At 45.6% G+C, this 288,358-nt stretch overlaps 1 protein-coding gene across 1 annotated transcript; it reads right to left on the bottom strand.

Moving 5' to 3' along the window:
- Nucleotides 1–90,350: 90,350 nt before the first annotated feature.
- SGCD (sarcoglycan delta) lies at nt 90,351–282,930 on the bottom strand. The gene is made up of 6 exons (XM_063930051.1): nt 282,904–282,930; nt 282,707–282,794; nt 271,729–271,848; nt 135,294–135,366; nt 103,756–103,879; nt 90,351–94,679 (listed from the first exon to the last, which is right to left on the bottom strand). The coding sequence occupies exons 1-6, from the start codon at nt 282,928–282,930 to the stop codon at nt 94,506–94,508; spliced, it is 606 nt and encodes a 201-aa protein (XP_063786121.1). The 3' UTR covers nt 90,351–94,505.
- Between the last annotated feature and the right edge of the window lie 5,428 nt (nt 282,931–288,358).

Raw genomic sequence — 288,358 nt, 5'->3', positions numbered from 1 at the left:
CCTATACCGAAAATACCTTCCACTGTTGGCTATTTGGCGTACAAGTTCAGAGTCTATGGGTATCCTATCAGCTCTGTGCGAAAAGGCCATTGTCTGGTTATTCCACGTCACTTCCCAATTTCCCGGTTTTCGGTAATTGGAAATATTGAAACATAATAAGGATCAATCTACATGATACTGGTGGAGCTTCAAACTAGGGGGCCTAGAAATATTGAATTTCTTGTCCACCGGTCTCCCACCCCGTAATTCGAGTACCTCATCTATTGCTAAAGGGTACGGTACTAATCCTGACTTGCTCTGACCTTGAGGTACTTGTGAGCACACCCAGCATTCTGTCTGGTTTAAGACCTTACCCACTAGTGAGTTGTAATCACTCAATGGATGACGGTCCATGTTGATATTAAGGCTGGACTGACATCTCTGGATGCACCCATCCTCGACTATGTTCTCACAATTCCTACAAATGCAATTTTCCTCAGCCAATAACCCTTCACAGTGCCTCCGAGCTCCCTGACTACCAGATCGCTTTCTGATACTCGCCTATGCTCGAATGATGTGTTGCTCTTGAGATTCTACAGATCCATCCTCGCCATAAGAACCCATTCCAGATCCTTTCTCGACCTCTCTGGGACCCTCACCGAAACAGACTGTCCTGGTCAACAACAGGATTAACAGGAAAACCCGGAACGCAGTCTCTTAGGGTAAGTCCATCTTGTTAAGGGAAGAGAAGGGAAACAAGAAGGGGGAGAAAGAGAATGAGAGAAGGAGGGTAGTGGGGGATGGAGAAAATAAAAAACTGGTGCGACAACCGCCTCTGGTCTTGTTGTTCTCCGCGCTCAGGTGCCGTCTCAACAGTACTGCCTCTCAACCTTCCCGGAACAGACACTCCAGTGATACGATGTTCTCTACACTCTGTTCTTTGTCACGGGTTCTCTCTGGGTCAGCGACCTTCTTACAGTGGGACGAGTGGACCCAAGTCTCTCTTTAGGCAACCTTTAATGCTGTCGTGCTGGTTAGCAAGACTTGGTACGGTCCTTCCCACCTGTCAATGGGGCAACCTGAGCGTAGAAAATTTTGAGTCATTACATAATCCCCAGGTTCAATGTCATGACAATTACTTTCGGTAGGTCAGGAATCACCAGCTTTAGATTTCTATTTTGATTCCTCAGCTGCTGGTTCATCCTAACCAAATATTTTACAGTCACTTCGTTATTGCATTTCAAATCATCCTGGGAATCTATCATTACATGAGGTTGTCGGCCAAAAAGAATCTCAAAGGGTGATAGGTTAAGGGGGGGACCTGGGAGTGGTTCTGATGCTGTACAATACTAGTGGCAAAGCTTCTGGCCACAACAATCCAGTCTCAGCCATCAATTTGCTCAGCTTGTTCTTAATAGTGCTGTTCATTCTCTCCACCTTCGCACTCGCCTGTGGTCGGTACGGAGTATGCAGCTTGCTATTAATTTCCATCAGTTTGCACATTACCTGAAAGACTTCACCTGTAAAATGGGTACCCCTATCGCTTTCATTTATTCAAGGGATACCATATCTACACACAAATTCCTGCACAATTTTCTTTGCAGTGAACGTAGCAGTATTTGTGGCAGCAGGGAACGCTTCTACCCAATTGGAAAATACATCAATACAGACTAACACATATTTTAAATTCCTACAGGGTGGTAACTGTATGAAATCAATTTGTATTACCTGAAAAGGGCCGTCTGTCGGAGGGATATGGGATGGTTCTGTTGGTATTGACTTTCCAATATTCTTCCTCAAGCAAGTAAGACATGTCATTGCTCTCTTACCCGCATGAGAAGAGAATCCTGGTGCACACCAGTAGGCTCTCACCAGCTTATACATACCCTCTTTACCCAGATGAGTCAGACCGTGTGCCGCCTCAGCTAAGCTTGGAAGATATGCTCTGTGGGCCATTGGCTTACCGTGTCCACCTGTCCAGAGTCCTGAGGACTCCTGGCCATACCCCTTTGACCTCCAGACTGCCTTTTCCTGTGGAGAACACAAATTTTGCATTTCAATTTGTTTAACTGTTGTGTATTATCAGTTGTGGGAAGTGAACCATCTTTGGAAAGTGAAAAGAGAGGGGAAATAATAATAAATAAAATTTGTCAGATTTGCGTTCACCATCAGGCTGTCACACCATCATGTATATCAGTATCTATGCACAGTCTCCCTTCACCAGTATTCCCATTCTCCACCCTTTGTGCATGACCAGGCACACTGATACTGGTGTCCCTATGCTGGTGAGATATACTGGGTTTGGGCAGAACTCTGAAAAGACCGAGTAGGCATGTGACGTTTGAACTGTAATCCTGTTGGTGAACTTAAGAGGTGAAGAGGAAACTTTGAAGACAAATCACAGAGTTTAGTAACAGATAAGTTTGTAGAGGCAAAGAAGATTTTACAAAGTTTGACATCTGGATTGGGCACTACGGGGAATGATTCCCTAATCGGTCTGATCCCCTAAAAAAAATTCTATGTGTGTTATATCTCTACTGGGACTATCCCAGCCATCAATCCAGTGTCCTGTCCATTCTAAATTCATAGGGAACCCGGTATCTTTGAGATAATTTCCTCTACCTGTGATGGACATGCATCTAAAACAGTGAAATGCAACATTAGTCTTCGTGGGTATCTAACATATTTTGTGCTTCCTGGGTGGGAGCACTCAATATGTTTACCATCTCTAACAAAACTCCTGTTAAGTTACTTAGAGGTCACTTCTGCTAGAGAGAGGAGCAGAAGTTTAGAGGCCTCCTCCTAACCCCAGTAAGTTCTGTCAAATGGGTAAAGTTGCATTTATTCTCTTCTTCCCATTAACCGAATCTGTGTTTTTTCTATACTGTATCGTGATTCCTTACTATATGTCTATGTGTTTAATAACGTGGCTTGTTTTCTCTGTCTAGGGGTCTATATTGGCTATGTGTTCTACTATACCTACAATCTCTGGCAAAATGCCCTTCCTTCCTACAAATGTAGCATGTTCTCGGTCTTTTCCAAACAGCAGGGGTCTGGGGTTTAGGCTGATGAGACTTTGGTGTAAGAGCCTGTATACTTTCAATCCTCAGCCTCTCCTCCTGTTGTTTTCTACGCCTAACAATATTCTTGTGGTGTACAATTGCGCACTCTCTAAGGCAAGCTACTGTGACTCCTCTCCAATTAGGCAAAGATGTTTGTACTCTGTCCCTTACTGTCTTATCGAGTCCGTCCATTAGCACAGAGACAGCTACCTCCCTGTAATTCGTATTGTTCCCTGTATCCGATACCCCCATGTATCTATCCATTATTTGCAGGGCCCGATGGAAATATTCAGATGTCATTTCATTTTCCCTCTGCTTTATGGAGAAAATTCTTCTCCACTTAACAGTTGTGGGGAAATACAACTCTAGTTGCCTGTTAATTTGCTCTAAGTTCTCCTGATTGTGTTTGTCAGTCATAAGACTATCCGACTCTAATCTACAATCAGTGATACATTTTTTGGGTGTCAATATTAGGGGATAGGCACGCTTTCAAAAGTATCCGCCAGTGTTTGTTTGTCGGTTCATACGCATTACCCAGATCTCTGATAAATTTCTGACATCTGGCTAAATGCTTCTGAGGGTCGGGGAATTCTGAAATAATTGATCGCAGCTCATCTCTGGGCCACGGGCAATACATTGCATTATTCCTGGTGAGGACTACTCCCTGACTATCGGTCCCCCCATTGGGAGTTACTGTTCCCAAGACAGGGTGTAATTCTACGATTCCGTTCCTGATTTGTTTACTGTGAGGTGTTGTTGTCTCTGTGCAATGAGCTGTCTCACACTTACCGGTAGCTGTGACCTCACCAGTTCTTTCATTGGGGAATATTGTTACTGCACTACCTGGTTGGACAGACCCCACCTGATTGTCCTGCAAAGTGACTGCTTTGAGGAGAGCTGCGATTTGGCTTGATCCTTCATCTTCCTGTGACCTATAACCTGGAAAACACTTCAAAACAGGATACATCTTGCAAAAATTAGGGTTAATACATTGTTTCTCTTACGTCCTAGAGGATGCTGGGGACTCCGTAAGGACCATGGGGTATAGACGGGCTCCGCAGGAGATAGGGCACCTAAAAAGAACTTTGACTATGGGTGTGCACTGGCTCCTCCCTCTATGCCCCTCCTCCAGACCTCAGTTAGATCTTGTGCCCAGAGGAGAATGGGTGCACTGCAGAGAGCTCTCCAGAATTTTCTGTGGAAAAAGAATTTTGTTAGGTTTTTTATTTTCAGTGAGTCCTGTTGGCAACAGGCTCCCTGCATCGTGGGACCGAGGAGAGAGAAGCAGAGCTGGCTTGTCAAGTTGGGCTCTGTTTCTAAGGCTACTGGACACCATTAGCTCCAGAGGGAGTCGGAACACAGGTCTCACCTGGGGTTCGTCCCGGAGCCGCGCCGCCGTCCTCCTCACAGATGCCGAAGATAGAAGCCGGGTGAGTATGAGAAGGCAGAAGACATCATAGGCGGCAGAAGACATCAGATCTTCATGAGGCCATTGCTCCCATTCACACACACAGAGCAGCACTGAAGGGTGCAGGGCGCAGGGGGGGGGGGCGCCCTGGGCAGCAATAAACCTCACATTTGGGCACTGACAAGGTAGATTAGGCTGCTGGGCAGTAATTCTACTATGCCCCGCCATTATCTATAAAAAAAATCACCAGGACCGAAGCCCGCCCTCGGGTGGGCGGAGCTTGATCCCCAGCACTAACCAGCGCCATTTTCTCCACAGAAGCTGCATGAAGAAAACGCTGGCTCCCTGGTCTCTCCCCTGCTGAACATTCAGGCTGGAAAAAAGAGGAGGGGGCATTTTGAGCGCAGTGAGTGGGAATCTGGTAATTTTATATATATATAAAAGCGCTATTTGGTCATATTTTTCCAGTGTTATTAAGCGCTGGGTGTGTGCTGGCATACTCTCTCTCTGTCTGTCTCTCCTAAGGGCCTGGTTGGGGTTTTGTCCCCTTATAGGTTAATCCCTGTGTGTGTGGGGTGTCGGTACGTGGTGTCGACATGTCTGAAGCGGAAGGCTTTTCCAAGGAGGAGGAGGAGCAAATGAGTGGTGTGTCCCCGTCGGTTGTGCCGACTCCAGATTGGATGGACATGTGGCATATGTTGAATGCAAGTGTGGCATCTTTACATAAAAGGCTTGATAAGGCTGATTTAGGGGGGACATCAGGGGGTCAATCCTCAGATTGGACCGACTCACAGGGCCCGTCGGGGTCTCAAAAGCGTCCCTTAACACAAGACACTACTACCGACACGGATTCTGATTCCAGTGTCGACTATGACGAAGTAAAATTGCACCCTAGGGTGACTAAAACTATTCAGTGTATGATTGTGGCAATAAGGGATGTGTTGCATATTGTGGATGAACCCTCTGTCCCTGACACAAGGGTACACATGTTTAAGGAAAAGAAACAGATTATTAACTTTCCCACATCTCATGAATTAAATTAATTCTTTGGAAAAGCTTGGGAGACTCCGGATAAGAGACCGCAGATCCCCAAAAGAATTTATATGGCATACCCTTTCCCTAAGCAGGGCAGGGAGATTTGGGAATCACCCCCCACTGTGGACAAAGCGCTGACGCGCTTGTCCAAGAAAGTGGCGCTACCATCTCCTGACACAGCAGCCCTTAAGGACCCTGCAGATCGCAGGCAAGAAACTACCTTAAAGTGTATTTATTCTCATACGGGTGCTGTGCTAAGACCGACAATTGCGTCGGCATGGGTGTGTAGCGCAATTGCAGCTTGGACAGATGAGCTGACAGATCAATTTGATAATATGGATAAGGATACTATATTCCCAACTCTAGCCCATATTAAAGACGCAGTCTTATTTATGAGGGATGCTCAAAGGGACATTGGATTGCTAGCTTCTAGGGCCAATGCCATGTCTGTCTCAGCGAGAAGATTCTTATGGACTCGCCAATGGACGGGTGATGCGGATTCCAAGAAACATATGGAAGTACTACCCTACAAGGGTGATGTATTGTTTGGGGATGGGCTGACGGACCTGGTTTCCAGAGCCACAGCAGGTAAATCAAATTTTTTACCATATATTCACCAACAGCAAAAGAAAGTAACACCCTATCAGATGCAGTCCTTTTGGTCGCACAAGTCCAAAAGAGGTTGGGGATCCTCTTTCCTCGCCAGAGGTAAGGGCAGAGGCAAGAGAGCACCTGCTTCGGCAGGTGCCCAGGAACCAAAGTCCTCCCCGGCTGCTCCAAAACCCACAGCATGACGCTGGGGCTCCCCTGAGGGAGTCCGCACCGGTGGGGGCACGTCTTCGACTTTTCAGTCAGGCCTGGGTCAGTTCGGACCTGAATCCCTGGGTGTTGGAAATAGTTTCCCAGGGTTACAAATTGGAATTCGAGGAGGTGTCCCCGCGCCGATTTTTCAAATCGGCCCTACCAGATTCCACATCGGAAAGGGATGTAGTGTTAGCTGCAATTCAAACGCTGTGTATACAGCAAGTGATAATCAAGGTTCCCCTGCACCAGCAGGGAAGAGGTTACTATTCAACAATATTTGTGGTCCCGAAACCGGACGGTTCGGTCAGACCTATTTTGAATCTGAAATCCCTAAACCTGTACATAAGAAGATTCAAATTCAAAATGGAATCTCTCAGAGCGATAATAGCCAACATGGAGGAGGGGGAGTTTATGGTGTCTCTGGACATAAAGGATGCGTACCTTCATGTCCCCATATATGCCCCCCATCAGGAATACCTGAGATTCGCTGTACAGGATTGTCATTACCAATTTCAGACGTTGCCGTTTAGACTCTCCACGGCCCTGAGGATTTTCACCAAGATAATGGCGGAAATTATGGTGGTCCTGCGCAAGCATGGAGTCACAATTATCCCATACTTGGATGATCTCCTGATAAAAGCGAGATCAAGGGAGAAATTGCTGAACAGTGTGGCGCTCTCGTTGAGAGTGCTCCAACAACACGGTTGGATTCTAAATCTACCGAAGTCAGTTGATTCCGACAACTCGACTACCGTTCCTAGGTATGATACTGGATACGGAACAAATGAAGGTCTTCCTCCCAATAGAGAAAGCACAAGACATACAGAACATGGTCAGAGACCTGCTAAAACCGAAAAGGGTGTCAGTTCACGATTGCACTCGAGTTCTGGGGAAAATGGTGGCGGCCTACGAGGCCATTCCCTTCGGCAGGTTCCATGCACGGACTTTTCAATGGGACCTTCTGGACAAGTGGTCCGGGTCCCATCTGCACTTACATCGGAAAATAACTCTGTCCCCAGGGACCAGAGTGTCCCTCCTGTGGTGGTTGCAAAGTGCTCACCTCCTGGAGGGTCGCAGGTTCGGAATTCAGGATTGGATCCTGGTTACCACGGACGCGAGCCTCCGAGGATGAGGAGCGGTCACACAGGGAAAACATTTTCAGGGTCTTTGGTCAGACCTGGAGTCCTGTCTACACATCAATGTGTTGGAACTCAGGGCCATTTACAACGGCCTTCGACAAGCGGAGAGTTTTCTTCGAAACCTACCGGTTCTGATTTAATCAGACAATGTCACAGCAGTGGCTCATGTGAACCGCCAAGGCGGGACAAAAAGCAGAGTCGCGATGGCGGAAGCCACAAGGATCCTTCGCTGGGCGGAAAATCATGTAAGCGCTCTGTCAGCTGTCTTCATTCCGGGAGTGGACAACTGGGAAGCAGACTTCCTCAGCAGACACGATCTCCATCCAGGAGAGTGGGGACTTCATCAAGAAGTCTTTGCAGACGTAACATGTCTTTGGGGAACTCCTCAAATAGACATGATGGCGTCACGCCTCAACAAAAAACTTCAGAGGTACTGCGCCAGGTCTCGGGACCCTCAGGCAATAGCAGTGGACGCTCTGGTAACACCGTGGGTGTTCAAATCGGTCTACGTGTTTCCTCCTCTTCCTCTCATCACAAAAGTGTTGAGGATCATAAGACGAAGAAGAGTACGAACGATACTCGTTGTCCCAGACTGGCCTCGAAGGGCTTGGTACTCGGATCTACAAGAGATGCTCACAGGAAATCCCTGGCCTCTTCCTCTGAGGGAAGACCTGTTGCAGCAGGGGCCCTGTGTATTTCAAGACTTACCGCGGTTACGTTTGACGGCATGGCGGTTGAACGCCGAATCCTAGCGAAAAAGGGGATTCCGGAAGAGGTCATCCCTACGTTAATAAAGGCTAGGAAGGAGGTGACGATAAAACATTATCACCGTATCTGGCGAAAGTATGTGTCTTGGTGTGAGACCAAGAATGCACCTACGGAAGATTTTCATCTGGGTCGTCTTCTCCACTTCCTACAGACAGGAGTGGATATGGGCCTGAAATTAGGCTCTGTTAAGGTACAGATTTCGGCCCTCTCGATTTTCTTTCAGAAGGAATTGGCTTCTCTTCCAGAAGTCCAGACGTTTGTAAAGGGAGTGCTGCACATCCAGCCCCCTTTTGTGCCTCCAGTGGCACCATGGGACCTGAACGTGGTGTTGCAGTTCCTAAAATCACACTGGTTTGAACCGCTTAACAAGGTTGAGTTGAAATTTCTTACCTGGAAGGTGGTCATGTTGTTGGCCTTAGCATCAGCAAGGCGAGTGTCAGAATTGGCGGCTTTGTCACACAAGAGCCCCTACTTGATTTTTCATGTGGATCGAGCTGAATTGAGGACACGTCCGCAATTTTTGCCTAAAGTGGTTTCTTCGTTCCATATGAATCAACCTATTGTGGTGCCTGTGGCTACAAGTGACCTGGAGGATTCCAGATCCCTGGACGTAGTCAGGGCCTTAAAAATTTATGTAGCCAGGACGGCTAGAATATGAAAACAGAGGCTCTGTTTATCCTGTATGCGGCCAATAAGATTGGCGCTCCTGCTTCGAAGCAGACTATTGCTCGCTGGATCTGTAATACGATTCAGTAGGCTCACTCTACGGCTGGATTGCCGGTACCAAATTCGGTTAAGGCCCATTCCACTAGGAAGGTGGGCTCTTCTTGGGCGGCTGCCCGAGGCGTCTCGGCTTTACAACTTTGCCGAGCGGCGACTTGGTCGGGGTCAAACACTTTTGCTAAATTCTACAAGTTTGATACCCTGGCTGATGAGGACCTAGCGTTTGCTCAGTCGGTGCTGCAGAGTCATACGCACTCTCCCGCCCGATTGGATGCTTTGGTATAAACCCCATGGTCCTTACGGAGTCCCCAGCATCCTCTAGGACGTAAGAGAAAATAAGATTTTAAACCTACCGGTAAATCTATTTCTCCTAGTCCCAGTGCGGAAACTCTGCAAGACTTGTATATAGTTGTTGCTTACATAAGGGTTATGTTACAGTTGACATCGGTCTTGGACCGTTACTGTAGTTTGTTCAGACTGTTAACTGGTTATGTATGTTCCAGGTTACATGGTATGATTGGTGTGGGCTGGTATGAATCTTGCCCTTGGATTGCTAAATCCTGCCTTGTATTTTCCATCTCCTCTGGGCACAGTTCTCTAACTGAGGTCTGGAGGAGGGGCATAGAGGGAGGAGCCAGTGCACACCCATAGTCAAAGTTCTTTTTAGGTGCCCTATCTCCTGCGGAGCCCGTCTATACCCCATGGTCCTTACGGAGTCCCCAGTATCCTCTACGGACTAGGAGAAATAGATTTACCGGTAGGTTTAAAATCTTATTTTTTGCATACTACTATCGTTTACGGATATATCATTGACTGTAGCCATCTCTTCCCCTTCGACATGTGTCGACACTGGTGTGTTTGTGTTCTCATTCCCGCTAGGTTTTGAACCTGTTTTGCGAATTTGTTCTCTCTGCATATCCCCCTCCTGTTGCCATAATTGTAAACAATCATTATGTCTAATCCTTTGTTTTCTGGATTTTTTTGAAGACATATTTTACTGCTTACATTCTGCAGTACCTCTGGTTCAAAGCTGCCCACCTTAGGGAATGGTTCCCTATCTTTGTCAGTCACACGTTCCCATTCAGACAAAAAGTCTTCAATACTTTTTCCTTTAAACTCCGCTGACCCCATGGGCCGCGGCTCTACAACCTGAACCCTGGTTAAACGTCCCTTACTTGAGCAACTGGCTCTCATAATTGTGGGCCTTTTCCCACAAACACCAAAATACTCAATATAAGGTAACGGTGAAAGTTCTCCGAGCACTGTTCACCCGCTCACAGCCCACATTGGCCAGTACTACCATACACTGTCGATAGCGAAGGCAATGTACCCAACTTAGGGCCCTATGTGACCTATATTTACTGGACGTTTTTAGGAATAACTTACCCTTTCCAGTAAAGTATTGGCCGTTGGAGATTTTCCTGAGAGAGACCAGCGAAAACTCCCTATGCACTTTATTATACACAAATCACGCTTGCGTATGTTCTATACAGCGCTGATGATACTGCAATTTTACGCAAAAGCTCGTAAAAAGGATATCACGTTGCGCTATATATCGCACCCACAAACGCGCGGTCCAATCGCACAGCGTATAGGTACTTGTTACTTATCTGCCATACGACCACTGGAATCGATTTTCAGGCTGCGAAACCTCAGCCAGAGCGTATAAAAAAAAAAACTATATGGGTCACAACACTTCACAATTCCCTACCACGCTCCTGTGTAAGTCTCCTCACGACTTACGTATTAAACTCTATATTAACGTGAGTCAGCCGCCTCACGCCACCAAGTCTCCACTCACTTGATGTACCACACACTGAGATTCCAAATTCCGTGGTTCAAATTTCCACTCGCTCCTGCGTTCGCTCACTCAATTACACTTTGGTTTTTCTGTACAGAAAATGATCATTCATTCAGACAAGCAGCTTTACTCCCAGAGGCAATATAGTAAATAAAGGTTTTATACTAAACTTTGGAAGCTGGGCAATCTTGTGTTATTGTAGCGTGCTACTGTCTCACCTTTAACCTAAACAAACTATTGTGTAATTTGTACTTAGCGACCGTATTCTTACGCAATTTGCGTAAACACGCGACCGTGCTTACGCCGCGTGTGCAGTTCCGTACTTTCTCCGAGACACGTGTACAAAACCGTACGTCCGCAATAGCACAAATCATACAATTTCTATAAATGTGAGCAATATTAACTATAATTGCTCACTTAACACGCCACACAGTTTCTTTTCTGTATAAACCTTTATAACTAGGCCAGACTGCGTTTGTGTTTTACACTAACTTCCTTTGTTTATATTACGAATCTAGTAATCTGAATGTTATGGCAACAATGTGGGAGAGTATGCACAGAGTATGGGTGTACGCTTTTGTTGTGTACGCATTTGGCGCCAAAAATAAATTCACAGATTTTAAATAGCTTTTTTCCTGCTTACCTTACGAGTTCTTACCAGCATCCCTACAAACCATACAGAGCAGACACCATCTAATGAGCAATTAAGTAGGGTTTTCAGTGTATCCACCGACCAAGAAAAGGATACGTAGGATACCTTCTGCCCACCCTTATGCCGATAGTTTATGTCTGCTTGTGACCTGTTAAGCAGTAAAAATGTGGAAAATCGGACGATGCCCCTAATTGATAAAGCTGATTATCTTTACAGGAATAAAAGCTATACCTTAAACACACCGTCAATACACTTTAAACCTTTAGCCGCTGCGGCCGCTATACTTAGTTCACACTCTACGCACCTTTTACGCTATTAGCGTACAGAGTCCCGTACAGTGTACGGACTTTGCGACACACACGCCGCGCTGACAGTACAAATTACTCACAGCGCGTACACACCCAGAGATACACTTAAAACCTTCTACAGCAATGCAATGCAATAATAATAATAATAATAATACACTTTAAACCTTAGCAGGGCAATGAGCACACGACACCAATTGTGATTAACCGCTGGGTTCTGACACCACAGTGGATTATTTCTGAAAGGGGGTTTACAATACAAATTATTCACTACAATACAATACAATATATATAACAGAATAATGGCTACAGTCAATGTACATACGTGAGAATATTCGCGTGCGCTTCCTGGTCCAGTCCTCCGTAATCAAATAGATAACGTTGTGAGTCTTGTGTGTGGCCGGCCTGCAGCATGCTTTATTTATACAAGTCTTCCAAAAGCAATACAATGGATACTGTAATCCCTTTATCCATTGGACACAGGGATGCACTTTTACAGTACAGGAGAGGTCATAGGTTGATTTGAAAAGGTAGGCGATGTCTTTCTCAACTGCTCTTGTGGGTGGTCTCCTCTGGATTCCCGCCGCATACATAATATACAGTAAATACAGTTTATATCTATATTCTGCTTCTGCACATAACTATCCGCAGGAACATGCGATCTTCCGCAGACCAACACCGGAATGTTACCCTTAAAATACCCTACAGCTGGATACCAAATACCACCTTATAACCTTAGTCTGTCCCCTCTTATCCTGTAAAGGTGAATCCCTTTGTTCTGCAACCATTTAAACAGCTATAACTTTCTGATGTGGTGCAAGGAGACTATGTGTACATTGTGCACTATTTGGATTAAATATGTAATGTGTTCTGATGGCCCTCCATGCGTACACAAACTCTGCCGTAAATACCCATACCACGCGCCGATGCGCAGGACCGCGGGAGCGACCATACGCAAAGTGCGTACATGTGCATGCACTGCAGAACAAGTGCACGCGCAGTGGGCATGTGTGTGCAGTTTGTACGTGATGTGTGTTCTGTAATATTTTTCGACTTTGACATGGTCATGTTCTAAAAGCCAGTCCATGGCATATCGAAAGTGTATAGTGTGAGTATACACTATTAAATCTGGGAAACCCAACCCTCCATCCTTTCTTGGCAGGCATAATTTTTTAAGAGCAATTTTCGGTTTTTTAGATTGCCAGATGAATCTCAGACACATACTATTAATGGATTTTATATCTGCCGAGGTAAGTTTGATGGGTAGAAGTTGCATTATGTAGGTCAGTCTTGGGAGCAATATAGATTTAATCACTTCCACTCTGCCCAATAGGGATAGCGGGAGGTCGTGCCAATGTTTCAGGGATTTTTCTAAAGTCGATATGGCCGGTGTAAAGTTAAGATTATAAAGATTAGGGAGAGATCGGGGGATCTGAACTCCCAGGTATTTTATATGTGAGCTGGCCATTTTGATAGATTCCGTGCCATCTTCTTGAGATAGGACCGGGGTGGGGGCATTCAGCACCAGCAATTCAGATTTGTGAATATTAATTTTATAACCTGAAATGGAGCTGAAGTCAGAGATGATCGAGATGGCGGTTGGAATGGAGTGTTCTGGGTGCGAAAAAAGGAGTAGCATATCATCAGCGAACAATGATACACGGAGGTCTACAGGGCCAATAGATATACCTTGATAATGGGGGGATTGACGGAGGGCTAAAGCCAAGGGTTCTAACGCAAGTGCAAAAAATAGCGGTGATAGAGGGCAGCCCTGTCTAGTGCATCTCAGAGTGGGAAAGGGGTCGGACAGGGCGCCATTACATAGTATACTGGAAGCCGAATCTTTGTATATTGTTTGAATAAATTGGACAAACTGAGCTGGGAAACCGAATCTAAAGAGGGAATGAAATAGATGTTCCCAGTGCACAATGTCAAAGGCTTTCTCCGCGTCCAAAGATAATATTGCTTTTCCAGAGTTTGACATGGCGCACTGGGAAGCACCTACCGCCGCCAGGACCTTTCTAATATTGGTAACCGGGTTTCTACCGTGGATGAAGCCCGTTTGATCACCGTGTATCAACTACGGACAGGGCTGGTGCAAGGTTTCTTGACACCCTAGGCAAAACTTTAGCCTGCTCCCCCCCCCCCTCTGCATGCTTACACAGTGGTACATGGTGGATGCCGTACATGCAGGAGTCTGCAATTGTGGGGGTGGGGGCTAGCGGGCAACATGCGGGAGTCTGCAATCGCTGAAGGGGTGGTAGTCAAAAACACGCCTGAGACTGAAATCGCAAGGTGTGGGGGGGGGGGGGAGAGTATGCGGACAACATGCCAGAGTCTGCGAATGGGCGAGGTGCGTACACTATGCCCGATTCTGCAATCGCTTGGGCGGGGGCTGCAGGCAACAGGCGGGAATTTTCAATTGCGAGGGGGGGGGGGACATAACGGAGTCTGCAATAGGGGGGGGGATTTGTGTTTTGCGGGCAACATGCCCAATTCTACAATCGCAGTATGTTGGGAGGGGGGGTGCGGGCAACAAGCGGGAGTTTGCAATCGCGATGGAAGGAAAAGGAAACATCACCGAGTCTGCAATAGAAGGGAGGGTTGTGAGCAACATGCCTGATTCTACAATAGTGGTGTGGGGAGGGGGGGTGTTTGCGGGCAACATGTGGGAGTCTGCAATCGCGAGGGAGGGGTAACTGAGTCTGCCATCCAGAGGAGGGGGGAGACTGAAATATCCCAGAATCTGCAGTCGCACTGGGGTGTGGGGGGCGGATTTGGTGGTGTGTGCTACATGCCCCCGACTCTGCAATCGTGAGGGTGTTTTGCGGGCAACAAGCTGGAGTCTGCAATCAGGGGGCGGTGGATTAGTGGCGATCGGACATCATGCTCGAGAACGCAATTCGCAGGGGGGGTGGGGGAGAGAATCGTGCCCGGGTCCGCAATCGTGGGGGGTGCAGGCATCATGCCCGAGTCCGCAATTCGTGCAGGGGTGGTGTGTATGTTGTGTGGGTATCATGCCCATCTCCACAATCATGGGGGGATGCAGGCATCATGCCTGAGCCTGCAATTCGTGGAGGGGTGTGGGCATCATCCCAGAGTGTACGCAATTCGTGGGGGGATGGGTTGTGTGGGCATCCAGGGGCAAACGCAGGATTTGTGTGGAAGGATTTCCATGGGATATAGATATAATATACATCATGTATATAGTAGTCGGTGTGCGGGCATCATTACAGAGTCCACAATTGCGGGGGAGAAGGGGTGCGGGCATCATGCCCGAGTCCACAATTTGCAGGGCAGGGGTGCAGGCATCATGCGGGGGTTGCAGGAAGGGCCGGTGCTAGGGTGATCAGCGCCCTCCTGCAAACTATACATTTTGCGCCCTCCTACAAATACAGATGTGGCCACTCTCATCCTACCAGCAAGCAGCCACATTGCGCTGATGACTAGCCACGGTAAGCTGCGTCTCATTCGCAGGAGTATACACACCATGCGATCCTAATGATAGCGCATTCATGCACACCCGCAGGCACACTTATTGCAGAAAACAAGTTGCATTTGCTACAATTAGCCTTTAAGCTGAGGAGGGACACAGCTGTATGTCTGCTTGACATGTCTCTTTACTATGTTTCATAGGGGTCTTTTCATGATGCAGTGTAAACAGTGGAGAAGTTGCCTATGGCAACCAATCAGTGTTGAGGTAACATTTATAAAGTGTATTCTATAAAATTATATAAGCTGATTGGTTGCCATTGGCAACTTCTTCACTGACTTACTTCTCCACACTTTTCACTGCTTCATGAATAGACCCCACAGAAATGTGAAAAGAGAGAGAGGATGATCGGGTGAGTGTTAGAGACGGTGGGTGACAGGAAAGTCAGTAGGTGACAGGGAGAGGGTGACAGGAGAGAGAGCGGACGGGGAAAGGGTAACGGCAGGGAGAGGCAGTGGGAGAAGGGCAGAGAGTGAAGCTAGGGAGAGGCAGTGACCAGTGAGTGGAGGAAGGTGACAAGCAGAGGGTGAAAACAGAGGGTGACATTGAGAGGGTGAGAGTCACTGGGTAACAAGCGAGAGAGGTGATGGGGAAATGGTGAGAATCAGTTGCCAACAGGAAGAGTGTAACAGAAGAGAGGTGACGGAGTGAGGGTAATACCCCTTTTACACCGCCAGCATATAACACGGATTATTGCACATGAAGGTGCATAACCCGTGTTGCTGGCTGGTGTAAAAGGTCCGAGTTGGAATAATCCGGGTCGAGTAATCCGGTATTCCAACTCGGGTGGTTTGCAGGGTTGAACACGTGTTCAACTCGGCAAACTGTGCAGTGTAAACGGGAGCCGGGTCGCATCGACCCGGCTTCCCGTTTACAGTGAATGTGCGGGCGGCGCTTGGAGATCATGTGATCTCCAAGTGCCACCCCCGCCGCGTCACTGGCAATATGCCGGGTTTGTGAGTGCAGTGGGAAAGGGAGCTGACGTAGGGCGCAGCCGGGTAGCACCCGTGTCAGGCTCCGGCTGCGACCCGCGCTGTTGGTCTAAAAGCGGTATAAGAGTCAGTGAGTGATAGGGAGAAGGTCTCAGGAGAGAGGTGACGGGCGGAGAGAGGCAGTGGGTGATAGGCAGTGGAAAACTGCATTAATTAAAAAACAAAAACACATGAATATGCCACTCCCCCATACAAATTTTTAATATACCGTCCCCCCCCTCCCCTGCACACATTAATATACCCCCCCCCCCCACTCCCCTGTACACATTAATATACCACCACCCTCCCCTGCACACATTAATATACCCCACCTCTCCTGCACACATTAATATACCCCCTCCCCTCTCCTGCACACATTACTATACCACCCCCCTCCCCTGCACACATTAATATACCACCCCCCTCCCCTGCACACATTAATATACCACCCCCCTCTCCTGCACACATTAATATACCCCCCTCTCCTGCACACATTAATATACCACCCCCCCTCCCCTGCACACATTAATATACCAGCCCCCCTCCCTGCACACATTAATATACCCCCCCCCTCTCCTGCACACATTAATATACCCTTCCCCCTCCCCTGCACACATTAATATACCCCCTACACACACTAATATACCACCCCCCCTCCCCTACACACACTAATATACCCCCCCCCTGCACACACTAATATACCACCCCCCCTCCCCTGCACACATTAATATGCCACCACCCCCCTCCCCTGCACACATTAATATACCACCCCCCTCCCCTGCACACATTAATATACCCCCCCTCCCCTGCATACATTAATATACCACCCCCTCCCCTGCACACATTAATATACCACCCCCCTCCCCTGCACACATTAATATACCACCCCCCTCCCCTGCACACATTAATATACCAGCCCCCTCCCCTGCACACATTAATATACCACCCCCCCCTCCCCTGCAGACATTAATATACCACCACCCCTCTCCTGCACACATTAATATACCCCCCCTGCACACACTAATATACCACCACCCCCTGCACACATTAATATACCACCCCCCCTGCACACACTAATATACCACCACCCCTCTGCACACATTAATATACCACCCCCCCCTGCACACATTAATATACCACCCACCCCCCTGCACACACTAATATACCCCCCCCCCCTCTCCCCAGCACACAGTAAAATGACCACTTTCCCTCATCAGCAGCAGAATGTACCTGAGTCTGTGCTCCCCCGTATGGTATGGCTTTCTGTTAGACCTGCTGGGCTGCTGCTCCTCACGTCTGAAGGCTCCTCTAATGCATTGCACAGTCACATGTGCACCAAGTGACTTCCTGTTCCTGTCCATGCAGGAAGCAAACTCAGCAGAGCGTCGGGAGGTAATTGCTCGGCATCTGTTTGAGCACACTGCAGCATGTGGCTGCAAAGGGAAAATAAAAGTGCCCTGGCCCCGAGAGGGAAGGGGAGGGGGGGGGGTTGTAAGGGTGCAGGCAACATGCCTGAGTCCTCAAGTGAATATGTGAGGCGCTATCACGGAGGTGGGGGCGACAGGATTGTAGAGACAGCATTTTCTCATCTTCAGCGTGTTGTGCCGCCCTCTAGTGGACGGCGCTCATAGGCAGCTGCCTAAAGCTGCCTAGTGATAGCGCCGGCCCTGACTACGGAATACGGAAGGAGGAGCCTCAATCTGTTAGCCAAAATCTTCTAGTCTAAGTTGAGAAGTGATATTGGGCGATAGGGACCCGGATCCGAGAGAACTCTGCCTGGTTTTGGCAGTACTCTCAAGAGAGCTCTATTAAAATATGCAGGGATACATCCTGAAAATAAAATCGCGTTATATACTGAGGTCAGTATTGGGACAATATAATCAGCGAGAAGTATATAGTAGTCCGCCGTAAGGCCATCTGGTCCAGGTGCCTTCCCACGTTTAAGTTTGGATATACCCTCCCTCACCTCTTGTTGGGTAATCTCCGCTATCAATGATTCTCCCTTACCAGCTGGTAATGTGGGCAACGTAAGGTTGTCCCAAAACAAACTCACATGTGTTTTGTCTGAGATTGGGGTAGAATACAGCTTCCGATAAAAGTCCAGAAGGACTTGTGTGATTTGTGTATTATCAGTGGTCATTCTGCCATTTGGAAGTTTCAGGGGGTGAATCGTGGACGGGGGGCGGGAGCCCTGGAGCAAATTTGATAGAAGCCTACTAGATTTGTTACCAAATTTGTGAAATCGGAAATCTCGGGAGAATGAGTATGACATTTCCATTTTGATGAATATTTTCTCGTGAGCAGATTTAGCTGCTAGGTAAGAGGCCCGATGTGGAGGAATAGGGTTGTTTGTAAAGGCTAGAAACGTCTGGGAAACAAGGTCATGTGATTCTAGATATTGTTTGGTCAGCTGCTTTTTAAGTGTGGAGGATCGGGATATAATTTCGCCTCTGATAGTGGCTTTGGATGCCTGCCAAAAAAGGACTGGTGCAGCGTGTTTGGTATCTAAGTCGTTGGTCTCGTAGTTAGACCAAGCGTCCAAAACAGCCTGTTTAAGTCTAGTAGATGTCGCCAAATTGGAGGGGCATCTCCAGTTTATATAACTACCCTTGTCACATGAGAATGCAATCTGCACCCAAACCACTGCATGATCGGAGAGATGTATCGGCTCCATTTCAGAAACGGAGGCCTTTGGTACCAGCGTAACGGAGATAAGAAGATAGTCAATGCGGGATAAGGTATGCTTGGCCGCAGAGAGGCAGGAGAAATTTCTGTCCGTGGGGTGTAGTAGGTCTATAAGTTGTAGGTGACGTGCCAGCTCTGGGATCCCCATAGCTGGAGGCCCACGACCCCTAGGACGTTGCAGCTGCCTGTCCAAATGAGGTTGAGCGACTAAATTGAAATCTCCACCTAAAAGAACATTAACGTGTGATTTCGGTGTAAGAATAGTAATAATGTGAGTAAAGAAAGCCTTGTCATACACATTGGGTGCATATATATTCATACAGTAAAACAGCTGTTTTTCAAACATAAGTTGGCAAGTGACATACCTCCCCATAGGGATATGGGTGTGTATAGCAGCGCTAGAAAACTGGATATGGAAAATAATAATCACAATTTATTATAAAAGTTGTTGCAACAAATAAAACATTCAATTCATAAATATATATGGATATATTAGTAAAATAAATTTGATAAAAAGATGTCAAGTAGGGCAAGCACAGCAAATTTGTTTGGTGTATTACCACACGAGGATGCCGGACATGATGTACTGATGAGAGTCCTTGGAATTATGCCACAGTCCTGGGTGCACTTTGCAATGCTAGCAGGTGAACGTCCAAAGAATTAAGCGAACCTTATTAGCTTGGTTCCAAACCAGATGTAGTCCTCTTTATAGCTGGATCTCTGGTGCTTGAATGGACTTCCCTAAATCCAGAGGTGCTCTTGCCTGTCTGCCATGCTGTGTAAATCTTCAGGGGTGCTGCCAATGCTGTATAAATTTATTTATGAATTGAATGTTTTATTTGTTGCAACAACTTTTATAATAAATTGTGATTATTATTTTCCATATCCAGTTTTCTAGCGCTGTTATACACACCCATATCCTTATTTGTTCCACCAGGGACTAACTATCCCTTTATACAGCAGCTTAAAGGTTTAGCAACTCCTCTTGATAGCGCCGGGCGAATTACCTTGGTATTTCGTTTCTTTTGCAATACCTCCCCATAGGATCTGAGAGGAGATCTGATACCTCGTGTGAAATTGGCGCCTCGCTAATATTGCCACGCCTCTAGCCTTAGAGGTATAGGAAGCCGCGGCCAGAACCTTCCAACCCAGCATATTCAATTTTAACGTTTCAGAGGGGACTAGATGGGTTTCCTGTAAATAAACTAAGTCTATTCGTAGTTTGTTAAGATATATTAAGATACGCTTCCTTTTCTGAGGTGAATTAATGCTGCCGACATTCCAGCAGCCTAGTTTGAGCGTCTGTGACATCTTTTTCTTTTTTTTTCAATTTTTTTTTATTGAGGCAACAAGGAATAGATACAAATAAATGGCAATAGTTACAATGTTAATTTGATAAATCTAGTCGCAAAATGTGAGCAAAGTAAATGTCATATATTGATACACACTCTGGTATACAGAAGATAATCATAGAAATGCATAACTCTAATTCTAGCATTTAGCGTCCGTAGGACAGATCTCTCAGTTTCGAGTAAGACTTATTGTGTACAGTAAAAGTCAATAACCGTCAATAGCCAGGTCCCAGACATGGTATTTAGACATATAGAAATTAATAATCAAATAATTAATGAATTAGGACTGTGAGTCCTGAAACACAACAAAGGCCAGCAGGTAACAAGTGAGAGCCCCCCCCCCCCCCCCCCCTCCTCCTACGCTAAGGCAATCGGAGGATCTTGTGTTATGAGCCTGGTAAGATACCAGGTGGTATCTTTAAGACTATAATGAATCTGATTTCTAATTATGAGTGGGAGGGTGTCTATATACGACTCCCAGAGTGAAAAGAAGCGTTCCACTTCCTTTTCTTTATGCAGAAGTGTCTCCATCCAGTCCATTCAAAAGAGAAAGTATAGTTTATTAAAAAACAAAGGTAATTGAGGGGGCGAGTTATCAAGCCAGCTCTGTAATATAGTTTTTTTACCCGCTGCGCTTATGGCCAGTAGCAACTTCTTACTACCCGGGGTGATTCGTAGCGTAGGATTAATCATTCCAAAAATTGCCCACTCCGGGGTAAATGGGACATAATTTGTCAATTTTAATTCTGCATATCTGCGTATTAAGTGCCAGAAATATTTTACAATAGGGTAAGCCCACAGGCAGTGGTAGTTATCCGCCTCCTCCTGATGACACCTGGGACAGTTATGAGTCGTAGAGGTTCCTATGTGAAATCTACGTAACGGGGAAAGGTATGCATTATGGAATATGTTCAGAAATAGTTCAGTATACATGCTGGAGGGAAGTGTTTCGCGAGAATATAAAAGGGCTTTTTCCAAATCCAGGACTGTTAGTTTAGGAAAGTGAGACAACCACCCCGCCACTCCTCCCGATACTTTAGTATGGTCCATAACATCTCTGAGAAACGTATAATGGACCGAAATAGCTTTACGTTGAGGGACTGCATTTTTCAAGAGGGTGTCTAGGGGGTTATCCCAGTCTTTGTCAGAAAAGTGTTGTATAACGTGGTTTATATAGAAGTGTGCCTGTAGAAAAGCCAAAGGATATGGTCTAACCATGGCATAGTTAGTGGATAGTTCTGTAAAAGTGACAGGGCGTTTTTCCTTTGACACCAGAGTCCCAATATTATCTATCCCCTCAAGTCTCCATAAGGTGAAGGGATGAGCAGCCATGCCGTCTAGGAATTGAGGATTCTTGACCAGGGGCAGATGTAAAGAATAGAAACCATTGAGTCCCGCCTTGTGACGCAGGATGTGCCAAAGCCTCCGCGTTGACCAAAGCAAAGGATTCAATTTGACATGTTCCTCCACTTCCCGATCATGTTGGTGTAATAGGCCTAGTAATGCAGTGTCCCTCAAAAATTCCTGTTCCAAAGAGACATCAGTATATATCGATGTCCTCTGTAACCAATCTCTTAAATGTCGCAGGAGAGCTGATTGGTTATACCCAGTGACATCAGGGAAATTAATGCCACCATTCGATTTTGGTTGGTGTAGCTTCCGTAAGGCTATGCGCGCGCGCGCGCCCTCCCTTCCATATGAATTTCCTAATTAAAGCGTTCAATTGAACCGTATCCGCTCTAGTCAAAAGTATTGGAAGGTTTTGTAGTAGGTATAATAATCTAGGTATTGCTACCATTTTTAAGAGATCTGCTCGTCCCAGGAAAGAGAGAGGCAGGCGCTCCCAACGCTTCACATCTTCCATAAGAGTATGTATTACCTTTTTAATATTAAACTGGTATAAGTTGGCTGGATTTCGGGGCAGAATTATTCCCAAGTAAGAGATAGATGTCTTGGCCCATTGCAGAGACAAATGGGAAGCCCAGCGGGGTAGAGTTAATGTGCCCTTGAGGAGCATTGCCACAGACTTGTCCATGTTAAGTTGTAGGCCCGATATGGAACCATATAAGGCGTCTGTGACATCTTATAGATAACAGCTGTGGTAAAAGGTCGATGGAGACCTCTGTCGATCGGCTATACATATTAAACATTGCAATTCGAAGCCAGGCAATATAGCATAGATATCAGGCTGCATCAGGGGAGAAGGGGGAGGGTAGACACTTGTAAGAACAGTCTTAGATAACTGCTTGATTTGGGATTTTAGATCTTTTACTGCCTGCTGCATTTTAACAGCATGTGCATCCATAATAGGCTCCATGGCATCCCTAACAGCTCTCACTACATCAGCATAAGTTACTGGAGAGGCAGGGGAACAGTCAGGCTCACCTGAGGGAGAAATGTGTTTTGCAGAAGCCTGTTTGATGCTGCCAGCAGCCTGCAGACTTGTTTGTGAGCTAGGTGCAGCGGCCATCTTGGATTCCCCCGACCATTTTTCAGACCTCGATCTCTGGGCTTTAGGGGTCATGGGGGAGGACAGAAACCTTTCTATCCAATACCCAGCACTTTCCCACCGGTGGTGTGCGTCAGGCGCGGAGAAAAGCCGCGAGCGGGAGGCGCTGTGTGCTCCGGTTACCGAGGGTGCAGGAGAGCTGCAGAAATCAGCTTCTCCTCACATGGGCGCCGGAACCGGAAGTCACAGTGCCTCCTGTTAAAACCTTGGTTTTAAATCTATATCCTCCTTATACAATGCCCACTGTAGTGGTAGTGCCCCTTATGCAATGCCCACTGTAGTGGTAGTGCCACTTATGCAATGCCCACAGTGGCAGTGCCTCCTATGCATTGCCCATTTGGTAATGCCCATAGTGGCAGTGCCCCTTATGCAGAGCCCATAGTAGTATTGCCCCTTATGTACCCAGGAGTGATGCTTATTATGCAGTGCCCCCCATAGTAATGCCCCCTGTAGTAAAGCCCCTAGTGGTAATGCTCCCTGTAGTATTGCCCCCATTAGTAGTGCCCCTAGTAATGCCTCCTGTAGTATTGTCCCAGTACTAAAACCTTTTTGGTTGCACCCCCTGCAGTAGTGCTCATAGTAATGCCTCCTGTAATATTGCCGTTTGGTAGTGCCACTAGTAATGCCCCCTTTAGCATTGCCCCTTTGTTAGTGCCCCAGTAAAGCCCCTTTGGTAGTGCCCCTACTACAACCCCTTAGGTAGTGCCCCTAGTAAAGCCCTTTTGGTAGTGCCCTTACACACACACAAAAACCCAGTACTTACCTAAAACCTGGTCCTGTGTCAGATCGCTGCCGTCCGTCTTCTCTGGCGCCCGCTCCTCAGAACTATGGGAGAGACGTCATGACGTCCCTCCCATAGGGCAAGCTGCTGGACTCAGGAGCCGGAAGCCGGAGCTCAGTAGTGAACTCCTGCCTCCGGCTGCCGCTGTGGGGAGAAATCCAGGTGCCCTCTGGTAACACAATCTCAGCGGGCGCCTGGCATCTCCCTGCGATGCCATGTTAACATCGGGTTAGGTGAGCTGGAGGAGGCGGAACTGGTTCTGTCTCCAAATGGAACTGACGGAACGCACTTCCGCCCCGTTCCGGCTCACTTTAACCTCTGTTTGCAGCTATAGGTCATGTTTGTTTGAAATATATATCTCTAATGTGTGTTTCAGCCATGATAAAGCATGAAGATTCAGGGGTAACTAACACTTGTCCTCGAGAGCTTCCAACAGTTCACGTTTTCCAGACCACCAAGCAGAGGTGTATTCATTACACATTATAATTACTTCACTTGTGATTCTGTGAGGAGACCTGGAAAACGTTAACTGTTGGTAGCTCTCGAGGACCAGGGTTGGCTACCCCTAGCTGTTTTAACAGTGCTGTAAGTATATAGTAGTAGCATGTTGTTGTGGTATGCTGTGGTGGTGGTGTTACTGTGTGTAAAAGCAGTATAATGCACTAATGTTATAATTAGTGTACTTTGCTGCCAGTGCCATAACTACAAAATTTACACCCCCCTGCCAAAAAAGTTCTGCCCCTCATGGTACCTGCTCATTGTCAGGTGTTCTGTTCATTGTCAAGGGATCTCTCCTGGCCGCCGCTCGGGTCTGTGGTCCCGGCAGGGGGAGCTGTTCGCACCTGCCCCCTTCATAGTATTCAAAATGTCCCTCCCAAAATGGCCGTCTCCTCTAGCATTCTTAATAACTGTGTTCTCTGAGGCGGTGGCCATTTTGGGAGGGCCATCTCTCCCACGGTATTGCTACACAGGCTGGTGGCTCCTCTCTGCTGCACTGACAGAGGTGTTGCGGCCTGGGACAGTTGTGCCCACAAGCGACCAAGTGCCTCCAAGCCACCGAGGGGTCTGCGGGAACTGTTGCTACAACACTGTTTGTAGCAATACATAGTGGTGTGTGCAGTGGCGGAACTAGCGAGCGGTGGGCCCAGGTGCGACAAAGTGCTTTGCCCCCCCCCCCCCCCCATCATCCCATCCAAGTCCACCCCCTCACCCCTGGAGAGGATCTGGTGAGGGGGACCTGCTCAGGGCCAGAGAAATGGATACCTAGCAACAGTGCTGTAACTAGACATTTTAGCACTGTGTGCAAGAAACGGCATGGGAGCCCCACCCCTGCATGCAAAACAGGGGCAGTGCGCGCCGTAGGCGCGCGCAAAAATACATAGTGGCGTGGCTTCGTGCGGAAGGGGTGTGGCCACAAAATAATACCAATTCATAAAACGGTGCACAGTAGTCTCCATTATTCAAATTACGCCGCACAGTAGCACCACTACACCAGGTAGAGACCCTTTTACACCTTACGGCGGACAGATTCCTCTTTTTACACCTTACGGCAGACAGCGTCCCCTTTTTACACATTACGGCAGATAACGTCCCCCTTTTTACACATTACGGCAGACAGCGTGCACTTTTTACACATAACGGCAGACAGCGTCCCCTTTTTACACATAACGGCAGACAGCGTGCCCTTGTTACACATAGCGGCAGACAGCGTACACTTTTTACACATAACGGCAGATAGCGTGCCCTTTTTACACATTGTGGCAAGCAGATTCCCCATTTTTACACATTGCGGCAGGCAGATTCCCCATTTTTACACATTGCGGCAGACAGTCCCAAGAAAGAAAGAAATGAAGAAAGAAAGAAAGAAAGAAAGAAAGAAAGAAAGAAAGAAAGAAAGAAAGAAAGAAAGAAAGAAAGAAAGAAAGAAAGAAAGAAAGAAAGAAAGAAAGAATTATACTTACCCTCTCCGCTGGCTCAGGCTCCTCGGTGCAGCTTCTGGTCACTCGCTATTCCCGGGCAGGAGAGAAGGAGGAGGAGGGAGGTGAAGGAGGGAGCCGCAGCAGCGCTGTGTTATTGGTGGAGGTGCTGCTGCTGCTGCCCCTCTGCTTCACTGTAGGCTGTTCTCGGAAGACAGCCTATAGTGAAGCAGAGGGGCAGCAGCAGCAGCGCCTCAACCAGTAACAAAGCACTGCTGCGGCTCCCTCCTCCACCTCCCTCCTCCTCCTTCCCCCGTACCGCTGCTCCTCTCCTCTCCTCTCTGGGCGGCTGCGCCGGCATGTAATGAGTCAGTTTGACTCATTACATGCTTTGGGCCCCTGGACAGAGGCGGGCCCCAGTGCAACGCACTGGCTGCACTGGCGGTAGTTCCGCCTCTGGGTGTGTGTTAGAGTGTGTGTGATGTGTAAGCCTTCGAGCCAGTGTCTTGCATTAGTGTATGTTCATCAAAATATAAAACCCTTCAGCAAAATACTGTTGATTATTCCACCATTCTGCGTCTGATACAGAATAGCCCCTGTTTATGTGGACAATATTAAACATTTTTGTTTTAAAGAGAACGGGGTTTTGCACACTCGTGTATGAATATGAAAAGTGGAGTTTTTGCACCGTGCAGACAAATCTAGCGTATGCCGCTGCACAGTAATATCCGAGTACTGAACAGTGTGGAGTAGAGCAACTCAATTATATTCGCCGTTGAAGAAAATGTACTATTCTGCCTAAGGATGGGGGAGTGATCTATGCAGGGGATCTCTTACACTCCAGTGCAAGCTATAATTAGCATAAGATGTCAGGCACTCTCACTTATCTGCTAGGATTCTTAGCAGGAAGACAATTAGATTGCAGTCGCAAAATAAGTCAAGTTGTAAATATGTAAACTGAAATAAGCGTTTAATTTGCCTTTATTTTATTAAATCTGCAGCAATATACAGCAGGCCTGGCAGGGTTGTGTTCTAGTTCCTAATACCTAAGGGAGCTATATATTCAGTACCTGTATATTGCATCAGTGCAGAACCAGATACAAGAAATTTTCTAATATTTACCGCACTAAGGGGCTAATTCATCATGAAAAAAATTGTGAACTGAGAAGTTTTAGTTATCAATTCTCAGCCTTCTCGTTCACAATTTTTTCAGTATTCTTCATTTTTTTTATTCGAAATTTATCACTTCCAAAAAACTGCTCCTTTTGCGGAGGCAGTTTTTCGGAAAGTGATATATTTTTCCTAATTGCCGGACTGTCCGGCTGCAGCCGCCCCAACTCCGCCACGCCAGCATGATACTGACGGGGCTGCCCAGCTGTTCACTGTAGCTCCGGCCCTGATCAGCAGGATTCAATCGCACAGGAAGAGTAAGTCCTGGGCTGCGCAGAGACTGCACAAAATCAGTGTGTGCAGCTCTGCTACATATGCGATTGCACACTTGCTCAGCTCAAATACACTCCCCCTGTAAGCGGCGACTATCTGATCACAGGGCAGCAAAAAATGCAGCCCAGCAATCAGATCTGAATTAGGCCCATACTTCTATAATAATAATAATAATAATAACAAAAATAATAATAATAAAAATAATAATATTCTGTGCCACTTTAAAATGGACACCATTTAGTAGAATAGTAATCATATGTGCCCCCTGTAGTATTTGAACATAATGTGCATATCTCTCTCTCTCTCTCTCTCTCTCTCTCTCTCTCTCTCTCTCTCTCTCATTTCTATCTCATATCTAATTATCTATCTGTCTCATACAAATCTATGTATATTTCTTTTTTGTACTAAACTTTAAAAAAAATACCACTAAGACACCCCCTCTCCTGCCCACATACAAGTACGAGGTGTGGCAATTAAATAACAAGACTGTACTTGTAAGAAATAAACCATACTGCCTTAGTTAAAAGGGAGTAGGGGATACTGACCTTGGACTATCCCAAAATGGTTTTGCAAGTTCCTCCCCTGTCACACAGATATTTCGCTGTCACAGAGCGTTTCTTGAAGTTGTGTTTGTCCTGTGTGTCGTAAAAATGCTTAGTTCAAAAGCAGAGCAACATGTTAACTTAAATGTAAAAACATTTTTTAGATTTGTTTTACATTTTTAGTTAAATTGAACAAAACGCTCACCGAATATTTCCGTATAGTAACAGAGGCTCACAGGGCAAATTGCATTTCACGTGCATGTGTGTTTACATCGCACAAAAGATTATTAAGTGATGGTCGTGAGATGTCGAAAATGATGAACATCCCAGAAGGTTTTGCATAATTCAAAAGCAATTGAAAATCTGGAAAAAAATGTAGAAAATTGTCCGAATTGACCGTCAAATAAGAATTCGAATGATAGCAGATATGGTAATCATCAACAAAGAAACAGACAAGTTTTGGATCAAGACCTTAATATGACAAAAGTTTGTGCTAAGATGGTTCCAAGGCTTCTCACTGCAGAGCAGAAAGAAAATAGCGAATTTGTACAGACATTTTGGAAAAAATTCAAGCACATTCGCATTTTTTAGATAACTTTATTACATGTGATGAAACATGGATCTTTCAGTACAATCCTGAGGCAAAACACCAGTCCATGCACTGCAAAACACCATCATCACCAAGAATGAAGAAAGTGTGTCAAAGCAAATCCAAATTCAAAGCCATGTTAATTGTTCTCTTTGATATCAAGGGTGTTATTTTGGCAGACTGAGTACCAGAAGGTGCAACAGTAAATCAACATTACTACATTTTCATCCTCCATCAGGATAACGCACCAGCCCATACAGCTTTCTCTGTGAAGTAGTTTTTTGTCTGAGAAACAGATTGCAGTGCTAGAACACCCAGTAGCGCACGCAGGGGGGGGGGTTCTGAGTACCCAGAAACCCCCCTGATGGATATTTATCTTACGTCCTAGACGATGCTGGGGTCCACATTAGTACCATGGGGTATAGACGGGTCCCTTGGGAGCCATGGGCACTTTAAGAGCTTAATAGTGTGGGCTGGTTCTTTCCCCTATGCCCCTCCTACCAGACTCAGTTTAGAAACTGTGCCAGAGGAGACGGACATACTTCGAGAGAAGGAAACACAGATAGTGGTGAGATTCACACCAGCTCACACATAACAGAAAACCAAGCTAACCAGCCTGAAACAATTCAGCAATGGCTGAACAACAGTACTTGCCTGGTGGAGCCGGTCACAGCTAGGAGAGCTCCTAGGAGTTTTTCTAGTTTTATTATTTTTTAAAAGCGTTAGGTACAGGGAGGTTGCTGGCAACAACCTCCCTGCTTCGTGGGACTTAGGGGGGGAGGAGGATCCAACTCTAGAGGTTAATGGCTCCTATCTCCGCTGACATGACACTGAGCTCCTGAGGGTGATGATCGCAAGCCCACGAGGTGACTGCTCACTCCCGCAGCACGGACGCCAACACCTAACAGAGCTAGAAGATGGAGTGGTGAGTATGGCACCGGTGCCCCGGTAAGCGGGTCACTGGCAGGAATGGCGGCACAAGGGTAGGAGCGCAGCTCTGACAGGCTGTGCTCCGGAGGGCTCAGCGGTACTTGCAGTGCAGTGCTGTGAGGGGCACCCTGGGCCAGCGCAATACCCTACACTGGTCAAGATAGCTTACAAGGTCTAACCCACTGTTTGCTGCAGATTTACCTCAGGCCAGTATAATCTCTAAGAGCGGGAAGACGCACCATTACAGGGGGCGGAGCTTCTTCTTCAGAGCGGATCCAGCACTCACCAGCGCATACCTCCCAACTGTCCCAATTTTCGCGATGGGGGGGCAGTTGGGAGGCTCATGCACTCGCTGCCCTGCTTAGCAGAGCAGCGGTGAATAGACGCTGTGCACATGCACACAGCGTCTATTCACTGGAGTCAGAGGGAGAGGAGGCATGCCAGCAGCTCACAGAGCGCTGGGCATGCCCCCTCAGTGCTGAAAACGGGGCGTGGCGCTGAAAACGGGCGTGGCTCACGATCGTGGGTCCTCCCGTGAAGCCACGCCCCATTTTCTTAGGCTACGCCCCTTTTTCTGGGCCCTCTTTATAGAAATTAAAAGTTGGGAGGTATGCCAGCGCCATTTTCTCCCTGCAGATCACAGCAACAGAACGCTGACAGGGAGCACTGCCCTCCACATAACTCCAGCTATCCTCTGCGGTACCAGGGTGTTGTAGACAGGGTGGGGGGAGTGAGATATTAACTGTTTAATCTATTAAGGTTATTCAGTCAGCGCCGGCTGTTTACTGTATAAACTGCCTACTGGGGCGCTGTGTGGCTGGCTCCTTATACTCTGTGTCTCTCTGAAGGTACTCTGGGGGAAACTGTGTCTGCATTTTCCTGTGTGTGTGTCCTGTGCTACAGAGTGTGTATCTTCTGAAGAGTCTATTCCTTGTACTCAGGACTGTAATATACTGTCTCAGCTTTCTGAATCGAACCCCCATGGGTGGATTCTATTAGGGGAATGATAGCCCAGATTTAATCTCGGATAGCTCATAATGAGACTGAAACACAGATTTTGAAAAAGTCTGTTGAGGTTTTGTCGTATTCAGCTCCCACTACCTCATCAAAGACCCCAATTAATTACCCTAAGAAGCGTTCTCTTGCCCAGATAATGCAAGTTGACATGGATACCGACTCTGAAACAGGGGACAGTGATGGGGATATGCAGGGGGGAAATGTATCCCTTGCTAAAGGGGTGCAACTTATGATTGAGGCTATTAGGGACGTTTTACACATTACTGATAAGGTATCTGAGCCTCAGGGGAGACTTACTTTGCTGATACTAAGAAATCCTCTGTTACATTCCCTGTGTCTAAGGAGTTAAACGCATTATTTGAAAAATCCTGGGAAAACCCGGAGAATAAAATCCAGATTCCAAAAAGGGTTCTCATTGCTTTTCTTTTCCCAGAGGACAGGAAAAAATTGGGAAATCCCGCCTGTAGTAGATGCTTCTGTTTCTAGGTTGTCTAAAAAGGTAGTTTTAGCTGTCCCTGGGTCCACCGCTTTGAAAGAGCCTGCTGACCGTAAGATTGAGACTACACTCAAATCTTTATACACAGCTACTGGTGTAGCTTTAAGGCCTACTATTGCTTGTGTGTGGATTTCTAAAGCCATAGTAAAGTGGTCAGGCATGTTACTAGAGGAATTAGACTCTATGGATAGAAGTGACATTGAATTGTTCTTACGTCACATACAGGACTCTGCAGGTTTCATGGTGGAGGCCATGAAGGACCTTGGCCATCTCAATGCAAGGGCTTCTTCCATGGCTGTCTCGGCACGCAGGGGACTCTGGCTGCGCCAATGGTCTGCGGATGCGGAATCCAAGAGTAGTGTGGAGAACCTACCCTTCACAGGTCAGGCTCTGTTTGGTGAAGCATTAGATGCGTGGATCTCCACGGCAACTGCGGGTAAGACAACATTCCTTCCCTCAGCTACACCACCTGCTAGGAAATCTTATCCTACGTCTACCATGCAGTTCTTTCGGACCGCGAAAGCTAAGAAGTCCAAACCCCCTTCCACTTTCTTTAGAGGAGGTAGGGTGAAGTCCAGATAACCTGCACCAACAGGTTCACAGGAACAGAAACCCGGTTCTGCTTCCTCAAAATCCTCGGCATGATGGTGGACTCTCAGCCTGGAGATCGGGCAGGTGGGAGCAAGATTAAGAAATTTTAGTCTGGGCGTCATCAGGCCTAGACCCCTGGGTACAAGATAATGTTGCCCAGGGGTACAGGCTGGCATTTCAATAACTCCCACCTCACAGATTCTGGGCATCATCAGGCCTAGACCCCTGGGTACAAGATAATGTTGCCCAGGGGTACAGGCTGGCATTTCAATAACTCCCACCTCACAGATTCTTCAAATCGGAATTACCAGCTTTGCTGACAGAAAGTGCTATCCTACAGGAAGCCACTCAAAAATTGCTAAGGTCAAATGTTATTGTCCCAGTTCCACCTCACTTAACAAACCAGAGTTATTACGCAAACCTGTTTGTGGTACAGAAACCGTACGGTTCGGTCAGGCCAATATTGAATATAAAGTCATTGAACCCTTATTTGAGGGAATTCAAATTCAAGATGGAGTCTCTGAGAGCGGTGATCTCAGGTCTGGAGGAGGGGGAATTTGTAGTATCCCTAGATATCAAAGATGCGTACCTTCACATTCCGATCTGGACGCCTCACCAAGCGTATCTAAGATTTGCGCTGCTGGACTGTCACTATCAGTTCCAGGCACTGCTGCGTGGCCTCTCCACGGCACCGAGGGTGTTTACCAAGGTCATGGCGGAGATGATGCTACTACACCGCAAGAAGGGGGTGAACATAACTCCTTATCTGGATGATCTGCTGATAAAAGCGTCTTCCAGGGAGAAGCTGATACAGAGCATTGCTCTCTCAACTCAACTACTCCAGGATCACGGGTGGATCCTGAATCTTCCAAAGTCATATTTGGAGCCGACAAGGAGACTGTCCTTCCTGGGGATGATCCTCGACACGGAAGTACAGAGGGTGTTTCTGCCGGAGGAGAAAGCATTGGTGATACAGACAATGGTCCGGGATGTCCTTAAGCCAGCCCGGGTATCGGTTCATCAGTGCATTCGCCTTCTGGGAAAGATGGTTGCCTCCTACGTGGCTCTACAGTACGGAAGATTTCATGCACTATCTTTCCAACTAGATCTCCTGGACAAATGGTCGGAATCTCATCATCACCGAAAGCCAGAATATCGCTCCTCTGGTCAGGGCCGGATCTGGGGGGGGGGGGGGGGGGGGGCACCGCCCCCCCTTACACAGTCATAGCCACACCCACTTTTGAGCAGAAGAGAACTCTCCGGGGAGAGCCTGTGGCAGAACGATGTGCTGCAGCTTATACCACAGCAGCACAGAGGAGCCAGGAGAGCAAGGGTTACAGAGCATTTGCCCCTCACTTGCTGGTGTGTGGGTACTAGGGCTAATAAATACAATTACCCCATAGCACAGTCACATGTACATAGAACAATCACAAAGCTCTATCAGTCTCACTCAAAAAGTTCAGTCAGAATTGAGAGAGGAGGAGTTAGGATTGCAGATGGGAGGAGTTGGGACTGTAGAGGGAGGAGTCAAGATTAAACAGTAAACCGCCCCCCCTAAAGAAAAGTCTAGATCCGTCCCTGCCTCTGGTGGCTGCAAACTTCTCACCTACTAGAGGGCCGCAGGTTCGGGATTCAGAATTGGATCCTCCTAACCACGGATACACGCCTCGGGTTGGGGAGCAGTCACCCAATGGGAAAACTTCCAAAGAAGGTGGTCAAGTCTGGAATCCATCCTTTTCAATAAACATACTGGAACTAAGGGCCATGTACAACGGTCTTCCACAAGCAGAACATCTTCTGAAAGATCAGGCTATTCAAGTACTGTCGGACAATGTAACGACAGTGGCATACATAAACCGACAAGGCGGAACGAAGAGCAAAGCGGCAATGTCAGAGGTAACAAAAATCATCCTCTCGGCGGAAAAGCACACGGTGGAGCTGTCAGCAATCTTCATTCCGGGAGTGGACAACTGGGAAGTGGACTTCCTCAGCAGACATGATCTCCATCCGGGAGAGTGGGGCTTCCACCCAGAGGTGTTCGCAGAGGTGACAAGTCTTTGGGGCATACCTCAAATAGACATGATGGCCTCTCGCCTCAACAAGAAGCTTCGGAGGTACTGTTCCAGGTCGAGAGACCCACAGGCAGTGGTGATAGACGCTCTGGTAACTCCGTGGGTGTTCAAGTCAAGGTATGTGTTCCCTCCACTTCCACTCATCCCAAGGATTCTCAAACTAATAAAACGAACAAGAGTTCAGGCATTCATCATTGCTCCGGACTGGCCAAGGAGAGCTTGGAACGCGGATCTTCTGGAGTTATTGTTGGAAGATCCGAGGCCTCTTTCTCTTTGAGAGGATCTTCTGCAACTGAGTCCCTTTCGCTTATCAAGACTTACCATGGCTACGTTTGATGGCATGGAGGTTGAAGACCAGATCTTAGCTCGTAAGGGCATTCCGAACAAGGTTATTCCTACCCTGATACAGGCTAGGAAACGAGTAATGTCTAAACATTATCATCGAATTTGGAAAAAGTATGTGTCTTGGTGTGAAGCCAAGAAGTTTCCTACGATGGAGTTTCTGCTCTTTTTGCAAGCGGGTGTGGATGTGGGCCTGAGGTTGGGCTCCATAAAAGTCCAGATTTTGGCCTTGTCCATTTTCTTCCAGAAACAATTGGCTGCCCTCCCTGAGGTTTAGACTTTCTTGAAAGGGGTTCTGCACATGTGGATGTCAAGTTCCTTACTTGGAAGGTGGTCACACTGTTGGCATTAGCATCTGCTAGACGTGTGTCGGAATTGGAGGCATTGTCCTGCAAGAGCCCCTACTTGATTTTCCATGAAGATAGAGCTGAGCTCAGGACGCGTCAGCAATTTCTTACAAAGGTTGTGTCGGCTTTTCATATCAACCAACCTATTGTGGTGCCAGTGGCTACTGACTCCTCAATTACTTCAAAATCCCAAGATGTTTGTAAGGGCTTTGAAGATTTATATGAAGAGAACTTCTCGTCACTGAAAGTCGGATGCTCTGTTTGTCCTATATGATCCCAACAAGGTTGGGTGGCCTGCTCCAAGCAGACGATTTCTCACTGGATCAGGTGTACTATCGAGCATGCTTATTGTACGGCAGGCTTGCCGTGTCCAAAATCGGTTAAGGCTCACTCTACTCGTAAAGTGGGTTCTTCCTGGGTGGCTGCCCGGGGTGTCTTGGCTTTACAACTTTGCCGAGCAGCTACTTGGTAAGGATCGAACACGTTTGCTAAATTCTACAAGTTCGATACTTTGGCCTCTGAGGACCTTCAGTTTGGTCAATCGGTTCTGCAGGAGCCTCCGCGCTCTCCCTCCCATACTGGGAGCTTTGGTACATCCCCATGGTACTAATGTGGACCCCAGCATCCTCTAGGATGTAAGAGAAAATAGGATTTTAATTACCTACCGGTAAATCCTTTTATCGTAGTCCGTAGAGAATGCTGGGCGCCCGCCCAGCGCTTCGTTTTCCTGCATTTGTTACTTAGTTAAGTACTGCGTTGTTACTTGGTTAAGTACTATTGTTCAGCCGTTGCTGAATTGTTTCAGGCTGGTTAGCTTGGCTTTCTGTTATGTGTGAGCTGGTGTGAATCTCACCACTATCTGTGTTTCCTTCTCTCGAAGTATGTCCGTCTCCTCTGGCACAGTTTCTAGACTGAGTCTGGTAGGAGGGGCATAAAGGGAGGAGCCAGCCCACACTATTAAACTCTTAAAGTGCCCATGGCTCGCAAGGGTCCCGGCTATACCCCATGGTACTAATGTTGACCCCAGCATCCTCTACGGACTACGAGAAAAGGATGTACCGGTAGGTAATTAAAATCCTATTTTTTTTCTCCTGACATATGGAGACAACCGTGTCTCCATATCGGCAATGGCAGCGGGCCACCCGCTGGTGTGATAAGGCAGGGAGCGCTGATCGTCTGCTCTCCATTTTGGATTTGAATGTAAAGCAGCGATTCACATACCGCTGATATTGCTGTATAACCTGTAATCCGAGTGGACTGCCATCCTGGTACAGTTTGCCAGCCTCACAGCGTAAACTCCTGTACACGGAACCATGCTGCTGCACATAGTAGTAGCTCTACCAAGAGTCTGAAACAGGAGACATGGAGCGCCGCTGTTAGCAGACTGTCACCGCTGGATTTACAACCAGTACACTGACAGCTATTTACCCTCAACCAGTATACAGTTCTACCTTGATCTATCTTCCTTTCTGGGAAACATATTGAAGGACTGGACTATAGCTGGTGAGCTTTTTGGACCCCAGTGTTCCTGATATTGTGTTTGATACACTAATTTTTTTTATAGAACTTAAAAACTTTTTTTGTTTTTTAAACACTATGGACCTAAGGGTAGGACATCGGGACAGCGGGAAAGTATGCAATTTGTGGGGGCCCCTAGTGTGTTGGGGCCCCGGGATGGCCGCTTCTGTCACCCCTCCCTTAATCTGGCCATGCCTTTTATCATGGAAGAGTATTTTCTCTGTGAAATTTTTTTTTTCTTTTTAAAGTAAGGTTAATATGAAAAACTAAATGTCTGGTATGTTTCCAGTTTGCTCTTCTCATGTTGCTTGCTGTATTTTTATTCCAGAAACAAAAACTCCTGTAAGTTGAAAACAATAAATTTTTACTCCTATTTATGAATATATTCTTAGGAAAACAAAAATGTCGTCAGTATTTATAACACAAACATTTTCATTTACTCCTCCGTTTGTTCATATCTAGAAAGATAGCCTTTTAAAAAGGGTGGTAACTTCAGGTTTTAATGCTTGAGGCTATTCAATTAGAGACCCTTTTTCGTGCCTGGTAAATTACACTGCTGATGGGTGTTGACACATTGGGGGTCATTCTGACCCGTTCGCTCGCTGCGTTTTAACGCACGCTAAAGCTGCACTGGTCGGGAGCTATTCTTGAAGTGCAAAGGCATCGCCGCTGTGCGATGCCTTTGCACTTCTGCGAGGGGGGGCCGGACTGACATGCAGGGCGGGCTAGCCCTGTGCTGGGCGTCCCCCCGCATGTCAGGGAAGTAGATCGTAGCTGTGCTAAATTTAGCACAGCTGCAATCAACTCGGAATGACCCCCATTGAATCCAGGATAAGTTCCCCGACCTACGTGTTGACATGGTCACAACACCCGAAAACAGGCTATTTATTGGGGATATCTTTTCGGCACCCAAAAGAAAAAATCCCTAATAACTGCAGTCTTTGGGGCTAATTGAATAGATCTGGAGAATCAAGTAGTCTGTGGTAAATTACTAATGCTAATTGAATTCCTCCCATAGTATGAAAGATGGAGAAGCACCCTGGACACAAAGGCTGAAAACACTGCATGCAGACGTACTTAATTTTCTATGTACACGCTGCATCGTGGCCAGTAGCGGATCTTGCCACGGGAAGCAAGACTTTTGCCCGGGGCGCCGCCTTCCGTAGGGCGCTGGCGCCATCCAGAGGGCGCCGCACCATGGCAAGATCCGCCACTACTGTGCCCTCTGCTGCCCGCTGTGTCCCCCGGCAGTGAGCTGTGTCCCCTGTGAAGGGAACTAGACGCTACGCGTCTAGTTTCCCTTCGTGGAGAGGACCTTTTGCTGTGCGGTGCGCGATGACGTCATCGCGCACCGCTCAGCATTTAAGCGGCGCTACTACTATACAGGGGGCGTAACTGACCACGCCCCCTGTATTAAGCCACGCCCCCATTTCCTGCCCGGGGCGCAGAGGGCCCTCGAACTGGCCCTGATCGTGGCACCTGTTAGCAGGTTTTGCATCCAAAAACTTTGGCCACACTGAACCTGATGTCAGGAGGTGCCTTTGACAGGGCTCTGTGCTTAAATGGAGGTGGTGTCTTAGTTGGTCTTCCTCTTTGTATGTGCTCCATAACACTGGCATGGATCAATGCTCGAGCAATGGATGCTTTGAAATCCAAAATGATCCTTGTAATTGAATCCAGACATTCGATACAGCTGCCATGCATTTACACAAGTCACATGAAGAAAGTAAAAGAAAACCCAAATGTATAGTACATCTCCTGTATTTGCATCAGTGTGGGTACATTGCAACACACTGATCCATGGGACCTGCTCCCCACCATGTGCGTCAGAACCATAACTAGACATTTTGGTGCCTTGAGCCAGAAAGAGAATTGGCCCCACCGTATTTGAAATAAATATAGTGTGCACCGAAGGAATGCGCAAAAAATACAGGGGCATGGCTTTATGGGGAAGAGCGTGGTCACATAATAGTACCAATTCACATTACACCACACCACTGCGTATCTTTAATGGGTGCAATGTGTGCGATGCACACGGGCCCCTGGGTCCAGAGGGGCCCACACCGCACACACTGCACCCATTTCTTCTATACTTACCTTTCCGGCATCCATCGGCGGCTGTGTGTGGGCCCCCTCCTTTCCCATAGCCGTCACCGCCGCTGCTAGCGCACTGAGTGCTAGAGACTCTGGCACTGTGCCAGAGTCTACAGCGCATGCGCAGGACTCCGGAAAAATGGCGCGGCGGCCATTTTTCTGAGTCCTGCGCATGCGCTGTAGACTCCGGCACTGTGCCAGAGTCTCAGCGCTGAAAGCGCTAGCAGCGGCGGTGCCGGCTACAGGAGAGGAGGGGGCCCACACATGGAGTCTGCACACGGGTACCCTCCTCTCTAGAAATGCCGCTGCACCACATACTAGTGTTCGTTACTTACATTACACCACAGAGTAGTGTGTGTTTGTTCACAGTGCACCGCACAGTAATTAGGGATGTGCACCTGAAATTTTTCGGGTTTTGTGTTTTGGTTTTGGGTTCGGTTCCGTGGCCGTGTTTTGGGTTCGAACGCGTTTTGGCAAAACCTCACCGAATTTTTTTTGTCGGATTCGGGTGTGTTTTGGATTCGGGTATTTTTTTCAAAAAACCCTAAAAAACAGCTTAAATCATAGAATTTGGGGGTCATTTTGATCCCATAGTATTATTAACCTCAATAACCATAATTTCCACTCATTTTCAGTCTATTCTGAACACCTCACACCTCACAATATTATTTTTAGTCCTAAAATTTGCACCGAGGTCGCTGGATGGCTAAGCTAAGCGACCCAAGTGGCCGACACAAACACCTGGCCCATCTAGGAGTGGCACTGCAGTGTCAGGCAGGATGGCCCTTCCAAAAAATACTCCCCAAACAGCACATGACGCAAAGAAGAAAAAAAAGAGGCGCAATGAGGTAGCTGTGTGAGTAAGCTAAGCGACCCTAGTGGCCGACACAAACACCTGGCCCATCTAGGAGTGGCACTGCAGTGTCACGCAGGATGGCCCTTCCAAAAAATACTCCCCAAACAGCACATGACGCAAAGAAGAAAAAAAAGAGGCGCAATGAGGTAGCTGTGTGAGTAAGCTAAGCGACCCTAGTGGCCGACACAAACACCTGGCCCATCTAGGAGTGGCACTGCAGTGTCACGCAGGATGGCCCTTCCAAAAAATACTCCCCAAACAGCACATGACGCAAAGAAGAAGAAAAAGAGGCGCAATGAGGTAGCTGTGTGAGTAAGCTAAGCGACCCTAGTGGCCGACACAAACACCTGGCCCATCTAGGAGTGGCACTGCAGTGTCACGCAGGATGGCCCTTCCAAAAAATACTCTCCAAACAGCACATGACGCAAAGAAGAAAAAAAAGAGGCGCAATGAGGTAGCTGTGTGAGTAAGCTAAGCGACCCTAGTGGCCGACACAAACACCTGGCCCATCTAGGAGTGGCACTGCAGTGTCACGCAGGATGGCCCTTCCAAAAAATACTCCCCAAACAGCACATGACGCAAAGAAGAAAAAAAAGAGGCGCAATGAGGTAGCTGTGTGAGTAAGCTAAGCGACCCTAGTGGCCGACACAAACACCTGGCCCATCTAGGAGTGGCACTGCAGTGTCAGGCAGGATGGCCCTTCCAAAAAATACTCCCCAAACAGCACATGACGCAAAGAAGAAAAAAAGAAAAAAGAGGTGCAAGATGGAATTGTCCTTGGGCCCTCCCACCCACCCTTATGTTGTATAAACAGGACATGCACACTTTAACCAACCCATCATTTCAGCGACAGGGTCTGCCACACGACTGTGACTGAAATGACTGGTTGGTTTGGGCCCCCACCAAAAAAGAAGCAATCAATCTCTCCTTGCACAAACTGGCTCTACAGAGGCAAGATGTCCACCTCATCATCATCGTCCGATTCATCACCCCTTTCACTGTGTACATCCCCCTCCTCACAGATTATTAATTCGTCCCCACTGGAATCCACCATCTCAGATCCCCGTGTACTTTCTGGAGGCAATTGCTGCTGGTGAATGTCTCCATGGAGTAATTGATTATAATTCATTTTAATGAACATCATCTTCTCCAGATTTTCTGGAAGTAACCTCGTATGCCGATTGCTGACAAGGTGAGCGGCGGCACTAAACAAACACTCTTTCGGAGTACACGCTGGAGGGAGGGCAACTTAGGTAGAATAAAGCCAGTTTGTGCAAGGGCCTCCAAATTGCCTCTTTTCCCTGCCAGTATACGTACGGACTGTCTGACGTGCCTACTTGGATGCGGTCACTTATATAATCCTCCACCATTCTTTCAATGGTGAGAGAATCATATGCAGTGACAGTAGACGACATGTCAGTAATCGTTGGCAGGTCCTTCAGTCCGGACCAGATGTCAGCATCAGCAGTCGCTCCAGACTGCCCTGCATCACCGCCAGCGGGTGGGCTCGGAATTCGTAGCCTTTTCCGCGCACCCCCAGTTGCGGGAGAATGTGAAGGAGGAGATGTTGACGGGTCGCGTTCCGCTTGACTTGACAATTTTCTCACCAGCAGTTCTTTGAACCCCTGCAGACTTGTGTCTGCCGGAAAGAGAGATCCAACGTAGGTTTTAAATCTAGGATCGAGCACGGTGGCCAAAATGTAGTGCTCTGATTTCAACAGATTGACCACACGTGAATCCTGGTTAAGCGAATGAAGGGCTCCATCCACAAGTCCCACATGCCTAGCGGAATCGCTCTGTTTTAGCTCCTCCTTCAATGCCTCCAGCTTCTTCTGCAAAAGCCTGATGAGGGGAATGACCTGACTCAGGCTGGCAGTGTCTGAACTGACTTCACATGTGGCAAGTTCAAAGGGCAGCAGAACCTTGCACAACGTTGAAATCATTCTCCACTGCGCTTGAGACAGGTGCATTCCACCTCCTTTGCCTATATCGTGGGCAGATGTATAGGCTTGAATGGCCTTTTGCTGCTCCTCCATCCTCTGAAGCATATAGAGGGTTGAATTCCACCTCGTTACCACCTCTTGCTTCAGATGATGGCAGGGCAGGTTCAGGTTTTTTTGGTGGTGCTCCAGTCTTCTGTACGCGGTGCCTGCACGCCGAAAGTGGCCCGCAATTCTTCTGGCCACCGACAGCATCTCTTGCACGCCCCTGTCGTTTTTTAAATAATTCTGCACCACCAAATTCAAGGTATGTGCAAAACATGGGACGTGCTGGAATTTGCCCAGATGTAAAGCGCGCACAATATTGCTGGCGTTGTCCGATGTCACAAATCCCCAGGAGAGTCCAATTGGGGTAAGCCATTCTGCGATGATCTTCCTCAGTTGCCGTAAGAGGTTTTCAGCTGTGTGCGTATTCTGGAAAGCGGTGATACAAAGCGTAGCCTGCCTAGGAACGAGTTGGCGTTTGCGAGATCCTGCTACTGGTGCCGCCGCTGCTGTTCTTGCAGCGGGAGGCAATACATCTACCCAGTGGGCTGTCACAGTCATGTAGTCCTGAGTCTGCCCTGCTCCACTTGTCCACATGTCCGTGGTTAAGTGGACATTGGGTACAACTGCATTTTTTAGGACACTGGTGAGTCTTTTTCTGACGTCCGTGTACATTCTCGGTATCGCCTGCCTAGAGAAGTGGAACCTAGATGGTATTTGGTAACGGGGGCACACTGCCTCAATAAATTGTCTAATTCCCTGTGAACTAACGGCGGATACCGGACGCACGTCTAACACCAACATAGTTGTCAAGGCCTCAGTTATCCGCTTTGCAGCAGGATGACTGCTGTGATATTTCATCTTCCTCGCAAAGGACTGTTGGACAGTCAATTGCTTACTGGAAGTAGTACAAGTGGTCTTCCGACTTCCCCTCTGGGATGACGATCGACTCCCAGCAGCAACAACAGCAGCGCCAGCAGCAGTAGGCGTTACACTCAAGGATGCATCGGAGGAATCCCAGGCAGGAGAGGACTCGTCAGACTTGCCAGTGACATGGCCTGCAGGACTATTGGCTTTCCTGGGTAAGGAGGAAATTGACACTGAGGGAGTTGGTGGTGTGGTTTGCGCGAGCTTGGTTACAAGAGGAAGGGATTTACTGGTCAGTGGACTGCTTCCGCTGTCGCCCAAAGTTTTTGAACTTGTCACTGACTTATTATGAATGCGCTGCAGGTGACGTATAAGGGAGGATGTTCCGAGGTGGTTAACGTCCTTACCCCTACTTATTACAGCTTGACAAAGGCAACACACGGCTTGACACCTGTTGTCCGCATTTCTGTTGAAATACTTCCACACTGAAGAGCTGATTTTTTTGGTATTTTCACCAGGCATGTCAATGGCCATATTCCTCCCACGGACAACAGGTGTCTCCCCGGGTGCCTGACTTAAACAAACCACCTCACCATCAGAATCCTCCTTGTCAATTTCCTCCCCAGCGCCAGCAACACCCATATCCTCATCCTGGTGTACTTCAACACTGACATCTTCAATTTCACTATCAGGAACTGGACTGCGGGTGCTCCTTTCAACACTTGCAGGGGGCGTGCAAATGGTGGAAGGCGCAAGCTCTTCCCGTCCAGTGTTGGGAAGGTCAGGCATCGCAACCGACACAATTGGACTCTCCTTTGGGATTTGGGATTTCGAAGAACGCACAGTTCTTTGCTGTGCTTTTGCCGCAAGTCTTTTCTTTTTTATAGCGAGAGGATGAGTGCTTCCATCCTCATGTGAAGCTGAACCACTAGCCATGAACATAGGCCAGGGCCTCAGCCGTTCCTTGCCACTCCGTGTCGTAAATGGCATATTGGCAAGTTTACGCTTCTCCTCAGACGCTTTTAATTTTGATTTTTGGGTCATTTTTTACTGATCTTTTGTGTTTTGGATTTTACATGCTCTGTACTATGACATTGGGCATCGGCCTTGGCAGACGATGTTGATGGCATTTCATTGTCTCGGCTATGACTAGTGGCAGCAGCTTCAGCACGAGGTGGAAGTGGATCTTGATCTTTCCCTATTTTTTTAACCTCCACATTTTTGTTCTCCATATTTTGCGCACAACTAAAAGCCACCACAGGTATACAATGTAGATGGATAGATAGTATAGTATTACTTATACTTATGGACGACGAGTGACGACACAGAGGTAGGTACAGCCGTGGCCTACCGTACTGCTGCTTAGTGCTTATATATAAATATAATATACTGTATAACGGACCTGGTGGACAGTGTCAGCAGACTGCTAAACTAGTATGAAGAAAGAAAAAAAAACCACCACAGGTATACAATGTAGATGGATGGATAGTATAGTATTACTTATACTTATGGACGACGAGTGCACTGGCGACACAGAGGTAGGTACAGCCGTGGCCTACTGTACTGCTGCTTAGTGCTTATATATAAATATAATATACTGTGTGTATAACGGACCTGGTGGACAGTGTCAGCAGACTGCTAAACTAGTATGAAGAAAGAAAAAAAAACCACCACAGGTATACAATGTAGATGGATGGATAGTATAGTATTACTTATACTTATGGACGACGAGTGACGACACAGAGGTAGGTACAGCCGTGGCCTACCGTACTGCTGCTTAGTACTTATATATAAATATAATATACTGTATAACGGACCTGGTGGACAGTGCCAGCAGCAGACTGCTAAACTAGTATGAAGAAAGAAAAAAAAAAACACCACAGGTATACAATGTAGATGGATGGATAGTATTACTTATGGACGACGAGTGACGAGTCGACACAGAGGTAGGTACAGCCGTGGCCTACCGTACTGCTGCTTAGTGCTTAATTATATATATAATATACTGTATAACGGACATGGTGGACACTGCAGTGTCAGCAGACTGCTAAACAAACTAGCATGAAGAAAGAAAAAAAAAAAACACCACAGTGTTTTTCAGGCAGACAAACGTATACTGGACTGGTGGTCACTGTCAGCAAAACTGTGCACTGTACTCCTGCTATAACTGCTCCCCAGTCCCCACAATTAGGCAGTGTGAGCAGTGCACTCAGCACAGATATATCATGCAGCAGTGCAGCACACTGAGTGAGCACAGATATGGTGGAGCGTTTTTTTTCAGGCAGAGAAACAACGGATTAAACTCAAAACCCTGCACTGTACTCCCTAACAGCTGCTCCCCGTCCCCAATCCTCCCCACAATTATAACTAACTAAGTTCTAATATAATACAACGGACTCGGAGAGGACGCCAGGCACGTCCTCTCCCTATCAATCTCAATGCACATGTGAAAATGGCGGCGACGCGCGGCTCCTTATATAGAATCCGAGTCTCGCGAGAATCCGACAGCGGGATGATGATGTTCGGGCGCGCTCGGGTTAACCGAGCAAGGTGGGAGGATCCGAGTCGCTCGGACCCGTGTAAAAAAAAGGTGAAGTTCGGGCGGGTTCGGATTCCGAGGAACCGAACCCGCTCATCACTAACAGTAATGTCAGTTATTTATATTACACTGCACAGTAGTGCCCTTTATTCATATTGCACAGCACTGCAGAGCCACTTATGCATGTAATGCCAGATAGCAGAGCTCCTTATAAACATTGTACCACACAGCAGAGCCCCTTATACACGTTACACTACACAGTAGTACCTGGTAGTTACCTGGGCAGGCTGATGCTGAGGATCTAGTACCTGAGCAGATTGACAATAGGTATAGTACCTAAGAGTGTGATGCTGGGTATAGTACCTGAGCAGGGTAATGCTGGGTATAGTACTTGAGCAGGGTAATGCTTTGTATATGGTACCTGAGCAGCCTAGTGATTATGGGTATATAGCACCTGGACATCAGGGTAATGCTGGGTTTATAGTGGCTAGGGATATAGTTCCTGGTCATCATGGTGGTGGTGATGATGATGGGTATATAGTAGCTGAGTGACACTGGATATACAGTACACATGGGCATCAGAGTGTAACTGACATTGCCACATGCTGCTCCATCTTCTATGGTGACTATCTTCAGATGCCAGTCCTGGCTCTCTTCCTCTGAGTCAGACATGATGCGGTGTGTGTGTATCCCGGGATTCTATGACACCAGATTAAAGCAACGCTAAGCAACCAGACGACATCTTCCCCCTCAGTCCGCCACCAACCACTCCAAGCCTGGGGATGTGCAGCCAGACACAGGGAGGGTTTATGAACCTGACCCAGTCAGCACCATAGGGACAACATTTCCCTCTCCGGGCCTGTGTGTGAGGAGCTCCATGCTGTACCTCCAGCCGCGGGAAGAGGGCAGGGGAGGACACCTCCCTTACTGTGAGGGAGATGGTTCTGTCCTCTGGCTGATGTTACCTAATTACTAAGGTGAGAGTGAGGGCAGGAGGACAGAACAGAGCCTGCATCTACATCCCTACAAGAGGGGAACTGGCAGGGTGCAGCCACAGCAGCAGAAATGATATTGTGTGAGGCGTACAGTCTAGGAGGGGAGTTAGGCCACCAGACAGTACATAGCAGCTGTCTGCAGCAGAGCACACAAATAAAAATGATTGCGGATGGATGCGGCCAGTTCTGCCCACAGGACAAATGGGCTATGTACCGTGCACCATCCGCACCACCCTAGTTACGGCTGTTATGTGCGTGTTATAATACTCTGTCCAGGGCTTACTAAATCTGGGTACACACTGAGCGATATATCGGCTGTTCAGTCTATATATTGCGAGCAGTCTGTGGGGGTGTAGTATGGTTTGCCGGTGGTCGGGGTCCCGGCGACCAGCATTCCGGCACCGGAATCCCGACCGCCGGCATACCGACAGCAGGGCGAGTGCAAATGAGCCTCTTGTGGGCTCGCTGCACTCGCCACGCTGCGGGCATGGTGGTGTGCTACGCGCGCCACTCTATCTATTCTCCCTCCAGGGGGGTCGTGGACACCCAAGAGGGAGAAAATATGTCGGTATGTCGACGGTCGGGATTCCGGCGCCGGTATGGTGGTCGCCGGGAGCCCGGCCGCCGGCAACCCGAAGATCACCCCGTCTGTGGGTAGGTACAAATGATATTTCTGTGAACGACGTTGTTCACAGACATATCACATCAGCTCTGCAGCACAACCAATGGTTGATATATCTGCAGTTATATTGTCACATCCGGCTGACCACCCATACACTTGCTGCGGGGTCCACTGACACAGTTGTGTGGTATCAGGACAACAAATCGAGTGGCAGATCGGTTAGTGTGTATACTTATTGAATTAGCCACTCTGTTGGTGCAACCTCTGACTCACCAACATGTCGTCCTAGTAGGTACCCAGCATAAGCCCTGGACAGAGATAAAGTACCAACAAATCAGCTCCTTACTGCCGTGTTACAGGCTGTGTTTGAAAAACAACAGTTAGGAGCTGATTGGCTAGTACTTTATCTCTCTCCAAGCTTTGATAAATACCCTTCTAAGCCCTTGCCTCTTTAAACTCTACTGCCCATCACAGCAGGGCAAGATGCTATAGTGACAGTGCAATGTGGTATGCTCTTGCCAGCGTGAGCATGTGAGATTCTGAAGCTGCAGTGGAGTTTTTTTGAGAGCAGGAGCCAAAGTTTCAAGATGGGGCTCCAGAACCCAGCAAGATGCATAGAAGAATCTGTGATGTTGCTTTGTTTAGTAAGAAAAGTTTCGGATGCACCCAACTGTGCAGGAGCATAAATCTCTGCTAGGCATCCAGACAGGACCCAAGTGTGTTACACCTGACAAATGTGTTATTACCTGATATGAGGTGAGATCAGTGTAAAAGTAGAGATCCTGATTCCTGACACCACTGAGACTAAGGGGGACATTTACTGAGCAGTGATAAGAGTGGAGAAGTGAGCCAGTGGAGAAGTTTCCCCATCAACCAATCATCAGCTCTGTATAATTTTATAGTATGCAAATTATAGATGTTACTTCAGTGCTGATTGGTTGCCATGGGCACTTCTCCACTGGCTCACTTCTTCCACTCTTATCACTGCTTAGTAAATGTCCCCCTATGGGGTTTATTCACTACTAATACCCCTTTCAGCTCCCCAGGCTCTCCCCTGTAGTTCTCAGGCTCAAAGGGTTAAAAAGAGAGGGGGGGCACTAAATTTAGGCGCAATATGTGTATACAAGCAGCTATTGGGGGAAAAATCACTCAGTTATAGTGTTAATCCCTGTGTTATATAGCGTTCTGGTGTGTGCTGGCATACTCTCTCTCTGTCTCTCCAAAGGACTTTGTGGGGTCCTGTCCTCAGTCAGAGCATTCCCTGTGTGTGTGCGGTGTGTCGGTACGGCTGTGTCGACATGTTGGATGAGGAAGGTTACGTGGAGGCGGAGCAGAGGCCGATAAATGGGATGTCGCCCCCTGTGGGGCCGACGCCAGAGTGGATGGATAGGTGGAAGGTATTAACCGACAATGTCAACTCCTTACATAAGAGGCTGGATGACGTAACAGCTGTGGGACAGCCGGCTTCTCAGCCCGCGCCTGCCCAGGCGTCTCAAAGGCCATCAGGGGCTTAAAAAAAAAAAAAAAAACGCCCGTTACCTCAGATGGCAGACACAGATGTCGACACGGAGTCTGACTCCAGTGTCGACGAGGTTGAGACATATACACAATCCACTAGGAACATCCGTTGCATGATCTCGGCAATGAAAAATGTGTTACACATTTCTGACATGAACCCAAGTACCACATAAAAGGGGTTTTATGTTTGGGGAGAAAAAGCAGCCAGTGTTTTGTTCCCCCATCAGATGAGTGAATGAAGTGTGTAAAGTAGCGTGGGTTCCCCCGATAAGAAACTGGTAATTTCTAAAAAGTTACTGCTGGCATACCCTTTCCCGCCAGAGGATAGGTCACGTTGGGAGATATCCCCTAGGGTGGATAAGACGCTCACACGTTTGTCAAAAAAGGTGGCACTGCCGTCTTAGGATACGGCCACTTTGAAGGAGCCTGCTGATAAAAAGCAGGGGGCTATCCTGAAGTCTGTATATACACACTCAGGTACTATACTGAGACCTGCAATTGCCTCAGCATGAATAGTGCTGCTGCAGCGTGGTCTGATACCCTGTCAGATAATATTAATACCCTAGACAGGGATAATATTTTGCTAACATAGAGCATATTAAAGACGTCGTCTTATATATGAGGGATGTACAGAGGGATATTTGCCGGCTGGCATCCAGAATTAATGCAATGTCCATTCTGCCAGGAGGGTATTAGAGACCCGGCAGTGGACAGGTGATGCTGACTTTAAAAGGGATTCTGCCTTATAAGGGTGAGGAATTGTTTGGGGATGGTCTCTGGGACCTCGTATCCACAGCAACAGCTGGGGGGGGGGGGGGAATTTTTACCTCAGGTTTCCTCACAGCCTAAGAAAGCACCGTATTTTCAGGTACAGTCCTTTCGGCTTCAGAAAAGCAAACGGGTCAAAGGCGCTTCCTTTCTGCACAGAGACAAGGGAAGAAGGAAAAAGCTGCACCAGACAGCCAGTTCCCAGGATCAAAAATCTTCCCCCGCTTCCTCTGAGTCCACCGCATGACGCTGGGGCTCCACAGGTGGAGACAGGTGCGGTGGGGGCGCGTCTCGGGAACTTCAGGGACCAGTGGGCTTGCCCACAGGTGGATCCCTAGGTACTGCATAGTATCACAGGGATACAAGCTGGAGTTCGAGGCGACTCCCCCTCGCCGTTACCTCACATCAGCCTTGCCTGCTGCCCTCGGAGAAAGGGAGGTAGTACTGGCGGCAATTCACAAGCTGTACTTCTAGCAGGTGAAATCAAGGTACCCCTCCTTCAACAAGGCCGGGGTTACTATTCCAAAATGTTGTGGTACCGAAACCAGACGGTTCGGTGAGACCCATTCTAAAATTGAAATCCTTGAACACTTATATACGAAGGTTCAAGTTCAAAATGGAATCGCTCAGGGCGATTATTGCAAGCCTGGAGAATTTCATGGTATCACTGGACATCAAGGATGCTTACCTGCATGTCCCTATTTACCCTCCTCACCAGGAGTACCTCAAAATTGTGGTACAGGATTGTCATTACCAATTCCAGACGTTGCCGTTGGTCTGGCCCCGGCACCGAGGGTATTTACCAAGGTAATGGCCGAAATAATTATCCCGTACTTGGACGATCTCCTTATAAAGGCGAGGTCCAGGGAGCAGTTGTTCGTCGGAGTAGCACTATCTCGGGAAGTGCTACAACAGCACGGCTGGATTCTGAATATTCCAAAGTCGCAGCTGGTTCCTACGACGCGTCTACTGTTCCTGGGTATGGTTCTGGACACAGAACAAGAAAAAAAGGGTTTCTCCCGGAGGAGAAGTCCAAGGAGTTGTCGTCTCTAGACAGAGACCTCCTAATACAAATACAGGTGTCGGTGCATCAATGCACGCGAGCCCTGGGAAAGATGGTAGCTTCTTACGAAGAAATTCCATTCGCCAGGTCCCATGCAAGGATCTTCCAGTGAGATCTGTTGGACAAGTGGTCCGGGTCGCATCTTCAGATGCATCGGCGGATAACCCTGTCTCCAAGGGCCAGGGTGTCGCTGTTGTGGTGGCTGCAGAGTGCTCATCTTCTAGAGGGCCGCTAATTCGGCATACAGGACTGGGTCCTGGTGACCACGGATGCCAGCCTTCGAGGCTGGGGGGCAGTCACACAGGGAAGAAACTTCCAAGGACTATGGACAAGTCAGGAGACTTCCCTACACAAAAATATTCTGGAACTAAGGGCCATTTACAATGCCCTAAGTCAGGCTAGACCCCTGCTTCAACACCGGCCGGTGCTGATCCAGTCAGACAACATCACGTCGGTCGCTCATGTAAACCGACAGGGCGGCACAAGAAGCAGGATGGCGATGGCAGAAGCCACAAGGATTCTCCGATGGGCGGAAAATCATGTGTTAGCACTGTCAGCAGTTTTCATTCCCGGAGTGGACAACTGGGAAGCAGACTTTCTCAGCAGACACGACCTCCACCCGGGAGAGTGGGGACTTCATCCAGAAGTCTTCCAAATGATTGTACACCGTTGGGAAAGGCCACAGGTGGACATGATGGCGTCCCGCCTCAACAAAAAGCTAAAAAGATATTGCGCCAGGTCAAGGGACCCTCAGGCGATAGCTGTGGACGCTCTGGTAACACCGTGGGTGTACCAGTCGGTGTATGTGTTCCCTTCTCTGCCTCTCATACCCAGGGTAATGAGAATAATAAGAAGGAGAGGAGTAAGAACTATACTCATTGCTCCGGATTGGCCAAGAAGAGCTTGGTACCCAGAACTCCAAGAAATGATCTCAGAGGACCCATGGCCTCTGCCGCTCAGACAGGACCTGCTGCAGCAGGGGGCCTGTCTGTTCCAAGACGTACCGCGGCTGCGTTTGACGGCATGGCGGTTGAACGCCGGATCCTGAAGGAAAAGGGCATTCTGGAGGTAGTTATCCCTACGCTAATTATAGCTAGGAAAGAAGTGAACGCAAACCATTATCACCGCATATGGCAGAAATATGTTGCGTGCTGTGAGGCCAGGAAGGCCCCAACGGAGGAATTTCAGCTAGGTCGATTTCTGCGCTTCCTACAGTCAGGGGTAACTATGGGCCTAAAATTGGGTTCCATTAAGGTCCAGATTTCGGCTCTATCGATTTTCTTCCAAAATAGAACTGACTTCACTGCCTGAAGTTCAGACTTTTGTTAAGGGAGTGCTGCATAGTCAGCCCCCGTTTGTGCCTCCAGTGGCACCGTGGGATCTCAACATGGTGTTGGATTTCCTGAAGTCGCATTGGGTTGAGCCACTTAAATCCGTGGAGCTAAAATACCTCACGTGGAAAGTGGTCATGCTGTTGGCCTTGGCGTCGGCCAGGCGTGTATCAGAATTAGCGGCTTTATCATGCAAAAGCCCTTATCTAATTTTTTTTATATGGATAGGGCGGAATTGAGGACTCGTTCCCAATTCCTTCCTAAGGTGGTATCAGTTTTTCATGTGAACCAACCTATTGTGGTGCCTGCGGCTACTTGGGACTTGGAGGATTCCAAGTTACTGGACGTAGTCAGGGCCCTGAAAAATATATGTTTCCAGGACGGCTGGAGTCAGGAAAACTGACTCGCTATTTATCCTGTATGCACCCAACAAGCTGGGTGCTCCTGCTTCTAAGCAGACTATTGCTCGCTGGATCTGTAGCACGATTCAACTTGCACATTCTGCGGCTGGACTGCCGCACCCTAAATCTGTAAAAGCCCATTCCACGAGGAAAGTGGGCTCTTCTTGGGCTGCTGCCCGAGGGGTCTCGGCTTTACAAATTTGCCGAGCTGTTACTTGGTTGGGTTCAAACACTTTTGCAAGAGTCTACAAGTTTGATCCCCTGGCTGAGGAGGACCTAGAGTTTGCTCATTCGGTGCTGCAGAGTTATCCGCACTCTCCTGCCCGTTTGGGAGCTTTGGTATAATCCCCATGGTCCTTACGGAGTCCCAGCATCCACTTAGGACGTCAGAGAAAATAAGATTTTACTCACCGGTAAATCTATTTCTCGTAGTCCGTAGTGGATGCTGGGCGCCCATCCCAAGTGCGGATTGTCTGCAATACTTGTATATAGTTATTGCCTAACTAAAGGGTTATTGTTGAGCCATCTGTTGAGAGGCTCAGTTATATTTCATACTGTTAACTGGGTATAGTATCACGAGTTATACGGTGTGATTGGTGTGGCTGGTATGAGTCTTACCCGGGATTCAAAATCCTTCCTTATTGTGTCAGCTCTTCCGGGCACAGTATCCTAACTGAGGTCTGGAGGAGGGTCATAGTGGGAGGAGCCAGTGCACACCAGGTAGTCCTAAAGCTTTCTTTAGTTGTGCCCAGTCTCCTGCTGAGCCGCTATTCCCCATGGTCCTTACGGAGTCCCAGCATCCACTACGGACTACGAGAAATAGATTTACCGGTGAGTAAAATCTTATTTTCTTACATCTGAAATTGTAGTATGTTGCAATGCCTGTGTACGCTACATATTCAACTTCCACTTCTTAAACCTGCATATAGTGGCACCTGTCTGGTTAACTGCCCAGTCAGTGCATTCAGAGCAAGGGAAAACCCCAAATAATATATGGTCTATAAGGAGTACAACTCAATAGGGCCAACATACGTTCATGTGTAATTAATAATGGCAGTAGCTCTATGTGTTATCTCCCAAGGAAGATGCCCAGTCCTTTATGGACTCTCTATAGTGTACCAGACAGGAGTGCAGTCCATATTTTCACTCTTATTATAATGTAGACTTTATTTTATTTTTTTATCTGAAGATTACTTTTATTTGTTCAAAATACACGTGGTAACCTTATCAGGTTGCTAGACTGTTTTACTTATTGGCCACTTATAAAGTTGTTGGTGGCTCCTTTCCTATTCTCTCCTTAACATTGTGGCAGATTAGATATATGTCCTTTTGGACACGCTTCCTGTGAGAAAGCTGAAACCCTGAGGTGATAGCACCAGATAATGCATTTAACATCTGCACCAACATCTGGTGTGACTGTTCTTCTGATAACTTTACCAGAGGGCTTGGTGAGGAGACCACAAATTGAAGGAATATATATTCAGCTGGCACAGCACAAGTTTCGGTTATATCCCCAAGGAGGCAGTTACATGTCACAGAGAGACTTACTGAGAACACGATGGATTCTCTATAAAGTCTTGCACAGCCGTAAATATCACAGTCTTGTGTCTTCAAATTCTGTACTTTCTATTGTAGAAACAATTTTTATTACGCATGAGAAGCGTCATTGCGGATCATTGCTTTTATTTATTACTAGCTGTTCTAACCGTTCTTCACAGGGGAGTTTCTGAGTTTTACGGTTGTAAATATAAATGAATATTACAAATTTGGTAAATCTATAGCAATGTAAATTTGAGATGCGCCTGCACCCTTCATACTGTTGAAAAAGTTCTTCCCAAAATGGGCGTCGCCTCTAACATCCTTAAAAAAAAAGTACCGTTTGAGGCAGCGCCCATTTTGTGAGTGATATCTCTGCACGGTGCTGCTCCTCAGCTTTACAGCTCCTCTATGCTGCACTGACAGCAGCATGGCGGCCTGAGACAGTTGTCTCCACAGTACCATCAGCGCCCACAAACCACCACGGGTGGTGTTGTCCATGACACATGTACACACGCATATACACTTGGGTTAATTTTTTGTTGGGAGCCAATTAGCCTACCAGAATAATTTTGTATTGTAGGAAGAAACCGGAGTACATAGAAGAAAGCCACACAAGTACAGGCAGAACATACAAACTTCACACAGTTAGGAATCATACTAGTGCATTTACAATATATTTAAGAGGAGGTTTCAGTTTCCTAGAATAATGCAACTGCTTATTTTAATGTAGTCCCCAAATGGCATAGTATTTGTAGCCCCAGCAACACACTAATATTTTCTTAATTCAGATCACAAATTGCCATATGTGCATCATTTTCATTCATGTTCCGTAACTTCAATAGCTTACCTGTTACATTGCTCTCTGAATAAGCACTAGGTTAGGAAAGTTGTCTAAATTGAGAAACAAAGTACTTCAAACCTAATAACTGAATATGAGGTATCTGAATTTGCTTTTTCTATTTAGATATGTCAATAAGAACTGTGATTCCTTTTTATCATTAGGTCCCAGATCCCAACGGTATTTGCCAAGAGCTGCTTGGGGTTCATTTTAGAGATGTGCACCGGAAATTTTTCGGGTTTTGTGTTTTGGTTTTGGATTCGGTTCCGCAGCCGTGTTTTGGATTCGGACGCGTTTTGGCAAAACCTCCCTGAAAATTTTTTTGTCGGATTCGGGTGTGTTTTGGATTCGGGTGTTTTTTTACAAAAAACCCTCAAAAACAGCTTAAATCATAGAATTTGGGGGTCATTTTGATCCCATAGTATTATTAACCTCAATAACCATAATTTCCACTCATTTTCAGTCTATTCTGAACACCTCACACCTCACAATATTATTTTTAGTCCTAAAATTTGCACCGAGGTCGCTGGATGGCTAAGCTAAGCGACACAAGTGGCCGACACAAACACCTGGCCCATCTAGGAGTGGCACTGCAGTGTCAGGCAGGATGGCACTTCAAAAAAATAGTCCCCAAACAGCACATGATGCAAAGAAAAAAAGAGGCGCACCAAGGTCGCTGTTGACTAAACTAAACGACACAAGTGGCCGACACAAACACCTGGCCCATCTAGGAGTGGCACTGCAGTGTCAGGCAGGATGGCACTTCAAAAAAATAGTCCCCAAACAGCACATGATGCAAAGAAAAAAAGAGGCGCACCAAGGTCGCTGTGTGACTAAGCTAAGCGACACAAGTGGCCGACACAAACACCTGGCCCATCTAGGAGTGGCACTGCAGTGTCAGGCAGGATGGCACTTCAAAAAAATAGTCCCCAAACAGCACATGATGCAAAGAAAAAAAGAGGCGCACCAAGGTCGCTGTGTGACTAAGCTAAGCGACACAAGTGGCCGACACAAACACCTGGCCCATCTAGGAGTGGCACTGCAGTGTCAGACAGGATGGCACTTAAAAAAATAGTCCCCAAACAGCACATGATGCAAAGAAAAATGAAAGAAAAAAGAGGTGCAAGATGGAATTGTCCTTGGGCCCTCCCACCCACCCTTATGTTGTATAAACAGGACATGCACACTTTAACGAACCCATCATTTCAGCCACAGGGTCTGCCACACGACTGTAACTGAAATGACTGGTTGGTTTGGGCCCCCACCAAAAAAGAAGCAATCAATCTCTCCTTGCACAAACTGGCTCTACAGAGGCAAGATGTCCACCTCATCATCATCCTCCGATTCCTCACCCCTTTCACTGTGTACATCCCCCTCCTCACAGATTATTAATTCGTCCCCACTGGAATCCACCATCTCAGATCCCTGTGTACCTTCTGGAGGCAATTGCTGCTGGTGAATGTCTCCACGGAGGAATTGATTATAATTCATTTTGATGAACATCATCTTCTCCACATTTTCTGGAAGTAACCTCGTACGCCGATTGCTGACAAGGTGAGCGGCTGCACTAAACACTCTTTCGGAGTACACACTGGAGGGAGGGAGGGCAACTTAGGTAGAATAAAGCCAGTTTGTGCAAGTGCCTCCAAATTGCCTCTTTTTCCTGCCAGTATACGTACGGACTGTCTGACGTGCCTACTTGGATGCGGTCACTCATATAATCCTCCACCATTCTTTCAATGGCGAGAGAATCATATGCAGTGACAGTAGACGACATGTCAGTAATCGTTGGCAGGTCCTTCAGTCCGGACCAGATGTCAGCACTCGCTCCAGACTGCTCTGCATCACCGCCAGCGGGTGGGCACGGAATTCTTAGCCTTTTCCTCGCACCCCCAGTTGCGGGAGAATGTGAAGGAGGAGCTGTTGACGGGTCACGTTCAGCTTGACTTTACAATTTTCTCACCAGCAGGTCTTTGAACCTGTGCAGACTTGTGTCTGCTGGAAAGAGAGATACAACGTAGGTTTTAAATCTAGGATCGAGCACGGTGGCCAAAATGTAGTGCTCTGATTTCAACAGATTGACCACCCGTGAATCCTGGTTAAGCGAATGAAGGGCTCCATCCACAAGTCCCACATGCCTAGCGGAATCGCTCTGTTTTAGCTCCTCCTTCAATGTCTCCAGCTTCTTCAGCAAAAGCCTGATGAGGGGAATGACCTGACTCAGGCTGGAAGTGTCTGAACTGACTTCACGTGTGGCAAGTTCAAAGGGTTGCAGAACCTTGCACAACGTTGAAATCATTCTCCACTGCGTTTGAGTCAGGTGCATTCCCCCTCCTTTGCCTATATCGTGGGCAGATGTATAGGCTTGAATGGCCTTTTGCTGCTCCTCCATCCTCTGAAGCATATAGAGGGTTGAATTCCACCTCGTTACCACCTCTTGCTTCAGATGATAGCAGGGCAGGTTCAGGACTGTTTGCTGGTGCTCCAGTCTTCGGCACGCGGTGGCTGAATGCCGAAAGTGGCCTGCAATTCTTCGGGCCACCGACAGCATCTCTTGCACGCCCCTGTCGTTTTTTAAATAATTCTGCACCACCAAATTCAATGTATGTGCAAAACATGGGACGTGCTGGAATTTGCCCAGATGTAATGCACGCACAATATTGCTGGCGTTGTCCGATGTCAGAAATCCCCAGGAGAGTCGAATTGGGGTAAGCCATTCTGCGATGATGTTCCTCAGTTTCCGTAAGAGGTTGTCAGCTGTGTGCCTCTTATGGAAAGCGGTGATACAAAGCGTAGCCTGCCTAGGAACGAGTTGGCGTTTGCGAGATGCTGCTACTGGTACCGCCGCTGCTGTTCTTGCTGCGGGAGGCAATACATCTACCCAGTGGGCTGTCACAGTCATATAGTCCTGAGTCTGCCCTGCTCCACTTGTCCACATGTCCATGGTTAAGTGGACATTGGGTACAACTGCATTTTTTAGGACACTGGTGACTCTTTTTCTGACGTCTGTGTACATTTTCGGTATCGCCTGCCTAGAGAAATGGAACCTAGATGGTATTTGGTACCGGGGACACAGTACCTCAATCAAGTCTCTAGTTGCCTGTGAATTAACGGTGGATACCGGACACACGTTTCTCACCACCCAGGCTGACAAGACCTGAGTTATCCGCTTTGCAGCAGGATGACTGCTGTGATATTTCCTCTTCCTCGCAAAGGACTGTTGGACAGTCAATTGCTTACTGGAAGTAGTACAAGTGGTCTTCCGACTTTCTATCTGGGATGACGATCGACTCCCAGCAGCAACAACAGCAGTGCCAGCAGCAGTAGGCGTTACACTCAAGGATGCATCGGAGGAATCCCAGGCAGGAGAGGACTCGTCATACTTGCCAGTGACATGGCCTGCAGGACTATTGGCTTTCCTGTGTAAGGTGGAAATTGACACTGAGGGAGTTGGTGGTGTGGTTTGCAGGAGCTTGGTTACAAGAGGAAGGGATTTAGTGGTCAGTGGACTGCTTCCGCTGTCATCCAAAGTTTTTGAACTTGTCACTGACTTCTGATGAATGCGGTCCAGGTGACGTATAAGGGAGGATGTTCCTAGGTGGTTAACGTCCTTACCCCTACTTATTACAGCTTGACAAAGGCAACACACGGCTTGACACCTGTTGTCCGCATTTGTGTTGAAATAATTCCACACCGAAGAGGTGATTTTTTTTGTATTTTGACCAGGCATGTCAATGACCATATTCGTCCCACGGACAACAGGTGTCTCCCCGGGTGCCTGACTTAAACAAACCACCTCACCATCAGAATCCTCCTTGTCAATTTCCTCCCCAGCGCCAGCAACACCCATATCCTCATCCTGGTGTACTTCAACAGTGACATCTTCAATTTGACTATCAGGAACTGGACTGCGGGTGCTCCTTCCAGCACTTGCAGGGGGCGTGCAAATGGTGGAAGGCGCAAGCTCTTCCCGTCCAGTGTTGGGAAGGTCAGGCATCGCAACCGACACAATTGGACTCTCCTTGGGGATTTGGGATTTCGAAGAACGCACAGTTCTTTGCTGTGCTTTTGCCAGCTTAAGTCTTTTCATTTTTCTAGCGAGAGGATGAGTGCTTCAATCCTCATGTGAATCTGAACCACTAGCCATGAACATAGGCCAGGGCCTCAGCCGTTCCTTGCCACTCCGTGTCGTAAATGGCATATTGGCAAGTTTACGCTTCTCATCAGACGCTTTCAATTTTGATTTTTGGGTCATTTTACTGAACTTTTGTTTTTTTGATTTTACATGCTCTCTACTATGACATTGGGCATCGGCCTTAGCAGACGACGTTGATGGCATTTCATCGTCTCGGCCATGACTAGTGGCAGCAGCTTCAGCACGAGGTGGAAGTGGATCTTGATCTTTCCCTATTTTAACCTCCACATTTTTGTTCTCCATTTTTTAATGTGTGGAATTATATGCCAGTATCAATAGCAATGGCCTACTACTATATATACTGCGCACAACTGAAATGCACCACAGGTATGGATGGATAGTATACTTGACGACACAGAGGTAGGTAGAGCAGTGGCCTCCGTACCGTACTGCTATATATACTGGTGGTCACTGTCAGCAAACTGCAAAACTAAAATGCACCACAGGTATAGAATCTAGATGGATAGTATACTTGACGACACAGAGGTAGGTAGAGCAGTGGCCTTCCGTACCGTACTGCTATATATACTGGTGGTCACTGTCAGCAAACTGCATAACTAAAATGCACCACAGGTATATAATCTAGATGGATAGTATACTTGACGACACAGAGGTAGGTAGAGCAGTGGCCTTCCGTACCGTACTGCTATATATACTGGTGGTCACTGTCAGCAAACTGCAAAACTAAAATGCACCACAGGTATAGAATCTAGATGGATAGTATACTTGACGACACAGAGGTAGGTAGAGCAGTGGCCTTCCGTACCGTACTGCTATATATACTGGTGGTCACTGTCAGCAAACTGCAAAACTAAAATGCACCACAGGTATAGAATCTAGATGGATAGTATACTTGACGACACAGAGTAGGTACAGCAGTGGCCTTCCGTAACGTACTGCTATATATACTGGTGGTCACTGGTCAGCAAAACTCTGCACTGTACTCCTCCTATATAATATACTGGTGGTCCCCAGTACCCACAATAAAGCAGTGTGAGCACAGATATATGCAGCACACTGAGCACAGATATGGAGCGTTTTTCAGGCAGAGAACGGATAAAACTGGTGGTCACTGATCAGCAAAACTCTGCACTGTACTCCTCCTATATAATACAGCTGCTCCCCAGTCCCCACAATAAAGCAGTGTGAGCACAGATATATGCAGCACACTGAGCACAGATATGGAGCGTTTTTCAGGCAGAGAACGGATAAAACTGGTGGTCACTGATCAGCAAAACTCTGCACTGTACTCCTCCTATATAATACAGCTGCTCCCCAGTCCCCACAATTAAGCAATAAGCACAAACGGAGAGGACGCCAGCCACGTCCTCTCCTTAACATTTCCAATGCACGAGTGAAAATGGCGGCGACGCGCGGCTCCTTATATAGAATCCGAATCTCGCGAGAATCCGACAGCGGGATGATGACGTTCGGGCGCGCTCGAGTTAACTGAGCCATACGGGAGAATCCGAGTATGCCTCGGACCCGTGTAAAATGGGTGAAGTTCAGGGGGGTTCGGTTTCCGAGGAACCGAACCCGCTCATCACTAGTTCTTTTTCCCAGGTACAGCAGAACTGAAAGCCAAGATTTAAAAAAACAACAAAAAAAAACAGTCCCGGAATTGGTAAGCAAGAAAAACCTTCTTCTAGCAAGGCTAAGCTTAGCAGCTCTGTCATTGGTGGCAATACTTTTGATCCACAGAGCAAAAATAGGATTTTAATTACCTACCGGTAAATCCTTTTCTTGTAGTCCGTAGAGGATGCTGGGGTCTACATTAGTACCATGGGGGGTATAGACGGGTCCACTAGGAGCCACTGGCACTTGAAGAGTTTGAGAGTGTGGGCTGGCTCCTCCCTCTATGCCCCTCCTACCAGACTCAGTCTAGAAACTGTGCCCGAGGAGACAGACAACTTCGAGAGAAAGATTTTACACAGATAGTGGCGAGATTCACACCAGCTCACACACAAGGCAAACCAAGCTAACTAGCTTGAAACATCAGCAACTGCTGAACAATATTACTTAACCAAGTAACAAAATGATACTTAACCAAGAACTAAGCAGTTCTGAACTAAGTACCCACTGCAAGATCACGAAGCACTGGGCGGGCGCCCAGCATCCTCTATGGACTACGAGAAAAGGATTTACCGGTAGGTAATTAAAATCCTATTTTCTGTTACGTCTTAGAGGATGCTGGGGTCCACATTAGTACCATGGGGATGTACCAAAGCTCCCAGAACGGGAGGGAGAGTGCGGAGGCTCCTGCAGAACTGATTGACCAAACTTCAGGTCCTCAGCGGCCAAAATATCAAACTTGTAAAACTTTGCAAACGTGTTCGACCCAGACCAAGTAGCCGCTCGGCAAAGCTGTAAAGCCGAGACACCCCGGGTAGCCGCCCAGGAAGAGCCCACCTTACGAGTAGAGTGGGCCTTAACAGACGTGGGACACAGCAATCCTGCCGTAGAATACGCATGCTGGATAGTGAACCTGATCCAGCGAGAGATTGTCTGCTTAGAAGCAGGACACCCAAGTTTCTTGGGATCATACAGGACAAACAGAGAGTCCAATTTCCTGTGACGAGAAGTTCTCTTCACATAGATTTTCAGAGCCCTTACAACATCCAAGGACTTTGAGGAAATTGAGGAGTCAGTAGCCACTGGCACCACAATAGGTTGGTTGATATGAAGTGCCTACACAACCTTCAGAAGGAACAGCTGACGTGTCCGGAGTTCAGCTCTATCTTCATGGAAGATCAAGCAGGGGCTCTTACAAGACAAAGCCCCCAACTCTGACACACGTCTAGCAGAAGCTAAGGCCAACAGAGTGACAGCCTTCCACGTGAGAAACTTGACCTCAACCTCCTGTAGAGGCTCGAACCAATCCGATTGGAGGAACTGTAACACCATGTTAAGATCCCAGGGCGCCATAGGCGGCACAAAGGGAGGCTGGATGTGCAGAACCCCTTTCAGAAAAGTCTGAACCTCAGGGAGGGAAGCCAACTGTTTCTGGAAGAAAATGGATAGGGCTGAAATCTGAACCTTTACGGATCCCAACCTCAGGCCCACATTCACATCTGCTTGCACGAAGAGGAGAAACTGTCCCAGTTGAAACTCCATTGTAGGAAACTTCTTGGACTCACACCAAGATACATATTTTTTCCAAATACGATGGTAATGTTTAGACATTACTCCTTTCCTAGCCTGTATCAGGGTAGGAATAACCTTGTTCGGAATGCCCTTCCCGAGCGAATATCTGGCGTTCAACCTCCATGCCGTCAAACGTAGCCGCGGTAAGTCTTGATAGGCGTACGGCACCTGCTGCAGCAGGTCCTCCCGAAGAGGAAGAGGTCTTGGCTCTTCTAGCAGTAGATCCAGAAGATCCGCATACCAAGCCCTTCTTAGCCAGTGCGGAGCAATGAGGTTTGCCTGAACTCTTGTTCTCCTTATGAGTTTTAGAGCTCTTGGAATGAGTGGAAGTGAAGAAAACACATACACCGACTGGAACACCCACGGAGTCACTAGGGCATCCACCGCCACTGCTTGAGGGTCCCTCGACCCGGAACAATAACGCCAAAGCTTCTTGTTGAGACGAGAGGCCATCATGTCTATTTGAGGTACACCCCAAAGATCTGTTACCGTCACGAACACCACAGAACAAAATGTAAGTTGCTCAAATCAATTAGGAAATACAATTCAGGTGCATGAAAGGGAGGGGGTAGTCTGGCTAGAAATACATTGGGGATAAACCCCTGGTGTCCCCTAGCACACCGAGCTGTACCTGTACCAATACATGAAAGAATATATATATATATATATATATATATATATATATACATATAATAGGAATACAGAGGTCTTAGTTACATACAGTTTGCAAACGTATGATAAGCTACCAGGCCCCGATAAGGCTCCTCTGATGCTGGTGGTCCCTAACTCTAGGCCCGGGGTGCAGAACCCCACAAACCAGCAAAGGCCAGCTACCCCAGAGCAGCACAACACGAGAAGGTAAAGTGTTAGTACAGTATGTGTTAATAAAAGGAAAACAAAATGTATATACAAAAATTAATATACTAGTGAGAGTGTAATTAAAAGACCAGAAGGATTAATAAATGTGTTAAGGGGGTGCTAAATACGATCTTGCAGTGTGCTACCCCAGAGCAGCCCAGCCCCACCAATCCAGGGGGAACCGCACCCCACACCTACCCCAGGTACTAATAATAACAACCCTTCCAGGTAATATAACATAATGCCACATGATAATGGCATCTGAGCAAATGTATCCGAATTGAGAGCTAACTTACCTGAAGATACCCCCGGGATCTCCACATGGAAATTCAGAGACCAGCATACCCTCCAAACACTGGTCCCATCCATGCCCCTCATACTAACAGAACAAAATGTAAGTTGCTCAAATCAATTAGGAAATACAATTCAGGTGCATGAAAGGGAGGGGGTAGTCTGGCTAGAAATACATTGGGGATAAACCCCTGGTGTCCCCCAGCACACCGAGATCCCGACCACTTATTTCAGGAGATCCAGTTGGAAGGGCCGAGCATGAAATCTTCCGTACTGTAGAGCCTCGTAAGAGGCCACCATCTTCCCCAGAAGGCGAATGCACTGATGAACCGAAACCCGGGCTGGCTTCAGGACATCCCGGCCAATTGTTTGCATCACCAACGCTTTCTCCTCCGGGAGAAACACTCTCTGCACTTCCGTGTCGAGGATCATTCCCAGAAAAGACAACCTCCTGATCGGCTCCAAATGTGATTTTGGAAGATTCAGGATCCAACCGTGTTCCCTGAGCAGATGAGTCGTGAGAACAATGGACTGCAACAACTTCTCCCTGGACGATGCCTTTAGCAGCAGATCGTCCAGATATGGGATTATGTTCACCCCCTGTCTGCGGAGGAGAACCAACATCTCTGCCATCACCTTGGTGAACACCCTCGGTGCTGTGGAGAGGCCGAATTGCAATGCCTGGAATTGATAGTGACTGTCTAACAGTGTAAATATGAGATAAGCCTGGTGAGGCGGCCAAATCGGAATGTGGAGGCACGCATCCTTGATATCCAGGGATACCAGAAACTCTCCCTCCTCCAGACCTGCAATCACTGCTCTGAGAGACTCCATTTTGAATTTGAACACCCTCAGGTAAGGGTTCAACGATTTCAAGTTGAAAATTGATCTGACCGAACATCCGGTTTCGGTACCACGAAAAGGTTTGAATAATAACCCTTGTTTTGCATATGAGGTGGAACTGGGACAATGACCTGTGACTTTTCCAATTTTAGGATGGCTTCCTGTAGGATAGCCCTGTCTGTCAGCAAAGCTGGCAAGCCTGATTTGAAGAATCGGTGAGTCAGGAGTTGTTGAAACTCCAATCTGTACCCCTGGGACACAATATCCTGTACCCAGGGATTCAGGCCAGACGACACCCAGGCGTGTCTGAAATGTCTGAGTCTTGCACCCACCAGTTCATCCTCCAGGCTTTGATGTCCACCGTCATGCTGAGGATTATGAGGAACCAGAAGCAGGTCTCTGGTCCTGGGAGCCTGCGGGAGCAAGCTTTTTGGATTTTGCCCGACCACCTCTAAAGAAAGAGGCTTGGACTTTTTTGCGTTAGCGGTCCGAAAGGACTGCGGCACAGCTGAAGAAAATGGTTTCTTCATAGAAGGTGTAGCAGGAGTAAGGAACGGTGACTTACCAGCGGTTGCCGTGGAAATCCACGCATCTAACGCTTCCCCAAATAGAGCCTGACCTGTGTAGGGTAGGTTCTCCACACATAGCCAGAGTCCCCTGCGGGCTGAGACCGACATGGAAGATGTCCGTGCAGTCAGCGTCCCCAGGTCCTTCATGGATTCCACCATGAACCCCGCAGAATCCTGTATGTTACATAAAAACAGTTCAATGTCACTTCTATCCATTGTATCCAAATCCTCTAGTAATGTGCCTGACCACTTTAATATGGCTTTAGAAATCCATGCACAGGCAATAGTGGGCCTTAACGCCACTCCTGAAGCAGTGTAAATGGATTTGAGCGTAGCGTAAATTTTACGATCAGCCGGTTCTTTTAACGTGGTAGATCCAGGGACAGGTAAAACCACCTTTTTAGACAGTCTGGAGACAGATGCGTCAACTACGGGTTTTTTTTCCCATTTTCTCCTATCTTCCTCAGGGAAGGGAAAAGCAACCAGAACCCTTTTTAGGATCTGGAATTTTTTCTCCAGGTTTTCCCAGGATTTTTCAAATATAGCATTTAATTCTTTAGACGCAGGAAAGGTTAGCGGGGCTTTCTTATTGTCAGTGAAGTAAGCCTCCTCAACCTGCTCAGGTGTGGTGTCATTAATATTTAACACATCTCTAATGGCCTCAATCATGAGCTGCACCCCCTTAGCAAGGGACTGTCTGCAGTATCAGAATCGGTATCCGTGTCATCTTGCATAATTTGGGCAAGTGCACGTTTCTGTGGGAACATGCTAGGAGATTTTGCAGGAATAGGGACAGAGCCTGACCAAACTGCCATCGACTTCTTCAACACCTGAGTTTCAGTCTCAGTATTAGCTACCCTAGTAGAGATCTGAGAGATCAATCCTTTGATAGAGGTTAACCACTCAGGTTCAACAATAGGGATCTGAGACAAAGCATTACAATCCTGCGTACAAGGAATGGATCCCTCCTGAGAGGAAACATCTTCTGCAGAATATGACACAGAGTCTCTAGACACACACACGGAAATGTCAGACACAGTTTCCCCCAAAGTATGCCACAGAGAGACACAGAGATTGGAGCCAACCCACACACAGCGCTTTTTAAGGTAGAACTAATGAAACTACCAGCGCTGTCTCTGTACCTTAATAGACTACACAGACTTTACACAGCCTCCCCCCTCCTTCTACAACCCCCTGGTACCGCACAGGATAGCTGGAGTTGCTTGGAGGGACAGCTCTCCCTGTCAGCATCTGTTGTACAGGAACTGCAGGCAGGAAAATGGCGCTGAACGCTGCTGGGTCCGCTCTGAGGAGAAGCTCCGCCCCCAAACATGGTGCTGCTTCCTGCTCTTCATTATATTATACTGGCCTGAGGATTTCTGCTGGCAGCGATCCGGGGACCCTGACAGGTTTTCTGACCAGTGTAAGGTGTAGGCGATGGCTCAGGGCGCCCCTCACAGCACCGCACAATGTACCGCTGATCCCCGGAGGGCAGTTAGTACTGCGCTCCCTACCCTGTTGCCGCCATCTTCAGACCGGCTCCCCGCTTGCCAGGGGGGCCGTTGACTCACTCGCCACTGAATTCTTCTGGCTCTGTAAGGGGGTGGCGGCATGCTGCGGGAGAGAGCGGTTACCTGGGCCGGCTAACGATCAGCACCCTCAGGAGCTCAGTGTCCTGTCAGCGGAGATAGTGGCTCAGACCCCGCAGGGCGGACACTACTCCCCTCCTTAGTCCCTTTAAATTACTAGAGGGCAGCTGACACAGGTTTAAGATAATTGGGGTGCATGAACAAAGTTTGTGGCCACAGTTAATGAGTTAACCAAGGATTAACCCTGAAATATACCAGCAAATAGAAAACCACAGCACTCGCCACCCCAGAAGCGGGGTGCAGTATTCTTGAGTAGGTGGCTATGGGCTACATGCACCCCACCCTATTAGTGGCGAGTGCGGATACTGCACCCCGCTTCTGGGGTGGTGAGTGCTGTGGTTTTCTATTTGCTGGTATATTTCAGGGTTAATCCTTGGTTAACTCATTAACTGTGGCCACAAACTTTGTTCATGCACCCCAATTATCCTAAACCTATGTCAGCTGCCCTTTAGTAATTTATCAGCCAGTGTCAGGTGACTAGTGTACTTTTTAAAAGCCATGCAGTTCATGGCAGGTATACCTTACACCAAGTGGGCATATTTGCAGTTATATTATGTGATACAGTTGCCAGGTTTTAATTTTTATGATTTTGTGATAGTGTAGGACCTGCATGAAGGTGGGGTACCTTGGCGAGCGGTATGCAGGCTTCCGTGCATTGGCCAATTCACTGACTAAACCCCCATCATTTATTCATTTATTCATTGATGTTGTGAGGATAAGTGAGCTCATTTTGGTGAGTGCTGAACTTTTTGTTTCTATATATTTTTGAGTAGGTGGCTATGGGCTACATGCACCCCACCCTATTAGTGGTGAGTGCGGATACTGCACCCCACTTCTGGGGTGGCGAGTGCTGTGGTTTTCTATTTGCTGGTATATATATATATATATATATATATATATATAAAGTATTCCAAACAAAAAGCCGCACTCACATAAATTCACTGGATGCTGATGCCTTAATATAGGAACAGTGGGTGAAGTAGAGAGCACTCGCCAGACTTCTCATTTGCAAAAGACGGGGGAGGGGGGGGGGGGTTATTCACTCATAGCAGCCACGTAACATAAGATGTTGATGTTTCAGTCCTCTGAGCATAGGCGTGCGCATGGGGGGTGCCTCGTGCGCACAGGCACCCCCTAATGTCGGGCACCCCCCTCGCCAGCTCCGCCGCTTTTTAAATATAAATTATATCCCCAGTGACTTGCTCATGATTTCCCCCTCTACTCTTCTATATTGCTCGTATCTAGGGGAGTGAAGATTCTCCCCTGTAGGTGTGGGGAACCCTGTCACCACACCCCCTTTCCTGTTCACGAACGGGGACTCTGGAGCCGCCTCTCCCAGTGCAGACACTGGGTAGCCCGCCTCCGCTCCTCCCTGTCTAGATGGAGTCACCTCCGCTCAGCACCGTCTGTCTCTCTCGCCTGCTGTTGCACACACACAGTTGCTGGAAGGAACACACAGTACTCGGCTTCAGGGAAATTGCTGACAGTTCCCTCTCTCACCGAGAACAGGGGACACTCGGTGAGTTGCGCTTTGTGCAGCACCTTAGCACCCTTCACTAGTTACTACAACGATGGCTGCCCCAACATTTTTTTCACTAACAGTCCCCTCCTACTGCACGACAGGTCGCTTGGCAGAGCCATGTATTTGTCCTTTCCAACCGGCGCACATCCGCTGCCCCCACTGTCAGGGCCGGTTCTACACCTTGTGGCGCCCAGTGCAAAGGTTTCCACTGGCGATCCCCCCACCCCACCCCCGGCAAAACAGAGGCATGGCTTCATAGGGGAGGGACGTGGCCACAGTTATGCCCCCAGTAGCTGTGCCCCCAGATTTGCCCCAAGTAGTTATGCCCTCCAGTAGATTTACCCCCTGTAGCTGGCTATGCCCCCCGTAGTTGTGCCCCCCTGTAGATTTGCCCCAGCAGCTGGGCCCCCAGTTAATTTGCCTCCAGTAGCTGTTTTCCCTGTAGAAGTGCCCCCTGTAGTTGTTCCCCTAGTAGTTGTGCCCCTTGTAGCAGTGCCCCATGTAGTAGTGCCCCCAGTAGCTGTGCCCCCAGTTTAATTGCCCCCAGTTGATTTTCCCCTGTAGCTGTGTCCCCCAGTAGTTGTGCCCCCCTGTAGATTTTCCCCCAGTGGTTGTGCCCCCAGCAGCTGTGCCATCAGTTAATTTGCCCCCAGTAGCTATTTCCCCTGTAGCAGTGCCCCCTGTAGTTGTTCCTAGTAGTTGTGCCCCTTGTAGCAGTGCCCCTGTAGTAGTGCCCCATGTAGTAGTGCCCCCAGTTTATTTGCCCCCAGTTGATTTGCCCCCTGTAGCTGTGACCCCCAGTAGTTGTGCCCCCTGTAGATTTGCCCCCAGTAGTTGTGCCTCTAGTTAATTTACCCCAGTAGCTTTTTCCCCTGTAGCAGTACCCCTGTAGTTGTTCCCCTAGTAGTTGTGCCCCTTGAAGCAGTGCCCCTGTAGTTGTGCCCCTAGAAGTTGTGCCCCCTGTAGCAGTGCCCCTGTAGTAGTGCCCCCAGTAGCTGTGCCCCCGATTGATTTGACCCCAGTAGCTGTTCCCCCTGTAGCAGTGCCCCCAGTAGTTGTGCCCCCAGTATGTGCCCCCTGTAGCTGCTTTGAAACCCTAAAAGAAAAATCACAATACTTAGCAGCCTCGCTCCTGCTTCTGGACCGCTGCTTCCGCAGCTTCTGCTGTCTCCGGGCGCCGGCTCCTCTCTATGGGAGAGACGCCATGACGTCTTTCCCATAGCAGCGCCGCACTGACACTAGAGGTCAATTTTGACCTCTAGCCAGAGTCAGCGACGCCGGCTGCAGCGGGCGCACACGGCGCTCGCTGCAGCCGGGAGCCGGGGAGCGGGGAGGGAGGATAATAGTAGCGGCTCTTGCCACGGCGGCGCCCTCAGGGTAGCGGCGCCCCGGGAAAAAAGCCTGCTTGCCCATGGCAAGAGCCGCTACTGCCCACTGTCACCAATATAGTTTGGCCAAATTCAATCCACAAAGAATATTCATATAAAGAATGCCTCCAAATGCAAGTCCTCTGTCTGCTGTCTCCAGATAGCATGAAGTCAATGTGGGCACGATTGACAAAGTTAGGGTATCACAAGGCCTCACTGTAAAGGGCTCCTTCAGGGTCGGACTGGCCCACAGGTGAACAGGGGAAACCACCGTTAGGCCCCACTGCCTGTGAGCCCTCCTCCTCTTTTAGGAATCAGGTACCAGACTCTATCCTAGTGCATTTGAATTATGCGTTATACTTATGTTACATTATACTTCACAAGAATACGCTTTATTATATATTTACCAAGGGGCACAGAACATGTACTCTGTAATGGGTAGCCAAACCTTTGTGGTGGCTGGCCATGCCCCAGTGGAGCCTGGCCACACCCTTAACCATGGGCCCCTACGACAGCATTCCCCCGGTGGGCCCTTTATGTCCCAGTCCGACACTGGGCTCCTTTACTGCAGGGGGGTATAGTGGGCCAATTCTTCAATATTGTTATGGAGCGATTGGGTGGTACTGGCAGCTGTGGGGTCACATTTCAGCAAAAATACATCTTACAAGGCCTTGTGAAACGAGCTCATTCTGCTATACATTTGTTCTGTGGCACATTGAAAAGTTGATGCAGTGCTTGGTGCTGGTCGCCTGATTATATCTGATCTACACAAGCCCTGTGAGTGCTGCCTCACTTACACCTACTATAATAAATATATATAAATAAATTATTCTCTGCGGATATGTGTCACTGTAGTAGTCAGAAAGACTAAGAAATAAGTATATTTTATACTTAGAAGGTCCGATGCTTTTCCTATTGATAATATTGGGCAACAGCTGGAGATTAAAATCTAATGCGGGATATAATGCCGTCCAAGTTTGCTGGAGTTGCGGGATCCCGGCCAAACTCTGACGTTTTTTTAAAGCAGCAGTCATTTACAAGGCTTGGTTTTGCCTTGTAAATGATTGACACTTTAAAAAAAGTCAGAGTTCGGCCGGAATCTCGCAACTCTAGCAAACTTGGACGGCATTATATCCCACTCCAAAACTCTGTTTTAGTGAAGAGCAGTTGGTTGCACGGAGTTGGACGCAGCACGGTAGCGCGGTCAGGGTCAATCCCACATCTACCCCCTCTTTTTCGCATTCTTAGGCTGGGTACATACTAGGCTGATATTGGCATGATTTGCCGTATTGGCACAACAAATCGTGCATATCGGCTAGTGTGTACCCACTATTGCGTGCTCCCGTGGGTCATATGTGACATCTTCCGGTCAGCCATGCTACACAGCTAACTGGAAAATATTGCATGCGACCCAGTGCTTTGCAATGAAGAATGGAATACTGATCTTACATCCTGGTGTGTACGGGCAATCGGCCATAGTCCAGGCTGAAGGGAATTCGGTCCGACCATCGGCCCGATTGCCTATCGTACAAAAGTGTATTTAGTCTGACTCTCTTCCCCAATACTTATTGTAAAATAGCGCTGGACACTCCCAGTAGGCGGCACTAGACACATCCCTCGGATGGTGCACACCCTAATGAAATGTGCTGCGCATGCCTATGCCTCTGAGGGACCTTTGTCAAGATCACTTTTCTCACAGAGTCATTTAAGAGATGAGGGGGCCAGTCAGCACAATCTTTGAGGGCCCCATCCCCTCTGCAGCACAGTAGACTCTGCACATGCACAGGTCTCCAGGTCCTCCATGTTTCTGGTGACAAATCTCTACTGTGCATGCGTGACTCACTGGGACAATAGCCGCAGCACCCTTTTCTGAGAGATTTCTGATGCAAGACTCCGGAGAGGTAAGTAACTGAACATATGTTCAGGGAGTGAGGTGTGGGCCCCTCTGAACCCAGAGGCCCATGTGTACTGCATCCATTACACTGTAGATACGCCTATGGACACTGTGGTCTTGACAAAGGTCCCCAAAACGTCAATATCTTCCATGAAATTATGCTGCTATTAGCGAATAAAACTTTGCAAGTCTTTTGCAAATGAGAAATATGGTGAGCGCCCTCAAGTTATTTTTAGGGTGTTAGGCCCACTCTTAGTTTATACATGAATAAATAATGGGGAATACAAAGCAAGCATATTAAAACCAAGTGTTTTTATGAATAACAGCACAACAAAATCCATATATTAATACAACATAGGCAATAAAAAAAATTAATGATACATTAAGAAATTAAAAAATCAAATAAATAAAAAATGGAAATGGATTTCTAACATGAAAGAAAGTGCTTGTGTCTCTGCAATGCGTTTCTCTTGGCAATGGACCGCTTCCTCAGGCAGTGTGTCACCATTGTCATATGAGTACGAGATTGGATCGCAACTATATAGGAATAATTTTTTAGTTTATTTTTTGAGTAGGGTTTGCACGTTGTAATTCTAAGTTGTTGTTTTTTTAGTTTTTGTGTTTTTTAAATATGGGGTCTAAGTAAGCAATTGGGCAAAACCATGTTGCAATGCAAGTGGAGCAGATGTAACGTGCAGATAAATTTAGATTTGGGTGGGGTGTGTTCAAACTGAAATCTATAGATGTGTCCTCTTACATCTCTGCTCCGTGTGCTACAGTCGCGTTACACATACCACGTGAGTGCCGCGTAAATCGGTAGCGCTGAGCATCTTTTTTTTTTTTTTGCATTTCTACCCACGAAAATGCGTCTTAGTCACAAAGTAATGCAATAGAAAGCACAAGCAGCTCTGCTTGTGCTTTAAAAACATATGCAGCATGCCTATATTCTGTGTGTGACTGCAACTGTATCTGCATACAAAATGCTATGCTACAATTTCCCTGGAAAACACGGTAACGTGGCATTTCAGATGCAGATACAGCCGCAATTACACATAGGCTTGTTGCATATCATTTTAATCAGCAGGATCTGCATGCGCATCCTATTGCATTACTTTGTGACTAAGATGCACAAAGGGGGGGGACAACAATGTAACCCACTCAATCGTACTGTCTGCACATGTTACATCTGCCCCATGTGCAGGTCAACATGGGGCCTAATTCAGATCTGATCGCAGCAGAAAATTTGGTAGCTAATGGGCAAAACTATGTGCACTGTAGGGGAGGCAGAAATACCATGTGTAGAGAGAGTTAGATTTGGGTGTGGTGTATTCAAACTGAAATTTAAATTGCAGTGTAAAAATAAAGCAGCCAGTATTTACCCTGCACAGAAACAAAATGACCCACCCAAATCTAAATCTCTCTGCACATGTTATTTTTGCCCCACCTGCAGTGCACATGGGGGTGTAATTCAGAGTTGATCGCAGCAGCAAATTTGTTAGCAGTTGGGCAAAATCATGTGCACTGCAGGAGTGGCAGATATAACATTTGCAGAGAGTAATAGGCCCTACACACATGCCGATATCACTGCACGATATGAACGATCTCGTTCATTAATGAACGGGATAACGTTCATATCGTGCAGTGTGGAGTCACCAGCGATGAACGATGTGCGGCCCCGCGCTCGTTCATCGCTGGTGACCTGTCGGCTGTGCATGCAGGCCAATATGGACGAGATCGTCCATATTTGCCTGCACGTCTATGGAGCCGAGTGACGGGGGGAGTGAAGAAACTTCACTCCCCCCGTCACTGCCCCCCAGCCGCCGGGTCGCCCGTCGGCCACCTCGGCGGCAGATCGCCTAATGTGTAGGGCCCATTAGATTTGGGTGGGTTATTTTGTTTCTGTGCAGGGTAAATACTGGTTGCTTTATTTTTACACTGCAATTTAGATTTCAGTTTGAACACACCCCACCCAAATCTAACTCTCTCTGCACATGTTAGATCTGCCATACCTGCAGTGCACATGGGCCCTCATTCCGAGTTGTTCGCTCGCAAGCTGCTTTTAGCAGCTTTGCACACGCTAAGCCGCCGCCTACTGGGAGTGAATCTTAGCTTATCAAAATTGCGAACAAAAGATTCGCAATATTGCGAAAAGACTTCTCTGTGCAGTTTCTGCGTAGCTCCAGACTTACTCTTCCAGTGCGATCAGTTCACGGCTTGTCGTTCCTGGTTTGATGTCACAAACACACCCAGCGTTCGCTTAGACACTCCTCCGTTTGTCCAGCCACTCCCGCGTTTTTCCCAGAAACGGTAGCGTTTTTTCAAACACTCCCATAAAACGGCCAGTTTCCGCCCAGAAACACCCACTTCCTGTCAATCACATTACGATCACCAGAACGAAGAAAAAACCTCGTAATGCCATGAGTAAAATACCTAACTGCATAGCAAATTTACTTGGCGCAGTCGCAGTGCGAACATTGCGCATGCGCATTTAGCGGAAAATTGCTGCGATGCGAAGAAAATTACAGAGCGAACAACTCGGAATGACCACCATGGTTTTGACTAACTGCTAACAAATTTGCTGTTGCGTTCAACTCTGAATTAGGCCCGGGGTTTTGCCCATTAGCTAACAAATTTGCTGCAACGATCAGGTCTGAATTAGGCCCATAGTTTTGACCAATTGCTTACTTTTTCGGTTTGCTAACAAACCTGAATATGTACTAAGCCTCACAGAGGGATAAAGTGAAGAGAAATAAAATACCAGCCAACCAGCTTCTAAATGTCATTTTTCAAACACAGCCTGTAACTTGACAGTTAGCAGCTGATTGTCTGGTACTTTTATCTCTGTCCACTTTATTTCTCTCCAGAGCTTAGTACATACAGTAGACCCCTATGTCACATCCAGCTCCTGTCCACACACAAACCTATTTGTTATTGTTTCGGGGCCAAGCTCCGGAATGCACTTAGTAACTCTGACAGCATCACAGAACCCATTTAAAATTTATAGGGTTGGCGGCTTCTGTCGGAACTATTGGGACTACAGCAGATAACTCCAATCATTCAGGGGAATCTTAATATTTGCAAGTATCCCCCGAAAATGTATGTTTTCTGGAATATCCCACAAATATTTTTTCTCATACGTCCTAGAGGATGCTGGGGATGACATCAAGACCATGGGGTATAGACGGGATCCGCAGGAGACATGGGCACTCTAAAGACTTTTCATTGGGTGTGAACTGGCTCCTCCCTCTATGCCCCTCCTCCAGACCTCAGTTTTAGAAATGTGCCCAGGCTAACTGGATGCACTCTGAGGAGCTCTACTGAGTTTCTCTGAAAAGACTTATGTTAGGTTTTTTATTTTCAGGGAGATCTGCTGGTATCAGACTCCCTGCTTCGTGGGACTGAGGGGGCAAAAGTAGGAACCATAAAAGCTGAGGAGAAACACACCATTGAAGAGTGGAGCTTCCTCCTCAGTCAGCCAGCACACTGCTCAGCGCCATTTTCTCTCTCTCTTCAGGCTGCAGAGACAACGCTGGTCCTCCTCCACTACTGAACAAGTATCAGGGTACAAAACAAAGGGGGTCACAGTGAATTTGGTGCTATATAATTGTGTGATTAACATTATAAAAGCGCTGAATGTCAGTGGGCATTTTGTGTTCACAGACATTGTGTTACTGGCGCTGGGTTGTGAACTGGCAAAATCCTATCTGTGTCCCTCTGACAGATTTTACTGTGGGTCTGTCCCCTATAAATCCCGGAGTGTCTGTGGTGTGGTTCTGCACGTGTGTGACATGTCTGTGGCAGGGAACTCTGTGGAGACATGTTAGGGACACAGAGGTGTAATATGACACCAAGAGCCTGACTGGGTGAAAGGTTACATGAAGTAAGAGGTTGGACTGAATCTCATACAGAAAATGAAAATAATCTGTTGAAGATGTGATTTTTAATAGTTCTGCCTTTCATCCACAGGGACCTTTCTGGGTCACATACAAATTTACACAAGTAATACAAACTGATACCGACACGGACTCTGATTCCTGTGTCGACACTAGTGATTCCAGGGGAATAGGTCCTAAGTTAGCAAAAAAGCATTCAAAACATGTTTTAGCTATAAAGGCGGTGTTAGAAGTTACGAAGCCCCCTCTTTTACCACAAGGAGAGGGTTTACATTAGTAAAGAAGTAATGTCATTTTCCCTCCACCTCAGGTCTGATTTAACCTGAAAAGAAATTCCTGATTCCCAAAAGGATATCAGGCAGCTTACCTTTTTCCAAAAAAGGTGGGAGTCACCCCGCATTTTAGACAGGGCCCTGTCATAAAAGAGAAAATGTGTTTCTCCCTGCGCCTGGAATGGCTTCACTTAAGGAGCCGGTAGACCGCAAGTGAGTGAGGTGATTTATTGATGTGGCCAATGGGACACTACTCAGGCCTACCATTGGGTGAGTAGTGCTATTGAAAAGTGGTCAGAAAACTTGTCATTAGACATTGACACAATAGATGGAGAAGAGATACTCCTAATGTTAGGTCATATCAAAGACGCTGCTGCGTACGTACTAGAATCCATGAAATATATTGGTTTCTTGGGATCAAGAACCGCTACCATGGCAGTATCGGCTCGGAGGGCATTGTGGATTCGCCAGTGGAATGCTGATGCAGATTCCAAAAGAAATATGGAGGCTCTCCCGTATAAAGGTGAGGCCTTGTTTGGTGATGGGCTGGATGCGTTAGTCTCGGCGGCTACTGCAGGTAAGTCGACATTCTTGCCTTATGCTCCTACACCGGCAAAAAAGAGACATCACTCTCACATACAGTCCTTTCGGCCCAAGAAATACAAAAAGGCCAAAGGTCTCCCCTTTTTTTTGCAGGTAGGGGAAAAGGAAAGAAATCCGCAGCGTCTCCCGGATCGCAGGAGCAGAAGTCCACCCCTGCTTCTGCCAAATCTGCAGCATAACATTGTGGCTCCGTTGCGGGAGTCCGCTCAGGTGGGAGCGCGTCTGAAACTTTTCAGCCAAATCTGGATTCAATCTGGCCTGGACCAATGGGTCTTACAAATAGTGTCCCATGGGTACAAACTTGAGTTTCAAGACGTCCCCCCATGCCGATTTTTCAAATCGACCTTGCCAGCTTCTCTTCCGGGAAGAGAGGCAGTAACGACGGCAATTTAAAAAAATGATGTCAGGATCAGGTCATTGTACTGATACCCTTGGCGCAGTAAGGATAAGGATTTTTTATTCAAGCCTCTTCGTAGTTCCGAAGCTGGACGGCTCGGTCAGACCGATTTTAAACCTGAAAAATCTGAATCTCTACCTGAAAAGGTTCAAGTTCAAGATAGAATCCCTGAGGGTAGTGATTTCCAGTCTGGAAGAGGGGGACTTCATGGTGTCAGTAGACATAAAAGATGCTTACTTGCATGTTCCCATTTATCCTCCTCACCAAGCTTATCTGAGATTCGCAGTACAGGATTGCCATTACCAGTTTCAGACGTTGCCGTTCTGACTCTCCACCGCACCGAGGGTATTCACCAAGGTGATGGCGGAGATGATGGCCCTCCTTCGTTAAAAAGAAGTCAATATAATTCCTTATCTGGACGATCTCCTGATAAAAGCGAGATCCAGGGAACAGTTGGTGCAGAACATCGCACTCTCCCTGTCAATACTCCAACAACACGGTTGGATCATGAATTTTCCAAAGTCGCAGTTGGTACCGACGACAAGATTGTCCTTTTTAGGGATGACTCTGGACACAGAAGTACGGAGAGTATTTCTTCCAGTGGAAAAGGCTCTGGAAATCCAGAAAATGGTCAAACAAATATTGAAACCAACAAGCGTATCGATCCATCAATGCATTCGGATGTTGGGGAAAATGGTAGCGGCCTACGAGGCCATACAGTTTGGCCAATTTCATGCCAGAGTATTCCAGTGGGACCTGTTGGACAAGTGGTCCGGATCTTACCTACACATACACCGGAAAATAATCGTGTCCCCCAAAGCCAGGATTTCGCTCCTGTGGTGTCTACACAGTTCTCACCTACTAGAGTGACGCAGGTTTGGAATTCATGACTGGGTCCTAATAACCACGGATGCAAGTCTCCGAGGCTGGAGAGCTGTCACACAGGGGGAAAGCTTCCAAGGAAAATGGTCAAGTCAGGAAGTCTGCCTTTACATAAACGTTCTGGAATTGAGAGCCATTTACAACGGCCTTCTACAAGCGGTACATCTTCTTCAAGATCCCGTGCAGATCCAGTCGCGTACATAAAAAGGCAAGGCGGAACGAAATGCAGAGCGGCAATGGCAGAGGTGACAAGGATTCTCCTCTGGGCAGAAAGACATGTTAGAGCTCTGTCAGCAATTTTCATTTCGGGAGTGGACAACTGGGAAGAACACTTCCTCAACAGACACGATCTCCATCCAGGAGAATGGGGCCTCCACCAAGAAGTCTTCGCAGAGGTGACAAGTCTTTGGGGAGTTCCTAAAGTAGACATGATGGCATCTCGTCTAAACAAGAAGCTTCAGAGATATTGTTCCAGGTCAAGAGACCCTCAAGCAATAGCAGTGGATGCACTGATGACCCAGTGGGTGTTTCGGTCGGTATATGTTTTCCCTCCACTTCCACTGATTCCAAAAGTTCTCAAAATAATAAGAAGAACAAGAGTTTGAGCAATCTTCATTGCCCCAGACTGCCCAAGGAGGGTTTGGTATCCAGATCTTCAGGAGTTGCTCACAGAAGATCCTCGGCCTCTTCCTCCTTGAGAGGACCTACTACAGCAGGGGCCGTGTGTGCATCAAGACTTACCGCGGCTACATTTAATGGCATGGCTGTTGAGCGTCGGATCCTAGCCCGAAAGGGTATTCCCAAGGAAGTCATCCCCACTCTTATTCAGGCCAGGAAAGGAGTAACGTCTAAACATTACCATCGTATTTGGAGAAAATATGTGTCTTTGTGTGAATCCAAGAAGGCTCCGATGGAAGAGTTTGAGTTGGGACGTTTTCTCCATTTTCTGCATGCTGGTGTGGATGTGGGCCTTAGATTGGGATCAATCAAGGTCCAGATTTTGGCCTTATCAGTTTTCTTTCAAAAACAATTGGCCTCCTTTCCAGAAGTTCAGACGTTCGTGAAAGGGGTTCTGCACATCCAGCCTCCATTTGTGCCTCCAGTGGTACCATGGGACCTTAATGTGGTGTTGCAGATCCTTCAATCGGGTTGGTTTGAGCCTCTACAAGAAATAGAGTTGAAGTTTCTCACTTGGAAAGTGGTGATGCTTTTGGTGTTGGCATCCGCAAGGCGGATGTCTGAATTGGGGGCCTTGTCCCACAAGAGCCCTTACCTGATCTTCCATGAAGATAGGGCAGAGTTGAGAACTCGTCAACATTTTCTTCCAAAGGTGGTTTCCTCTTTCCACATAAACCAACCTATTGTGGTGCCAGTTGCTACGGACACGTTCGCTGAGTCAAAGTCTCTAGATGTGGTTAGAGCTTTGAAAATCTATGTTGCTAGAACAGCTCGTATACGGAAAACAGATGCTCTGTTTGTCCTGTATGATCACAACAAGATTAGCTGTCCTGCTTCCAAGCAGACTATTGCACGTTGGGTTAGAAATACGATTCAGCAAGCTCATACTATGGCTGGATTGCTGTTACCGACGTCGGTAAAGGCCCACTCCACTAGGAAGGTGGGCTCATCCTGGGCGGCTGCCCGGGGGGTCTCGGCATTACAACTTTGCCTAGCAGCTATTTGGTCAGGGTCAAACACATTTGCTAAGTTCTACAAGTTTGACACCTTGGCCGATGAGGACCTAAAGTTTGGTCAATCGGTGCTGCAGGGTCATCCGCACTCTCCCGCCCGTACTGGAGCTTTGGTATAGACCCCATGGTCTTGATGTCGTCCCCAGCATCCTCTAGGACGTATGAGAAAAAATACGATTTTGATAACCTACCGGTAAATTCTTTTTTCCTAGTCCGTAGAGGATGGGTTCACTACGGCTGGCCGGCGGTCGGGCTCCTGGCGACCAGCATACCGGCGCCGGGAGCCCGACCGCCGGCTTACCGACAGCGTGGCGAGTGCAAATGAGCCCCTTGCGGGCTCGCTGCGCTCGCCACGCTACGGGCACGGTGGCGCGCTACGCGCGCCACACTATTTTATTCTCCCTCTATGGGGGTCGTGGACCCCCACGAGGGAAAATAAGTGTCGGTATGCCGGCTGTCGGGCTCCCGGCGCCGGTATACTGAGCGCCGGGAGCCCGACCGCCGGCATACAGAAGACCACCCGTAGAGGATATGCCCATTTGTCTTAGGGACCTTCCTGCATGGAAATTATTCTGTTTTAAAGTATTTAGTCTTCAACAAAATGGAAACTATTGTTGTAAATTATGATTTGGCTTTATTGATTTTCTGTGTATATAGGCAAAAAGAAAACACATAAACTACATTACCTGCGACCTTTTACAGGTTCCTGGCTGTTGACGGTCTCTGAGCAAACTGTGTAGCAGAGATATTTAGTGGTTGTTTATTGATCCATGATCAAGGCATACTACCAAAATTACCAAGGCAATTAGGGGTTGTAGCCTCGCTGCACGACCCCCCGTTATCGTAATTTTGGGGTCTGCCCAGCACTCCCCTAGCAGCACTACTCACCTCTCTGCACTATTAGATAACGTGCATTTGCGCACAGCATCTATTCAGTGATCACCAGTGGCTTTGCGGAGCAGAGCAGCGGTGATCACAGGCTCTACCAATCTGCCCCTGCCTGTGGGTGGGACAGGGGCAGTGTCTGAATAGCGGGACTGTGGAGGTATGAGTGAACTATAACTATTGCCCACCTCGCTGCTGCTTTCACACCGTAACAGTTTGGGTTTACCATCAACTGTTTTATTAGATGGTGGATGTCTAATGGTTCTCCACCATTTGTTGGACCCAGCGGCAATTTTTTTCTTAGCTTGCATAGGCTGTACTAAGCAACATCCCCGTAACCTCTGCTGTAGTACATATATCAATAGTGTTGTGATATCATGTGCTTTCCTTTTCACATAGATAACGGATTCTGTACACGGGGTGCATGTATCAAGCAGTGATGACCCCTGTTTTTGCTGATAAAGGGGTTATTAACATTTCTCTAAAATGTAGGTGGGTCAAGAGTCAGACATGCTACTAGTGCAAATGACCTAATAAAATTATTATATGGATACTATCCACTGCAGTGCTAGCTTAATCTATGCTCTTATCATACATACCATTGCTTGTATATATCGGTATATAAAAGCCCCAAGACTACTAAGAAGAACACATCAAAGCATGTATTATTAGACTCTGATGTTTTGATTAGACAAGACCATGAGGATTTTTTTGCTGCAAACCATACAGTGGACTGTACTATTATCTGTCTTTGGCTAGCATGTAAAGCCTCTATTTTATATGGTACATTGATTTCTATAGCTTCCCAGAGGAAGAAAGGCCGTTTAATGCTTTGATCGCAGCTGGAGGATGAACTCTTAAAGTTAGAACCCAAAACCAGATACTCCCTAGTAATATTAATCTGAAGCCCTAGATTGAACGGAGACTTGATTTACCTCTTGACAGGACTATTAAGGCGATATACTGGATCAACCAGAGATTTTATAAATTGTCTAACAAACCTGACCGCCTACTGGCCTCACAGCTGTGGGAGAATCAGAGTTAATGGTGTGCTTCCAATATGATCAAACACTGGTACCATGTCCGACCCTGATACCATTTCCTATATAGTCAGCCTTTATTATCTTCTACTCGGTTAATTCTGTGGCCTCTTTAGAAGTCATTAATGGTCATAATTCTCTCCCTACAGTATGTGCCTTACTTAACATTTCTGAGCGTGATTTTGAAATTATAACTGTAGTCCTGTATATGTTTATAAAATCCATACAGCTAAATAAAAATAATGTAAATTAAAAAAGAAAAAAACCCAGTACCTGCCGATATGGCTTGTGTGCCATGTACTATACATAGAAATACTTCTTAGTTCTACAAACATTATAGCTGATTTGTTTACCATATTATGGTAGTTAAAGGTGTTTCCTGGATATCAGTTTAGCTCAAGTGTCTGTAATTCCCCATCCAGGAAAGGAATAGGATACATTTTCCTTAAAGGTTACAGTCCAATTTATCTTTTAAAATAGGAAATTGGTCACAGGCTTCCATGCTGCCTTCTCACCTGAGCGGTTTGATCCACTGCCACGCCACCCAGTGGGATTGTCCTAAATAACCAGACTTCGGCTAATGCCTGAAAACCTTGTTGTCCACTTAGAAAAGTAATTTTAGGATTGGTTACTGAAAAGGAATTTGATATTTAGGTTGGCCCTATTTATTTGCAGTATTCAAATGACTTGATCTCTCAAGTCTATTATAATTGCCATCAACCAGCAAGTCTTATGCTCATAGCCAGATTAAGGGGGGGATGCAGGGCATACTGTACCCCGGGCCCCCCAGGCCAGAGCACAGTGACATCACTAGGTTTCCCTCTTAAGCAGCAGCAGCAGAACCAGCAGCCAGAATGTGAGCAGGACAGTATGCAGTGCAGGCAGAGACACCGGAAAACCTTGTTTTTATGAGCTACCGACCGAGCTTTCCGACCAGAGGAGAGAAAGGAGGGTGAAGAGATCTGTAAGTGAGACGGATCCCAGGTTCTCCTCCTTCCGGCCTGGGTGACTGAGTCCTGTGTAAACTGTTATGCAACTAAACCATTTGGGTCTAGAGATAGAGAAACACAGAAAGTCCCCCCTGAGTCCTGTCCCAGTGTGTAAGTAGTACAGAGGCTGCTGCTATTCTTGCATGTGACAAGATAAATTATTTTATTTTTCTGTGTGTATTTTAAGGTTACATTGTCTTTGTTCCACTACAAGAAAAATGTATAAAATAGTTGTCTTTCAATTAGGTGGAGCTATAAACTGTACCCAGGCATTATTAAACTATTAGTTAAAACTAATATACACCATTGGTTTAAATTTAATACACACAATTTATACCTCTCAACATAACCCATTCCAGGAGGGACAAAATGCTCTCTACCTGGACTTCCCTCTTAATTTATGATTGCAATCACCTGTGTTGAAACACCTTTCTAATCAATTAAATAGTTCAACACTGGTCACACCAATCATATATTAAGAAGGAAGTCCAGGTAGAGAGCATGTTGTCCCTCCAGGAATGGGACATGTTGGGAGGTATGCACAATTTTTAATATACATCCCCCACCTTTCATCGGGGCCCCCCTGTCTTAAGTGCCCCGGGTACCCACAAGGCTTAATCCGGCCCTGCTTTTGCTATTATATAGGGGAAGTGCTAGGTTTGTCCCTCTATCCCCATCTGTATTTAGCTTTGGTACTTAACCACTTAACTGACGTTTTTTCCCTTCAAAAGCGTTAAACACATTGTTTTTTAAAATTTATTTTATTGAATAAAGTTGAAAAAGTTTTTTGTTTAATATTTAAACATTATATTATGCACATCTGGAGGACGGATCTCGTCAAAGATGGGGGGACAGTGTGGAACGGCGCAGTTGCATGAAATATGACCATGCCAGTTAAGTGGTTAAACCATTAGCACATTTTATAAACACAACATTATAGAAATTGGAAGCACAGACTATAAATAATGTTATTTTGCAGATGGCATTAACAAACCCCTCCCATCCATTCTTTATTTAAAGTGGTACTTGATATATTTGCTTTGGTGTCAGGTTTGAAGGTTCATTTCTCTAAATTCACAAATATTAGGCTTACATTTCCTTTCTTATGAAAAAAATAACAACATTAATTTCAGCTTCAGTTCTACCCTTATTTTGGGATCAAATGTACAAATTCACTCTTCTTATTCTGTAATTAGAAAATGCACCTTCGGTGTAAATTGTCTTTATTGGTTTTGCAAACAGATGAATACAAATGAAACAAATGAAAAAGCAAAAGTGTTGGTTGGGAAACAACCATTACAAACATTTTGGCTAGAACAATAACTACTTCAAGAGAGGGCAAAAAGAGCAAGTCAGCCACCTGCCTCTTGGATAAACATTACGTAGTCTCATATTTGCAGGAGACAAGACAGCGTTGTCCGCAAATGAACCAAAAAGACAACAGTAAAACAAAAACACACACAAAAAAAAACTCCAGCGAAAGAAAGACATGACAGAGGTAGGGAGGAGGAATGGAGAAAAAAAGGTGAGGGGGATTCAATAGCACTAAACATAGGGTTGATGGCATGGGGTACAGTAGCTCTCAGGAAAGGCAAACATAGAGGTGCTACACAGAGTAGAACGGGAAGAAACAGGAGCATAAACAAGAAGCTATAAATCAGGGGTCGAGGGCCAGAAGAGGGAAACCATGGTTAGCTGAGGACCTGGTAGGGGCACATGTGGTGCCAGAGAGACGAGAAGTAGTAGAAAAAGAACCTCTGTAGGAAATGGAGTCTTTCATAACAAGCCAGTGCGATCAAGTGTCTTTTAACTGCTTGTAGGAGTCTCCCACCAAGGAGGTGATATCGCCCATTTCTATTTAAAATACAATCTTAGAAAATGATTCTGTAGCGTTTGGTGGAGAGGGCCTGCGTCAGAACCTAGGGATTACCAATTTGGTCGCATTATTGACATGCCTAAGGAGAGATTTCTGATAGTGGGAGATTGGTAGAGGGAAGTGATGGAAAACTTAAAATACAGTAACCGAAGGAACAGCCTCGCCGAGTATACCTGTAGTGAGTTTTAGAACAGAGTCCCAGAAGGGCCTTAGTGAGGGACATTCCCACCAGATGTGAATGGGGGCTCAGACAGCCACATAACATCTCCAGCAGGTGTCTGGAATACCAGTATGCATTTTGCTGGGTTTGTTAGGACATCTATACCAGCGAGTGAACAAGCATGCCCCAACTGAAATTTTTGATTTTTTTTTAACTCCTATCTCTATGCCAAGGTCACGTTCCCAGGCCCCCAGAAAGTAGGGTGTATGTCAGTACAAATACCTTATAAGAAGCTTATAGGTCTGGAGACAGTGTGCCCAGGAGGCCGCCAGCTTGAGCTTAAGTGTTCGATTGGCATGGGGCTCTATGAAGAGCACCAGGGGCATTGGACTAGATAAGAAATGACGAACCTCAGAGGCAGGGAAACCCAAAGTCTCTGATAAAGACACAAAAGGAAGTATATTTCCAGAGTCCACCAGCGTTCCAATCCTGGACACTCCCACACCAAGCCAGTGCTAGAACAATCCACATTTGTGCAAAATCATAAAATCACAATTGAAGCGATGGTCTCTAGGATTGATAAGATTCATGTTAAAATAATACTAGTTTAATAACCCATCTGTTACTGATTTCTTGGACAGAATGAGCTTTCAAACATGTTCAATTCTCTATGGGACAACTGATGTTCAAGTATAAAGGGGAATCTATTGTTTATTACTTTATATTGAGAACTTGTAAAATAGGCCTGCCCCTGCTGTACATGGCAGTCGCCCTATCCGGTTCTGGTATGAATAGTCGACCATGTTAAGGTCAACAGTCATTAGGTCAACCACTATTGGTCAACATGGACAAACGGTCGACACGTGAAAATGGTCGACGCGGGACAGGTCGACACATGAATAGAAACTGGGATTGTTGTGGGAGAAATAGCGCTTTATTAATATTTAGACTACTACTAATGAGTGCCCCATAAAAAGGAGTTGTCTTTTCTCTCTTGTTTATTAACCGACACATGAATAGGTCAACATGGATTTTTGAACTGTTTTTGGTGTCATTTTTTCCATAACATAAGCAGGAACCCCAATTAGTGTACCGCTTCGCTATCCATGCTGCTGGCAGGGTGCCTTGCTCCACTACCGCTGCGCTCGGCACAGGTTACTATTCCCAAGCGTAGTCCACGTGGATGGTAACGTATGAAAAAGTTAAAAATCTAATTAAAAAAGTAATGTCGACCTTTTCATGTGCTTACTTGTCCTGTGTCGACAAATTTCCTGTGTTGAACATTAGTCCATTCAACCATGTCGACATAGTTACTGTCGACCTAAGAGGGTCGACCTGCCAAATGGATACCCCCCTATCCTCTCCTGCAAGATAACTGTCCTGTCTTCGTTGCTGGCAGTTGTGTCTGTTGAGAGTGGGGGGTTCGGGATTGCACGTGCCCCAGCTCCGGTTCCCACTACGCATATTGGTGGCAAGACAGGCATCTTGCATTATTATATAGATTTGGCAACTAATTATATTTAAATATAAATAGAAACAGATTTCTTCTATGAAATATGAACATTTTTTAGACATTATATTTCATTACAATGGTTCCTCTGCACCGGGATCATACTCCCAATTGTGATGTAAGTTATATTTCTCTTGCCAGAATACTATGAGTGTTTTAATTGAACATAAACTTGTCCAGCAGTGGGTTCGCATAACCTTCAAGCAAATGCCTGCACACTTTGTTTAAATATTCCAAGCCACTTACTGTACAGTTAGTGTTTTAGTGTATTGTATTGCAGCATCCTTTTCCTTACTCTGACTTGTGGGGCAATATGTAATAGCCTGCGAGGTGCAGGAATTTCTTCAAGTCTGCCTGTATTTTTAAAGCGGCAATCATTTACAAGGCACGGTTTTGCTTGTAAAAGATTGCTGCTTTAAAAATATGGGCAGACTCACAGAAATTCTCGCAACCATGGTGGTTGCAGGCTGTCCTCTTCAAGTGACTATGGTGCATATATGATGACTTTGCTCATGAACCCAAGGGAGATACCAAAAACTTTCGGAAGTATTGCAGATCTATAGCTCCTAGATCACAAGTTATTGTTACTTTGTAAGAAGTCTCAGTGACTAACAAAAGTTGTGAGAAAGGCTACTAAGCTTGCTGCAATATAGCTTTGGCATTGCTACTAACCCTATATTTGGATACGTGGATAATTTAGGGACGTTATAAATGCATGGTTCGAATGATTATTAACAAAAAACAGTGGAATACATATCATTTGTTCATGTAGAAAAATAAATGCATGGATAGTGTGAGTTCCATATTTCTAAAGAATATAAGGGGAGCTTTTATTGTGGTTTTTTATTGTATGTTTTTTGTTTTTTTATGTGAAGCTGGCCGGTATCAATAATGTATGATATTGTATTGTATGCATGATGTTTAATATTTATCTGTAAATTAAAATCTATATCAGATTGAATAAGCGCATTCTCATCGTTTTCTATTTTTTTTGCTCTAATTTAGATTTCAGTTTGAACACACCCCACCCAAATCTAACTCACTCTGCACATGTTACATCTGCCCCACCTGCAGTGCAGCATGGTTTTGCCCATTAGTGTGCTTTTTGGGGGGAAATAGTAAATTTTTGGAGATCCGATTATGTTTTGCACTTACCTCCTTTTTTTCCTTTGCTTTTAAGCTTTGGAGTTTCAAATAGTTCTTTTTTCAGCTATTTTTGCTGTAGAATTAAAGGGGGTGATTTTATTAAAGGCAAAATTCAGCCTGTTTGGCTTCAGTTACATCATACATTTAAATCACACTCCAAAAACTGCTGACAAATGGTGTTTCTGACAAATACTATAGTAGTTCTATACATTTACTCCTATCAGTTTTACCATTAAGTACCTATTATATGCAGCCTATTGAAAAATGACAAGCTATTAAGCCTGAAAGAGACTAGAAATTGAGACCTTTTGTTCATAATGTTATCTAAAATATATCTATGAAGACTGCACTTTTAAGAGTTGGATTAAAACGTACTTTAAATACTACAAAATTGAGGAGATTTTCATAATAAGACCATCATTTAAATATCCTGTTGATGAAGTGGTATATTTTATCTTGCATAAAAATCGGTCAAACTTTACTTTTTTATATTGCTCAAGTTTCCCAATTGTAAATCCATGTAAGAAATGAAGAGTCACATTCGTATCATCAATCGTTATTTTATTAAGAGGTCTTACAAGACTCCAATTTATATCATTTAAATACAAATCACTTTTTTATTCTTGTACAGAAAGTGTAATAAAGTTAAAAGATCTTAATATTATACTGAGCATTATTGCAAATGCTTACAAAATTTTTGCATAGAGTGAGTACAGACTCACAGACAACCCAAATATAAAACAACCCCAAAAAGCTGTATAGTTTCCTCTCTCTCCAAGCAGACTTGCATTCCACACACTACACAGACATACACAAAGTAACGCCATGGGACATTTGGGTGTAAGACTGGAAGTGCACCTGTCGCCTGCATCCTGTACACTGGAGACAGCCATTTTGTGAGCTTAGCCATACTCAGGAGAATGCAGCCAATCAATACATTAGGAACAAGTGAAATCACTGCAGATCAAAACAATCCAGCAAACTGATGTAACTGCACTCAAATAACTGTTGGCCAGATCACCAAATGACTACCTCCCGGTCGTGTAGGTGCACTTTGATAGTAGTTTGAAATTGAACTTATTATGTCCATAGAATAGTCATGTTTTAAAGACACCTATGAGATTTGTTTTAGGGGTTAGACCAGCAAAATAGACCCATAGGGTCTATATGTAACTGTCTGGAAGATGCACTCATTAATGGTAATGTAGCCACTGCCTTCTTCCCAGAGTCTGTTATAATAAGACTTCCAGCTACAGATGGCTTTAAATGAATAGTCACAAACTCAACCTCATCAATGTTTAGAGAGCGTAACTTAATTCAAACACGATTATATTAGGTTTGTGATGCTGCTGTTGGGGCCAGCTATAGACCGAGCACTTGCATACCCTGTGCCCCATCCAGTATCGGCCATATACAGCAAATGGTGCAGATGGGATAGGGTAACTCATTAAAAAAAAAAAAAAAAAAAGGTCCACATAAGTGAAGACTCTCTTTAAACATTGGCATTGTTCGGCTGAAATGTGTGACAGTGCTGCTGTCATATGGCTCAGTTCTGACATCGAGGCCGTTTATCCCATAACCTGGCTGCCTTCAGTCTAGGAATTGGTGTTCTTTGTACAGGCAGTGATACGTTGTTTGAAGTTCTGTCTCTCAAATTATAATAAATCTATTCTGATTGGCCAACACTTGTAATCACGTTCAAACTGTATCCCTAAGCAGGACTGAACTACTGTACATGGATACACAGGCACACGCACACATGCAGTCAAACATGCACACCCTGTTTCACTATAAAGTGTTATGCTGGAGTTTCATGATTTGCAAGTTTAGTAAATTCCCAAGGATACAAATAAACACACAATTGTTCTTCTCCCAAGATCTATGGGTAGAATCACAAGCTGTAGTTGTGGGGTCTCTTTAAGAAAAACTGGGTCATGATTCAGATAAATGTTACCAGGTCATAATTAACAACTAAATCAAAAGCTATTTTAATGGCAACACATGGAAAGTTATATACCTATACTCAAGCCAGACAGGTAACGGTTACTGGAATTTCACATTCAATTTTATTTTATTTCATTTTTTTCAACTAAATTTCTTTCAATATATATTTTTAAATCTTCTGCGCTGTCTGTGTGGTCAAGAAAATAAACTGGCTTCCTGTCTATAGTGTGAAGACATGGCCCGCCTATGGCTAGATTTTGTTTATTGTACAAGTGATTAAGCTATAGATGTCTAAACCTGCCCTCCCCATCACGATTTACTCCACTCCTACTCGGCGTCTCTATACTGGGCCATTTATTTTACCTGAACTGAAGGCATGTTACTGATACTCCATACCAAGGTTAGGCATGGTGTAGCACTCCAGCTGCTGCAGAACAACGCTGCAGATGTGAGGGGGGGGGGGGCTCTAGCAGACTTGCTCACTTTTCCCAGCGCCATGATTTAGGAGTCTCCTGGACACCCTGGGAAAGTAGGCACTCTCGCATTTGTCCCCCCGCTCATTCTCTGAGCATGTGCAGTTTAGATTTATGGGGCTACACAAGTAGTTTTATTTTCTGCATCAGACTTTATGGAGCACAGTTCATGATGTAAATAAAACACCAACTGCGAACTTCCTGCTGCCCATCAGCTTGGTAACGTATATCAATGATAAACACGCACAGATATCTATGTAGAAAGCATATTTCTTAAATGCATCTCTAAAGGTGGTTACACACGCGTTGTGCTCGGTGAGTGACATTGCCTAGTGTTTCCCCTCCTGGGCTGGGCCGCCCAATGGCGGGCATACGCACTGTGCCATATCACTAATGATATTGCACAGTGACGTCATGCCGCGGCCGGTCGGAACATGCAGTTTTATACGATGAGTCCAAATTGAGCTGCATGCACGGCCGAAACCGAAGGTCGTTAACGACCCACAGGGCCACGCATAGCTCGGCGGCATACACACTGGGCGATATAGTAAACTTTATCGCTCAGGATGGGGAAAAGTAGTGATAAAGTTGACTATATCGCTAAGTGTGTACCCACCTTAACACATCACAATCCTCTGAAGAAACGCAGATATTTTAAATACTTTTTCACCCTTCAGACAACTTTATGTTATTGACATCTTGCAATTTTTGCTAAATGCTGTAAAGGACGCTGACTGCCGCTCATATTCGCATTCATCCTCAACTGAATTCCCCCCCTTTATTTTTCTTGCTGCCTTCTGTGCAGTCCATCAAAGCAAAATTGAGTCCTAGCTAGCGAAAACCCACAAAGATAAGCATTGTACTTAATAAACATTGCAAGAGGCTACAAATGGAATACATACGATTTTCCGGCGGACGGAATGCTAGCTCTCAATATCCTGGTAGCAGGATCCCATCCGTCAGAATGCGGGCAGCGGGGTGAGCGCTAAGAGTCCCCTTGGGGTTCGCTGTGCTCGTCACACTGTGGGCTCGGTGGCTTGCTGCACTCTCCACAGAATCTATTCCCACTCTGTGGGTGTCGCGGACATCCACGAGTGGGAATAGCCTAGTTGCACCAGGATTCCGGCTGCCGGTCCTGTCGGTTGTCAGGATTTCGGCGTCGGTATCCTAAATGCCAGGATCACGACAGCCAGCATTTAGACAGCAACCCCCACCAACCAGTAAATGAAAGTTGTCTGACTGTGTAAAAACCCTTTAAACCCTTGAATTATTTTAAAGTAGTTGTACTCCTTTATTCAACCTCTTCTTAATCAAGTATTTTCATCCCAAAATATAATAAATTGGAGCTCTTCTCTGGAACTGTCAGAGAATGAGGTCACAGTTTGCCATCCCAGTTGTGCAGGCTCTCCATATCCAGTAATAATAAGCAGCGTGCATGGGCTAGACATACACAGGAGGCCAGTCCTGATAAACAAATCTCATATAAAGCAGGACAGGCACATAGGTGCCATAAATATCTGCTTATGCGCACTGATACCTTAAAGCTGCATTCCCAGGTCAATCACAGAGATTGTGGCTTCTGATTGGCTCTCGCACTCTCCATCCCATCTAAAGCTATTGTATGTTAACGTGTCAAACATAAATGTTCTGCCATTGAGTGGAGGTGCAGCTTTAGCAGCGTATGGCTTTACAGAATGTGGCAAATCCTAACAGAAAGACATTTGTTGTCAGTACTATAACTAGCATGGTGTCAAATCCTACTATACCCAGTAGAAATAAAATATATATACAGTACCAGTCAAAAGTTTGGACACACCTTCTCATTCAATTATTTTTATTATTTTCTACATTGTAGATCACAGGTTCTCAAACTCGGTCCTCAGGACCCCACACAGTGCATGTTTTGCAGGTAACCCAGCAGGTGCACAGGTGTATTTATTAATCACTGACACATTTTAAAAGGTCCACAGGTGAGCTAATTATTTAACTTGTGATTCTGTGAGGAGACCTGCAAAACATGCACTGTGTGGGGTCCTGAGGACCGAGTTTGAGAACCTGTGTTGTAGATTAATACTGAAGACATCAAAACTATGAAAGAACACATATGGAATTATATTGTAAACAAAAAAGTGTTAAACAAATCAAAATATGTTTTATATTTTAGATTCCTCAAAGTAGCCCCCTTTTGCTTTGATGACAGCTTTGCACACTCTTTGCATTCTCTCAATCAGCTTCATGAGGTAGTCTCCTGGAATGGTTTTGAATTAACAGGTGTGCCTTGTCAAGAGTCAATCTGTCGAATTACTTTCCTTCTTAATGTGTTTGCAACCAGCAGTTGTGTTGTGCAGAGGTAGGGCTAGTACACAGTGGACACCCCTATTTGACTACTGTTGTAATCCATATTATGGCACAAACCAGCCAACTCAGCAAAGAGAAACGACAGTCCATCATTATTTTAAGACATGAAGGTCAGTCGATACAGAAAATGTCAAGAACTTTGAATGTATCCTCAAGTGCAGTTGCAAAAATCATCAAATGATATGATGAAACTGGCTCTCATGAGGACCGCCCCAGGAAAGGAAGACCAAGAGTAATCTCTGCTGCAGAGGATAAGTTCATTAGAGTTACCAGCCTCAGAAATGGCTACTTAACAGCACCTCAGATTAGAGCCCACATAAATTCTTCACAGAGTTCAAGTACAGTAGCAGACAAATCTCAACATCAACTGTTCAGAGGAGACTATGTGAAACAGGCCTTCATGGTCAAATTGCTGTGAAGAAGCCACTACTGAGGATGAACAACATGAAGAAGAGAATTGTTTGGGCTAAGAAACAATGGACATTAGACAAGTGGAAATCTGTACTTTGGTCTGATGAGTCCAAATTTGAGATTTTTGGTTCCAACCGCCGTGTCTTTGTGAGACGCAGAGAAGGTAAGCGGATGGTTTCTGCATGTGTGGTTCCCACTGTGAAGCATGGAGGAGGAGGTGTGATGGTGTGGGGGTGCTTTGCTGGTGACACTGTTGGTGATTTATTCAAAATTCAAGGCACACTTAACAAGCATGGCTACCATAGCATTCTGCAGCGCCATGCCATCCCATCTGGTTTGCGCTTACTGGGAACATAATTTGTTTTTCAACAAGACAATGACCCGAAACACACCTTCAGGCTATGTAAGGGCTACTTGACCAAGAATGAAAGTGATAGAGTGCTGCGTCAGATGACCTGGCCTCCACAATCACCCCACCTAAAACCAATTAAGATGGTTTGGGATGAGCTGGACCGCAGAGTGAAGGAAAAGCAGCCAACAAGTGCTCAGCACCTCTGGGTACGCCTTCAAGACTGTTGGAAAACCATTCCAGGAGACTACCTCATGAAGCTGATTGTGAAAATGCCAACACTTTGCAGGGCTGTCATCAAAACAAAAGGGGGCTACTGTGAAGAATCTAAAATATAAAACATATTTTGATTTGTTTAATACTTTTTTGTTTACAACATAATTCATATGTGTTCTTTCATAGTTTTGATTTCTTCAGTATTAAATTAGAAAATAATAAAAAACAAAATAAAACAAACATTGAATGAGATGGTGTGTCCAAACTTTTAACTGGTACTGTGTGTTTTATATATATATATATATATATATATATATATATATTTAAAAAAGCACATACTAACTTTACTGAAAACATAGAGTGATGATTGATAAAATTAAACACATTTTTTATTCGCACACCATGGCCACTCCTCTTTTGTACCAGTGCCCAACATTTACTATGGCGGACCGGCATATTAGAGAATACTAATGTAAGGGGGCAAAATCTCAGCTTCCAAGGGATTAATAGGTCTGGCTGTAAGAGTAGCCTATTTCTGGGAAATCTACAGTATGTGATCTGCAGCGTAATGCATTAGAACCGCTTTAAGCAAATCTCTGTATGATAGTTAGATATTTCTTTTATGTATTGGATTTGTGGTACATACTGTATATTCTATGCTAATATACATAGCATAAACGCTATGGTTGTATTACCATAGATGACATTTACCCTCCCAAAATAATGTCACCAAATAATTCACAGGTATAGCAAAAAATACCCCATGTGAATACTTTAGACAACATTATCTTATGGGACAGTCTGATCATTGCAAAAACAAAAACAAAGCAAGACTCATATTAACCCAGTTTTGAAGGTTTTGCTGTTTCTTATCAATGCCACTTCAGCACTTATTTCAACAATTGCTTTTGTAATAATCTAGTCATCGGTCTCTTTCTTTTGGAGGGGTGGGGGTAGCAAGGGTTTGGCAGATTACAGCCTTTGAGACCGGCCTAGATGTGCTATTGGCTTCAATTACAATGTATACATGAGGCATTAGAAAACAATGAAGCAAAGATGGCCTCTGATTCTGACTCTTCCGTGGCTGTCGTGATTTATGATTTTGCTAAAGCTTTAATTTAAAAAATAAAATGGAAGTACAGCTTGAGACAACCCTGTATCTGGCTGCCAAACGAAAATGTTTTTGATTCATGAATAACCTGTCATTTATTGGCTTGATGACAGACCCCAAAAGATGTAATTGTCTGTCATCGTTATCGCTAGAAATCAGTCCTTGTCTTTGGTTTGATTTATACCCAACACATCAGATGTGAGGCCATATGCAAAAGCCATCCAACTAGTCAAATGCAGGGCAGGTATATGGATTAGGTGATCCTCGCTAGGTAATCTGATACTGAACACATCCCAATATGAATGATGTCATGCAAGTGGGCGGTACTCATTATTTGAGAACACTTGTCCATACAGAAAGGTCATTCCTACAACCTTTGGCATAACTTCACAAGGAACATAATCACCCAAAAGTTCCTTCAAGACTCACACTCCAAAAGGTCCATGGTATCACTATGGGCCTGATTATGATCCATTAATTGGTGCCCATCGGAGCAATTCAATTGTTGCTCCGATGGGGCACCCATTACTTTTGATGCACCAAAAAGCACTGGGTTTAGCTGCACAAAGCGTTTAAACATGACTTAAGTCCTCCCCACAGTGTGAAAAGTGCTTTTTGGCTATCCACACGGGACACTTTTCGCTCATTTCTGCTTGCCACCTTAGCAAGCACTGAGCATAAATGTCAGCACACAATGAACTCACGCCCAAACGTCAGCACAACTGAATTGCTGCCGGTGGGTTCCTTCCAGTGGCAGGCACCCAAATAACAACTGAATCGCCCCCTACGTGTTTAATGTTCTATATAGTTTAATTTATACTGTATTTTTCATTGAGAAAGGGAGAACATATCTAAAATACAATTTTCTTCTTCTAGAGCATGTCCTCTGAAGTCCTCTGTGACCTGTGGAGTGTGATGAACAATTGCCCCCTCCCCAAACTGCTAAATACAGCACATATAAATGTGAACATCTGAAATTCTGTGACATTAAGGAAATGTTTACACCTATAGCAGTGATAAACTGCTGGAGATATGGATTTTATTTTCCTATTTATGTTAGAGAAATATGTGAAGGTGTTATGTACTGTAGACTCTGCTGCAGGTGACTTAATTAGTATATCAGTTATTTTGATTTAACCATCCTTGCTCAGCCACATAATATATCCTTAAACCCTGGACTGTTACTGTTCGCTCTAATGTATGGCGATTACATCTATAGTGGGCAAACAGCGCAGGATGGGTAAAACGTATACAAATGACTGGTCATATGACTTTAACTATGTTCCAATATCAGATCACATGACATGAGGCATCCTGTAAGTGCCCCTGTAGCCAGGTAATGAGTCTGTAGCAGCATACTGAACTAGTAACCTGTAACGTTATTGGGTTGTACAAAATAGCTTCTTGTCATAAGAAATCACGCCAATCGCACATCACTCAGTCATCACCATATACTGCACATACACCCCCCAACCCCAACAAAAAGTGAACAAAATATAGACAGCAAACAGTTAAATTAGAAACTTCCCCTCTGTGCTTTTCCTTGCAGAGTGCATTGTCTTAAGGCATAGGCACATTTCCCCCTCTTTGATCAGAGATGGTTCAGTCCAGTGTCCACCCTAGTTATGCTGCTCCGGGTGACCTTATGCATTATGAAAGAATGGTAGAGTTTATTACAGGGAGATATGGAGTGCTACATATAAAAGCACCAAAACAGGATACAAAAAACCCAGCTCACCTTGTGTTCAGAACAAGCCTACCAGAGATTAAAAACACAATATGGTGCTCGGGAGATAAGAGAGACAACCCAAGATCAATGGGAATCAATGGCACACAATGAGAACAATATAGTCTGTCACAAAGCCACTGTTAGAACTGTCCTGTACAGCTGAATAGCGTTGGAATATGTCGCTCCAGTGTCTCTCCCAAAACTGCTGTCGTTGGTTACGTCTCAGTAGGTCATTCTCTCACACATTATTCAATTCAAAATAAAAGATGATGAAATAGAAAATGTCCTTGGCCACCAGAAAATAAAAATGTGGTAGTCTTTTCTGCATTTCATTAGCTAAGCTGAGTCTAATTCTTCTGTATTGTTCAAGTGGCACAGTGTAAGAATACTTAGCCGACATACTGTGACCGCTAATGGAAAAAAAAAAATATATATATATACAGTGGTTGTATTGTACAGCAGCCAGTGAAAATATCATACAATAATGTGATTATTTCTATTATAAAAATAATTCTGACATACTGTAGGAGTCTTAGTGGTTTTGCTAGCAATCAACACAGGAGCCTGGAGAAATAGATGTACGGACCGGGCTACAAATACTGCAGATTACTGTTACAAAAACATACCCCGCGTCCTGCTGCTGACTTGGGCGCAATCCCAGCAAGGCAGGACCCTAACTACTAAAAATAAATCCATTATTAAATAAATCATTGGATAGTTTGACCAGTCAAACTAATACAACGGTCAGATAAAAATGTTTGTAGATTCCAGATCCCCAACTCATCCGGCCCATATGCCAGCATTAAAAACATGGAAACTCCTGTTGCTAGTCGTAAAAATATATTTTTGACATTCTAGAAAGTGAGTATTTTGTAATAACTGAGACCTGTTGTTGCTTCATTGAAGAAACAAACCAAGACCTATATCCTTTTCTCTGCACAATGTCAATGTCTGCCAAATTCCAATCACATTCCAGTTTGGCTAGGATTAGATCGGGGATCAGCCACACAAGGTTCACACGGGATGTAGTTGGGATCCCGGCGCTCAGGATCCCACCAATCAGAAAAGCGGAGCCGGAATCCCGGCACCTGTCGGAACACCGACAGGCGGGATCCCGAACATACCATACTATAGCAAAGTGTAACTGTGCAATGATAGTGGCTCTGTCACATATGTTCCATAGACTAGGAAACTCCAATATTATGGTTCAAGAGGGGGAAAGAAGTTATTAGACTAGAAGGATTTTGTTTGAGACTTAAGTTCAGGCCTAATTCTATGACAAATGAGGACATGTTTCTTTGGGTTTTATATAACCTCTGAGTCTTAGTAGGAAAATGGAACACTGTATATGCATAAGGGAAGACAGCTGAGGGTCACCCTGAGCTCCTGGCACTGAAACATCTCTTCCATGGGAGATTAATAGATTTACAGATATATATAGCTATATATATTTGTATATATTCACACGCACACACACACACATTGTTTCTGAGGCTTCCTGTGTCTGGTTACAGTTGGACTCCTGGTCTTTGGAGTTTGGCGAGCCAGTCTCTCACAGACAGATATTGTTATTTGTCTGACAGGTGGATTCGCTGCCCGCCTGCGACAGGAACAATTTGCCGCTGGCGCACACACAGATCTCAAATACGTTCTGACGGGGAACAGATGCAGAGTACGAGCCCCGCGGCAGCTGTGGAAGTTTAACGTTAGCTGCTTTCAACTGGATCTGCAAAAGAAAAGATGATTATTTGACAGAACAAAATAATAGAAGATTAATTTATGTAGAAATTGGTGCAGTTATACACGATATACCACTATGTCACCATTGTGATTGCGTGACTTGTGGATGCTACTGTGAAGGGCATATGGGGGAACCAAAAAGTAAAAAAATTTAAAACCATTCGATTTTGGTTTGATCCAGGGAAACTCACTAAATGGAAAAGTCTTGTCTTTTGGCCAACAAGGAGATAGTAGAACTAGTTTTTATCACCTCCGAATTTGCATGATGCCTTTGGTCCCAAACTGTGAGGATAGAATCATGTTTCACCTTCTGGCGTCAAGCTCACTTCTGCTCAAACTACTCCACCTACCCGTCACTGTGCTGCTGAATAACTGATTTCAGGAGGAAGCATTAGGTGATATAATCACCTATCACTGGCAGTTCCTCCAAGTCTCTAAATACTGACAGTGGGGCAGATGTATTAAGCCCAAAGACGGGATAAAGAAGTGACAAAGCAGTGATAAGTGCATGGTGATAACGCACCAGCCAGTCATTACGGATCTGAAAAAAGGAGATTTATGATAGACTTACAGTACCATAGTTAAATCTCTTTATGCGAGGTACACTGGGTTCCACAGGGAATACATCGGGGTGTAGAGATGGATCTTGATCCAGAGGCACCAACAGGCTAAAGCTTTAGACTGTCCCAGGATGCATTGCGGGGCCTCCTCTATATAACCCCGCCTCCAGGCACTGTGAGCTCAGTTTTAGTTAACCAGTCCAATGCAGAAGCAAGTAAAAGAGAAGGCAGATGTCAGTCACATAGAACCACGTTCTCACTGCAGGATAAGGGACCAGCGGCTAATGTCATACAAACCCAAAGAAGCTAAGTGTGTCAGGTTGGACGCCCTGTGGAACCCAGTGTACCTCGCAGAAAGAGATTTAACCATGGTAAGTCTACCATAAATCTCCTTTTCTGCCGCGGGGTACACTGTGTTCCACAGGGAATACATCAGGGATGTCTTAAAGCAGTTCCTCAAGGGAAGGGACGCACCTTAGTGGGTATGAGAACTCTGCATCCAAAGGAAGCCTCCTGGGAGGTGGAAGTATCAAAGGCATAGAACCTAATAAACGTGTTCACTGAGGACCACGTAGCCGCCTTGCACAATTGTTCTGCGGTTGCGCCACGGCGGGCCGCCCAAAAAGGTCCAACAGACCAAGTAGAATGGGCCTTAATAGCAGCAGGAGCCGGTAGCCCAGCCTGCGCATAAGCTTGTGCAATCACCATTCTAATACATCTGGCCAAAGTTTGCTTATTCGCAGGCCAGCCACGTTTGTGGAAACCAAAAAGTACAAAAAGGGAATCTGACCTCCTGATAGAAGCAGTCCTCTCCACATAAACACGGAGAGCCCTTACCATATCCAAAGACCGCTCTTTGGAGGACAAGTCAGAAGAGATGAAGGCCGGAAACACAATCTCTTGGTTAAGGTGAAAAGATGACACCACCTTAGGCAAATAACCAGGACGAGTTCGGAGAACTGCGTGGTCACAATGAAATATCAAAAACGGTGGACGACAGGACAAAGTGCCTAAGTCCGATACCCTCCTGGAAGAGGCAATAGACAATAAGAAAAGGACCTTGGCTGTGAGCCATTTAAGGTCCACTGACTCAAGAGGTTCAAATGGAGACTCTTGTAGGGCATTCAGTACAACAGACAAATCCCATGGAACCACAGGAGGGACACAGGGAGGCTGAATCCGCAGTACGCCCAGAGTGAATGTATGAACGTTAGGTATAGACGCAATTTTTCTCTGAAACCACACCGACAAGGCAGATATGTGAACCTTGAGGGAGGCCAGACGAAGTCCTAAATCCAGGCCTTGTTGCAAAAAAGCCAGAAGTCTGGACGTACTTAACTTGGAAGCATCGTAATTCTTAGCAGCACACCAGGTGAAGTAAGAATTCCAGACCCTATAATAAATTTGCGCAGAAGCCGGTTTGCGGGCCTTTAACATAGTTTGGATAACCGCCTCGGAGAAACCTTTGGCCCTCAGGAGTGAAGCTTCAAGAGCCATGCCGTCAAAGCTAGTCTGTCCGGGTTTACACAAGGGCCCTGAACGAGGAGGTCTGGGCGCTGAGGAAGTAGAAGAGGACGCTCTATCAATAGACCCTGCAGGTCTGAGAACCAATGCCGTCTGGGCCACGCTGGAGCGACTAGAAGTAGTATTCCTCCTTCTTGCTTGAACTTCCGTAGTACCCTGGGCAGGAGTGAAACTGCAGGGAATATGTAGGGCAGCTGAAAGTTCCATGGAATTGCCAGTGCGTCCAGGAACGCTGCTTGAGGATCCCTTGTTCTTGATCAGAAGACCGGAACTTTGTGATTGTGTTGAGATGCCATCAGGTCTACATCTGGTAGGCCCACTTGTCCACTAGGAGTTGAAAGACTTCTGGATGAAGACTCCACTCTCCGGTGTGCACATCCTGATAACTGAGGAAGTCCAATTCCCAGTTGAGGACTCCCGGAATGAACACTGCCGATATTGCTGGCAGATGGTGTTCCGCCCAACAAAGGATTTTTGACACTTCCATCACTGCCATGCGGCTTCGAGCGCCGCCTTGATGATTTATGTAAGCCACCATGGTGGCGTTGTCTGATTGTACTTGAACATGCCTGTTCTGTATCAGAGGCAGGGCAAGAGTCAAAGCATTGAACACTGCCCGAAATTCCAGAATGTTTATTGGGAGGAGAGATTCCTCCTTGGTCCACCGACCATGGAGAGAGTGTTGCTCCAGCATCGCACCCCAACCCCTCAGACTGGCGTCCGTAGTCAGGAGGACCCAGTTGAGGATCCAGAAGGGACGGCCCCTGCTCAACTGTTGGTCCTGTAGCCACCAGTTCAGTGACAGACGAACCTCCGGTGTCAAGGAGATCATTTGAGACCTGATCCGATGAGGCAGGCCATCCCACTTGGAAAGGATTAACCTCTGTAGAGGGCGGGAATTAAATTGAGCGTATTCTACAAAGTCTAACGCTGACACCATGGGGCCTAGTACTTGCATCGCCGAGTGTATCGACACTCTTGGGTAAGAGAGGAAGTATCTTATACTGTCCTGGAGTTTCAGGACTTTCTCTGGAGACCGAAACAGTCTTTGGCTGTGGGTGTCCAGCAGTGCCCCCAAGTGCACCATGCTCCGAGCAGGGACCAGCGAGGACTTCTTCCAGTTGACGAGCCACCCGTGGGCTTGTAGGAAGTGTACCGTCAGTTGCAGATGACTGAGGAGGACATCCTGGGAGTTTGACAGGATCAGCAAGTCATCCAGATATGACAGGATCCTGATTCCCTGATGACGGAGATAAGCAGTCATCACTGCCATAACCTTGGTGAAGATCCGAGGTGCTGTGGCTAGTCCAAACGGCAGAGCCTGGAACTGATAGTGAAGGTTGCCTATAGCAAACCGCAGATACTACTGATGCGAAATGGCAATAGGTATATGCAGATAAGCATCTTGTATATCCAGGAATACCATATAATCTCCGGGTTCCATAAACAGTACAATTGAGCGCAGCGTTTCCATACGGAAATTGGACACTCTCACAAATTTGTTCAGTGATTTGAGGTTGAGTATAGGCCGGAAAGACCCATTGGGTTTCGGAACTAGAAACAGGGTTGAGTAGTATCCTCCGCCTCCCTGAGACAGGGGTACCGGCACAACCACTCCTGTATCCAGGAGGGAACGCACAACCAGGTGTAGAGCTTGCTCCTTCAATGAGTCCGAAGGAATAACCGTCGTTTGGAACTGGCGAGGGGGACGTCTTTTGAAAGACTGCATACTCGTGAGAGATGACTTCTCACACCCATGCGTCTGAAGTGGTCTTTAACCAGACCTGGGTGAATTGCAGAAGTCAGCCTCCCACCCTGAGATCCCCAAGGGGGAGGCCCACCCCGTCATGTAGCAGGCTTGTCTTGTTTGGAAGCAGGCTGACGGGCAGCCCAGGACTGTTTTGCTTTGAGCTTAGTGGTTTTGGGAGCACAAGCTCGTCTCGGGTATGCCTGACCTTTCGCTTTCCCTTGAGGTCGAAAGGAACGAAAAGTGGTACTCTTTGCCTTTTGTGCAGAAGGATTGGTATTTGGGAGAAACGCAGTCTTAGCAGCCGCTAAGTCAGTTACAATCTTATTCAGATCCTCCCCAAATAGGATGTCTCCCTTAAATGGGAGTACCTCCAAGGTCTTTTTGGAGTCCAGGTCCACCTTCCATGACCTCAACCACAAAATTCGGCGAACCAGGATGGACGTAGTCGACGCCTTGGCCGCCATTACACCTGCCTCAGAGGACGCCTCCTAAATGTAGTGGGAGGCGGTGACAATATGAGACAGATAATGTCTGGCCATGTCAGATACATCCTGAGGCAGCTCTTCCTCTAATGCCTGAACCCATGCTTCAATTCCGTTTGCGGCCCAGGAGGCTGCTATAGTGGGTCTACTGTATGTACAGCACTGGTAAGGGAATAAATAGACTTCAGGCATCCTTCGACACGCTTATCTGTCGGTTCCTTCAGTGAGGTGACAGGCAGAGTAGATGGCACCACAAGACGGGTGACATGGGAATCCACCAACTTAGCAGAGAGAGGATAACGAGCTAGCTTCTTTTTAGACATGGAGAATTTCTTTCCTGGAGAAGACCAGGGTTCCTAACGTATGTCTACAAAATGGTCAGAATGCGGTAAGATAACTTTAGTTACCTTCTGACATTTAAATTTATCAGGCTTCTTAGACGCAGTAGTGGGATCTACATCATCATCGATTTGTAGAATCAGCTTAATAGCCTCCACTAGGTCAGGGACATCAACTTGCGTTGTAGTTTCCTCATTAGAAGCGACTGTATCAGTGTCTGACGGATCAGTATACTCCCCATCCTCATCAGAAGTATCATCTGAGATATTAGTTGATTGTGAGGAGGCGGCCCGCTTAGATGACCCCTTGACCGTGGAGGGATGTGGGGTAGGTTTTTGTCTAACCAGAGATTGATTCAATTATTGTATCTGGGTAGACAGATTATACGCCCAGGGCGGATTTACCATAGGGACAATATGTGGCTGCAATGGTACAGGAGAGCACCATAGGGGGCGTAAGGCATGTCACCAGCGTATTAAGCATATTTGAAAATGCCGCCCAAGGTGGCTCTGATTGGTTACAGGAGCTGCGGACTGACTGTGAGATGTATGGCACATATTACACAGACCATCACTCAAAGCTTCCCCCTCAGGTAAATACCTGGCGCATGCGCTGCATGATACAGGAGCGTCCATGGATTTCCCGCCCTTTCTGTTAGTCATTTTAGTGAATGTAACCGCAGAGCGTATGAGTACGATACAGCCAGACAGAGTACAATACCTGCGAATAAATCCCTTAGTATGTGACAGCGTACACAGTACACAACACCAGCGTCTAAATCTGGTACTATGTGACTGCGTACACAGTACACAACACCAGCAAATAAATCCGGTATTAGGTGACTGAGTACACAGTAGAATACACTTAACGGTGAATACTGTGCAGCACTATATATGAGACCCTGACGCACCTAGTCCTTTAGGGTACAGAATACAGTGATAGCTATAGCTTGTGATACACTGAAAGTAAAATTCACACAGCAGATACAGGCACACACAGTCACAGTGACAATGCAGATAATTATTTTAGTAAGACAATAAAACTGCACTGGACTAGTGTGTATGTGTATGTGTGTGTGTGTATATATATATATATATATATACACACACACTCCAAACGGCAGCACTCCTTGAGGACTTTTATCAACGCAGAAATGAAGAGACAAACGCTCCAGTCAGTTGTTAACGTTTCAGTTTTTCAACTTTCATCAGAAACACTGAAACGTTAACAACTGACTGGGGCGTTTGTCTCTTCATTTCTGCGTTGATAAAAGTCATCAAGGAGTGCCGCCGTTTGGAGTGTGATTATATGTCTAACATGGTTGGATGGCACTTGAGGCAATTCTTCTACAAGGTGGAGTGCCGGTGACTGTTTGTTCCATATATATATATATATATATATATATATATATATATATATATATAGAAACAAACCTGTGTCAGCTGCCCTTTAGTAATTTATCAGCAAGTGTCAGGTGACTAGCCATGCAGTTCATGGCAGGTACACCTTACACCTAGTGGGCATATTTGCAGTTATATTATGTGATACAGTTGTCAGGTTTTAATTTTTATGATTTTGTGATAGTGTAGTACCTGCATGAAGGTGGGGTACCTTGGCGGGCGGTGTGCAGGCTTCCGTGCATTGGCCAATTCACTAACTAAACCCCCATCATTTATTCATTTATTCATTGATGTTGTGAGGATAAGTGAGCTCATTTTGGTGAGTGCTGAACTTTTTGTTTCTATAATTTTGAGTAGGTGGCCATGGGCTACATGCACCCCACCCTATTAGTGGCAAGTGCGGATACTGCACCCTGCTTCTGGGGTGGCGAGTGCTGTGGTTTTCTATTTGTTGGTATATATATATATATATATATATATATATATATGAGACCGAATGTATATATCAGAATACTCGTACAATATATTCTGGTAGAAGTACACTTGTTCTTAACTAACGCTGTCTTAAAATGACATGTAGAATACTTAAGTCTGTAGAATCACAGCGCTGATAAATCATGCGGATTTACAGAGGAGACCTTGCCCTGCAGTCCGGAGACCAGTCGCACCTACTGTGAGAAGATGGTGCCTAGCGTCTCAGTCAGGGAGTGAGGGAGAGTGTGAGGCAGTTCCAGGGCGGGAACACAAGCAGTAGATGGCGCCCGGAGCTGAGTGAGGGGCTACAGGTCAAGCGGCTTATCCCCTATGCTGGTCCTCACCACCGGGTCCTATGGAGCCTTATTAAACATGGATAATATATTACCTGACCTGTGCTCCCCTGTCCTGGTGGCTATAGTGGGGTCCCTGCACAGCCACAGTGTCCACGCCAGCGTCGCCGTCCGTCTCCTGAGACCGCGACTGGAATGCGATTTAATGGTGGGTCCCACCTGGGGGACCCTCTTACCTCCTCCCTTAGAAGCAGCCACACGATCCAGGAGAGCGTCTGCGGTGGTGTGCCTAGAAACCGGAGCACCTCCACCGCAAGTAACCAGGAACAGAGCCAGCGGGAGTATGCAACGCCGCTGGGGAGGTGATGGAGCCGCAGCACAGTATGTCACACTGACATATGAAGTGCTGCAGCCCTTGAAGTCTTCTGAGTAGCTTTTTCAGGGCTGCCTAGCGCAGCCCCCCCATTAAGTGACCTGCTTATGCAGACACCAACTCTAAAAACTGAGCTCACAGTGCCTAGAGGCGGGGTTATATAGAGGAGGCCCCGCAATGCATCCTCGGACAGTCTAAAGCTTTAGTCTGTTGGTGCCTCTGGATCAAGATCCATCTCTACACCCCAATGTATTCCCTGTGGAACACAGTGTACCCCGCTGCAGAAATAACAGGATCTGACTGGCTGGTGCGTTATCACCTTGCATTTATCACTGCTTTATCATTTCTTTATCCTTTCTCCAGGCTTAATCGATCTGACCCAGTGTGAGGTGTTCTTCTTGCTTTGTACTAACTCTGTGCTGTTAGTCACCGCATTGCTAACTGGTGGAGAGCTTTCTGCTAGTGTAAGAGACACTGCATACCCTTCTGGTGTGTAATGGAGAAGAACAAACATTGTCACCTTAATCATTAATAAATTTACCAACAGGGGCCCTCATTCCGAGTTGATCGGTCGCAAGGCGAATTTAGCAGAGTTACACACGCTAAGCCGCCGCCTACTGGGAGTGAATCTTAGCTTCTTAAAATTGCGACCGATGTATTCGCAATATTGCGATTACTAACTACTTAGCAGTTTCAGAGTAGCTCCAGACTTACTCTGCCTGTGCGATCAGTTCAGTGCTTGTCGTTCCTGGTTGACGTCACAAACACACCCAGCGTTCGCCCAGGCACTCCCACCGTTTCTCCGGCCACTCCTGCGTTTTTTCCGGAAACGGTAGCGTTTTCAGCCACACGCCCCTGAAACGCCGTGTTTCCGCCCAGTAACACCCATTTCCTGTCAATCACATTACGTTCGCCGGAGCGATGAAAAAGCCGTGAGTAAAATTACTTTCTACATAGCAAAGTTACTTGGCGCAGTCGCAGTGCGAACATTGCGCATGCGTACTAAGCGGATTTTCATTGCGATGCGATGAAAAATACCGAGCGAACAACTCGGAATGAGGGCCAGGGCACAGACCAATTTAGCACTTTTACTTGACTGTTTTTTTTTGTTTGTTTTTTTTACAATGTAAAGGCTCAGGATCTCTATGCAAACTCAGGCTGAAGTAGAATTGAACAGTATACGGTTGAATGGTCGTCCATAGCCATGTTGACATTCAGAATGTTGACACCAGATCGTTGATATGGTTAACACTGCCGAAATTAAATAGGTTGACATCTTCAAACCGTCAGCAGGTTCACAATGACAACCACTTGGGCACTAGAGTGCAACCACACTTGCTTGCATGTATAAATACAGCTGTGTCTGTCTGCACGCACATTTATCCCATGGAAATTACCTCTGCAAAATGGTGCAGAGCTGCCCTTTTACAACACAAGCCGTAACAGTAAGGTTGCACTTCAGCATTTAAAGTATAGCTAAAACCAAAGTTAATTTTGTGTTAAATAGACCTAATCAGCCATGTGATGAAGACATTTTATACTGACTAATCAGCTCCACAAGATCAACTTTTGCTATTTTTTTTCACCAAGCAGTGAGTGCAGCTCAGATAAAATGTGGCATGGATGGGGACAGGCGCTGTCCCCATGTACGTTCCTTACAGCAGCTGTCTGGAAGCCAAGCACTAAATGTTGGGGAAATCTGGTAAATAATGACTACGCTGATTTACACGATGTGCACTTTGTGGCCTGATTTTCAGAGATAAATGATATGACCTATAAGTTATGTCTTTAAAAAGTTTCTTATTAAAAGTTTCAACTTATACATATTTTTTAATTCCGACAAAAACATTTTGTATTTGCAGAATACCTCTCCGTCTGTAGAGTCTAGGCGTAGATCTGTTCTACAAGATGCCTCCAAACTGCCAGCTTCTGCATTTATCTCAATGCCTTTTGGTGCCTCCATTATCAAGGTCCTTGTTGGCGATTCCAGCCTGTTTAAAGCAGGTAAGACATATTAACAAGCATCACACACCAGCACCAGCAGTGACTGCTGAGACGTGCAAATAAAGGCCAAAGTCAAATCACATTCTGGATGTAGAATTTAGCATTATACGAGCAAATCTTTTATTTCTAATTACATTATTTATAGAGCCAACACATTGCAAGGCACTGTACATGCAGAACTGGTTTATGCACATCACACCCTGCCCCAGTAGGGCTACCACAGATCATGGGCCCACACACACAGGCCGTGTCTAAATGAAACAGATGCCAATCAGCCTTTGGGCTATGTGAAGAAACACCCAGAGGAAACCATGAGAACATGAAAAGAATACAAACTCTAAACAGATAGCTGCATGGATCCAAAGTCAGGCACAGTCTTCAGTGCAGCCAGACAGGAATCATAATAACTACCTCATTTTTTTCTTAAGACTCTCTGCTGAAGAGAGATTAATATATACATTATATATATATATATATATATATATATATGAGATTACCATTTAGGATATACCTGAGAAAGTTATACTTTTAAAATAAGATTTTACTCACGGTAAATCTATTTCTCGTAGTCCGTAGTGGATGCTGGGTACTCCGTAAGGACCATGGGGGAATAGACGGGCTCCGCAGGAGACTGGGCACTCTAAAGAAAAGATTAGGTACTACATCTGGTGTGCACTCCTCCCTCTATGCCCCTCCTCCAGACCTCAGTTAGGGAAACTGTGCCCGGAAGAGCTGACATTACTAGGAAAGGATTTGGAATCCCGGGTAAGACTCATACCAGCCACACCAATCACACCGTACAACTTGTGATAACTATACCCAGTTAACAGTATGAACAACAACTGAGCCTCATTAAACTGATGGCTCAGAACAAAAAACCCTATAGTTAAGCAATAACTATATACACATATTGCAGAATTCCGCACTTGGGATGGGCGCCCAGCATCCACTACGGACTACGAGAAATAGATTTACCGGTGAGTAAAATCTTATTTTCTCTCATGTCCTAGTGGATGCTGGGTACTCCGTAAGGACCATGGGGATTATACCAAAGCTCCCAAACGGGCGGGAGAGTGCGGATGACTCTGCAGCACCGAATGAGCAAACTCAAGGTCCTCCTCAGCCAGGGTATCAAACTTGTAGAATTTTGCAAACGTGTTTGATCCCGACAAGGTAGCAGCTCGGCAAAGTTGTAAAGCCGAGACCCCTCGGGCAGCCGCCCAAGAAGAGCCCACCTTCCTCGTGGAATGGGCGTTGACTGATTTAGGATGCGGCAGTCCAGCCGCAGAATGTGCAAGTTGAATTGTGCAACAGATCCAGCGAGCAATAGTCTGCTTTGAAGCAGGAGCACCCAGCTTGTTGGGTGCATGCAGGATAAACAGCGAGTCAGTTTTTCTGACTCTAGCCGTCCTGGAAACATAGATTTTCAGGGCCCGGACTACATCCAGCAACTTGGAAGCCTCCAAGTCCCGAGTAGCCGCAGGCACCACAATAGGTTGGTTCAAATGGAACGCTGATACCACCTTAGGGAGAAATTGTGGACGAGTCCTCAATTCTGCCCTGTCCATATGGAAGATCAGATAGGGGCTTTTGCATGACAAAGCCGCCAATTCTGACACACGCCTAGCCGAAGCCAAGGCCAAAAGCATGACCACTTTCCACGTGAGATATTTCAACTCCACGGTCTGAAGTGGCTCAAACCAATGTGATTTTAGGAAATCCAACACAACGTTGAGATCCCAAGGTGCCACTGGGGGCACAAAAGGGGGCTGAATATGCAGCACTCCCTTAACAAACGTCTGAACTTCAGGCAGTGAAGCCAGTTCTTTTTTAAAGAAAATAGACAGGGCCGAAATCTGGACTTTAATGGATCCCAATTTTAGGCCCATAGTCACTCCTGACTGTAGGAAGTGCAGAAATCGACCCAGCTGAAATTCTTCTGTTGGGGCCTTCATAGCCTCACACCAAGCCACATATTTTCGCCATATGCGGTGATAATGTTTTGCTGTCACATCCTTCCTAGCTTTTATCAGCGTAGGAATGACTTCAATCGGAATGCCCTTTTCCAGCAGGATCCGGCGTTCAACCGCCATGCCGTCAAACGCAGCCGCGGTAAGTCTTGGAACAGACAGGGCCCCTGCTGTAGCAGGTCCTGTCTGAGAGGCAGAGGCCAAGGGTCCTCTGAGATCATTTCTTCTAGTTCCGGGAACCAAGTCCTTCTTGGCCAATCCGGAACGATGAGTATAGTTCTTACTCCTCTCTTTCTTATTATCCTCAGTACCTTTGGTATGAGAGGAAGAGGAGGGAACACATAAACCGACTGGTACACCCACGGTGTCACTAGAGCGTCCACAGCTATCGCCTGAGGGTCCCTGGACCTGGCGCAATATCTTTTTAGCTTTTTGTTGAGGCGGGACGCCATCATGTCCACCTGTGGCCTTTCCCAACGATTTACAATCAGCTGGAAGACTTCTGGATGAAGTCCCCACTCTCCCGGGTGGAGGTCGTGCCTGCTGAGGAAGTCTGCTTCCCAGTTGTCCACTCCCGGAATGAACACTGCTGACAGTGCTATCACGTGATTTTCCGCCCATCGGAGAATCCTTGTGGCTTCTGCCATCGCCATTCTGCTTCTTGTGCCGGCCTGTCGGTTTACATGGGCGACCGCCGTGATGTTGTCTGACTGAATCAGCACCGGCTGGTTTTGAAGCAGGGGTTTTTTATGTGTAGGGAAGCTTCCTGACTCGACCATTGTCCTTGGAAGTTTCTTCCCTGCGTGACTGCCCCCCAACCTCGGAGGCTTGCATCCGTGGTCACCAGGACCCAGTCCTGTATGCCGAATCTGCGGCCCTCGAGTAGATGAGCACTCTGCAGCCACCACAGCAGATACACCCTGGCCCTCGGGGACAGGGTGATCAGCCGATGCATCTGAAGATGCGATCCGGACCACTTGTCTAACAGATCCCACTGAAAGATCCGTGCATGGAACCTGCCGAATGGAATTGCCTCGTAAGAAGCTACCATCTTTCCCAGGACTCGCGTGCAGTGATGCACCGACACCTGTTTTGGTTTTAGGAGGTCTCTGACCAGAGATGACAACTCCTTGGCCTTCTCCTCCGGGAGAAACACCTTCTTCTGTTCTGTGTCCAGAATCATACCCAGGAACAGCAGACGCGTCGTAGGAACCAGCTGCGACTTCGGGATATTCAAAATCCAGCCGTGCTGTTGTAGTACTTCCTGAGATAGTGCTACTCCGACCAACAACTGCTCCCTGGACCTCGCCTTTATAAGGAGATCGTCCAAGTACGGGATAATTATAACTCCCTTCTTTCAAAGGAGTATCATCATTTCGGCCATTACTTTGGTAAATACCCTCGGTGCCGTGGACAGACCAAACGGCAACGTCTGGAATTGGTAATGGCAGTCCTGTACCACAAAACGGAGGTACACCTGGTGAGGTGGGTAAATGGGGACATGTAGGTAAGCATCCTTGATGTCCAGTGATACCATGTAATCCCCCTCTTCCAGGCTTGCAATAACCGCCCTGAGCGATTCCATTTTGAACTTGAACTTCCTTATATAAGTGTTCAAGGATTTCAAATTTAGAATGGGTCTCACCGAACCGTCTGGTTTCGGTACCACAAACATTGTGGAATAGTAACCCCGTCCCTGTTGAAGGAGGGGAACTTTTATTATCACCTGCTGGAGGTACAGCTTGTGAATTGCCGCCAGTACTACCTCCCTGTCCTGGGGAGTAGCTGGCAAGACTGATTTTAGGTAACGGCGAGGGGGAGACGTCTCGAATTCCAGCTTGTATCCCTGAGATACCACTTGTAGAACCCAGAGATCCACCTGTGAGCGAACCCACTGGTCGCTGAAGTTCCGGAGTAGCGGGCGTTTTTGAGCCCCTGTCGGCCTCTGAGATGCCTGGTCAGGCGCGGGCTGAGATGCCGGCTGTCCCAAAGCTGCGTCATCTAACCTTTTATGCAAGGAGTTGACACTGTCGGTTAATACCTTCCACATATCCATCCACTCCGGTGTCGGCCCCACAGGGGGCAACATCACACTTATCGGCTCCTGCTCCGCCTCCACGTAAGCGTCCTCATCAAACATGTCGACACAGCCGTACCGACATACCGCACACACACACAGGGAATGCTCTGACTGAGGACAGGACCCCACAAAGTCCTTTGGGGAGACAGAGAGAGAGTATGCCAGCACACACCACAGCGCTATATAATCAGGGATTTACACTAACAAAAGCGATTTTCCCTATAGCTGCTTTTATATATAGTTTGCGCCTAAATTTAGTGCCCCCCCTCTCTTTTTTACCCTTGATGTCTGGAAACTGCAGGGGAGAGCCTGGGGAGCTATCTTCCAGCGGAGCTGTGAAGAAAAAATGGAGCCGGTGTGCTGAGGAAGATAGCCCCGCCCCCTTCTCGGCGGACTTCTCCCGCTTTTTATCTGTATAATGGCGGGGGATTATGCACATATACAGCTTAAAAGCTGTATTATGTGTCAATTAGCCATGTAAGGTACTCTAATTGCTGCCCAGGGCGCCCCCCCCCCCCAGCGCCCTGCACCCATCAGTGACCGGAGTGTGTGGTGTGCATAGGGAGCAGTGGCGCACAGCTGCAGTGCTGTGCGCTACCTTAATGAAGACCGAAGTCTTCAGCCGCCGATTTCCTCCGGTTTCTTCCATCTTCTGGCTCTGCAAGGGGGACGGCGGCGCGGCTCCGGGAACGGACGATCGAGGTCGGGCCCTGTGTTCGATCCCTCTGGAGCTAATGGTGTCCAGTAGCCGAGAAGCACAAGCTAGCTGCAAGCAGGTACGTTGGCTTCTCTCCCCTCAGTCCCTCGTAGCAGTGAGTCTGTTGCCAGCAGATCTCACTGAAAATAAAAAACCTAACAAATACTTTTCTTTCTAGGAAGCTCAGGAGAGCCCCTAGAGTGCATTCGGCTCTGGCCGGGCACAGATTCTAACTGAGGTCTGGAGGAGGAGCATAGAGGGAGGAGCCAGTGCACACCAGATGTAGTACCTAATCTTTTCTTTAGAGTGCCCAGTCTCCTGCGGAGCCCGTCTATTCCCCCATGGTCCTTACGGAGTACCCAGCATCCACTAGGACGTCAGAGAAAAGGGAAATACACTGTATGCAGTAGCATCAGCCCCGGGTGGGGGGAAGGGGGGCACTATGGGCTGCTCTCGGGTGTCACCCGCCTAGGGGTGAACCCAAAATGCCAGCTCCTCCTCAGTGATAGGAGTGGGTCTGCACTGTAACATTACGTGCAGCACTCTGCTCCTGTCACAGTGTAGGAGCCAGCACTGTAGACAGTCTCCAGGGGCAGCCCAGCATCCCCGGGACCCCCAGAGTGACGAAAATCGAGGACATCTTGCAAAGCCACACCCCTTCCCACAAGACCACACTCCGATGTACGCATGGAGTCTTTAGGTACACCAGGTGTCACCAAAGCTAGTGCCGCCACTGACTATATGCACAGTGTTTTAATTAACAAGATACAAATCATTATGGTACTATTGATAACTTCTGATGTAAGCAGCTTTCAGAGCTGGGCAATTTCACCTTTACTGAGAAACAAACAAAAACACAATAACATAATGCTGTCTATTTGTTTTTTAAAACTGGTGCAGAAAATGCTTGCTGTAACGCATTGCAGCCAATCAGATGTGTGCTTGGATAAACAGTTCCAGTTGGAATCTGATTGTTTGCTACAGACTGAGGTTCTGTACCAGTTACACCGCTAGCTGTGTACAGTTATCCTATCTCTCCACCGCATTTTGTTTTTCCATTATTTTTCCAGTGCAATGTCCCTGTTTAAGATTTTTTTCCCCTCTATACTTGTCTTCACATGTCAAATGTAGATCTGAGACACACAATATTTCTGGTAGTCCCCCGCACCCTCCCACATCCTACCTGCTTCCTAGTGATGTAGGCAGGATGCGGAGAAAAGCACTGTAATCCCAGACACCGTATAGAAGAGGCGGAGCCTAACGGCGCAAATTGTGCAATTAAGTCAGGCCCCACTCCCCAAAGTGGCAAACAGTGTTTCCTCTCTGGGCTTCTCCTGGAGAGAAGACCGTAAAAGTGGGCAAGTATGATATGCATCAGTGCTTGGAGAGTGATAAAGTGGTGAGAGATAAAGTACCAACCAATTAGCTCCTGTCATTTTTAATTAACACAGCCTGTAACATGGCAGTTAGGAGCTGATTGGCTGGTAATTCATCTCTCCCCACTTTATCTCTCTACAAGTGTTGATGCACATGCCCCCTTAGGTCCGACTCTGGGGGAAATTTACTAAGCTCCCGATTTTGACCGAGATGCCGTTTTTTCATCAAAGTGTCATCTCGGTAATTTACTAAACACTAATCACGGCAGAGATGAGGGCATTCGTAATTTTTTGCAAGTCCAAGTAAAAAATTACGAATGAATACACCATCGGTCAAAACGCGGCTGTTTAAGTATGAATCTCGGTCATTTACTAAGAAGTGCAAAGCAAAAAAAAAAAAAACACTGCCGTGAAAAATTACAACTCGTAAAAAAGTGCTAAAAAAAAACAGACCTTTTTTTTTTATTCGTGATTGGATAGGCATGCACGGATCCATGAGATCCGTGCATGTATATCAGTGGGAAGGGGTGGGAAAGTGCTTATTTTTTCATAAAAAATTGCGTGGGGTCCCCCCTCCTAAGCATAACCAGCCTCGGGCTCTTTGAGCCGATCCTGGTTGCAGAAATATGGGGAAAAAAATGACAGGGGTTCCCCCATATTTAAGCAACCAGCATCGGGCTCTGCGCCTGGTCCTGGTCCCAAAAATACGGGGGACAAAAAGAGTAGGGGTCCCCCGTATTTTTAAAACCAGCACCGGGCTCCACTAGCTGGACAGATAATGCCACAGCCGGGGGTCACTTTTATATAGTGCCCTGCGGCCGTGGCATCAAAAATCCAACTAGTCACTCCTGGCCGGGGTACCCTGGGGGAGTGGGGACCCCTTCAATCAAGGGGTCCCCCCCCCCAGCCACCCAAGGGCCAGGGGTGAAGCCCGAGGCTGCCCCCCCCATCCAATGGGCTGCGGATGGGGAGGCTGATAGCCTTTGTTGTAAAAGAAAAGATATTGTTTTTAGTAGCAGTACTACAAGGCCCAGCAAGCCTCCCCCGCATGCTGGTACTTGGAGAACCACAAGTACCAGCATGCGACGGAAAAACGGGCCCGCTGGTACCTGTAGTACTACTACTAAAAAAATACCCAAAAAAAGACAAGACACACACACCGTGAAAGTATAATTTTATTACATACATACACACATACATACATACTTACCTTAAGTTCCCACGCAGGTCGGTCCTCTTCTCCAGTAGAATCCAAGGGGTACCTGTTGAAGAAATTATACTCACGAGATCCAGGGGTCCAGGCTCCTCGGGAAATCCAGGGGTAATCCACGTACTTGAAAAAAAAAAAAAAAACGGTGTCCCGACCACGAACTGAAAGGGGACCCATGTTTGCACATGGGTCACCTTTCCACGAATGCCAGAAACCCACTTTGACTTCTGTCTAAGTGGGTTTCTTCAGCCAATCAGGGAGCGCCACGTTGTAGCACTCTCCTGATCAGCTGTGTGCTCCTGTCCTCACTGACAGGCAGCACACGGCAGTGTTACAATGTAGCGCCTATGCGCTACATTGTAACCAATGCTGGGAACTTTCTGCTCAGCGGTGACGTCACTTTAGGTCAACCGCAGGGCAGAAAGTTCCCAGCATTGGTTACAATGTAGCGCATAGGCGCTACATTGTAACACTGCCGTGTGCTGCCTGTCAGTGAGGACAGGAGCACACAGCTGATCAGGAGAGTGCTACAACGTGGCGCTCCCTGATTGGCTGAAGAAACCCACTTAGACAGAAGTCAAAGTGGGTTTCTGGCATTCGTGGAAAGGTGACCCATGTGCAAACATGGGTCCCCTTTCAGTTCGTGGTCGGGACACCGTTTTTTTTTTTTTTTCAAGTACGTGGATTACCCCTGGATTTCCCGAGGAGCCTGGACCCCTGGATCTCGTGAGTATAATTTCTTCAACAGGTACCCCTTGGATTCTACTGGAGAAGAGGACCGACCTGCGTGGGAACTTAAGGTAAGTATGTATGTATGTGTGTATGTATGTAATAAAATTATACTTTCACGGTGTGTGTGTCTTGTCTTTTTTTGGGTATTTTTTTAGTAGTAGTACTACAGGTACCAGCGGGCCCGTTTTTCCGTCGCATGCTGGTACTTGTGGTTCTCCAAGTACCAGCATGCGGGGGAGGCTTGCTGGGCCTTGTAGTACTGCTACTAAAAACAATATCTTTTCTTTTACAACAAAGGCTATCAGCCTCCCCATCCGCAGCCCATTGGATGGGGGGGGACAGCCTCGGGCTTCACCCCTGGCCCTTGGGTGGCTGGGGGGGGGGACCCCTTGATTGAAGGGGTCCCCACTCCCCCAGGGTACCCCGGCCAGGAGTGACTAGTTGGATTTTTGATGCCACGGCCGCAGGGCACTATATAAAAGTGACCCCCGGCTGTGGCATTATCTGTCCAGCTAGTGGAGCCCGGTGCTGGTTTTAAAAATACGGGGGACCCCTACTCTTTTTGTCCCCCGTATTTTTGGAACCAGGACCAGGCGCAGAGCCCGATGCTGGTTGCTTAAATATGGGGGAACCCCTGTCATTTTTTTCCCCATATTTCGGCAACCAGGATCGGCTCAAAGAGCCCGAGGCTGGTTATGCTTAGGAGGGGGGACCCCACGCAATTTTTTTTTTTAATTTTACAGTGTTTAATTAAAAAAAAAAAAAAAATAGAACCCCAGCACGGATCACACAGATCCGGCCGAGATTAATTGTAAAAAAGTCGGCAGTGTTTTGCTAATCACTGCCGTAAAAAACACAAAAAAAACACGAATGACATCGACATCGGAAGAAAAGAAAAACCCGAATACGACAGCTTAGTAAATCCATCGTAACAAATTCAAAAAGTTGCAGTTTTACACTTTCGATGTCATTCGTGATTGAACTTTGACCTGAAACGGGAAAATACGAATCTTAGTAAATTTACCCCTCTGAATGATATTAGGATTGCAATCCTTAATTATATTTAACAGGATGCGATTGCCCTATTATTTGAATAGAATACATAGGGGTATATTCAATTGCGGCCGAATTGCCAAAATTGTCGAAAAACGGGACATTTTCGACACAAAAAACCTGTAGAATAGGATTCGACAATTCAATACAATACTTTTCGACAAAAAAACTGCCGCTTCATTTTCGACTTTTTGTAATTTGTGAAATTTTTTAAATTCAACATGTCTGCAATGTTAAAAATGTTAATGTTAAAAATGCGGCTTTTCGACAAAAGTATATTCAATTGAAGAATGTCGATTCGACAACAGTGCTTTTCGACAGTCATTTCGTCAATTTCATACCGCCTCATTTTTCTGTCGTGATCTAACACATTTTTTTTAAAACATGTATTTTTTGGGGGCTTTTTTGATTGCTAATAGCATATCTATTTATATTTGAAGGGATTATCTACTTGGTTTGTCTATTTATGAGCCACAAGTATTATTTAATAGATTTTTTTAAAAGAATATTTTTTTTTAATGGCTACAATAATATGGAGAGATCAGTGCATGTTTTTCAGTTGAAAGGGGTGTGAAATGGTTAAAAATACTGAAAAAAATTGCGTGGGGTCCCCCCTACTAAGCATAACCAGCCACAAGAGTGACCCCACTTAACCTCGCAGTCTACAGCAGACTGCAAAGTTCCCACCATTGGATACAATGGAGCGCCTATGCGCTACATTGTATCTCCAGTGCGCCGCCTGACTGACAATTCAGGCGCGCACAGCCAATCAGGAGAGTGCCATGATGTGGCGCTCCATGATTGGCTGAAGGGGCCCTCTTTGACAGCAGTCACGGGGGGTCCCGCCAGTCGGGGAAAGGGGTCCCATGTGTAAACATGGGACCGTGTTTTTCGTTTTTTTATTTTGCCAAGTACGTGGATTACAATCAGAAGAGGACCGATCTACACTGGATTGTTGTGAGTATAATTTTATTTACAGGTACCCCTGGATTCTACTGGAGAAGAGGACCGACTGCTTCGTGTCAACATAGGTAAGTATGTATGTATGTTGGTGTGCATGTATTTAATAAAGTTGTACTATCACGGTGTCTGTGTTTTGTTTTTATTTAGGTATTTTTTTTGTAGTAGAACAACAGGTACCAGCGCCCCCCCCCCCCCGCATCCTGGTACTTGTGGTTCTCCAAGTACCAGCTTGCGAGGGAGGCTTGCTGGGACTTGTAGTTCTGCTACAAAAAACAATATTCTTTTTTTGTCACAAAAGGCTATCAGCCCCCCATCCGCCGCCCTTGGATGGGGGGGGCAGCCTCGGGCTTCACCCCTGGCCCTTGGGTGGCTGGAGGGGGGGACCCCTTGATTTAAGGGGTCCCCACTCCTCCAGGGTACCCCGGCCAGGGGTGACTAGTTGGGGATTTAATGCCACGGCCGCAGGGACCTATATAAAAGTGTCCCCCGGCTGTGGCATTATCTCTCTGACTAGTGGAGCCCGGTGCTGGTGATAAAAATACGGGGGACCCCTACGTCTTTTGTCCCCCGTATTTTTTGCACCAGGACCAGGCGCAGAGCCCGAAGCTGGTTGTTAAAATACGGGGAAATCCCTGTCATTTTGTTCCCGTATTTTTACAACCAGGACCGGCTCAAAGAGCCCGAGGCTGGTTATGCTTAGGAGGGGGGACCCCACGCAATTTTTTTCAGGATTTATTTAACACTTTTGTGCTGTCCATGAAGTCGAATCCAGACCGCCCACTATTCGTCAATTGGTCCGTTTTTCGACAGCGGGACTGTCGAATCCGTTATTTATTGAATATGTCGAATTCGGGCCCCGGCTGGAGGGTTTCGCCTGTCGAATTGTGTCGAATCCAAAAATGGTCGAATTCACGCCGGAATTCGACCGCAATTGAATATACCCCATAATATCCTGATGAGGCTTTTAGACAAATGAATGAGACCCCCCCCGTCCTCCTTCCATGGTTCAGTGCTCATTTACCCCAGCTACATACAGGCACACTAGGCAGTTGCCTAGGGCAGTGCCATTCAGGGGAAGATCAGAGAGGATTATGCATTCATTTTTCCTTGTAATTTCTAATTTTAGGCCTTCTTGGTCTTTACTAACCACCTACTGCCAGTGGTAAGAACAGAAAAGGGTGTTGGAGAGAGGAACACTTCCAGATCATTTTTAGGGACACTTGCTGGTGACACCTCAGCATGTCATGCACAATGACATCTGGGTGTACTGCATATCTCTTTGTGACCTACTTGCTGAACTTGATTGGAATTACATTTTTGCGATTTCAAATCCACATTCTTAAATATGCCGGGTGGGGTGGAGATTAGCAGGTTCTAAAGCAAATTTTTGCACCTGGGCCCACCACTTAAAAGTTCCGCAGCTGGCCCCGGTAGTTAACACTATTGGCTACAGGCTTCACTATACAATATTTTCCAGTAGAGGGATCCTTACCGTGCCAGCATCTTCAAGAAGTCAAGTGGTCGCATTAGCAGTCACTTCCCTTCTAACAAATCGCAGGGAGAGGCTCATATAGAAAAAGTGATGATTAATAAATATATCCTTAAATGTGGTCATGACCAGCTGCACAAAACATGTTGGAACATGTGAACGGACAGTGAGACACATTAGGAAATTAATATGGGATTAGCTAATTTCAAACTGTTTTTAAGGAATTAGGGAGTAGGGACCTGATTTATCAAACACTAATTGACAGTAATTTAATGTATATTTAAAAATAACATGGATGGACCATGACTCACAGTGAGAACTTCTTATCAGCCGTAAGAATGGCAGAGAGAGACAAGCTTCTACACTAGACTTCTACCCCCAAATGTCTCTCCCACCTCTGCTGTTGCTTCAGTCACTGGCAGTGGCAGATTTTACCTATGGGCAGCAGGACAGACCCCCACCCTTAAGGTACAATCCGCCACTCAGCTAAGTATCGGTGAAGTCAGATGCAGTCCGTGACAGCACCTGCTTCACTGTGACTGGCAGTGCCTTTCTATTGGAAGGCCTACCTGTCAGTCATAGACACACAAGGCAGTCCCATTGGGAGGTGTTTCCTGCTCCGGGACTGCCAGACCGATCTTGATAAGCCGAGAGCTGGATTTCTGTAGGAAGCCACTCCCTGCTTTTGGGGCAGCCCTGCTATGGGCTGCAGTCGGTGCAGCCCATAGAAGCCAGGGGTTTGCGCCAGTCATGGCACCTGCCAGATCTATTGCACAGGTGCCAGAACCTGGGGACTGGCTGCCTCCTCTCCGTGCACAGAGGTAGTGGCAGTTCCCCTACCAAACATACGTAGGAGCCGCCACTTGTCACTAGCCACTCATCTCATGGTGAGTGATGAACAGTGCTTGTTCTGCGACTGGGTGTGGGTCATGTATTATAGAGCTGTATAAATATATCTGGAAAAGTGTATGCTCAACTAAATAGGTATTTCTATATTCTATAAATGATAGATGTTCCTCTATCTATACCTATAGAATGTACTTGATAAATGCTAGAAGTTTATTGGTTGTTATGGGCATTTTCTGTACTTCTTCATTCTTAAGAAGATTTAATACATTTCCTCCCCAGTCCCCCTGACATAACAGCCTGTTGAAAGGGGAGTGAGAAGGGGTAAATGGTGTACCATGCGTCTCAGCTTAAAGTTACGGGTTGTTGTTTTTTGTTTGGTTTTTTTTTTTGGGGGGGGGGGGGGGGGGGGGGTTAACTGTATTGCATTTCATTAGCATAGCCAGCTTTTAAAGATCTGTTCCTAGAAATGCTTCCATGTTACAATTTTATGCCTGTCTAACCTTCTATCACATTAGAGCCACTCAGGGGGGACGTACAATTAGCCCTGGTAATTTACCAGGGCTAATTGTCCCGCTGGGGGCTATCCTATTACCCCCGATAAGCCAGCACGAGTGGCGGCTTATCGGGGGTTACCTGATGCTGCACCAGGTGACGGCTGCTGACAGCTCCTGACATGGGCGCTCCCCGTCAAGTGACCACTGCTGGGGGCGAGAGAGAGGGAGGGGGGGGGGGGGTGCTGTCACGGCGCTGCCCTGGCTTTTCCCCTGGGGGTCACCGTCCGAGTGGCAGCTTCTGGGCCACGGCGCCATTCCTGCAGTCGATGCCTGCTGCTGCTGCAGCGGGCATGGGACACTGCAGGTTGTCCCGGTCATCAGGGATTTTGTTTCGCCTGCCTGAGAAACCAAATCCCCAGAAACAGCCCCGCTTTCGTGCGAAAACAAGGCTGTTTCTACTGAAAACACACAGGTTTCACTGAATCTGTGTGTTTTCAGGAGAAAGGGCATTTTTTTTTTACAGGCGATCAATCTGGATAGCCTGTAAAGAAAAATCGGTGAAACATTGGGAAAAAACGCGAAAAACATAAGTTTTTCGGACCAAATGTTTTACCGGGGCTAATAGGATATCCCCCTATGGCATGGCAAAAAAAATAAAAAATTCTCTTAAAAATTGGAATTTAGAATGTACTAGCTGGAGTACCCGGCGTTGCCCGGGATTTTAAGAATGTTTTTTACAAACCTTAATTTAAATATTAAACACACAGTATAAATAACAATACGCTCGTATGTAAAATTTCACGATCTTCGCTTGTAAACTATGTATTTGTATAAAAAGACAGAAGGGCAGAAGCACAATTTTTTGCTTTTATATATTACATAAGTACCTAGATAGATCCTCCTTCCCCAAACACTCCACAGTTTCTTATATAGCACAGCACATTATGTATCTCCTGATATACTCTGTGCTGCTGGGGGACCGTGCTACTTCCACTATATAACTCTGTGTGTGGGTTCGTGCTACCTCCAGTCCCCTCCTCACATCATGTCACTGCCCCTGTCACAGGTTCCCGACTGTCGGGATCCCGGCGCACAGTATACCGGCGCTGGAATCCCGACAGCCGGCAGCCCGGCTGCCGGCATACCATACCACACCCATCACATGCAGCCCTGTCATCACTGACATATCATGCATGTCCTGATATAGTCTGTGCTGCTGGCCCACCCCTAGGGGTGCTAGTGGTGTGTTACACTCTGTGAACAAACACTGTGGGGGTAAGTAATATGTGTCGCAAGTTTGGTGTAAATTGGTCCAGGCATTCCAGAGTTATGCTGTCTGCTGAAAAACTCTGTGCTGCTGCCTCAACCCTAGGGGTGCCTTACCCCCACAGTGTTTGTTCCCAGCTTATAAATCATATGTGTACCTAGTTTGTTGTAAATTAGTGTAGGCATTCTGGAGTTATGCTGCCTCCTGTAATCCTCTGTGCTGCTGTCCCACCCTTAGGGGTGTCTAACCCCCACAGAGTTTCTTCCTAGATTGTAAATCAGATGTGTACCAAGTTTGGTGTAAATTGCTCCAGGCCTTTCACAGTTATGCTGTCTGCTGACATACTTTCTGCTGCTGTCCCAGCCCTAGGGGTGCTAGGGGTGTATGACCTGTTTGTTTCCCGAATGTAAGTCATATGTGTACCCAGTTTGTTGTAAATTGGTCTAGCCATTCGGGAGTTATGCTGTCTCCTGAAAAACTCTGTGCCGCTGTTCCACCCCTAGGAGTGCTATGGGTGTCTGAACCCCACAGTGTTGTTTTCCCGAAGTGTAAGTCATATGTGTACCCAGTTTTTTGTAAACTGGTCTAGCCATTCGGGAGTTATGCTGCCTGTCTCCTGAAAAACTCTGTGCCACTGTTCCACCCCTAGGGATGCTAGGGGTGTCTAACCCCCAGAGAGTTTGTTCCAAGATTGTAAGTCAGATGTGTACCAAGTTTGGTGTAAATTGCTGCAGGCATTCCAGAGTTATGCTGTCTGCTGACATACTCTGTGCTGCTACCCCACCCCTAGGGTTGCAAGTGGTGTCTGACCCCCACAGTGTTTGTTTCCAGAGTGTAAGTCATATGTGTACCAATTTTTAGTACATTGCTCCTGCAATTCCGGAGTTATGCTGTCTCCTGATATACTCTGTGCTGCTGTCTGCCCCCCTAGGGGTGCTAGGGATTTCAAATTGTTTTAGTTGCCTCCGCCATGTTTTAATACGCTTGCATGTCCAATTTCACGATCTTCACTTGTAAACTGTGGATTTGTATAGAAATACAATACAGAATGACAGAAGGACAAATTTTTATTTTTATAGATTAGATTAATTTAATGAATGCAGTAATCATATGCAGACATTAACGGCCTCTTAAATAATGATTATGGAAGCATTGCTTTTACTCAAAAATACAAAATTTCAGGGACAGCATTGAATTTTATTAATTGTTAAATAGTATCACTGAACACTGCACCGCAAATGTAGCTGTCATTTTATTGATTACTTGCACTTTATGTAAAGGATACCAAAAAAATGCATTGTCTCAAAATGTTTACATCAAGTAACGATCTCTCATAATCAAACTCGCACAGCGGATGAATAAACAAGTCCTTCAATCACATTCCTATTACAATATTTCCTGCAAAACCTGAAACATCCACCCCCAATTCCAACAAGAAATAAGCCCAATGGAGTTGATGTTGTCATCTCCAATTAGCGTGATTAAAGTGTGGCAGAGTTAATGAAAAGAAGATAGGGAATCTTTTTACCGAGTATGTATATATTTACTGTACATGAATTGTCTTTGCAAAATGTACTGATAACATGTAGCATAAATGGAGTCAGCATACCGATAGTCAGGATTCCCTCTGACACAATACCGCCACCGGGATCCCGACAGGGCCACCATACCGGCGAGGTAGGTGATTCCCCCACTATGGGTGTCCACGACACCCATAGAGGGAGAATAGAACCTGTGCAAGCATAGCTTGCCACCGAGCCCGCAAGAGCCTTCGTTGCGCTTGCCCCCCCTGCCGGCATTCCGCCGCTCAGGATGCCAATGCCGGGATCCTAACGTTCGGCATCCCAGGTGTAATGTATTGCTGTGGACAGATCATCATGTTTGGTGCACTCTTTAAAAACTTTTTGGGTGAGTTGCATTCAAGGTCAGAGAGCTGCGTCCATGGGGCGTGTAGAATAACTTCACTCGTGACCGTAGTACCCCCATGCTACTTATGGTGCCCACATACAGTGCAATTCTCGCATGCTATATGACCTTTTTAGTTCAAATAGCATCGCATCTAGTTCAAATCGCACTGTGTGTATTGTCCCCTGTGATGCGATGCGATACGCGCTCCCGTCTAGACCATATCTCAAGTCAAAATAGTATGTGCAGGCAGGTATTTTTGTACTACATCGCATATAGTACATTGTAGTGTGTTCAAAATCAGATGTAGTTCAAATAGTATACCCCACGTAGTCCAAATCGCATAGCACACATTGTATAGGCTCAAATCGCACCTAGCACAAATAGCACCGTGTATGGGCACCATAAGTGTTTCCACCATGAGCCTGTATATGACCATGTGGAGGATCAGGGGCAAACGCAGGATTTACTGAGGGGGGTTTCCGTGGGGGCGTGTGTGTGTATGTATATATGTATTATATATCAGTATGACAAAAAGTAGGCAGTGGCACTCACTGTAGATGTTGCTCAATGCCAAGGTGCCCTCCTTAAATGTAATAGGTGCAATGGTTCCCTGGGTGGAGGCTGGCGTGTCCCCCCTCCGTGCATTAGAAACCATGCGGCAATCAACGTGGCGTTGAAACATCGGTACACTATGCCTTTTGTACTTTAATACAATAATTTACTCACAAGGACTGCTGAGTGCTGCCTGGTTTCTACTGCACGGAGGGAGGGCATGCCAGCCTCCATCCACCCTGGGGACCATTGCACCACACACACACACGTTCATTACTACAAATACATACATACACACACACAGTTGTATGCATACCATTCCACCAGGCGCTGGGAGCAGACGGACAGCAGTGTGAGGACGGAGGGCAGACAGGCAGCAGCTCCCCCCTCCACACATTTCTTTAAGTAGAGAGCTATGGTAGCTCTCTGATGCTGCAGCAGCTCCACGGACGCGATGGCGGCTTTTTACTGAGATGGAGACAGCTGTGTCTCAGTCTCAAAAATAGAAGATTCAGCTCATCAGGGAGGGCGGGGGGTTTCCAGGTACTTGGAAACCCCCCCTGCGTGCGCCACTGAGGATGGGAACCCTTTTAAGACTATAAGAGGAATATTCAGTGGTGTAACTACATGGTGGCTAGACTGCCAAATGTCCAGTGCCCACAAGGTGAAGGGGACCCACCCCCCGAAATCAGTCACTAAATACGTGATTTGGTAATTCATATCTCACGCTACTATAATTTACTATTTAGTTCAATTAGAGATGTGACTTCTAATTAAATTATACAATGGTGACGCAGTAAGAGTACCAAACCTACATAATCATATCGGCTCTGCTTACAGGCTAAATGGTGAGGCAGCCGGGCAAGATGGTGTCAAAGCTTTGTAAGTGTCGGGTCCGCCTCAACTTACCCAGCTGCTAGTTGTTATTGTTGATGCCTGTGAAGATTTGACAGGACATTACCATCTCCTCATGAAAGTGCCTCCAAAAAATATGCAAGTGATAGTGAGAAATGAAAAAGGAGATAAGGAGGAAGAAAAGCACGCTAAACTCCCGGAAATCGCTGAGTTCTTTTTCTCCCACCTTAAGAGTTTGCCAGTAAAAAGGGGGGTTAGGGTACTGCGTTCGATGAGAAAGAGAAGGATTCTAAACCTAGGTTGCTGCTTGGAGTGGTGGAATCACTACCTATTCCACTGTTAGTCAGGATACATCAAAAGAGGGGTGTAATCCTAGCGCTACCATGGATAAAACACACAATACTAGTTTTAAAATAGGGTGTTTTTATTGTACACAATCACAAAACAGCGAAACTAAAGTGGCATTTGTGGAATTTCTAAGATCTATTCAGAAGTAAGTAAATGATGCAAGCCTAGACCAAACTAATGTTATTATTGGTTTTTAGAAATAATTTCTAGGTATAATTGCTATTTGCGGCGAGTTTTCCTAGTACTGGTAGACAAACTAATCCACAAACAAAAACAAATAACAAACATATATGTTCTCCCTCTTCCCTGGGTGCGCTCATTAACAGCTTTGGCCTTCAATACCACCTCTATGCTGATGACACACAACTCTACCTCTCCTCTCCTGATCTGTCCCCCTCTGTCCTCTCTCAGGTTTCCAGCTGCCTCTCTGCAATCTCCTCCTGGATGTCTGAGCGCTCTCTGAAGCTCAACATGGACAAAACTGAACTCATTATCTTTCCCCCAGCCAGAGCAACACCCCCTCCTACCAATATCTCCATCATTGTTGATAACACCATCATATCCCCCCGTTCCCCAACTCCGCTGCTTGGGCGTCACTCTTGACTCCTGCCTCTCCTTTGCACCCCACATCCAAGCTCTGGCGCAATCCTGTCGGTTCCAGCTATACAACATTGCTCGCATCAGGCCATTTCTTCCCCAGAGTGCAACTAAACTTATCATCCACTCACTGGTCATCTCACTGCTCAACTACTACAATGTTCCCCTCACTGGCCTCACTTGCTCCCCTCCAATCTGTCCTCAACTCCGCAGCTAGGCTTATTTCCTCTCCCGCCACTCCCCTTCGACAAAATCTACACTGGCTCCCATTCCCCTATAGCAGGGCTGGCCAAACCAGTCCTCGAGATCTACCAACAGTTCACATTTTCCAGACCACCAAGCTGGTGCACAGGTGTAGTCATTATTAGGTAAGATGTGCTGCATTCATTCCTAACTGACAATTCCACAGATCTCCAGGAGGCCTGGAAAACATGAACTGTTGGTAGATCTCGAGGACCGGTATGGTCAGCCCTGCCCTATAGAATCCTCTTCAAACTCCTCACCCTCACATACAAGGCCATCTCTAATTCCACTGCTCCCTACATCTCCAACCTCCTCTCCCTTCATACTCCCTCCCGCCCCCTACAGTTGGCCTATGACTGTCACCTCTACTCTGCCCTGGTCACTGCCTCCCATGCTCGAGTTCAAGATTTTGCCCTTGCCGCCCCCCGTCAGTGGAATGCGCTCTCCCGCTCCATTAGACTCTCCCCGACCTTGCAAAGCTTCAAACGGGCACTGAAAACCCACCTATTCATCACAGAACACCCTTCCGTTGCATAACCTAGTCCTGAGGCTGCTCCTCCATCCCCCTGCCTCATGCCTTGAACATCTCTGCTTTGCGTACATACTGCCATCAGGCTACCTTCCACTTGCTTGCACCTCATGTCATCTGTCTGTTGCCCCTTCCCACTAGATTGTTAGCTCTTCAGAGCAGGACCCTCTTTCCTCTTGTTGTCTAAGCCCTCTTCTCGACACATTTCACTCACAGCGCTCTCCTACTCAGCGACCATCTTTACCTGCTTTTTCTCCTGCTGGTAATGGCTCATCTCTATCTATGGCCGCTAGCCCCAAGTAGTACGATGATTACTCCCTCGCTACTTACATCTTAGCTGTATTATGTTTTGAGAATTGTGGTGCTCTTTATTACCTGTACTCTGTTTTTGTTATTTATTTACTGTAATGCTAAGTTTTGTCTCCCTGTACTGTCATTTGTACGGCGCTGCAAAACACTTGTGGCGCCTTATAAATAAAATTTAATAATAATAATATATAGAAAGGAAAAAAACTGCAGTAAAAATGATACTTTGGAGGTCTGGATGCCTGTTATTGGAATCACAAAGTGTTCCTTACTCCAAAGCTTGACCTCTAGTGCACAGTAATTAAAGTAAATTAAGTGTGATCACTTGAGGTGAATCAGAATAAATCAGTTCACAGTTATTAAGGTACATATGTGAGGGTGATGCGCTGTTTGCGTCTTACCCACTCCGTCACCGAGTGTAATTAAAACTTTATTTGTAAGTTTCCTGGTTGTAGTTCGTTGCCCCAAAGCCTATTAAGTGGTCGGTGTGCTTGTTCTGCAATGTCAGACCCTCATGCCGGAAAGTAAATGTTCATAGATAACACACGCTGCCAGTGAATGGATGTTGGGGTGGCTTGTGTGGAGGTGGGTGCTGGTAAAGACCTCTTGCGGTAAGTTGTCACGGCTTGTAGGGCTTCTCGGTCCTCCTGGCTGCAGAGATCGGTCTGGTTTGCTGGGTGTCTGCCGGCGGAGCTAACCAAGCAGACCGCTGAGTGCACTGATGCGGTTCTGTTTGGGATCAGTATTTCTGTAATCGACTAGTTTCACCTTGTGCAGGCTTCCTCAGGATTGCATAGAGTTTGCCTCCAAGCCTCTAGTAACACCACTGGGCATATTTAATTGGATGCATTCATTTTTTTACATGTGGTGTGTGAAATAATGGCCAATTGTAGGGTTTCTTCTATTCAAGTGGCTGTGAGAATTTTAGTCACAGTGATTTCAATAGGAATTAACACAGCTTTTTTTCATACAGTCCTTAAGTACAGTAGGTGCAAAGTAGGAGAGAATTGTTAATTTAAGGTAAAAATGTCAAGTCTTTCAGAACCTCTAGCATACCACTCCTAACGATTAGTTAGGCTAAAAATTACATGTTATTATTATTGGCATGAAATTCTGCAAAGTGCAGACTAATGAGTTAAAAGATGTGGGACAGGTATACGGAGGATTTGTATGGCTGGGACAGGTGTTTTAAACATTGCAGGAGGTAGATACATGTGTTTTTGTAAAGTGGCTAAAATGGCTAAAAAATAGCTAACAAGCATTTTAAGCACCCCAATAAATAAAATATTATTTTCTTAAAAATAGCTTTATATCATTATTTAAACAGAACAGACGTAACACCCCCCCCCCCCCCCCCCCCCGAAAAATCAGCCATTTAAAAGCAATTAAGTTCCAATTTCTATTTTATTGTTTGTGTGCGTGTGTGTGGGGGTGGGGGCGGGGGGTGGAGGATATACTGCCACAAAAATCAATTTACCACTTGAATATGCCCCTAAGTGTCTCTGAAAAAAAAAAAATTTCCCCCACTTGTCTTTCCTAGAAAAGACTATGCTACTAATTATTAAAAAAAAATAATAATAATAAAAAGATTGATATAATACACTTCAAAAAGATAGGGGCCGATAAAGCTCTCACTTTTCAGTCTTAATAATAATAATCATAATAATCATAATAATAATCATAATAATTATTAGTAATATTAAAAGCACTATTTATTGATTGTTATTTGTACTCTATCATCTGGTCTATCCGTAGGGTGAGGATCAAATTGAATACCCTAACTCGGACAGGTGACTCTGGTGGTTTGGCCCTTCCCTTGTCTAAGCTGTATTATCTGGCAACTCAATTAGCTCATATTGTGAAATGGATGAAAGACGAAACAGGTACAGCTCTGCCTTCCGTACTGGTGACGGTGTTCTTACCGGGAGTTATTGCCCCTGAACTTACTACTAAGTGGTAATGTCACTTAAATTAAAATACCGATAGTGAAAAAGGCAATATTGGTCTGGCAGCAAGCTGCTGTTACTCTCTTGGTGTAAGGTAGGGATCCTGACTCCCCTTTAGATGGTACTAAAGCTTTTGGGGAACTAAGTTACACCTGCGTGAGGTATACTTACGATTAGCCAAACATACCAAGACGGGGTATTTAAATCTTTTGATCAACTCCGCATACATTTTAATGTACCGAACACTTATTTTTTTCGTTACCTTCAGCTTAGGCATGCTTGAACTGCCCAATTTGCAATTACCCCTCTATGTATACAGGATTCGCATGTTAAGACATTGATGACCTCAATCGGTCATAGACATTTGGGGGTATATTCAAATGAAGTCGGATCCATTCCGACATTCATTTGTCGGAATGGATCTGACCTGGGCTATTCAATGACATCTCAATTTGATTTTTAAAAAAGTCGAATTGAGATGCGGGAGGGGAGACGAGGGAGAGCCGCGGGCAGACAAGGGAGAGCAGCGCTACAGCAGCGGCTATATAGCCGCTGCTGTAGTGCTGCTCTCACCCGTCTGCCCGCGGCTCTCCCCCGTCTCCCCCCACCCGTCTCTCTGCCTCTCCCCGTCCCTGCATCCCAGCCGCCGCTCACGGCAGCGTCCAGCCGGCTCCAGCAAGCGAAGTCTCGCTTGCTGGAGCCGGGTGGACGCCGCTGTGAGCGGCGGCTGTGACATCCTCCGGCGCGGCTCTCCCCATCCCCGGCACGGCTATCCCCATCTTCGGAGCTGCTCCCCTCAACTCCGACGCTGCTCTCACTGTCTCACTTCGACTTTTTTTAAAGTCGAATTGAGATGGTCGAAAAGGGGGCCAAAACCGTTTTTCGACACAAGCACGTGGATCGGCAGCTATTCCACCGATCCACGTGCTTTTCGACAAGTCAAATTTCTTGACTTGTCAAAAAATTTGGGGTAAGATTGAATAGGTCGGAACCACTTCCGACCTAAAAAAGTCGAAAACTGCCGTCTTTTCGACAGACGGCAGCTTTCGACTTCAATTGAATACACCCATTGATCTCCACGGTTTACTCAGCACTACTTCAGTCTTATCATAGAGATGATCTAATACACCTAAAATTAAAATTGGAATCTGACTTGGGCCCTCTGTCACAGGATATATAGGAAGTTGCTCTGGGTAGTCCATGTGTTTCCACTACCACAGTCCAGTTTCAGCAAATTCGACTCTCTATACTCCACAGGGTATATATCACACTTGAGCGTTTATTATGGATAGGGGGTAGACAAGACGTTAAATACCCGAAGTGTAGTTTGCCAGATGTTACGTTCTGGCACCTGTTGTGGACATTGCCCCACAGTCGCACTGTTCTGGAAAGCAGTCATTAGGATTATTACTGTGACTGGGATCCCTATGGATATCTGCACCCCTCAAGTGTGTATTTTGGCGGCCCTCGCTGATAATATTCTGGATATAAAAACACAGCATTATGTTATTAACTTGTGTACTTTGGCGGAAGTCTGTGTAGCTAGGCTATGGCCCCACTTCTAGTGATTGGATAACATTGGTTAATGAGGTAGTTGGCCATGAAAAATTTGTCTACCTCTCCAGGAGAGCGAAAACTAAATATCGTCCTGGGAACTATATGTAATCCTCCCCTGAGACAAGTGGGGATCTAATTTGTTAGGTTCACTGCTCTTTTCTTTGCCGTACACTGTAATTCGACAGCTGCAGCTATAGGTTCACTGACGATACCTGGCCATATTTCGGATACTGCATTTTCAACTATATATGTCCTAATGCCATACCTGCATAACCTATTGTCTTATCCCATCACTTCTTATGCTGTTAACTTGTACATGTACTTGCATGTTGATTACATGTTACTCTTCTGCTTGAGCCGACAGAATTGACACAACTTTGTTTTCTTTGTGTAATGTAAGGTTTATTTTTCTTGTCAGTTAATTGCAAAATCAATAAAAACTTATTGAATTAAAAAAAAGCACTATTTATCATTGGTGGGCAGTGGGCTGTTGCAATTTATGATACCAGGGTTCCTCTGTGAGCCCTGGCAAAGACTCCTCATCTCGGTGAGAAAAATGCTTAATGTTGCCAGTGGCAGGGCGGATATGCTATGTGCATGAGTGATTAAATCAAGGCTGATGTCGGAGAAACCTTGGCTGTCTCTGGCATTAAACCTTTGTTAAATAGCAAATATTGGGGATTTAGATCTGATCGTAGATGTGCTAAGTGTAGCACATCTATGATCAGTTTCTCAGACATGCGGGGGGACGCCCAGCACAGGGCTAGTCCGCCCCGCATGTCTACCCCCCCCCTGCACAGGTGCAAAAGCATCGCACGGCTGCTGGCAGGCCGCTACTCGCCGCGTCCCGGGTCGCAGCGGCTGCGTGTGACGTCACACTGCTGCGACCCCTCCCCCCAGCGGTCCCAGATACGCCTCCGTTGTCCAGACCACGCCCCACCAACGGATTTCTAACGCCGTCGGCATGCCCCCTCTCGCCCCGCGACCGCCTCTGCCTGTCAATTAGGCAGTGGCTATCGCAGCCCTGAGATGCTTTTACCATCTCACTGGGTTTTTGGGGTGCACGAGCGCAGTCCACAAAAAAATTCAGACTGTGATCGCTGCAGTGATGCAGTCTGAAATACCCCCATTGAGCGTTTACATTGGTGTTTATGCCAGCATTTTAGCTCTTCTCCTCTTGTTAAATAAACTCCCTAAATCCTTGTTCACAAACTCCCTAGATAGAAGATGATAAACTGTTTTTCAACTACATTTTTTTTTAAAGATGTTCTCTATGCAGCGTAAAAATACTGTGAATTACGATCAGTGTCTGATGTGCAAGCCTAGCCCCAAATGACGTCCGAGGTCACCCGGTTCCTCCTGCCTATCTGTCTACTAACTCAGGCGCAATGAATCTTCCTGCACTTTACAATAGATAATTACTGAACCTCCAATCTGCTAGACGGAAGTGGAGAGCAGCGCTACATAGCCGCTGCTGTAGTGCTGCTCTCACCCGTCTGCCCGCGGCTCTCCCCCGTCTCCCCCTACCCATCTCTCTGCCTCTCCCCGTCCCTGCATCCCTGCCGTCGCTCACGGCAGCGTCCAGCCGGCTCCAGCAAGCGAAGTTTCGCTTGCTGGAGCCGGGTGGACGCTGCTGTGAGCGGCGGCTGTGACATCCTCCGGCGCGGCTCTCCCCATCCCCGGCACGGCTATCCCCATCTTCGGAGCTGCTCCCCTCATCTCCGGCGCTGCTCTCACTGTCTCACTTCGACTTTTTTTAAAGTCGAATTGAGATGGTCGAAAAGGGGGCCAAAACCGTTTTTCGACACAAGCACGTGGATCGGCAGCTATTCCACCGATCCACGTGCTTTTCGACAAGTCAAATTTCTTGACTTGTCAAAAAATTTGGGGTAAGATTGAATAGGTCGGAACCACTTCCGACCTAAAAAAGTCGAAAACTGCCGTCTTTTCGACAGACGGCAGCTTTCGACTTCAATTGAATACACCCATTGATCTCCACGGTTTACTCAGCACTACTTCAGTCTTATCATAGAGATGATCTAATACACCTAAAATTAAAATTGGAATCTGACTTGGGCCCTCTGTCACAGGATATATAGGAAGTTGCTCTGGGTAGTCCATGTGTTTCCACTACCACAGTCCAGTTTCAGCAAATTCGACTCTCTATACTCCACAGGGTATATATCACACTTGAGCGTTTATTATGGATAGGGGGTAGACAAGACGTTAAATACCCGAAGTGTAGTTTGCCAGATGTTACGTTCTGGCACCTGTTGTGGACATTGCCCCACAGTCGCACTGTTCTGGAAAGCAGTCATTAGGATTATTACTGTGACTGGGATCCCTATGGATATCTGCACCCCTCAAGTGTGTATTTTGGCGGCCCTCGCTGATAATATTCTGGATATAAAAACACAGCATTATGTTATTAACTTGTGTACTTTGGCGGAAGTCTGTGTAGCTAGGCTATGGCCCCACTTCTAGTGATTGGATAACATTGGTTAATGAGGTAGTTGGCCATGAAAAATTTGTCTACCTCTCCAGGAGAGCGAAAACTAAATATCGTCCTGGGAACTATATGTAATCCTCCCCTGAGACAAGTGGGGATCTAATTTGTTAGGTTCACTGCTCTTTTCTTTGCCGTACACTGTAATTCGACAGCTGCAGCTATAGGTTCACTGACGATACCTGGCCATATTTCGGATACTGCATTTTCAACTATATATGTCCTAATGCCATACCGGCATAACCTATTGTCTTATCCCATCACTTCTTATGCTGTTAACTTGTACATGTACTTGCATGTTGATTACATGTTACTCTTCTGCTTGAGCCGACAGAATTGACACAACTTTGTTTTCTTTGTGTAATGTAAGGTTTATTTTTCTTGTCAGTTAATTGCAAAATCAATAAAAACTTATTGAATTAAAAAAAAAGCACTATTTATCATTGGTGGGCAGTGGGCTGTTGCAATTTATGATACCAGGGTTCCTCTGTGAGCCCTGGCAAAGACTCCTCATCTCGGTGAGAAAAATGCTTAATGTTGCCAGTGGCAGGGCGGATATGCTATGTGCATGAGTGATTAAATCAAGGCTGATGTCGGAGAAACCTTGGCTGTCTCTGGCATTAAACCTTTGTTAAATAGCAAATATTGGGGATTTAGATCTGATCGTAGATGTGCTAAGTTTAGCACATCTATGATCAGTTTCTCAGACATGCGGGGGGACGCCCAGCACAGGGCTAGTCCGCCCCGCATGTCTACCCCCCCTCCCCCCCTGCACAGGTGCAAAAGCATCGCACGGCTGCTGGCAGGCCGCTACTCGCCGCGTCCCGGGTCGCAGCGGCTGCGTGTGACGTCACACTGCTGCGACCCCTCCCCCCAGCGGTCCCAGATACGCCTCCGTTGTCCAGACCACGCCCCACCAACGGATTTCTAACGCCGTCGGCATGCCCCCTCTCGCCCCGCGACCGCCTCTGCCTGTCAATTAGGCAGTGGCTATCACAGCCCTGAGATGCTTTTACCATCTCACTGGGTTTTTGGGGTGCACGAGCGCAGTCCACAAAAAAATTCAGACTGTGATCGCTGCAGTGATGCAGTCTGAAATACCCCCATTGAGCGTTTACATTGGTGTTTATGCCAGCATTTTAGCTCTTCTCCTCTTGTTAAATAAACTCCCTAAATCCTTGTTCACAAACTCCCTAGATAGAAGATGATAAACTGTTTTTCAACTACATTTTTTTTTAAAGATGTTCTCTATGCAGCGTAAAAATACTGTGAATTACGATCAGTGTCTGATGTGCAAGCCTAGCCCCAAATGACGTCCGAGGTCACCCGGTTCCTCCTGCCTATCTGTCTACTAACTCAGGCGCAATGAATCTTCCTGCACTTTACAATAGATAATTACTGAACCTCCAATCTGCTAGACGGAAGTGGAGGCTACTTGTGTAGGCATTCAAATTAAACGGTGAAAGCTTTTAATTAAAAAGAATAAATCACAGGAAAACATTTCAATCTGAGCAGGGAACATGAGAGGCAGTGACATGAATAAGTGAATTGTAAGAAATTCTTGGGCGTACAGTGGTTTTTAATGGCTGCCTTTGGGACCAGATTAATTACATGCGGAGGTCAGAAATGGACATGTATTCACTTACTTGTGTTAAGCTATTTATATGCAATTGAAACATACAAGTTATGAATTAAGCAATGAGAACCGATTAGGTGCCAGAAGACTAGAATATTGTGTGTTTATTTTATCTTTCGCCTTGCTCAGAAGTTTGGACACACGCAGTACAGAAATGCAATATATGGGGTGTGCTTCCTGTAGGCTGGGAAAAGCAATTACTAATAGGTAAGAAGACAGCCACTCCGTAAATGTGCTAAGATGTGAACAAATCTTGGCTGACTAATTATTATTATTATTGGAGAGATTTTTCCAGTGAGATTATCATGAAGAATTGAGGACAAAAATTGTATGCACTGCACATAGCAAAACTATTTCTGTAAAGCAGAATGCAGTTACAGCCAAATCTAGTTTACATTATGAAATATACACAGTCAAGTCCTACATTTGATGTCGGCAGCGCGTAGCCCATGAAGTACATCACGTGACATGTGCTGGCTTGGTGGGTATATAAGGTGTGCGATAGGCCGTCTGCACACATATCATTTGTTGATGCCATGGGTTAAAGGGATGATTATCTGCTTTCAGGCCAAGGGTGGCAGTATTTCTGAAACAGTGCATTGCGTGAACTGTTCGCGTGGTGCTGTGGTGAGGGTGTATTGTGACTGGACAAATGGCACCATTGCGAATAACCGACATGGAAACTGCGGAGCACCACGTGCCACTGATGTGAGAGATAAAGAAGGTGCGTGAGGGCGGACTGACGCTACAGTTGAGCAAATCCCCATCAAAATGAACTTAGGGGCTACCAGATGTGTGTCTAAAATGACATTTCAGTGAACCCTGCTGCGTATATGGGTCTCCAAATCAAACTGATGGTCACTGCACCTATGCTAATGAAGGTGCATCAATGGAAAAAAGGCTTCAATTTGCACGGCCGTATCGGAATTGAACCTCCGCTGATTGGTGAAGGGTTGCCTTCTGCAATGAGTCACATTTTCTTCATCGAACGGATGGGCGTTGGTGTGTCAGGCGAGAAACATCGGAGAACAAACACCCTGCAACCACTGCTGGAAGAGCATGAGCTGGTGGTGGCAACGTTATTGTCTGGGGAATGTTTCTGTGCCATTCTCTGGGCTTACTCATCCATGTGGAAAGCACTCTCGACCAATTTGGTTATGAGTCTAGTACACCCATGCATGCTGAGTGTATTCCCTGGGGCGGATGGGGTCTTCCAGTAAAGTAATGTGACATGTCACATGGCTACAAATGTCCAACAGTGGTTGGACGAGCATGACCAAGACTTCAAAGTACTTCTCTTGCCCCCTTATTCTCCGGACTTGAACCCAATTGAGCATCTGTGGGATCACCTCGATCGTTGTATTCACTCTATGGATCCTCCGCCACGCGCCCTCCAGCAGCTGTGGGATGCACTGCAGTCAGCATGGCTTCAGATACCTGTGCGAACCTACCAGCACCTTATTGAGTCCCTACCAGCCCGTCTAGCTGCTGTCCGTGCTGCACACGGTGGTTACTCTGGCTATTAGCTGGTGGCCATAATAATTTGACTCAACCATGACCAACTGGTGCCGCAGCACATTTAAAGTGGTGCCACAGCCTGGTGGTCTAGTCTGGTCCTGACTCGGATACATGGATACAATATACAGGCATTTACACAGAGGGCTGCCAGCTCCGGCTATGTCCTCTCCATTCTCTGTGCTGCTTCCTCCACACCTCAACAGAGTTAGAGTCCCATCTCCAGGACCCTGGTAGTCAGGGGCGGAACTAGTGGCAAAGCATTGCACAGAAGCCGGTGGCTTTATAATGAGTCACACTCACTCATTATTACACTACAGTTTTGTTTTATGGCCATAAGTGATCGATCACAGCACCAGCATCCAGTAGCATGATGCGAGGGCCGAGGAGCACAAGATAAAAAGGTTGGTCAGAGATATTTTTGATGGGAGAGCAGTGTAGGGATGTTTTGTGCAGGGGGGGGGGGGGTCGCCTTTGCCTGGGCGGAGATCTGTGTGAGATGTGATATGTCCTACGGGCGGGAAGATCTGTGTGAGGGAGGGATCATATGTGCCAAAGGGAGATCTGTGTGGGAGGGGTATATTCTGTGCAGGGGATCAATTTGATCTATGGAGAGATCTGTGTGAGGGGAGGGATTTGTGCTAGGGGGAGAGCTGCAGACGTAGCCAGTCTCATAGTTGCCGCGATGCGTACAATGAGACACTGGTGTGACTAGGTGCAGCCGCAGAGAGCCTGACTGCATCTGTATGTGTGAATGGCAGTGCTGTTTGATGGGGTGGGATCTATGCGACTAGGAGAGCAGAGTATGTAGTTATATACACAGTAATACTGGGCCCCAAACCAGTATTCTTGCCTATGGCCCCGTAACCTGGGCCCATGCTGTTCTGGCATATGCGTGGCTTTCGGGCTGATGTATCAAGGTGTTTACGCAGTAATTTTCCACACTAAGCATGCTTATTGCAATATTTTGTTTTCGGTCTTATATAACAAACTGTTATCTCTTTTTTTTGGAGTGGGGGAGATAAAAATCTAGTTTTCTTGTATCGCAAAAAGCATTCCAGACCCATTGGAGTCTACTGAATGTGATATAAATCCTATGTATCAAATAATCCAAGCAGATTTTTTTTCCGGAAGACTTGATATAATATTTAACTGTAGCTGTAGAAGGCATTAAATGCTTTTTTATTTAGTTTCATTATTCTTTATTTTATTTTTAGCAATTGTCTATTATATATGGCACATTGTTTACTTTTTTTTATAGCTGTTATATATATAATTTTTTTTTTTCATGAGAAAAATTTTTTAGACCTCTGCAGCGTCCTCCTTGTACTACTCACAGAATGGGACAGGCATGAGACAGGCCCACTTTTCCCTCTGGCACTAAAGCAGTAAAAATATCAAATAAAAATAACCCAAAGCTGTTACTGAAAACGTTACTAAAGTGCATTCCATTAAAACAGATATTTTTATACATATACAAAGAGACCTAAAGCTTACAATCTGATTCTGGTAATAAGGTACCACAGTAAACTCTGAATATGAAGGGACTGCAGGAGAATTCTATGGTTTCTCAGCGGTAACGCATTTCATAAATTGGTTCGTAGCGCAGAAAAAGGGGTTAGGGGTTTAGTTACTAACCAGTCATATCTGACACGTGTGGCCAGAAGGATAATTAAATGAGGACACATTTGCACTTTGGGAGAATATTAGGAACCAGAGATTAACAAACGTAAATTTTGGATTTTATTATGTGATTCGGTATATTATGTCTCCACTCAACATATTCACATTCATTAGGTCGACATGAGAATGCTGACATGGTTTTTATGTCAACATTGAAAATGTGGAGATGGTTGGACTGTTGACAGTGTCTTTTTACTGTGAGTTTGTTGCTAACCCTAATGTAAAAGTTGACATTATATATGATGGTTGCCGTAGTGACGGCATCCCTTATTGTGATACTTACAATATCTATTTACTTTTACAAGCTGAACTTTGAAGTGGCGTTTTTACTTTGGCGGTCATACACATTACCATCTCCTCTTAAAATTCGGCAAATAGTTGCACAGATTGTCTATTTTTAAAGCGGCAATTATTTACATGGCAAAACGAAGTTGGTTTCGTGGTGTAAATGATTGCCGCTTTAAAAATCCATCCAGGCTTGCACAAAATCTCGGACTTCCTGCTTCTTTATTTAGCCCATTGTCTGTTATCGCTACCATATCCATGAGCGTTGCAAATGATACAATCATTATTAGTTACACCTGTACCTGGAATTCTCTTAAGTAAAGAAACAACATCCAACTTAGATTCCAAAAATGTCTTAATTCATTTAAACCTTAATATTAACTATTTGTGTTTATAGGTTTATACCGACAGATAGATATAAACCAAGTAATGCTAATGCAAAGAGCTGTAAGGATAATTAAGACCTGAGCACAGGGACGGTTTCTAGAGGTCCTCTGGGCATCTTGACGAGGCGTGATGTTTGCAGAAAGTGCCCATGCGTAGAGAATGCATTCAACAAAAAGATTAATGAACCCTAACAGTTGATCTTCAGAGACACAATGCCTATAACTCAGGTTTCCCATGTAATGCAAGGAGGAGGATACCACGGAGATTTCTCTATGAAGAGGTTGTGAAACAAATAAATATCTCCCTTGTGCTCATTCATTTTAAATATGTACCAAAGACTTCTGCCAAAATCTCTGCTTCTTACATACCGTAGATGGTGGAATGGTTCTGCCTTGACATGGGGCGTCTCAAGGGATGCTGGGAACACCGCTCCTTCCGCACCTAAAAAAAAATAAAAAAAAAAAAATGTCATGACCGATTTGATTCTCTAACCATGTACTTTTTCATACACAAGCTTTAACAACCATCAGAGACCTGGTGATAATTCCAACCTGCAAATGGCACAATAGGAGAACAAAGATGTCCAAGGTCCAGTGGCAGTTTTTACCTATGGGCTACAAGACTGCAGCCCCCCCCAGGTAAAATCCGCCACCCAGCTCAGTGTCAGTGAAGCCAGATGCCGTTTAGGAAGTATGGACTTGTTCCAGAGAGATTCTTTATCATTTCAGGACCTGACTTCTGTACCTAGCACCCATGACCGTTTATCGTAATCCCACCATGGCAAATTATCATCTGGGTAATATCCAGCTCTAGTAAACAAGAGAGAGAAGGGTCCCTGATAGACAATAACTGGTGAGCTGGTACTATCCTTATTCAGCAATCGTGTTCTGTTCCTTGGCTCTAAAGGGGCTGGAATCACCAGTCACTCACATAGGTCATTCATACAGGGTCATTGCTATAACTTTATGTCCTAATGTTATTCTACACTTATAGTCAAATAGTAGTAGTTTGAACAAAGCATCTCTCTGTTATACCTAAACTGACTACTCCTTGTATGACTGGCCCAAGCAAAATCTACTGTAGCTGTAACAGTGACACAGGAGAATGAATGTATGACTGACTTGTGATTCCAGCCCCATATAAAGATTCTCTCCACACTTCCTATATTGGTATACTGTGTGGCCAACACAAGCATAACCAGCTCAAGTACATCACATGGAGATTGATCAAAGATCTAACCCTGTATGTAATAACTATTAGGTGCAATCAACACACAATGGGAAGAATGAACAGCGCCTAATATTTAAGTCCATCCTGTTTGAAATGTGTTTATAATGGAATATTTATAAGGATAGAAGTAGATAATTGCAACATATTGTGTCACAACAGCATTACAAACATTTAATCCAGTTCAATGAGAAATACAGTACCTAGGGCTAAATGTAATAGCCTCTGAGTTGCCGGCATTATTCAGGTTGGATCATAATGGCATTAGCTACTCTTAGCAGTTTTGCATTACGATCCTTATCAATGCAGATGCAGGAGGAGGTGCATACCACCTCCTTCCTGCATACCAGTGCATATCACCTCATTCCTGCATTACACCTCCTTCCTGCATACTAGTGCATACCACCTCCTTCCTGCATACCAGTGCATATCACCTCTTTCCTGCATTACACCTCCTTCCTGCATACTAGTGCATATCACCTCCTTCCTGCATACCACCTCCTTCCTGCATACCAGTGCATACCACCTCCTTCCTGCATACCAGTGCATACCACCTCCTTCCTGCATACCACCTCCTTCCTGCATACCAGTGCATACCACCTCCTTCCTGCATACCACCTCCTTCCTGCATACCAGTGCATATCACCTCTTTCCTGCATTACACCTACTTCCTGCATACCAGTGCATACCACCTCCTTCCTGCATACCACCTCCTTCCTGCATACCAGTGCATACCACCTCCTTCCTGCATACCAGTGCATACCATCTCCTTCCTGCATACCATCTCCTTCCTGCACACCATCTCCTTCCTGTATACCACCTCCTTCCTGCATACCAGTGCATACCACCTCCTTCCTGCATACTAGTGCATATCACCTCTTTCCTGCATTACACCTCTTTCCTGCATACCAGTGCATACCATCTCCTTCCTGCACAACATCTCCTTCCTGTATACCACCTCCTTCCTGCATACCAGTGCATATCACCTCTATCCTGCATTACACCTCCTTCCTGCATACCAGTGCATACCACCTCCTTCCTGCATACCATCTCCTTACTGCATACCATCTCCTTCCTGCACACCATCTCCTTCCTGTATACACCTCCTTCCTGCATACCAGTGCATATCACCTCTATCCTGCATTACAACTCCTTCCTGCATACCAGTGCATATCACCTCAATCCTGCATTACACCTCCTTCCTGCATACCAGTGCATACCACCTCCTTCCTGCATACCAGTGCATATCACCTCTTTCCTGCATTACACCTCCTTCCTGCATACTAGTGCATACCACCTCCTTCCTGCATACCAGTGCATATCACCTCTTTCCTGCATTACACCTCCTTCCTGCATACTAGTGCATATCACCTCCTTCCTGCATACCACCTCCTTCCTGCATACCAGTGCATACCACCTCCTTCCTGCATACCAGTGCATACCATCTTCTTCCTGCATACCACCTCCTTCCTGCATACCACCTCCTTCCTGCATACCAGTGCATACCACCTCCTTCCTGCATACCAGTGCATATCACCTCATTCCTGCATTACACCTCCTTCCTGCATACTAGTGCATACCACCTCTTTCCTGCATACCAGTGCATATCACCTCTTTCCTGCATTACACCTCCTTCCTGCATACTAGTGCATATCACCTCCTTCCTGCATACCACCTCCTTCCTGCATACCAGTGCATACCACCTCCTTCCTGCATACCAGTGCATACCACCTCCTTCCTGCATACCACCTCCTTCCTGCATACCAGTGCATACCACCTCCTTCCTGCATACCACCTCCTTCCTGCATACCAGTGCATATCACCTCTTTCCTGCATTACACCTACTTCCTGCATACCAGTGCATACCACCTCCTTCCTGCATACCACCTCCTTCCTGCATACCAGTGCATACCACCTCCTTCCTGCATACCAGTGCATACCATCTCCTTCCTGCATACCATCTCCTTCCTGCACACCATCTCCTTCCTGTATACCACCTCCTTCCTGCATACCAGTGCATACCACCTCCTTCCTGCATACTAGTGCATATCACCTCTTTCCTGCATTACACCTCTTTCCTGCATACCAGTGCATACCATCTCCTTCCTGCACAACATCTCCTTCCTGTATACCACCTCCTTCCTGCATACCAGTGCATATCACCTCTATCCTGCATTACACCTCCTTCCTGCATACCAGTGCATACCACCTCCTTCCTGCATACCATCTCCTTACTGCATACCATCTCCTTCCTGCACACCATCTCCTTCCTGTATACACCTCCTTCCTGCATACCAGTGCATATCACCTCTATCCTGCATTACAACTCCTTCCTGCATACCAGTGCATATCACCTCAATCCTGCATTACACCTCCTTCCTGCATACCAGTGCATACCACCTCCTTCCTGCATACCAGTGCATATCACCTCTTTCCTGCATTACACCTCCTTCCTGCATACTAGTGCATACCACCTCCTTCCTGCATACCAGTGCATATCACCTCTTTCCTGCATTACACCTCCTTCCTGCATACTAGTGCATATCACCTCCTTCCTGCATACCACCTCCTTCCTGCATACCAGTGCATACCACCTCCTTCCTGCATACCAGTGCATACCATCTTCTTCCTGCATACCACCTCCTTCCTGCATACCACCTCCTTCCTGCATACCAGTGCATACCACCTCCTTCCTGCATACCAGTGCATATCACCTCTTTCCTGCATTACACCTACTTCCTGCATACCAGTGCATACCACCTCCTTCCTGCATACCACCTCCTTCCTGCATACCAGTGCATACCACCTCCTTCCTGCATACCAGTGCATACCATCTCCTTCCTGCATACAATCTCCTTCCTGCACACCATCTCCTTCCTGTATACCACCTCCTTCCTGCATACCAGTGCATACCACCTCCTTCCTGCATACTAGTGCATATCACATCTTTCCTGCATTACACCTCTTTCCTGCATACCAGTGCATACCATCTCCTTCCTGCACAACATCTCCTTCCTGTATACCACCTCCTTCCTGCATACCAGTGCATATTACCTCTATCCTGCATTACACCTCCTTCCTGCATACCAGTGCATACCACCTCCTTCCTGCATACCATCTCCTTACTGCATACCATCTCCTTCCTGCACACCATCTCCTTCCTGTATACACCTCCTTCCTGCATACCAGTGCATATCACCTCTATCCTGCATTACACCTCCTTCCTGCATACCAGTGCATATCACCTCAATCCTGCATTACACCTCCTTCCTGCATACCAGTGCATACCACCTCCTTCCTGCATACCAGTGCATATCACTTCTTTCCTGCATTACACCTCCTTCCTGCATACCAGTGCATACCACCTCCTTCCTGCATACCAGTGCATACCATCTCCTTCCTGCATACCATCTCCTTCCTGCATACCATCTCCTTCCTGTATACCACCTCCTTCCTGCATACCAGTGCATACCACCTCCTTCCTGCATACTAGTGCATATCACCTCTTTCCTGCATTACACCTCCTTCCTGCATACCAGTGCATATCACCTCAATCCTGCATTACACCTCCTTCCTGCATACCAGTGCATACCACCTCCTTCCTGCATACCAGTGCATATCACCTCTTTCCTGCATTACACCTCCTTCCTGCATACTAGTGCATACCACCTCCTTCCTGCATACCAGTGCATATCACCTCTTTCCTGCATTACACCTCCTTCCTGCATACTAGTGCATATCACCTCCTTCCTGCATACCACCTCCTTCCTGCATACCAGTGCATACCACCTCCTTCCTGCATACCAGTGCATACCATCTTCTTCCTGCATACCACCTCCTTCCTGCATACCACCTCCTTCCTGCATACCAGTGCATACCACCTCCTTCCTGCATACCAGTGCATATCACCTCTTTCCTGCATTACACCTACTTCCTGCATACCAGTGCATACCACCTCCTTCCTGCATACCACCTCCTTCCTGCATACCAGTGCATACCACCTCCTTCCTGCATACCAGTGCATACCATCTCCTTCCTGCATACAATCTCCTTCCTGCACACCATCTCCTTCCTGTATACCACCTCCTTCCTGCATACCAGTGCATACCACCTCCTTCCTGCATACTAGTGCATATCACCTCTTTCCTGCATTACACCTCTTTCCTGCATACCAGTGCATACCATCTCCTTCCTGCACAACATCTCCTTCCTGTATACCACCTCCTTCCTGCATACCAGTGCATATTACCTCTATCCTGCATTACACCTCCTTCCTGCATACCAGTGCATACCACCTCCTTCCTGCATACCATCTCCTTACTGCATACCATCTCCTTCCTGCACACCATCTCCTTCCTGTATACACCTCCTTCCTGCATACCAGTGCATATCACCTCTATCCTGCATTACACCTCCTTCCTGCATACCAGTGCATATCACCTCAATCCTGCATTACACCTCCTTCCTGCATACCAGTGCATACCACCTCCTTCCTGCATACCAGTGCATATCACTTCTTTCCTGCATTACACCTCCTTCCTGCATACCAGTGCATACCACCTCCTTCCTGCATACCAGTGCATACCATCTCCTTCCTGCATACCATCTCCTTCCTGCATACCATCTCCTTCCTGTATACCACCTCCTTCCTGCATACCAGTGCATACCACCTCCTTCCTGCATACTAGTGCATATCACCTCTTTCCTGCATTACACCTCCTTCCTGCATACCAGTGCATACCATCTCCTTCCTGCTTACCATCTCCTTCCTGTATACCACCTCCTTCCTGCATACCAGTGCATATCACCTCTATCCTGCATTACACCTCCTTCCTGCATACCAGTGCATACCACCTCCTTCCTGCATACCATCTCCTTACTGCATACCATCTCCTTCCTGCACACCATCTCCTTCCTGTATACCACCTCCTTCCTGCATACCAGTGCATATCACCTCTATCCTGCATTACACCTCCTTCCTGCATACCACCTCCTTCCTGCATACCATCTCCTTCCTGCATACCAGTACATAACATCTGCTTCCTGCATACCATCTCCTTCCTGCATACCACCTCCTTCCTGCATACCAGTGCATATCACCTCTTTCCTGCATTACACCTCCTTCCTGCATACCAGTGCATATCACCTCCTTCCTGCATGCCAGTGCATACCACCTCCTTCCTGCATACCAGTGCATACCACCTCCTTCCTGCATACCAGTGCATAACATCTCCTTCCTGCATACCCTTGCATACCACCTCCTCCCTGCATACACAGTGCATACCATCTCCTTCCTGCATACTAGTGCATACCACCTCCTTCCTGCATACCAGTGCATACCACCTCCTTCTTGCATACCAGTGCGTACCACCTCCTTCCTGCATACCATCTCCTTCCTGCATACCACCTCCTTCCTGCATACCACCTCCTTCCTGCATACCACCTCCTTCCTGCATACCAGTACATACCACCTCCTTCCTGCATACCAGTGCATATCACCTCCTTCCTGCATACTAGTGCATATCACCTCCTTCCTGCATACCAGTAGATACCACCACCTTCCTGCATACCACCGCATACCATCTCCTTCCTGCATACCACCTGCTTCCTGCATACCACCTCCTTCCTGCATACCCAGTGCATACCACCTCCTTCCTGCATACCAGTGCATACCACCTCCTTCCTGCATACCAGTGCATATCACCTCTTTCCTGCATATCACCTCCTTCTTGCATACTAGTGCATATCACCTCCTTCCTGCATACCAGTAGATACCACCTCCTTCCTGCATACCAGTGCATACCACCTCCTTCCTGCATACCAGTGCATACCACCTCCTTCCTGCATACCAGTAGATACCACCACCTTCCTGCATACCACCTGCTTCCTGCATACCACCTCCTTCCTGCATACCCAGTGCATACCACCTCCTTCCTGCATACCAGTGCATACCACCTCCTTCCTGCATACCAGTGCATACCACCTCCTTCTTGCATACCACCTCCTTCTTGCATACCACCTCCTTCCTGCATACCAGTGTATATCACCTCCTTCCTGCTTATCAGTGCATATCACCTCCTTCCTGCATGCCACCTCCTCCCTGCATATCACCTCCTTCCTGCATGCCACCTCCTCCCTGCATACCAGTGCATACCACCAACTTTCTGCATACCACCTACTTCCTGCACACCACCTCCTTCCTGCATACCAGTGCAGACCACCTCCTTCCTACATACCCAGTGCATACCACCTCCTTCCTGCATACCAGTGTATATCACCTCCTTCCTGCATACCAGTGCATATCACCTCCTTCCTGCATACCACCTCCTTCTTGCATACCAGTGCATATCACCTCATTCCTGCATACCACCTCCTTCTTGCATACCACCTCCTTCCTGCATACCACCTCCTTCCTGCATACCACCTCCTTCTTGCATACCACCTCCTTCCTGCATACCAGTGCATACCACCTCCTTCCTGCATACCAGTGCATACCACCTCCTTCCTGCATACCACCTCCTTCCTGCATACCACCTCCTTCCTGCATACCAGTGCATACCACCTCCTTCCTGCATACCACCTCCTTCCTGCATACCAGTGCATATCACCTCTTTCCTGCATTACACCTACTTCCTGCATACCAGTGCATACCACCTCCTTCCTGCATACCAGTGCATACCACCTCCTTCCTGCATACCAGTGCATACCATCTCCTTCCTGCATACCATCTCCTTCCTGCACACCATCTCCTTCCTGTATACCACCTCCTTCCTGCATACCAGTGCATGCCACCTCCTTCCTGCATACTAGTGCATATCACCTCTTTCCTGCATTACACCTCTTTCCTGCATACCAGTGCATACCATCTCCTTCCTGCACAACATCTCCTTCCTGTATACCACCTCCTTCCTGCATACCAGTGCATATCACCTCTATCCTGCATTACACCTCCTTCCTGCATACCAGTGCATACCACCTCCTTCCTGCATACCATCTCCTTACTGCATACCATCTCCTTCCTGCACACCATCTCCTTCCTGTATACACCTCCTTCCTGCATACCAGTGCATATCACCTCTATCCTGCATTACACCTCCTTCCTGCATACCAGTGCATATCACCTCAATCCTGCATTACACCCCCTTCCTGCATACCAGTGCATACCACCTCCTTCCTGCATACCAGTGCATATCACCTCTTTCCTGCATTACACCTCCTTCCTGCATACTAGTGCATACCACCTCCTTCCTGCATACCAGTGCATATCACCTCTTTCCTGCATTACACCTCCTTCCTGCATACTAGTGCATATCACCTCCTTCCTGCATACCACCTCCTTCCTGCATACCAGTGCATACCACCTCCTTCCTGCATACCAGTGCATACCATCTTCTTCCTGCATACCACCTCCTTCCTGCATACCACCTCCTTCCTGCATACCACCTCCTTCCTGCATACCAGTGCATACCACCTTCTTCCTGCATACCAGTGCATATCACCTATTTCCTGCATTACACCTACTTCCTGCATACCAGTGCATACCACCTCCTTCCTGCATACCACCTCCTTCCTGCATACCAGTGCATACCACCTCCTTCCTGCATACCAGTGCATACCATCTCCTTCCTGCATACAATCTCCTTCCTGCACACCATCTCCTTCCTGTATACCACCTCCTTCCTGCATACCAGTGCATACCACCTCCTTCCTGCATACTAGTGCATATCACCTCTTTCCTGCATTACACCTCTTTCCTGCATACCAGTGCATACCATCTCCTTCCTGCACAACATCTCCTTCCTGTATACCACCTCCTTCCTGCATACCAGTGCATATCACCTCTATCCTGCATTACACCTCCTTCCTGCATACCAGTGCATACCACCTCCTTCCTGCATACTATCTCCTTACTGCATACCATCTCCTTCCTGCACACCATCTCCTTCCTGTATACACCTCCTTCCTGCATACCAGTACATATCACCTCTATCCTGCATTACACCTCCTTCCTGCATACCAGTGCATATCACCTCAATCCTGCATTACACCTCCTTCCTGCATACCAGTGCATACCACCTCCTTCCTGCATACCAGTGCATATCACCTCTTTCCTGCATTACACCTCCTTCCTGCATACCAGTGCATACCACCTCCTTCCTGCATACCAGTGCATACCATCTCCTTCCTGCATACCATCTCCTTCCTGTATACCACCTCCTTCCTGCATACCAGTGCATACCACCTCCTTCCTGCATACTAGTGCATATCACCTCTTTCCTGCATTACACCTCCTTCCTGCATACCAGTGCATACCATCTCCTTCCTGCTTACCATCTCCTTCCTGTATACCACCTCCTTCCTGCATACCAGTGCATATCACCTCTATCCTGCATTACACCTCCTTCCTGCATACCAGTGCATACCACCTCCTTCCTGCATACCATCTCCTTACTGCATACCATCTCCTTCCTGCACACCATCTCCTTCCTGTATACCACCTCCTTCCTGCATACCAGTGCATATCACCTCTATCCTGCATTACACCTCCTTCCTGCATACCAGTGCATATCACCTCTATCCTGCATTACACCTCCTTCCTGCATACCACCTCCTTCCTGCATACCATCTCCTTCCTGCATACCAGTACATAACATCTGCTTCCTGCATGCCATCTCCTTCCTGCATACCACCTCCTTCCTGCATACCAGTGCATATCACCTCTTTCCTGCATTACACCTCCTTCCTGCATACCAGTGCATATCACCTCCTTCCTGCATGCCAGTGCATACCACCTCCTTCCTGCATACCAGTGCATACCACCTCCTTCCTGCATACCAGTGCATAACATCTCCTTCCTGCATACCCTTGCATACCACCTCCTCCCTGCATACACAGTGCATACCATCTCCTTCCTGCATACTAGTGCATACCACCTCCTTCCTGCATACCAGTGCATACCACCTCCTTCTTGCATACCAGTGCGTACCACCTCCTTCCTGCATACCATCTCCTTCCTGCATACCACCTCCTTCCTGCATACCAGTACATACCACCTCCTTCCTGCATACCAGTGCATATCACCTCCTTCCTGCATACTAGTGCATATCACCTCCTTCCTGCATACCAGTAGATACCACCACCTTCCTGCATACCACCGCATACCATCTCCTTCCTGCATACCACCTGCTTCCTGCATACCACCTCCTTCCTGCATACCCAGTGCATACCACCTCCTTCCTGCATACCAGTGCATACCACCTTCTTCCTGCATACCAGTGCATATCACCTCTTTCCTGCATATCACCTCCTTCTTGCATACTAGTGCATATCACCTCCTTCCTGCATACCAGTAGATACCACCTCCTTCCTGCATACCAGTGCATACCACCTCCTTCCTGCATACCAGTGCATACCACCTCCTTCCTGCATACCAGTGCATATCACCTCCTTCCTGCATACCAGTAGATACCACCACCTTCCTGCATACCACCTGCTTCCTGCATACCACCTCCTTCCTGCATACCCAGTGCATACCACCTCCTTCCTGCATACCAGTGCATACCACCTCCTTCCTGCATACCAGTGCATACCACCTCCTTCTTGCATACCACCTCCTTCCTGCATACCAGTGTATATCACCTCCTTCCTGCTTACCAGTGCATATCACCTCCTTCCTGCATGCCACCTCCTCCCTGCATATCACCTCCTTCCTGCATGCCACCTCCTCCCTGCATACCAGTGCATACCACCAACTTTCTGCATACCACCTCCTTCCTGCACACCACCTCCTTCCTGCATACCAGTGCAGACCACCTCCTTCCTACATACCCAGTGCATACCACCTCCTTCCTGCATACCAGTGTATATCACCTCCTTCCTGCATACCAATGCATATCACCTCCTTCCTGCATACCACCTCCTTCTTGCATACCAGTGCATATCACCTCATTCCTGCATACCACCTCCTTCTTGCATACCACCTCCTTCCTGCATACCACCTCCTTCCTGCATACCACCTCCTTCTTGCATACCACCTCCTTCTTGCATACCACCTCCTTCCTGCATACCAGTGCATACCACCTCCTTCCCGCATACCACCTCCTTCCTGCATACCAGTGTATATCACCTCAAAAGTGCATACCACCACCTTTCTGCATACCACCTCCTTCCTGCACACCACCTCCTTCCTGCATACCAGTGCATACCACCTCCTTCCTGCATACCCAGTGCATACCACCTCCTTCCTGCATACCAGTGCATATCACCTCCTTCCTGCATACCACCTCCTTCTTGCATACCAGTGCATATCACCTCCTTCCTGCATACCACCTCCTCCCTGCATACCAGTGTATATCACCTCCTTCCTGCTTACCAGTGCATTTCACCTCCTTCCTGCATGTCACCTCCTCCCTGCATTTCACCTCCTTCCTGCATGCCACTTCCTTCCTGCATGCCACCTCCTCCCTGCATACCAGTGCATACCACCACCTTTCTGCATACCACCTCCTTCCTGCATACCCAGTGCATACCACCTCCTTCCTGCATACCAGTGTATATCACCTCCTTCCTGCATACCAGTGTATATCACCTCCTTCCTGCATACCAGTGTATATCACCTCCTTCCTGCATACCAGTGTATATCACCTCCTTCCTGCATACCACCTCCTTCTTGCATACCAGTGCATATCACCTCCTTCCTGCATACCACCTCCTTCCTGCAAACCACCTCCTTCCTTCATACCACCTCCTTCCTTCATACCACCTCCTTCCTTCATACCAGTGCGTATCACCTCTTTCCTGCATGCCACCACCTTCCTGCATATCACCTCCTTCCTGCATACCACCTCCTTCCTGCATACCAGTGCATACCACCTCCTTCCTGCATACCAGTGCATATCACCTCTTTCCTGCATATCACCTCCTTCTTGCATACTAGTGCATATCACCTCCTTCCTGCATACCAGTAGATACCACACCTTCCTGCATACCACCTCCTTCCTGCATACCAGTGCATACCATCTCCTTCCTGCATACCACCTCCTTCCTGCATACCACCTGCTTCCTGCATACCACCTCCTTCCTGCATACCACCTCCTTCCTGCATACCAGTGCATATCACCTCTTTCCTGCATTACACCTACTTCCTGCATACCAGTGCATACCACCTCCTTCCTGCATACCACATCCTTCCTGCATACCAGTGCATACCACCTCCTTCCTGCATACCAGTGCATACCATCTCCTTCCTGCATACCATCTCCTTCCTGCACACCATCTCCTTCCTGTATACCACCTCCTTCCTGCATACCAGTGCATACCACCTCCTTCCTGCATACTAGTGCATATCACCTCTTTCCTGCATTACACCTCTTTCCTGCATACCAGTGCATACCATCTCCTTCCTGCACAACATCTCCTTCCTGTATACCACCTCCTTCATGCATACCAGTGCATATCACCTCTATCCTGCATTACACCTCCTTCCTGCATACCAGTGCATACCACCTCCTTCCTGCATACCATCTCCTTACTGCATACCATCTCCTTCCTGCACACCATCTCCTTCCTGTATACACCTCCTTCCTGCATACCAGTGCATATCACCTCTATCCTGCATTACACCTCCTTCCTGCATACCAGTGCATATCACCTCAATCCTGCATTACACCTCCTTCCTGCATACCAGTGCATACCACCTCCTTCCTGCATACCAGTGCATATCACCTCTTTCCTGCATTACACCTCCTTCCTGCATACTAGTGCATACCACCTCCTTCCTGCATACCAGTGCATATCACCTCTTTCCTGCATTACACCTCCTTCCTGCATACTAGTGCATATCACCTCCTTCCTGCATACCACCTCCTTCCTGCTTACCAGTGCATACCACCTCCTTCCTGCATACCAGTGCATACCATCTTCTTCCTGCATACCACCTCCTTCCTGCATACCACCTCCTTCCTGCATACCAGTGCATACCACCTCCTTCCTGCATACCACCTCCTTCCTGCATACCAGTGCATATCACCTCTTTCCTGCATTACACCTACTTCCTGCATACCAGTGCATACCACCTCCTTCCTGCATACCAGTACATACCACCTCCTTCCTGCATACCAGTGCATACCATCTCCTTCCTGCATACCATCTCCTTCCTGCACACCATCTCCTTCCTGTATACCACCTCCTTCCTGCATACCAGTGCATACCACCTCCTTCCTGCATACTAGTGCATATCACCTCTTTCCTGCATTACACCTCTTTCCTGCATACCAGTGCATACCATCTCCTTCCTGCACAACATCTCCTTCCTGTATACCACCTCCTTCCTGCATACCAGTGCATATCACCTCTATCCTGCATTACACCTCCTTCCTGCATACCAGTGCATACCACCTCCTTCCTGCATACCATCTCCTTACTGCATACCATCTCCTTCCTGCACACCATCTCCTTCCTGTATACACCTCCTTCCTGCATACCAGTGCATATCACCTCTATCCTGCATTACACCTCCTTCCTGCATACCAGTGCATATCACCTCAATCCTGCATTACACCTCCTTCCTGCATACCAGTGCATACCACCTCCTTCCTGCATACCAGTGCATATCACCTCTTTCCTGCATTACACCTCCTTCCTGCATACCAGTGCATACCACCTCCTTCCTGCATACCAGTGCATACCATCTCCTTCCTGCATACCATCTCCTTCCTGTATACCACCTCCTTCCTGCATACCAGTGCATACCACCTCCTTCCTGCATACTAGTGCATATCACCTCTTTCCTGCATTACACCTCCTTCCTGCATACCAGTGCATACCATCTCCTTCCTGCACACCATCTCCTTCCTGTATACCACCTCCTTCCTGCATACCAGTGCATATCACCTCTATCCTGCATTACACCTCCTTCCTGCATACCAGTGCATACCACCTCCTTCCTGCATACCATCTCCTTACTGCATACCATCTCCTTCCTGCACACCATCTCCTTCCTGTATACCACCTCCTTCCTGCATACCAGTGCATATCACCTCTATCCTGCATTACACATCCTTCCTGCATACCAGTGCATATCACCTCTATCCTGCATTACACCTCCTTCCTGCATACCACCTCCTTCCTGCATACCATCTCCTTCCTGCATACCAGTACATAACATCTGCTTCCTGCATACCATCTCCTTCCTGCATACCACCTCCTTCCTGCATACCAGTGCATATCACCTCTTTCCTGCATTACACCTCCTTCCTGCATACCAGTGCATATCACCTCCTTCCTGCATGCCAGTGCATACCACCTCCTTCCTGCATACCAGTGCATACCAACTCCTTCCTGCATACCAGTGCATAACATCTCCTTCCTGCATACCCTTGCATACCACCTCCTCCCTGCATACACAGTGCACACCATCTCCTTCCTGCATACTAGTGCATACCACCTCCTTCCTGCATACCAGTGCATACCACCTCCTTCTTGCATACCAGTGCGTACCACCTCCTTCCTGCATACCATCTCCTTCCTGCATACCACCTCCTTCCTGCATACCACCTCCTTCCTGCATACCAGTACATACCACCTCCTTCCTGCATACCACCTCCTTCCTGCATACTAGTGCATATCACCTCCTTCCTGCATACCAGTAGATACCACCACCTTCCTGCATACCACAGCATACCATCTCCTTCCTGCATACCACCTGCTTCCTGCATACCACCTCCTTCCTGCATACCCAGTGCATACCACCTCCTTCCTGCATACCAGTGCATACCACCTCCTTCCTGCATACCAGTGCATATCACCTCTTTCCTGCATATCACCTCCTTGCATACTAGTGCATATCACCTCCTTCCTGCATACCAGTAGATACCACCTCCTTCCTGCATACCAGTGCATACCACCTCCTTCCTGCATACCAGTGCATACCACCTCCTTCCTGCATACCAGTGCATATCACCTCCTTCCTGCATACCAGTAGATACCACCACCTTCCTGCATACCACCTGCTTCCTGCATACCACCTCCTTCCTGCATACCCAGTGCATACCACCTCCTTCCTGCATACCACTGCATACCACCTCCTTCCTGCATACCAGTGCATACCACCTCCTTCTTGCATACCACCTCCTTCTTGCATAGCACCTCCTTCCTGCATACCAGTGTATATCACCTCCTTCCTGCTTACCAGTGCATATCACCTCCTTCCTGCATGCCACCTCCTCCCTGCATATCACCTCCTTCCTGCATGCCACCTCCTCCCTGCATACCAGTGCATACCACCAACTTTCTGCATACCACCTCCTTCCTGCACACCACCTCCTTCCTGCATACCAGTGCAGACCACCTCCTTCCTACATACCCAGTGCATACCACCTCCTTCCTGCATACCATCTCCTTCCTGCATACCAGTACATAACATCTGCTTCCTGCATACCATCTCCTTCCTGCATACCACCTCCTTCCTGCATACCAGTGCATATCACCTCTTTCCTGCATTACACCTCCTTCCTGCATACCAGTGCATATCACCTCCTTCCTGCATGCCAGTGCATACCACCTCCTTCCTGCATACCAGTGCATACCAACTCCTTCCTGCATACCAGTGCATAACATCTCCTTCCTGCATACCCTTGCATACCACCTCCTCCCTGCATACACAGTGCATACCATCTCCTTCCTGCATACTAGTGCATACCACCTCCTTCCTGCATACCAGTGCATACCACCTCCTTCTTGCATACCAGTGCGTACCACCTCCTTCCTGCATACCATCTCCTTCCTGCATACCACCTCCTTCCTGCATACCACCTCCTTCCTGCATACCAGTACATACCACCTCCTTCCTGCATACCACCTCCTTCCTGCATACTAGTGCATATCACCTCCTTCCTGCATACCAGTAGATACCACCACCTTCCTGCATACCACAGCATACCATCTCCTTCCTGCATACCACCTGCTTCCTGCATACCACCTCCTTCCTGCATACCCAGTGCATACCACCTCCTTCCTGCATACCAGTGCATACCACCTCCTTCCTGCATACCAGTGCATATCACCTCTTTCCTGCATATCACCTCCTTGCATACTAGTGCATATCACCTCCTTCCTGCATACCAGTAGATACCACCTCCTTCCTGCATACCAGTGCATACCACCTCCTTCCTGCATACCAGTGCATACCACCTCCTTCCTGCATACCAGTGCATATCACCTCCTTCCTGCATACCAGTAGATACCACCACCTTCCTGCATACCACCTGCTTCCTGCATACCACCTCCTTCCTGCATACCCAGTGCATACCACCTCCTTCCTGCATACCAGTGCATACCACCTCCTTCCTGCATACCAGTGCATACCACCTCCTTCTTGCATACCACCTCCTTCTTGCATACCACCTCCTTCCTGCATACCAGTGTATATCACCTCCTTCCTGCTTACCAGTGCATATCACCTCCTTCCTGCATGCCACCTCCTCCCTGCATATCACCTCCTTCCTGCATGCCACCTCCTCCCTGCATACCAGTGCATACCACCAACTTTCTGCATACCACCTCCTTCCTGCACACCACCTCCTTCCTGCATACCAGTGCAGACCACCTCCTTCCTACATACCCAGTGCATACCACCTCATTCCTGCATACCAGTGTATATCACCTCCTTCCTGCATACCAGTGCATATCACCTCCTTCCTGCATACCACCTCCTTCTTGCATACCAGTGCATATCACCTCATTCCTGCATACCACCTCCTTCTTGCATACCACCTCCTTCCTGCATACCACCTCATTCCTGCATACCACCTCCTTCTTGCATACCACCTCCTTCCTGCATACCAGTGCATACCACCTCCTTCCCGCATACCACCTCCTTCCTGCATACCAGTGTATATCACCTCACCAGTGCATACCACCACCTTTCTGCATACCACCTCCTTCCTGCACACCACCTCCTTCCTGCATACCAGTGCATACCACCTCCTTCCTGCATACCCAGTGCATACCACCTCCTTCCTGCATACCAGTGCATATCACCTCCTTCTTGCATACCAGTGCATATCACCTCCTTCCTGCATACCAGTGCATACCACCTCCTTCCTGCATACCACCTCCTCCCTGCATACCAGTGTATATCACCTCCTTCCTGCTTACCAGTGCATTTCACCTCCTTCCTGCATGTCACCTCCTCCCTGCATTTCACCTCCTTCCTGCATGCCACTTCCTTCCTGCATGCCACCTCCTCCCTGCATACCAGTGCATACCACCACCTTGCTGCATACCACCTCCTTCCTGCACACCACCTCCTTCCTGCATACCAGTGCATACCACCTCCTTCCTGCATACCCAGTGCATACCACCTCCTTCCTGCATACCAGTGTATATCACCTCCTTCCTGCATACCAGTGTATATCACCTCCTTCCTGCATACCACCTCCTTCTTGCATACCAGTGCATATCACCTCCTTCCTGCATACCACCTCCTTCCTGCAAACTACCTCCTTCCTTCATACCACCTCCTTCCTTCATACCGGTGCGTATCACCTCTTTCCTGCATGCCACCACCTTCCTGCATATCACCTCCTTCCTGCATACCACCTCCTTCCTGCATACCACCTCCTTCCTGCATACCAGTGCATATCACCTCTTTCCTGCATATCACCTCCTTCTTGCATACTAGTGCATATCACCTCCTTCCTGCATACCAGTAGATACCACACCTTCCTGCATACCACCTCCTTCCTGCATACCAGTGCATACCACCTCCTTCCTGCATACCACCTCCTTCCTGCATACCACCTGCTTCCTACATACCACCTCCTTCCTGCATACCACCTCCTTCCTGCATACCACCTACTTCCTGCATACCACCTCCTTCTTGCATACCACCTCCTTCCTGCATACCACCTCCTTCCTGCATACCATCTCCTTCCCGCATACCTTTGCATACCACCTCCTTCCTGCATACTATTGCATACCACCTCCTTCCTGCATACCAGTGCATACCACCTCCTTCCTGCATACTAGTGCATATCACCTTCTTCTTGCATACTAGTGCATATCACCTCCTTCCTGCATACCAGTAGATACCACCACCTTCCTGCATACCACTGCATACCAACTCCTTCCTGCATACCACCTGCTTCCTGCATACCACCTCCTTCCTGCATACCAGTGCATGCCACCTCCTTCATGCATACCAGTGCATATCACCTCTTTCCTGCATATCACCTCCTTCTTGCATACTAGTGCATATCACCTCCTTCCTGCATACCAGTAGATACCACACCTTCCTGCATACCACCTCCTTCCTGCATACCACCTCATTCCTGCATACCACCTGCTTCCTGCATACCACCTGCTTCCTGCATACCACCTGCTTCCTGCATACCACCTCCTTCTTGCATACCACCTCCTTCCTGCATACCACCTCCTTCCTGCATACCACCTTCCTGCATACCAGTGCATACCATCTCCTTCCTGCATACCACCTCCTTCCTGCATACCACCTGCTTCCTGCATACCACCTCCTTCCTGTTTACAACCTACTTCCTGCATACCACCTCCTTCTTGCATACCACCTCCTTCCTGCATACCACCTCCTTCCTGCATACCCAGTGCATACCACCTCCTTCCTGCATACCACCTCCTTCCTGCATGCCAGTGTTTATCACCTCCTTCCTGCATACCAGTGCATACCACCTCCTTCCTGCATACCAGTGCATACCATCTCCTTCCTGCATACCAGTGCATAACATCTCCTTCCTGCATACCATCTCCTTCCTGCATACCACCTCCTTCCTGCATACAAGTGCATACCACCTCCTTCCTGCATACCAGTGCATATCACCTCTTTCCTGCATTACACCTCCTTTCTGCATATCAGTGCATATCACCTCCTTCCTGCATACCACCTCCTTCCTGCATACCAGTGCATACCACCTCCTTCCTGCATACCAGTGCATACCATCTCCTTCCTGCATACCAGTGCATAACATCTCCTTCCTGCATACCCTTGCATACCACCTCCTCCGTGCATACCCAGTGCATACCATCTCCTTCCTGCATACTAGTGCATACCACCTCCTTCCTGCATACCACCTCCTTCTTGCATACCAGTGCATACCACCTCCTTCCTGCATACCATCTCCTTCCTGCATACGCTTGCATACCACGTCCTTCCTGCATACTAGTGCATACCACCTCCTTCCTGCATACCAGTACATACCACCTCCTTCCTCCATACCAGTGCATATCACCTCCTTCTTGCATACTAGTGCATATCACTTCCTTCCTGCATACCAGTAGATACCACCACCTTCCTGCATACCACCGCATACCATATCCTTCCTGCATACCACCTCCTTCCTACATACCCAGTGCATACCACCTCCTTCCTGCATACCAGTGCATACCACCTCCTACCTGCATACCAGTGTATATCACCTCCTTCCTGCATACCAGTGCATATCACCTCCTTCCTGCATACCACCTCCTTCTTGCATACCAGTGCATATCACCTCCTTCCTGCATACCGGTGCATACCACCTCCTTCTTGCATACCACCTCCTTCCTGCATACCACCTCCTTCCTGCATACCACCTCCTTCTTGCATACCACCTCCTTCCTGCATACCACCTCCTTCCTGCATACCAGTGTATATCACCTCCTTCCTGCTTACCAGTGCATATCACCTCCTTCCTGCTTACCAGTGCATATCACCTCCTCCCTGCATATCACCTCCTTACTGCATACCAGTGCATACCACCTCCTTCCTGCATTCCCAGTGCATACCACCTCCTTCCTGCATACCAGTGCATAACATCTCCTTCCTGCATACCAATGCATATCACCTCCTTCCTGCAAACCACCTCCTTCCTTCATACCAGTGCATATCACCTCTTTCCTGCATGCCACCTCCTTCCTGCATATCACCTCCTTCCTGCATACCACCTCCTTCCTGCATATCACCTCCTTCCTGCATACCACCTCCTTCCTGCATACCACCTCCTTCCTGCATATCACCTCCTTCCTGCATGCCACCTCCTTCCTGCATACCACTGCATACCACCACCTTCCTGCATACCACCTCCTTATTACAAGTAGCCCCTAGTGTTGAGACTGGGATGCAACTTCATGTACCTGCCCAATATATACACCTTGTATAAAATAAAACACTGTAAACAAGATAGAATAGACGTTTATGAGCCAACTGCTCCCAGTAGCCATTAACAGAATATGAAACTGAATATTAAAAGTTTTGTTTTAAGAATTAATTATCATCCTATTGTCATAACATATATATTCTCATCAGGTTTTGTTTACTTTCACCTTTTGTTTCACCTAATATATTCCTCCTACTTCTAAGTCGATTACTAGTTATTTTTTCCAAGACACAAAAGTGAAGTTTTAACTAACCAATTATGTACAAGTCACTAATACAGCACATACAAAAATACATCTCCAAATGTAAACACGGTCTCCATCATTTTATTGGTTGCTGTGGGTAACGCCACATTTCTGCACACTGTACCCAGGAATGTACTAACGATTCACCTCCTGCTTTGTTGATACAGATGTAGCCACCTTTATCTTGACTGTTTCTCCGCCGAGACGGGCGTTTAGTCACGCTAAGGCGATAGCTGAGTTTAATCACAGGTAGGCGCGTTGAGGCGATCTAGATACTCATCATGCATTACACATCTCCACCACTGTGTGGCTAATGCTCCACTAATCCAGTACTTTGATCGTACAGTATAGCGGCGGATTGATCTACAGCTCTGGCAATACTGTAGGCGTAACGGGAGGCGGTGGAAAAAGTATGGAGTACTGTATGTGTACGGAGACGCAACTACAGTAATTGTGTAAAAGGAAGAATGTACAGGACAATGTATAAACACTGTGCTTTTAAAATACATGAGCGTCTGGGAATGGAGGGCTACAGTAGCTAGCAGGAGGCGGTGGAAAATACCGTGCTTTACAAATGCGAGCGTCCGAGTCCTCTAAGGCATAAACCAACACCAATGGGGTGGGGGCCGGGCGCTGTTTGCAGTACTTTCACACATGAAATTGGGAGTCTCTCATGAGGTGTCGTGGGCTAGGGGTGAAGGCTCCCACCTCCCATGCTGGGGGTCCAGGGTTCGAGACGTGATGTGCCTTCTTTTTTTTTTTATTGTAATAATACACTGTATTATTTTATCTACATTGTAAGACAGTCAATGTAAAGGTGCACACAAGTTACATATAAATCAGAGTACATCTGCAGGAGCGATTCTTTACGCTAAATGCAACTAAACAGCGGGAATGAGTAGAAATGAGTGTATTCTGACGCTACTGTGAGCAAAACAGTACTATACAGTAGATATTCGGCGTTTGTGTATTGCACATGACCTGAATTCCCTCCCTGTCTACTGCATGATCTGTGCAGGCTCCCAGGGGGGAAGGGCAATAGGCTAGCAGGAGGCTACTGGGGACTCAGACTCATACAGTACTTGCATTTCAAAAGCACAGTATTTTCCACCGCCTCCCGCTTGCCCATCGCCCTTCCCCCCTGGGATCCTGCACAGGTCATGCAGTAGACAGGGAGGGTGTTATTCACGTAAACTAGGGCAAAGCTGCAGGAGCAGTTGTACTGTTTAGGGTCTATGCACCATATGGTATACATACAATTCTATAGCAGGGCAGACTCAATTGAAATGGCTACCGCCTGAGTCTCCTCGCCCAATGGAGGCCCTTGGCTATGGAGCAAGTAACAGCACAGATTTGGTAGGTCACGGGGCAATGCTGAAGGAGCGTCAGAATCCCCTAGCTAAAATACACAGTGGTGATAGGGATAAGTGAGGTCTTTGCGCATAACGATACACCGCAAAGTTCCCCATGGTTTTGATTATGCCTTTTCTTTGAACACGGTATTTTCCACTGCCTCACCCTACCCCCATCCCACTTTCCCCTTCCCCCCCTGGGAGCCTGCAAAGTACATGCAGTAGACAGGGAGGGAGTTCCGATCAGGTTACAAGACATGTGCAACAGTATACTACTGTATGTAGGAAAATCCACCGCCCACTCTGATTTATGTGAAACCTGTGTGCACCCTTCCATTGAATGTATAACAAAGAAAAATAATAATAATAAAGTGAATGTTACAGGAACACATTAAAAAAAGGTTGGCACTTCCTTCCCATTGGTGTTGGTTTATGCCTTAGGGGACTCAGACGTTAATACTTGTATTTCAAAAGCACAGTGTTTTCCACCGCCTCTCCCTACCCCCATCGCCCTTCCCCCCTGGGAGCCTGCACAGGTCATGCAGTGGACAGGGAGGGAGTTCAGATCAGGTACAATACACAAATGCTGACGATCTACAGTACTGTGTTGCTCAGTTAGTTGCGTCGGAATACACTAATTTATACTCATTACCGCTGTGTATTTGTATATAGCGGAATGAATCGCTGCTGCAGATTTACTTTGATTTATGTGAAACCTGTGTGCACCCTTTCATTGAATGTACAACAAAGAAAAACAATAATAAAGTGAATGTCACGGGAACATAGAAAAAAAAAGGTTGGCACTTTGTGACTCTCAGCATGGGAGGTGGGAGCCTTCATCACTAGGTTGGTATGGAAGGGGAGTCAATTAGCTACCGGAGGGTACCAACCCCAAGTTTCTGTGACCCCCACAAGGCTCATGGCAAGCGTCGGAACCTATGGTGGGTCTGAATTAACGGTCCCATTATAGTCTATGGGAAAATGGGTCCACTTTGCGTACTGATATCTCTGGTTCTGGGTGTCCCAAAGACTCAGGACTGGTACCATACAAAAGAGGAGACTCTTGGCTTTCGGGGCAGACCAACCACTAGTTTATGTGACACTGGAAAAGGAAACGGGAAGCAACCGTGTTTCGGGTCCCCTCCAGTTGTCCGCCTAGCTTGCACAGGATACAGGGTTTCTGGCTAGATAGGAAATACTGTACAGAAATGCTAAGCATGGTAATTTGACATCCAGGAACATAGGGAGGAGTTTTTATCTCACTCCATTATACTTAGAAAAATTACACTTGCCACTGTACATTACAAGCTGTTTGTGCTAATTAGTACACTAGTAGAACATACTGTACAGAGATACTAAGGACAGTGATTTGGCATCCACGAACTTAGGGAGGAGCTTTTATCTCTCTCCATTGTAATCTTTCTAAGTATAATGGAGAGAGATAAAAGCTCCTCCCTAAATTCCTGGGTGCCAAATAACCGTCTTTAGTATCTCTGTATAGTATTTTCAATTAGGGTACTAATTAGCACGGACAGCTTGTAAAGTACAGCGGAAAGTTTAATCTTTCTATGTAAAATGGAGAGAGATAAAAGCTCCTCTGGAAGTTCCCAGATGCCAAATCACCATTCTTAGTATCTCTGTACAGTATGTTCTACTAGTATACTAATTAGCACGAACAGCTTTTAACTGGATGCCAAATCACCATACTTCGTATCTCTGTACAGTATGTTCTATTAGGGTACTAATTAGCACGAACAGCTTGTAACGTACAGCGGCAAGTTTAATCTTTCTATGTATAATGGAGAGAGATAAAAGCTCCTCAGTAAGTTCCTGGATGCCACATCACTATACTTAGTATCTCTGTACAGTATTTTCTATTAGGGTACTAATTAGCTGTTCGTGCTAATTAGTACCCTAATAGAAAATACTATACAGAGATACTAAGGACGGTGATTTGGCAACCAGGAACCTAGGGAGGAGCTTTTATCTCTCTATATTATACATAGAAAGATTAAACTTGCCACTGTACGTTACAAGCTGTTCGTGCTAATTAGTACACTAGTAGAACATACTGTACAGAGATACTAAGTACAGTGATTTGGCATCCACGAACTTAGGGGGGAGCTTTAATCTCTCCATTGTAATCTATCTAAGTATAATGGAGAGAGATAAAAGCTCCTCCCTAAATTCCTGGATGCCAAATTGCTGTCCAGAGTATCGCTGTACTCTATTTTCTACTAGTGTACTAAATAGCACGAACAGCTTGTAACGTACAGTGGCAAGATTAATCTTTCTATGTATAATGGAGAGAGATAAAAGCTCCTCAATAAGTTCCTGGATACAAAATCACCATACTTAGTATCTCTGTACAGTATGTTCTATTAGGGTACCATTTAGCTGTTTGTGCTAATTAGTACCCTAATAGAAAATACTATACAGAGATACTAAGGACGGTGATTTGGCAACCAGGAACCTAGGGAGGAGCTTTTATCTCTCTATATTATACATAGAAAGATTAAACTTGCCACTGTACGTTACAAGCTGTTCGTGCTAATTAGTACACTAGTAGAACATACTGTACAGAGATACTAAATACAGTGATTTGGCATCCACGAACTTAGGGAGGAGCTTTATTCTCTCTCCATTGTAATCTTTCTAAGCATAATGGAGAGAGATAAAAGCTCCTCCCTAAGGTTCCTGGATGCCAAATCACTGTATGTAGTATCTCTGTACAGTATGTTCTACTAGTGTACTAATTAGCACGAACAGCTTGTAACGTACAGTGGCAAGATTAATCTTTCTATGTATAATGGAGAGAGATAAAAGCTCCTCAGTAAGTTCCTGGATGCCACATCACTGTACTTAGTATCTCTGTAAAGTATTTTCTATTAGGGTACTAATTAGCTGTTCGTGCTAATTAGTACCCTAATAGAAAATACTATACAGAGAAACTAAGGATGGTGATTTGGCAACCAGGAACTGAGGGAGGAGCTTTTATCTCTCTACATTATACATAGAAAGATCAAAACTGCCACTGTACGTTACAAGCTGTTCGTGCTAATTAGTACACTAGTAGAACATACTGTACAGAGATACTAAGTACAGTGATTTGGCATCCACGAACTTATGGAGGAGCTTTAATCTCTCCATTGTAATCTAAGTATAATGGAGAGAGATAAAAGCTCCTCCCTAAATTCCTGGATGCCAAATTGCTGTCCAGAGTATCGCTGTACTCTATGTTCTACTAGTGTACTAAATAGCACGAACAGCTTGTAACGTACAGTGGCAAGATTAATCTTTCTATGTATAATGGAGAGAGATAAAAGCTCCTCAGTAAGTTCCTGGATGCCACATCACTATACTTAGTATCTCTGTACAGTATTTTCTATTAGGGTACTAATTAGCTGTTCGTGCTAATTAGTACCCTAATAGAAAATACTATACAGAGATACTAAGGACGGTGATTTGGCAACCAGGAACCTAGGGAGGAGCTTTTATCTCTCTATATTATACATAGAAAGATTAAACTTGCCACTGTACGTTACAAGCTGTTCGTGCTAATTAGTACACTAGTAGAACATACTGTACAGAGATACTAAGTACAGTAATTTGGCATCCACGAACTTAGGGAGGAGCTTTATTCTCTCTCCATTGTAATCTTTCTAAGCATAATGGAGAGAGATAAAAGCTCCTCCCTAAGGTTCCTGGATGCCAAATCACTGTATGTAGTATCTCTGTACAGTATGTTCTACTAGTGTACTAATTAGCACGAACAGCTTGTAACGTACAGTGGCAAGATTAATCTTTCTATGTATAATGGAGAGAGATAAAAGCTCCTCAGTAAGTTCCTGGATGCCACATCACTGTACTTAGTATCTCTGTAAAGTATTTTCTATTAGGGTACTAATTAGCTGTTCGTGCTAATTAGTACCCTAATAGAAAATACTATACAGAGAAACGAAGGATGGTGATTTGGCAACCAGGAACTGAGGGAGGAGCTTTTATCTCTCTACATTATACATAGAAAGATCAAAACTGCCACTGTACGTTACAAGCTGTTCGTGCTAATTAGTACACTAGTAGAACATACTGTACAGAGATACTAAGTACAGTGATTTGGCATCCACGAACTTAGGGAGGAGCTTTAATCTCTCCATTGTAATCTAAGTATAATGGAGAGAGATAAAAGCTCCTCCCTAAATTCCTGGATGCCAAATTGCTGTCCAGAGTATCGCTGTACTCTATGTTCTACTAGTGTACTAAATAGCACGAACAGCTTGTAACGTACAGTGGCAAGATTAATCTTTCTATGTATAATGGAGAGAGATAAAAGCTCCTCAGTAAGTTCCTGGATGCCACATCACTATACTTAGTATCTCTGTACAGTATTTTCTATTAGGGTACTAATTAGCTGTTCGTGCTAATTAGTACCCTAATAGAAAATACTATACAGAGATACTAAGGACGGTGATTTGGCAACCAGGAACTTAGGGAGGAGCTTTTATCTCTCTATATTATACATAGAAAGATTAAACTTGCCACTGTACGTTACGAGCTGTTCGTGCTAATTAGTACACTAGTAGAACATACTGTACAGAGATACTAAGTACAGTGATTTGGCATCCACGAACTTAGGGAGGAGATTTATTCTCACTCCATTGTAATCTTTCTAAGCATAATGGAGAGAGATAAAAGCTCCTCCCTAAGGTTCCTGGATGCCAAATCACTGTATGTAGTATCTCTGTACAGTATGTTCTACTAGTGTACTAATTAGCACGAACAGCTTGTAACGTACAGTGGCAAGATTAATCTTTCTATGTATAATGGAGAGAGATAAAAGCTCCTCAGTAAGTTCCTGGATGCCACATCACTGTACTTAGTATCTCTGTACAGTATTTTCTATTAGGGTACTAATTAGCTGTTCGTGCTAATTAGTACCCTAATAGAAAATACTATACAGAGAGACTAAGGATGGTGATTTGGCAGCCAGGAACTGAGGGAGGAGCTTTTATCTCTCTACATTATACATAGAAAGATCAAAACTGCCACTGTACGTTACAAGCTGCTCGTGCTAATTAGTACACTAGTAGAACATACTGTACAGAGATACTAAGTACAGTGATTTGGCATCCACGAACTTAGGGAGGAGCTTTAATCTCTCCATTGTAATCTAAGTATAATGGAGAGAGATAAAAGCTCCTCCCTAAATTCCTGGATGCCAAATTGCTGTCCAGAGTATCGCTGTACTCTATGTTCTACTAGTGTACTAAATAGCACGAACAGCTTGTAACGTACAGTGGCAAGATTAATCTTTCTATGTATAATGGAGAGAGATAAAAGCTCCTCAGTAAGTTCCTGGATGCCACATCACTATACTTAGTATCTCTGTACAGTATTTTCTATTAGGGTACTAATTAGCTGTTCGTGCTAATTAGTACCCTAATAGAAAATACTATACAGAGATACTAAGGACGGTGATTTGGCAACCAGGAACCTAGGGAGGAGCTTTTATCTCTCTATATTATACATAGAAAGATTAAACTTGCCACTGTACGTTACAAGCTGTTCGTGCTAATTAGTACACTAGTAGAACATACTGTACAGAGATACTAAGTACAGTGATTTGGCATCCACGAACTTAGGGAGGAGCTTTATTCTCTCTCCATTGTAATCTTTCTAAGCATAATGGAGAGAGATAAAAGCTCCTCCCTAAGGTTCCTGGATGCCAAATCACTGTATGTAGTATCTCTGTACAGTATGTTCTACTAGTGTACTAATTAGCACGAACAGCTTGTAACGTACAGTGGCAAGATTAATCTTTCTATGTATAATGGAGAGAGATAAAAGCTCCTCAGTAAGTTCCTGGATGCCACATCACTGTACTTAGTATCTGTGTAAAGTATTTTCTATTAGGGTACTAATTAGCTGTTCGTGCTAATTAGTACCCTAATAGAAAATACTATACAGAGAAACTAAGGATGGTGATTTGGCAACCAGGAACTGAGGGAGGAGCTTTTATCTCTCTACATTATACATAGAAAGATCAAAACTGACACTGTACGTTACAAGCTGTTCGTGCTAATTAGTACACTAGTAGAACATACTGTACAGAGATACTAAGTACAGTGATTTGGCATCCACGAACTTAGGGAGGAGCTTTAATCTCTCCAATGTAATCTAAGTATAATGGAGAGAGATAAAAGCTCCTCCCTAAATTCCTGGATGCCAAATTGCTGTCCAGAGTATCGCTGTACTTTATGTTCTACTAGTGTACTAAATAGCACGAACAGCTTGTAACGTACAGTGGCAAGATTAATCTTTCTATGTATAATGGAGAGAGATAAAAGCTCCTCAGTAAGTTCCTGGATGCCACATCACTATACTTAGTATCTATGTACAGTATTTTCTATTAGGGTACTAATTAGCTGTTCGTGCTAATTAGTACCCTAATAGAAAATACTATACAGAGATACTAAGGACGGTGATTTGGCAACCAGGAACTTAGGGAGGAGCTTTTATCTCTCTATATTATACATAGAAAGATTAAACTTGCCACTGTACGTTACGAGCTGTTCGTGCTAATTAGTACACTAGTAGAACATACTGTACAGAGATACTAAGTACAGTGATTTGGCATCCACGAACTTAGGGAGGAGATTTATTCTCACTCCATTGTAATCTTTCTAAGCATAATGGAGAGAGATAAAAGCTCCTCCCTAAGGTTCCTGGATGCCAAATCACTGTATGTAGTATCTCTGTACAGTATGTTCTACTAGTGTACTAATTAGCACGAACAGCTTGTAACGTACAGTGGCAAGATTAATCTTTCTATGTATAATGGAGAGAGATAAAAGCTCCTCGGTAAGTTCCTGGATGCCACATCACTGTACTTAGTATCTCTGTACAGTATTTTCTATTAGGGTACTAATTAGCTGTTCGTGCTAATTAGTACCCTAATAGAAAATACTATACAGAGAGACTAAGGATGGTGATTTGGCAACCAGGAACTGAGGGAGGAGCTTTTATCTCTCTACATTATACATAGAAAGATCAAAACTGCCACTGTACGTTACAAGCTGCTCGTGCTTTTTAGTACACTAGTAGAACATACTGTATAGATATACTACAGACAGTGATTTGGCATCCAGGAACCTTAGGGAGGAGCTTTTATCTCTCTCCGCTGTAATCTTTCTAAGTATATTGGAGAGAGATAAAAGCTCCTCCCTAAGTTCCTGGATGCCAAATCACTGTCTGTAGTATCTCTGTACAGTATGTTCTATTAGGGTACTAATTAGCACGAACAGCTTGTAACATACAGCGGCAAGTTTAATCTTTCTATGTATAATGGAGAGAGATAAAAGCTCCTCAGTAAGTTCCTGGATACCAAATCACCGTCCTTAGTATCTCTGTACAGTATGTTCTATTAGGGTACTAATTAGCACGAACAGCTAATTAGTACCCTTACAGAAAATACTGTACAGAGATACTAAGTACAGTGATGTGGCATCCAGGAACTTACTGGGGAGCTTTTATCTCTCTCCATTATACATAGAAATATTAAACTTGCCACTGTATGTTACAAGCTGTTCGTGCTAATTAGTACACTAGTAGAACATAGAGTACAGCGATACTCTGGATGGCAATTTAACATCCAGGAATTTAGGGAGGAGCTTTTATCGCTCTCCATTATACTTAGAAAGATTACAATGGAGAGATTAAAGCTCCTCCCTAAGTTTGTGGATGCCAAATCACTGTACTTAGTATCTCTGTACAGTATGTTCTACTATTGTACTAATTAGCACGAACAGCTTGTAACGTACAGTGGCAAGTGTAATTTTTCTAAGTATAATGGAGAGAGATAAACTCCTCCCTATGTTCCTGGATGTCAAATTACCATGCTTAGCATTTCTGTACAGTATTTCCTAGCTAGCCAGAAACCCTGCATCCTGTGCAAGCTAGGCGGACAACTGGAGGGGACCCGATATACGGTTGCTTACTGTTTCCCTTTCCAGTGTCACATAAACTAGTCGTTGGTCTGCCCTGAAAGCCAAGAGTCTCCTCTTTTAAATGGTACCAGTCCCGAGTCTCTGGGACACCCAGAACCAGAGATATCAGTATGCAAATTGGACTCATTTTCCCATAGACTATAATGGGCCCGTTAATTCAGACCCACCATGGGTTCCGACGCTTGCCATGAGCCTTGTGGGGGTCACAGAAACTTGGAGTTGGTACCCTCTGGTAGCTAATTGTCTCCTCTTCCATACCAACCTAGCGATGAAGGCTCTTACATCCCACACTGAGAGTCCCAGCTTTGAGATCCAAAGTGCCAACCTTTTTTTTTTTTATATGTTCCCGTGACATTCACTTTATTATTGTTTTTCTTTGTTATACATTCAATGAAAGGGTGCACACAGGTTTCACATAAATCAAAGTAAATCTGCAGCAGCGATTCATTCCGCTATATACAAATACACAGCGGTAATGAGTATAAACTAGTGTATTCCGACGCAACTAACTGAGCAACACAGTACTGTAGATTGTCGGCATTTGTGTATTGTACCTGACCTGAACTCCCTCCCTGTCCACTGCATGACCTGTGCAGGCTCCCAGGGGGGAAGGGCAATGGGGGTAGGGAGAGGCAGTGGAAAATACGTGCTTTTCAAATACAAGTATTTGCGTCCGAGTCCCCTAAGGCATAAACCAACACCAATGGGAAGGAAGTGCCAACCTTTTTTTAATGTGTTCCTGTAACATTCACTTTATTATTATTTTTTTTCTTTGTTATACATTCAATGGAAGGGTGCACACAGGTTTCACATAAATCAGAGTGGGCGGGGGATTTTCCTACATACAGTAGTATACTGTTGCACGTCTTGTAACCTGATCGGAACTCCCTCCCTGTCTACTGCATGTACATTGCAGGCTCCCAGGGGGGAAGGGGAAAGTGGGATGGGTGTAGGGCGAGGCAGTCGAAAATACTGTGTTCAAAGAAAAGGCATAATTAAAACCATGGGGAACTTTGCAGTGTATCGTTATGTGCATATACCTCGCTTAGTCCTATCGCCCCTGTGTATTTTAGCTAGGGGATTGTGACGCTCCTTCAGCATTGCCCCATAGCCTGCACAATCTGGACTGTTACTTGCTCCGTAGCCTAGGGCCTCCGTGGAGCAAGGAGTCATAGGTGGTAGCCATTTCAATTGAGTCTGCCCTGCTACAGAATTGTATGTGTACTGTACGGTGCATAGAACCTTAACAGAACCGCTCCTGCAGCTTTGCCCTGGTTTATGTGAATAAAAAAATAATAAAGTGTCTGGAAAAAACTAACATGCATTCGTACTTTAGAAATCTAACTCGGGACTCTGAGTATAGGAAGCGGAACACTTCACCACTTCGCCGCAGACAGATGAATAAATCCATTGGTTTTGATTATGCTGTAATGGCTATGGGATTAGGACGCTAACATACTGTACAAAATTCCTAATCTCAAGAGGCAATAGTGAACTTCTAACACGTCCATTTGCGACAGTGTAAACTACTGGTTTTATGTTGTTTTGTCTGCGGGACTTGGACGCTCACATATTCATAAAGTACTGTAGATGGATCATATACTGTATGCTGTACTATTTGCGTCTGTACCGTATATACTGTATTAAATAATGCAGCATAATGAGTATTTACTGTATTAAATAATGCAGCGTAATGAGTATTTACTGTATGCAGCGTAATGAGACGCTTAGTAAAGTAGTCCTTATTATATATTTCAGTATTGTATTTTACGGGAGACCACACGCATGCGCAGTGGTGATTGTAAAAGGCGACATCTGGTGGATGATCGCAGGTATTACACGTAAAGGTAACGCCAAACGCTCTGTCTGCCTCCGTGCGATTAGGTACGCCTCTCTGTGACTAGGCGCGCCTCCCTACGCTGCGTATGCTCGATCGGGACAAACGCCTCAGCCAGTCAAGATAAATGTGGCTACATCTGTATGTTCTACTTTTACCTCTTACTTGCAGACCTTCCCTATATTACTGTGATATTAATGGTTACACAGGATTTTTTTCAGATTTTTGAGCCCATTCATCATTAAATATTTGCACTTATCCCCGGAAAAAAAACACCCAGGTAACAGCAAATAATTATTATCACCCCTATGTATCACAGAGGGACCCTCCATTTCTGACAGCAGCCGCAGCCCCAATAGGTTTCTATAGAGGATGCAATGCGATCAGATTTACCATGCTCCGGAATGTGAAGCAGTACTGGGCTTGGCCCCCGAAGATGGCATTAGCCTATGGGCTACAGATCGCAAATTTAGTCAGCAGAGCGTTCCTCTGGAACTCTCCCCAGCAATGGCCGCCGCGAATGCACATGAGTCTCGCAACCGCTCTGAGGACATAAGAGCCTCTGTCCCTGTAGGTGTAGAGTGATGCATCTGGGCAGGAATAATCGCATACTGCAATGTGACCCTTTGTGCTAATATTGGGGGTTATTCCGACCTGTTCGCACGCTGCTGTTTTTTGCAGCGCAGCGATCAGGTCACTACTGCGCATGCACCGCAATGAGCAGGCGCGTCGTACGGGTACAAAGCGGATCATTGTTGAGCGATGGATTTAAAGAAGAATCCATTCGTACAGCCAATCGCAAGGAGATTGACAGGAAGAGGGCTTTTATGGGTGTCAACTGACCATTTTCAGGGAGTGTTTGGGAAAGTGCAGGCGTGTCCAATCGTTTGCAGGTTGGGTGTCTGACGTCAATTCCGGGACCAGACAGGCTGAAGTTAATCGTAAGGGCTGAGTAAGTTCAGACCTACTCAAACTGCACAAAATGTTTTTGCAGAGCTCGGCTGCACAGGCATTCGCACACTTGCAAAGCAAAAATAGACTCCCCTATAGGCGGCAACTATCTGATTGCAGCGCTGCAAAAAGTAGCTAACGAGCGATCAATTCGGAATGACCCCCATTGTGCCCAGATCACATTGACTATGCGATCATTGATAAATGGGCCCCTTTAAAACCTGCCTCTAGTGTATCTGCATTTCAAATCCTTGACTTCTCAACTTGGTTGATTGACACAGTGAATGGAATTTATTATCCCAATATTGTGATGAAATTGGACATTTCTATACACAGATGATAAGGATCACATTCGGTGTTGCTCCATTTCAGCAAGATGGACTTATGTCTCTTCTTAACCTCATTGACTTTGAGATAACAGTAATTGTACAGAAGATAAATTGTCATTGCCTTGTATTGGATTGTTTACACTATACAAGTTTCTAGCATTTCCATTCTTTCCCACAGATTGGAAATCCGGTGGGGCATGACTCCCCCCCCCCCATCTGCTCCACTTACAGTTTAACACTTTCCTCATCAGTGAGGTCAGAGTGATGCCACGGACCACAGTATCACAACTGTCCCTAGTTACAGATCTCTAGAGAGCCTGGTACTGGCACCGGAGTATAAGGTCACTTGGGGGGGGAATATAGAATTTTCTTTTAAATCTCTTTCTAATTGTAGAATTTTAATCAATAACTGATGGGTTCAAGCGGACTTATGTAATGAGCCGCAGGGTCTGCCCTGCAGCTAACTGATCGTGCCACGAGGGGAAAAGATATTTAATTAAACTGCCTTTGCCTGTGCGATAAACCAGGGGCTAACTCACGTAAACTGCTGAATCAATGAGTCTCCCAGCCCACTGAGGTGCAGAATCTGTCCCTGGAAATGAGCGTGTGGATTCCCGCATCTAACTGAATAGGGCAGAGCCGATAATTAGCTGCAGGGTAAACCCCGCGGCTAACTGAATATGCCCCTAAGAATTCAGTGTAATCAAATTCAGGTTTTCCTTAATGATCAAACTTGTACAGGCAGGGCCACCGTCAGGGGAGTACTGGAGGCACAGAGAGGGAAGAGCCCAGGATGCTTATGGCGCCGTCCACCTGCCGCCATCCTCCCTGTTTTTCCGCCACCGTGCTCTATTGGAAATGTCCCTCCCAAAATAGCTGCCGCCTCAGAGGAGACAGTTATTAAAGATACTGTGGTGACTTAATATGGTGCAATGGGCATAATATGGCGTTGCTCCGTATGTGCATAGGATTTTATATATCTTACATAATATCTCATATATATCTTATGGACATAGGGGGTCATTCCGAGTTGATCGCACTCTGCAACTTTTTGCAGCCCGTGCGATCAGATAGTCACCGCCTATGGGGGAGTGTATTTTAGCTTAGCAAGTGTGAGATGGCATGTGCAGGGGAGCTGTGCAAAAAAGTTTTGTGTAGTTTCTGAGTAGCTCTCAACTTAATCAGCCACTGCGATCACTTCAGCCTGTCAGGACCCAGAATTTGATGTTAGACACCCGCCATGCAAACACCCGGACACGCCTGCATTTTCCTTACCACTCCCAGAAAACGGTCAGTTGCCACCCAGGAACGCCTTCCTGATGTCAATCTTCTTGTGTTCACCGCTGCAAATGCTTTCCTCGATCTCATCGCTGCTGCACCAGCGCATTGGCGCCTGTGCGCATTCACTGTTCGGACCCTTTCGCACGGCTGCGAAAAAAAGCAGCATGCGAACAGGTCGGAATGACCCCCAATATCTTCTAGTTTCTATGGAACCGAGTCCATTGTTGTGTTTTATCTCTGTATAATAATTGGACAAGTTATATAGATTATGTGACTTATTATAAGTGTCTCACTGTGTGGATGTGTAGGAATTAGGACAGCAGACTTCATTCATTGGGAAAAGGTTACCTGTTACGCATGGAACATTTGTGTTGCATTCTTTTTTTATAATATTCTAGTACTGTGAACTGGAACATATTGGCTCCTTATTGATAATGACGGTAAAGGTCATCTCAGGTGTGTTTAATGGAGCAGATCCCGTAATGGCTCCATGAGCAGTGTTGTACTGAATCATAATTTGCTCTCTGTAAGTAGATTGAAGTCCTCGCCATCAGACATCCCATTTAAATCCGTAATGGTTTTTATTTTTAAATCAATTGAAATAAACTTCTAATGACAGCACTGGTTTGTATGTTATAAAGACAGTGCGGGTATAATCATACAAGTAGCATCATACGACCGCATACAGAGAGGGATAAATAAAAAAGAACATACAAAGTGTGAAATACAGAGGTATCCTACTAAGCTTTGCTAAAATCACGCAAAAGACTCGTCTGTCTCGCACCATGGCATTGGATATAGTTGTGCGCCATGATATAGGCTGTTCATAATATGCACGTTCTCTCAAAACATGCCTGTCTATATGAAATATGCAAGGATATAGCACTTTAAATTGCGCAAAATTCACTCATTTGCGTAGAAGTAGCAGAGTATTAGGAATAAGTAACATAGGGGGGTAATTCAGAGTTGATCGCAGCAGCAAATTTGTTAGCAGTCGGGCAAAACCATGTGCACTGCAGGGGGGCAGATATAACATGTGCAGAGAGAGATAGATTTGGGTGGGGTGTGTTCAAACTGAAATCTAAATTGCAGTGTAAAAATAAAGTATTTACCCTGCACAGAAACAAAATAACCCACCCAAATCTAACTCTCTCTGCACATGTTATATCTGCCCCACCTGCTGTGCACATGGTTTTGCCCGACTGCTAACAAATTTGCTGCTGCGATCAACTCTGATTTACCCCCACAGAGCGTGGAAGGCTAATCAGCATTGCTATCTATACAGAAGACTGACAGTGCGGCTAAGCGTGGGAAATCATGTTGTCATGTTGCACATTGTTGTATGTCATAGATCTCTGTATTACATGTATGACTTCTGCATAGACCATTGCAATGTTGGTTATTCTTCAAGCTCTTTGCTACTTTTTCACGAATATGATCACTCTAGGGGTGATCCTGGCTGACATGATCCCCACATACAGGCATGTAACAGACATACATAGCAGCCAGCAGTCACCATGTCACACAGCCCAACCCAGTAATCACACACATCCCGCCCAGCTGCTCTCTTATCTCCATCCTCCCATCCCGTCACTAGGACACCAGTGCCCATCATATCACCCCCCCCAGATGTACCGGTGTTACCTATGCAGAGATAAGCACTCAGCAAACGGCCCTCTCCTTATCTCCCAGCACACGCACAACCAGCTCCAGATTCCGGACATTTACCCGACAGCTGAAGTCACACACCCTTTCTGCCCTATCACCAGGGCCGGCGCCACCATTAGGCAGCTTTAGGCAGCTGCCTATGGGCGGCGGCACTTGAAGGGCGGCGCTGAGTTCAGAAAAAAAAAAAGAAGGAAGTGACTTCTCTGTGCTCGCCACCGCTCACCCGGTGTCAGATCTGGACTGGTGGATCAAAAAAACCCCTTCCCCTCTTGTGTCGCTCACTCACTCCTCTCCCCCCCCCCCCCCCCCCCCCCCCGACCTGATGACCGTGATGATCTGCTCCCTCCGCCGGCGCCGGGTCCGCAAACCAACAAAGTTGCCGTAGCCTGTGGAGGAGGCGGGTCACGTCACCTGATGCGAAGATGGCTTCTCCCTTTCCACACCGCGCAACTCATCCTCATCCTGCCGAGAGGTGAGTAGCAGGGAAGGGATGTGCAGCAGGTGCCGCGCCGTACATTGCTCCCTGGCAGCGGCGTCCGGCATCTGCTCTCCCTGGCCTGCACCTCTGAGCTCCGTGCATACGGGATTGAGCCACATACTCCCGCCATGACCACCGTGTGGGACGCTATCCTGACATTTTGCCCCTCCCACCGCTGCTGTGGATACGCATGAGGGCTATCCCAAATGCTGGGATCCCAAACTGACACGACCCTAGAGAAGTAAGCCACAGGGGATGGGGGGTGGGAGGGGAGAGGTTAGGTGTAGGCTTGTGGGGGAGGGTTAGGGTTAAGCTGCGGGTAGGGGGAGGGACAGGGTTAGGCTGGGGGAGAAGTAGGGCTAGATTTAGGCTGCAGGAAGGGGGTGGTTAGGGTTAGTTACCACCAGGGAGGGTTAGGATTAAGCTGGAGGGGGGGCAGTTAGGATCAGGCTGCGGGAAAGGTGTGTCAGGGTTGGGGGGGGGGGGTTGGGGATCAGGGTTAGCTTACTTAATTAGTAAGTGTCTGGATTTTAATCTCTTGGATGTCGCTGACGGTATTTTGGCATCCTAAGCGCCAAGATATCATATGTATTCCATATATATTTTATATATATATATAATTTTGGATGTTGATTGGCCCGGTGCCCCCAGTGCGGAGGATAGTATATAGAATTGATACTGTGGCACTCAGAGTCGTTTAAAAAGAGCAAAGTGTAGTCAAAAAAATGTACATCACATAGATCAATGTTTCGGGGTGCCTAACCCCTTTGTCAAGGTGTGACAATGGGGTTAGGCACCCTGAAATGTTGGACTATGTGATGTAAATTTTTTTGACTACACTTTGCTCTTTTTAAATGACTCTGAGTGCCGCAGTATTAAATATATATATATATATATATATATATATATATATATATATATATATATATATATAATGCCTGAAGTGGGCTTGTGTACAATGGTTTTGTATACCGGCACTTCGAGTACTGTCCCTACTTCGAGTACTGTCCCCCACCGGTCCGCCGCCACATCAAGCTGATCTCAGCGCTACTATTTCAAATCTGCTGCGGACCGGCAGCCAATCAGGAGCGGCTGCTCCTGATTGGCTGCCGGTCCACAGCAGATTTGAAATAGTACAGTGCGGCTGCAAGGTTCGGCTCCTGCATGCGGCATGATTATGCCAAGGCTCCGGCTCCCGCCCTCCTGACAGCTCGGCTGCCCAGCTCCAGCTTTCTCCTGATAACTCGGGTGGCCAGCTCCCACTCCACAGCATAGCTGCCCAGCTCCTGCTCCCGTATGCTGATACCCCGACTACCTGGCAAATGGTGAGCAGAGGGGAACTGATGGAGGAGAGTGTCAGGGTGGGGACACTGTGTGTGTGTAAATGTGGTTGTGTGTGTATGTGTGTATATATATATATATATATGTGTCTATGTGTGTGGCATAATGTGAATTTCGGCTCATTCCACGTGGCATAATGTGAATTTCGGCTCATACCGTGTGCTATGATGTGAATTTCGGCTCATACTGTGTGCTCTAATGTGAATTTCGGCTCATTCCACGTGGCATAATGTGAATTTCGGCTTATACTGTGTGCTATGATGTGAATTTCGGCTCATACCATGTGCTATAATGTGATTTTCGGCTCATACCATGTGCTATAATGTGATTTTCAGCTCATACTGTGTGCTATAATGTGATTTTCAGCTCATACCGTGTGCTATAATGTGATTTTCGGCTCATACCGTGTGCTCTAATGTGAATTTCGGCTCATTCCGCGTGGCATAATGTGAATTTCGGCTTATACTGTGTGCTATGATGTGAATTTCGGCTTATACTGTGTGCTCTAATGTGAATTTCGGCTCATACCGTGTGCTATAATGTGAATTTCGGCTCATACCATGTGCTATAATGTGAATTTCGGCTCATACCATGTGCTATAATGTGATTTTCGGCTCATACCGTGTGCTATAATGTGATTTTCAGCTCATACTGTGTGCTATAATGTGATTTTCAGCTCATACCGTGTGCTATAATGTGATTTTCAGCTCATACTGTGTGCTATAATGTGATTTTCAGCTCATACCGTGTGCTATAATGTGATTTTCGGCTCATACCGTGTGCTATAATGTGATTTTTGGCTCATACCGTGTGCTATAATGTGATTTTCAGCTCATACTGTGTGGTATAATGTGAAAGGGGCACCAGTACTAGAAAGTATAAGGGGTCCTAGTATTGTGGTGCAAAATGTGTATAAGGGGTGGTAAACTACACTGAAGGGCACGCCCCCTTTTAAGTGGCCACGCACCCTTTTTTGGAGCGGCACGCGCATAATTACAACCTTCACTTTTCCATACCCCTACTTCAAAAATTCCCACTTCGCCCACTCTGTGTGAAAAAAAATATGTATACAGGTTGAGTATCCCATATCCAAATATTCCGAAATATGGAATATTCCGAAATACGGAATTTTTTGAATGAGAGTGAGATAGTGAAACCTTTGTTTTCTGATGGCTCAATGTACACAAACTTTGTTTAATACACAAAGTTATTAAAAATATTGTATTAAATGACCTTCAAGCTGTGTGTATAAGGTGTATATGAAACATAATTGAATTGTGTGAATGTACACACACTTTGTTTAATGCACAAAGTTATTAAAAATATTGGTTAAAATTACCTTCGGGCTGTGTGTATAAGGTGTATATGAAACATAAATGCATTCTGTGCCTAGACTTAGGCCCCATCGCCATGATATCTCATTATGGTATGCAATTATTCCAAAATACGGAAAAATCCGATATCCAAAATACTTCTGGTCCCATGCATTTTGGATAAGGGATACTCAACCTGTATATATATATATATATATATATATATATATACACACCACACCTCTCCCTAATAATAACCCCTAATCTGAACACCTTCACTCAAACTGCTAAAACAACACTGATATCTTATCCCTAAATTTTACTTGAGGGCTCGGTATTTTGCCGGGGGGGGGGGGGGGGGGAAGGGGCGCTGACTATTTGCCTAGGGTGCTGAGAAACCTTGCACCGGCCCTGCCTATCACCATGGTCCAGAGTGATTGGACAGAATGTCTCTACCGCTGTTGGTGTAGATTAAGGACTATGGGTGAGCATGGCGGGTTCCGCACTGGCTGCACTTACATCTTTATGGCATTAACGAAACTAGCGAGTGATGGGCACAGGTGCAACAATATGCCCACACAAAAGAAAATCAAAATGCTGGATGCAGGTAGTAATTGGTGTGTGTATATGCATATTATGCAGCAATTTATAATTAATATTTCAGCCATTCACATCAGTCCCTGCTCCAGTGGAGCTTGCAATCTATATGCCCTATCACATGAACACACATACACACTAGGGGTAATTTATTTGGCAGTATATATTTTTATTTTGGGAGGAAACACGGAGCAAGTCTGAGGCATTGTGGTACATGCTGGAGAGATTGCTGGGGGTGTCAGAATGGGGTGCTGGAAAGATGGCTGTGGGTGTCAAGGAATGGGGTGCTGGAGAGATGGCTGGGGGTGTCAGAGAATGGGGTGCTGGAGAGATTGCTGGGGGTGTCAAGGAATGGGGTGCTGGAGAGATGGCTGGGGGTGTCAGAGAATGGGGTGCTGGAGAGATGGCTGGGGGTGTCAGACAATGGGGTGCTGGAGAGATGGCTGGGGGTGTCAGAATGGGGTCCTGGAGAGATTGCTGGGGGTGTCAGACAATGGGGTGCTGGAGAGATTGCTGGGGGGTGTCAGAATGGGGTCCTGGAGAGATTGCTGGTGGTGTCAGAGAATGGGGATCTGGAGAGATTGCTGGGGGCGTCAGGGAATGGGGTGCTGGAGAGACGGCAGAGTTAGAGAATGGATGCTGGAGAGATTGCTGGTGGTGTCAGAATGGGTTGCTGGAGATATTGCTGGGGGTGCAGAGAATGGGGTGCTGGAGAGATTGCCTAGGGGTGTCAAAATGGGGTGCTGGAGAGATTGCTGGGGTGTCAGAGAATGGGGTGCTGGAGAGACATCCGGGGGTGTCAGGGAATGGGGTGCTGGAGAGATGGCTCGGGGTGTCAGGGAATGGGGTGCCGGAGACGGCTGGGGGTGTCAGGGAATGGGGTGCTGGAGAGATGGCTCGGGGTGTCAGGGAATGGGGTGCCGGAGACGGCTGGCAGTGTAAGAGAATGGGGTGCTGGAGAGACGGCTGGCGGTGTCAGGGAATGGGGTGCTGGAGAGATGGCTGGGGGTGTCAGAGAATGGGGTGCTGGAGAGATGGCTGGTGGTGTCAGGGAATGGGGTGCTGGAGAGACGGCTGGGGGTGTCAGGGAATGGGGTGCTGGAGAGACGGCTGGGGGTGTCAGGGAATGGGGTGCTGGAGAGACGGCTGGGTGTGTCAGAGAATGGGGTGCTGGAGAGACGACTGGGGGTGTCAGGGAATGGGGTGCTGGAGAGATGGCTCGGGGTGTCAGGGAATGGGGTGCTGGAGACGGCTGCCAGTGTAAGAGAATGGGGTGCTAGAGAGACGGCTGGCGGTGTCAGGAAATGGGGTGCTGGAGAGATGGCTGGGGGTGTCAGAGAATGGGGTGCTGGAGAGATGGCTGGCGGTGTCAGAGAATGGGGTGCTGGAGAGATGGCTGGCAGTGTCAGAGAATGGGGTGCTGGAGAGATGGCTATGGCTGTCAGTGTTCTCAGGATTCAGATAAAATAGAAGCTGGGGAAAAAAAATCCATACAAATGTCAAGGTCCTCCCGCCATTAATTCTAGATGTCCCAAAACTTCCTCTTTAACAAGATATCCCGTTACCACCTGTTTGACTACTCTTCTGTCTGCTTTTACTTGTGGGTTTTGTGCACCAGCCTGGTCTCATTACTTGAATTTATAACTACAGTTACTTTGTAGATTTCTGTGTACTGACCCTGCTCGGTTTACTTGGACTTGTCTGTAGTCTTATCCACGCCTGCTCAAACCTAATCGTCAGCGTATCAGAGCTTGGATTTGCAGTTGAACTTGCAATAGGTCACCCTTGCCTGCTCTAATCTGACCTCCAGTGTACCAACCCCAACTTGCCTGACACCAAAATTCACCATACTGCCTCCAGCATATAGGTGAGCAACACACATTGTTTAATTACCTATTGTAGTTGCTCACTATCTGTTACCATAATTGTGTGTCTGCTATTAGAGTCCAAACTGAAATATAGGGTATTGCACTCACAAAGGTACATGTGATAGGTATAAACGTAACAATCTGATGGCAGGGTCACCTTTATAGAAATGTCATTATTTATCATACAAGTCAGAAATCTTTCCAACTGGAAGCGTCCGCTAATAATACAAACATAGATGCAGCACATAATAGGAATCACTCCCATAGCACAGGGCAATGCTAACCCTAATTCACCTGCTTCTAATGCTCTATTAATGCAAGGGACAAAGGGGCACGTGTCCAAGGTCATAGAGCTGGAAAAGGATCATAAACTATATCTTCCATACAAACCATTTTTGTCTCTCCCTTGGTACAGTCTGATCAGCTGGAACACTGGGCCTAATTCAGCATGGATTGCTAATTAGAGAATTTGCAAATTGAGCGATTATCGAACGACTGCGCATGTGTAGCGTTCGCATTGCGCACGTGTGAGGGGTAACAGCGACAGAAACTGCGTACAGATCATAATCATAATGTAGCCGCTGTTTGACTGACAGGAAGTCGGCGTTTCTGGGCGGACACCTGTCATTTTTTGGGTGTTTCAGAAAAACGTAGGCGTGCCCAGGCGTTTTTGCGGAGGGTCTCTGACGTCAGCACAGACCACTTCTAGGCCGTCTCAGTCGCAGATTAGTGGCAGCCTCAAACCTAATTACAATTGCTCGGACGGCTAAAAATCTGTTCCAGAAATTGCACATGCATCTGCGAATGGACCGCGAACTGCGATGCATTCGCAATTTTGCACAGGGCGACTTTTTACTCGCAGACAACTGCAATTTCTCTGAATAGCGATCCATGCTGAATTAGGCCCTCTGTTAGGTAAATATAGAAATCCCTAGGTAAAGATTCCATTTAGGAATAGAACAGTCTTTTCTGATAACCAGAAATACAGACAATCGTGGTCCCTGGAGCCATTGTTGTAGTTGTATAGAAATGTACATCTTTCTGACATGTAGCCATACCTTCCCCAGGGATCATGATTGACACCCACAGTTCAGGTTGGTGACTGAATGAGAACAATCCGCATAAATGGCAATAGAATGTTGTTAAATAAATGAAACCTCACACAAGCTTCTGATCAGAGCAAACCAGGCTCATCTACGGCCTGTCTTGGCCACATTCTTGGTGTGCAGAAATCTGCAGCCTCATAGTCCCAGTATAGGCGCAGCTGTGCACTCTATAGGTTTTATTGTGATGTTGAGCGTAGTACTCTAATTGGGATGCGTTCAGCATCCTGGCGGTCGCGATTCCAGCGGTCATGTGACCCCTCTGTTTGTACTCTAGCCTATGGATTGATGTGTAGCAATATAGATTGGTACATGGTTGGCATCAGGGGTATAGTCCAGGACGGATCTATAGATTAAGTAGTGTACTTTCCAAAGAGCGTGCTGTGATAGTGTAATGTCACTGGAAATGGATTGGGTTTGTGTGACCGGCAGTTAGGAGAGCGCAGGTCACCATACTGATGGTGGGAATCCGGCTGTTACATGTCCGGCTGGGGGGAAAGGGGGAGGCGAATAGTCCCTGTTGGTCGGCATGCCAACAGTCAGGCTGGTCACCGGTCGGAATCCCAGGGACGGTATAGTGACCGGCAGTCACATAACCGCATCCCACTGGAAATGTCTGTCTCTCACAGTATCTCTGCTTTGTATATAATGTATTGCACATTGCAATCTTTACAGACGTTTCCCCTAGGATGCAGAGATAAGCACAAGCCCTCTTGCAGAACGTACCTTGCGTGTTTTGGCAGTGCACGTTATGTAATGCCAACTACGGGTGATGCAGAGTCACGGGCATCTCAGGTGTATATCCACTGACTTGGTGTAACAGGCAATGTCTGGTAAGCTCAGTGAGGGGGGTGATGGAATGGTGATGAGTGTATTGTCATGCGCATGTGTAACTGTTCCTGTGGTCAGACAGCTCCTTTGTACTTACTGTAGGCCTGGTGCCTTTCAGCACCGGTAATGACTACGGGTATCAGACCAAGTGTACAGATAAAGGAAGATCGCTGGCAAATATGGTTAGAGCTCTGCATACAGGCAAATATGTACATTTAGTCCCGTGCGCACAATGCAAGAGCAACTGCCGGCGCTCAGCTCCGCACCGGCCGCAGGATGCACTTCTTGGCATTTGTCCTTAGTGATAATGAATATCGGCAGTGGCTGAGTACATTGTGGAAAACTTTAGTTTTCTCTATATATAATAATATATACACCGGTGAGACCCATTACGCCCATGCTAATATTACTCTTCAACAAGATATTTTAATTAGTTTCACTCTGTCAAGTCAGAATAGGACAGGGAATCAAATAATCAATTTTAATATTGAAGTAAAATCATGCATAGCAGGAACATGATGCATTAATGTGAGCTACTTATATATGAATGTTATATGATGTGTATCGCAGACTCTCGCACTCCGATACACTCACTGCAAATACTTCTGTCCTTGCCAGAAATGGACATAGTTTGGACAGATTGAGTTGATTAGTACATGGCTTACAATATCCTTATATTCACATGGACAATTTTGACAGCTATATATATACTGCAGAACATCTCATACATATGTATAAACACTACCCTTGGTGCATGCTTGCCAATGCCAGCTTTTAACTTGAGTCACCTAGGGGAGGCACCAGGCAGGTGGTGTGTGGTGGTGGTGGTGTGGGGGGGTTCGGGGGTGTTGCATGGCGTAGTGAATTGCCTACTCTACAATTACGCAGGGTGGCCAGGCCACAATGTCTCTATTCACAACAAAATGTATTATCGAGCTCCTGAACCAGTCACTGATCTGGCAAAGTGGGCAGATGCAGGAGGCTGGTCTACTCCGTTCCAGGCACATAACATCCATTCTCTACTCCCTTCACTGGCTACCTGTTAGATGGCGAATCATTTTAGATTGGTGTACTGACTTTCAAAGCCCTACATAACCAGGGCCCTAGGTACCTGAAGCAGCTTCTGATCCCTTACTGTCTCCCCCGATTACTGTGATCTGTAGATGAAGGACTATTAGTAGTACCTAGAGTCTCCCAGAATTAATCTGGGGGTCAAGCGTTCAGCTTTGTGGCTCTGACTCTCTGGAACTCACTTCCCCGGACAGTCTGAGAGGCCCCCACTCTAGAATCCTTCAAAAACAGACTCAAGACTTTCGTGTTCTCCCAAGCATTTTACCAATGTCCCTTATTAAGCTTGTTTTACATTTTTGTGCTGTAAAGGAAAATGCACTGCCTCTGAGAGGGGTGGGTACTAATTACCAAGGCCTGATGGAGGGGACCGGGGACCTGCTGCCCCCCTGAGCCCATTCCTTTCCTGCCAGCAGCAGCTTTGTTCTCCAGCCAGCACACGCTACTGTGTGCAAGATGGGCTGTGGTGCTACAGGGAGTCTGCTGACGCTTAGCAGCAGTCTCTCCTGCCTGTGCGGGGGCAGATCTCATCCTATTTTTGATTTACCCCTGACTCAGTGGCTCACCCAGGGGGGGTTTCCGAGCACCCAGAAACCTCCCTCCACTAAAAAAAAAATTTTTTTTTTTTTTTTTTAGCTGCATAAGTATTATTAATGGCTGTCTAGCGTCCCCTGCAGCCTGCTGTCTTCCTGGTGGCACTTGTAAGTGCAATAAAAGTTTACTTTATTTTAATTATAGTACATATATATCCATGTGCATACATATATACACATTATACATACATACATAAAAACACACACACGTATGATATATACTGTATACATGTGTATATATATACGTGTACTGTATGTGTATGTATATATATATATATATGTATGTATGCATGTTTAATATGCTATGTATATGTGTATATGTATGTGTGTGTGTGTGTGTATATATATATATATATATATATATATATATATATGCACACACAGACCCACTAGTTTTACGGACCCAGCATATACTGGGTCACCTCAGTCCCCACCCCCGTGATTGGCTCCACCCAGTTCTGGAAAAAACCCCAAGCAAATCCTGCGTTTGCCACTGTGACTGAGGGGTGCTATTTTGCTAAATCTGTGTCAGCACCACTGAAAAGATTTCTTTACCCCATCATTTTCATAAGGGAGCATTACACGATTAGGCCACACCCCTAGGCAAATATAGGAGAAAAGTGCTATATAAATATTATTACTACTACTCTTCTGGGACTCCAGGGGAGCTCCCCACGCATGATCCCAAGCCTTCCACATAAACCCCTGTCATAGCTCCACACAGAATAATTATTCACAGTCACATAAGTAATTCTTAAAGGTTTACAACATGCAAATAATGGCATGACTACTATGAGATGAGGAGAGCTCTGCCTCCCCAAGCTGTGCTATATATGAACTTTCCAGAAATGTGGACCCGAGAACATCTATGCTACTACTACTGCTTACCATCATATTTTGCATTAAACTCTGCCCCTCATTAATGTCTCACGCAACTAAAGGCCAAAAGGCAATAAACAGACAATGGTGCGATCTTTATTCTAAGTGCCATTATTTTAAATATTTTTGGTCATGTCTAATACCCCACCACTTTCTAATAGTAAATAAAATATGCCCTGGATGGCATGGCGTGATGGGACTAAAGAAAAAAAATAAGAATTTACTTACCGATAATTCTATTTCTCGTAGTCCGTAGTGGATGCTGGGAACTCCGTAAGGACCATGGGGAATAGCGGCTCCGCAGGAGACTGGGCACAAAAGTAAAGCTTTAGGACAACCTGGTGTGCACTGGCTCCTCCCCCTATGACCCTCCTCCAAGCCTCAGTTAGGATACTGTGCCCGGACGAGCGTACACAATAAGGAAGGATTCATGAATCCCGGGTAAGACTCATACCAGCCACACCAATCACACCGTACAACTTGTGATATGAACCCAGTTAACAGCATGATAATAGAGGAGCCTCTGAATAGATGGCTCACAACAACAATAACCCGATTTAGTTAACAATAACTATGTACAAGTATTGCAGACAATCCGCACTTGGGATGGGCGCCCAGCATCCACTACGGACTACGAGAAATAGAATTATCGGTAAGTAAATTCTTATTTTCTCTGACGTCCTAGTGGATGCTGGGAACTCCGTAAGGACCATGGGGATTATACCAAAGCTCCCAAACGGGCGGGAGAGTGCGGATGACTCTGCAGCACCGAATGAGAGAACTCCAGGTCCTCCTCAGCCAGGGTATCAAATTTGTAGAATTTAGCAAACGTGTTTGCCCCTGACCAAGTAGCTGCTCGGCAAAGTTGTAAAGCCGAGACCCCTCGGGCAGCCGCCCAAGATGAGCCCACCTTCCTTGTGGAATGGGCTTTTACAGATTTTGGCTGTGGCAGGCCTGCCACAGAATGTGCAAGCTGAATTGTACTACAAATCCAACGAGCAATAGTCTGCTTAGAAGCAGGAGCACCCAGCTTGTTGGGTGCATACAGGATAAACAGCGAGTCAGATTTTCTGACTCCAGCCGTCCTGGAAACATATATTTTCAGGGCCCTGACTACGTCCAGCAACTTGGAGTCCTCCAAGTCCCTAGTAGCTGCAGGTACCACAATAGGCTGGTTCAGGTGAAACGCTGAAACCACCTTAGGGAGAAATTGAGGACGAGTCCTCAATTCTGCCCTGTCCGTATGAAAAATCAGGTAAGGGCTTTTATAGGATAAAGCTGCCAATTCTGACACACGCCTGGCCGAAGCCAAGGCCAACAGCATTACCACTTTCCATGTGAGATATTTTAAGTCCACAGTGGTGAGTGGTTCAAACCAATGTGATTTTAGGAACCCCAAAACTACATTGAGATCCCAAGGTGCCACTGGAGGCACAAAAGGAGGCTGTATATGCAGTACCCCCTTGACAAACGTCTGAACTTCAGGAACTGAAGCCAGTTCTTTCTGGAAGAAAATCGACAGGGCCGAAATTTGAACCTTAATGGACCCCAATTTTAGGCCCATAGACACTCCTGTTTGCAGGAAATGCAGGAATCGACCCAGTTGAAATTCCTCTGTAGGGGCCTTCCTGGCCTCGCACCACGCAACATATTTACGCCAAATGCGATGATAATGCTTTGCGGTTACATCCTTTCTGGCTTTAATCAAAGTAGGGATGACTTCATCTGGAATGCCTTTTTCCTTCAGGATCCGGCGTTCAACCGCCATGCCGTCAAACGCAGCCGCGGTAAGTCTTGGAACAGACAGGGTCCTTGCTGGAGCAGGTCCCTTCTTAGAGGTAGAGGCCACGGGTCCTCTGTGAGCATCTCTTGAAGTTCCGGGTACCAAGTCCTTCTTGGCCAATCCGGAGCCACGAGTATAGTTCTTACTCCTCTCCGTCTTATAATTCTCAGTACCTTGGGTATGAGAGGCAGAGGAGGGAACACATACACCGACTGGTACACCCACGGTGTTACCAGAGCGTCCACAGCTATTGCTTGAGGGTCCCTTGACCTGGCGCAATACCTGTCCAGTTTTTTGTTGAGGCGGGACGCCATCATGTCCACCTTTGGTTTTTCCCAACGGTTCACAATCATGTGGAAGACTTCTGGGTGAAGTCCCCACTCTCCCGGATGGAGGTCGTGCCTGCTGAGGAAGTCTGCTTCCCAGTTGTCCACTCCCGGAATGAACACTGCTGACAGTGCTATCACATGATTTTCCGCCCAGCGAAGAATCCTTGCAGCTTCTGCCATTGCCCTCCTGCTTCTTGTGCCGCCCTGTCTGTTTACGTGGGCGACTGCCGTGATGTTGTCCGACTGGATCAGCACCGGCTGACCTTGAAGCAGCGGTCTTGCTAGGCTTAGAGCATTGTAAATGGCCCTTAGCTCCAGGATATTTATGTGAAGTGATGTCTCCAGGCTTGACCACAAGCCCTGGAAATTCCTTCCCTGTGTGACTGCTCCCCAGCCTCGCAGGCTGGCATCCGTGGTCACCAGGACCCAGTCCTGAATGCCGAATCTGCGGCCCTCTAGAAGATGAGCACTCTGTAACCACCACAGGAGAGACACCCTTGTCTTTGGTGACAGGGTTATCCGCTGATGCATCTGAAGATGCGATCCGGACCATTTGTCCAGCAGGTCCCACTGGAAAGTTCTTGCGTGGAATCTGCCGAATGGGATTGCTTCGTAGGAAGCCACCATTTTTCCCAGGACCCTTGTGCATTGATGCACTGAGACTTGGCCTGGTTTTAGGAGGTTTCTGACTAGCTCGGATAACTCCCTGGCTTTCTCCTCCGGGAGAAACACCTTTTTCTGGACTGTGTCCAGGATCATCCCTAGGAATAGAAGACGCGTCGTCGGGATCAGCTGCGATTTTGGAATATTGAGAATCCAACCGTGCTGCCGCAACACTACCTGAGATAGTGCTACCCCGACTTCCAACTGTTCCCTGGATCTTGCCCTTATCAGGAGATCGTCCAAGTAAGGGATAACTAAAACTCCCTTCCTTCGAAGGAGTATCATCATTTCGGCCATTACTTTGGTAAAGACCCGGGGTGCCGTGGACAATCCAAACGGCAGCGTCTGAAACTGATAGTGACAGTTCTGTACCACAAACCTGAGGTACCCTTGGTGAGAAGGGTAAATTGGGACATGGAGGTAAGCATCCTTGATGTCCAGAGACACCATATAATCCCCTTCTTCCAGGTTCGCAATCACCGCTCTGAGTGACTCCATCTTGAATTTGAACCTCTGTATGTAAGTGTTCAAGGGTTTTAGATTTAAAATAGGTCTCACGAGCCGTCCGGCTTCGGTACCACAAACAGCGTGGAATAATACCCCTTTCCCTGTTGCAGGAGGGGTACCTTGATTATCACCTGCTGGGAATACAGCTTGTGAATGGCTTCCAATACCGCCTCCCTGTCGGAGGGAGACGTCGGTAAAGCAGACTTTAGGAAACGGCGAGGGGGAGACGTCTCGAATTCCAATTTGTACCCCTGAGATACCACCTGAAGGATCCAGGGGTCCACTTGTGAGTAAGCCCACTGCGCGCTGAAATTCTTGAGACGGGCCCCCACCGTGCCTGAGTCCGCTTGTAAAGCCCCAGCGTCATGCTGAGGACTTGGCAGAGGCGGGAGAGGGCTTCTGTTCCTGGGAACTGGCTGTTTGTTGCAGCCTTTTTCCTCTCCCCCTGCCACGGGGCAGAAATGAGGAGCCTTTTGCTCGCTTGCCCTTATGGGGCCGAAAGGATTGCGCCTGATAATACGGCGTCTTCTTATGTTGAGAGGCTACCTGGGGTAAAAATGTGGATTTCCCAGCAGTTGCCGTGGCTACCAGGTCTGATAGACCTACCCCAAATAACTCCTCCCCTTTATAAGGCAATACTTCCATATGCCTTTTGGAATCCGCATCACCTGACCACTGCCGCGTCCATAACCCTCTTCTGGCAGAAATGGACAGTGCACTTACTCTTGATGCCAGTCGGCAGATATCCCTCTGTGCATCACGCATATATAGAAATGCATCTTTTAAATGCTCTATAGTCAGTTATATACTGTCCCTGTCTAGGGTATCAATATTGTCCGTCAGGGAATCCGACCAAGCCACCCCAGCACTGCACATCCAGGCTGAGGCGATTGCTGGTCGCAGTATAACTCCCGTGTGAGTGTATATACATTTTAGGATATTCTCCTGCTTTCTGTCAGCAGGTTCCTTGAGGGCGGCCGTCTCAGGAGAGGGTAGTGCCACCTGTTTAGACAAGCGTGTGAGCGCTTTATCCACCCTAGGGGGTGTTTCCCAACGTGCCCTATCCTCTGGCGGGAAAGGGTATGATGCCAATAACCTTTTAGGAATTATCAGTTTTTTATCGGGGGAAACCCACGCTTCATCACACACTTCATTTAATTCCTCAGATGCAGGAAAAACTACAGGCAGTTTTTTCTCACCAAACATAATACCCTTTTTAGTGGTACTTGTATTATCAGAAATATGTAAAACATTTTTCATTGCCTCAATCATGTAACGTGTGGCCCTACTGGAAGTCACATTCGTCTCTTCATCGTCGACACTGGAGTCAGTATCCGTGTCGGCATCTGTGTCTGCCATCTGAGGTAACGGGCGTTTTAGAGCCCCTGATGGCCTTTGAGACGCCTGGACAGGCACAAGCTGAGTAGCCGGCTGCCTCATGTCATCAACCGTCTTTTGTAAAGAGCTGACACTGTCACGTAAGTCCTTCCATAAGCCCATCCACTCAGGTGTCGACTCCCTAGGGGGTGACATCTCTATTACAGGCAATTGCTCCGCCTCCACATCATTTTCCTCCTCAAACATGTCGACACAATCGTACCGACACACGTCAGGGAATGCTCCGATAGAGGACAGGACCCCACTAGCCCTTTGGGGAGACAGAGGGAGAGTATGCCAGCACACACCAGAGCGCTATATATATATAGGGATACCACTATATAATGTGTTTTCCCCTTATAGCTGCTGATATTATCAAACTGCGCCAAATTAGTGCCCCCCCTCTCTTTTTTACCCTTTTCTGTAGTGCAGGACTGCAGGGGAGAGTCAGGGAGACGTCCTTCCAGCGGAGCTGTGAGGGAAAACGGCGCCCGTGTGCTGAGGAGATAGGCTCCGCCCCCTTCTCGGCGGACTTTTCTCCCGCGTTTTGCTGTATTCTGGCAGGGGTTAAAATACATCCATATAGCCCTGGGGGTTATATGTGATGTATTTTCGCCAGCCAAGGTGTTTTTATTGCTGCTCAGGGCGCCCCCCCCCTAGCGCCCTGCACCCTCAGTGACCGGAGTGTGAAGTGTGCCTGAGGAGCAATGGCGCACAGCTGCAGTGCTGTGCGCTACCTTGTTGAAGACTGATGTCTTCTGCCGCCGATTTTCCGGACCTCTTCTTGCTTCTGGCTCTGCAAGGGGGCCGGCGGCGCGGCTCTGGGACCGGACTCCGAGGCTGGGCCTGTGTTCAGTCCCTCTGGAGCTAATGGTGTCCAGTAGCCTAAGAAGCCCAAGCTGGCTGCAAGCAGGCAGGTTCGCTTCTTCTCCCCTTAGTCCCTCGATGCAGTGAGCCTGTTGCCAGCAGGTCTCACTGAAAATAAGAAACCTAAAACTAACTTTTTCTAAGAAGCTCAGGAGAGCCCCCTAGATTGCACCCTGCTCGGTCGGGCACAAAAATCTAACTGAGGCTTGGAGGAGGGTCATAGGGGGAGGAGCCAGTGCACACCAGGTAGTCCTAAAGCTTTACTTTTGTGCCCAGTCTCCTGCGGAGCCGCTATTCCCCATGGTCCTTACGGAGTTCCCAGCATCCACTAGGACGTCAGAGAAAAACTTTTTCTGGAAGGATTTCACATATTGTAGTTAAAAATCTAAAGTTCAACCGATTTAAATACCGAACCAAAGACCCTGCTATCCTATTATATAATGGATTCCGGCTAGTGCTTACATGCACAATCACACGCCACAGGTAATAAATAGTTACTTATTAATTTATTCTCTATTCTGCAGACTCCTATTAAACTGTCATTGTGATCTCAGCCCTGACACTATGTAATTTACAGACAATAAATGTTCATAAACAGCCTGAGTAGAAAATCTATACAGTTATTCTGGCTTTATTTTACGTTCCATTTAATGCCCCTCAAAAATGATTTTGTCAATGCTATTCCATTAGCAGCTTCTCTGGCCAGTAACCTCCTCTCCACAACAATATGTCAGGGAGTCAGTGAGCGTATCACAGAGCCACCGGCCACAGCCAGGAGCGTTGGTGAGCCTGGCGTATCGGGGAGAATGGAAAAATATTAAATGTATGTAGAGAAATAAATGTCTCTCACAACCTTGGCTTCCAGGTTTTCAAAGTTAAAAGATTAAAGCAAACTGTTTTAAGTGCAGAGAGCATCACAAATCATTCGCGCAGAACGATTAGCGATCAAGACAAATATCTATATTGGACGTGCGCATAAACTGATGAATTACTATGGAAATGTGATCCTCTACATTGCTGTCCAAGATATATCTGGTTGATTACAATCTGCCAGTGTCGATTCTTCAGTTGTCAGTAAGTTGGCGGAGTATTCAAGACTCTCTGTAGTTACAAATTAATAGGCAGGGAAGACACACACACACACACACACACACACACACACACACACACAACTAAGAATAATCCCATCAATAAGGCTCAGAACATTTATGGACATTCTTGAAAAATCTGTTTGGAAGTTCACCATATTGACCTGTGTGCATAGTGACTTGACTTCATGACTGCATGAAGTGGATGGTCTTGAGTCTTGAAAAAGTCAGATCATGTCACTTGGGCTGGGCTGTGGGCAGTGTTCACATGCAGTAACCGTCAATGCTTACAATATATTTTGGCTGCCCTTTCTCTAGGTTGCAAGAAACATTTAAATATACTCATCTATGTTACATACAAAACAATACATTAGATCTAAAATCTTGTCACTCTGGTGTTCCGTATTGTGGTGACCAGCCATCCAGCTAGTGACCATCACTGTCCAAGCACCAAAAGAAAGTTAGCTGAGGAACAGACACTGGATTCAACGAGTAAATAAAAAAATAAAAAAAAGAGTACGGTATTCGGTATTCGAGTAGTGTTATTATTAGTGAGGTTGAACATAAGTCCATCAAGGTCAATGTATTGTTCAATGAGAAGTGAACATGTTATCAAGCCAGGTATTAGATTATGGAGGGCAGTTGTCTACTGAATAATCAATGATCTAAGGAAGTTATCAGGAATGTGTGTGTTTCCCCCCCCCCCCCGGTAATAGTGTAGACTTGAGGTGCCCATACACTAGATGATATCATGAGCGATTTGGCCTTTTCCAACAGAACGGAACTACAAATCGATCATAACAGTGCAGTTCGTTCAGTGTCTGTGTTGGAGCTTCTGATCTTCGCTGCTGCAGGGAAGATCGGAAGCTATAGTATGAAAGAATGCTCCTGGATGTAGCCACTCCCAGATCTTAAGATATATCATGTGTATTGTACTACATATTGGGGGTAATTCCAAGTTGATCGCAGCAGGAAATTTTTTAGCAGTTGGGCAAAACCATGTGCACTGCAGGGGGGGCAGATATAACATTTGCAGAGAGAGTTAGATTTGGCTGGGTTATTTTATTTCTGTGCAGGGTAAATACTGGCTGCCTTATTTTTACACTGCAAATTAGATTGCAGATTGAACACACCACACCCAAATCTAACTCTCTCTGCACATGTTATATCTGCCTCCCCTGCAGTGCACATGGTTTTGCCCAATTGCTATCAGAATTCCTGCTGCGATCAACTTGGAATTACCCCCATTGTTTGCCCAGGGCTGCTGTGGAGTTCAAGGGAAATCGTTAACGAGAAATCATTATTTACAGGTCGTCTAGTGTACGGACACCTTTACAGTAGTCAGACTAGTATACTACAAATCAGGGGTCCAACACTGGAAAAGTATTTTGAGGTCTGAATAGTAGGTGGTCATAAAGGAGGCTGAGAAGAGATGAAGGAATTTGCAATATTAAGCCCTGCAGGTAAGTATAATCATTTTCTAATCTGCCATGAATGAATGAATGAATAAGACTGTCAGACACATTATAGGGTTTATTCAAATCGCATCGCAATGTGATGGAACCACAATATCCCCGTTCCTGGCGCCAGTGCTGTGCGGGGTGGCCAATGTGATTGCATCACATTGGCCGCGAACAACTCTGATTGACAGGTAGAGGCAGTCTTAGGGCAGGAGGGGGGGGGCGACGGACTGTTGCGGTGCCGGGGTGGGAAAACGGGTGCGGATCGGCGGCATTTTGGGGGCATCTGCGTGATGTCACACGCAGCCGCTTTGATGGAAGAAATGTCGGCAGACCGCCTCCATACGCAGCATAGCTGAAGCTGCAGGGGTCGTCCACAATTGCTGCGACCATGGGCGTAACTATAGTGGATGCAAGTGGTGCTATTGCTATGGGGCCAGAGGCTTAGGGGGCCTGGACCTAAGTTATAAAGTTGCATACCAATTTCCCAGATTTACCTGTGCAGCAATTGGGTCTGACCCATTGCCCAGCCTGAATTGTGTGACATTACATTTTCAGTGAGAGGTGTGTGTAGTGGATATTAGAAGAATAAGGGGTCTCTGTAATGTAGCATATTTTTAACTGAAGGGCACTCTAATGTGGCACAGTATGAACAAGGGGGCAATGTAATGTGACATCTTATGAACTGGAGAGACTGTGTGTCATAATAATGTGAATTGGGAATACAGTGCGGTATAATATGTACTGCCAGCCCTGCAATGTGACATCATGTAAACTACTTAACTACAGTATGAAGGTTCATAAAAATAATTAGGGCACTAATTATGGGGCATAATATTAACAAGGGCACTACTATGATACAGAAAATGAACCAGGGCACTATTACAAAAGGAAAAAATTAATAACTGCTGCAGAGAGGTGTCTCTCAAGAATCATTGGGACAGGGGCCCCTTCAGTATGTTGCTATGGGGCCCACAATGTTCTGGTTATACCCCTGGCTGCGACCATAATCTGATTGTGATAGCATCACAATCGGATTGCGATCGCAACTGCGGGGCAGGAGTTAGTATGCTGGGCAGCATGCGAAAGAAAGAATTGCAGATTCTGCTTTTTAGCAGAATCTGCAATACGTGCTGAATAACCCCCTATGTTTGGATTACAGCTAACAGAAGGCCAATAAGTACATTATTACAATGTATTTGCTGACTGACTATATATACATAAATACTGAACAAAATTGTTTTTTCATATCTACGCTAGTTTAGCAATTATGACCACAATTAAGCTACAGACACCCGGGGGAACTCTGATCTTAAAACATCTATTTAGTACAATTACCACAATAAAACAGTCAAAGTATTAAAGGTAATTGTGTACGAAGACCCAACCAACGTGGTCAAGATGGCGGCCTCAGCACTGAGAGGTTAATTCCTTGTGCTGCAACCAGAGCCGGATTAAGGGGGGGGCCCTGGGGGTACGTACCCCAGGCCCCCTTTTTTAAAAGGGCCCCCCGCTACCCACCGCAGCGTTGCTGCGCTCCTGCGATCCTGGCTCCCTCCTGCACTGCTAAACGCCGGCGCCACAAGCAGTGTACCTGAGCTCCGGCTGTCCCGGCTCCAGGCTTCTCACTGCCAAACGTCGGCGCCGCGCGCAGGACAGCTGAGCAATGGATGTCCCGGCTCCCGGCTGCCTGTCCTGGCTCCACGCTGCCAAACGCCGGCGCTGTATACAGGGTGGCTGTCCTGGCTCCTGGCTGCCTGTCCTGGCTCCCCCTTGCCAAACGCCGGCGCTGTACGCAGGACAGCTGAGCGACTGCTATCCAATAAAAGTAAGGCTGGCTGCATTTAAAGTTTAGGTATGTGTGTATATATATATATATATATATATATATATATATATATATATATATATATATATATATATATATATATACACACACACATACATATATATACAAGGGAAGTCCCACACTCACCCAACACAGGTACCGGCTGGGGTGCCAATCAAAGCCTGGCCCAATAAAGGGTCAGACTCATAGTACAATACAGAGTTCTTCCACATACAGTGGAAGACAGATAGCACTCTCCAGACTTGCGTAATAAGTGAAAACATCAAAGTGATTTATTCAAGAATTGGTTCCATCAAACTTCAAATCACAAAAATGGAAAGGGCTCACCAACGTTTCAGTCCCATGTTAGGACCTTTCTCAAGGTAATTGCCAGTCAATATAGAGCCCAGGTAAGCAGTGGCATGTATATATATATATATATATATATATACACACAACAGTCCTCACCATGAGGCTCCAGCCGGGGCTATGGTTAGGAAGAACCAGCACTCCATACCGCAAATTGAGGTAGCTTTTAATGTCATAATTCCTTAGACGAGTCACATATGAGCAAACATGAACTTATGTACAGCTACTTATCAGCCTTGAAGCTCGACATAACCTGGGGAATGCAATCCAGACCAGGGGTGACTCCCAACAGCCGTTTCGGGCAACGCCGTCATCAGGGGAGAATCCAACATACTAATCACATGTGCATCCTTATCTACCTTTACTAATTACCCCCACACTTTGAACACCTGTTGTGTAATGCTCCGAAATTTCCCGCCACCAAACTTACCACTCGTACTCCACGGCCGTCTGCATCCCCGGGGCACATCACGATGACGTCACTAACGGGCGACGCTCATGATGGTATCCCCGCGTTACTAGGCAACCCGTGGTGAGCCTCCCATCCGCACTATACACCACTGCATCCGGCCCCGCCGTCATCACGCTGTGACGCGGCGACGGCGGCGCCCACGATGCCAGGCAACAGGCACGCTCAATACGACGTGGAGCGTCACATATGTAAACAGTGACGCTGGAGGTTACCTCCTCTAGTTGCTTGGCAACGAGGACACGCTCCCCCCTGTCGGTGTTACGGAAAGGATCAGTGCACAGCAGTAATATAATATAACAATTTAAAAAAAAAACGTGGTTTCTTAAAAATGTCTGTGGTGAATTTATCATTATCAATTCCCACTAGTACATCTAGATAATCAATTTGCGTATCACTATATTTGTGAGTGAACTTGATTGATCCAGGACCAGCATTGAGCTTATTAACAAATTCATTGAGTAGCTTTTCACCACCAGTCCACAACAGAAACAAATCATCTATGAATCGAACATAAAAATTGATGTATTTTGAAAAAACGGAACCCTGCATAATCTTATTGCGTTCAAAATCGTACATAAATAAATTGGCATATGATGGGGCCATGTTTGACCCCATTGCTGTACCATTTAACTGCAATAAAATTTAATTATTAAACAAAAAATAATTTTTATGCAAAATTAATTCAATCAACAAAAGAAGAAAGTCTACAGGTTGACCTGAATAATGTGGGCTGGTGGTGATCGCCTGTCTCACTGCCTCTACCCCCTCACAATGCTTGATACTGGTGTATAGACTGGTGTTCGATTCATAGATGATTTGTTTCTGTTGTGGACTGGTGGTGAAAAGCTACTCAATGAATTTGTTAATAGGCTCAATGCTGGTCCTGGATCAATCAAGTTCACTCACAAATATAGTGATACGCAAATTGATTATCTAGATGTACTAGTGGGAATTGATAATGATAAATTCACCACAGACATTTTTAAGAAACCAACAGATAAAAATACACTTTTGTTGGCATCCAGTTTCCACCCGCAGCCTTTGAAGAAAGGATTGCCATTCTCTCAATTAATGAGAGTGGCACGTATTACATCTGACGTCACGAAGTTACCTGAGGCTCTGGCAAAGATGGGGCAGACCTTCATTGATCGGGGCTATGGCCAACAAGAAGTACAGCATGCCGTTACGAGATGCTTAGAACAGAAGCGTGAGGACCTACTGTTACCTCGTAAGAGGGATAAGGAAGTGGACCGGTTGGTATTTTCCAGCACGTATGCCATCACTTCTGGGTTGGTTAAGAAGTCAATATTGAAGCATTGGCACATCTTGCGAACTGATCCGGCGCTGAGCGAAGTATGTGAGAGGACTCCCTTGTTCAGTTACAAGAGGAGCAAGAACCTCAAGGAACGAATAGCATATTCCGACATTAGCCCGAGAGTGGTAACCAATGCGGGCTGGCTCAATTTACAAGTAGGATCATACAAGTGCGGCTCTTGTGCCAATTGCTTTTATATGATGACAGGGTAGAAATTTGTTCATCCGACCAGGGGTGATATATACGCACTGCGGCACAGAATGACGTGCGAGACGAAATTTGTCACATATGCCATCGTATGTCCTTGCAAGAAATTGTATGTCGGCAAGACAATACGCATGCTCAAGGAGCGAATATCAATGCATCGGTCCTCGATCAAGAAGGCTATAGTTAAAATAGAACCAAGCTCTCCTCCGGTAGCTAAACATTTTGCTTTGAGTGGACACACTGTGAAAGACTTCAGATGTATACCTCTGGACCATGTCCCGTCCTTGAGGAGAGGTGGTGACAGAGGCAAGATCCTGCTGAGGCAAGAAAGTAGATGGATTTACCAACTGAAATCACTTGCTCCAGAAGGCCTAAATGAGGAGTTTCTGTTGACACCTTATTTATAGGTTAGCTGTGTGGTGGGGACTTTGATTGATCCGGGCCCGGTATAATGAGGTGACAAGTGTATACAGTTGACTTTATATTATATAAGATTACTCTGTGTCTCTTATCTGGTTGTCATGTAGCTATGAATTTCATGATGCACTGTTGTGTTTTTATGGATGTTATGTTCATTTAGTATAATGGATATGTCGTGAATTGGTACCAGAGTTGCACAGTGCCAACCAATACCGTTGTGTTATCTGTGATTAAATTAGATGTAAATATATTACAGTGCACCTATGGTCCAATTCAGACAATGTACACACACTCTGATTTACTCCCGTCACTGATGGTTGAGGATGGGACTAATAGATAGAATATTAAAATCAATGCCCCTTGTTTCATGTGGTGCTTGGGAGTATCAGGTAGTTTGTGGACTTTACGTGGTGTTTTTTAATTGTTATATTATATTACTGCTGTGCACTGATCCTTTCCGTAACACCGACAGGGGGGAGCGTGTCCTCGTTGCCAAGCAACTAGAGGAGGTAACCTCCAGCGTCACTGTTTACATATGTGACGCTCCACGTCGTATTGAGCGTGCCTGTTGCCTGGCATCGTAAGCGCCGGCACCGCCGCGTCACAGCGTGATGACGGCGGGGCCGGATGCAGTGGTGCATAGTGCGGATGGGAGGCTCACCACGGGTTGCCTAGTAACGCGGGGATACCCTCATGAGCGTCGCCCGTTAGTGACGTCATCGTGATGTGCCCCGGGGATGCAGACGGCCGTGGAGTACGAGTGGTAAGTTTGGTGGCGGGAAATTTCGGAGCATTACACAACAGGTGTTCAAAGTGTGGGGGTAATTAGTAAAGGTAGATAAGGATGCACATGTGATTAGTATGTTGGATTCTCCCCTGATGACGGCGTTGCCCGAAACGGCTGTTGGGAGTCACCCCTGGTCAGGATTGCATTCCCCAGGTTATGTCGAGCTTCAAGGCTGATAAGTAGCTGTACATAAGTTCATGTTTGCTCATATGTGACTTGTCTAAGGAATTATGACATTAAAAGCTACCTCAATTTGCGGTATGGAGTGCTGGTTCTTCCTAACCATAGCCCCGGCTGGAGCCTCATAGTGAGGACTGTTGTGTATTCAATTGTGCCAACCGAGCACCCACGGACTAATAGGAAATACTTGGTGTTTGTGCGGTTCATTCACAAATATACTATATATATATATATATATATATATATATATATACATACACTGTGTATGTATGTATGTATGTGTATATATATATATACATACATACACACACACACACACACACACACACACACACACAGTGGATTCAGACCGGCACTGGCTCCTTTTATAAGTAGTTAAATGCTCCGGTGCCCTTCATAGATTAGATCCGATGTAGTGCAAAGGATGGCGGCACTCCGAGTCTTGAAATAATGAATTACGTTTTCACTCTATTAGCTCAACATTTCGGGCCTGCTGCCCGTCGTCAGGAGACGACATGGACGGGCGCTCACAGCGGATGCGATCAGGTAATTATGACATGCCCTGGTGTGGGTATATATTTGTTTATCCTTGTCACATTCTGTTATCTCCTGTTGAGATAATAAAGTGAAAACTTAATTCATTATTACAAGACTCAGAGTTTTGCCATCCTTTGCTATATCTATCTATCTATCTATCTATCTATATACAGTATAGTATAATATACAGATGTAGCCACCTTTATCTTGACCGATTCTCCGCCTAGATGGGCGTTTAGTCACGCTAAGGCGATAGCTTAGCTTGCTGAGTTTAATCACAGACAGGCGCGTTGAGGCGATTCTAGATACTCAGCATGCATTACACATCTCCACCACTGGGTGGCTAATGCTCCACTAATCCAGTACTTTCGATCGTATAGCGGCGGATTGATCTACAGCTCTGGCAAATGCTCAGTGACGACTGTAATGTTAATAGATGGTGACCAATGGTCAGACGGTGAGAGTTCTCAATATACATAAAAAGTTTATACAGACACAAACGAACATGTTAAAAAACTTGTGTATGCAGAAGCAAGATTGTGTATGGAGACGCAACTAATTGTGTAAAAGAAAGCATGTACAATGCATAAACACCGTGCTTTTGAAATACATGTACAGTATGAGCGTAAGAGTTCCCGTGACATTCACTTTATTATAATATTTTTCTTTGTTATACCTTCAATGGAAGGGTGCACACAGGTTTCACATACTGTAAATCTTGCCTTGTAACCTGATCGGAACTCCCTACCTGTCTACTGCATGAACTGTGCAGGCTCCCAGGGGGGAAGGGGAAAGTGGGATGGGGGTAGGGCGAGGCAGTGGAAAATACCGTGTTCAAAGAACAAGCCAATGCTGAAGGAGCGTCAGAATCCCCTAGCTAAAATACACAGGGTCGATAGGGATAAGTGAGGTCTATGCACATAACGATACACCAGACCCCATCGCATCACAAAGTGACAAAATGTCTGAGGCACATGATCCCCCGCCTTGTAGCATTATGTGCATAGACCTTGCTTAACCCTATCGCCCCTGTGTATTTAGCTAGGGGATTCCGACGCTCCTTCAGCACTGCCCCGTGGCCTGCAAAACCTATGCCGTCACTTGCACCATAGCTGAGTGCTGACACAAGGCGGATGTTCATGTGCCTTGGACATTTTGTCAGTTTGTGATGCGATGGGGTCTGAGGTATCGTTAAGTGCATAGACCTCGCTTATCCCTATCGACCCTGTGTATGTTAGCTAGGGGATTCTGACGCTCCTTCAGCATTGCCCCATGACCTACCAAATCTGTGCTGTTACTTGCTCCATAGCCGAGGGCCTCCATGGGGCAAGGAGTCACAGGCGGTAGCCATTTCAATTGAGTCTGACCTGCTACAGAATTGTATGTATACCGTATGGTGCATAGAACCTTAACAGTACAACCGCTCCTGCAGCTTTGCCCTGGTTTATGTGAATAACTCCCTCCATGTTTACTGCATGACCTGTGCAGGCTCCCAGGGGGGAAGGGCGATGGGCTAGCGGGAGGCGGTGGAAAATACAGTGCTTTTGAAATGTAAGTACTGTATGAGTCCGAGTCCCCAGTATGTTCTTCTAGTGTACTAATTAGCACGAACAGCTTGTAACGTACAGTGGCAAGTTAAATCTTTCTATGTATAATGGAGAGATAAAAGCTCCTCCCTAAGTTCCTAGATGCCAAATCACTGTCCTTAGTATCTCTGTACAGTATGTTCTACTAGTGTACTAATTAGCACAAACCGCTTTTAACTGGATGCCAAATCACCGTACTTAGTATCTCTGTACAGTATGTTCTATTAGGGTACTAATTAGCACGAACAGCTTGTAATGTACAGCGGCAAGTTTAATCTTTCTATGTATAATGGAGAGAGATAAAAGCTCCTCAGTAACTTACTGGATGCCAAATCACCGTCCTTAGTATCTATGTATAGTATTTTCTACTAGTGTACTAATTAGCACGAACAGCTTGTAACGTACAGTGACAAGGTTAATCTTTCTATGTATAATGGAGAGAGATAAAAGCTCCTCAGTAAGTTCCTAGATGCCAAATCACCGTCCTTAGTATCTCTGTATAGTATTTTCTATTAGGGTACTAATTAGCACGAACAGCTAATTAGTACCCTAATAGAACATACTGTACAGAGATAATAAGTACGGTGATTTGGCATCCAGGAACTTACTGAGGAGCTTTTATCTCTCTCCATTATACATAGAAAGATTAAACTTGCCGCTGTACGTTACAAGCTGTTCATGCTAATTAGTACCCTAATAGAACATACTGTGTAGAGATACTAAGTACGGTGATTTGGCATCCAGTTAAAAGCTGTTCGTGCTAATTACTTCACTAGTAGAACATACCGTACAGAGATACAAAGGACGGTGATTTGGCATTTAGGAACTTCCAGAGGAGCTTTTATCTCTCTCCATTATTCATAGAAATATTAAACTTGCCACTGTACATTACAAGCTGTTCGTGCTAATTAGTACACTAGTAGAACAAAGAGTACAGAGATACTAAGGACGGTAATTTGGCACCCAGGAAATTAGGGAGGAGCTTTTATCTCTCTCCATTATACTTAGAAAGATTACAATGGAGAGAGATTAAAGCTCCTCCCTAAGTTCGTGGATGCCAAATCACTGTCCTTAGTATCTCTGTACAGTATGTTCTACTAGTGTACTAATTAGCACGAACAGCTTGTAACGTACAGTGGCAAGTGTAATTTTTCTAAGTATAATGGAGAGAGAAAAAATCTCCTCACTATGTTCCTGGATGTCAAATTACCATGCTTAGCATTTCTGTACAGTATTTCCTATCTAGCCAGAAACCCTGCATCCTGTGCAAGCTAGGCGGACAACTGGAGGGGACCTGAAACACGGTTGCTTCCCGTTTCCATTTCCAGTGTCACATAAACTAGTGGTCTCCTCTTTTGTATGGTACCAGACCTGAGTCTCTGGGACACCCAGAACCAGAGATATCAGTACGCAAAGTGGACCCATTTTCCCACAGACTATAACGGGCCCGTTAATTCAGACCCACCATGGGTTCCGACGCTTGCCATGAGCCTTGTGGTGGTCACAGAAACTTGGGGTTGGTACCTTCCAGTAGCTAATTGTCTCCCCTTCCATACCAACCTAGCGATGAAGGCTCCCACCTCCCATGCTGAGAGTCATAAAGTGCCAAACTTTTTTTTTTATATGTTCCTGTGACATTCACTTTATTATTATTTTTTCTTTTGTTATACATTCAATGAAAGGGTGCACACAGGTTTCACATAAATCAAAGTAAACCTGCAGCAGCGATTTATTCCGCTATATACAAATACACAGTGGTAATGAGTATAAATTTGTGTATTCCGACGCAACTAACTGAGCAACACAGTACTGTAGATCGTCGGCATTTGTGTATTGTACCTGACCTAAACTCTCTCCCTGTCCACTGCATGACCTGTGCAGGCTCCCAGGGGGGGAAGGGCGATGGGGTAGGGAGAGGCGGTGGAAAATACTGTGCTTTTGAAATACAAGTATTAGCGTCCGAGTCCCCTAAGGCATAAACCAACACCAATGGGAAGGAAGTGCCAACCTTTTTTAATGTGTTCCTGTAACATTCACTTTATTATCATTTTTATTCGTTGTTATACATTCAATGGAAGGGTGCACACAGGTTTCACATAAATCAAAGTGGGCGGGGGATTTTCCTACATACAGTAGTATACAGTTGCACATGTCTTGTAACTTGATCGGAACTCCCTCCCTGTCTACTGCATGTATTTTGCAGGCTCCCAGGGGGGGAAGGGGAAAGTGGGATGGGGGTAGGGTGAGGCAGTGGAATATTCCGTGTTCATAGAAAAGGCATAATCAAAACCATGGGGAACTTTGCGGTGTATCGTTATGTGCAAAGACCTCACTTATCCCTATCACCCCTGTGTATTTTAGCTAGGGGATTCTGACGCTCCTTCAGCATTGCCCTGTGACCTACCAAATCTGTGCTGTTACTTGCTCCGTAGCCGAGGGCCTCCATTGGGCGAGAAGTCACAGGCGGTAGCCATTTCAATTGAGTCTGCCCTGCTACAGAATTGTATGTGTACTGTATGGTGCATAGAACCTTAACAGTACAACTGCTCCTGCAGCTTTGGCCTGGTTTATGTGAATAACTCCCTCCCTGTCTACTGCATGACCTGTGCAGGCTCCCAGGGGGGAAGGGCGATGGGCTAGCGGGAGGCGGTGGAAAATACTGTGCTTTTGAAATGCAAGTACTGTATGAGTCCAAGTCCCCAGTATGTTCTTCTAGTGTACTAATTAGCACGAACAGCTTGTAACGTACAGTGGCAAGTTTAATCTTTCTATGTAAAATGGAGAGATAAAATCTCCTCAGTAAGTTCCTGGATGCCAAATCACCGTCCTTAGTATCTCTGTACAGTATGTTATACTAGTGTACTAATTAGCACGAACAGCTTGTAACGTACAGTGGCAAGTTTAATCTTTCTATGTATAGTATAGAGAGATAAAAGCTCCTCTTTAAGTTCATGGTTGCCTAATCACCGTCCTTAGTATCTCTGCATAGTATTTTCTATTAGGGTACTAATTAGCACGAACAGCTAATTAGTACCCTAATAGAACATACTGTACAGAGATACAAAGTACGGTGATTTGGCATCCAGGAACTTACTGAGGAGCTTTTATCTCTCTCCATTATACATAGAAAGATTAAACTTGCCGCTGTATTTTGCAAGCTGTTCGTGCTAATTAGTACCCTAATAGAACATACTGTACAGAGATACTAAGTACGGTGATTTGGCATCCAGTTAAAAGTTGTTCATGCTAATTAGTACACTAGTAGAACATACTGTACAGATATACTAAGGATGGTGATTTGGCATCCAGGAACTTCCAGAGGAGCTTTTATCTCTCTCCATTTTACATAGAAAGATTAAACTTGCCGCTGTACATTACAAGCTGTCCATGCTAATTAGTACACTAATAGAACTTACTGTACAGAGATACTAAGTATGGTGATTTGGCATTCAGTTAAAAGCTGTTGTGCTAATTAGTACCCTAATAGAAAATACTATACAGAGATACTAAGGACGGTGATTTGGCAACCAGGAACTTAGGGAGGGGCTTTTATCTCTCTATATTATACTAGAAAGGTTAAACTTGCCACTGTACGTTACAAGCTGTTCGTGCTAATTAGTACACTAGTAGAATATACTGTACAGAGATACTAAGTACAGTGATTTGGCATCCAGTAACTCAGGGAGGAGCTTTTCTCTCTCTCCATTGTAATCTTTCTAAGTATAATAGAGAGAGATAAAAGCTCCTCCCTAAGTTCGTGGATGCCAAATCACTGTCTGTAGTATCTCTGTACAGCATGTTCTTCTAGTGTACTAATTAGCACAAGCAGCTTGTAACGTACAGTGGCAGGTTTGATCTTTCTATGTATAATGTAGAGAGATAAAAGCTCCTCCGTAAGTTCCTGGTTGCCAAATCACTGTCTTTAGTATCTCTGTATAGTATTTTCTATTAGGGTACTAATTAGCACGAACAGCTAATTAGTACCCTAATAGAACATACTGTACAGAGATACTAAGTACGGTGATTTGGCATCCAAGAACTTACTGAGGAGCTTTTATCTCTCTCCAGTATACATAGAAAGATTAAACCTGCCATGTACGTTACAAGCTGTTCGTGCTAATTAGTACCCTAATAGGACATACTGTACAGAGATACTAAAGACGGTAATTTGGCACCCAAGAACTTAGGGAGGAGCTTTTATCTCTCTCTATTATACTTAGAAAGATTACAATGGAGATAGATTAAAGCTCCTCCCTAAGTTCGTGGATGCCAAATCACTGTCCTTAATATCTCTGTACAGTATGTTCAACTAGTGTACTAATTAGCACGAACAGCTTGTAACGTACAGTGGCAAGTGTAATTTTTCTAAGTATAATGGAGAGAGATAAAAACTCCTCCCTATGTTCCTGGATGTCAAATTGCCATGCTTAGCATTTCTGTACAGTATTTCCTATCTAGCCAGAAACCTGCATCCTGTGCAAGCTAGGCGGACAACAGGAGGGAACCCGAAACACGGTTGCTTCCCGTTTCCCTTTCCAGTGTCACATAAACTAGTGCTTGGTCTGCCCCAAAAGCCAAGAGTCTCCTCTTTTGTATGGTACCAGACCTGAGTCTCTGGGACACCCAGAACCAGAGATATCAGTACGCAAAGTGGACCCATTTTCCCATAGACTATAATAGGCCCGTTAATTCAGACCCACCATGGGTTCCGACGCTTGCCATGAGCCTTGTGGGGGTCACAGAAACTTGGGGTTGGTACCCTCCGGTAGCTATTTGTCTCCCCTTCCATACCAACCTAGCGATGAAGGCTCCCACCTCCCACGCTGAGAGTCCCAAAGTGCCAACCTTTTTTTTTTTATATGTTCCCGTGACATTCACTGTATTTATTTTTTTTCTTTGTTATACATTCAATGAAAGGGTGCACACAGGTTTCACATAAATCAAAGTAAATCTGCAGCAGCGATTCATTCCACTATATACAAATACACAGCGGTAATGAGTATAAATTAGTGTATTCTGACGCAACTAACTGAGCAACACAGTACTGTAGATCGTCGGCATTTGTGTATTGTACCTGACCTGAACTCCCTCCCTGTCCACTGCATGACCTGTGCAGGCTCCCAGGAGGGAAGGGCGATGGGGGAAGGGAGAGGCAGTGGAAAATACCGTGCTCTTGAAATACAAGTATTAGCATCCGAGTCCCCTAAGGTATAAACCAACACCAATGGGAAGGAAGTGCCAACCTTTTTTTTAATGTGTTCCTGTAACATTCACTTTATTATTATTTTTATTCTTTGTTATACATTCAATGGAAGGGTGCACACAGGTTTCACATAAATCAGAGTGGGCTGTTGCACATGTCCTGTAACCTGATCGGAACTCCCTCCCTGTCTACTGCATGTACTTTGCAGGCTCCCAGGGGGGAAGGGGAAAGTGGGATGGGGGTAGGGCGAGGCAGTGGAAAATACCGTATTCAAAGAAAAGGCATAATCAAAACCATGGGGAACTTTGCGGTGTATCGTTATGTGCATTGACCTCGCTTATCCCTATCACCCCTGTGTATTTTAGCTAGGGGATTCTGATGCTCCTTCAGCATTGCCCCGTAGCCTGCAAAATCTTTGCTGTTACTTGCAAAATCTTTGCTGTTACTTGCTCCATAGCCGAGTGCCTCCATGGAGCTAGGAGTCACAGGCGGTAGCCATTTCAATTGAGTCTGCCCTGCTATAGAATTGTATGTGTACCGTATGGTGCATAGAACCTTGACAGTAGAAACTATCCTGCAGCTTTGCCCTGCTTTATGTAAAACTTGTGTTTTGTCAGTTTGCTATGCGATCGAGCCCGGTGTAACGTAATGTGCATAGACCTCGCTTATCTCTATCGCCCCTGTGTATTTTGGCTAGGGGATTGTGACGCTCCTTCAGCATTGCCCCGTAGCCTGCAAAACTTATACCATCTCTCACTCCATATCCGAGCGCTGCCTGCCACATGGTGGGGGTTCAGGGGCGGTGGCCATTTTGCCAGTGTGCTATGCGATCGAGTTCAATGTACCGTAATGTGCATAGACCTCACTTATTCCTATCGCCCCTGTGTATTTTAGCTAGGGGATTGTGACGCTCCTTCAGCATTGCCCCATAGCCTGCAAAATCTGGACTGTTACTTGCTCTGTAGCCTAGGGCCTCCATGGGGCAAGGAGTCATAGGTGGTAGCCATTTCTATTGAGTCTTCCCTGCTACAGAATTGTATGTGTACTGTACGGTGCATAGAACCTTAACAGTAGAACCGCTCCTGCAGCTTTGCCCTGGTTTATGTGAATAAAAAAAAGAATAAAGTGTCTGGAAAAAACTAACATGCATTCGTACTTTAGGAATCGAACCCGGGACTATATATAGGAATATATATATATATATGTATAGGAAGCGGAACACTTCACCACTTCGCCGCAGACAGATGAATAAATCCATTGGTTTTGATTATGCTGTAATGGCTACGGGATTAGGACGCTAACATACTGTACAAAATTCCTAATCTCAAGAGGCAATAGTGAACTTCTAACACGTCCATTTGCGACAGTGTACACTACTGGTTTTATGTTGTTTTGTCTGCGGGACTTGGACGCTCACATATTCATAAAGTACTGTAGATGGATCATATACTGTATGCTGTACTATTTGCATCTGTACCATATATACTGTATTAAATAATGCAGCGTAATGAGTATTTACTGTATTAAATAATCCAGCGTAATGAGTATTTACTGTATGCAGCGTAATGAGACGCCTTAGTAAAGTAGTCCTTATTATATATTTCAGTATTGTATTTTACGGGAGACCACACGCATGCGCAGTGGTGATTGTAAAAAGCGACATCTGGTGGATGATCACAGGTATTACATGTAAAGGTAACGCCAAACGCTCTCCGTGCGATTAGGTACACCTCTTTGTGACTAGGCGCACCTCCCTACACCCCGGGATGCTGCATATGCTCGATCGGGACAAACGCCTCAGCCAGTCAAGATAAAGGTGGCTACATCTGTAGACATATATGCGTGTGTATATATATATATATATATATATATATATTATACTTTGTAGTGACTAAAGAAATTATGGTTTTCATTTTAGCTCTTAAGGCCCCCCTGTCGTAAGTACCCCGGGCCCCCTGAAGACTTAATCCAGCTCTGGCTGCAACGCCATTTTCATATGAACTATTGGTGCAAGGCACCATGTACTGTAAATGGTATCCGGAATCAGGGTTGACACCACTTACAGTAGGTTGACAGTGAATAGGTTGACACGACCATTAGGTCGACATGAGGGTTTAAAAAAAAATGTTTTACTTTTTCATACTTTATGATCCAGGTGGACTACGACTGGGAACAGTAACCTGTGCCGAGCGCCGTGGTAGCGGAGCGAGGCACCTTGCCCGAAGCATGGCGGGCGGTCACGGTGGACTACGACTGGGAACGGTATGCGAGCGGTCACGGTGCATTAATTGAGGTTCCCGGACATTTTACGAAGAAAAACATGAAAAACTCATGGCGACCTTTTTTCATGACGACCTAATGGCAGTGTCGACCTATTTCTAGTGTCGACCTAGCCACTGTTGAGCAATAGGTGTCGAACTAATGGGTGTCGACCCTGAGTCCCATACCCACTGTAAATATTATATATATATTTTTTCTATTATATACAGTGTGTGTATATATTTTATTTTATTTTAGATGTTTTTGAACATGTTTAATGCACTGTGCGCGGTTGTGGAAACGCATGTTTAAATATATATATTTGAATGTGTTTCACGAGAATTTTATTGTATAAAGAATGCCATCTTCTGTGACATAGGAAGTTATATAGTAACTGCCCTGCCCCATGCAAGGTGATTTGGTGGTGACTGAACAAGTGTTTTCTTTGAAATGCCCACTAGAGGGTCTCGTGTGTATTTTTTTTTTTTAAACTGTCCAGCAGGTTTGGGGAAAAGCAATATGTTTAAATTCAAGCATTTCCTGCACATTTGTGGAAGTTATATACTAATCATATTACAGTTTAAATCACATAGGTACTTTGGTTCTGTGTGGTAGATATATCAAAGAAGGGTGCAACTGTGAGAAACAGTAGTCTGATTTGTATTCTAGTCCTAAGGGATTAAGACAGAGGAGTAATTATTCCCCATTGTCCATTAGGGACAATGTTAAATGTGTACATGCACTTCACCTGATTGGTTAAACGATCATCCAGGGTGGACTTATGTCCTGTGGTACTGTGTGCTAGAATGGGCTATCTGAACAGCAAGGTCTGAACTTCTGTGATATCTCTGTATGCTGTAATCGCCCTACGCACCTTCTGCAATGGGAATGTTTCGGTTGCATTTGAGCAATGAACATGAGCAATGAAGTCATTCGAGCAATGAACATCTTGCCTTAAGAAGTCTACAACTGCTGTATCCTGTAACCACCAGAATAGTGCAAAATGCAATTCTGTACTCCGACTATTCTGGATTGAGGCCAGTGTCTCTAAGCTGAAACCCTCTGCCAGGTACAAGAGCATACTGGTCCATAGTTAAAGGAATTAGCTGACACTACGCAGGAAGTGTTGCAGCAGTGTGTCCACACATACCCAGAAGTAGGCAGTTTCAGCTGCTGGTGGTAGGAGATGTGAGAAGTGGTCCCTAGTGCCATTGTAGGAGCCTGGTGGTATCAGCAGGTTATCTCCTCACTAAACAGTGGGTCGGTGAGAGGGAATTCCTAGGAGTGGTAAGCCCACTCAAGGATGAACAACCACCATCTATTCCAAGTCTGTAGACAAAGATAGCCTTGCAGAGGGAGGTCACAGTAATGGTTTTCCATTATGCCACACATGAATATCTGAGTCCAGTGTCAGAAATTGGTTCTGAAGAACCGGATCATGCTTTGGGAAGATCCAGGACCAGGCACAGGTTAGTTCTGTGACATTTTAAACAAATGGCTTAAAATCTAGTACAAATACTTCAGACCTAGGGGCATATTTATTAATGTTATAGTGTGGAAAATCCCTGCATAATCTCAGAATCGTAACAAAAAAACTTTGCAATAGGGGAGCCTATACACTTTGCATTTTGGGGCTTAGAAAATCACATAATTTAGCAGTCCCATGGAGACCTATGGGGGCTGCTATTGCAGTCAAAGATGAAGGGACTTCAGCAAATACATTTGCAGGTTGAAATTGCATGTAAAATGCGAATTGTGATAAATAGGGGCCATAGGGCCTAATTCAGACCTGATTGCAAGGTGTGTATATTGCATCCCTGCGATCAGGCAGTCGCCGCCTACAGGGGAGGGGGAAATCGCTGTGTAGGGGTGCGATCGCATGTGCATGAGAGCTGCACAAACAGAAGTTTGTGAAGTCTCTGCACAGCCCAGGACTTACTCTTCCAGTGCGATGATCGGGGCCGGAGCGGACGTCAGAAACCCTCCCTTCAAACGCCTGGTTCCCCCTGCGTTTCTCTGGACACTCCTTAAAAACGGTCAGTTGCCACCCACAAACGGCCTCTTTCTGTCAGTTACCTTGCGATCGCCCGTGCAATTGCTTTTCTAGCTCATCCCGTCGCTGCCCGCCGATCCCCGTCGCTGCGGACTGATGCGCCTGCTTATTGAGGTGCATGCGCAGTTAAGACTTGATTGCAGGCAGTACGAAAACGCCGCCTAGCAATCAGGTCTGAATTAGGCCCATAGACTTCTCTGTTCCCAGAAAAAGCACATTGCTCATTCTTAATCCATATATTCTCCTCTAGACATCACGTGCTCCAATAGGTCAGTAGAGTTAAACTCTTTGTATCATCATTGCTATTAAAACCAACCTCAGAAAGGTAACAGTTTAAAACAGAATATTCATGAAGGATGAGAAATAATAAATGTGCATTCTGTTCTCAAGAACATACTACTGTCAGTTGTTACGGTGGGGCGATCAATATCGAAAAGAAAAATGACACAACCAGGAATCCAGAGTAAGAGATGTACTAGTCTGCACCTTTTATAATGGATCTCCTGAGAAATCAAAGACACAAAGTCAGTTTCTAGATATTTAATAAGTATGGTATAGAGATACACGTCTGAGTGACACTAGAAATGGGGCTACATATGGTGCTGTGAAGAACGTATGTTTCCCAATAAATCTTCCTTTGGACCTAAAAACCTTTCGAAACTTTCACACCAAATTTTTAATCTCTTGGAAGCAGCACATATATGTCATGGATAACTAAAATATGGTACATTATGTTAGAGGGAAGAACACCCACTGGGGACTGGGGGCAATTAATCTCCAATGAGAATCTTTACATCTTCAGGTAGGATGGGTGAAAATTGCACTATATTCCCATAACTGGGCAAAGACACAACTAGGAAACCAAGAAAAATTTGATTGAGCAGATCGGGAATGATGGGACAGGATGAAGAACCTTTTGATTAGCCGAATGGCAGGAGGTCTTATGTTCAATACGCTTACTCACCCTCCAATGCTTTGGGAATAGTCAGTTATCCTAATGAAACTAGAAGGAGAATTTGAAGTCTGTGTTTTTGATGACCATAGACTAGCGAGATAGTCCTATTGTGTATGCTGGTCGGGTAGCTACAACAGTAATAAAACTTAGGAGCAGCGTCTGTGTACCACTGAGCCTTGTGATTCCTCAATGTCCTTATCCAGTACTCAATGGACCATACTGACTCAAATATACTTAATCATAGCTCTCTGGTTACTGTGACATTTTTTTTTTTAGCAAGCTGCATATTATATGTAAATGTGGACTGTAAAGTCTGCCATGGTATCATAGTCTATTCTAGTGAGCATCATTTCAGAAGTTTAAGTATACAAACTTGATTTCAATTAATGTATAAATGTGTATACTCCCCCCCCCCCCCCCCCCCCCCATCCAAAGATTAAAATGAATCTAAGAGTAAACTGAATCATCTTCAGGTTGAAATTTTCTTTTCAAGATCCCTTTCTAAACAAACGTCAGCAAACATAGTCACTACTAACTGTAATTAAAATGCCATTCTGCAGCGGGGTACACTGGGATTCCACAGGTAATAACATCGGGGTGTAGAGTTGGATCTTGATCTGAGGCACCAACAGGTTAAAGCTTTGACTGTTCCCAGGATGCACTGCACCGCCTCCTCTATATCCCCGCCTCCAGGCACTGGAGCTCAGTTTGTAAGTTGGTGCCTGCGGTGCAGGCAGCTAACAGGGAGGGCTGCGTTGGGTAGCCCTGAAAAGTGCTTTTCTGAGATGTCTAACAAGTACTAATCCTTTGGCTCCAAAGGCTAAAAGTACCTCCTTTCGTTCCTTTCGATCTCCAAGTAAAGCAAAGGGTCAGGCGTACCCGAAACAGGCTTGCACTTCCAAAACCTCTAAGCCCAAGCCTAAACATTCTTGGGCTGCCTGTCAGCCTGCTTCCAAACCAGACAAGCCTGCTGCATGACGGGGCGGGCCTCCCCCTGGGGGAACCCAGGGTGGGAAGCCGACTTCTGCGGTTCACCCAGGTATGGTTACAGAGCACTACAGATGCCTGGGTGAGGGAAGCCGTCACTCGCGGATACGCCATCTCTTTGAAGACACGTCCCCCTCACAGGTTTTGCTCGTCGATTATCCCTTCGGATCCGTTAAAAGCAAAAACTCTACATTTGGTGGTACAGTCCCTCCTGGACACAGGAGGGATAGTGTCGGTGCCTCTGTCTCAGAGGGGCAGGGGGTAATATTCAACGCTGTTCCTAGTTCCGAAGCCGAATGGATCCTCCCGGCCCATTCTCAACATCAAATTTTTTAACAGATTTGTGAAGGTATCCAAATTCCGTATTGGAAACTCTTCGCTCTATTGTTCTGGCTTTGGAGCCCAAGGATTATATGGTATCCCTGGACATACAGGATGCTTACCTAAACATACCTATTGCCATATTGCATCAGCAGTATCTGCAGTTTGCTATTGGCAACCTACATTATCAATTCCAAGCCTTGCCCTTTGGACTGACTACAGCTCCTCGGATCTTCACCATGTTCATGGCAGTCATGACTGCCATTCTCCGTCGTCAAGGTATCAGGATCCTACTGTATCTGGACGACTTGCTGATCCTGGTGAACTCCCCAGAGGTACTCACCCATCATCTGGAACTGACGGTCCAATTCCTACAGGCACACGGGTGGCTCATCAATTGGTATAAATCCTCACTGGTCCCTGCTCAGAGCATGGTGCACCTGGGGGCACTGCTGGACACACACAACCAACGTTTGTTCTCGTCTCCAGAGAAGGTCCTGAAGCTTCAGGACAGGATAAGATGCATCCTTTCTCACCCACGAGTGTCGATACACTTGGAGATGCAAGTACTAGGCCTCATGGTGTCTGCTTTCACTCTCGCCCTCTGCAGAAGCTAATCCTTGCCAGGTGGGACGGCCTGCCTCACCGGATCAGATCTCACATGATCTCCTGGACTCCGGAGGTTCATCTGTCACTGAGCTGGTGGCGACAAGACCAACAATTGAGCAGGGGTCGTCCCTTCTGAATCTCCAACTGGGTCCTCCTAATGGCAGATGCCAGTCTGCGGGGTTGGGGCGCGGTGTTGGAGCTAGACTCTCTTCAGGGTCGGTGGACCAGGGAGGAATCTCTCCTCCCGATAAATATTCTGGAGTTGCGGGCAGTGTTCAATGCTCTGAAACTTGCCCTGCCTCTGGTACAGAACAGGCCTGTTCAAGTACAGTCGGACAATGCCACCATGGTGGCGTACATAAATCATCAAGGTGGCACGCAAAGCTGCATGACAATGTTGGAAGTGTCAAAGATTCTTCAATGGGCGGAATGCCATCTGCCCGCCATATAGGCAGTGTTCATTCCGGGGGTCCTCAACTGGGAAGCGGACTTCCTCAGTCGTCAGGACGTACACGCTGGAGAGTGGAGCCTTCATCCAGAAGTCTTTCAACTCCTAGTGGACAAGTGGGGCCTACCAGATGTAGACCTGATGGCGTCTTGACAGAATCACAAGGTTCCGGTCTTCGGAGCAAGGACAAGGGATCCTCAAGCAGCGTTCGTGGACGCGCTGGCAATTCCATGGAACTTTCGGCTGCTGTACGTGTTCCCTCCGGTGTCACTCCTGTTCAGGGTAATAAGGAAGTTCAAGCAAGAAGGAGGAATACTACTTCTAATCGCTCCAGCATGGCCCAGACGGCATTGGTTCTCAGACCTGCAGGGTCTCTCGATAGAGCGTCCTCTTCTTCTTCTGCAACGCCTAGACCTCCTCGTTCAGGGCCCTTGTGTCTACCAGGATCTGGCCCGACTGGTTTTGACGGCATGGCTCTTGAAGCTTCACTCCTGAGGGACAAAGGATTTTCTGAGGCAGTCATTCAAACTATGTTGAAAGCCCGTAAACCAGCTTCGGCTCGGATTTATAATAGAGTCTGGAATTCTTACTTGACCTGGTGTGCGGCTAAGAATTACGATGTATACTAGTTCAGTACTGCCAAACTTTTGGCTTTTCTGCAGCAGGGCCTGGACTTAGGCCTTCGTCTGTCCTCCCTCAAGGTTCATATATTTGCCTTGTTGGTGTAGTTTCAGAGAAAGATTGCGTCTCTTCCTGACGTTCACACTTTCACTCAGGATGTTTTACGGATTCAACCTCCCTATGTCTGTCCTGTGGCTCCATGGGATTTGTCTGTTGTTCTGAATGCCCTGCAAGAGTCTCTATTTGAGCCTCTTGAATCTGTGGACCTTAAATGGCTTACCCTTAAGATCTTATTTTTGCTGGTTATTGCCTCTGCTCGATGGGTTTCAGATTTGGGTGTTTTATCATGTCGGTCACTCTTTCTGATTTTTCACTGTGACCGTGCGGTTCTTAGAACTCGCCCTGGTTATCTGCCTAAGGTGGTGTCGTATTTCCACCTTAAGCAAGAGATTGTGGTTCCGGCCCTTATCTCTCCTGGTTTGTCCTCCAAAGAGCGGTCTTTGGATGTGGTGCTGGCTCTCCTTATCTATGTGAAGAGAACCGCCTCCCTGAGGAGATCTGATTCTCTCTTTGTCCTTTTTTGGTTTTCACAAACGTGGCTGGCCTACGAATAAGCAGACCTTGGCCAGATGGATTAGAATGGTAATTGCGCAGGCTGGACTTCCGGCTCCTGCTGCTATCAAGGCCCATTCTACTCGGTCTGTTGGACCTTCTTGGGTGGCCCACCATGGCGCATCCCTAGAACAATTGTGGAAGGCGGCTACGTGGTCCTCAGTGAACACGTTCATTAGGTTCTATGCCTTTAATACTTCAGCTTCCCAGGATGCCTCCTTTGGATGCCGGGTTCTTGTGCCCGCTACAGTGCGTCCCCTCCCATGAGGAACTGCTTTAGGATATCCCCGATGTTATTCCCTGTGGAATCCCAGTGTACCCCGCTGCAGAAAAGGAGATTTATGGTAAGACTTACCATGGTTAAATCTCTTTCTGCAAGGTACACTGAATTCCACAGGGCACCCACCCTGAAGCACTTAGCTTCTTTGGGTTTGTATGGCATAGCCGCTGGTACCTTCTCCTGTCGTGAGAATGTGGTTCTATGTGGCTAACATCTACCGTCTCTTTTACCTGCTACTGCATTGGACTGGTTAACAAAACTGAGCTCCATTGCCTGGAGGCGGGGATATAGAGGAGGCGGCACAGTGCATGCAGGGAACAGTCAAAGCTTTAGCCTGTTGGTGCCTCGGATCAATATCCAACTCTACACCCCAGCGTTATTCCCTGTGGAATCCAGTGTACCTCGCAGAAAGAGATTTAACCATGGGAAGTCTTACCATAAATCTCCTTTTTATCCTATTACGCTTTTAGCGTTCAACTAGGGAGCCGTGTAGTTTGTTTACTCCCCAAATATTTTTTTATTATTGCTATAAGTATCTTAGTTTGGTATAGTCTCTGCATCGTGAGCGCCTAATACTCCCCTCCTGCGTTATAGATTTCTCCCTGGTAGTCCGCCTGCCATCGAAAACTCCGAGCGCTGGGCTGACCTGCAAGATATGGATTTATTTCTGTCAAATAAACTCTATACATAGAACTGGCCTATAAGATATGGATTTACCCTTAGCTCCACCGAGCTGTAATACAAACAGCTCCTACACTGCAAGGCTTGGAGATTGTTTTTTTTCTCTTCTAGTCAAACAAGAAGCTTAAATACGAGTCCCATGTTAAAATGAATCCGATTTCTACAGCATTCACACACAATACTGTAACAGGCATTCTCAGCCCTCTACGTGGTGAATTCCAATTGTGCATGCAATGTATTCTCTGCAGTATAAATACAGGGAAGCTGTGAAATGTGTGTTCATCACAAGTGCTGCCCTGTAGTATAAACGTATGAACACAATTGCATGGAATTACAGAGACGGGTTTATCTGCTCTGCTTCATAAGCACAATGCGCGGTAATATTGCTGAGCAGAGAGATATGGCTGCAGTGTCGGAGGTTTCTATGGCGTATAGGTGCTATTCATAGCTCTATCTGGGTATAATGTTTGCAGAGAACAGATACTTTATTGAAAGAGCTACAATCAGATTTCATTAGTGCCCCTTTTGAAATAAGGCACGCTCGCTCTATGCCTGCGGTGCTGAGCAAGCTCTACGCCTCTTGTCAGGGTATTCTGCCATTAACCACAGCTCTTTATAGGTTTGTTATTAATGTACTGACCAATTTTTGGTTAAAGGGCTAATGTTTTTTGACCTGTCGACATTTTAAATGTCGTTATTTTGACCTTGTCGGGAATTTGACCGTGGGTCAATTGTTGTCGGGATTTTGATTGTAGGTATTTCATACTAAACCTTCAAGGGGGGAGTCCATGAGCTGTTTGGAGGGGGTTGGTCCATTCATTTTGAAGCTATGCCTGCACATCGTCGCATCTTGTTTCTTCGCAAAGCATCCAGACCTGTGCAGCGGCGGATTTAGGGGTCAGGGCGCCCTGAGGCACAACAGTAATAGTTGCCCTCCGCCTGCCTAATTTTACTATTTTTATTGATTGGGTATAAGCCCTCATTTGATGGCAGCCAATTTAGTAGAATAATAAGAAAAACACTGTGACTTTTTTATTTTTTATTTTTATATACATATTTAGTAAGTAGGACAGCTTACAGGGGCAGTCTGTGTATTGCTCTACCCGTTTACACTCCATTCAAGATGGCATATAGTACAGTACAGTGGAAATATTTTGCAGTTACTGGTACTTTTTGGGCTGACAGCACTAACACAAGCATCCAAGTGCCGCCCCCAAACAGGAGCCGCCCCTAGGCACATGCCTCATGTACCTAATGGGAAATTCGCCACTGGACTTGTGTGCATGCACAGTCCATCAGTTAGCTGCATCATTCACAGCTATGAGACACTTTATATGCTGCATACTTATCAATATACAACGTCTGCCTCCATGTAGGTGGCAGCTGCCTCCAATGTGTACAGGTGATAAGAGTTCTATGGGGCATATTTATCACAATATAACAGAGGTTTCCAATTGCGGTCCTCAAGGCACCCCAACAGTCCAGGTTTTAGGTATATCCATGGCCCAGCACAGCTGGTTAAATCAAATTGACTAAGGTGCTAATTAAGTCACCTGTGGCCAAGCATGGATACCTTTAAAACTAGGACTGTTGGCGTGCCTGGAGGACTGCGTTTGGGAACCTCTGCTTATACAGTTTAATGTAAATGTAATACGTTTTTGATGCCTAAATTTGCAAAATAAAATTTTTCACGTGAAGTTAGCAATAATCTATTGATGGGAAATAGGCCCCGCAAAGCTTTCTCTACAGTATTTTGTCCCTGGGCAAATCAATGCACTGGGGCCCCTACCCAGCCATAAATAATAATAAATAAATAATAACTTACCCCTTCTGTGGGCACGTGCTGCGTCTCTTAAAGCTTCCATACAGTGAATGGCTGTCAGCACTCTGAGTGGTGCATTCCTCCCAACTGTCCCGAATACAGCGGGACAGTCCCGCTAATTGGACACTGTCCCTCCATCGGGTCGCAGTGTCCCACGGGCGGGGGCAGATTGGGAGAGCCAGTGATCACCGCTGCTCTGCTCTGCAAAGCAGCCGGTGATCACTGAATACATGCCGTACGCATGCGCACGGCATCTATCAGTGCAGGGAGTAGAGTCGGGGGCTGCCCAGCTGCTCAGGTAGCGCTGGCACGCCCCCAAATTGATGAAAACGGGTGCTGCAGCGTTAGGCCCCACCCTCCACTCCCGAGGCCCCACCCACTCATCTTGAGGACACCCCCCTTTTCTGTAAACGGCACGGCAAGTCCCGATCCAGAATGTTCGCAAGATGGGAGGTATGCTGGTGGATAGTTCCAGCCACCCACCAATCAACATGCTGACAGCCATTCAATGTCTGTCTGCAGCCTGTGAGGCAGGTAGAGAATGCTGCCTGGCCGCTTGGATTGCGTGTAATTCACAAACAGATTGGCCATGCAGCATTCTCTGCCTGCCTCCCAAGAAGCTTCGGAGGCACCAACCTGGGCTGCAGATGCTCTAAGGCCTCTAAAACGTATTGGCCTTAGGCAGCTGCCCAGTGTGCCTGTACATTAGGATAACCCTGGGGCTCCGATAAGAGCTCACCCGAGTGATGAGTTGTAAGCAGAGTGATAGATTACACGTATACCCTGCTTCCTGGTTTGTCTGGATCCTTGGTGCGTACTGTGCGTGCACGGCCGATGGTCTGCACATGTATTAGTGGAAGGCGACTAAAGAGAAATCCGGAGGATTCCTCCCTGAAAAAAATCCCCATTCTACTAGTCCATCGGCCATAATAGGCTAATGCCATCTTCAGATTGCTTTGCTTTCCGGAGCTTGGTAAATCATACTGCGTAGCAGCCCCCATAGAAATCTAATGGTGACATCACCTGCATTTCCTCCATTGTAAATCCCAGGGATGCTTAATATTTGGGGGTACCCTCCCCGGGGTGTTTTAGGGAGATATCCAACAAACTGTTTGATAAATATGCTCATATCATGGGCGTAGCTATAGTGGGTCCCAGAGGCTTAGGAGGCCTCGTACCTGGATCATATAGTTGTCTACCAAGTTCCCGAAATTGCCTGCAAAGAAACTGGGTCCAGTCCAGTCGATTGCCTGGGCCAGAACAAGGCGATCTCTCAATAACGCTCCATACTGATTTGATCCATCTTCTACACTCCTGTTTCATGCTCACAGACACAGCTAAGCTAATCAGTACGCTCAGCCAGGGCTGCCATCAGAAATTGTGGGGCCCGGGACTGACAAAGTAGGCAGCCTCCCCCCCCCATCCCCCCCGGAAAGTAAAGTTAAATAAAAATATATATTTAAAAATATCCAAAATAAAATTTCTATGCAAACACGAAGCCACCCCCTCAAGTCTCAACCTGTGTATTTAAGGTAGGAATATTTTTAAAAAAAAATGTTGTTGAACTTTTTAAATTCCCCATCAGACACCTCCAGATTTATGTTATTGGTTTTATGTTAATTTTGAACCTGCAGTTTATTATCTGGACACATTGCAGAAATTCTATTTCTGGTCATTAACGGTTTCCACTGTGGAGGAGTCAGCTTTAGAATTGCACCAGTTAACTTGTGTGTGTGTGTGTGTGTGTGTGTGTGTGTGTGTGTGTGTGTGTGTGTGTGTGTGTGTGTGTGTATATATATATATATATGTATGTATATACACAGACATGCATGCATACATACATACAGGTGCCGCTGTCGGGAGTGCCTGGGATGCTGACGCCGCTGCCTGCCCACCTCCATCCCCGCTGTTCTGCTGCTCTCCTCCGTCCTCCTGCAGCTGTATTGAAAACGTCCCTCCCAAAATGGCTGCCGCCTCAGAGGAGACAGTTATTCAAGATACTAGAGGGCTCCTCTAGTATCTTGAATAACTGTCTCCTCTGTGGCGGCGGCCATTTTGGGAGGGAAGTTTTCAATACAAAGCTACTGGTGGGTCAGAGGACAGCAGCAGAACCGCAGGGACGACCGCAGAATGGCGGGGACAGCGGCGGGCAAGGCAGATGACTGCATAAGCATCCCAGGCCTTCCTCTCTCTGTCAGAGAGGCTGGGCCTGGGACAGCTGTGCCCCCAGCATCCCCATGATGGCGGCCCTGAGCCCAGCACACCCAGAGAGTAGGCTTCTCCTTCTTTACAGCCCCCCACCCCTCCCTGCAGCCTAACCCCATCCCTCCCCACTGGTACCTAACACTTACTTTCCCTTCCTGCAGCCTAAACCTCACCCTCCCACGCAGCTTACCAGCTGATCGGATCCGTGATACATATGTGTGCTAGGGCACTGTTTCTGTATGGTGCATAAAATAAACAACCACTGTGGAGAAAGGAGTCTCTAGAAGCATTGGGGAGAGCTGGCTACGCCACTAGCCTCTATATATTTTTGCCACCTGCTTACTGAAAACACCAGTAACAATGTTATTTTATATGTTGGTAGTCTATCTATTACATATTTTCTGGATAAAAGCTCATTGAAGCTGAACCATTATAATGGTGAATGCACAATAACAAATTACTACAAACTAGGGATATAGGGGGTAATTCCAAGTTGATCGCAGCAGGAAATTTTTTAGCAGTTGGGCAAAACCATGTGCACTGCAGGAGGGGCAGATATAACATGTGCAGAGAGAGTTAGATTTGGGTGTGGTGTGTTCAATCTGCAATCTAAATTGCAATGTAAAAATAAAGCAGCCAGTATTTACCCTGCACAGAAACAAAGTAACCCACCCAAATCTAATTCTCTCTGCAAATGTTATATCTGCCCCCCCTGCACTGCACATGGTTTTGCCCAACTGCTAAAAAATTTCCTGCTGCAATCAACTTGGAATTACCCCCATAGTTGGGTGTCCGACGGTGATGTAGTACTCCGATACAGGCCACTACGGTGCACCGTTAAGAAATTGGCAGCTGGTACGCCCTTCTCCCCGACCACCTTGCAGCCATTAGTTTATACTGCACCACACACCCCGCCAAGCAAATCCACTGCTCGCTGGCGTGACAGCTCCTCCCATTTAGCCAGGGCTACCGGGAAAGTGACCTCACGCTCCTTGTCCCACTGCCAAGAAGTGCCTTCTGCGTACTTCCAGCAACGCCTCAGACGGACTAAGAAGGCAGAGGTGAGGGTGGCTTCAAGTGACAGGGAGGTGGACAGATACAGAATGAACAGGGGGAGGCTGAGAGACAGAGTGAAGAGAGGAGGGAGTCAGAAACACAGGGTGAAGGGACGGGGGAGTCAGAGAGACAGTGAAGAGGGATAGGCTGAGTGACACGGAGTGAAAGGAGGGGGAGGCTGAGATGCAGGGAGGAGATGATGGTGTGGCTGTGAGACGCAGGTGGGGGATGATGGTGTGGTTGAGAGATACAGGGAGGAGATGATGGTGTGGTTGTGAGACACATGCGGGGGATGATGGTGTGGTTGAGAGACGCAGGCTGGGGGTGATGGCGTGGCTGAGAGAAACAGGTGGGGGCGATGGTGTGGTTGAGAGATAATGCAAGGCGGAGATGATGGTGTTGCTGAATGATGCAGGTGGGGATGATGGTGTGGTTGAGAGACGCAGGTGGAAGGAGGTGACACAGGTGGCATGAGTCTGGTTGAACCTCTGTTGTATGATGATGATGACCTTAGTAATAAAAAAACATAGGAGTGAAAAAACGAACACAGAGGCAGTTACATACAATGGGTGTGGTTTTTTATATACCCTGTGAGAAAAAAAAAATGTCAGTGATGTCAAGGAACTATAATAACAGCTACTAGTCCTTTCTGGCAGTTATTAAATGCAGATTATTTTGCTGACCTCTACACAATGGAGAGAGCATTCTAGTAACCTCTATACAGTAGATAATTCATTTTTAATGAACCGTATAAAATATACGCATAGCATACTAGTAACTGCTTCCTTCATTATGATTGGTTGATAGTGACAACCACTCTATGGTTATCTTCCAAAGTCTTTATCTCAGTCGTCAGGTACAGTCATGTGCCGTGTGATTGCTACAGTCAGTCCCAACGATACAAACATCTATTGTCATTGACATCACTATGTTCTAGACCCTAGTCTATTGGACCACAGTATTGGCTTAGCCCACACACCACCTGCCTCCGCTTAGTGCTATTTTAAGTAAAAGACAATTAATAAATAAATAATAAATTGACAGAGAAAGCAGCATCTGCAGCATGTGTACAAAAATGCTATAAAAATAGAAAAGCTCCCTAAATGACTTGATTTGTCCAAGGTTACAGTGATGCCAAATGTTCTGGGAAACATTGTAGGTCATGTACTAGTTCCTCTGCACGAAACTGCAATGACAGAGGAAGAAGAAACAGCAATTAACCTTGCCACAAATCTGCAATCCGCTGCTTGCAGAACTTGCATCAGAAAATAAACATTGCAAATGTTATTTGGGGACACAGGAACAAATTCGGAAATCTGCTTGTGGTGGACATTAAAGTGGTCCATTATTAGAAGAGCTCAATAATTTCTGTAATGCAAGGTTAAAGCTAACAAGGAATTTAATATAACTGTATTTAATAAAATATAAGAAACTCTGCCACAACATTTAAATACAAATCTATATAGAGCATTACATTGAAACAAGAGTATTCTTCTATTCACTTGCATTAACAATAATCCTTGTTAATTGCACAACTCCAACAAGATTTATAAAATCACAGAAAATAAGATTTTACTCACCGGTAAATCTATTTCTCGTAGTCCGTAGTGGATGCTAGGGACTCCGTAAGGACCACGGGGAATAGCGGCTCCGCAGGAGACTGGGCACAGCTAAGAAAGATTTAGGACTACCTGGTGTGCACTGGCTCCTCCCACTATGACCCTCCTCCAGACTTCAGTAAGGATACTGTGCCCGGAAGAGCTGACACAATAAGGAAGGATTTTGAATCCCGGGTAAGACTCATACCAGCCACACCAATCACACCGTATAACTCGTGATAATATACCCAGTTAACAGTATGAACACAACAGAGCCTCTCAAAAGATGGCTCAACAATAACCCTTGTAGTTAACAATAACTATATACAAGTATTGCAGACAGTCCGCACTTGGGACGGGCGCCCAGCATCCACTACGGACTACGAGAAATAGATTTACCGGTGAGTAAAATCTTATTTTCTCTGACGTCCTAGTGGATGCTGGGGACTCCGTAAGGACCATGGGGATTATACCAAAGCTCCCAAACGGGCGGGAGAGTGCGGATGACTCTGCAGCACCGAATGAGAGAACTCAAGGTCCTCCTCAGCCAGGGTATCAAATTTGTAGAATTTTGCAAACGTGTTTGCCCCTGACCAAGTAGCAGCTCGGCAAAGTTGTAAAGCCGAGACCCCTCGGGCAGCCGCCCAAGAAGAGCCCACTTTCCTCGTGGAATGGGCTTTTACAGATTTAGGCTGTGGCAGGCCAGCCACAGAATGCGCAAGCTGAATTGTGCTACAAATCCAGCGAGCAATAGTCTGCTTTGAAGCAGGAGCACCCATCTTGTTTGGTGCATACAGGATAAATAGCGAGTCAGTCTTCCTGACTCCAGCCGTCCTGGAAACATAAATTTTCAAGGCCCTGACTACGTCCAGTAACTTGGAGTCCTCCAAGTCCCTAGTAGCCGCAGGCACCACGATAGGTTGGTTCAAGTGAAAAGCTGATACCACCTTAGGAAGAAACTGGGGACGAGTCCTCAATTCTGCCCTATCCATATGGAAAATCAAATAGGGGCTTTTACATGACAAAGCCGCCAATTCTGACACACACCTTGCCGAAGCCAAGGCCAAAAGCATGACCACTTTCCACGTGAGATATTTTAAATCCACGGTTTTGAGTGGCTCAAACCAATGTGACTTTAGGAAACCCAACACCACGTCGAGGTCCCACGGTGCCACTGGAGGCACAAAAGGAGGCTGAATATGCAGCACTCCCTTGACAAATGTCTGAACTTCAGGCAGTGAAGCCAGTTCTTTTTGGAAGAAAATCGACATAGCCGAAATCTGGACCTTAATGGAACCCAGTTTTAGGCCCATAGTCACCCCTGACTGTAGGAAGTGCAGAAAACGACCTAGCTGGAATTCCTCCGTTGGGGCCTTCCTGGCCTCACACCACGCAACATATTTTCGCCATATGTGGTGATAATGTTGTACGGTTACATCTTTTCTAGCTTTAATAAGCGTAGGAATGACTTCCTCCGGAATACCCTTTTCTTTTAGGATCCGGTGTTCCAACCGCCATGCCGTTAAACGCAGCCGCGGTAAGTCTTGGAACAGACAGGGCCCCTGCAGCAGCAGGTCCTGTCTGAGCGGCAAAGGCCATGGGTCCTGTGAGATTAATTCTTGAAGTTCCGGGTACCAAGACCTTCTTGGCCAATCTGGAACAATGAGAATAGTTCTTACTCCTCTTTTCTTTATTATCCTCAGTACCTTGGGTATGAGAGGAAGAGGAGGGAACACATAAACCGACCGGTACACCCACGGTGTCACTAGAGCGTCCACAGCTATCGCCTGAGGGTCTCTTGACCTGGCGCAATATTTTTCTATCTTTTTGTTTAAGCGGGACGCCATCATGTCCACCTGTGGCTTTTCCCAACGGTTTACAATCAGTTGGAAGACTTCTGGATGAAGTCCCCATTCTCCCGGGTGGAGGTCGTGCCTGCTGAGGAAGTCTGCTTCCCAGTTGTCCACTCCCGGAATGAACACTGCTGACAGTGCTAACACGTGATTTTCCGCCAATCGGAGAATCCTTGTGGCTTCTGCCATCGCCGTCCTGCTTCTTGTGCCGCCCTGTCGATTTACATGGGCGACTGCCGTGATGTTGTCTGACTGGATCAGAACCGGCTGGTTTTGAAGCAGGGGCTTTTCTGGCATGGAACCTGCCGAATGGTATCGCTTCGTAGGAAGCTACCATCTTTCCCAGGACTCGCGTGCAATGATGCACCGACACCTGTTTTGGTTTCAGGAGGCCTCTCACTAGAGATGACAGCTCCTTGGCTTTCTCCTCTGGGAGAAACACTTTTTTTCTGGACTGTGTCCAGAATCATCCCCAGGAACAGTAGACGTGTCACCGGAACCAGCTGAGACTTTGGAATATTCAGAATCCAACCGTGCTGGTGTAGCACCTCCTGAGATAATGCTACGCCGACCAACAACTGCTCTCTGGACCTCGCCCTTATCAGGAGATCGTCCAAGTATGGGATAATTAAAACTCCCTTTTTCCAAAGGAGTATCATCATTTCGGCCATTACCTTGGTAAATACCCTCGGTGCCGTGGACAGGCCGAACGGCAACGTCTGGAATTGGTAATGACAATCCTGTACCACAAATCTGAGGTACTCCTGGTGAGGATGGTAAATGGGGACATGCAGGTAAGCATCCTTGATGTCCAGAGATACCATGTAATCTCCCTCTTCCAGGCTTGCAATAACCGCCCTGAGCGATTCCATCTTGAACTTGAATTTTCTTAAATATGTGTTCAAGGATTTCAAATTTAAAATGGGTCTCACCGAACCGTCCGGTTTCGGTACCACAAACAGTGTGGAATAGTAACCCCGTCCTTGTTGAAGTAGGGGCACCTTGACTATCACCTGCTGGGAATACAGCTTGTGAATTGCCTCTAACACAGCCTCCCTTTCTGAAGGAGTCGTTGGTAAGGCAGATTTGAGGACATGGCGGGGGGGGGGATGTCTCGAATTCCAGCCTGTACCCCTGAGATACCACTTGAAGGATCCAGGGATCTACCTGTGAGCGAGCCCACTGATCGCTGAAGTTTTTGAGACGGCCCCCCACCGTACCTGGCTCCGCCTGCTGAGCCCCAGCGTCATGCGGCGGACTTAGCAGAAGAAGCGGGGGAGGACTTTTGTTCCTGGGAAGTGGCTGTATGCTGCAGCTTTTTTCCCCTACCTCTGCCTCTGGGCAGAAAGGACGCGCCTCTACTCCGTCTGCTCTTTTGGGGGCGAAAGGACTGCACCTGATAATACGGTGCTCTCTTTGGTTGTGAGGGGACAGGTGGCAAAAATGCTGACTTCCCGGCTGTTGCTGTGGACACTAAGTCTGAAAGACCATCCCCGAACTCCTCCTCACCTTTATAGGGCAAAACTTCCATGTGCCTTTTAGAATCTGCATCACCTGTCCACTGCCGGGTCCATAACCCTCTCCTGCACAAATGGACAGTGCACTTATTTTTGATGCCAGCCGGCAAATATCCCTCTGTGCATCTCTTATGTAAAAGACAGCGTCTTTAATATGCTCTACGTTTAGCAATATAGTGTCCCTGTCTAGGGTGTCAATGTTTTCTGACAGGGAGTCTGACCATGCAGCTGCAGCACTGCACATCCATGCTGAGGCAATAGCTGGTCTCAGTATAATACCAGTGTGTGTATATATAGCTTTCTGGAGAGCCTCCTGCTTTCTGTCAGCAGGTTCCTTTAGGGCGGCCGTATCCTGGGACGGCAGTGCCACCTTTTTTGATAAGCGCGTAAGTGCTTTATCCACCCTAGGGGGTGTTTCCCAACGTGACCTATCCTCTGGCGGGAAAGGGTACGCCATTAGTAATTTTTTTGAAATTACCAATTTTTTATCGGGGGAAGCCCACGCTAGTTCACACACTTCATTCAATTCTTCAGAAGGGGGAAAAACTACTGGTAGTTTTTTCTCCCCAAACATAATACCCTTTTTTGTGGTACCTGGGGTCACCTCAGAAATGTGTAAAACATTTTTGATTGCCTCAATCATATAACGAGTGGCCCTATTGGACATTACATTAGTCTCTTCGTCGTCGACACTGGTATCAGTATCCATGTCGACATCTGTGTCTGCCATCTGAGGTAGCGGGCGTTTTAGAGCCCCTGATGACTTTTGAGACGTCTGGGCAGGCACGGGCTGAGAAGCCGGCTGCCCCGCATTTGGCATGTCGTCAAATTTTTTATGTAAGGAGTCGACACTTTCGCGTAATTCCTTCCACAAGTCCATCCACTCCGGTGTCTGCCCCGCAAGGGGTGACAACACATTTATAGGCACCTGCTCCTCCTCCACATAAGTCTGCTCATCAAACATGTCGACACAGCCGTACCGTCACACCGCACACACACAGGGAATGCTCTGACAGAAGACAGGACCCCACAAAGCCCTTTGGGGAGACAGAGAGAGAGTATGCCAGCACACACCAGAGCGCTATATAAATCAGGGATTAACTAAATTATATCCCCTTATAGCTGCTATATGTATATTGCGCCTAAATTTAGTGCCCCACCCCCTCTCTTTTTTACCCTTTTCTGTAGTGTAGACTGCAGGGGAGAGCCAGGGAGCTTCCTTCCAGCGGAGCTGTGAGGGAGAAATGGCGCCAGTGTGCTGAGGGAGATAGCTCCGCCCCTTTTTCGGCTGACTTTCCCCCCGCTTTTTTATGGATTCTGGCAGGGGTATTTATCACATATATAGCCTCTGGGGCTATATATTGTGATATATTTGCCAGCCAAGGTGTATTTATTGCTTCTCAGGGCCCCCCCCCCCCCAGCGCCCTGCACCCTCAGTGACCGGAGTGTGAAGTGTGTATGAGGAGCAGTGGCGCACAGCTGCAGTGCTGTGCGCTACCTTGGTGAAGACTGATGTCTTCTGCCGCCGATTTTCCGGATTCTTCTTGCTTCTGGCTATGTAAGGGGGCCGGCGGCGCGGCTCCGGGACCGAACACCAATGGCCGGTTCCATGCGGTCGATCCCTCTGGAGCTAATGGTGTCCAGTAGCCTAAGAAGCCCAAGCTACCACCAGTTAGGTAGGTTCGCTTCTTCTCCCCTTAGTCCCTCGCTGCAGTGAGTCTGTTGCCAGCAGATCTCACTGTAAAATAAAAAACCTAAAATATACTTTCTCTCTAGGAGCTCAGGAGAGCCCCTAGTGTGCATCCAGCTCAGCCGGGCACAGGATTCTAACTGAAGTCTGGAGGAGGGTCATAGTGGGAGGAGCCAGTGCACACCAGGTAGTCCTAAATCTTTCTTAGCTGTGCCCAGTCTCCTGCGGAGCCGCTATTCCCCATGGTCCTTACGGAGTCCCCAGCATCCACTAGGACGTCAGAGAAAATGGCATTATTTGTATTAAAAGGTAAATCAAGCAGGGCAACCATCGGTGGTGGTGGGGGGCGGGGGTGGGGGGGGGGGGGGGGGGACTGCTGGAACTCCAGTCCCGGGCCTAGTGACAGAAGGGGGCCCGCCGCTGGAGCAAAAGCATAGTGTGCATGCTGATCGCCCTCTGTAGCTGCTTCATCTAAGGGGCTGATAAATGTACTTGGGCAATAGTGGAGCGCTGGCTGATGACCTTTCATATATGCATGCATAACATATACACAAAGTCTGTATTTTTAATTGGAAAAATAAATAAATTGGGGGTTCGTTTAGTAAACCGGGTGTTTGTTGAGCGGCTGGTCCACAATTAACTGTCCCTAGCTCACCCTACCTTTTGAGAGCCGCAAACCGCGCCTCTCTGCTGGCGTCCCGGCTCTGGTTCCCTCCTGCACTGAGTAGTGGTATCCGTGCAGTGTCTCTCACTCCGTGCTTAGCGCTCGGGGATAGCGCTCACTTCCGGTTCTGTTTCTCTTTCCTCCCTCTCTCTTCAACGCGTTTCGGGCTTGCAGCCCTTTGTCAAGGATTGAGATTGTCTCAGGAAGTTCCTTTTTATAGCGAAGAAACTTTATTGCTTCAATTTTAAAAACAGGAAGTGGTCATGCAGGAAGTAAATATTCCGGCGGCAACCACATGCTCCATTCTATCTTATGATACAGAGCATTTATTTAAAAAATTATATAAAATATGGGTATCTATTTTAATTAAGGTACGGCATTCATAAAATAAATATATGTATACAGTGGGGTTTGAAAGTTTGGGCACCCCAGGCAAAAATTCATTTTAATGTGCAAAAAGAAGCCAAGGAAAGATGGAAAAATCTCCAAAAGGCATCAAATTACAGATTAGACATTCTTATAACATGTCAAAAAAAGTTTGATTTTATTTCCATCATTTGCACCTTCGAAAGAACAGAAAACAAAAAATGGCGTCTGCAAAAGTTTGGGCAGAGTTAATACCTTTGCCCCCTTTGGCAAGTATCACAGCTTGTAAACCCTTTTTGTAGCCAGCCAAGAGTCTTTCAATTCTTGTTTGAGGTATCTTCGCCCCTTCTTCCTTACAAAAGTCTTCCAGTTCTTTGAGATTCCAGGGCTGTCTGTGATGCACTGCTCTTTTAAGGTCTATCCATAGATTTTCAATTATGTTGAGGTCAGGAGATTGTGAAGGCCATTGCAAAACCTTCAGTTTACGCCTCTTGATGTAATCCACCGTGGATTTTGAGGTGTGTTTAGGATCATTATCCATTTGTAGAAGCCAGCCTCTCTTTAACTTCAGCTATTTCACAGATGGCATCAAGTTAGTGTCCAAAATTTGCTGGAATCTTATTGAATCCATTTTTCTTTCTACTCGTGAAATGTTCCCTGTGCCACTGGCTGCAATACAACCACAAAGCATAATTGATCCACCCCCATGCTTAACAGTTGGACAGAGGTTCTTTTCATTAAATTCTGTGCCCTTCCTTCTCCAAACGTACCTTTGCTCATTCCGGCCAAAAAGTTCTATTTTAACCTCATTGGTCCACAGAACTTTATTCCAAAATGCATCAGGCTTGTCTATATGTTCATTTGCAAACTTCAAACGCTGATTTTTGTGGTGAGGACGTAGAAGAGGTTTTCTTCTGATGACTCTTCCATGAAGACCATATTTGTACAAGTATCTCTTTATAGAGAAATAGTGTACCACAACTCCAGTGTCTGCCAGATCTTCCTGGAGGGATCGTGCAGTCAGCCGTGGATTTTGACTTGCTTTTCTCACAATCCTGCGAGCTGTTCTGTCTGATATTTTTCTTGGTATTCTAGATCTTGCTTTAACTTCCACTGTTCCTGATGACTGCCATTTCTTAATTACATTCCGAACAGAGGATATGGGCATCTGATAACGCTTTGCTATCTTCTTATAGCCTTCTCCTGCTTTGTGAGCGTCAACTATTCTCAGTTTCAGTGTTCTACACAACTGCTTAGAGGAACCCATGGTGCTGATTGTTGGAGCAAGGTCAGATGAGCCTGGGCTTTTAAAACCTTTGAGATTGACATCACCTGGTCTTTCCAGATGATGATTGAGAACAATTCATGACACTGCCAGGTCTCAGCTGTCCAAAGGGGGCAGTACAAGGTATTAACTCTGCAGGGTGCCCAAACTTTTGCAGACGCCATTTTTGGTTTTCAGTTCTTTTGAAAGTGTAAATGATGGAAATAAAATCAAACTTTTTTTTTGACATGTTATAAGAATATCTAATCTGTAATTTGATGCCTTTTGGAGATTTTTCCATCTTTCCTTGGCTTCTTTTTGCACATTAAAATGAATTTTTGCCTGGGGTGCCCAAACTTTCAATCCCCACTGTATAATTGAAATTACTCTAATTATATAGATGTTACAGTTATCAATTTTAAAAAGGACATTTTGGTGAACATATTTTAAATGGACAGAAAAGGGCGGCTATAAATTATAAAAAAAAAACATTCCTAAATTATCTAACTAAAAAAGAGTTTATATCTATCTCTACATTTAATCCAAGTGGTTGCAACGTATGCATTTGAAAAATCCATTTTGTTTCCCTATTTTTTAGATCCAGACATAAATCTCCTCCTCTCCAGTTTTTCAGGATTTTCTGTACCCCCATTAATTTCAGGATAGACGGATTTTGAGGGAAAGAATTACCTGTGACTCTGAAGGAGTAATCTATTTACTGGAGTGTCCGTGTGGATATCAGTATATCGGACAGACCAAAAGAAAATTGAAAATTAGGATTTCTGAACATTTATATAACATACAAAAAGGCTTGGAAACCCATAGTGTTTCCAAACATTATAAAGAGCACCATCAACAAAATCCGTCTACCCAGAAATTTATGGGGATTCAGAAAATCCTGAAAAACTGGAGAGTTGGAGATTTATGTCTGGATCTAAGAAATAGGGAAACAAAATGGATTTTTCAAATGCATACGTTGCAACCACTTGGATTAAATGTAGAGATAGATATAAAACTCTTATTTAGTTAGATAATTTAGGAATGGTTTTTATAATTTATAGCCACCCTTTTCTGTCCATTTAAAATATGTTCACTAAAATGTCCTTTTTAAAATTGATAACTGTAACATCTATATAATTAGAGTAATTTCAATTATATACATATATTTATTTTATGAATGCCATACCTTAATTAAAATAGATACCCATATTTTATATCATTTTTAAAATAAATGCTCTGTATCATAAGATAGGATGGAGCTTGTGGTTGCCGCCGGAATATTTACTTCCTGCATGACCACTTCCTGTTTTTAAAATTGAAACAATAAAGTTTTTTAGCTATAAAAAGGAACTTCCTGAGACAATCTCAATCCTTGACAAAGGGCTGCAAGCCCAAAACGCGTTGGTGAGAGAAGGAGGAAAGAGAAACGGAACCGGAAGTGAACGCTATCCCCGAGCGCTAAGTACATAGGGGGGTAATTCCAAGTTGATCGCAGCAGGAATTTAGTTAGCAATTGGGCAAAACCATGTGCACTGCAGGGGAGGCAGATTTAACATGTGCAGAGAGAGTTAGATATGGGTGGGTTATTTTATTTCTGTGCAGGGTAAATACTGGCTGCTTTATTTTTACACTGCAAATTAGATTGCAGATTGAACACACCCCACCTAAATCTAACTCTCTCTGCACATGTTAAATCTGCCTCCCCTGCAGTGTGTTAGGTTCCTGGTGCTCAGAACAAGGGAGATGTTGTGTAGTGAGTCCTGAGCACCAGAACGTGACGCTGAAATAAGGTGTGGTGTGGAAATAGCCCCTAGCACCCTACCTCCGTTGTTTTACCCATGTGGTCAGTTCACACCTGAGTGACTATGGTTTCTTGGGCCCACGGCAGCCGCGTTTGAAGGGCGGATTATGTCTGCCCAACTCTGATGCCCCCAGGTCTTAGCGTGAGACAAGGCGTGAACCGAGACAGGATAATAACAAGGGGACCTCTGACTAAAACAACAGAAAGCTAGGGGCTACTAACTACCCTAAAACTAAATATATGTGCGGCACGCCGCCAAAGGAAAAGAATAACCAAGGAAATGCTGTCCACTCGCCGACACAATACTGTTGTGTACCGGCGGTGACAGCATAAGCAGAACCCCCTGCAAAACACCAGTAACAAAATATAACCAAAGAATACTGTGGCCTAGGCAGGGCCGGATTAACAATGGGGCGGATGAAGTTGCAGCTCCAGGCCCCCCATCAAAATAGGCCCAAAAGCATCTGCTGTACTGTAGACAGGAAAACATTTTTTCCTGCTACAGCAGCTTTCCAAAGGCCGTCCGAGGACCGGAATCTCCCGGCCGCGTCCTCCCCCCTTCACCTCCTCCCGCATCATGTGTGCCGATAGCAGTGTAATGGAAGGCTTGCTCAGCAGCCCTGGCCTCCCTGCACTGCGGCGCATACACAACTCAGCAGTAGATACCAGGCCAGCCTGCTGTTGCAGTTTGAGACTACCGCTCAACCATAACTGAATACAGTTGTTTTAAAGGAGCTAGGAGTGTGTAAGTAAAAACGGGGGGTGGTGGTCACAGGGTCCCCAAAAATATTTAAATATACAGAATAAGAGGTGGGGTGTTGAGACAAAAAAAACCCCAAAAGATAATTAAAAAAGTTAAAGTCTATTATGAAGTCATAACATTTTTATTTCTAATAAACTTTTCTCCAATCACATCAATTGTACCCCTAATGTTAATAATAGTAACTTTAGTCATTATAGCCACTCTTTTTATTTGTCATCTGGGCATCTCTACTATCTTTAAACCTATACTGATTTAATATTGCTTTTATTTATACTTTTTATAACTTTATTTTCAATAGTTGTATTTTATTAATATTTGCTACTAGCACATCAGTGATCACCCACTAAACTCCTGTCCATTTTATCCCAGTCATAAATCTTTCTATTTGGCCACTTCATCTATCTATCTATCTATCTATCTATCTATCTATCTATCTATCTATCTATCATATCTAACATCATATATCTCTATTGCCCGCTCCCATATTTAGCACAAAGGTGCGATTAATGGGATGGTATCAGGATCCCGGTGTCTGGGATGCCAGTAGTCAAAATAACGACAGCGACATCCTGACGCTCAGGATCCCGACACCTATTTGGTAAGTAAACTGCTCCTAACCTCCTTAACCCTCCCGCAGCCTGACCCTAACGCTCCCCCACCATTGCAACCTAACCCTCCCCGGTGGTGCCTAACCCTAATCCCCTCACTGCTGCCTAAAACTAACCATCCCTTCCCCGCAGCCTAATCTTAACATTCCCCTGAAGTGCCTAACCCTTCCTCCCTACAGCCTAATCCTAATGCGCCCACAGTCTAAACCTAACCTTTCCCAGTGCGGCTGTTCGGGATTCCGACGCTGGCATTTCAATTCATGTCAGGATGCCGGCTCCGGCATTCTGAGCAGTGTCAGGATTCCTGACCAAATCCCTGATTAATGAGCCAAGCAACCAGAGCTGTTTATTTCATAACGATATACAAATGTTGCACTTTTGTATTTCTCATATATTATTTCCCTAATTTCTATTTTATCTCACTTCACTTATATTTACTGACGCCTACTGCCTGAGCCTAATAGGATATCTATATGGTAGATAGATGCTGCAAGAAGAGTCAATATAGGGTGCTGGTAAGGTAGTGATGTACACAACACATGGACTGAATTAAATTAACATATACAATTATTAATAGCTTTATTAACAGTTATTTATATAGCACACACACATTATGCAGCGCTTTACAGAGACCATTTAGTCATTCTTATCAATTTCTGCCTCAGCAGACCTTCCTCAGTATGTGTAGCACACTTGGCATTAGGGTTACATTTTGGCAAAGTCCAATTAACTTACCAATATGTTTTTGGATTGTGGTAGGACACTGGAGCACCCAGAGTAAACCAACACAAACTTGGGAGACCACATAAACTCCACATATATAGGGCATTTGAAATTTTTGTTGTATATGTAGCAGATTGTTTGTTTTAAGGGTTAAATACTTATAGATATTTTTATGCAAAGTTAGTAATATTAATATTTGTTTTTAGGGGGGAAAGCGTGCAGGGGATACTGTACCCCGGCCTCCCCTTGGTCAGGGGACCCCCTGGCCAGAGACCACTGACACCGTTAGCCATCCCTCTTGGCAGCAGCAAAACCAGGCATCCATAATGTGAGCAGGAGAATATGCAGTGCAGGCAGAGACAGAGGAGTATCAGGTTTCATGAGCTAACAACGGAGCTTCCCAACCAGAGGAGAGATAGGAGGGGGAGATTGCTGCAAGGGACCCAGAGATCCCAGCTTCTCCTCTTCCCCGTCTGGGTGCCTGGGTCCTGTGCAACCTGTTATCTAGTGAGAGCATTCAGGTCTAGAGAGAAACACACAGAGTCCTCCTGAGTCCTTTCCCAGTGTGTAAGTAGTACAGAGGCTGCTGCTTTTCTTGCATGTGACAAGATATATTATAGATTTTATTTTTCTATGTGTATTATAAGGTTGTTTAAGTTGTCTTTGTTCCACTTTTGATAAAGTCTGGTGAGTGCCCTCTCCTCCATCTAATAGAATAAGGTGGAAATCACTAAAAAGTAAAAACTGATACAGCGCATGTGTTACACTGTGTACACTCATAGGTGCTGATAAAAAACAATAATAAACAATAACACTTGTTTATCAGGCGCAAGTTTCCCTTAAGTCTAATTGAACACTTGTAAATAAATAATTGTAGTTGCTGCTCCCAACAGGTGATTTGGATTATCACCTAATTAAAGACAATATTTGGAAATAAATGAGAGCGCAATTGCAATTAAAAATATAGTAAATACTTTAATACATGCACAACATATATTAGACAAAATTAAAAACAAAGTTATTCTAAAAGGTTATTCTAAAAAGTCAAATAAATTATTGGTGCTTGACACACCCCCAGAGGGTTCCACAACCTGTAACTGATCCGGTAATTGTCTGTAAATCAATCACTGTCTCAAATGTTGGTAGCTTTTTCTACTATGTTTGAATAAAGTTCCACAGAATGATGGTTTTTTAGAAGTAAATCTGATGCTCACCGCTGCTGGAGTTCAATAGCAATAAACTTTCCATTATCTGATGCAGCGGAGGGAGAAGGAGCATACACCTCTCTGGATCCAAATGCCGTATGAAGAGAGGAAGGAGTGGCTGTCAGCAGCGCCGCTCACAGTGTCCCTGTCAGCCCGTGCTCCGTACTCCACAATTAGGGGCGAGCTTGATGAGATGTTTCTCAGGGTACACGTGGAAAGGAGCGCGGCTGTAGACTGGCAGTGGAACAGTGGAGACAGAGCCCGGCAGTGTTGTGGTCCTCACGGGGGTAGCCTTTACGCGTTTCTCCGCTGTCAACGTATAGCGGTTTCCTCAGAAGGTATAATTAGGTGTCAAGCTGATCCGATATTTATTGTGCAGTTGGCCAATCCACAGAGGCCATTTAACAACAAACAGGTGTACTTAATAGTCTAAAACAAGTGTTCAATATTAGTAGAGTTAATCTCTAACTCCACTTTTTAAAAATAATATCATAAAACATCAACAATATTTATTAATATATACACAGGCTTTCAATATTTTTATATATATAAAACATTTTTTTACAAAAACAATTGATGTTTTGTTTGTTATAAGAAGGCATCACCGCAATTCATGTTCCAAGGAATAGATTTCAACTAATAGAAAACAACCAATATAAATACCAAAAAGGTCAGTGGCACAGCAGACTAATGCAGGAGTCACGTATGCCACTAGACCTGTGTTCGATTCCCATCCAAACCCAAATCGTATCACCAATCTATATTTTTTATTATTATTTATTTATTATTAGTATTATTATTGTTATTTGTTTTTCTCTCCTCTCCTCTATCTCCTTCTTTATTCGGCTTTTTATTAATCAAATTATATATTCTCTCTCTAGCGATCTTATATATTATTTTCAAAAATACCTATGCATTGTTAATATATAATCAGATCAGTTGTCTCTAATCATATTTCTCTAAAGAGCGTAATCATATAAACTCATAGATGAGAAGGAGAGAGGAGAAAAACAAAAACAAAAGCAAAATTTCAATCATCACAAAAGGGTACATATAGTCATAAGAATGGGGAAGGGAATTGGAAGAGGGGAGGGGGAAAGGGAAGTTCCATTTATCAAAGCTTAACTTATTAATATCTTCAAGCTGATTTGATCATGCTTTTTACCGAACCAGCCCTCCGATTTACCAATTTTTTATATATATTTCACCAATAATTATAGTTCTGTTTTCTTCACAAGTGCCTATATACACATATACTAGTAATCGATTTGTAGCTATAGATAAATCCAAATAACAAAAAATGAGAAATTATATATATATATATATAGAGAGAGAGCAAGTATTTTTCTGAAGTCAGTGTAACTAATATAACTCCCTAGGGTAGTTATAAGCACACTAAGAGATAGGCAGACAAACCATAAATCATGTTCTCCAGTAGATTATCTTATGCTAAGAGGACATTAAAGATTATTTAGTTCAACTGACTCATTTAATCCTGCGGGGAACAAAGACCCTAGAGAGAAGATCCAATAAGCCTCTCTTTTACATAGGAGGTTAAAGCGATCTCCACCTCTGGTTGTGTTCCCAATATGTTCGATTCCTTGTACCTGTAATACATTAATATTCCCCTTATGTTTAGTCTGTACATGGCGGGATAGGCTATGTATACATAGCCCTTTCAGGACATTCCGCCTATGTTCCAGGAATCTTGTATTTAAGGAACGAGTTGTTCTTCCTACATATTGTGCTCCACATTGGCATGTTATCAGATATACAACATATGTGGAGTTACAATTAATGTGATGATTAATATTAAAGATGGTTCCTAGTGCAGTAGAATTAAATGTGGTACTTTTATTAATTATAAAATTACAGGTAATGCAACCTATCCTGCCACATTTATAACATCCCTTAATATTTGATATCTTGCCTAACCAAGTTATAGCAGTATTATCCAATTTCTTCTTAATTTTAAAATGACTAGGGGCTAAGAGACTCTGCAGACTTCGATTTTTTCTATAGACTATTCTAGGTTCTTCCTTCAAGCATGTGGATAGGACTCTATCTGTTTTTAAGAGTCCATAGTTCTTCTTAATAATTCTCTTAATATCTTTCGAACAAGAATTATACTTGGACACAAAGATCAATTCATGATCAAGTCCTTCCATCATAGATTCTTGTGTATCTATACTTGTTTTTCCCAGTAACAATGTTTCTCTCTCTTTAGAGCTGGCTTCTTCGAGTGCAGAGCTAAGTAGATTTACAGGATATCCTTGTTCTAATAGAGCATTAGTAAGATCTTTAGCTTGTGATTCGAATTTCTCATATTCTGAACAGTTTCTCCTTAGTCTAAAGTATTGACTTTTTGGTATGTTATCCAACCATGGCCTATAGTGACAACTAGAATAATTCAAATATTTATTAGAGTCCACTTCTTTCTTATATGTGGAGGTGACAATTCTATCTTTATCTACTTCTAGGGCAATATCCAGGAAGGTGATGTGACTATCGTTAATAGTGCTAGTAAATTTTAACCCAAAAGTCTATATATGGGCCGCTTCGAAGAAAAATATATTTGGGGCGGCCCATTTGGGGCGAACCTAGTGCTCTACGGGCGGTACATAGATGATTTATTTTTTATTTGGGATGGGGATCACTTCTCAGCTTCACAGTTCGTCACTTATCTTAATCATAACACTTTTGGGTTAAAATTTACTAGCACTATTAACGATAGTCACATCACCTTCCTGGATATTGCCCTAGAAGTAGATAAAGATAGAATTGTCACCTCCACATATAAGAAAGAAGTGGACTCTAATAAATATTTGAATTATTCTAGTTGTCACTATAGGCCATGGTTGGATAACATACCAAAAAGTCAATACTTTAGACTAAGGAGAAACTGTTCAGAATATGAGAAATTCGAATCACAAGCTAAAGATCTTACTAATGCTCTATTAGAACAAGGATATCCTGTAAATCTACTTAGCTCTGCACTCGAAGAAGCCAGCTCTAAAGAGAGAGAAACATTGTTACTGGGAAAAACAAGTATAGATACACAAGAATCTATGATGGAAGGACTTGATCATGAATTGATCTTTGTGTCCAAGTATAATTCTTGTTCGAAAGATATTAAGAGAATTATTAAGAAGAACTATGGACTCTTAAAAACAGATAGAGTCCTATCCACATGCTTGAAGGAAGAACCTAGAATAGTCTATAGAAAAAATCGAAGTCTGCAGAGTCTCTTAGCCCCTAGTCATTTTAAAATTAAGAAGAAATTGGATAATACTGCTATAACTTGGTTAGGCAAGATATCAAATATTAAGGGATGTTATAAATGTGGCAGGATAGGTTGCATTACCTGTAATTTTATAATTAATAAAAGTACCACATTTAATTCTACTGCACTAGGAACCATCTTTAATATTAATCATCACATTAATTGTAACTCCACATATGTTGTATATCTGATAACATGCCAATGTGGAGCACAATATGTAGGAAGAACAACTCGTTCCTTAAATACAAGATTCCTGGAACATAGGCGGAATGTCCTGAAAGGGCTATGTATACATAGCCTATCCCGCCATGTACAGACTAAACATAAGGGGAATATTAATGTATTACAGGTACAAGGAATCGAACATATTGGGAACACAACCAGAGGTGGAGATCGCTTTAACCTCCTATGTAAAAGAGAGGCTTATTGGATCTTCTCTCTAGGGTCTTTGTTCCCCGCAGGATTAAATGAGTCAGTTGAACTAAATAATCTTTAATGTCCTCTTAGCATAAGATAATCTACTGGAGAACATGATTTATGGTTTGTCTGCCTATCTCTTAGTGTGCTTATAACTACCCTAGGGAGTTATATTAGTTACACTGACTTCAGAAAAATACTTGCTCTCTCTCTATATATATATATATATAATTTCTCATTTTTTGTTATTTGGATTTATCTATAGCTACAAATCGATTACTAGTATATGTGTATATAGGCACTTGTGAAGAAAACAGAACTATAATTATTGGTGAAATATATATAAAAAATTGGTAAATCGGAGGGCTGGTTCGGTAAAAAGCATGATCAAATCAGCTTGAAGATATTAATAAGTTAAGCTTTGATAAATGGAACTTCCCTTTCCCCCTCCCCTCTTCCAATTCCCTTCCCCATTCTTATGACTATATGTACCCTTTTGTGATGATTGAAATTTTGCTTTTGTTTTTGTTTTTCTCCTCTCTCCTTCTCATCTATGAGTTTATATGATTACGCTCTTTAGAGAAATATGATTAGAGACAACTGATCTGATTATATATTAACAATGCATAGGTATTTTTGAAAATAATATATAAGATCGCTAGAGAGAGAATATATAATTTGATTAATAAAAAGCCGAATAAAGAAGGAGATAGAGGAGAGGAGAGAAAAACAAATAACAATAATAATACTAATAATAAATAAATAATAATAAAAAATATAGATTGGTGATACGATTTGGGTTTGGATGGGAATCGAACACAGGTCTAGTGGCATACGTGACTCCTGCATTAGTCTGCTGTGCCACTGACCTTTTTGGTATTTATATTGGTTGTTTTCTATTAGTTGAAATCTATTCCTTGGAACATGAATTGCGGTGATGCCTTCTTATAACAAACAAAACATCAATTGTTTTTGTAAAAAAATGTTTTATATATATAAAAATATTGAAAGCCTGTGTATATATTAATAAATATTGTTGATGTTTTATGATATTATTTTTAAAAAGTGGAGTTAGAGATTAACTCTACTAATATTGAACACTTGTTTTAGACTATTAAGTACACCTGTTTGTTGTTAAATGGCCTCTGTGGATTGGCCAACTGCACAATAAATATCGGATCAGCTTGACACCTAATTATACCTTCTGAGGAAACCGCTATACGTTGACAGCGGAGAAACGCGTAAAGGCTACCCCCGTGAGGACCACAACACTGCCGGGCTCTGTCTCCACTGTTCCACTGCCAGTCTACAGCCGCGCTCCTTTCCACGTGTACCCTGAGAAACATCTCATCAAGCTCGCCCCTAATTGTGGAGTACGGAGCACGGGCTGACAGGGACACTGTGAGCGGCGCTGCTGACAGCCACTCCTTCCTCTCTTCATACGGCATTTGGATCCAGAGAGGTGTATGCTCCTTCTCCCTCCGCTGCATCAGATAATGGAAAGTTTATTGCTATTGAACTCCAGCAGCGGTGAGCATCAGATTTACTTCTAAAAAACCATCATTCTGTGGAACTTTATTCAAACATAGTAGAAAAAGCTACCAACATTTGAGACAGTGATTGATTTACAGACAATTACCGGATCAGTTACAGGTTGTGGAACCCTCTGGGGGTGTGTCAAGCACCAATAATTTATTTGACTTTTTAGAATAACCTTTTAGAATAACTTTGTTTTTAATTTTGTCTAATATATGTTGTGCATGTATTAAAGTATTTACTATATTTTTAATTGCAATTGCGCTCTCATTTATTTCCAAATATTGTCTTTAATTAGGTGATAATCCAAATCACCTGTTGGGAGCAGCAACTACAATTATTTATTTACAAGTGTTCAATTAGACTTAAGGGAAACTTGCGCCTGATAAACAAGTGTTATTGTTTATTATTGTTTTTTATCAGCTATTGGATAATATTTGGGCTGCAAGTGTTGATATAAGTATGGCATCACGGCAAAAAATTGATGATAGAAATTCCAGGCGTAATGTATTGTTTGCAGATTCAATCAGTGGTGAAACAGAAACAGCTGAAATTAACCCTCTAGATATGCATCAACTTTTTAATAGACTTGAAGTCCTGTTAAAGGCTGAAACCAGACATTGGCTGGATAAAATGCTCTTGACCAATTATCTGAAAAATAATATCATACCTAGAGGGCTAAGGATATTTAAAACATGCTCCTTTAAGGAGGATGATGAACTAATTAAGAAATGGAATGATACTCTTGATAAATGTTCACTTTCGCTAATTGAATTATTGATAACCTATAGAGAGCAGAAGGTCTCCATGATTAATCTAGAGATTGAAAAAATACAAGAGCTTCTTAAACCTTATGAGGTTAGAGTTGACTTTAGAGATTTTGACTATAGATTAAATCAGAAGATAGAGGAATATGAGCAATCAATAATTGTATCCAAAAATAAAAAATTATCCAGAGATAACCAGGACTACAATACTAATCAAGTAAGAACCTATAACAGAAAATTTAGGGATTACACTGAGGCATCTTGGAAACCTCAGGGAAATCCCCGATTCAATCAAGTATATAGAGAGAGGAAGAAGTCAGCAGGTTCTAATAGAAAAATCTACAATAAGGATTTAGGTTCAGACTACACAAATAGAACTAAAGCTAGCCCCCGTAAACCAGAAAGATCAAATACTGATAAGGACATCTCCTCTGATTATGTCCAGAGGGGAGCTAGACCAAAAAATAATCAAACTACCAAAAATGATTCACGGCCATCACATGATTTTTTAGAAAGGGATCTGTATCCGATCTGGAAGAATCGGAACAAATACAGCCCACTAAGACAGGATTCACCCAAAAGAAAAGCAGGCGATATAGAGGATCCAGAGGCGGACGTAAGGAATCAATCAAAAAGTGCAAAAAGAGATTAAGGAATCAGGGCCTATTTAATCTTTCTTCAAAAATATTAACTGAAAACGAAAAAGCCATTATTTCCAAAGGCTTAAAATTTGCACCGTCTACTGGTCCAGATCCCTTTGAGTTGTATGTAGAACTAAATAGATATACCAGAGATCTATGTAGACAACGATATTTCACTACTAAGCGACTTAGAAATCTAGATATAGAGGCCTTACCGATTCTTCTAGATAAAAATGACATGGAGGCTCTTGGCACTTTGGAGGCATTAGAATCAGAGAATACATCTCATGATATCCCTCAGCAAATTTATGATGTTAATACTAATCAAATCACTAGATTAAAGAAAAAATCAGAATTTTACCCAACACAACATAAAAAAGGGTGTATAGAGGCATTTTATTCAACAACTTTAGAAGATTTCAGGGAGCTATGCAATAGACCAGCTGCAAATAATAAGAGACGTGATAATCTACACCCAAATGAACGTAGAGCATTAATTAATCTAAAGAAGGATGATACAATTATTATTAAAGCCGCCGATAAAGGCGGCGGTACTGTGATTCAGGATAAGAACGATTATCTTTCCGAGGCCTATCGACAACTAGAGAATAAGAGATTCTATACAATCTTACCAAATGACCCAACCACTAGGTATTTGGGTAAATTTAAAATGTTTTTGGAAAAGGGTTTGGAGGAAGGGGCAATATCCAGGAATGAATATTTATATTTATTTAACCCTTACCCCGTCATCCCCACTTACTACCACTTACCGAAAATACACAAAACACTTCAGTCACCTCCTGGGCGTCCTATTATTTCGGGTATAGGGTCCCTTACCACTAATTTGTCGGCTTTTGTTGATCACCTTTTGCAAACACATGTCACATCACTTAGATCTCACATCAAAGACTCGACACAATTTTTGAATCTTATAAAAGGAGTCTCTTGGGACCCAAACTATATATTCATGACATGTGATGCAGAGTCATTATACACAAATATCCCACACAAGGAAGGTGGATTGGCACTCCAGTTCTATTTAGAACAAAATTCGAGTCTAACTGATGTAAGACGGAAATTTATATTAGATGCGGTCCAATTTATTTTATCACATAATTACTTCACGTTTAATGGTGCTTTTTATTTACAGATCATGGGTACCGCCATGGGCACTCGGTTCGCCCCAAGTTTTGCCAATCTATATATGGGCCGCTTCGAAGAAAAATATATTTGGGGCGGCCCATTTGGGGCGAACCTAGTGCTCTACGGGCGGTACATAGATGATTTATTTTTTATTTGGGATGGGGATCACTTCTCAGCTTCACAGTTCGTCACTTATCTTAATCATAACACTTTTGGGTTAAAATTTACTAGCACTATTAACGATAGTCACATCACCTTCCTGGATATTGCCCTAGAAGTAGATAAAGATAGAATTGTCACCTCCACATATAAGAAAGAAGTGGACTCTAATAAATATTTGAATTATTCTAGTTGTCACTATAGGCCATGGTTGGATAACATACCAAAAAGTCAATACTTTAGACTAAGGAGAAACTGTTCAGAATATGAGAAATTCGAATCACAAGCTAAAGATCTTACTAATGCTCTATTAGAACAAGGATATCCTGTAAATCTACTTAGCTCTGCACTCGAAGAAGCCAGCTCTAAAGAGAGAGAAACATTGTTACTGGGAAAAACAAGTATAGATACACAAGAATCTATGATGGAAGGACTTGATCATGAATTGATCTTTGTGTCCAAGTATAATTCTTGTTCGAAAGATATTAAGAGAATTATTAAGAAGAACTATGGACTCTTAAAAACAGATAGAGTCCTATCCACATGCTTGAAGGAAGAACCTAGAATAGTCTATAGAAAAAATCGAAGTCTGCAGAGTCTCTTAGCCCCTAGTCATTTTAAAATTAAGAAGAAATTGGATAATACTGCTATAACTTGGTTAGGCAAGATATCAAATATTAAGGGATGTTATAAATGTGGCAGGATAGGTTGCATTACCTGTAATTTTATAATTAATAAAAGTACCACATTTAATTCTACTGCACTAGGAACCATCTTTAATATTAATCATCACATTAATTGTAACTCCACATATGTTGTATATCTGATAACATGCCAATGTGGAGCACAATATGTAGGAAGAACAACTCGTTCCTTAAATACAAGATTCCTGGAACATAGGCGGAATGTCCTGAAAGGGCTATGTATACATAGCCTATCCCGCCATGTACAGACTAAACATAAGGGGAATATTAATGTATTACAGGTACAAGGAATCGAACATATTGGGAACACAACCAGAGGTGGAGATCGCTTTAACCTCCTATGTAAAAGAGAGGCTTATTGGATCTTCTCTCTAGGGTCTTTGTTCCCCGCAGGATTAAATGAGTCAGTTGAACTAAATAATCTTTAATGTCCTCTTAGCATAAGATAATCTACTGGAGAACATGATTTATGGTTTGTCTGCCTATCTCTTAGTGTGCTTATAACTACCCTAGGGAGTTATATTAGTTACACTGACTTCAGAAAAATACTTGCTCTCTCTCTATATATATATATATATAATTTCTCATTTTTTGTTATTTGGATTTATCTATAGCTACAAATCGATTACTAGTATATGTGTATATAGGCACTTGTGAAGAAAACAGAACTATAATTATTGGTGAAATATATATAAAAAATTGGTAAATCGGAGGGCTGGTTCGGTAAAAAGCATGATCAAATCAGCTTGAAGATATTAATAAGTTAAGCTTTGATAAATGGAACTTCCCTTTCCCCCTCCCCTCTTCCAATTCCCTTCCCCATTCTTATGACTATATGTACCCTTTTGTGATGATTGAAATTTTGCTTTTGTTTTTGTTTTTCTCCTCTCTCCTTCTCATCTATGAGTTTATATGATTACGCTCTTTAGAGAAATATGATTAGAGACAACTGATCTGATTATATATTAACAATGCATAGGTATTTTTGAAAATAATATATAAGATCGCTAGAGAGAGAATATATAATTTGATTAATAAAAAGCCGAATAAAGAAGGAGATAGAGGAGAGGAGAGAAAAACAAATAACAATAATAATACTAATAATAAATAAATAATAATAAAAAATATAGATTGGTGATACGATTTGGGTTTGGATGGGAATCGAACACAGGTCTAGTGGCATACGTGACTCCTGCATTAGTCTGCTGTGCCACTGACCTTTTTGGTATTTATATTGGTTGTTTTCTATTAGTTGAAATCTATTCCTTGGAACATGAATTGCGGTGATGCCTTCTTATAACAAACAAAACATCAATTGTTTTTGTAAAAAAATGTTTTATATATATAAAAATATTGAAAGCCTGTGTATATATTAATAAATATTGTTGATGTTTTATGATATTATTTTTAAAAAGTGGAGTTAGAGATTAACTCTACTAATATTGAACACTTGTTTTAGACTATTAAGTACACCTGTTTGTTGTTAAATGGCCTCTGTGGATTGGCCAACTGCACAATAAATATCGGATCAGCTTGACACCTAATTATACCTTCTGAGGAAACCGCTATACGTTGACAGCGGAGAAACGCGTAAAGGCTACCCCCGTGAGGACCACAACACTGCCGGGCTCTGTCTCCACTGTTCCACTGCCAGTCTACAGCCGCGCTCCTTTCCACGTGTACCCTGAGAAACATCTCATCAAGCTCGCCCCTAATTGTGGAGTACGGAGCACGGGCTGACAGGGACACTGTGAGCGGCGCTGCTGACAGCCACTCCTTCCTCTCTTCATACGGCATTTGGATCCAGAGAGGTGTATGCTCCTTCTCCCTCCGCTGCATCAGATAATGGAAAGTTTATTGCTATTGAACTCCAGCAGCGGTGAGCATCAGATTTACTTCTAAAAAACCATCATTCTGTGGAACTTTATTCAAACATAGTAGAAAAAGCTACCAACATTTGAGACAGTGATTGATTTACAGACAATTACCGGATCAGTTACAGGTTGTGGAACCCTCTGGGGGTGTGTCAAGCACCAATAATTTATTTGACTTTTTAGAATAACCTTTTAGAATAACTTTGTTTTTAATTTTGTCTAATATATGTTGTGCATGTATTAAAGTATTTACTATATTTTTAATTGCAATTGCGCTCTCATTTATTTCCAAATATTGACTCATAGGTGCTGTTGTACAGTAGTTGAGATGAATGGCATCGGAAATGTCTTGGAAAAAGTGTCCAGCATTTCTGGGTAGTGATTGGAAGGTTGCTATTAAGGTGCACAAAAATGGTCTGTCTATGTGCTTGTTATGGGAGTGTCGTAGGTGTGACGCTAAAGTGCTTTCCTACACAGATGCTTCAGCATTCATATTGGAGGCCACACGCAGATGGAAATCTGCACCTGCTATAGATAGATCTGGTGCAAGTTTCCATGGTGTGACTGATGGTGGTTTCTAAAGTTGGGCATACACACTATGATTATCTGGCCAATCAACCCGATATCAGTTGATCGCCTAGATAATTGTAGCATGTATGCGACTGACTGATACAAAAATATAGATTGGTCATGCATGCCAGATCGTCCAGCATGTTCATCTGCAATATTTTCCAAATGTCAAGTTGGCTGCATCGAGCAGTGTATACCCTACCGCAGCTGACCAATGGACATTTTCCCTGTTTCTTCACATGGGAAGGAACAGAGCAATGTCTCCTCCTGAGGGAGAGCAGATATTATGGCCAATACACTGTGAGAGATCTGACAGTGTATGTCCCTGATATCTGCCAGGTGCGAGGCTGCCTGATAGAACGCCTGTTGGTCTGATAGGCATTTTATCTATACATGTATGCCCAGCGTAAGGACTGCGTGTATAGATGCCGCAAGTAGGAATATCAGTCCTTGCACATCTGGACGTATACTTGGACACAAGGGAAGGGCTTTGTAGTGGCATTTGCATAAATGCGCAGATGTGCGGCTGTCAAAATACGCAGCAGTGACTATGGGGACATTTACTAAGCAGTGATAAGAGTGGAGAAATGAGCCAGTGGAGAAGTTGCCCATGGCAACCAATCAGCACTGAAGTAACATCTGTAATTTGCATACTATAAAATTATACAGAGCTACTGATTGGTTGATGGGGCATCTTCTCCACTGGCTCACTTCTCCGCTCTTATCACTGCTTAGTAAATGCCCCCTATGTGTGCTCTCCTGTTCTGTTTGTTGTATTATTTAGATATATTTTCTGGATATGTTTTTGTGTGCTTCAATAATTGATTTGTTGGAGATAATTGGGCATTTAAGTGCTGAGAGTTTTCTATTCATATGCATTTACATGCATACACACACATAAAATATATACTGTATACAGTACTGATCACATCCCCATATCAGTAGCTACACACCTCCGTGCTGATCACACCCCACGCGGTGGCACACAGTAGGCCCTTCAGAAATGTCAGCTCCAGGCCCATGAAGACCTTAATCTGGCACTGGGCCTAGGCCGACGGACGCGGCAAAGCCGCTACTCACGGAACCGGTACAAACACTGGCAAATGGACAGGAACCCCCAATGTAGCCGACACAGACTCTCAGAACCGGAGGACAGGCAGAATCCCAAACGACAGACCGGTGGACACCAAGAAGCTAGAAACTCGACTAGGCACAGACAAAGCCACAGGACTTCTGGACAGGAACACTTCACGGCAGGACACAGGAACCGACACAGGAATCGACACAGGAACCAACACTGGAAGCAGCTAGACAGACACTGCTAGACAGGAGCTCAGGAACTGGCAGGGACTAGCTCAGAATGCAAGATCTCTGGAAGTCTAGAAACCTGGAAATATCACCAGCGTCTGTGAATTGCACTGAGCCAGCATATAACAGAGAGTCTTAATTAATTATGTCGTGCAGCTGCCCTGCTGCACAACTGAGAGGTGCAATCTACAGACAGGTGAGGCTGAACACATGGGAACAAGCTGCAATTACACAGACTCACCACTGGCAGCAAACAAGAATATTCTTAAACCAGAGCAATGGGAAAACCTGGCCTGTAAGACAACTATAAACATAAAATAGGAATGAACCACTACCTGTGGTTCATAACAGTACCCTTTCCTTAAGGGTGAACTCCGAACACCCCATGACACCCACGGGGAACATGAACAGAAGTATAACATAAAATACATAACCAAAAATGCAAAACAGGAATGAGCCACAGCCGTGGCTCATAACATTACCCCCCCTTGAGGAGGGGTCAAAGGACCCCAAAATTCAGACTTTCCAAAACAAGGGATACAAAAAAAAAACCTGACACACTGGTCTAACAGAAACAAGCTGTGACAACAGCTTGTAACGGTGCCCCCCCCCCCCCCCCCCCCCCTCCTTGACGGTGGCCACTGGACACAAGACAAGGAAAGAAGAAGAAAAAAACCTTTTTTTTTTTTACTTTTTTTTTTAACAAGGCAAGAGTCAATAATCATTTATTTTTCTTCTTCTTCTTTTTACAAAGTTCTTGAGGTCTGACCAAGGTAATTCCCCAAACATTGTCTGAACTGATGGTACCTCCCAGCAAGGCTGGGTTCAAATCAGAGATTGGTTTCTTAACCTTGGGAGCTGAACTTTCAGGCAAAGTACTACTATTAGAAGAAGAAGAGAGAAAAGCACATCCTGCAGTCAAAACAACGGGCTGAGACTCTTGTGCCGAATTTACAGAATACGGTGAACTCTCAGCAGATAAGACGGGTGACCTAGAGGAACCTGAACCAATTTCTTTGGAACCATATCTCTTAATAACTGCATCACTGAATGCCTGGGGATCCTGAAGAATGGGATCTTCAGCTTTCATTAGGCTGGTTGCCCACTCAAAAGGCTCTCCTCTAAAGGAATATATCAGATAGAGCACAAGGTTCTCTGAAGTGATGCCCAGAAATGGTCTAAACAACAAAATGGTGTAATAGTGTTTGTAAAGCGCCAGAAATTGGACTAAGTCCCCATCAAAGATTATAGATGTTGAGATATCAACAGAGTCAGGATCTGCTTCCTTCCCATCTGACTGACTAGAGTGCTTTGCTAGGACCTGGTCACTATTGACCTTACTCGAGGCTAAGACTTTCTGAACCCCACCTGGGGCAGTGACTTTCTGAACCCCACCTGGGGCAGTGACCCTCGGAACCCCCTGGGGCAGTGACCCTCGGAACCCCACCTGGGGCAGTGACTTTCTGAACCCCACCCGGGGCAGTGGCCTCCGGGAACCCCGCTGGGGCAGTGGCCTCCGGGAACCCCGCTGGGGCAGTGGCCTCCGGGAACCCCGCTGGGGCAGTGGCCTCCGGGAACCCCGCTGGGGCAGTGGCCTCCGGGAACCCCGCTGGGGCAGTGGCCTCCGGGAACCCCGCTGGGGCCAGCACCTCGGATTCTTTTACTGGGACCGGGCCGTCGGCCTACCTCACTGGGACCGAGCCGTCGGCCTCCCTCACTGGGACCGAGCCGTCGGCCTCCCTCACTGGGACCGAGCCGTCGGCCTCCCTCTCTGAGTCGATAATTATCGAAACTTCTCCCGGGACTATGACTTCCGAGACTTTTGCTGAAGCTATAACCTTCAGAACCTCCACTAACGCTATGCCTCTTGAGTCCTTTCCTGGGGAAGCGACTTCTAGACCCTTCTTTGGGGCTTTGTCTCTCGAGACCCCACTTGGGGATATTATTTCAAAGATCCCTTCTGGGGTTTTGCTTCTCGAGTTCCCTTCTAGAACTATGGTTTTAGACACCTTCTCTGGAGTTGCGCTTTTCAAGTCTCTACCTGGGGTAACAGCTTCTGAGACCCCTTCTGGTAGTGACACCTGAGCTATAATATTCGATGTCCCTCTATAACCTAGAGCATTGGGTACCGCTCCAGGACTCTGGGCATCGGGTACCGCTCCAAGACTCTGGGCATCGGGTACCGCTCCAGGACCCTGGGCACCGGGCACCGCTCCAGGACCCTGGGCATCGGGTACCGCTCCAGGACCCTGGGCACCGGGCACCGCTCCAGGACCCTGGGCATCGGGCACCACTCCAGGACCCTGGGCATCGGGCACCACTCCAGGACCCTGGGCATTGGGCACCACTCCAGGGGCTTGCAACTCTGCTTCAACAGGAAAATCAAGAGAGGAGAGAAACATTCTCCTTTGGTTCCTGAATCTATAATGGGGCTCCCTAGCCCAAGGACCCCAATTATAGGACAGAGTGCTTTTTAGTGTGGGTTGTGTGACAAGTACCTCTGCCACAGTAGAGACAGGAGTAGGTCTTGTATCCTGACTAAACCTGGCCAGAGGGCTGGACTTGTCCCCACACTTTGGCTTGCGCAACTCACAGGTCTGCATATAGTGGCCTAAACCCCCACAATATAGGCATAAATCTAAGTTTCTGCGACGCAGACGCTCCTCTTCTGAGAGCCTGGGCCGCAGAAAACTTTTAAACCTTTTCTCTTTAATTAAACCTGAGGATTCACTTGTCACCATACTGTGATCAAGAGTCTCTTTATAGGATGAACTCTCAACAACTTCTGGCAAAATAAGCAAAATTTTGGTCAGAAGGTTTTGCAGTTGCTTTAAGGATTGCTGCAAAACTTCCAGCCGCTCAGGTTTCAAAGCACTGAAAGCAGAGTTCAGGGCTGAGAGAGATGCTTGCAGGGCTTGCATTGTAGGCATAGGAGGATTTCAAACTAGACAAGACAAGACACGATTCTAGACACGATTCTAAGACAAGATTCTAGACAAGATTCTTAGACAATATTCTTAGACAAGATTCTAGACATGATTCCAGACATGATTCTAAGACAAGATTCTAGACAAGATTCTTAGACAAGATTCTAGACAAGACAAGACTGGGCTGGATTTTTAAACACCGGACTGGATTCTGCACACTGAATTCTAGACAGGACTGGATTCTAAACACCGGACTGGATTCTTGACAGGACTCTGGACCAAAAAAGAAAAAAACTACTATTTAGCTTTGTTTCTTTTTTGTTGTATGGCTGGTGATAATGTTAGGTTCCTGGTGCTCAGAACAAGGGAGATGTTGCGTAGTGAGTCCTGAGCACCAGAACGTGACGCTGAAATAAGGTGTGGTGTGGAAATAGCCCCTAGCACCCTACCTCCGTTGTTTTACCCATGTGGTCAGTTCACGCCTGAGTGACTATTGTTTCTTGGGCCCACGGCAGCCGCGTTTGAAGGGCGGATTATGTCTGCCCAACTCCGATGCCCCCAGGTCTTAGCGTGAGACAAGGCGTGAACCGAGACAGGATAATAACAAGGGGACCTCTGACTAAAACAACAGAAAGCTAGGGGCTACTAACTACCCTAAAACTAAATATATGTGCGGCACGCCGCCAAAGGAAAAGAACAACCAAGGAAATGCTGTCCACTCGCCGACACAATACTGTTGTGTACCGGCGGTGACAGCATAAGCAGAAACCCCTGCAAAACACCAGTAACAAAATATAACCAAAAAATACTGCGGCCTAGGCCGACGGACGCGGCAAAGCCGCTACTCACGGAACCGGTACAAACACTGGCAAATGGACAGGAACCCCCAATGTAGCCGACACAGACTCTCAGAACCGGAGGACAGGCAGAATCCCAAACGACAGACCGGTGGACACCAAGAAGCCAGAAACTCGACTAGGCACAGACAAAGCCACAGGACTTCTGGACAGGAACACCATACTTGCCTACCTGACCCTCTCCATGAGGGAGAAAATGCTCTGTTCCTGGACTTTCCTGGTAATGTATGATTGCCATCACCTGTGGTGAGCTAGTTAATTGATAAGAAAGGTGTTTCACCTCAGGTGATGGCAATCAGACATTACCAGGAAAGTCCAGGAACAGAGCATTTTCTCCCTCATGGAGTGGGTCAGGTAGGCAAGTATGAGGAACACTTCACGGCAGGACACAGGAACCGACACAGGAACCAACACTGGAAGCAGCTAGACAGACACTGCTAGACAGGAGCTCAGGAACTGGCAGGGACTAGCTCAGAACGCAAGAACTCTGGAAGTCTAGAAACCTGGAAATATCACCAGCGTCTGTGAATTGCACTGAGCCAGCATATAACAGAGAGTCTTAATTAATTATGTCGTGCAGCTGCCCTGCTGCACAACTGAGAGGTGCAATCAACAGACAGGTGAGGCTGAACACATGGGAACAAGCTGCAATTACACAGACTCACCACTGGCAGCAAACAAGAATATTCTTAAACCAGAGCAACGGGAAAACCTGGCCTGCAAGACAACTATAAACATAAAATAGGAATGAACCACTACCTGTGGTTCATAACAGTACCCTTTCCTTAAGGGTGAACTCCGAACACCCCATGACACCCACGGGGAACATGAACAGAAGTATAACATAAAATACATAACCAAAAATGCAAAACAGGAATGAGCCACAGCCGTGGCTCATAACACAGTGCACATGGTTTTGCCCAATTGCCAACTAAATTTCTGCTGCGATCAACTTGGAATTACCCCCATAGTGAGAGACACTGCATGGATACCGCTACTCATTGCAGGAGGGAACCAGAGCCAGGACGCCAGCAGAGAGGCGCGGTTAGCGGCTCTCAAAAGGTAGGGTGAACTAGGGACAGTTAATTGTGGACCAGCCGCTCAACAAACACCCGGTTTACTAAATGGAGCCCCCAGCATTTGTAAACACTTTTACATACCTCCAAAAAATACACAAAAGAGCTGTATTCATTAAAAACTAACCAAAACTTTTTTTTACAGGTATGAGCATTCAGTTTAACATATCATAAGCGCTTCTTTTTAAAGTTTCACAAAGTACAGTATAGTCAAAATCGCACATAGCCAATATCTCAAGTAAAGATAGTCAAAATAGGAGTTATGTCACCATATCTCACCATGTGTATGCACCTTAAGACTTTCCAGAGCTTACCTACAAGATAGCGAGTTTCCCTACCGTCATACTGTGTTCTCCTCTGTCATTTTATGTTGTTCCTAGATATTCCAATGTGCGCTACATTGTACTTATGATATGTTATGTTACAGTGTTATTATGTACAGTGTACTCCTTGTACGGCGCTGTGGAAACTTTGTGGTGCTTTAAAAATAGGAATTTAATACCTACCGTTAATTCCTTTTCTCGTACTCCGTAGTGGATACTGGGGAACTGTACTTTAGTACCGTGGGGTATAGATCGGGTCCACTGGAGCCTGGCACTTTAAAACCTTTAGTGTGTGTATGTGTGTGCTGGCTCCTCCCCGCTATGCCCCTCCTACCAGACTCAGTCTAGGAAAACTGTGCCCGAGGAGACGGACATACGATGAGAGAAGAAACAGATACAACAGTGGTGAGGCAACAAGCCAACACACAACCATAACTAACAAAGGAGTGCTAAACGGAACAGAGGGTAACAACATCCATAACAACAAGGATAGCAAAGCTAACTCAACAAAACAAAGGGACCACAATGGCGGACCAACAAAAACACTTACAGCAAGTAAGCAGGATTCGAAGCACTGAGGCGGGCACCCAGTATCCACTACCGACTGCGAGAAAAGGAATTACTGGTAGGTATCAAATTCCTAGTGATACTGGGGAACTGTACTTTAGTACCTTGGGGAAGTCCCAAAGCTCTCAAAACGGGTGGGAGAGTGCTCAGACCCCTTTAAAACCGCCAGACCAAACTGAAGGTCATCCTTGGCCAAGGTGTCGAAACTATAGAACTTTAAAAAAGTGTTCGAACCAGACCAAGTAGCAGCTCGGCACAACAGCAAGGCCGAGACAACCCAGGCAGCCACCCAGGAAGAACCCACCGACCTCATTGAGTGGGTCTGAATAGATGTCGGCAAAGGCAGAGCCGCCAAAGTATAGGCCTGTTGAATAGTCAACCTGAGCCAGCAAGCAATAGATTGCTTAGAAGTCGGCCGGCCAATCTTGGTGGTATCATAAAGGACAAACAGAGAGTCAGATTTCAGATGACAAGCCGTCCTCTTGACATAAATCCTCAGAGCCCTCACGACATCCAAGGAGTCTGGGCCCACAGAAGCATCAGCCAACACCGGAACCACAATAGGCTGATTCACGTGAAAAGCGGACAACACCTTAGGCAAAAATTGAGACATGCCTTGCAGATGAGAATGCCAGCAACATGACAGTCTTCCAAGTGATAAACTTCAATTCCACCTTTTGTAAAGGTTCAAACCAATCCGACTGAAGAAAGGACAAAACCACATTGAGATTCCACGGAGCTGTGGGAGGGACGAATGGCGGTTGCATATGAAGAACCCCTTTCAGGAAAGTCTGCACCTCCGGCAACAACGCAAGTTGTTTCTGAAACAAAATCGAGAGTGCCGAAATCTGTACTTTGATGAATCGTAGGCCCATATCCACACCTGTTTGCAGGAAAAGCAGAAAACAAACAATTCGAAATTCCACGGGAGAAACCTTTCTGCCCTCACACCAAGAAACATATTTCTTCCAGATACGGTGGTAGTGTTTTGACGTTACCGTCTTCCGGGCCTGTACCATAGTGGAAATAACCTTGGAGGGAAGGCCTTTTCTGGCTATAATTTCCCTCTCAATTTCCAAGCCGTCAAACGTAGCAGCTGTAAGTCTGGATAGATGAACGGCCCTTGCTGAAGAAGATCCTTTTGAAGCGGCAGAGGTCAGGGTTCCTCCAGAGACATGGTCAGGAGGTCTGCATACCAGGCCCGTCGAGGCCAATCCGGGGCAATTAGAACTGACTGAACGCTTTCCCTTTTGAGTCTTTTTTAGAACCCTTGGAATGAGCGGCATTGAGGAAACAGGTAAACCAACTGGTAATTCCAAGAAGATGTCAGCGCATCCGCTGCTACCACCTGCAGATCCCTTGTTCTGGAACAGTAACAGCATAGCTTTTTGTTGAGGTAAGAAGCCATCAGATCTATCTGCGGACACCCCCACCGGTGAATCAATTGTAGAAACACCTGAGGATGAAGGCCCTATTCTCCCGTGGGAGGTTGTGCCTGCTGAGGAAGTCTGCCTCCCAGTTGTCCACTTCTGGAATGAATATGGCTGAGATGGCCCACGCGTTGGCTTCCGCCTAGAGCAGTATTGTTGACACCTCTTGCATTGCTGCCTTGCTTCTTGTTCCCCCTTGTCGGTTTATGTATGCCACCGCCGTGGCGTTGTCCGACTGAACTTAGATAGCTTGATCCCGGAGGAGATTGGAGGCCTGAAGAAGGACATTGTCAATTGCCCTTAGATGCAGGACGTTTATCGGTAGTGCCGATTCCTGACTCAACCACCTCCCCTTGAACTGGGCATCCTGAGTCACAGCCCCCCAACCCCAGAGGCTTGCATCAATCATCAGTAGAGTCCATGAGTGGGTACGGAAACTCTGGCCTTCCACCAGGTGAGGAACTTGTAGCCACCATAACAGAGAAATCCGCGCCTTTGGAGATAAGGTCACAATCTGATGCATGTGCAGATGAGACCTTAACCATTTGCCCAGCAGATCCAGTTGAAAAGGCCGGCCATGAAACCTGCCTTATTGGACTGCTTCATATGTGGCCACCATCTTGCCCAGCAAGCATATGCAAAGATGTATTGAGACCTTGCGTGGTTGGAGCACTAATCACACCATAGCTTGGAGAGCTAATGCCTTGTCCAAAGGAAGGAACGCCTTCTGAAACACCGTATCCAGTATCATTCCCAGGAACTGCAGACGTTGGGACAGTTCCAAGTGAGATTTTCGAAAATTCAGAATCCATCCATGATTCGTCAGCAGGCGAGTTGTCAGGTCAATGCTTTGCAGCAGACTGTCCCTGGACGTTGCTTTTATCAGGAGATCGTCAAAGTAAGGGACAATGTTGACACCCAATTTGCGCAGTTGCAGCATCATCTCCGCCATGACCTTCGTGAAGACCCGTGGTGCTGTGGAGAGACCAAAGGGTAAGGCCTGAAACTGGAAGTGGTTGCCCAAGATGGCGAACCGGAGGTAAGACTGATGAGGAGGCCACATAGGGATGTGTAAGTAAGCATCCATGACGTCTAGGGACACAAGGAATTCCCCCTCCTCTAGACCGAACACCACTGCCCGCAGGGATTTCATCTTGAATTTGAAAACCCACAGATAAGGGTTCAAAACCTTCAGACTTAAGATGAGCCGCATCGATCCGTCCTGTTTTGGCACGACAAAAAGACTGGAGTAAAACCCCCTGTTGTGTAACAGAGTAGGTACTGGAACCACGACTCCCGTCTGTAAAAGTTTCTGAATGGCTTCTTGCAAGGCAACTTTTGCTGCAGGTAAAGTTGGCAAACTTGACCTGAAAAATCTGTGAGGAGGAAGTGTTTGAAACTCCAGCCGGTATCCGTGAGAAATGAGGTCCCTCACCAAAGGATCCTGGCAGGATTTGTACCACACGTGGGCAAAGTGTTGAAGGCGAGCACCTACTGGAAAGTCACCCTGTTGTTGGGGCCAACCTTCACGCGGAAGGCTTTGTGGTAGAGGTTCCAGGAGTTTGGTCCAAGGAAGATGCAGCAGCAGGTTTTCGGGACTTACCACGAGATCCTCTAGGAGCATTGGAGGATCCTTGGCTTCTGCCTCTGAATCTTGCCACATGAGTAAGAGCGTCTAGCAGGAGGTGGAGCTGACGGCAGATAAGTGGACTTACCCGCCGTTGCCTGAGAAATCCATTTATTCAACTCGTCTCCAAACAAAGCATCACCTGTAAAGGGAAGATTTACCACCCCTCTTTTGGAATCAGCATCCGCTGACCACTGACGCAACCACAGAGCCCTGCGGGCCGAAAACTGCCATAGCAGTAGTCTGGCCATTTATCTGACTCAACTCCCAGGTATAGTTTTATTTCTGCTCCTGTTAAGTTCTGTCAGTTCTCAGTTTGTTTAAAACCTGGATTCCAGAGACTCCCTGTTAGTTTATCTGCAATCCGTACCCGTGCCCAGAGACTCCTGTACTAGTATCCAGATTGGAAAATCTGTTGTGAAATTACATTCATGGACTTTCTATGATTTATGGATAAGAATTATTCCTCTTCATAATAAAAGGATTTGGACTTCCCTCATGTGTCAAAGCATATTGGAGTAAGAACTCTTTATCTGTGATATGCGCCATTGTGAGAGAAAAAAAAAAATTATTTTACTGTTGTTAATATTGTGGTGATTTTTTGAGGCACCATTTTTTCTCATAGGCTGCGATTCACAGTTAGCGCATTCGAGATCACTGTTTTTGGTTGTTCAATTCTTTAACAGCTTCGCTCATAAAGTTTGCAGCATCCTGTATATGTTGCAGCAGCGCAGTGAGAGTCAAAACCATTAATAATAATATCAGACCATTTGACCATTGCCCTTGAAATCCAACCACAAACTATCGTGGGACGTTGTGGTACACCCGCTGCCGTATATATTGCTTTGAGAGTGGTCTCAATTTTACGGTCAGCTGGGTCTTTCAGGGATATTGCCCCCGGCACCGGCAGTACCAATTTTCGTGACAGTCTGGACACGGAAGTATGTACCGACGGGGGATTTTCCCATACCTTCCTGTCCTCAGCGGGGAGGGGAAAGGATGATAACAATCTCTGAGGAGTTTTGAATTTCTTGTCAGGGTTCACCCATGCCTCCCTGGCCAGGGAGTTTAATTCCTTTGACACAGGAAATGTGGCTGGGGATTTTGGCTTTACATTAAAGTACAATTCTTCATCAGGTTCTGCCTCCTGATCGGGTATGTTAAGAACTTCCCTTACAGCAAATTGAGGTCCTCCACTCCCGGGGACAGAGAGCTGTCCTCGTCCATATCATCGGTTTCCTCTAAATCATGCAAATCAGAATCAGACTGAAGCACCTGTGGAAGTGAGCGTTTGAGAGAGCCCAACAGAGGAGGCTGTGAAGCATTTCTGTTATCAGCAGCTTTAGCAATACAATCCACAGACTGTCTCAACACCTGTCTTTCTCTACTATCTGCAGCCAGTTGTGAATTTACATTCTGAACCATGCTATTAAAAGTATCCAACCAGTATGGTGCTTGGGAAATGTTTCCCCTTGGGAATATATGAACATTGTTCACACATGATGGACCCCTCAGAAGAAGGAGTGGAATTACAAGCAGTACACATCAGCAGCAGACATGATGTACACAATGACAATGCAGCGAAACCCCACTGAAACACCTCCACACAAACCCCAGAGAGTCCCTGGAGTGATATAGAGAAAAAGGAGACCAGCACACAAACACAGCAGCGCAGTGTATAGCTGAGTATGTGGATAACATCTTATTTGCAGTAGCGCTACCGCTGATGTGCTCCTCCCTTACTATGATCCCCTGGTACCAGTACAGAGTCTGTAACAGCCTGGGTCTGTGGTGGAGCTGCGTGCATGCAGCAGCAGGAAATGGCTCCTTCCCGCCTCTGGTCCCGCTCTTCGGGAAGCCTTGCCCCCGTAATGGCGCACAGTCTCTCTTAGATTATACTGGCTAAAACATGTATATACACTAAACATAATGTATACTGACACACGCTGAGCACCCTGTAGAGCATAGCTCTCTTCTGAGCCAGTGTGGTCCGCGGCGGGCACTGCAGCTCGTGGTCCGTGACCACCGCGTGACATGCCGCCAAACCGCACCAAGGACCCGCTAACCGGGACCCCAGTGTAACACTCACCGCACCTGCGTCTCTTCGGCATCTGAGGGTGGCGGCTTGCTGCTGGTGTGTGCACACACAGTGTGGTGTGTGAAACAGCACCTCAGGAGCTCAGTGTCCTGTCAGCTGGGATTACGAACCATTAACCCTCAGGAGGTTGGTTCGGTTCCCCCTCTAAGTTGCCAACCAGTACTACCTGAAAAAATCAAACTAAAATAAAAACATAAAGGAAACTCTCTGGAGCTCCAGAGGAATGCACCCGGCTCCTTGGGCACATTTTTCTTAACTGAGTCTGGCAGGAGGGGCATAGAGGGAGGAGCCAGCACATACATACACACACTAAAGGTTTTAAAGTGCCAGGATCCAGTAGACCCGATCTATACCCCACGGTACTAAAGTACAGTTCCCCAGTATCCACTAGGACGTTAGAGAAAAGATAAGAATAATATTGATGCATAACAATGTCATATTTATTTTTTATATCACAATGTGTAGGAGCATATGTCAGATTTATTTAAAGGGGAGTTATGTCCTAGAAAGGTTAAAAGGTTTTGAATTATTTTTAGTCAAACTGTTATTTACACCTAAGAGAGAGATACTCCCCTGTACATAAGCTGCACTCCCTCTCAGAGTGCCCTCCTAGTAGGTTATATACAGTAGTCTGTGTATCAGATGTCAAATTGTCAGGATTTAAAAGACTCGGGGTAGCTGTACTAAGCCCTGGAGAAAGATAAAGTACCAGCCAATCAGCTCCTGACTGCCATGCTACAAGTGTTTGAAAAATGAGTTAGGAGATGATTGGGTGGTAGTTTATCTCTCTCCACTTTATCACTCTCCAAGGCTGAGTACATCTCCCCGCTCAATCCATGAGTGGTGACCTTAAGTGAATGCAAAAGAAGGCCGACTAATAGGCATGTTATGGGAGACTCACAGGCTGACAGGTGGAAAATTAATCTTACAACTTTATTAAAGAAAATGGTCTTAGAACACTAAGGGATCGATTTACTAAGCCTTGGACGGAGATAAAGTACCAGCCAACCAGTTCCTGTCATTTTTCAAACCCAACTTGTGACATGGCAGTTAGGAGCTGATTGGCTGGCACTTTATCTTTGTCCACTTTATCTCCATCCAAGGCTTAGTAAATAGACCACTTTGCCACTACTCTATCCATTGCACACACTACAGGTCAGCCAGAGATGTGGACGTGTCACAGAATCATTATGTACTTTGACAGGATTCATAGACTTATACATTTCAAACTATTCTATTACACTAACCATGCATATTCTATCTCCAAAACCTAACACAATGGAGACTGTAATCTCTTTGTCCATTGGACACAGGGATGGTCATTTACAGTACAGGAGAGGTCATAGGTTGGTTTGAATAGGTGGGCGATGTCTGTTCCAGGTGCAGTTGCAGATGTTCTCCTCTGGGTTCCCGCCGCATATCAAGAGCACAGTACATACAGTTAATATTTGTATTCTCCTCCTGCGCATAACTATTCGCAGGAGCGTGCGATCTTCTGCAAACCAACACCGGAATATTGCTCTTAAAATACCCTACAGCTGGATACCAAACACCACCTTATAACCTAGTTCTGTCCCCTCCTATCCTGTAAAGATGAACCCCTTTGTTCTGATACCATTTAAACTATTGTAATTTGCTGGTGTGGTGCAGGGAGACTATGTGTACATTGTGCACTATTTGGATTAAATATGTAATGTGTGTTTATGGCTTTTCCATGCGATTACAAACACTACCGTAATTACTCATACCACGCGCTAATACGCAGGACCGCGGGAGCGACCATACGCAAATTGCGAATATGTGCACACACGACAGAACAAGTACGCGCACGGAGGCCATCTGTGTGTAGTTTGTACGTGATGTGTGTACTGCAATATCTTTCGACTTCGACACCAGCTAGGTTGGCTATTGCCTTCCATTGTAAGCAACTCAAACCTCCTTTGACTTGGTGGTCATTGTATCTGGTTCATTGCATGCATAGGAAATGTACACTTCTACCTCCACGACAGTCCAGACCACAGACCAGGTTACTAAAGTATGAACCTCCTGTCTTTTTCAGGAGGGCAATTCCCCCCCCCCCCCCTTGCCTTTTTTATAGCTCTAATACACATACATTATGTATATGTATTACTTGTCTGTCCACGGTCCCATCCTGTCTCCTTCCTTTAACCCTGACTTCCTTCCCAGTTTTCCTTTGTATAGTTTTAAAATGTGTGACTGTGTTAATCTGCTTTCTGTTGTATAATTGCTTGCATCGGTTTAAAATAAGCTTTTTTATTTCAATGAATAAATAGACTTAAGATTACAATCTAAATGAAGCACCAACCCATTGGTTATGCTACTCTATATTGCTGGTCTTGCCTTCCAGGTATTTGGTAAATGTAGCATGCCAGACTGTAACATGGAAACAGCAAGACATTGCTGCATACAACGCTTCCCAACAGAAATGTTTAACATTTCTCAGATAGAAAGGCAGGGAAAGTCAACAACATTTATCTTCTGAAGGAATAAAAACAAGATTATTCCTTTCGACATTGTATAAGCCTAGAATGCAGATCCTGCCCTCAGCACAAGTTTGCAGTCAGCCTAACGTGCTCTTCTTCAGCAAACACGACAAGTCTGTAAATTCATGCTAATCCTCTCAAATCTCTTCACCAACATCCTCTATAGAGCGTCTTCTATTCCATATGCAAAATGCTGGATTCTTTGTCAAGGCATCTTTTACCACCTGCTGAAGGATACCTTTCATCTTAATGATACATACACCGTTGCTATTTTGCAACCGTCTTCTATTGCTTGGAGATGCTTTCAGCCACATCACAACATACAGAAGACAAATAAGACAAGGGAACATTGTTCCCTATGAAGAGTAGTCAGCAAACAAAATATAAGCATTCAATTACAATGATGCCTATTTTGAGGTGTTCTATTGGCCTTGTGACACGTCTCTATGTTCCTCAGAGCAGCAGTACGAGTAGTGTAATGGGTGCAGTACGGATGGTGTAATGGTTAGCATTACTGCCTCACAGCACTGAGGTCATGGGTTTGATTCCCACCACGGCCCATATTCTCCCTGTGCTTACGTGGGATTAACTCCGGTTACTCCGGTTTCCTCCCACAAGCCAAATATATACTGGTAGGTTAATTGGCGAAAGTTACATAGAAACAGATTTTGACGGCAGCTAAGACCCACTTGGCCCATCTAGTCTGCCTCTTCCTTTACCATATTGTTACCTCAAACCCTATTTGATCCTTATTTCATTGTAAGGATATTTTTAGGTTTATCTCAAGCATGTTTAAATTGCTCTACTGTATTAGTCTCTACCACCTCTGATGGGAGTCTATTCCCCTTGTTCACTAACCTTTCTGTGAAGTCATTTTTCCTCAAATATTACCCTGAACCCATTTCCCTCCTTTAAAGAATGTTTCCCTCCTAGACGTTGTTAAAACCCTTGGATATATTTGAAAGTTTCTACCATGTCCCCCCTTTCACTTTCTCTGCTCCAAAGTATACATGTTTAGATCTTCTTTCCGAATAAATTTTGTGATGTAGGCCATGCACCATTTAGTTGCCCTTCTTTGTACACTTGCTAATGTATTAATATCCTTTTGGAGATATGGCCTCCAGAACTGAACAACACCATATCCTAAATGAGGCCGTACCAGTGACCTATACAGTGGCATTATGACTTATTTCTGCTGCTGATTCCTCTCCCTATGAAACCAAGCATCTGACTTACCTTTCTCATTGCTTTGTTGCATTTCTTTCCTGCGTTTAAGGGGCATATTCCTCATGAAAAAATTATGCAATGAGAATATTTCCTTTTTCAATTCTCATTGTATTCTCTCACAATTTTTTCATGATTCATCATGAGAAAATTATCATTGTGCAGAGATTCGGGAGCTGTCCGCCATCTCAGGATGGCGAACAGTTTCATGATAAAACTCCGGAAAAAAAAATGTTTTTTTACGGAGTTTGATGAATGTCACAATATCTACATTCCCTTAGGAGTGTAGAAATTGTGACTTTGAAAGGATGATGAATAGACCCCTAAGTCACCTGAAATAGTGACTCTTAAATCCCTTTCCACTACAGAGCCGTTAATGCCATATTTAACTTTTGCATACAATGTATGTTGGTTTTGCTAGTGCTGTTGAGCTTTTAGTCAGTGACTACACTTATTAAGAACATCAGTACATACCCTCATTAACGCAAATATTTATTTATCCAGTCATGTGACAGAAAAACAATACACAAATGCGTGCATCAATGGTTAAGAGGTTCAGTTGTTTTTCAGACCGAACACCAACTGTGCAGTGGGTGAAAACACTTTGTTAGTGAGAGAGATTAGTAAAGAACGGCTAGACAAGTGAACAGAAAGGTAACAGTAACTCAAATCACCATGAATTACAATAGTAGTAGGAGTTTCTGAAAGCACATTGAGGCAGATGTATTAAGCTGGAGAAGTGATATAGCAGTGATAAGTGGAAGGTGATAACGCACCAGCCAATCATTACGGGTTTGAAAAATGGCAGTTAGGAGCTGATTGGCTGGTGCGTTATCACCTTCATCACTTCTCCAGGCTTAATACATCTGACCCATTGTGTAAAATCTTTAACCCCTGCAGTGGCAAGTTTTTTCATTTAAAAACACACCCTGGGGGTGTGTGTTTTTAAATTAAAGTGGGAGAGGGGGGGAAGGTGCAGGGCAGGGCGAGTTAATTCGCCTGACGATGCCCGCAGGGGATCGCCAGCCCCAGCGCTGATTCCCGGCTGCCTTGCAGCGCCTGGGAATCAGCATAATGCTTTTTACTGCTAAGCCCGCCCCCGGCCAATAGTAGTCCAGGGGTCGGGTTAAATTCCAAAATGGAGTATACGGATTCCCGGGCACCATACAGGGTGCACGGCTGTCCCTGGGACATCACTCAGTAGTAAGCCCAGAAATCTTCCGGGATTGCCAGCGCTGTCAACGCTGGCAAGCCCGGAAGATTTCTGGGCATGCCACTGAAGAGGTTAATACAAAGGTAGAAGAACATATCAGGTTCCATTAATGACAGCTAAGAACATGAATCTAAGGGGGTAATTCAGATTTGATCGTAGATGTGCTAAATTATTTAGCACATCTACGATCATTTACACCAACATGCGGGGGGACGCCCAGTACGGAGCTAGTCCGCCCCGCATGTCAGGCCCCCCCACGCACACAGGTGCAAAAGCATTGCACACTGGTGATGCTTTTGCACCTGGTGAGTAGCTCCCAGCCAGCGCAGCTCCTGCACGCTAGCAGGCTGCTACAGCCGCGTCCCGGGTCACATCGGCTGCGTGTGACGTCACGCAGCCACCGCGGCCCGTCCCTCCAACGGTGTTCTAACGGTCCACTGCTGCCTCTGCATGTCAATCAGGCAGAGGCGATTGCAGCCCAGAGATGCATCTCACTGGGCACATAGGGATTCAGACTGCGATTGCTGCCGCTCCAGCGATCCAGTATGAATTAGGCCCTTAGGCTGCAGTGGGCACAAGGAAATCAAACTTGGCAGACGATTTGAAAAATGTCACCTACTCTCAATTTCTGCTGCAACATGCAGATGGCAATGTCAAAATTTTGAGTAAACAACATGAATTGGTGGAATCAGCCTGGCTTGTATAAACGATTCTGGCTGGTGGTGGTGCAACAGTGTTTAGAGCAGGGGTTCTCAATCGGGGTCTTCAAGGCATCAGAACGGTCCAAGCTTTAAGTTTATCCATGCTTGGCCACAGGTGACTTAATTAGCATCTCAGTCAATTTGATTTAACCATCTGCGCTGAGCCATGGATTAACCATCTGTGCTAAAACCTGGACCGTTGGGATGTCTTGAGGACCGTGCTTGAGAACCTCTAGTTTAGAGTGTTTCTTAAAATCATCTGACCCTTATTTAAATGCCTGAGTATTGTTGCATATATATATATATATATATGTATATGTGTGTGTGTGTGTGTGTGTGTGTGTATATATACACACACACACACACACACACACACACACACACACACACACACACATATAAATAATTAGATCAGACAAAAAAAAGTGATGATAATGTATATTAATACTATCTTTCAGCTTATGCTTTATATAATAAATCATACATTTAAACCTGATAATTTTTTTATATCCACCACTATTTACTTGAATGTTTTTGTGTGATTTTTATATGTATTCGACAAACATGACATATTTAAAAGCAGTATGATGTGGGAGCAGGACAGAAGGAATATACATTAAAATAACGTTAAGCCTACTACAATTGCAATAGAATGCTTAGGTATACACATTTATGAATATGTCCCTTTTAAAATGCTCATTATATAACATATTCATAAAGGCTGATGAGATGCATTAACATGAACTGATGCATCTAATTTATACCATTTTTTTTTGTTCACATAATCATGACCAAGAGGCATTTATTGGACAGAAGGAGTTAAGCCGTCCTTAATAAGCTAAACTAACATAATGCTTTAATTAAAAACTGCAGTTGAATCGAGATGAGATACAAATGACGGTAATTAAGATCAGGTGGTATCTAGAGGGCAATTTTATTATTAATCTAAAAAATACCTCTGACTAATTACAGAGGAGAAAATCACCTTGTGGCCTGCCGTGTATATCAATATCACACCAGTAAGTACATAGATAGACTCAATTCGTTATTAAAGGCTGTCAGTGGGAGACCTTTCATTAGGAAAGATTCAATACACAGTCATTTATCAATGACACCTGACCAGGCAGTCGATAAACAAAACAGCATAAGATTTGTGGGGGGACGGGTCATAAACATAAAGGTAAACATACCTACAGTCATTCATTTTTAATTATTATATTCTTCCAAGGTTTTACCTTCCTTAAATGAGTAAATATGTAAATATCTTTAAACATGGTTTTCTATTGGAGTTTTATTTATTCATTAGTGAACATTTAAATACGTAAACTTCTGCTTTCCTACTTCTGCTTTCCTACTTAAAAGTTAAAACACGTTTATACAACATTGAACATGGTTTTATATTAGAGTTTTCATTTATTAATATGTTGTCTTTGCATTTTTTTTACTTGCAATTTTTTTTTTTTTTACAGTACAGAATTGAAAGAACACAGGCCCTCATTCCGAGTTGTTCGCTCGCAAGGCGATTTTAGCAGAGTTGCTCACGCTAAGCCTACGCCTACTGGGAGTGTATCTTAGCATCTTAAAATTGCGAACGATGTATTCGCAATATTGCGATTAGCACACTTCTTAGCAGTTTCAGAGTAGCTCCAGACTTACTCGGCATCTGCGATCAGTTCAGTGCTTGTCGTTCCTGGTTTGACGTCACAAACACACCCAGCGTTCGCCCAGACACTCCCCCGTTTCTCCAGCCAATCCCGCTTTTTTTCCGGAAACGGTAGCGTTTTTTCCCACACGCCCTTAAAACGTCCAGTTTCCGCCCAGTAACACCCATTTCCTGTCAATCACACTACGATCGCCGGAGCGATGAAAAAGCTGTGAGTAAAAATACTATCTTCATAGCAAACTTACTTGGCGCAGTCGCAGTGCGGACATTGCGCATGCGCACTAAGCGGAAAATCGCTGCGATGCGATGAAATTTACAGAGCGAACGACTCGGAATGAGGGCCACAGTTGTTAATGTTGATCGTAATTGTCCTTAATATTTAACATGAAAGGCTGTAAAAGATTAATGAAGGTTATGCAACATTATCTGCTAAGGATCATTATCCAAATTTAGATAAACTGATAAAGATTTTATATAGTTGGTGAACTGAAACACATTTCTCATCAAGCTAATTAATTATTATTGATTACTAATACTTTTCAAGTGACAAACAATGAAAACATTACTTACAGACACTTTCTTGATTATTTCACGTACTATAGTCACTGTTTGTTATTGTACCTATTTGTCCGCAGAGAATATTTTATTAATGCCATTGAGTTTAGTTGATAAAACATACACATTTCACAATTATAAATGCCCTAGTGGCTGATTACAGCTCCTGTACCAAAATGCATAATCAATAACCATAAGACCTTCGCACTCTGTGTATAAAGACATGAGACAAAAGTGGCATAACAAAATTGGTCAGCTTTATCAGTTTTATAAAATAACGTGGGGGCGGTAAAACAGCCAGCAGACCAGTGAAACCAATCGACTGTTCACTTCCAACAACCCCTGCATGGGCCAATTCCCCATACAAATGTTGCAGAGAAGTTAAAGGTCTCAGACTTCCAAACCAATAACACATGCAAGCAGGGCTGGACTGCCCATCTGGCACTTCTGGCAAATGCCAGAAGGGCCGATCCTGCCATTCAGAGAGCCAGAAGGCAGCCTCCGGCTCCATAAGAATGGAGGCGTGCCTCGAGTCCACGCCCCCTGACTAGCGGCACGCACCCATCGCTAGTGCACGCGCTTGCCAGGGCCGAATTCGGCCCCCAGTACGTCGCTACATGCAAGGCCCACCTGGCAAGGTGAAATCAACTAAACCAATGTATAGAAAGGGAGCATACTTCACCAGTGCATCATGGAGATTATAGGACAGGCGGGAGGGGGGGGGGGGGGGTGTTAAAGAGAATCAGGCTACCTTCAGCTATTCTGTTTAATGCCAGGTACACACTAGACGGTATGTTGCGATATCGTCAGTGTTTGCCCTTGAACTCACGGGCAAACAACGTAGTGCATACATACTGAAAGATATCGCTAACGATAACGTTCAGTGACGTCATCCTGCCACATTCCCGAACATGCAGTTTCTGGCAATAACGTCAGATTGACCTGCATGTTCGGATGATAGGCGGTATCGTTAATGATATTGGGGGTCACTCCGAGTTGATTGCCCGTTAGCTAGTTTTAGCAGCCGTGCAAACGCTATGCCACCGCTCACTGGGGAGTGTATTTTAGCTTAGCAGAAGTGCGAACGCTTGTGCAGCCGAGCTCTGCAAAAACAGTTTGTGCAGTTTCAGAGTAGCTCTGAACCTACTCAGCGCTTGCGATCACTTCAGCCTATTCGTGTCCGGATTTGATGTCATACACCCGCCCAGCGAACACCCAGCCACGCCTGTGTTTTTGCAAACACTCCCTGAAAACGGTCAGTTGACACCCAGAAACGCCCCCTTCCTGTCAATCTTCTTGCGGCCGTCAGTGCGACTGAAAACTTTGCTACAACCTATGCACAACCACAACGGGCTTTGTGCCCGTACGAAGCGCGTGCGCATTGCGGCCCATACGCATGCGCAGAAATGCCTATTTTTAGCCTGATCACTGCGCTGCGAACACTGGTGGATATCGATCAACTCGGAATGATCCCCATTGTGCGTAGACAATGGACGATTATTGTAACGTTGTGTCGTTATCATCCAAGTCGTTCCAACAATGGTCCAGTGTGTATGAGGCCTAAGAAAACTATTTTCTCCAAATACAAAGACTTGCTCTGGAGCTAGTGTGCTTTATCTCTTGGAATGTCTGTGAGAATCCAGAATTCTGTGGGTGCTCACACACTCCCAGGAAAGTGGTCCAGCCACCCACACTGGGAAAGTGGGTTGTACAGGGCCCTGACAATGTGATTTGTGGTGAATCATGACAATATGGTGTGCTGCTGTACGATTTCATGAAATGCACCATTAACAGCAGTGGGTGGGGCTGGATAATACAAATCACAGAACCACACCCTGCCGCACCTTCTCTTTAAAGAATAGGCAAGTATGCTCTGGAGGTGCTGGTAATCTCCAGTATTCTAAACTCTATATGAAACACTTTTTGAACCTAATGGTCTTTCTTTATACATGTTAATGTACAGAAATGCAGATGTAATAAAAAACAATATCTGGATATAGAAATTCAACAGTAAGTGTTATGCCATCATTTTTAATTAAGCAATTTCAGAGTCATAACCAAAGCTCTTTTTATAAATAAAATACATTTTCCCTGCTGTATTTACATTTTAGGTTGTACACAGTGTGCAAAGACAATTCTTACCTATAGTTCCAGTAACATTAGGTTATTTAATTTGGTTTCCAATAGCTACCATACATGTTCCTGTCAGAGTAGAAAGCCTTACAGAAGTCACTCATTTCATTTCTAATTCATTGCAGCTGTAAGAGTCCAAACAATTTTGCCCAGTTAAATCATAGTAGCTCAGTCTGCTATGAGCAGGGTGGTTAAGATAGCCATGGGTCCCTGATACTGAAGGGGGTGTGGCCAAATCCGGGAGGCATGGTCACACCCTCTGTGGGAAAAAAGTGATGGAAACTACTATGCACAGCATCGCTTTGTGCTGCAAAGAGGGGCATTTGTCCCTCTAAGAAGCTGGCCCGCCCCATCCAAGAGGTCCGAGTATCCCATCCATCATCCATGACCATGAGATTAACTTGAATAGTGTGCAAAAATGCTGAATTCTTTTATATATATATATATATATATATATATATATATATATATATATATTTATTTTAATTTTTTTTATTATTATTATTTTTTAGTAGTTTAGCTTATGAAAGGTTGTTGATTTGCAGCACACAGTAAGAAAACTCAGTAAGGCAAAATGGTTTAATGTAGGTTGTTTAGCATTTTTATTGAAAAAAACTTGCATATTGCAGACCGTACCACATTGTGTTTGCTTGCAGAATATCCCTCTCCCTACCTGCACCAACTAGGGAAAGTTAGTTTTATTAAGCTTACAGAACTTGGCTGGTATCAAGAGTTTATTTAAAGTAATTATTTTAGATATGAGTTTTATCATAGTGAAGCTATCAAGTATACCAAACCTAACAAACACACAAATTTACAAATAAGATGTTTAGAGAACTATTACACACTATTATTAACACTATTATTAGGTACATCTGCTCCTCAAGTAATTGACTGCTCAATCATACCCCTTTCAGGCATGCAGCTGAATCCCGGGTTTATCTGCATGTGTGAAATGACACAACCTGGGAGTAAGTCCCGGGTCACTGACCCTGCTCCCGACCGGGGTCACGGAGCTGAGACCTGGGAATTTGCCGGCTGGTAGTATCAGAGACACTATCATATGACAAGGAACCTAGAATCAGGAGTATATCCAAGAAGGAGTCACAACCCAAATAATGTCAAGTTGAAGGCTGTCCTGTGTTCAGAAAAGATGAATTGATGAAAGGGCTCACAGAGGATGACGTGAGTTGTCTGTAAACACCTAGGTTCAACATAAAGTACCAAACAAGTCCTATCAGAACAAACAACTCTGTACGACCAAACATAGTTCCACTTCAATCCGATATAAACAAGACTCTAAGATCATTAGCATTAACCCTACCCCTATACCTAACTCACCCCTCCCACAGCCTAACCCTAACCCACCTCTCCCATAACCTAAACATAACCCACCCCTCCCACAGCATAACCCTAAAAAAAACCCTGCAGCCTAACAAGAACACCATCCCCTGTAATTATCAGGGGGATCTGTCGGGATTCTGTCCATCAGGATTACCGCTGTCGGTCTTCTGACTGTTGGGATCCCAACTAGCTGGATTCTGACCGCATCCCATCTAATCTGCACCCAGTGTACAGTATGTAACTTAGGGGGACATGTACTAAGTAGTAATAAAAGTGGAGAAGTGAGCCAGTGGAAAAGTTGCCCATGGCAACCAGTCAGCTGCTCTGTATACTTTTATAGTATGCAAAGTCTATATGTTACGTCAATGTCAATTGCATGGGCAATATCTCCACTGGCTCAATTCTCCAGTTTTATCACTACTTAGTACATCTCCCCCTTAAAAAAGAAAAGCAAATTCAATAGAGAGTGATTGTTTAGTCCACAGGTTCTCAAACTTGGTCCTCAGGACCCCACACAGTGCATGTTTTGCAGGTCTCCTCACAGAATCGCAAGTGAAATAATTAGCTCCACCTGTGGACCTTTTAAAATGTGTCAGTGAGTAATTAATACACCTGTGCACCTGCTGAGAACCTGCAAAACATGCACTGTGTGGGGTCCTGAGGACAGAGTTTGAGAACCACTGGTTTAGTCAATCCATGTACCACTGAGAAGGGCCACAAATGCTGGCCTTCAAGTTGCTTCCTGGAGGCCAGTCTTTGTGTCCCCCATGTTTGATACCGTACATAGATGAACTACAGTATGGAATTAAAAAAATGCCCCTCTACAGAAATCACTTAGTAATCATTAATAGAGTTAGCACTATATCCAATAGTCTAAGTGTAATATAGTGTTTAGGATATTATGCAAGAACCTGTGACACTATGCTTTATTCCAAAGGGATGTGGTATTGAAGGTCGACCACACTTAGGTCGACAGTGTCTAGGTTGACCACTATTTGTCGACAGTAACTAGGTCGACAGGGTATCTAGGTCGACATGGTCTAGGTCAACAGGTCGACATGAGTTTTTTTCTTTTTTGGTGTTGTTTTCGCCGTACAGTGACCAGGAACCCCAATTAGTGCACCGCTTCGCTCGGCATGGTTCTTGTCAACCTAGAGACCGGATACCATTCCAAAGATGCTTCAATATAGCAAGTAACTAGTGGACTGGTGGCCAGTATCCTCTTGAATATGCATACAGTCAACAACATGGCTGTCCTCATTAGAGCAACGGGGACATCATCAGTAATTAGGGAAGGTGTGGACAACCATGCGGGGTACTGACTACATCCCATTGTGAATATTGTGGTCCCTTCCGAATACTCTCTGCGGCTGCAAATAAGGTCCAGAGTACTTTGTACCTGCCTCCTTCTCAAACACGTAAAACATAGCAACTTATCAGACAGTTGCTTTCATTGTTTAAGTTGCATAAGACAGATCAAAGCTCATTGCTGATTGGCCGTAGTCAGTGGATATTTTGCTCCTAGACACAATGACCAAAGTGATATTTTAACAACGGAGACTGCACTGATACCCCATGGGGGTTGCAGCTGAATGGGAGACTGATCCATCTGTCTGGTGCACTTGCACTTTAAGAACAGCTATAGCAACAGTGACCCTTACAGGTTATAAGGTGGTACTGTCCGATACATTTAAAGGAGATAAACACAACAACAATAAATATAGACAATACATTTTGCATAGTCAATTTGATTTACTTCTACCTAAACACAGCAAATATATGTATACGTACGTTATCATCAGCGCTTCTTGCAACAAGATGGACTACAAGCTTTTTTTTAATCCATCAAAACTACTATTTTTATTATTAATAGACTTGTTTTGTTTATCAGATCTCCAAAGAGCTGACAGCCAGTTATTCCTGGAAATAATTTGTCATACAGAGAGTGAGTGATAAGATTTGAATTAAGAGATTCCTTTTCAAATTGTCATTTTAGCTGAGATGCCTCCGTTGTGGGAATTCAATCACACTGACAGCCTGCTTTATAAACCTCTATCTCTCTGTGTAATTTAAGGGAACTTGAAGTAGATTCTCAAGGGTTGCAAAAGGACTGAACTTCAGCTACCGGGAACTGTGATCTTGTTCCAGTTAAAGGCATATCACACACCGGATAAACTGTAATTAACGCCAAGCTGCTTGTTGCCATGACTACAGGAGGCAAAACTCTGGGCAAAGGGCATTGTACTCACATTCTCCATTAAATGATAAGTCAGTCTTTTGTGGAATTGAGGACATAAGAAGATCATAAGGATCAATTTTATAATGGAAACAAATACCTACAGTAGCTGGCTTGCTGTGTTAGGTATTCTCTGTAACCTAAGTTCAAATCCATATTTTTTACATTCAGGTGATATATGTATTCTGTAACTGTGTGACCTGACTACAGACATCCAATGCATGACATGGATTTTCACATATCTACTTCTCAGCAGAAAGAAATGGCTAGTTAAAAATATATAAAATAAACTTTTTAGATGCCGGGGGAGCAGCGGTCAGAATCTCTCAGCTGAATGAATTGGGCATCCACATCATCCAATGTTTTGATTTTAGCAGAATCACAAGAATTTATCTGAAATAGGAATTTATTGTGGCTGACTCTAGATGCACAAACTGTACCGTAAGCTATAGAAATAAATGCGTTATGTTCTTCATGATGCAATATTCTGCACGTAACTTGCCAAGAAATAGAAGGGTAGCCCTCATTGATTTGCAGGTATCCGGCATAAGATGCCTATTTAATATTGCTTCGGCACAAGTAACACCGCAATTCTCCCTCTGCTATGGTGATCTCATGATGGCGATAGGACAAAAGGAAAAATTATGAAAAAAATGCTTTATTAATTAACAAAAGCATTTTTTTCTTTATTTAGTCACATTAATATATATATATATATATATATATATATATATATATATATACATACATACATATACACACAAACAGAAAATTCAGCACTCACCATAGCAAGCTCACTTATCCTCACAACATCAGTGTACCTTTAAAAGCCATAAGCTATGTGGCAGGTTCACATTAAACCAAGTAGGCATATTTGCAGTTATATTATGTGTGATACAGTTGCCAGGTTTTAATTTTTAAGACCCTGTGATAGTGTGGGACCTGCATGAAGGTGGGGTACCTTGGCGATCGGTTTGCAGGCTTACGTGCATTGTCCAATTCGCTAACTAAACCCCCATCATTTATTTATTGATGTTGTGAGGATAAGTGAGCTTGCTATGGTGAGTGCTGAAATTTCTGTTTGTATATATTTAAGTATGTGGCCATGGGCTACGTGCACCCAACCCTATGAGTGGTGAGAGCAGACATTGCACCCTGCTTCTGGGGTGGCGAGTGCTTGGTTTTATATTTGTTTGTATGTGTATGATATAGATATATCATACACATACCACGATCAGCGGTGAGTTTGTTAAGATCACTTAGAGGATTCATATTATTAACTAGTACTCTAGCACCTGCAAACTATAAAATATGGGCATTTATGAAATATCGGACCACTTCCGGTTTCACCGATGACGCGAACCAGAAGTGATTTGCATAATAAGATCTAATTGAAAGGAGTATAAGTAGGACCCCAGTACAACATGATGTAATCTCCTGATAAAGCCCATAACTGGGCGAAAAGCGTTGAGAAACTGACCTGCTGATTCACCACTACCGATACTACTCATTATCAAAGCTAAGCTACTCTTTTGTACCTTTGTGTATTTAGTAAAAAAACTTGTTCTTTGGTATAGATTATTGAATGAAGTTTTGATATACTTTCCAAGGGCTGCTAAGTCATCTGTCTCTTGATGAAGACCTGGACACAGTACCTGTACTGATACGCATAAATTATTCATCGATCTGGTACGCATGCATTTTTGTGTGACAATTTAACCCCACACACGGAAAATTACTACGCTATATAGTGATTTCTGTCTCCCAAACACATTTAGATCCCAGTAGAGACCTGGACTAAAGAATGGGGTACTGACAAACCTTATGTCAAGCCGTAATCCGGTACGCATTATTATTCTTGCGTGTGACAGAACTTATTGAAGAATACTACATCATAGGCGCTCTTTTGTTTCTTCCTTTGCTTTCAGATTTCTTTTTGGGCTACGCATACCTAGTGGCACTTTTTGAAGAACTGAGCAGCCACCTGATAAAGTGGGGAAAGTGTGGTTCACTGGCCATTTATTTGAACACCAGACTATATTTTGAATTAATTATCTGACTGACCTAATTGTGGTTGTGATACCACAGTAAAACAGTAAGGTACCTTCTTGAACTGGACGAGCGCACTGTTCCACCCATCTACAATATATATATATATATATATATATATAAATTCAGATATTGCTTTCTTTTTTTCTTTCTTAGTGGAACTAAAGGACCTAGCCTGTGTGAATGGACTGTCCCAGTCATGCATGTACATATCCCCCAGGTCTGATGGTAAGTTAAGCCTTACCGCCGAGGGCCAGTAACACAGTCTCCCCATCACCACTGTTCTTGCATTGCAACATGGCTTGACCAGGTGCAAATTGTCAAAGTCGAAAAAATATCATGCTACACGTTGCCATATATCCACCCCATGCGCGTGCCTGCTGCACGTGCACATTCTCTCCCGTGCGTGCGGATACTCGCAGCCGCGTGATGGCGCCTCGGCCATGCGCTCGAGCGCGTGGTATGTGCATTTACGGTAGAGTTTGTGTGCGTCTAGCGGGCGACTCAATCGTTAAATAATAAAACCAAATAGTATGTGTTATAGATAATGTTCCCCTTAATAATGACTGTAAGTTTGTTTAATGTAAATGGTCGCTGGACAGAGGAATTCCTCTTTGTATGGTACGAAGGGTCAGACAGGGTTTGAACAGCTGTGTCTGGTACCTAACTAAAGAACATTTTATTAGAAACAATCCGGTGCTGGTTAGGTAAAGATTAATCGCTCCTGCGTATAGTTATGACCATTAGTATTTTCTGGACATTTACTATATTTGCGATTCATTACCCATGCGGCGGGAATCTTCAGATTCCCTCCCACCTGAGCAGTTTGATATAGTCGCAGCCCACCTGTTCAAACTAACCTATGACCTTTTGTTATGATGCAGGGAGACATTCCTGTGACCAATGAACAATGAGATTATAGGTCCCTTTGTAGTGTACTGTACGCAGTGTATATAAGATCAGCCAGCCTGGGCAGCTCTCTCCCTCTCCACAAACGGTTTTCATCTTGACTAACTTGGAGCTGGTACCAGAAAGCTGCGCAGCGATCATTCCCAGTGTGTGTAAGTAATTCTCTGTAATCAACTTGTTCTCTGTTTGTATTGGCCATTCCCTCTCTCTCTGTTATAGTATAAGTTTGTGACGCTATTGTATATTTCTGTCTAGATATTCTGTTAGAATTATATGTTAGCTTGTAGTGTATGACTTGTAAACTGTTTCCCCTTTTCAATATAACTAAAAGCTTGTTAGTAAAGGTGTTGGAACCTTCGCAAGGTATCGTGTGTTCATTACATTGCAGAGGGTAATAGGAGCGTCTCGATCGCTCAAATCAGCTTTAGAATTAACAAGGTTAAGCAGCGTTATATCGCTACAATATTTCAGTACAAGGTTTACAGTATAAGAGTATCCTTTCGGTGCATTACATTCAAGGTTTAGTGATTGTCATCCTGTGAGCGTCTGCGCCGCTCGTGATCTCCTTGTGGTCTCGAGCGTCCGCTACGCTGGTAGCGTAGCATTACGGTAGTCAACCGCCTATAGCGTGCCCGACACCACGCATTAAGCTGTGAACGAGCGTGTCGCATGTGCGTCTCGATCACGGCCGAGCGTATGCTACGCTAAGTGCGTACCCTTACGGTACCTCATGCGCCAAGTGCGTACTGTGTCTCTTACCCATTTATTGTGAATGTTATGAGATAAATAGATAGCTTTATCAAAATTTACACCCTATAGCTATATTCGCCGCAAAAGGGGTTCAACATGAAAAAATATAATTTATAGATTGCAAACTATAAATGAAAAAAGTACCTAAAACTCGCAATCTATCCGCTCCAACCACCACTTCCTTCTCGTTTGCTGAGAAAAGGAGCTTCCCTGCATTTGACATCACCTCCAGACTGTTCCCTCGGGCCTGAATACCCTCCGCCGCTGTAAGGAAAGGCAATATCAGAGTTACACAATTAATCTGAACTTGTGCTCTCACTTTATACATCAGAGAATTGCAGATAAAAGAATATATTTCCCCGATGCTATTCAGTTTCTTATAATCATAGTGAGGAAAAAGGCCACTAAGTGGGGGATTGGACTGTGAAAATATCTTAGCAAAATGTAATACACAATTAGAGAAATTTATTTGATGAAAAGAAAAATGTACAAATGAAAACTATAAACATACTGGAAATATCTATCCTCGTCCACAGTGTTACAGAGGCCTCGAAAATACAAATTTTAAGAACACGCTAACAGCAAATTTTAATAAACATTTAAACAACATCATTATATCAAAATATTTTATTCAATCCTTTGTTATAATGGTATCAAATATATAATTTGTTAATGTATTTCTGTGGCTTATGCCACCAGGAAACCCCTGAGTTTACAGTTGTCTGCAACGTTCAATTTATTTAGATTTTATTCATCTTAATCCTTAAATCATAGTTTCCGACATCCTGGCTGCTCAGTCCGGGAGAGAGCACAGCCAGGTCGGCTCAGCAGGGGGGTGGGGCGGATCTATGATAATTCTCTGGAGCTTCCCGGCCAATCGAAAGAGTAGGCAAGTATACCTTAAGTGCATCATAATGTAGTATGTGCATTTATTTGTTGAACTTGCTTGAACCATGCACATCCTTGTGTAAGACAGTTATTGCAAAAGGGTGATTTATAACTATAATGAATGGAACAAGATAAAAACAACATAAACTGACAAATAGGTCAGTTTTTTTAAAATATGGACATGGCAGAAAGAATGAAAATGCAATCATTTATAATATTTTTATATGAAATAAAGTTCCTTCATGTTACTTTAAGTGACATTGCAATATTTTATAGCATGACAAAATATGGGAGGAAATAGTCTGCAGCAGCACTGTGGCTCAGTGGTTAGCATTGCCACCTCACAATGCTGAAGTCATGTGCTCAGTTCTGACCAGGGCCCTATTGATGTGGAGTTTGCATGTACTCTAAGCTTCAAAGGATGACAGAATGATGTGAATGCTTGCATATTCTTTTGTACAGGGCATAAATTATCTATTTATATCTGTCTATCAGGGATGTGCAGTCAGGGGAGGCTGGGGAGGCAGTGCCTCCCCTGTCATAATGATGAAAATAATAAAAAGAATATTTATAGCACAGATTCTGTGATAAATGTCTTCTTTTATTAATGTAATAATTTCCCCCCTATGTATATGGCTGTATGTGAGGGTGAGAGGTGCCTCCCGCTGCTAACACTAAAAGTCCGGGCAGCGGGGGGCGGGCAGGGCAAAGCAATGGGCTGTGAAAGCCTATTGAAAATGCATGGGGAAGCAGCACCTATACCGGTGCCTCAATGACAGAGGCGTGCATTCAGCCCCGATGAATGCACGCCCCCCCTCGTTCCTTCTCCGCCGCCGGCCGGCTCCGTCCTCCCGTTCCCAGAAAGCAGCAGAACCAGGTCGGTCACTGCATAATTCTCTCTCTCTTTCTCTCTCCTGTGTATTGCTTCAAGAACTAAATTTGTAAGTATTTTCATTTTTACAGGTACCCCTATTGGATTCTACTGGACAAGTGGACGTGATCAGCGTGGGATGTAGGTAAGTATGTGTGAGTGTGTAAGTGTGTTTTAATAAATTTTTACTTTCAAGGTGTGTGTGTAGTGTTTTTATTTGGGTATTTTTTGTTGTTGTAGAACTACAGCTACCAGCGGGCCCTTTATTTCCCTGCATGCTGATACTTGAGGTATCAGCCCAACACCCACCACCCAGGGGTGCTGGGGACAGCCTCTGGCTTCACCCCTTGCCCATGGGTGCCTGGAGGGGGGAACCACTTGATTTAAGGGGTCCCCACTCCTCCAGGGAACCCCAGCCAGGGGTAACTAGTTGGGGGGGGTAATGCTACGGCCTCAGGGACCTACAAAAATGTGTCACCCGGCTGTGGCATTATGTCCCTGGCTAGTGGAGCCCTGTGCTGGTTGTCTAAATACGGGGAACCCCTGTCCAATTTTTCCCCCAGTATTTAAACAACCAGGATCGGCTCAAAGAGCCAGAGGCTGGTTATACTTAGGAGGGGGACCTCACACATTTTTTTTTCCATTTTTTAACCCATTCAGACCCTTTTCCATTAGGTAAATGGAAGCCCTGGACAGCAAAATTGCATTCATGTCCTCCTCCCACTCCCTTCCCAGTCCAAAACACTAATTTTTATTTTTTTTCTATAAAAATGTACAATATGTCACAAGTATGATGAGCAGGCAGGCATCGGACGGAGATGCAAATTAGTGGCGGAGGGCTGGGGCAGTTGATGGTGGCCGAGTTTGTAAGCCATTGGCGGTGGCAGCGGGCATTTGCTCATTGGTGGTAGGGGTCATCGGCAGGATTCAGCGGATATTCATACGGCTGTAGTGCCTCACCAGCTACTGACCGCACCGCACGCCACAGATATTTATCTATCTATATATTTATATATATACCAATGAAAGTGACATGTGGAGATATTTCTTGTCATATTGTCGTAAACTCATGTGGTTCTTAAACAGCTTAAAGTATCAACAAGCCCCAATATGGAAATGTTCAAATAAAAAATAAGATTTTACTTACCGATAAATCTATTTCTCGGAGTCCGTAGTGGATGCTGGGGTTCCTGAAAGGACCATGGGGGATAGCGGCTCCGCAGGAGACAGGGCACAAAAAGTAAAGCTTTTTCCGATCAGGTGGTGTGCACTGGCTCCTCCCCCTATGACCCTCCTCCAGACTCCAGTTAGGTACTGTGCCCGGACGAGCGTACACAATAAGGGAGGATTTTGAATCCCGGGTAAGACTCATACCAGCCACACCAATCACACCGTACAACTTGTGATCTAAACCCAGTTAACAGTATGATAACAGCGGAGCCTCTGAAAGATGGCTTCCTTCAACAATAACCCGAATTAGTTAACAATAACTATGTACAATTTATGCAGATAATCCGCACTTGGGATGGGCGCCCAGCATCCACTACGGACTCCGAGAAATAGATTTATCGGTAAGTAAAATCTTATTTTCTCTATCGTCCTAGTGGATGCTGGGGTTCCTGAAAGGACCATGGGGATTATACCAAAGCTCCCAAACGGGCGGGAGAGTGCGGATGACTCTGCAGCACCGAATGAGAGAACTCCAGGTCCTCCTTAGCCAGAGTATCAAATTTGTAAAATTTTACAAACGTGTTCTCCCCTGACCACGTAGCTGCTCGGCAAAGTTGTAATGCCGAGACCCCTCGGGCAGCCGCCCAAGATGAGCCCACCTTCCTTGTGGAGTGGGCCTTTACAGATTTAGGCTGTGGCAGGCCTGCCACAGAATGTGCAAGTTGGATTGTGCTACAGATCCAACGAGCAATCGTCTGCTTAGACGCAGGAGCACCCATCTTGTTGGGTGCATACAATATAAACAACGAGTCAGATTTTCTGACTCCAGCTGTTCTTGCAATATATATTTTTAATGCTCTGACAACGTCCAGTAACTTGGAGTCCTCCAAGTCACTTGTAGCCGCAGGCACTACAATAGGCTGGTTCAGATGAAATGCTGACACCACCTTAGGGAGAAAATGCGGACGAGTCCGCAGTTCTGCCCTGTCCGAATGGAAAATCAGATATGGGCTTTTGTAAGATAAAGCTGCCAATTCTGACACTCTCCTGGCAGAAGCCAGGGCTAGAAGCATGGTCACTTTCCAAGTGAGATACTTCAAATCCACCTTATTTAGTGGTTCAAACCAATGAGATTTTAGAAAATCCAAAACTACATTGAGATCCCACGGTGCCACTGGAGGCACCACAGGGGGCTGTATATGCAGCACACCCTTAACAAAGGTCTGGACTTCAGGGACTGAAGCCAATTCTTTTTGAAAGAAAATCGACAGGGCCGAAATTTGAACCTTAATAGATCCCAATTTGAGACCCATAGACAATCCTGATTGCAGGAAATGTAGGAATCGACCCAGTTGAAATTCCTCCGTCGGAGCACTCCGATCTTCGCACCACGCAACATATTTTCGCCAAATTCGGTGATAATGTTGCACGGTTACTTCTTTCCTTGCTTTAATCAAAGTAGGAATGACTTCTTCCGGCATGCCTTTTTCCATTAGGATCCGGCGTTCAACCGCCATGCCGTCAAACGCAGCCGCGGTAAGTCTTGAAACAGACAGGGACCCTGCTGAAGCAAGTCCCTCCTTAGAGGTAGAGGCCACGGATCTTCCGTGATCATCTCTTGAAGTTCCGGGTACCAAGTCCTTCTTGGCCAATCCGGAACCACTAGTATCGTTCTTACGCCTCTTTGCCGTATAATTCTCAATACTTTTGGTATGAGAGGCAGAGGAGGAAACACATACACCGACTGGTACACCCAAGGCGTTACCAGCGCGTCCACAGCTATTGCCTGCGGATCTCTTGACCTGGCGCAATACCTGTCCAGTTTTTTGTTGAGGCGAGACGCCATCATGTCCACCATTGGTCTTTCCCAACGGGTTACCAGCATGTGGAAGACTTCTGGATGAAGTCCCCACTCTCCCGGGTGAAGATCGTGTCTGCTGAGGAAGTCTGCTTCCCAGTTGTCCACTCCCGGGATGAACACTGCTGACAGTGCTATCACATGATTCTCTGCCCAGCGAAGAATCCTTGCAGCTTCTGCCATTGCACTCCTGCTTCTTGTGCCGCCCTGTCTGTTCACATGGGCGACTGCCGTGATGTTGTCCGACTGGATCAACACCGGTTTTCCCTGAAGCAGAGGTTCTGCCTGGCTTAGAGCATTGTATATTGCTCTTAGTTCCAGAATGTTTATGTGAAGAGACGTTTCCAGGCTTGTCCATACTCCCTGGAAGTTTCTTCCTTGTGTGACTGCTCCCCAGCCTCTCAGGCTGGCGTCCGTGGTCACCAGGATCCAATCCTGTATGCCGAATCTGCGGCCCTCCAATAGATGAGGACTCTGCAACCACCACAGAAGAGACACCCTTGTCCTTGGAGACAGGGTTATCCGTAGGTGCATCTGAAGATGCGACCCTGACCATTTGTCCAACAGATCCCTTTGGAAAATTCTTGCGTGGAATCTGCCGAATGGAATTGCTTCGTAAGAAGCCACCATTTTTCCCAGGACTCTTGTGCATTGATGTACAGACACCTTTCCTGGTTTTAGGAGGTTCCTGACAAGCTCGGATAACTCCTTGGCTTTTTCCTCCGGGAGAAAAACCTTTTTCTGAACCGTGTCCAGAATCATCCCTAGGAACAGCAGACGAGTTGTCGGTATTAACTGGGATTTTGGAATATTCAGAATCCACCCGTGCTGTTTTAGCACTTCTTGAGACAGTGCTAATCCCATCTCTAGCTGTTCTCTGGACCTCGCCCTTATTAGGAGATCGTCCAAGTATGGGATAATTAATACGCCTTTTCTTCGAAGAAGAATCATCATCTCGGCCATTACCTTTGTAAAGATCCGAGGTGCCGTGGACAATCCGAACGGCAGCGTCTGAAACTGATAGTGACAGTTTTGTACAACGAACCTGAGGTACCCCTGGTGTGAGGGGTAAATTGGAACGTGGAGATACGCATCCTTGATGTCCAAGGATACCATAAAGTCCCCCTCTTCCAGGTTCGCTATCACTGCTCTGAGTGACTCCATTTTGAACTTGAACTTCTTTATGTACAGGTTCAAGGACTTCAGATTTAGAATAGGCCTTACCGAGCCATCCGGCTTCGGTACCACAAAAAGAGTGGAATAATACCCCTTCCCTTGTTGTAGAAGAGGTACCTTGACTATCACCTGCTGAGAGTACAGCTTGTGAATGGCTTCCAAAACCGTCTCCCTTTCGGAGGGGGACGTTGGTAACGCAGACTTCAGGAAACGGCGAGGTGGATCTGTCTCTAATTCCAACCTGTACCCTTGAGATATTATCTGCAGGATCCAGGGATCTACCTGCGAGTGAGCCCACTGCGCGCTGTAATTTTTGAGACGACCGCCCACCGTCCCCGAGTCCGCTTGAGAAGCCCCAGCGTCATGCTGAGGCTTTTGTAGAAGCCGGGGAGGGCTTCTGTTCCTGGGAAGGAGCTGCGTGTTGCTGTCTCTTCCCTCTACCTTTGCCTCGTGGCAGATATGAATAGCCCTTTGCTCTCTTATTTTTAAAGGAACGAAAGGGCTGCGGTTGAAAAGTCGGTGCCTTTTTCTGTTGGGGAGTGACTTGAGGTAGAAAGGTGGATTTCCCGGCTGTAGCCGTGGCCACCAAATCTGATAGACCGACTCCAAATAACTCCTCCCCTTTATACGGCAAAACTTCCATATGCCGTTTTGAATCCGCATCGCCTGTCCACTGTCGCGTCCATAAAGCTCTTCTGGCCGAAATGGACATAGCACTTACCCGTGATGCCAGTGTGCAGATATCCCTCTGTGCATCACGCATATAAAGAAATGCATCCTTTATTTGTTCTAACGACAGTAAAATATTGTCCCTGTCCAGGGTATCAATATTTTCAATCAGGGACTCTGACCAAACTACCCCAGCACTGCCCATCCAGGCAGTCGCTACAGCTGGTCGTAGTATAACACCTGCATGTGTGTATATACTTTTCTGGATATTTTCCATCCTCCTATCTGATGGATCTTTAAGTGCGGCCGTCTCAGGAGAGGGTAACGCCACTTGTTTAGATAAGCGTGTTAGCGCCTTGTCCACCCTAGGAGGTGTTTCCCAGCGCTCCCTAACCTCTGGCGGGAAAGGGTATAATGCCAATAATTTCTTTGAAATTATCAGCTTTTTATCAGGGGCAACCCACGCTTCATTACACACGTCATTTAATTCTTCTGATTCAGGAAAAACTATAGGTAGTTTTTTCATACCCCACATAATACCCTGTTTAGTGGTACCTGTAGTATCAGCTAAATGTAACGCCTCCTTCATTGCCAAAATCATATAACGTGTGGCCCTACTGGAAAATACGGTTGATTCGTCACCGTCACCACTGGAGTCATCGCCTGTGTCTGGGTCTGTGTCGACCGACTGAGGCAAAGGGCGTTTCACAGCCCCTGACGGTGTTTGAGTCGCCTGGACAGGCACTAATTGATTGTCCGGCCGCCTCATGTCGTCAAACGACTGCTTTAGCGTGTTGACACTATCCCGTAGTTCCATAAATAAAGGCATCCATTCTGGTGTCGACTCCCTAGGGGGTGACATCCTCATATTTGGCAATTGCTCCGCCTCCACACCAATATCGTCCTCATACATGTCGACACACAGCAGACACACAGGGAATGCTCCTAACGAAGACAGGACCCATTAGCCCTTTGGGGAGACAGAGGGAGAGTTTGCCAGCACACACCAAAAGCGCTATATATATATCAGGGATAGCCTTATAATAAGTGCTCCCTTATAGCTGCTTTGTTATATCAAATATCGCCATAAATGTGCCCCCCCCTCTCTGTTTTACCCTGTTTCTGTAGTGCAGTGCAGGGGAGAGACTTGGGAGCCGTCCTGACCAGCGGAGCTGTGAGAGGAAATGGCGCCGTGTGCTGAGGAGATAGGCCCCGCCCCTTTTCTGGCGGGCTCGTCTCCCGCTATTTAGAAACATTAGGCAGGGGTTAAATATCTCCATATAGCCTCTAGGGCTATATGTGAGGTATTTTTAGCCATTATAGGTAATCATTTGCCTCCCAGGGCGCCCCCCTCCCAGCGCCCTGCACCCTCAGTGACTGCCGTGTGAAGTGTGCTGAGAGGAAAATGGCGCACAGCTGCAGTGCTGTGCGCTACCTTTTGAAGACTGCAGGAGTCTTCAGCCGCCGATTCTGGACCTCTTCTGATTTCAGCATCTGCAAGGGGGCCGGCGGCGTGGCTCCGGTGACCATCCAGGCTGTACCTGTGATCGTCCCTCTGGAGCTTGATGTCCAGTAGCCAAGAAGCCAATCCATCCTGCACGCAGGTGAGTTGACTCCTTCTCCCCTCAGTCCCTCGCTGCAGTGATCCTGTTGCCAGCAGGCATCACTGTAAAATAAAAAACCTAGCTAAACTTTTTCTAAGCAGCTCTTTAGGAGAGCCACCTAGATTGCACCCTTCTCGGCCGGGCACAAAAATCTAACTGGAGTCTGGAGGAGGGTCATAGGGGGAGGAGCCAGTGCACACCACCTGATCGGAAAAAGCTTTACTTTTTGTGCCCTGTCTCCTGCGGAGCCGCTATCCCCCATGGTCCTTTCAGGAACCCCAGCATCCACTAGGACGATAGAGAAACAAACATTTTACAGCAGTTAATATATAAAAAAAATAATTATATATATATATATATATATATATTATAATAAAGCATCAGAAAAACTGCACACAGTGTATGTTTCATTTGGGGTGCTGCAATTCCATAATCTTTATATAAACATGCTTTATAAAAATTCAACTGGTGGAGTGCTGATTTCTGCATTGGCTGAAAAAGTGACTTCTGGCTGAGCTATCCTGTTTTTATATATATATATATAAAGAGAGAGAGAGAGAGAGAGAGAGAGAGATGATATAGAAGCTGTCACCATACCGCTAGTCGGAATCCCGGACGTTGCAATACCAACGCGGGAATCCCGACTAGCGGTGAAAATACGTACGGAATCCTGGCACCACAGGATTTCCTCCCTCTATGGGTGTCCACGACACTCATAGAGGGAGAATAAATCATGTGGCGAGCTTAGCGAGCCCGCAAGGGGCTTGCTAGCGCAAACCCCGCTGCCGGCATACCGGTGGTCAGGATCCCGCTGTCGGTTTACTGACGGCTGGGATCCTGCCCATCAGCCTTACATACCAAATGATTATATATATATTATATATAGATATATATAGAGATATTTATATGGGTTGAGGCTAGGAGACCGGCGCTGGGGATCCCGGCGGTCAGTATACCGACCCCAAGATTCCGGCAGCAGAATGCCGGTTGGGGGGCGAGCTCAACAAAGTCCCTTGTGGGCTTGCTGCGTTCGCCACTGGTATCTCGCCATAGGTTTTATTCCCACTCTATGGGTGTCATGGGCACCCTCGAGTGGAAATAGTCCCTGTCAGTCAGCATGCCAACTGCCGGGCGGGATCCCGGCGTCGGTATGGTGACCGCCGGGATCCCGAGCGCCAGTCACATGACATACATACACTATATATAGATATATAAATAGCTGGGACATGAAGGGCCCACCAGGGGAATGCAGTTGTATGGGCCCATGCATAGGGGTGTGGGCAGCCACCGCAGCTGCTTTGCTAACCATTAGAGAGTGCATGTCTGGTCCCCCTAAAAAATGTGTACTGTAAATACTGTTAATGCATGCATGATAATGTACCAGATTGATGACAACAATGCACTGTACATAATACATCACAGTCCTGGGCAGTATTAGGTAACATTTATTATGCATACAGTAATTCAAATGTACAGTCTGGAACCTGATCCCTAGAGGAGGGGGTGGGCATATAGACAGTGGTGCGTACCGTTTCCCCTGTCCACTTGTGGGTCAATCCGACCATGTATATACACACACACAGTACTGTGCAAAAGTTTTATGCAGGTGTGGAATAAATGCTGCATAGTAAGAATGCTTTCAAAAATATAAGTGTTAATAGTTTATTTTTATCAATTAACCAAATGCAAAGTGAATGAACAGAAGAGAAATTTAAATCAAATCAATTTAGGGCTAGATGCATCATCACTTGAAAAGTGATAAAATGGAGAAAGAAAAAGCACCAGCCATTCAGTTCCTAACTGCCATGTCACAGGCCGTGTTTGAAAAATGACAGGAGCTGGTTGGCTGTTAGTTTATCGCTTTCCACTTTATCACTCTCCAAGCGACCATGCATCTAGCCCTTGGTGTGACCACCCTTTGCCTTCAAAACAGCATCAATTCTTTACTTGCACACAGTTTTTGTAGGAACTTGACAGGGAGGTTATTCCAAAGCTCATGGAGAACTACCCACAGATCTTTTGTGGATGTAGGCTTGCTCAAATCCTTCTTCAAGTAATCCCAGACAGACTCGATGATGTTGAGACCAGGGCTCTGCGGGGGCCATATCATCACTTCCAGGACTCCTTGTTCTTTTTTTATGCTGAAGATAGTTCTTAATGACATTGGCTGTATATTTGGGGTCATTGTCTTGCTGTAGAATACATTTGGAGTCAACAAGAAGTCTCCCTGATGGTATTGCATGATGGATAAGTACCTGGCAGATAGCTTTTTTTCTAGCTGCTTGCTTTGCACATCTCTCCTGCTGCTATGTCCCTTGGGAGATGAAAAAAGCCTTCTATAGAGGACAAGTGGAGATATTACCCATAGCAACAAGTCAGCTTCCAGCTATTATTTATCTTATTCACTCTATAAATTGACAGAAGCTCATTGGTTGCTATGGACAACTTCTCCACGTGTTGTCCTCATTTGAAACATCTCCCCTAATAAGCAAACAATAAGATTTTCTGTTTCTCATTCTTAAGAATAAACTTTTAGAAACATTTTACTTCTACTGGAAAAAGTCTGCAAAATCTGACGGAGGCGTCAAAAATATATCTACACCTATTTCAAAAATAATAAATATATATATTTTAACTACGGAATATTTTGGCATATTTTAATTCCATATTAGAAATATACTGTAAAAATAGTTGGCAACCGGTGTCATTCATTATCCAGCTGAGATTTATTTCTAGCTTAATGACGTACACGTATCTTTGGATGAAGTTACAGTACGCAGAATAATTTATTCAACACAATACTGTAAGATTTATGAATAACGCAAGCCTGGGATTTATGGAGACCACTTGAAACCACAGGACGTTACCCATTCCTGCTGACCTTACCTGTGACCAGCTGCGTGACCGGCTTCATATCCTGGTTGAGAATATTGAGAGTTACATTTCGATCCGACTGAAGGTATAACGGGCTCCCCTGCAGCAATCATAAAAAATGGGGAGAACAGATTAGGTTCTGAAAATGTACAGTTCCTAAAGATCACATTAAGCATTGGAGATGGCTCACAGTTTAATCACTGAAATACCCCGGAGGCTGCACCATCTAATTCCATGTAACTCATGCAATCCAAACTCAACTGTCATCTTCCATCAAGTGAATAATTCCGATATCTGAATTCTAAAACTACTTTTTCTTTAGGTTACGCTCAAATGTGTCTAGAAAATAAGGCTATAAAACGTGAAGATGACCTTTAATTTTTTTTACCCTCATTTAATACTATAACTATATTTCAGTAGTTGCTAGTCTAGATCTATTGAAGTTACAAATATATTCTAGCAAATCTTAAAGACTTGAACCCAGTCCTCTACAAAGCTACTGTTTCACCCAACTTGAGGCATTTGGAGAGGTTGAGCTGGAGTCACCTATTTGCTACTTGGACATGAGATTTTTCCAAAAGTGGACAAGCCCCTCCAAATGAAATAATCTGTACAGTAGAAACCCTTTCCTCAAATATAGAAAGCAGATAGATGCCATTACAAATACCATGTTACATGGTGATCTATGACCTGTGGTTTCAGTCTTAACTAACAATCCCAAGAATTGGTATTAGCTGCAGTGGCGGATTTAAAGGAGGACGGAAAGGGCTGATCGCCCCCTGTACACCTGCCCTGCACATTTGACAAGTCACCGCTGGCACTGATGGGTACTCTTGCGCCCGCGATCGCCTCAGTTAGTGACACGCAGCTTGTGTTCCAGCTGGTGGAAGTGTCGCGATCGCTCCCTCCCTGTCATATTCCACGAGCGGAAGTGACATTGTGCGTTCCAATTACCTGTAATGGAACGCGCGCTGGCAGTAAAGCACCGCTTATGGACACTCACCCAGTGTGACCACCACCAGCAGGACCACATCTGGACCCCCACCGCCGGGAACCGGACGCCCCTGGAGAGCGCCATCTTAGGACATAGAGTGCCCGGTTACATAGGTAAGAGACCACCAGGCAATGGGCAGAATGTGTAGTGTGTCTGTGTTTACATACTGTATACATGTGTTTATGTGTGTCTGTATGCATGAGTACATGTGTGTCTGTATGTGTACGTGTGAGTATGTGTACTACTGTAGGTTATGCCTGTGTATGAAGTGGGGAAGATGGGTGTGAGTTTGGCTGTATGTGTGCAACTGCAAATCAAAAGAAACAAACAAAAAAAAGGATTGTAAAATGATAAATAAGTATAGATGAAGACATAAAAAAAAAAAAAAAAAAGGTCTCTCTTGTATGGCAATGAGAAGCTCACAGTACATATACAGTTTTTTTGCTACAATATATGTTTTAATCTACTAAAAATTGGAAAGAGTGACGTTTTGGCACCAGCATTTGATCTGTGAGCATCTCATTGCCACAAAGGCAATTTTCTATCCTTATTTTTTTTTTCCTTTCTATCCTTATTTTTTTTCCTCTTTCTATCCTTATTTTTTTTTTCTTCAAAAAAGGCTATTTACAGTAGCGCCACTGTATCACACCACTTGTATCAGCGGTAGCGGCACTCTGACCAGCTCCCGGCCACACTCTCCTGTCTCTAGCACACACAGCCTGTCCGCTTCCTCACACTGACACTTCCTGCCTAGCGGCGGCATGCTGGAGTCTGTGGTAGCAGATTTCCTGAACAGGATTCTGGGTGATTACGTGGAGAACCTGGACAGATCCAGGGGAGGGGAGGAGGGGGGGGGGGGGGGATGGGATGGTAAGAGTCAGATGTGCTCATTATGCCATGTTCTTTCCTTCTGAACCCCTGGTCTCTGACTCCTGTCTGTCTCTGATCTCTTTTTCTCTGACCCGTCTCTCTCTCTCTCTCTGACCCCTGTCTGTCTCTCAACAGATCTCTCTTTCTCTGACCCATCTCTCTCCCTCCCTCTGACCCCTGTCTGTCTCTCCACTGATCTCTCTTTCTCTGACCCCTTTCTGTCTCTCCACTGATCTTTCTCTGACCCCTGTGTGTCTCTATCTGACCCCTGTCTGTCTCTCCACTAATCTTTCTTTCTCTGACCCGTCTCACTCTCTGACCCCTGATCTCTCTCGCTCTCTCACCCACTCGTCTGTCTCTCAACTGATCTCTCTTTCTCTGACTCCTGTCTCTCTCTCTCTCTTGACCCCTGTCGGTCTCTCCACTAATCTCTTTCTCTGACCCCTGATCTCTCTCTGGGAGGAGAAGTGGAGGAGTAATAAGTGGAGGGGAGGAGTCAGGATTCATCCATAAACCGCCCCCCCCCCCCCCCCTACAAGAAAAGTCTGGATCCGCCCCCGATTAGCTGTGTCTACTTGAAAACCTTATAATGATCCATATGTCCATGATTCAAAACCAGGTTATTGACCAGCTGAGGAATACTGCTCATAGGCCCTCATTCTGAGTTGATCGCTAGCTGCCGATGTTCGCTGAGTAGCGATCAGTTAAAAAAACGTCAAAACTGCGCATGCACCACAATGTGCACGCATGGAGTACGTGTACAAAGAGCAATGTGGTTTTGCACAGGTTCTAGTGACGCTTTCAGTCGCAATGGCGAACGCAAGGAGATTGACAGGAAGTGGGAGTTTCTGGGTGGCAACTGACCGTTTTCCGGGAGTGTTTGGAAAAACACAGGCGTGGCCGGGCGTTTGCTGGACGGATATCTGACGTCATTACCGTGTCATTCGTCGCAGCAATCATCGCACAGAATAAGTAACAGGGCTGGTCTTGTTCTGCACAAAATGTGTTTGCAGCCGCTCTGCTGCACAGGCGTTCGCACTCCTGCTATGCTAAAAAACACTCCCCCCGTGGGCGGCGACTATGCGTTTGCACGGCTGCTAATAGTAGCTAGCAAGCGATCAACTCGGAATGAGGGCCATAATGTAATGTAATAATGATATTGAACTGAATAATGTGGTCTTGAAATATAAATGTACACTCTGGCTTCTTAGTATCCATTAAAGACCCCTTCATAAACCACATGTGTCCTGAGTTTATTTATTCGTCTGACTATTAAAACGGATTGTACACCTTCTGCCTCTATGCCACCATTTAAGCCCAGATGATTCTGCAGAACTTATGGTTAAACAGGACCAGGCTCCACCCCAATGGTCCTTCTAAAATCAGACGTGTTCCTTCCTTCTAGTCTCCAACAAGAACAATCATGTCAGAGTCAAGACACTCAGGTATAAGACCATTCAAGTTACTAGCATATTACTTTGGTGGAATATTCTTTACATAGATATCAATATTGTGGCAGTATCAAGTTTGGCATTGATAAACAGGCTATTCAGTGTGTGGCTGGAGGGATCCACCCATACACAAGGAACAAAAAAGGAGTTGAGACCACACCTAGAGGCTGTCCTCTGCACAGAGCCCAGGCGATGCTGCTGGTGGACACAGTCAAGATAGTCCAGGTGGGGCTGCAGGTCAGGGCAGCGCCATCAGTGGGGGACTACCGGGACTGACACCAGGCCCTGACTGATGAGGGGGTCTGGCAGCCAGCAGAGTTAATCATTACACTAACACAACACAGTGCAAGCTGCTAGCGCTATCCAGAGAGTGATCAGAATGAATGACTGACTCATCACAGATAAGCTATGCGATAATTAATTCACTAATGAACTTTGCAGCCAGCGCTAGCAGCATCTGCGCCGGGGATCCTGATCTTCTGATACTGTGACTCAGAATCACCTGCAGCAGAACCAGATTATGAATACATTCTGCCTCCATAGTTGCTCCTCCTACAGTTCTTCTCCTCTCCTACCCATGCTCTAATTGGCCTGATATAGTACTGCACTGCACTGAAGATACAATTGTGAAATTGTGGCTGCGAGGTACCTCTGCCCATCTCTCCTATACAGTCTGTCCCACTGTCCCCTTTACTATTCATGCCTCTGCCCCAGCCCCAAATGTGTGTCTCTGCTCCCCTACATATGTCTTTGTCACCTCTCCACATCTGTGTTCCTGCTCCCCTTTCCCCGCACTTTGAGGGGAGGGACTGAGGAGGTAGGGGCCCGGCCTTTTTCGTTGGTACTGGGCCAGACAATTTCTCATCGCAGTCCTCTGTCGGGTGGCCAAGTTCAGACCTTGAAGAAGCAGGGAGATCCCTGAACCTCTGACACTGCACTTGGGAAATGGTGGCAGCCAGCCAAGCCAGGTAGGAGCCTGTATTACCCTGCAGGTAGCAGGCAAAGACTGCGAGACTGTAACTTTGTGAGGCAGAAAAATCTCTATGAAGTGATTTTTGCACATCTGCGCATGTGCAAGGTCCTAAACTGCATTCTCTTCAGAACGCAGTTTAAGACCTGGAGAAGGACGTCGACACCGCGTTTTGTGGGCATCGGCGCTCTGTTTTATGGGCGCAGTCCGAACAATTGCTGGGGCGGGTCACAGCAGCTGCGTGACGTCACACGCAGCCGCTGCAACCCTTAACATAGCAGGTAGCTGCCTGCCTTCACAGCTAGGCTGCGTAGGCAGAGGGCTATACAAAACATGCAAAAGCATTGCCGCTGTGCAGGGGATCTGAATGACCCTTTGTGTGGCACAGCAACCAACGCAAAGGCCCTGCTTAGGATTTAATAATTACAGTGGTTATCGAATGTAGAGTGTGAATGCTAATGTAGAACTACATGTCTAAAGGAGGGTACACACGGAGAGATCCGTGCTTAAAATCTAAGCAACCTGACTAGATTGCTTAGAATGTAAACACGGATCTGTTGTGTGTATGCCCCCCAGCGATAGCGATGCGCGGCCCCGTGCATTATCATCGCCGGTGCTAGATTGAGCCAGGCTCAATCTAGCTTGTCACTCACTTCAGTGCTGTGTGAAGTGAGCGGCACCCCGCGCCCCCCCCCCCCCCCTCGCTCAGCACACATCGCGCTGGGGGGGAGAGATGTGTGCTGAGCGGTCACTGATAGATCACTCAGCACACATCTCTTTAGTGTGTACCCCCCTTAACTGAGCAACACACTCATGCTTAAGGGAAGGGTCACTCAGGTCCTGTGGGAAGGGCCGAAGCTGCACTACTGAAGTGTGGAGCCAATATATTACTTTCTAGCAGACCTGCAGTAGAATGTCAGGATGACACTATATTTTACATACATACTTCACTATTTTTTTTTTCTATAAACTTGTGTTGTGCAGTGTTCTTTTCCCCCTGAATGACAGTAATAAAGGGCCTGATTCATGTTTGTAAAGAAAGCAAAAAAAAAACAAAAAAACTTTGTGTCTCGAACAAACCATGGCCCTCATTCCGAGTTGTTCGCTCGGTAATTTTCTTCGCATCGCAGCGATTTTCCGCTAATTGCGCATGCGCAATGTTCGCACTGTGACTGCGCCAAGTAAATTTGCTAAGAAGTTTGGTATTTTACTCACGGCATTACGAGATTTTTTCTTCGTTCTGGTGATCAGAGTGTGATTGACAGGAAGTGGGTGTTTCTGGGCGGAAACTGGCCGTTTTATGGGAGTGTGTGAAAAAACGCTGCCGTTTCTGGGAAAAACGCGGGAGTGGCTGAAGAAACGGGGGAGTGTCTGGGCGA

Source organism: Pseudophryne corroboree, chromosome 6 (assembly GCF_028390025.1).
Source record: "Pseudophryne corroboree isolate aPseCor3 chromosome 6, aPseCor3.hap2, whole genome shotgun sequence".
Lineage (NCBI taxonomy): Eukaryota > Metazoa > Chordata > Amphibia > Anura > Myobatrachidae > Pseudophryne > Pseudophryne corroboree.
This window is presented reverse-complemented; position numbering and strand designations above follow the sequence as displayed.

Excerpts from the sequence above, each read along its gene's own strand:
- SGCD (XM_063930051.1), bottom strand. The coding sequence starts at position 282,930 with ATGGAATTAGATGGTGCAGCCTCCGGG. Across the intron at positions 282,795-282,903 it reads TAGATGGTGCAGCCTCCGGG|GGGAGCCCGTTATACCTTCA; the intron begins GTATTTCAGTGA and ends TGATTGCTGCAG. Across the intron at positions 94,680-103,755 it reads TAGACTCTACAGACGGAGAG|ATCCAGTTGAAAGCAGCTAA; the intron begins GTATTCTGCAAA and ends TTTCTTTTGCAG.